Here is a 288,358-nt window from a genome sequence, read left to right as displayed (position 1 = left end):
AGTTCAAGTATTAAACTCATACGTAGCCCGGTGAAGAGCGACAGTGGGTGCATACGTACTACCTCTATCTCCATCAATGTTCACCCCCACTATATACAAGCAGAGGTGTGGATTTTCACATTTAAAAATTCGAATCCCCACTACCTGGAGGTAGCTACTGTGTGTCTAATCATCACTGGATTTTAGTTGATAAAGCTAGTCGACAAGAGTTGTTGTATTTGTCAGCAAGAAAAATCCCCAGCTACTGTACCTGTTAGTGATCAATCCCCCCACTAATCCGGTCCCCCATTTAAGCCTGTATAATATAGTAGTGGTGGGACTTTACATTGATAGATGCATAATTATGCCAGCCAACTTCAACTTGAATTCCTATGGGCCCCAATTGGGAAGCCGGTCCATGCAGAACATACAGAGCTAAATTTTGATTGACTTTTACCTGTGTTGAACTGCATGCTGGGAGCACATCACCTAGGACCTGGCTTTGCTTAAGCCAGTCGTAAGTTTTGAAAATGAACACAAGTAGCCGCTATTACATGCCCGGTGAGTTCTCATGCTTTGCAGGCTCAGTATCATGCAAGGATACTATGTCAAACCTTTCTTACATGTTTGGTTGACATAGTGGTCTATGATGATGAGACAAGTACTGTTCGATGCTATACTGTTCATTAATGTTTCAATATTTGTAGAAATATTTTACTGTACAATGGTTGCATTGTCTAGCTATATGCAAAAATTATGAAAGTATTAATACTGTGCATGTACAACATAAGAATGTCAAGGTCATGGATTAGAACCATGTTGTTATTTAAGCTCACCTTTTAATAGCCCTCTTTGCAAATGAAATTATATTTCAATGTGTGTTTTGTAATGCTAGTAGCCACTGTCATCAATTCCAATGTTTATTAAATCTAATTACCGTCACCTCTATGGCAATCTGCTATGTAAACACTTCTGGCTCAACTCTGAATGTATCAGTTTTAAAGGGGCTACACAATAAGCTGTCTTGCAATTAGAAGGTAAATGGTATGTCTCAGATGCGTATTATTTAGAATTCTGATGGTTCAGAAAACACATTCTTTATTGCTGTTTACAAGCATAGCTGCAGTGTTTGCAACTTTTGTTAGAATGGTGACACCCCAAACTACTACATGGTACTTAACTTGACTATCAAGAAGCCAATCAACTTGTGACATTAACCATCAGTGTTTGCAAATGTATGGACGTATATGATGAGCTGAAATGCCTGATACAGTGGAACCTGTCTTAGTGGCCACCTTTATAGAAAAACCACCTCTCTATAAAGGCCAACTATAAATTCCCACAGTGAGACATTTCTGTACTAATCCAACAGTATAAAGCAGCCACCTGCATATTAAGGCCAAGAAATTTTGGCCCAAAGGTTACTGGCTTAGACAGGTTCCACTGTATTTACTTGTTTACCCAACATCCATGCATAGAATGAGACAATTATCATTTGGCTATAACTGCTTCTGAAAAAATCTTCCAAAAATTAGTTACATGATTTAGGAAGTTCACTGCATTTCAAACTGGTGAAGTCAATGTGCATGGCACTGTCTACAAAACCAGTGTTTCTTCTTGGGCAATTTAGACAAGCCAACACATCGAAAATGAAACCATGTCAAACAAAAATCACATAAAACAGATTGGTCACTGTGAAGGTCGTGTTGGCACACACTGCATATCCACACTGTCTTCTTTTTCTTTTGTCTGATGATGTCTTCAACAATCATCCATGCATCTGTTGAGAAATATTTTCTGACCAAACACACATCAACATTTTCATCCAACACAGAGTTAGGAACTAGCTCAGTCCTACATTCAACATCCTCCTCTTCAATAAGTATTCCCTTTTTAGTGGCATCAATTACCTCTTTGTCAACAAACCAATTTAAGATCACTAAACAATTAAAAGTCAACATTCATTGACAATATTCAGCGACTATTTACAGGCTCAAGCACTGATGTATGCTCACCCTTCTCCTTATCAGATGTGTGTAATCGGATGAATGGGCAAGGTCCTTCAACACCTCTTCTATTTTTCTTCTTTGGAAGACCCACTACTGTTAGTTCACTGCCCCTCGGACGTCCCCGTTTCTTTATTGCTGAAGGAACCTTTATATCTTTAAGAAAAGAACTATACATAAATAACTAATATACATGATGGACTAAGTTATGCCAGGAGCTTATGAGCCGCCGAAGTAGTCTCGCGTGGCCAGACCGCTATTTCAGCGCAGGGGCTTATCGATTAGAGATTATAAGCGCCCGCGCAGAAACCTCTGCGCGGGCGCTTATAATCTCTAATCGATAAGCCCCTGCGCTGAAATAGCGGTCTGGCCACGCGAGACTACCGCCGAAGGAGCATGAAACTTACGTAGCCTGCTGGGTGCCATCAAAATCCAAATTCATTAGCGATTAGTTTCCATATAAGGAAAGTAAAATCTCATTAATTGACGCCGTATACTAATTGTGCGCGACACTCGTAGCAATTTATTCAAAAAACATGACATAATTTGGATTGTGATGGAACCGAGTTTCATGCTCCTTCGCCGTCTTCGGTGGCTCATAAGCTCCTGGTTATGCATTGTTTGCTTATTTTGTTCTTGTAAGATTTAAGCACAGTATGTAATGTTCTACCACAGATTGGACGGATTTGGGAAAAAAGACAACAATCACATTCTTAATCAAAGCACACTCAACACACACGTGTACAAGTACATGTGCATAGCTAAGGATTACAATTAGCATTATGATAAAGTGTATGTGAATAGCCTGTTCATATATGTGACTATCTCTGGAAAAACCGGTCTTATCGCCCATTTAAAAGTATCGAGAAACGCCAGTTTTAAATATTCAGAGTGTTGTAGCTGGCCAATGGTGGTAGCTACGCATACCAAATTTTCACACATTTTACAACCTTCCAGATCATCCACTGAAGTAGTCAACAGCTAAATTTCCCACCATTTTAGAGCTGTACAGCCACACACAGCCATCTCCTGGTTGGCCAGGGCTCCATCAAGACCCCAAACCACTCGTATGGCTCATTACTGTGCTTGAAAAAAGCAGCCAGCTAAAGCAGACCACTTTACTCTGGTCGCCTGTGACAGTGAAATTTGATAGTGCATTCATTAAACTTTGTGTTTGTGTGAAAAAATCAAACTTTCTGTCTTGGGCAATAAGACCAGTTTTCGCAGATCCAGTTACATATGTACTGTACAGTAGAACCTGTCTTAGTGGTCACCTGTATAGAAAGGCCACCTCTCTAAAAGGCCAAATTTAAATTTCCCCTAGTGAGACATTGACACAGTAATCAGAACAACCTGCCAACTAAGGCCAAGAAATTTTGGCCCAAAGGTGACTGGCTTACAAAGGTTCCACTGTGCTGCTCTATGATACAAACATGAAATATTGTACCCCGCAAAACACTAGTACAATTTCTTTCATTAAACACTGTTGCCTGTGGTTGACTGAATGCTGCATTGACCACCACTGCCTGTGGTTGACAGGACACTATATTGACCACTGCTTGTGGTTGACTGAATGCTGTGTTGACCATCGCTGCCTGTGGGTGACTGGACACTGTATTGACCACTACCTGTGGTTGACCGAACACTGTGTTAGCCACCCCTGCTTGACTAGACACTGCATTGACCACTGTTGCCAATGGTTGACTGGATACTGCATTAACCACTGTCACCTGACTGGATGATGTACTGACCACTGTTGCTTGACATGACACTGCATTGACCACTGTTTCCTGTGGTGGACTAGACACACTAGTCGCATTGAAGACACTCGATGGCTGACTATCAAACACTGTTTCGTAATCTGCATTTTCACTTGTGTTACTAGGAGAGCGAGAAACTTCTCCTTCACTATCATCATCATACTTGCTTGCTTCATCAGATGAGCCTGCAAAAAAGTCACAATTCAACTAATACTTCTAATTGTGATCCTACCTCTGTTTATCTCAATCAGCCCAACTTCTTCACCACGTTTCCAGTAATCAGTTAGATCTCTTAATAGTTTTAGTCTACGTTTGAAGTGTATGTGTGATGCAACACTGGCGACTGATGCTAACTCTGAAGAAATAACTACAGCTTTACGATATTTCTCATGTTGGCTAAGCGCTCGGCGCTTATTACATGACTTCACAACTGGTAAAGATGCTGTTTCTTGGGAAGTTGAAAATATTCGCTGGGTTGATTTGTAGTAAGCTGTTGTCCATCGCTGCTCACATACAGTTGGATCATAAAGTGGTTTTCCAAGCTTAATTCGTAAAGCAAATATGTGACGACATGGCAGGCAGATTGAAGAGTAGAAGCCACATGCACACTTTTCAAGACTAACAGTTCTCTCTCCTTCTGATGTCTGGACAATATATCTGCCATTGTCTTCTTTGATTTCTTTCACCTTCTTTGCTAGCTCTAATTGCTTAAGAACTAATGTTGAAGCATACAATGTAAGCAATTTTGTATACTCACTCTCTGGACTTCCTTGTGAAAAAGGCTGCACCTTTGTCTTCTGAAACATTACAGCAGCTTTGTGATCACGTTCAGTTCTTAATGCAGTCAGGATGACAAAAAAATGACTAATGAATTCTTCAAGGGAACTGTTACGGCTGATGACTTGCTTAAGTTTACCGTTAATGCTTTCAAGCCTGTTGTTAGTTGTGTTTAAAAAGGTCCCACTGCAAGCAGCTATTCCCATTACCCATTCATCCTTTATTGGATGCCAGCATTCATCAAAGTATTCTAGGACCTGTTTAGGAGCATCCCGTTGAAACTGAACATACAAGCTATTGTACTCAGCTTCTGACTTAGCATAAGCCATTTTTTGGATCAATTCTAGAGACACAGTCCTTGCTCCAGATGAAATTCCAAGCTTATCACAAGATATTTCTCGACGGAAACTACGTAAAGTGTGAAACAGACAAATGAGAATTTTGGCACTTGGTAGACATTTTTTCAGCACATCTCGCTCCCCTATGTCTTTATCAGCCATCACAACTCTGATTTTCTCCCACCTACTGTTGTGCTTCTTAAATGCATCTACCATCCACTGCATTCCATCAGCATCCTCAGTTACCAACATGGCAACGCCAACAATTTCACTCAGACCATTTGAATCTTCACACAGGAAAAGGTATATTGGTACACCAAGTTGCAACAACTTGTAAGTAGCATCAACAAACACAATTTCTGGATAAGCATCAAATGCCTCCCTCATTTGCAGATCTTGAAAGAACAGCCCTCTAAATTCATTATCTTTGTTGCAAAATACTTCCACACTGGCACCTAACATTAAAATTCATGGTCATAAACTTGGAAAGTTAATTAGGTACATACCATATTTACTTGATTTGTGTCGCACGGGTACTATTATTTTTCTGCCCAAAAACAAGGATAGAACCCTTTAAATAGTGCCACACTGCAGTACTATATGAGGGTGCACTACAAATATTTTAAACCTGCCTACTACTACCCATCCTATAGCATTATCCTTTTATAAACAATCACAACACATAGCTACTAATTTGTTTATATAAAAAACCTTTTTCACTCAGGCCATCACAGCACCATCAATATTATTAAACATGACACACCTTGTGTTACACAGTCAACTAATATCTGGAATTTCGATCGTGTGACAGCTGTGTAAGTTTTTGAGGACAATGCTTTGCTTACATCTGATCAAGATGGAGATGAATGCTAAAGGTATGGTAGTACTAATAATAGGTATTTTACAAAAGTGTAGTGTAGTACTATTCGAGGGTGCGGTACAATTCCTAGAAGCAAGGCAGCACAAATCAAGTGAATATGGTAAATTAGATTCTGGGGAGTTCCTAACAAGTCATAAGCACACAAATTTTCAAGTCTGAGATTCTAGACTATTACAATACCACATATTCTAAAAGTTGCTATAAAATAAGTGACCAGATTTTGCATAACTGATTGATCAGGGAATACAAAATTCTAACATGAGATAGCAGTCTTACCATATTTATCAGTAAGTAAGTTGACAGTTGCATTCAAATCATTCCAGGTCTCTTGCCTTTTTCTGGTATTGTTAATGTTGGCAAGATCTTTTAGTAGTATTACCTTTCCAGTTTCCTGACAAAGTGTCTGCTGCACTAGCTTATTGTTTGCTTTCATTTCCAGCAACTTAGCTGCTTTCTCCTTGACTTCTTTTGGTAAACGTCTTTGTTGGGGAAGATGGTTAAACAGTTCCTATCACAGTAAGGACCAGTGTACAGAACGGTAACACAGAACATGTAGGGCTACCTGAGACAAGTCATGGCTATGTTCCAAGCATAAGCTCTTTACTTCCAAAGCATCACCAGCTGCATTTGCCCTCAGTGATATGTTTACTGGACAATCTTGCTTGAAGGTCCTTTTAACAAGAAAAACAGAATACATAAGCATAGCTGGCTGTAAAAGAAGGTGCATACAGCAACACAACTCAATAAACAGATGTATATATAGCTATTTATATGCTACTCAGTAGCTAGACAGTGTATACGACAGATACATTACCAAGTGTTCCTTTGTCCCTTTCCTTGGGGTCTAAATGACTGGCCACCATGGATGCAGCAAAACTTGACTTCATAATACTTAAGGGAAGGACTGATGGTACGGGCCAATCGTTTACTGGTGGCTGCTACTGTTCTTGCGTCGCGTTTCCAAAACTTTGTGAAGGTGGCCCTTTCATAAGCCTCCAGTCGCTTGGAAACGTCTTCATAATTGAAGAACAGGTCTCCTACAGTAAAGCCCGTTCTGTCCAAGTCAGTCTCAACTTCCGTTTCAATACACTGGACCTCAGTTTGACCATCGGCGTCGTCACGCTCTTCCGCCATGCTTGCTATCCGTACGCGATCAGTTTTGCATTCCGTATATTACCGGTCTTTTTAAACAGTGGGTAAAATCCCGTTACCGGTATTATAATGTTGATTTTGTAAATACCGGTACCAGGAGGTTAGCCACAGCGTTACTGAAAAACTACTAAAATAACAAACAATTAACTGTTCCATATACTGGGGATATACTATACCACTCTCGTAAACTAAGAAACTTTAAGCAGTGTTCCATGAAGCGGTTTACCCTGTAGGCGTGACAACAAATTGATCTTATTTTACGCGAATAATCGGTCATAACTCTCGAAGCATTCATCGGATTTGCACCAATTTTTTTTTGTTTGTTTGTGACAAAAAAAAATATTTACAGTGCTACATTTGCACTAAATTTTATGCTAGAATTTGCCGTTGGACTCCCTTTCTGTGTGCCAAATTTCAAGGCGATCGGAGTACGCGTTTGCGTTTTATAGCAATTTTTGCAAGTGTGCGAAAACACAAAGAAAAAAAAAACCAAGAAAAAAATTGAAACTTTGGCAGCTCGTATCTCGGAAATGACTGGCGCGATTTCCTTCAAATTTGGTATGTAGACTCCCCTGGCTGGCGGGCAACGCTGTAGCAAATTTGGTTCCAATCGGATAAGGGATCACCGAGATACAAAGTGTGAAAATGATGTTTTCTTTCTTCCTGTCAATATAAAATAAAAGAAGAAAATATACCCATGGTGTGGCGCGTTGGCTTCTTGGGCCGCACGACACACTATCGTGTGTCTTGATCAATCCCTACTTCCTTTGAAAAATTTTAATTTTTTAAATAGCTAGTTTGTTTACTTTTTATGTCTATGTCTAGCTAGCTAGCTATATTATACTCTTTATTTTCCACACAGTATCAAGACACGCGATAGTGTGTCGTGCGGCCCAAGAAGCCGGCGCGCAACACCATGGGTATAGACGGGTTGCCTATTTAGGGCGTGTCCCTTGTGTAACGCGAGAAAACGCGACTTTCCGTTTTACGCATGATTACAATGTTGGTCAAGAAGTCAACAAAAAACCCATTTTTTAAAATAGTTTGACAAACGTTTTTGATTCTTCAAAGGTACAAGGTGAGTTAAAATCATCCAGTCTATCATTCTAAGTAGTAGCAAAGTCTTACAAAGAATGTTTTCAGCGAGTTTTATCGCTTTCCAAAAACCCGAGATTGAGAGAAAATCATCTTCTCGTTCAGCCTTCACCTTACACGCTGGATATGTTATAGCTCGAACTTATCTCTATAACATACTTTCTTTTCTGAAGGCTGGCTAACTCTTGCTTGCTAAAGTTAACCGAAACGTTCATTTTCTCCAATAGCCGTAATACATTTTTGACTTAGCGAACTCGGAAAGTATGTGGAAAATTTACGGTAAAACGACCACGCCTTAAAAAGGCAACCCGTCTATATAGACAGGAAGAAAGGAAACGTCATTTTCACACCTTTGTATCTCGGTGATCCTTTATCCAATTGGAACCAAATTTGCTACAGAGTTGCCCGCCAGCCGGTGTATACATTCCAAATTTGAAGCAAATCGCTCCAGCCATTTCCGAGATACGAGCTGCCAAAGTTAGGGTCCTCTATCTGAACGTGAAAAATGAAGTTGTAAAAAACAAATCCCCGACTATCGTAGTATGTTACCCTTAGTGCCCCATCACTAATCACCCTTGGTTTGGAACTGAGTTCCTTTGTTGGAGCAACACGCGGATTTTAATATCTCACTTGATACTGATCGATCTTATTTATTTATTCATTTATTTATTTATTTGTACTGAACAGTCAGCCCTGCTGGTATGCTCAGGAAAAAAAAACAACAACAAAAAAAACAGTTCTAACAACATACAGTAAACCAATTGTTCAACTAATTACAAGCTAGTACTAGTGTGGTAATATGATTGTAAAAGTGATGTGAACGAATCTGGATCAGACGTTTCAATGATGTTAACAGGCAAGGTGTTCCATTCTTTAACAGTTCTTGAGAAGTAGCTGCTCTGATATGATCTGGTGGATGACGATGGAATTATGAGATGCAATGGATGGTATGATCTAGTTTCTCTTGTTGATGGTAAGTAATATGATGGTATGCAGATGGCAAGCTGGTGATGGAGTGCCTTGTGCAGGACTTGTAATCTAGATATCTTGAGACGAGTCTCAAGAGATGGCAGGGATAATTCGTTTAACATTGCTGAAACTGAGCTAAATCTACTATAGTCATTATAAATCCATCTGGCTGCACGACGTTGTACCTTCTCTAATTGCTGAATTTGTGAATTGTAGTATGGATCCCACACAGCTGATGCATATTCCATTTGTGGTCTCACCATTGTGATGTATGCAGATTTCTTAACTCTTTGTGAGCAACTACTAAGATTACGTTTCAAAAAGTTGAGGGTTTTTGTCGCCTTGGCTGCTATGGTAGATATGTGTGAAGACCAGGATAATGACTTGTTAATTAAGATGCCCAGATAAGAGTGTTGCTCAGATGTTTCTAATATATGGCCGTTCAATATGTAATTATGTGTGATAGGTGAAGTATTCCTTGTGCATTGCACTACAGCACATTTGATGACATTAAAGTTCAGTTGCCAGGTGTTAGCCCATTCAGATAACTTGTTCAGATCTTGTTGGAGCTGGATGGTGTCTTCTCTGCTATTGATTATTCTGTAAAGTAAACAATCATCTGCGAACATCCGAAGAGGAGAATCAATATCATTTGCTATGTCGTTTATATACAGTAAAAACATCAGGGGACCCAGGACAGTTCCTTGAGGGACTCCTGACAAAACAGGTACAGGGTTTGAGGTTTCACCATCCAAAACTACACATTGTGAACGTCTAGTGAGCCAGGATTCAATCCATGCAAGAGTACTGTTGCTAATTCCATAATGCCTTAATTTAGTCAGAAGTCGTTGATGTGGAACTGTATCAAATGCTTTAGAAAAGTCTAGAAGGATTATATCAATTTGCTTTTGATGGTCAAGAGCGTAGGATATGTCTTCAGTCAAAGTGATGAGTTGAGTGACACAGGAGTGCTGTGATCGAAAGTCATGTTGATTTTCAATTAAAACGTTGTGTTGGTTAAGATGGTTCATAATGGAGTGGTAAATAATGTGTTCCATAGTCTTAGCACAAATGGATGTTAACGATATAGGTTGATAATTGATGGCACTACTGTGGTTACCCTTTTTATACACAGGACAAATGTTAGCTGATAGCCAATCACTCGGTAATGAGCTGGTAGACCAAGACTGGGTAAAGATCACTTGTAAAATTGGAGCAATTTCATTAGCACAATGTTTTAGTATGTATGGTGAAATAAGGTCAGGTCCACTAGACATTTGTTCGTCAAGTGTTGAAAGTAGTTGTTGTATCCCAGACTGTGAGATGGAGAGAGTAGGCATGTCAGGTATAGCATTAATAGTATTACTTATTGTAGGTATTGTTGATAGGTTTTCTTTTGTGAATACAGACTGGAAATGATTATTCAGAGCTTTTGATTTGTCTTTTGAACTATTAACAGGTTTTCCATTAACAAGTAGGGTGGGAATATCATGTTTATCCTGTCGTTTGGCCCTTACGTACTTCCAAAATTGGCAGCGATTCCCACTGAATGAATTATCAAATAGTCTGGCATAATAATTGTTGTGTGCCTCTTTCAATCTGCAGTTGACTAGGTTCCTGGCATCACGATAAGCTTTCCAATCAGACTCTAATTTGCTTCTCTTAGCCTTGTTGTATAGTTTTTTGCGTGCTTTCATATCTTTCTCTATTTACCTATTAATCCAAGGTAAACTGTTGCGTGAACGTTTCACTTTGTGAGGAACATGGTTAGAGACAGCTTCATGGATTGCTTACTTGAATTCTTGCCAAAGTTGTTCAACTGGTCTGGAATGTGGGTCACTTGATAAGAATGTATTTGCAAAAGTTGTTAGATCTCTTTTAATTAGGTCGATGTTTCCTTTTGTGATACAAAGCAATTTTGTGTTGCTTTGTACTTGGAGTTGCATGCTTGTTTATATCAAGATGGAATGTTAACGCATCATGATCTGAGATACCAGGAACAGTAGAAATGTTAACAATTTTTGGATAAGTACAGAAAACAAGATCTAATGTATTCTCTAAGCGGGTTGGCAAGTGCACAAATTGTTCGAGACTGTTATCGTTTATTACATCCAAAAACATGTTATTTAGAGCATTTCCATAAGTGGGGGTGGTAGCAATGTTACCATAACCATTGTGCCATGTGATACTTGGAAAATTGAAATCCCCCATTAACACAATATTTGGTGGAGTATTTGAATTGTTTAACCTGGCTAGTGAAACACTGAGCTGTTCTATGGGATATGAGTCAGGATTAGGAGGGCGGTAGAATGAACCTATGTGGATGGCAGGTTGATTTGATAAAGATAACTTAATCCAAAGTAGTTCAGCTTCCACCTCAAGGATTGGTTCTTCTGATGCAACCAAATTCTTTTTTACACAAACAAAAACTCCGTCACCACCCACAGTGCGGTCTTTTCTAAAGACATTATAATGGTCAGGAAATACTTCGGGTGTGTGATATGATTGGTCAAGATGAGACTCACACCCACAAACTATATCAGGATTGCATTCTTCAATAAGTGCCAAAAATCTTGCTCTTTTAGAGTTACTTCTCAAACTACAGCAGTTTAAACTTAAAATTGTGAGGTCAGATTTCTTGGTTAATTCAACACTAGTACTGTTATGTTGTTCACCGGTTGCACCTTCTTTATGAACTGGAATAGGTTTGTTGTTAGCTTCTTGAGAATCATTTAGTGTACCATTAGCAGGCAAGTAATCAGGATTTGGAATTATGATTTGGTGTTCTGGATTAGAATAGTTAGTTTGTATATCAGTAACGTTACATGAATCTAGTCAATTTTGGGTAGTAGAGGTATTAACATGAAGTGGGGGGTTGTAATTAGTTCGGCAAAAATCTGAACCGCTAAGACGTCCGTACAATTGGTTGTCGACAAATAAAGCTCCATTTCGTATCTTGATGCGTCTTCTCTCAGCTCCTCTTTGAATTAAGGACCAACGCTGTTTCATGAGTACTGCTTCCCGAGTTCTTTCTTCTGGTGAGAGATCAGGTTTAATGCGAACTGGACCTTTGAATGAGCTTATCTTGGATAAAGCCAAAGAAGCATCGCCTGATCGGAGAAAAGTTATTAAGATAGGTCTTGGTTTGGTTGCTGCTTCATTGAATTTTCCAAGCCTGTGACAATCCCTGATAGAACTTTGTTCAAGTGGTAAGTCTGTTTGGGAAAATGCTTGAGTAATGTTAGTCAAATCCTGGTCTAGTCTAGTTGGTCTGTTTGTATTTGGAGGAGACTCCTTAACTCCGTACATTACAATGTTAAATTTTTGGTCAGGTGATATTCATTTTGTGGATTCAGATGCTGTTGTTTGGGGCTCCACAGCTGGTTGTGAGGCAATAGCCGTCAGTGTAGTTTTGTTGTCACTTTTTGTAGCTGGTTTGTCCGGGGTTACCTGTAATTGAGTGATGCTCTTGGTGAGGGATTCAATGACTTCTTTTAACTTGGCTATTTCAGAGGTATGGCTTTGTAAGGTACAATGGGGGCATTGAAATGGTGTTTCTGACTCCGTCAATGTGTCGAATATTGGTTTGGATAGGCCGGCACACCGTCTATGTATCCAAACTGAACATTGGCCTTCACATAATATAGAATCTTGGCCTTCTCTGGTTTCAGTGGCATCAACAATGGGATCCATACATATTGGACAAATACACTCACCAGTCTTTGTTTTCTTGTTCTTTATCTTTATTCTGTGCACTCCAAAGAAGACGTCCAGAGCTCCCAGATTCTGAGTGTGATATCAAGTGTTGTTGGTCTACCAAACCATGTATAGAAGTGAGTAAAACTTTGCCTGTGTTTTCCCCGGGGGCTGATTTTCTGTGGATGGGTCGAGAATTTGTTTCGTCAGGTGCTCTACCACTGAGCCAAGAGAAGAGAAGCCATGCAATCCTATCACATAAGATAGTAATGAAGTTGGATGCAATAATAATAATAATATAATAATAAGTATTCTACACACCACACCAAGTTTGAAAGAGCTGCGACCTTTCTAACCGGCATCTGGCTGGCAGAGATGAAATTTTCAGTACAATGATCTTTAATGATTTTGGTGGGTTGCCTCCTTCCTTAGGCTTCCTACTTTTACAAGCTGTCTTCCTAGGAGCTTTAAATCAGGGGAAGATCCAGAAAAACATCTGAGATTTCTAAGAAGTGGTGAAATCCTTGACTTTTTCAAACACACCTTAAGTAGCTAAAGTCTTTGAGCAGGCTGTAGGAACAGGTGTCCTACAGACCTTCAGCACTTGTGCTGTAAAGCATTAATAAATAAACTAGTGTCCATTTGGTTCTACTTGGGGTACTTTGAGATAATGAGTTACTCTCTAGAATTCCTATGGATATAGTTACATGAAAATAACAAGGAGAAAACATCCTGACCACCTGGTAGACTCCTAGGCCTGTAAGTGTTCGAGCATAAATCGGATGGCTGCAGGTTCGAGGCTACCTAGGTCCAGTCATGGATTTTTTCTCCTTTCTCCAACTTTTCAAACACACCGTAAGTAGCTAAAGTCTTTGAGCAGGCTGTAGGACCAGGTGTCCTACAGACCTTCAGCACTTGCGCTGTAAAGCATTAATAAATAAATAAATAAATAAAAAAGTTTAAAGGTCATTGGAAGCTACTACTCTAATAGAACATTCAGTATTCTATTAGAATAACCATGTAGTCACTACATTTACCATCTGCGTTTGGTTGTGTCAATTGAACAGCTGTATAGATTGCTCGGAAAGTGTGCATTTAATGGACTTTTAAATCTTGATAATTGTTTTAAGATGCAAGCAATGCAGATGCTGGAGAGTCTAATAGTATTTGAAATCCATTCATTTGCTATAAAGTAAGCATTTTGTATCAGCTAGAGCACTCTATTGTAGGACCATGCAGCTCAGGTAATCTCACATTTTACATACCTGGTTTTCTATACGAAAATTAACAATAATAATTATTATGTATCTTGTGTAACTGCCTAAACAAATAACAACTCAGTAATGCAGGTACAGCCATATTACCCTAATGCTGCTGTGTATATGGCCTATATGAGTTTGTGAAATTATTGATTCATGACTAAGATAGAGGTAATGCTTCACAGTTTTATCTGTCAATGTGATCATTCTATTAGAGTAGTTTATTACTTTATAGGTGTATAGTAGACCAATAGATTACACACGTTTTTCCTTTTTATTATGTTTTGCACAGGTAGTGAAAATAGGGTAGGGAACCACAAGGCCATGGTCCCCCAGTTTTGGTGGTCAATTCTTGTAGCAAAAGATCAATGTGCTCTTAATCATTCTAATAGAGCAATCACAACTGTTAGTAGCTGCTTAATTCTTAAAGTGAAAATGGCTACCCAAAGTACTGTCTCAGAGCCCTAAGACATGCATTTAGATGGAATCTGTGTTGGTATGGGCTAATCAAAGCAGAACTTTTTAACATTCAATTGCAAGTACTTGATAATTAAATGTAAGGAGATGTGCGTGGTTGAATAATTCCTTGAACACGTTAGTGCACTTTATTGTCCAAAGAGTACATTTAACCTGTTGTATTGATTTCTGCTTAATTGTCACAGGTCCATATGCATTGGATTGCTCTGTATAACAACACCCGTTCAAAACAACAACTTATCTTGAAAATACTCATCAATCTGCAATGTAATAAAGCCAAATTTCTGTTCATCTAGATCTATTAATTTGCATCTCTACCTATGTCATTGTTTCCTTAACCATATCAAGGATTGTTTGTTCCATTGATTGTTGAGTGCAGCTGTAAGAAGCTGTCATCATGATCAAAGTTAATAAATGCATGGCTAGAGCAGACTAAAAAACATTGCAAATCATTGGGGTATCAATTCAGCTAACTAGTTTGTAAAGAAATAATAGGCTATAAGCTTGCACAATATTTTGAGTATTGATGGATGAGAAACTGATGATTGAGATTATGTGACCTATTTTATTAAACGTGTGGTCATGGACATGTATGATTTGTCTGCCATGGATATTGTATCCGCATGCTAGGTCACTTCAAGAACAAATTGTGTGATTAGTCTATTACATTATGCACATGTAGTTTACAGTAGGTTAATGTACAAGTATATCTAATCAAAAACAGCCAAGCTGTAAAAAAAGGTGCGGCCCCTAAAAGGCCATGGTGAAAAAAGATGTGAAATCCAAGGTGGCGGCCAAGAAATGACTGTGATGGTAGGTTAATGGTAAAAATTTTAATAACAACAATTCAGGTGAATTTGGTGCCGTTTGGTCTCGGCACCAAATTCACCTGAATTGTTGTTATTAAAATTTTTACCATTAACCTACCATCACAGTCATTTCTTGGCCGCCACCTTGGATTTCACATCTTTTTTTCACCATGGCCTTTTAGGGGCCGCACCTTTTTTTACAGCTGGGCTGTTTTTGATTAGATATCACTTCTTTTTGTATTTTGCATATCCCAAATCCATAGGCCGGCTTTGGGGCTTTTTTAACCTATCCTTTTTCTTTACAACAGGAAGAATAAAAAGACAAAGCAGACTTTTAATACCTCATGCCTAATCCATGTCTTAATGTTGGAAACTGTGTAAATATCACTGGTGGCTACATGTGTGATTGTGTAGCAGGATTTACTGGTGTTAACTGTACTACAGATATTGATGATTGTGATCCTGATCCTTGTGATAATAATAGAACTTGTATTGATGAAGTTAACGGCTACATGTGCAATTGTAGAGCAGGACTAACTGCATCAGCAATTTCTAGCTCAATGTTAGCTGTGATTTGATTGTTACTAATATCAAGAGACAGCAAAGATGATATACATCTCAAATGCATTGGCAATTTTCTTGATTCCTAATTCTTGTATATTACAATTGTTCAAAAGCAAATGTTGGAGAGATGGATTGTTTTTGATAGCAGATGCAATTGCAACAGCAGCTTCATCAGCTATTTCATTGCAAGAAATATCCAAGCGCTTCAACATTGCACTGTAGACAATTTCCTAACTGGTTCACTCCCCAACTACGTCATTCCCACAAGTGTCTCCGTACACTTCAGCGTAAATACAACAGGAATCCTACACCAAACAATTTCCAATGACTAACCAAAGCTCAAGTCTCTTTTCAAGCTTCTAGTATTGCAGCAAAGTCTGCATTTGAGCAGACCTTAATTTATAACTTCACTACAAATAAGGACACAAAAATTTTCCGATACATTAAAGAGTTCTCGAAATCTCACAACCTACCGCCTGAGCTACACAATGACTCCATCACAGCGAACACAGACCTCAGTAAGGCTGAGTTATTCAACCAGTACTTCCACTCAATATTCTCTCAGAGTAACTTTAATCTACCCGACACTTCGAATCTACCAGTCCCTGGTAAATGCTTGGACTCAATCCACTTCACAGTACAAGAAGTCCTAGAGGCCTTAAATAACCTGGATCCCAACAAGACCAGTGGTATAGACAACATTCCTCCAACTGTTTTAAAACATTGTGCCTTTGCTCTTGCCATACCTATCCACCACCTTTTCATGACTAGCATTACCAGTGGAACCATACTATCTGAATGGAAGTTGCACAAAATTACAGCTGTACCAAAGTCTGGCGACAAAACCTCAGTTAAAAACTATCGTCCCATTTCACTTCTTTGCATTACATCCAAAGTTTTAGAAAGACTAATTTATGATAAGATAATTAACTCAGTTTCTAATTGTATCACACAATATCAATTTGGGTTCCAAAAGAATTCTTCAACCTTGCACCAACTACTTATCTATTTTAACCAGCTAATAACATCAAAAGATGAAATAGATACTATATACATTGACTTTCGAAAAGCTTTCGATAGTGTGCCGCATAATGAACTCCTAGTTAAACTTTGGAACATGGGAATCACTGGCACCTTATGGAATTGGTTTAGTTTCTATCTACACAACAGAACCCAGTGTGTTTCTGTGGGCAACCACCAATCCGGCACTTTACTTGTTATCTCCGGCGTGCCACAGGGGAGTATTCTGGGTCCTTTGCTCTTTTTAATATTTATCAATGACCTCCCATCAATTGTCACATCAGATCTATTTGAGTTTGCTGACGATACAAAATTATTCAGACAAATCACATCAACATTAGACATTGAGCATCTCCAAGAAGACATCAATTCATTATTCAACTGGTCCATTAACAACTTTCTCACATTTAATCTTTCAAAGTTTGTGTTTATGAGCTACCATCGCAAATTCAACTCTACATATCATGTCAACGGTCATTCAATTGATGAGTCCTCCAGCTGTAAAGACCTTGGGATTGTTTTTACTAATTCGCTAACATGGCAAGCACACTATGAAATGATTTCTTCTAATGCCTATAAATCTCTTGGCTTATTGCGTAGGGTCTTCAAGGGCTCCAATTGTCCACAGGCCAGAAAATCTCTGTATATCACTTTAGTTAGATCAAAGCTACTGTATTGTTCCTCACTGTGGAGGCCATACCTGTTAAAAGACATTGAATCACTTGAGAAAGTCCAACGAAGAGCCACTAAATTCATATTATCAAACTATCAATCAGACTATAAAACAAGGCTAATACAAACTGGTATGTTGCCACTAATGTACATTTACGAAATTGCCGACATATTATTCTTTATCAAATCCATCAAAAATCCATCAGATAAATTTGACATCTTGAACTATACCAACTTTACTACAAGTTCAACAAGATCTGCTGGCACAAAGTTATACCCCAAGACACCCTATCATGAACTCATATTTTTATCGTTTACCAAGATTATGGAACTCTTTACCAATAATTGACCTATCTCAATCACTAGATGTAATCAAACCAAAGTTGAAAGCATTTTTATGGAATCATTTTTTAGCTAACTTTGATAATACCCCCCCTGTACTTTTCATTACCTGTGTCCTTGTACCCGCTGCTCCAAGACTCCTGCACCAACCAATTATAATTATTTGTAACTATTATATAAATGTATGCATGTATAGTTTTTGTAGTTAAGTAGTTAGTGCTCTAGGCTACCAGTGCAGGACACTGGTAGTCCTTCAGAATTGTATGTCTCTGTAATCACTATAGCCTCTACTGTATGTAATTCCAATTCTGTAAAGCAATTATTAAAGTAAATTAAATTGATAGCTTCACTACACTTAAAGTAATCTTCATAAGGCGAAGTTCAGATAACTTACAATTTGACAGATTCAAATGTTGTAACATTATATTGCTCTCAATAACATCTGATATATCATCTGCCAAGTATTGACCATTTACAGTGCTAAATTCGGTGGCGGATCTAGATGGGTTTCTGGGGTTTCGACAGAAATCCCCTTTTAAATTTAGTTCAGTGGCAGTATAAATATATAAACATTGTTGCACTGACAATTTGTCATAGCAAACAACTATATACCACTGTATTTCAGTAGCATGCATGCAGTTGCATTTAACTAACACCATTTATAGCTATTAAACCCTCAGAAACACTTCACTTTCATCTCCCACTGCATTAAAAACGATCGAGATACTCTAATAGAGCAGTCGTGTAACTACTCTAATAGAGCAATCAAAACTACAGCTTGTAGTCACCATATTTGCCATATATTTAGCTATAGTATTTACAGTTTAAAGCATTGGATTTATTGTAATTGGTAACTAAAAATAGCCTAAATCCGATCTCAGAGCTTCTAAAATCTCAAAATTTTCTGGAAAAATGTCATTCAGCTATACCAACTTTCAGAAACCCCCTTTTAAAAATCCTAGATCTGCCACTGAAATTCCTTAAACAACCAAATAGTTTTAGGGGTGGCACAATTTTGCTAAATGACTGTATAGTTCAAACACACAATGACTCAATAATAAATGATGATTTTGTTGCTATGAAATACCATTTTGACTATGAAACTGTAACTACCATCAAAATAAGACAAACACATTTTATTTTGTAAGGCTTTGAAAACTGCAACAAGGCTAGCAGCATTGATTTGGCAATAAGATATGTTGAGATACCTCAGTTTTACATTTGCCCTAATTACTTGCACTAAAGTGTCTGTATTTACAATTGTATTCCCACTGATCTTTAGGTGACAGTATTTGATTCAATATTGACATACTGTGGTATGCTTATCTTGAAAACTGATTCAAAATTTGAAGAAATCCAGAATCTGATAAGTAGCAATATGATAAATCAATGTATTCTAACTGTGAGTGATCAACAATTGATTCTATGATACCTTCTGTAGAAGGTGTGATGATGTTTGAGTTCAAATTCAGGAATTTCAATGCAGATTTTTGTCTAGCAGCTGAAAGTATAATTGAATTTGTATCTGGTCTTACGCAGTTGTGAAGGTGCAACTCCCTTATTGCATGATTACTATAAATAACATCTCCAATCTTTGTGACTGCCTGTTGTGTGATGTAGTTGTTGCCGAGGTTAAGGTACATGAAAGAATTGATGCATCAGCTATTGCTACAACCACATGATCTCGTAAACTGCAATCATTTAAATTTAAATGTTCCAACAAGTTATTGCTGATAATAGAAGCTATTTCACCAGCAGATATATTGTCTATTGTATTAAAACTCATATCCAAATACTAACTATATAACATTGGAATACCTATAGACATATCAAATTGTAGTTTAGAAGAAACTAGACTGTTATCTTTACTTGCTTCAGTTCAAAATACTATTTTCTTGCAACATTTATGCTTAAATTCAACTAAGATTACTACACAATTGGCAGAGGCAGTAGCAGGAATTCTTTGCAATAGTTAAATAATTTTTATATGAACTATCTCAGTTTGCAACAATGTGAATTGTCAGCATCTCAAATAAAAATTTTTGCTAAAGTGCTTAAAAAAGTGTCAAGTCTTACTGAACTCACTACAAGGTGATTTGTTTGTAGCTGAACTCTCTACAGGGTGATTTGCTTGTAACTGAATTCCCTTTATTGTGTCTAGGTTCTAGCTGATCTCACTACAGGGTGATTTGTTTGTAGCTGAACTCTCTACACGATGATTTGTTCTAGCTGATATCTCTACAGGATGGTTTCTTTGTCACTGAACTCTCTACAAGGTGAAGGTGAGTTGTTTCCAGCTGATCTTTCTACAGGGTGATTTGTTTCTAGCTGATCCCTCTACAGGATGGTTTCTTTGTCACTGAATTCTCTACAAGGTAACTTGTTTCTAGCTGATCTCTCTACAAGGTGACTTCCTCTAGCTGATCTCTCTACAGGTTGATTTGTTTGTAGCTGAACTCTCTACAGGGTGATTTGTTTACAGCTGAACTCTCTACAGGGTGATTTGTTTGTAGCTGAACTCTCTACAGGATGGTTTCTTTGTCACTGAAGGTGACTTTCCTCTCTACACTGAGGGTGACTTGTATCTAGCTGAACTGTCTACAGGATGATCTGCTTGTAGCTGAAATCTCTACAGGGTGACTTGTTTCTAGCTGATCTCTCTATAAGGTAACTTGTTTCTAGCTGAACTCTCTACAGAGTGGGGTCTTTGTAGCTGAACTTTCTACAAGGTACATGACTTCTTCTAGCTGATCTCTCTATAGGGTGACCTGATCTCTCTGTAGGGTGACTTTTATTTAGCTGAACTGTGATTTGTTTGTAGCTGAACACTCTATGGGGTAATTTATTTGCAACTGAACTATAATTATGCAGGGTGATTTGTTTGTAGCTGAACTCTCTGCAGGATGGTTCCTTTGTAGCTTAACTCTCTACAAGGTAACTTGCTTCTAGCTGATCTCTCTAGACGGTGACTTCTACTAGCTGATCTCTCTACAGGGTGACTTGTATAGCTGAACTCTCTACAGGGTGATTTGTTTGTAGCTGAAATCTCTTGTTTCAAACTGATCTCACTGTAGGGTAACTTGTTTGTAGCTGAATTCTCTACAGGATGGTTTTTTTGTAGCTGAACTCTCTACAGAGTGATTTTTTTTTGTAGCTGAACTCTATATAGGGTGATTTGTTTGTACCTGAACTTTCTACAGGGTGATTTGTTTGTAGTTGATCTCTCTACAGGGTTTCTTTGCAGCTGAGATCTCTACAGGGTGACTTCTTCTAACTGAGCTCTCTCTTGTTTCTAGCTGATCTCTCTACAGAGTAACTTGTTTGTATAGCTGAACTCTTTACAGGGTGGTTTTGTGATTGCTGAACTCTCTACACGAAAGTGACTTGTTTGTAGCTGAACATTGTATAAACTATAAAGTGGCTTGTCTGTAGCTGAACTCTCCACAGGGTTCCTTGTTTGCAGCTGATCTCTATAGGGTAATTTGTTTGTATAGATGAACTCTCTACAGGGTAGTTTCTTTGTAGCTGAACTCTCTCCACATTGACTTGTTTGTACCTGAATTCTATAGAGAACTCTCTACAGGGTGCATGACTTGTTTATAGCTGAACTCTCTTCAGTGTGACTTGTAATGTTCTGAATCACTACAGCAATATATTTGTAGCTGAACTCTCTATAGGGTGACTTGCTTCTTGCTGAACTGTCTATAAGATTAACTGTTTGCAGCTGAACTCCCTACAGAATAACTTGTATTGTAATAGAATTCTATAATGGAGTAAATAAATTAGCTGAATGCTCTATTAGGGTGACTGTTCTATTAGAGTATCTCGATCTCGCATTTGCTACACAGAGTTGGCTTTCGAATCATAACTCAGTGGTTTGTAATCTAATTCTTCTGTACTACTGCAAGGACTTTCCATAAAGATTATTCCAGCTATACACCGATTTTCAGCTCATTGCTCTAAGCGGTTTGCCTAGTAGGCGTAAAAACTAATACTTTTTTATTCATAAAAATCGATCGCGTAATTGTGACACGGGTTGGGTTTTGTGTCATATCTCCGTGGTCTTTATCTCGATTCCTTTCAAACCACCAAAAGGCACTCCTACGATGGTTACTCCATCTACATAGCAATTTTCAGCTCATTCCATGAAGCGGTTTACCCTGTAGGCGTGACAACAAATCGATCTTGTTTTACGCGAATAATCGGTCATAACTTCTGACCCATTCATCGGATTTGCACCAAATTTGATGCTAGGATTCGCCTTTGGACTCCCTTTCTGTGTGCAAATTTGAAGGCGATCGGAGTATATACGCGTTTGCGTTTTATAGCAATTTTTGCAAATGTGCGAAAACAAGAAGAAGAGGAAGAAGAAAAAAACGAAGAAAAAAATCGAAATCTTGGCAGCTCGTATCTCGGAAATGGCTGGAGCGATTTCCTTCAAATTTGGAATGTAGACTCCCCTGGCTGGCGGGAAACTCTGTAGCAAATTTGGTTCCAATCGGATAAGGTATCACCGAGATACAAAGGTGTGATGATGACGTTTTCTTTCTTCCTGTCAATATACTCACGGTGTGGCGCGCCGGCTTCTTGGGCCGCACGACACACTACCATGTGTCTTGATATGGTACGCCTCACTACATAGCTTAATAGGATGTGTAGAATGGATTCAGGAGCTGGAATAAGAAATGAAAGACCTGGCAGTTTGTCTACTTCCTGAGCACAATGCAACTACTGAATATAGATAATTACTATAGAGTTAATTATGAAGGAGACATTGCATTGATAAACATGCTTACTTATGCTCATGATTATAAATTTAGTATGTGCTTATTGTGCTACACTTGAAAGTTGTTAACAAAACTTTATGGCAAAACAGTCTATTTGGTGGGGGGTGGCAAGGGGGTTGTAGCCCTATGAAAAAAATTATGGAGGCTTAGCTCCCCGGCTAAAAATTATCTGTAGCTGTGATGGAGAGCCTAGCTTAATAGCATCAATAATAATTTGAGGTACTATAATAGAGCAGTCAAGACTGAAATACTCTAATAGAGTAGTCACAGTATTCTTAGAGGAACAGTGTAGCAAGCTACGTATGTAGTTATAAATAAGGATTTTTTTTGGTCTTCAACTTACAGCTAGACCATGGCATCATCAATCTAGAACCCAACCCCCCCTTTCATAAAAGTGTCTCGTCTGCCCTTGCTATTCCTGCATTAAAATCATACTGCAAATCATTTCATGAACACAGTTCCAAACCAAGGATGGTATTAGTGATGGGGCAGTAAGGGTAACATACTACAATAGTCGGGGATTCGTTTCTTACAACTTCATTTTTCACGCTGCGGACCCTACCAAAGACGGGCAAAGTTTCGATTTTTTTTTCGTTTTTATTTTTTTAATTTTTTTATTATTAGATAACTTTAAAATTTTTGATTGATCAAGACACACGATAGTGTGTCGTGCGGCCCAAGAAGCTGGCGCGCCACACCGTGAGTATATTGACAGGAAGAAAGAAAACACACATTTGTATCTCGGTGATACCTCATCCGATTGGAACCAAATTTGCTGCAGAGTTGTCCGCCAGCTAGGGGAGTCTACATTCCAAATTTGAAGGAAATCACTCTGGCCATTTCCGAGATACGAGTGGCCAAAATTTCGTTTTTTTTCTTCGTTTTTTTTCTCTTCTTCTTCTTCGTCTTTTCACACACTTGCAAAAATTGCTATAACAAGCAAACGCGTACTCCGATCGCCTTGAAATTTGGCACACAGAAAGGGAGTCCAACGGCGAATCCTAGCATCAACTTTGGTACAAATCCGATGAATGGTTCAGGAGTTATGACCGATTATTCGCGTAAAACAAGATCGATTTGTTGTCACGCCTACAGGGTAAACCGCTTCATGGAATGAATTGAAAATTGCTATGTAGATGGAGTAACCATCGTAGGAGTGCCTTTTGGTGGTTTGAAAGGAATTGAGATAAAGACCACGGAGATATGACACAAAGCCCAACCTGTGTCACAATTACACGATCGATTTTTAGGAATAAAAAAGTATTAGTTTTCACGCCTACTAGGCAAACCGCTTAGAGCAATGAGCTGAAAATCGGTGTATAGCTGGAATAATCGTCATAGAAAGTACTTGCAGTAGTACAGAAGAATCGGATTACAAACCACTGAGTTATGATTCGAAAGCCAACTCCGTGTAGCAAATGCGAGATCGAGATAGTCTAATAGAACAGTCACCCTAATAGAGCATTCGGCTAATTTATTTACTCCATTATAGAATTTTATTACATCACAAGTTATTCTGTAGGGAGTTCAGCTGCAAACAGTTAATCTTATAGACAGTTCAGCAAGAAGACAGTCACCATGTGGAGAATTAAGCAAATATACGTATCACTATAGAGATTCAGAACATTACAAGTCACACTGAAGAAAGTTCAGCTATAAACAAGTCATGCACCCTGTAGAGAATTCAGCTACAATTAAGTCACTCTCTAGAGAATTCAGCTACACAGAATTCAGCTACACACAAGTCACTGTGGAGAGAGTTCAGCTACAAACAAATTACCCTTTAGAGTGATCAGCAATGAACAAATCAACACAAATCTACCTGTAGAGAGATAAGCTAGAAACAAATCACCCTGTAGAAAGTTCAGCTACAAAAAATCACGCTGTAGAGACATCAGCTAGAAACTAGACACAATGTAAGGAGTTCAGCTACAAGTAATCACCCTGTAGAGAGTTCAGCTAAAACAAATCAACCTGCAGAGAGATCAGCTACAAACAAATCACCTTATAGAGAATTCAGCTACAAACAAATTACCCTGTAGAGAGATCGGCTACAAACAAATCAACCTGCAGAGAGATCAGCTAGAAACAAATCAACTTGTAGAGAGATCAGCTACAAACAAATCACCCTGTAGAGAGATCAGCTACAAACTACACACAATGTAAGGAGTTCAGCTACAAACAAATCACCCTGTAGAGAGTTCAGCTAAAACAAATCAACCTGCAGAGAGATCAGCTACAAACAAATCACCTTTTAGACAGTTTAGCTACAAACAAATTACCTTGTATAGAGATCGGCTACTAACAAATCAACCTGCACAGAGATCAGCTACAAACTAGACACAATGTAAGAAGTTCAGCTACAAGTAATCACCCTGTAGAGAGTTCAGCTAAAACAAATCAACCTGCAGAGAGATCAGCTACAAACAAATCACCTTATAGAGAGTTCAGCTACAAACAAATTACCCTGTAGAGAGATTGGCTACAAACAAATCAACCTGCAGAGAGATCAGCTAGAAACAAATCAACTTGTAGAGAGATCAGCTACAAACAAATCACCCTGTAGAGAGATCAGCTACAAACTACACACAATGTAAGGAGTTCAGCTACAAACAAATCACCCTGTAGAGAGTTCAGCTAAAACAAATCAACCTGCAGAGAGATCAGCTACAAACAAATCACCTTTTAGACAGTTTAGCTACAAACAAATTACCTTGTATAGAGATCGGCTACTAACAAATCAACCTGCACAGAGATCAGCTACAAACTAGACACAATGTAAGGAGTTCAGCTACAAGCAAATCACCCTGTAGAGAGTTCAGCTACAAACAAACCAACCTGTAGAGCGATCAGCTAGAAACAAATCACCCTGAAGAGAGGTCAGCTACAAAAAAGCACCCTGTAGAGATATCAGCTAGAAACAAATCACCCTGAAGAGAGGTCAGTTACAAAAAATTACCTTGTAGAGAGATCAACTACAAACAAAACACTTTGCAGAGAGTTCAGCTACAAACAAATCAACCTGTAGAGAGATCATCTAGAAACAAATCAACCTGCAGAGTGATCAGCTACAAACAAATCAGCTTGTAGAGAGATCAGTTACACACAAATCAACCTGTAGAGAGATAAGCTAGAAACAAATCACCCTGTAGAGAGTTCAGCTAAAACAAATCAATCTGCAGAGAGATCAGCTACATACAAATCACCTTATAGATAGCTCAGCTACAAACAAATTACCTTGTAGAGAGATCGACTACAAACAAATCACCCTGCAGAGAGATCAGCTACACACAAATCAACTTGTATAGAGATCAGCTACAAACAAATCACCCTGTAGAGAGATCAGCTACACACTAGACACAAAGTAAGGAGTTCAGCTACAAGCAAATTACCCTGTAGAGAGTTCATCTACAAACAAATCAACCTGTAGAGCAATCAGCTAGAAACAAATCACCCTGAAGAGAGGTCAGCTACAAAAAATCACCCTGTAGAGAGATCAGCCAGAAACAAATCACCCTGAGGAGAGGTCAGCTACAAATAAATCACCCTGTAGAGAGTTCAGCTAAAACAAATCAACCTGCAGAGAGATCAACTACAAATAAATCACCTTATAGACAGTTCAGTTACAAACAAATTACCTTGTAGAGAGATCGGCTACAAATTAATCAACCTGCAGAGAGATCAGCTACACACAAATCAACTTGTAGAGAGATCAGCTACAAACAAATCACCCTGTAGAGAGATCAGCTAGAAACTAGACACAATGCAAGGAGTTCAGCTACAAGCAAAATCACCCTTTAGTGAGTTCAGCTGCAAACAAATCAACCTGCAGTGAGATCACCCACAAAAATGCACTTGTACAGAGTTCAGTTACAAACAAATTACCCTGTAGAGAGATCAGGTAGAAGAATTCACCTTGTAGAGAGTTCAGCAACAAAGAAACCACCATGTAGAGAGTTCAGCTGCAAACAAATCACCCAGTAGAAAGATCAGCTAGAAGAAGTTACCTTGTAGAGAGTTCAGTTACAAAGAAACCATCATATAGAAAGTTCAGCTACAAAGAAATTACCTCATAGAGAGTTCAGCTAGAAGAAGTCACCTTGTAAAGAGTTCAGCTACAAAGAAACCATCATGTACAGAGTTCAGCTACAAAGAAACCACCATGTAGAGTGTTTAGCTGCAAAAAATCACCTGTAGAGAGTTCAGCTAGAAACAAATCACCCTGTAGAGAGATCAGCTAGAAGAGGTCACCTTGTAGAGAGTTCAGCTACAAAGAAACCACCATGGATGTAGAGAGTTTAGTTGCAAACAAATAACCTGTAGAGAGTTCAGCTAGAAACAAATCACCCTGTAGAGAAATCAGCTAGAAGAGGTCACCTAGTAGAGAGTTCAGCTACAAAGAAACCGTTATGTAGAGAGTTCAGCTACAAAGAAAGCACCATGTAGAGAGTTTAGCTACAAACAAATCACCTGTAGAGAGTTCAGCTAGAAGAAGTCACCTTGTAGAGAGTTTAGCTGCAAACAAATCACCTGTAGAGAGTTCAGCTAGAAACAAATCACCCTGTAGAGAGATCAGCTAGAAGAGGTCACCTTGTAGAGAGTTCAGCTACAAAGAAACCACCACATAAAGAGTTCAACTGCAAATAAATCACTTGTAGAGAGTTCAGCTACAAGTAAATCGCCCTGTAGAGGGATCAGCTAGAAGAAGCCACCTTGTAGAGAGTTCAGCTACAAAGAAACCATCATGCAGAGAGTTCAGTTACAAACAAATCACCCTGTAGAGAGATCAGCTAGAAGAAGTTACCTTGTAGATAGTTCAGCTACAACAATTCACCCTGTAGAAAGATCAGCTAGAAGAAGTCACCTTGTAGAGTGTTCAGTTACAAAGAAACCATTATGTAGAGAGTTCAGCTGCAAACAAATCACTCTGTAGAGAGTTCAGCTACAAAGAAACCGCCATGTAGAGAGTTCAGCCTCAAACAAACCACCTTGTAGAGAATTCAACTAAAACAAATCACCCTGTAGAGAAGAAGTTACCTTGTAGAGAGTTCAGCTACAAAGAAACCATCATGTAGGGAGTTCAGCTACAAAGAAACCACCATGTAGAGAGTTTAGCTGCAAACAAATCACCTGTAGAGTGTTCAGCTAGAAACAAATCACCCCGTAGAGAGATCAGCTGGACGAAGTCACCTTGTAGAGAGTTCAGCTACAAAGGAACCATCATGTAGAGAGTTCATCTGCAAACAAATCACCCTGTAGAGAGTTCAGCTACAAAAAAAATCACCCTGTAGAGAGTTCAGCTAGACGAAGTCAGAGTTCAGCTACAAAGAAACCATCATGTAGAGAGTTCAGCTACAAACAAACCACCATGTAGAGAGTTTAGCTGCAAACAAATCACCTGTAGAGAGTTCAGCTAGAAACAAATCACCCTGTAGAGAGACCAGCTAGAAGAGATCACCTTGTAGAGAGTTCAGCTACAAAGAAACCATCCTGTATATAGTTCAGCTACATTTCAAGTCACCCAGTAGAGAGATCAACTGCAAAAAAAATATCCTGTGGGGAATAATGGGCATGTAATAAATATATGTATATAATTTGTATAATTACTAATAAAATCAAAAACAATTGAAGCATTAAAAATCTTCTTTAAGTTCTTTTCTTCTTCCTGTGGTAAAGAAAAAAACACATGGGTTAAAAAAGCCCCAAAGCCAGCCTATCCGGCTTTGCAGTATACAAATACAAAAAGAAGTGACGGCCAAATTCACCTGAATTGTCGTTATTAAAATGTAACCATTAACCTACCATCACAGCCATTTCTTGGCCGCCACCTTGGATTTCACATCTTTTTTCACCATGGCCTTTATGGGGGCCGCACCTTTTTTTACAGCTTGGCTGTTTTTGATTAGATAACTTTTATTCTTAATGTAATTGTTTATTGTAATGAGCAGGACTCACAGGCATAATGCCTTTTTCTCTGTATTTAATAATAATAATAATAAAATAATAATAATATTATTAGCACTTTACAGTGACCAGCACTGAAGGTCTGACAGCAACATGTGCTGCAGCCTTAGGATTACCTAACCTAATTTCAGGTACTTAGACCTAATGACTTGACTTACTGACTGACTGATAAGGTGTAACAGAAAAGGGCCAAAGTAAGGAAAAAAATCCCTCCAACCCCAGGATTCGAACTGCAGGTCACCCAATGTCTAGTCGGGGCCACACTCAGTCTTCCTCCAGGAGGGATGGATTTTCTTCCTTAAACCTAAAGTATTTATTATTAGCACTTTACAGTGACCAGCGCTGAAGGTCTGACAGCAACATGTGCTGCAGCCTTAGGATTACCTAACCTTCTTTGTGTTTTCGCACACTTGCAAAAATTGCTATACAACGCAAACGCGTACTCCGATCGCCTTGAAAGTTGGCACACAGAAAGGGAGTCCAAAGGCGAATCCTAGTAGCAACTTTGGTGCATATCCGTTGAATAGTTCAGGTTTTATGACCAATTATTCGCGTAAAACAAGATCGATTTGTTGTCACGCCTACAGGGTAAACCGCTTCATGGAATGAGTTGAAAATTGCTATGTAGATGGAGTAACCATCGTAGACGTGCCTTTTGGTGATTTGAAAGGAATCGAGATAAAGACCATGGAGATACGACACAAAACCCAACCTATGTCACAATTACGCGATCGATTTTAATGAATTAAAAAGTATTAGTTTTTATGCCTATACTTGGCAAACCGCTTAGAGCAATGAGCTGAAAATTGGTGTATAGCTGGAATAATCTTCATAGAAAGTCCTTGCAGTAGCACAGAAGAATCAGAGTACAAACTACTGAGTTATGAGTCGAAAGCCAACTCCGTGTAGCAAATGCGAGATCGAGATACTCTAATAGAACAGTCACCCTAATAGAGCATTCAGCTAATTTACTCTATTATAAAGAAACTACCCTGTAGAGAGTTCATCTATTTATTTATTTATTTATTATTACTGAGCAGCCAGCACTGCTGATGCGCCCAGGAAAAAAAAATCACACATGTACATTACTACAATAATTAGAAATGTTAACTGAGAAAGAGTCAGAGTCATTTAAATCAATTAGGAATTGTGGCAACGAGTTCCAGTCTTGAGCTGTTCTGGAGAAAAAACTTTTTTGGTAAGCTGTAGTAGATGTTGTAGGGAGTATGAAATGGTACTGATGATATTGCCTGGTTTCTCTGGTCATTGGAAGATAATTGGATGGAATAGATAAGGGAATTAGGTTGTGAAGTGCTTTGTAAAATGTCTGCAGTCTGGATATCTTGCGTCGAGTTTTAAGTTCAGGCCAGGAGAGATGTTGGAGCATGGAAGTAACTGAACTGTATCTACTGTAATCTTTCAATACCCATCTTGCTGCTCTTCTTTGAATAGTTTCAAGTTTCTGTACATCACTGTTATAAATAGTGTCCCATACTACTGAAGCATATTCCAGTTGTGGTCTTACCATTGCTAAATATGCTGCTGCTTTCACTTGTGTAGAACAATTGCTTAGGTTACTCTTAAGAAAGTTTAATGTTCTGGATGCTTTTCCTGTTATTTTGGATACATGAGGTGACCAAGATAAATGTTTATCCCGAGGTATGTATGTCTATCAGTAATTGTTAAGGTATGGTTGTTCAGTTCATAGTTATGAATGATAGGTGACTGAGATCTGGTGCATCTTATTACAACACATTTGGATACATTAAACCGAAGTTGCTATATGTGTACCCATTCTGATAGTCTGTCAAGATCTTGCTGAAGGATGGAAGCATCATCCTGGGAATCAATTACTCTATATAACAAGCAGTCATCAGCAAACAGCCGTAGTGGGGATGAAATACTTCTGGTAATGTCATTAATATACAACAAGAACATCAGAGGACCAAGTACTGTTCCTTGTGGTACCCCTGATGTAACTGTTACACATCTATACAGACAAGTTACCCTATAGAGATCAGCTGCAAACAAGTAACCCTGTAGAGAGTTCAGCTACAGACAAGTCACTTTATAGTTTATACAATGTTCAGCTACAAGTAAGTCACTCTGAAAAGAATTCAACTACAAACAAGTCACTCTGTAGAGAAGTTTGCTACAAAAAGTCACCGTGTAGAGAGTTCAACAACAACAAAAAATCACCCTGTAAAGAGTTCAGCTACACAAACAAGTTACTCTGTAGAGAGATCAGCTAGAAACAAGAGAGAGCTCAGCTAGAAGAAGTTATCCTGTAGAGATCTCAGCTGCAAAGAAACCCTGTAGAGAGATCAACTACAAACAAATCACCCTGCAGAGCATTCAGCTATCACCCTGTAGAAAGTACAGGTACAAACAAATCACCCTATATAGAGTTCAGCTACAAAAAAATCACTCTGTAAAGAGTTCAGCTACAAAGAAACCATCCTGTAGAGAGTTCAGCTACAAACAAGTTAACCTACAGTTAGATCAGTTTGAAACAAGAGATTTCAGCTACAAACAAATCAGCCTGTAGAGAGTTCAGCTACGTATGAACAGATCACCCTGTAGAGAGTTCAGCTATACAAGTCACCCGGTAGAGAGATCAGCTAGAAGAAGTCATCCTGTATAGAGATCAGCTAGAAGCAAGTCACCTTGTAGAGAGTTCAGCTACAAAGAAACCATCCTGTAGAGAGTTCAGCTACAAACAAATCGCACTGTAGAGAGATCAGCAGAAACAAATCACCCTGTAGAGAGTTCAGCTACAAACAAATCACCCTGTAAAGAGATCAGCTAGAAACAATTCACCCTCTAGAGAGAATCCTGTGTAGAATTCAGCTACAAGCAAATCACCATGTAGAGAGTTCAGATACATTTCAAGTCCCTTAGTAGAGAAATCAGCTGTGAACAAGTTATCTAGTAAGGAATAATAGACGTGTAATAAATATATGTATACAATTTCTGATAAAATCAAAAACAGTTGAAGTATTAAAAATCTGCTTTGTCTTTTTATTCTTCCTGTGGTAAAGAAAAAGGATAGGTTAAAAAAGCCCCAAAGCCGGTCATAAATAATAATACATAAAGAAGTGATATCTAATCAAAAACAGCCAAGCTGTAAAAAAAGAGTGCAGCCCCAAAAAGGCCATGGTGAAAAAAGATGTGAAATCCAAGGTGGCGGCCAAGAAATAGTTGCGATGGTAGGTTACAGGTTTTTGCAATTGAATTCGTCGCCTTTGCAATTGAATTCGTCCCGTTTGCAATTGAATTCGTCGGTATTGCAATTGAATTCGTCGGTATTGCAACTGAATTTGTCCCGTTTGCAATTGAATTCGTCGGTTTTGCAATTGAATTCGTCGCTTTTGCAGTTGAATTAGTCGGTTTTGCAATAGAATTCGTCGCGTTTGCATTACAATTCGTCATAAACAAAACGGCTCCAAGAAACCAACCCGTTCATTGAGAGATGAACTAGCTATTTATGCCTTGGAGAGTTACACTTGAGACACTAGAAGGTAATTGAAGCTGGTAGTACGCGAAGCTGATAGCTGTCTGACAAGTTAATTAGCTTACAACAACATTTCCCTACTTAGGTGGCCTCCCCAAAGTTGGCTCCGAGCGTGGCGCTTGGCCGGAATCTGGGTGGCCTGCGGATCAAGTCACGATGGGGTTGGCTTTTTTTTCACCCCTTCTAGGTATTTGTCCCGTTTCACTTTAGGATATTTAGCTCAAAGATTTTCGCTTAGGCTCCTAGGCTATGGGTAAACACCTCGAACAGGCTCTGCCTTCTGTGTACACCCTCCAGTGCCTAACTGGTAAAGTAGATAATAACAATAACAGCTTGCTCGCGAGTGACCACACCCATCGCGAATGGCGTAGTAGAGTTTGGAATGTTGTTGGAGAGGCTGTAGAGGAAGAATTATTGCCTTATAAAGAGTTGTTTACTACTGTTGTACTTGAACAAGTTCTTGTAGCAGCTGCTACATCATGTTTTCATGTTTGCTCCAGCTGCCATTCTTGTTATGGACGAATTTAACTGCAAAAGCGACGAATTCAATTGCAAACGGGACGAATTCAATTGCAAAACCGACGAATTCAATTGCAAACGGGACGAATTCAATTGCAAACGGGACGAATTCAATTGCAAAAGCGACGAACTCAATTGCAAACGGGACGAATTCAATTGCAAAGTCGCCGAATTCAATTGCAAAAACCTGTAATGGTAAAAGTTTTAATAACAACAATTCAAGTGAATTTGGTGCCGAAACCCAAATTCACCGCATGAATTGTCGTTATTAAACTTTTTACCATAAACCTACCATCCCAACCATTTCTTGGCCGCCACCTTGGATTTCACATCTTTTTTCACACTGGCCTTTTAGGGGGCGCACTCTATTTTTTACAGCTTGGCTGTTTTTGGTTGGATAAATATCACACGAAGCAACTACCTTTTACTTTTGTACACAATTTAGTCTTTTTAAAAGTTATTACAGCAACTGTTAAAGGCTTCAGCTGCATTTCCAATGGCATAAATTTTGATGATTTAACAGCGAAACATTGCTGGAGAGTCCACCATTAAGAGTGGAACATTCACTTTTAGGAGTCTGGATCCCGAGGAGATCCGCCCCTCAAAGGCATGATTAGCTAGCTACCTCACAAAAAAAGCCAAACTGGTAAGACTATAAAACGACTACCCAGCGTTAATAAATAAAATAAATATTGGCCACTAAAATCATCTATTCCTCCTTAGGCACTAACCCAAATCAACAAAATAGATAAAAATACCAACTCTAAACTCATCAACACAAGTAACAAATTCTCTCTATTTAATACTATACCCACAACCCCCAAACCAAATAATCCCATTCCCAAATAAAATAACCCTTCCATTTTTTAAATTTATTAATTAATTTTGTAATTAAAATGACTAATTATTCTCATTCTAATCCGCCTTCTGCCCATTCATAAACTAGCCCCACTACTAAAACAAACAAAAAAATATACCCCCAAAACCCCAATAAAAGGCAAATCAAAAGATACAATCCCCAAAGGGAATAAAAATGCGATTTCCAGATCAAAAATTATAAATAAAATCCCTACAAATTAAAACCGCACGGAAAAAGGGACCCTCTTTATAAAAAATGGTTCAAACCAGGTGAGCATTTTTCTTTTCCAGGCTCTTGCAGATTTATAATATAAGATACACCTAAAAGCACCCCACAAACCCCAAAACACATATAAATATAATAAAGCAGACTTATTTCACTCATTTAATTCATTAAATACAAAATTCTATTTTGATTTAGTTATTTCAAATATCCCGAGTTCCTTGTAAAAACACATTTTGCTTCAAAACACCCCCCAAATCAAATCCCTCAATTAACTTTATGCCGCCTAACATTACTAACAATAATACGTAACTTCCTATAACAAAGCATTCTACATAATCTAAGTACAACCCTATTCCAACAAGAAAGCAATTTGATACCCCCCGTTCACCTCAACTAACAATATCTCCCACCCCAGATTGAGAAATTACCGGAAAAGCACAAAAACAAACCAAAATAAAAAATAATAATACTTTTCAATTAAATTTTTGTTCTCGCTCCAAAAATAACATCATAATAACAAAAAAAAACCCATAATGGCCCCCAAATAAATAATTAATAACACAAAAGCAAAAAAGTCCAGGCCCACTCCCAAAAATAATACCCCACTACATAGATAGGCTAACCCCAACCACAAAACAGAGTATACGGAGTGGCTCGCATAGATAACCATAACCCCCGGGAGCAAAACACCTAAAAGTAATAATAACTCTCCACCTTTTATCATAAATTTATTAATTTCTAAATTATTAAATTTATATTAATAATTTAGAAATAAGAATTTATAGGATTAAACACAAAAAAGGGAAAAATCCCTAACAAATAAATAAGGAATACAAGCGTTCCTAAAATATACATTTCTCTTTGCCCCAAATCTCGTCCCCCCATTAAATAAAAAGAGGACCGTCCACAAACTATTCTATTATATAAATATAATGAATAAACTACTGAGAGAACACCACCTCACAAAGCAAGAACACCTACAATTACACTATAAGAAAAAGCTGCAAACAAACAAAAAAACTCTCCTATAAAACCACAACTTAAAGGTAAGCCAAAATTCGCTAAAATCAGTAACAAGAACAATACACTAAAAAGAGGCATTTGCATTCCTACCCCTCGATAATATTTAATCAGTCTAGTCTTATGTCTATAATATAATACAGTAACAGCAATAAACAAGGTCGGACTAACGAAGCAATGAGCCAGCATTAAATAAAACCCTCCTACTACTCCTCATATACTAAAACTAAATAAAGAAATTACAACAACTCCCATATGTGCAACCGACGAATATGCTACCAATCGTTTAAAATCCACTTGCTGGCAAGTAATAAACCCGCCCCAAATAACCCCCAAAAGGCCCAAACCAATAACACCGGTGAAAAATAAAGAGAGGCCAAAGGAAATAACTTTAATAAAAATTGTAATATCCCATATCCCCCCAACTTCAATAACACTCCAGCTAAAAGCACCGAACCTGCAACCGGTGCCTCTACATGTGCCTGCGGTAATCATATATGAAATGGAAACAAAGGTATTTTAACTGCAAAACATAAAAAAAATAAAATAAATAATATACATTGATCTTTAAATCCCAATCCATAAGACTCCAAATAAAAATAATCCAAAGACCCCACAACCGAATATATTCAAAATATCCCTATTAATAAAAATACAGAACCAAAAAATGTAAAAAAAAGAAATAAAATGTTGCTCTTACCTTTTCCTCTCTTGATCCCCATATCCCTATTATAAGAAACATTGGAATTAATACACCCTCAAAAAATACAAAAAACAAGAAATTAAAACAAGAAAATGCACCAAATAATAACCCTTCCACAACAAATAAACATATTACAAATTCTCTCACAAATGTCCTAATACTCCGCCAACTTACTAAAATACAAATTATTGTTAAAAAAGATACTAAAATAAAAACAAATAAGACACATAATCTATTCCAAACACAAAGGGTCCAATTTTACCCGACTCTGGTCCTACACTTATTTCTCACCCAATAACCAAGTCTGGCCCCACTATTCCACCTAATAATATTACAACAAATAATATTATAAACCCCCATATTAATCCCATTCGGAACACTTCTCTTGTGTTCCGAAAGGGAATAATACTCATACTAATACAACTGATTCAAGGTAATAATAAAACAATTTTTAACATTTTCAATTAGCAAAAATGCAAAAACAATGAATATATTAATTGCGATTAAAAATCATCCTATCCTCAATATATTTTAATAAAGGAAACAAAACTAAAAAATAAATAAAATAAAAGGCGGTCGCAAATTGCCCAATAACTACATACGGCTCTTCCACTGGTCGCCCACCAATTAGAGTTAATAAAACAATTAGGGACCCGCCAATTATGCTCATAATTTTACCTATTATGCTATGCTGCACTGCTCAAAAATTTACCTATTATGCTTAAAGTTATGCTCAATACTTACCTATTATGCTCAAATTATGCCCAATTATTTATGCCTCAGTTCTCATGCTCTACTAATAATTTCCAGTTTATGGATAAACATAAGTGGCTAAAGCACAAACTTACTTGTCAAAATACATATCACAGAAAAGATCGATATACTCTAATAGAACAGTCAGCTGTGTGATTGTTCTATTAGAGTTACTGACTGTTCTATTAGAATATATCGATCTTTCTGTGATAGCTATTTTTATAAGCAAGAATTCATACTATTACACAAATATTCTACCCATTATGCTAGCATTATGCTCAATGCTTTCAGGCACCTATTATGCTCATAATTATGCCAGCATAATCGGCGGGTCCCTAAATACAATATCCCCCACCATAAACCAAAAAGCCAATTTACTTATCGGATACATCCCCAAACTTAACATCCGCCCTCTATATAAAAATGGTAAAATAAATCAAACAACAATACTAGCTGCAAGAGCAACAACCCCCCCTAATTTATTCGGAATAGATCGCAAAATGGCATACATAAATAAAAAATACCATTCCGGTTTAATATGAATAGGAGTAACTAAAATGTCGGCCTCCTTAAAATTCTCGGCATCACCCAAATAATACGGAAAAAATAAACAATAAAAACAAACAAAACAAAAAATAACGTATTTCCCGATAAATCCTTTACCGTATAATAAGGATGAAACGGTATTTTCTCTACATCAGAAGGCAAACCCATAGGATTATTCGACCCCAATTTATGCAAAAAATGCAAATGAACTAACACCAAGAAGGACAAAACAAAAGGAAACAAGTAATGAAAACTAAAAAACCTATTTAAAGTCGCATTACAAACCATCGGCCCACCTCAAATCAAAACAACAATATCCTGCCCCACATAAAGAACAACTGAAATAAAATCAGTGATTACTGCCGCCACCCAAAAAGACATTTGTCCCCAAGGCAAAACATACCCTAAAAATGCCGTTACTACCATAATTACATATATCACTATACCCACATAATTATCATACCTCTATCTTTCTATACCCACCATAATAAAGACCTTTCCCCATATGCAAATAAACACACACAAAAAACATAGACGCCCCATTAGCATGAAAATACCTAAAAAAATGCCCATTGAATATATCCCAACTAAGTTCTGCCACTAACAAAAAGGCAAATTTTTCATTCAGGCAATAAAACATTGCCAAAAGTATTCCACTAACTATTTGAACCACTAATATCATACCCAATAAAGACCCCAAATTTCATATATAACTTAAATTTATCGGCTCCCTTAAATCTATCACTATATTTGTGATCAGTTTTAAAGTGGGCCCCTTTCTTCACGCCGTTTTCATTGCAAAATTAACTATAATTCTGCTTAATTCCCAAATTCAATTAAACCAACCCAACTAAAATCTCGAACACTAAACTTAAATAAGCTAGACTTAAGGGTAAATAAGCTTTCCACAATAAACCCATCAATTGATCATATCGAACCCGAGGGAAGGTTCCCCGAACTCAAATAAAAAAGAATACAAAAAAAACCGCTTTAATAAATAATCACCCCCCCTCCCCCCCCCAAAAACAAAATACTAATAAACACCGCCATAAATAAAAGATGAAGATATTCTGCTAAAAAAAACAAAGTAAAAAGTGCCCCCCATATTCTACATGATATCCAGAGACTAACTCAGATTCTCCTTCCGTTAAATCAAAGGGGACCCGATGTATCTCAGCCAAGGCAGAAACACAAAATAAAACAAACATTGGAAAAAGCGGTATTACATACCATATGCCCTCCTGCCCCGCAATTATATAACTCAAATTAACACTATTTGCAGGAATACACACACATAAAATAATTAACCCAATGGCTACTTCATAACTAATCATTTGGGCCGCCGCTCTTACCGTCGCATCTATTGAATACTTCGAATTACTCACCCACCCAGAAACCATAACTGAATATACACTAATAGATGAGGCCGCCAAAACAAATAATATTCCCAAATTCAAATCGCTATATACACTTGGAAACGGAATCACCCCCCAAGGAACAAAAGCTACCGCCAAGGAAAAAACAGAAACACATAAAAATACTCCCCCATAAGCAAAACTAGGTATTGTTGTTCTTGTCAAAATAAACTTTAACCCATCTGCAAACGGTTGAAACACCCCCCACAAACCTACTATATTTGGTCCCCGTCATCGCTGTAATACCCCTAATAGCTTCCTTTCCGCCAATGTAATAAAAGCAACCCCCAATAACAAAGGAACTATTAAAATCAAATTCCTTATTACATACATTTTATGATTCTGAATGGCAAATTCTATTCTAGTCAATAGAATAGAATAGAATTTGCCATTCATTGAATGGCAAATGGTTCATCGAAGACTATCCATTTGCCATTCATTGAATCCAAAATGGACAATCAAAGATCATCCATTTTGGATTCAGAAAGATTTTGTTAATTTCTATTAATTCTTACAAAGGGAGCTTCCAAATAAGTATGCCACTCAGGCGGAGATCCTAACACTCATTCTAATGTGCCTCCATCATACCCTCAACCTCAAAATAATACCTTTTTAACATATGCGCCATAATAATATATAAAAAGATGAAGACCCCAACTATAGAAATAACGGATCCCACAGAACTTATAAAATTCCACCCAGCGAAACTATCAGGAAAATCTGAATATCTTCGAGGCAAACCAGTTAGGCCTAAGAAATGTTGAGGAAAAAAAGTTAAATTAACCCCGACAAACATGACCCAAAAATGTATTCTCCCTCATAACTCATTAAAGCTGAATCCTGTTATTTTCCCAAATCAAAAGTACATTCCAACAAAAATAGCAAATACCGCACCCATAGACAAAACATAATGAAAATGAGCTACAACATAATAAGTATCATGTAACACCACATCTAAAGAACTATTTGATAATACAATACCTGTTAACCCTCCAATAGTAAATAAAAATACAAACCCAATCGCCCACAACATAGGAGTATCTAAAATCTTTGTTCCTCCTAAAGTAGTTATGACCTAACTAAATATTTTTATTCCCGTCAGTACAGCTATAATCATAGTTGCCGCAGTAAAATACGCCCGAGTATCCACATCCATTCCTACAGTAAACATATGATGAGCCCAAACTATAAATCCCAAAACACCAATTGAAATTAAAGCATACGCCATCCCCAAATAACCAAATATCCCTTTTTGACTAAATACTGGTATCACTTGAGATACAATCCCAAACCCGGGTAATACTAAAATATATACTTCTGGATGTCCAAAAAACCAAAACAAGTGTTGAAACAAAATTGGGTCTCCTCCACCTGCCGGATCAAAAAAAGATGTACTAAAATTCCTATCTGTTAATAACATCGTTATCCCCCCAGCTAAAACTGGCAAAGACAACAATAACAAAAAAGCCGTTACCAAAATTGCCCAAATAAATAGTGGCATTCTATCAAAACTTATTCCTGGGGCCCACATATTTAAAATCGTCGTAATAAAATTCATTGACCCCAATATCGAAGAAATACCCGCAAGATGTAAACTAAATATCGCCATATCTACTGAAGGCCCTGAATGTGCTTGAATACTTGAAAGTGGCGGATACAATGTTCATCCTGTCCCCGCTCCTTGTTCCACAAATGCCGACCCTACTAACATCATTATTGCTGGCGGCAATAACCAAAAACTTATATTATTTAATCTTGGAAATGCCATATCTGGAGAACCTATATAAGTTGGCAAAAACCAATTCCCAAACCCCCCTATTAAAATTGGCATCACAAAAAATATCATAACTAAGGCATGCACTATTACATTATATAAATGATCATCTCCAAGCATTGTTCCCGGCCCCGATAATTCTAACTGTATTAACATACTCAACCCCACACCAACCACACCTGATACCCCCCTAGTACTAAATACAAGCTACCTATATCCTTATGATTTGTAGAAAATAACCAACGTATCATTTATTTTATAAATGATACGTTGGTTATACATGGAGAGTGGAAATTTGACTGAAATTATACTTGCTAGAATCCGAGAATCATAGCCATCGTCTTAAATTTCATCAGAAGCATCCGTGGTTTCCTTTTCCTACTTCTTTTCTTTAAAATACACGAAACAACTTCACTGCAAAGACTGAATACGCCATGCGCATGGCATGGTAGCCCCATTCAAAATGGCGGCCGAAAAGTGGGCGTGGTTTTGGAAAGAGTCTATTATAAAGCACTACTGTATGTAGTGGGATATTCAAGGGGTACAACAGTTTATATATCACTTTGACACCTCAGATCAAAGGAAATCACAGGGTTATATATCACATATTTCCCTGACCATAGGGTGATATCTAGATATCGCCCTGTGGTTAGGGCAATATCATGATATAGCCCTGACCACAACTGTCTTTGATGCTGAGGCAGCTACAAAGCATCAGTTCCCTTTGATTATTTATATATAGATGCTTAAAGTTTTGCATTGTGGGTTTGAATTAGAGCTGCTTAAAGTTTTGCATTGTGGGTTTGAATTAAACATGTTGATTTAGTTAGGGGCATTGTTGTGAAGTAAAAAGAATTGAGCAAGTCAGCATTGCATAGTTCAGTTACTAAGCATCACTAAATAATCATTTTTGCAATTTGGGGATTGTTTTTCTACAGAGTACATTTCAACTGCACGAAAAGATGCCTCAAACATTCACAACCTATATGTCTAAGTGTTTATTTTAGCACCTTAGGTAACTTTATTCATCCACAAAGTGATTATTTGGTTTAAAATGGTATCACTACAACCAGTGAAACCCACAATCATTTCTTTTTTATGCCCACAATTTAAACCTACAATCGATTTTTGCAAACCTCTGTATAAAAGTAATGTGGTGAATGCAGGTTTGTCTTCCTTCACACGTGAGCATGCCAGAGTGGTATATATTACTTATACCATGGCCACTCTGGATTTGCCTGATATATATGCCTGCGCCCTCGGGCTTGGGCATATATCAGGCAAATCCTTCGTGGCCATGGTATAACTATTAATTGTACATGACTAATCACACAAAAGGTGTGCTAAAATCAATGATAAGTGGCTAGCTAATGATTAAAAAGTTCACAGCATACAATAAAGGACAAATAGAGTACACACTACGTATACAATAGTTACATGCAAGTGTACTAACCAGTTGAGGAAGTGGTTATGAAGAGTTTCTCATTCATAGGGGCATGGTCAGAATGGAACACATGCAGGAAGTGATCCACAGATGGTGGATGATGTGAAACAGTGACCATCAATGGTGACTATTAGTAGTGACATTAACGTGATGAATGTCATGTGTGCATGTATGTATGGGGTAGAAGTTCTTGAGAGATAACATTTTATTTACATATGAAATTATTGCAAATATGAATGTGAGTACATATATATGAAGTATTCAGAACCTGATAACTTTCAGGATTGATATGTTTGTGCATCTACATAATAAAATGAAAATAGTAGAAAAATTAACTCTCTAAAATTTCTATTGATTAAATTATCCACACAGTACTGCACTTCAAGTAATAACAAATTGTGATTAACACATACATGTACCTTTATGTCTTCAGAGCTGCCTACTGGTTACAACACTAATGATCATAGTATGTACAATCAAATGCACAGTACATGGTACATACATGCATTAATCTATGCACATGGAGCAATTAAAAAAGATCCTACACACATAAAGGCATACAATTTAGTTGCACAAATTCCAGTTGAAATGATACAACGCACTACACTGAATATATAGCACAAATTATGGCACCCCTGGCCATGGTTCTGTTTAAAGGCCAGGGTTCTTGAAACCAGTTCTAATATCTCATATTTCATTGCATTGTTGCAAGTGAAGATTCCAAACTGTAAGTCAATTATACTGAGGTCAGCACCATTAACCACAATCACCCTGCACCTCGTGTGCTCTAAGTAATTATATCTAATCCAAAACAGCCAAGCTGTAAAAAAAGAGTGCGGCCCTGAGAAAGGCTATGGTGAAAAAAGATGTGAAATCCAAGGTGGCGGCCAAGAAATGGCTGTGATGGTAGGTTAATTGTAAAAATTTTAATAACGACAATTCAGGTGAATTTGTAGCTGACCTCTCTGCAAGGTGATCCTTCTAGCTGATCTCTCTACCGGATGACTTGTTAGTAGCTGAACTCTCTACAGGGTGATTAGTTTGTAGCTGAACTCTCTACACGGTAAATTCTTCTAGCTGATCTTTCTACAGAGTGATTTGTTTGTAGCTGAATTCTCTACAGGGCGATTTGTTTGCAGCTAAACTGCGGAACTCTCTACAATGTAACTTCTTCTAGCTGAACTCTCTACGGGTGGCTTGTTTCTAGTTGATCTCTCTACAGGGTGACTTGTTTCTAGCTGAACTCTCTACAAGGTGATTTGTTTCTAGCTGAACTCTCTACAAGGTAACTTCTTCTAGCTGATCTTTCTACAGGGTGATTTGTTTGTAGCTGAATTCTCTACAGGGCAATTTGTTTGCAGCTGAACTCTGTACATGGTAGTTTCTTTGTAGCTGAACTCTCTACAATATAACTTCTTCTAGCTGAACTCTCTACAGGGTGACTTGTTTCTAGCTGATCTCTCTACAGGGTGACTTGTTTCTAGCTGAACTCTCTACAGGGTGATTTATTTGTAGCTGAACTCTCTACAAGGTAACTTCTTCTAGCTGATCTTTCTACAAGGTGATTTGTCTGTAGCTGAATTCTCTACAGGGCAATTTGTTTGCTGCTGAACTCTCTACATGGTAGTTTCTTTGTAGCTGAACTTTCTACAATGTAACTTCTTCTAGCTGAACTCTCTACAGGGTGACTTGTTTGTAGCTGAACTCTACAGGGCAATTTGTTTGCAGCTGAACTCTCTACATGGTAGTTTCTTTTAGCTGAACTCTCTACAATGTACCTTCTTCTAGCTGAACTCTCTACAGGGTGACTTGTTTGTAGTTGAACCCTCTACAGGGTGATTTGTTTGTAGCTGAACTCTCTACAAAGTAACTTCTTCTAGCTGATCTTTCTACAGGGTGATTTGTTTGTCCCTACAGGGCAATTTGTTTGCAGCCGAACTCTCTACATGGTAGTTTCTTTGTAGCTGAACTCTCTACAATATACCTTCTTCTAGCTGAACTCTCTACAGGGTGACTTGTTTCTAGCTGAACTATCTACAGGGTGATTTGTTTGTAGCTGAACTCTCTACAAGGTAACTTCTTCTAGCTGATCTTTCTACAAGGTGATTTGTCTGTAGCTGAATTCTCTACAGGGAAATTTGTTTGCTGCTGAACTCTCTACAGGGTGATTTGTTTGTAGCTGAACTCTCTACAAAGTAACTTCTTCTAGCTGATCTTTCTACAGGGTGATTTGTTTGTCTCTACAGGGCAATTTGTTTGCAGCTGAACTCTCTACATGGTAGTAGCTGAACTCTCTACAATGTAACTTCTTCTAGCTGAATTCTCTACAGGGTGACTTGTTTCTAGCTGAACTCTCTACAGGGTAATTTGTTTGTAGCTGAACTCTCTACAAGGTAACTTCTTCTAACTGATCTTTCTACATGGTGATTTGTTTGTCTCTACAGGGCAATTTGTTTGCAGCTGAACTCTGTACATGGTAGTTCTTTGTAGCTGAACTCTCTACAAGGTAGCTTCTTCTAGCTGATCTTTCTACAAGGTGATTTGTCTGTAGCTGAATTCTCTACAGGGCAATTTGTTTGCTGCTGAACTCTCTACATGGTAGTTTCTTTGTAGCTGAACTCTCTACAATGTAACTGCTGCTAGCTGAACTCTCTACAGGGTGACTTGTTTGTAGCTGAACTCTCTACAAGGTAACTTCTTCTAGCTGATCTTTCTACAGGGTGATTTGTTTGTAGCTGAATTCTCTACAGGGCAATTTGTTTGCAGCTGAACTCTGTACATGGTAGTTTCTTTGTAGCTGAACTCTCTACAATGTAACTTCTTCTAGCTGAACTCTCTACAGGGTGACTTGTTTCTAGCTGATCTCTCTACAGGGTGACTTGTTTCTAGCTGAACTCTCTACAGGGTGATTTGTTTGTAGCTGAACTCTCTACAAGGTAGCTTCTTCTAGCTGATCTTTCTACAAGGTGATTTGTGTGTAGCTGAATTCTCTACAGGGCAATTTGTTTGCTGCTGAACTCTCTACATGGTAGTTTCTTTGTAGCTGAACTCTCTACAATGTAACTGCTTCTAGCTGAACTCTCTACAGGGTGACTTGTTTGTAGCTGAACTCTCTACAAGGTAACTTCTTCTAGCTGATCTTTCTACAGGGTGATTTGTTTGTAGCTGAATTCTCTACAGGGCGATTTGTTTGCTGCTGAACTCTCTACATGGTAGTTTCTTTATAGCTGAACTCTCTACAATGTAACTTCTTCTAGCTGAACTCTCTACGGGTGACTTGTTTCTAGCTGATCTCTCTACAGGGTGATTTGTTTCTAGCTGAACTCTCTACAGGGTGATTTGTTTGTAGCTGAATTCTCTACAGGGCGATTTGTTTGCAGCTGATCTCTCTACATGGTAGTTTCTTTGTAGCTGAACTCTCTACAATGTAACTTCTTCTAGCTGAACTCTCTACAGGATGACTTGTTTCTAGCTGATCTCTGTACAGGGTGACTTGTTCCTAGCTGAACTCTCTACAGGTGATTTGTTTGCAGCTGAACTCTCTCACATGGTGGTTTCTTTGTAGCTGAACTCTCTACAAAGTGACTTCTTCTAGCTGATCTATCTACAGGATGACTTGTTTCTAACTGAACTCTCTACAGTGTGATCTGTTCATAGCGGAACTTTCTACTGGGTGATTTGTTTGCAGCTAAACTCTTTGCATGATTGTTTCTTTGTAACTGAACTCTCTACAAGGTGACTTCTTCTAGCTGATCTCTCTACAGGATGACTTGTTTCTAACTGAACTCTCTACAGTGTGATCTGTTCATAGCAGAACTTTCTACTGGGTGATTTGTTTGCAGCTAAACTCTTTGCATGATTGCTTCTTTGTAACTGAACTCTCTACAATGTGACTTCTTCTAGCTGATCTCTCTACAGGATGACTTGTTTCTAACTGAACTCTCTATAGTGTGATCTGTTCATAGCGGAACTTTCTACTGGGTGATTGTTTGCAGCTAAACTCTTTGCATGATTGTTTCTTTGTAACTGAACTCTCTACAAGGTAACTTCTTCTAGCTGATCTCTCTACAGGGCAATTTGTTTGTAGCTGAATTCTCTACAGGGTGATTTATTTGAGCTGAACTCTCTACATGATGTTTTCTTTGTAGCTGAACTCTCTATTAGGTACCTTCTTCTAGCTGATCTGACTACAGGGTGACTTGTTTGTAGCTGAATTCCCTACAGAATAACTTGCAATGTAATATAACTGTGTAAATTATACATGCAGCTGAATGCTTTATTAGCGTGACTGTTCTATTAGAGTATCTCGATCTCGCATTTGCTGCACGTAGTTGCCTTTCGAATCATAACTCAGTGATTTGTAATCTGATTCTTCTGTACTACTGCTAGAACTTTCTATGATGATTATTCCAGCTACATACTGATTTTCAGCTCGTTGCTCTAAGCGGTTTGCCTGGTAGACACGAAAACTAATAGTTTTTTTATTCATAAAAATCGATCGCGTAATTTTGACATAGGTTGGGTTTTGTGTCATATCTCCATGGTCTTTATCCCGATTCCTTTCAAACCAAAAAAAGGCACTCCTACGATGGTTGTTCCATCTACATATCAATTTTCAACTGATTCCTCCAAGGGGTTTACCCTGTAGGCGTGACAGACATTCGACCTTATTTTACGCAAATAATCGGTCATACCTCCTTGAATGTTCATCGGATTCCTACCAAAGTTGGTACGGAAATCCGCCTTAATGAGCCCTTTAAGTGTGCCAAATTTCAGCCCAATCCGAGCACGCATTCATGTTTTATGGCGAATTTTGCGAAGTGTGCGAAATGAAGATGAAGAAAAAAACGAAGAAATTAAAACGAAAAAATTAAAACGAAATTTTGTTCGCTCGTATCTCGGAAATGGCTGAAGCGATTTTCTTCAAATTTGATATGTAGACTCCCCTAACTGGGCGGAACGTCTCTAGCAAATTTGGTTCCAATCGGATAAGGGATCACAGAGCTACATAGGTGTGAAAATTGCGTTTTCTTTCTTCCAGTTAATATACTCACGATGTGGCGCGCCGGCTTCTTGGGCCGCACGACACACTATCGTGTGTCTTGATCTTTCTTCCTGTTAATATACTCACGGTGTGGCGCGCTGGCTTCTTGGGCCGCACGACACACTATCGTGTGTCTTGATGTCTGGTCCTAAGCAGATACCTGACTCATTTAAACACCGAGTATAAAATGATTTATAGGAAATATACTCCCGGGCTTCCAAAAAAATAAATACAGCAAGTGATCTGATTTGTAAGATATATGATAAACCTATTAGCAGTGGTCAAGCTTATCAGACATTAAGAGTTAAGCAAACAAATACCAGGGCTAGCACCTATTGTACAACACACAATGGTGTGGGTTTCCAAAGTAAATCCCCAAGATATGACATTTGCAATCCCACCTAACACCAGGTCTCAGATGAAGCAATTACAGTGAACTTGACCAAGTAAATGATCAATAATTGTTTTTAAACTTTACCATTTGTAATGTGGTATGCATGTACATACATACATGTGGATTAGTATGTGCTTTAGTGAGTGTATGTAGGTATGCATGTGCACAAGTGAATGTGTGTTTACAGATTTTCTTGGATACATATACTTGCTGATCATTGCTTCTTTGGAATTTATGCACTGTTTCCATTCTAGCCAATTAAAACACACATACAAATGTTTATCAGTGTGTTGTGCTTCAGAATGAATATTGTATCCCTATCGGCATGTAGGTAAGCACAAAACATAAGCCATAAGAGTCTATATTACCAATAGAGAGGATAATGTTTCTACATTTATACCTTCAAAAGGCACGTACCATTAACATTAGTTTACACATAGAGTATTGCTAACACTTCCACAAAGCACTTTTCATAATAACGATTTTCTGCACTAATAGCACGTCTGCAGTTCTTCAGTAGTGACAACACTTCAAGGTGTTTCTCTGCTAGTTTTCTTACTCAAACACTGGATAGAAATATACTTGTATATATAAGTCACTGCATTAGAGTAATGTTAAAATTTTAATTCCCATGCACAGGTTTTGCCTATACTGTAGACACAGAAATGTGTATATATAGAAGGAAGCTCTATTGGTAAGAGATAAAACTTCTTTTTCATACAGCAAAAATTTAAACCAATTTTTATTAGACACTTAATTTGCCACTAATTTTGTTTATCCAGCACATAGATCAGAAAGGATGTTGGTGTTGTATACAACAGACCAGTCACAAGTGAGTCCAAAACAGAAAATCTTATGTTTGATAATTAAAATAATTATCCTATCTACACAAATTATTGCAGAAATCACTTCTGTGTGTGCTTCTTACAGGGTCCATGAGGCAACAACTGTGGGAAGATGCTAATGAAGTTTGGGTGAGTACAGCATGGTAGGATACACCTGTGACTGGTCTCCTATAGTAAAGAACCTCCTCACTACTCTGGTACATTGTGTTTTGTTAGATACTTGATTGGCTTTTTGCTTATCCAGCACGTAGACCAGAAGAAGTGTTGTGTACTACACACTTTTATCCAATCAGCTGTTGCTACTATTCAATTTCAGGTATAGGTTAGTGAGATAAGTTTTTTCAAAAAAAATCTGGTACAAATCTTACACCAGCTGATTATGGAACTTTTGATCTAATTTTGCCTCAGCTTCTAAGCTACAAACTTGATAATACTTCTGATTACTCTGATACTCTGCTATAGTAGGTGGATCTTGGAAAGCCACTGTCCAAAAATGTCAATGCTCAGACAACGGACATGTGCGCTTGGACACCACCCTCAACACCCTTCCCATGTAACTTCAACAGCTATTGTGTGGTAGTGATTGATAGAGCTAACCTTGAGCTACCCCATGATATAAGCAGATTAGATTTTTATTAACTGGTATTGTAGATAGCGGCTTTTTCCCAGAAGTGGTAACTTGATCAAACGTTAAGCGCAAAAAATCATTTTATTTTTGGACTTTTCAGATAATTTTGGTATTTTATGCATGTCAGTGAAGCACTAGCTTGAAAGGTTTTAAATGCAGCAGTTGAAACACAGGTATAGTGTGTTTTTCGTCAATTCTAGGTGGAAGAAGAAAAGCTACTTATAGCTGCAGTATAGTGGTTCTATACAAATTAGCTAAATAAGGCCACTCCTCTTACTCATTTGACATTTTTGAAATATTATTGTCAATTTCAGATAGTGGAGGTCAGCAATAAACTGCAACAGTGTGCAAAACCTCTTATATGACTGTTCTATTTGAGTAATTTATACGTTGAGTGCATTTCGTTTGTTAACTTTTGTGTTGTAAGCTCCTATATTGTTTTCTAGAATCTCTTCTGAAACAAGTCATAGATGTTGGGTCACGTAAACACAAAAACCTGTAAAATTTAACAAGTGAAATGCGCTCTAAATATAAACTACTCTAATAGAACAGTCATATATGTGGTAGTGAGGTTTCACACACTGTTGCAGTTTATTGCTAACTTCCACTATCTGAAATTGACTTTAATAATATCAAATGAGTAAAAGGAGTGGCCTTATTTAGCTAACTTGTATAGAACTACTCTATATGTAGCTTGTTTTCTTCCACCTAGAATTGATGAAAAACACCCTATACTTGTGTTTCAATTGCTGCATTTAAAACCTTTCAAGCTAGTGCTTTACTGACATTCATAAAGTGCCAAAAGTATCACAAATAATTGAAAAGTCCAAAAATAAAATGATTTTTTTTTGTGTCCAATGTTTGATCAAGTTAGCTACCACCTCTGGGAAAAAACGGCTATCTACAATACCAGTTAATAAAAATCTAATCTGCTTATATCCTGAGGTAGTTCAAGGTTAGCTCTATCAATCACTACCACACAATAACTTATGAAGTTGCATGGAAAGGGTGTAGAGGGCGACGTCCGAGCGCACATGTTGTTGTCTGAGCATCGACATTTTTGGACAGTGGCTTTCCAAGGTCACTTCAGCCACACAATATAACTAAATCCTTTTATATTTATATAAGGAGGTAATAGTCATAGGTCTTCATAATAGTGCAATAATTGATCGATCGCAAGTCTTGTTGCTCCTCTAGGAAACATTGCCTCTGAAAATACATGGTGGCCGAAAACACCTGAGCTGCTCTACCATAGATTATAATCTATGCCTGTACATACAAAAGTGTACTGTACGCAAGACACTCTTCAACCTTGTGGAACTGGCTACATCATCCACAGAAATTGAGCCCTGCACTTTCTCAAGCTGGTTGACTGAATGCTCACAATGACAATCCACAGAAGATTTTATAACTTTATATACATGTGTCACATATGTTGTGCTATCTGTGCTATTGTTATACACTGCTTGTGCTACTGTAGGATAATGAGAGTCTGATTAATGAAGAAGACGCTCTCAACAAACTCGCTCGTCGCAAACCAACGAAACTTCGAGTTTGAATCATGAATTACCTAATAATACTGCACTCGCTGTGAGCAAACCATCACAAAAAAATATTGGTGGTTTGATTGATGAACCACAATTGCCAGCATCACTGCATCATTTAGACAAGATTTTGGGGTCCAAAAATGGGTTTCTATCCATGAAGACCAAATGAATGATAGCTTAAACTTCCTCACACCACAGTATATAGTATTCACCCATCAGCAAAGAAGTCATGTACGAAAGTCATGTACGAAGTATGGTTAAATTCTGAGCTTACTAACCTTGATGATCTGGGCAAGCTCAGTATTTTGGGGGAAAATAGCCCCAAAAGGAACCTTTTTCTTATCACTTACCCTTTCAATGGCTTAACACCATATACTTTAAGATCCATAACATATCAGGACATACAGTAGTGTGTTGTGCAGATAAGTACAGCTAGTGCGGACACATGACAGACAAGTGTGTATTATGCAGGAACCAAGTGTTTTCATGCATTGGTAGCTCATGATCTAGTGAACCAGTTTTGAAACTCGGGTAGGGCACCTCCTATTCCAAATTTGAGTTGGCTATCACCGAGGTATGTGCCTTCAAAGTTTGCCTTATTTTCCCTGTATTTTCTTCATCTTCTGCTTCTTTTTTCTTTTCGCTCCACTCACTATAACCTGTGCATGTTTTAGTCGATTGACTTCAAATTTGGAGGGCAGTACAAGCATACTGCAGCACATCTACAGCCTAATTTTTGTACAGATCAAACTAAGAACAATGGAATTATGTACGATTTTGAAATTGCAAAAGTGATTTGTTGTCAAGTCTACAGGGTAATCCGCTTGATGAAATAACTTGAAAATCAGTCTGTGCATGAAATTGCTATCATAGTGCAAACCTTTTGTAGTTTGAAAGTACTGAGAGTATTACCTAAGGAGACAAAAAGCAAAACCAAACAAATGAAGATCAAGATACTCTAATAGAACAACAGTCGCTAAGAAATAAAAAAAACATCGGAAAAATTTCTCCAGGTTTTGAACCAGGGACTTCCTATATACCCAAGCACTTTACCACTCTGCCACTACTGTCAGTTTATCATCTCACTTAACCCCTCTCACCACCACAACTGCCATATGGCAGTTTCAATACATAAATGCCCATAAGCTCATATTCTGAGCACTCTGTAACTTCAGTTGAGCGGTTTAGTAGCTCCTGCGCTTATCCTGTAGCTGCCATGCCCTTAAGTGAACGGGAACAGGGATAACTGGTTTCTCACGCACTATCGCATGGTTAGATGATGTATTTGCCTACTTTCGGGATGTCGATAACAAGCATTATAGATGATTCTTCGAAGTGATAATGGTACTACTAATGAACAGAAACAATAAGGAGAGGGGTTAAAGTGGCGTGCTGCTACTGTTTTACATCTCAAGTCAGTGACCTCATGAATATATGCGCATGCGCACTAGCTCAAATGCCTGAAAACCAGACTTGGAGATAATCGCTTCAACTTTTAACAGGTTAGCGATGCTTATTGTGTTATTATAAACGGTACTAGACTGATAAGTTGTAAGATTTGATGTGTGGTTTTACATATGTGACCGGATTTGCGAAAAGGTACCTTTTTCACACACAAAATTTGACTCATTTTTTGAATTTTGAAGCTTCATAACTTTATTATCATGGCATATAATTGCCTGAAATTTTCCATGATTGTAGCTACAGTATCTGGATGCATTTTGATACTATATGCGAGTTAATCAGTGTAAGAAGTCAAGTGTTACATTATTTTGTTTGCTGGTATGTGAAATGTGTGGAAAAGGTACCTTTTCGCAAATCCGGTCACATATGCCGATTTTTGCACTTTAGAGTTATATAATAGCTTTGTGGTTGTCGTTTGTGTAAACAACAACTCAATAATCGAATTCCTTGTTCAGTAGCGAGTAATTTGATATATAGTTTTATAGGATTATCTTGTCTGGTTTGTAAGCTATAGCAGTTTAGAAGCAGTAGATTGGAGCCTCTACAAATTTGGCGGTGAAGTGGTTGACTAAAGTTCTACTTTAGGAAGATACAAAGTACATGAAAAAAGAACAATTGAGATACTCTAATAGAACAGTCACTCAGAAGTAAAAAATGTGCACAAAAAACATCGGATAAATTTCTCCAGGTTTTGAACCAGGGACCTCCTATATAGCTACTCTGCCACTGCTGTCAGTTTCTCACCTCGCTTAACTAAATTTCTGGTTTAGTACACTAGAATGATATGCGTTGCATTGAAGTTCTCAGAAAAACATGTGCTCTTTAGAGCACTAAAAAATTATGAAAATAGCCTATATCAGGTGTGTCATGTGGCCAAGTACAGCCAGTATAGGCAGGTGACATACTGATTTACAGAACTAAGAAAATGCCATTTTCATGTATCCGTAGCTCAATAGTGCTTGAACGGTAATTTACCATTTCTGTTGTGGAAACTTCCTCAGGGTAGGCATCTCCCATTCCTAATTTGGGTTGAATCTGCCCAGCTACCATTGGGATATACACACCTTCAAAAATTCGTCTTATTTCAATTCGACACAAATACATGTATTAAAGGGAAAAAAGTTAAAAGGAAGTATCAAGGCCAACCATAGGCTAGCTTTGAAACTTGCAATTACAAAGAAGTGATATCTGCACAAAAACAGCCAAGCTGTAAATAAGGTGTGGCATTAAAAAACCTGGGTGAAAAAAGTTGTTAAGTCAAAGGTGGCGGCCAACTGCAATGATGTTAATACTAATAATCTTTGGTAATGGCTGTGTGCATTGTTAAAATTTATTAGCATTAACATCATAGCAGCCATTTCTTGGCCACTACCCTGGGTTTCACAACTTTTTTTCACCCAGGCTTTTTTTCACAGCTTGGCTGTTTTTGTGTGGATAACTAGCACCAAGAGTTTTGTTGTTAGAAACTAATAGGCATTTATCCAAATGACTTTGGATTTACATGATTGAGTTTGGCTACAGGCCAAGTTCGTGTTGATATAATTATGTAATGTTAAAACACCTAGACAAGACATCAAATGTGAGATCAAGTGTTGAACACCATAAGGATGGAAACCATGTGAGCCTTAAATTATTTTGACTAAATGCCTATTAGTTTATTTTTACAGTTTCTAACAAGAAAACTTGACAAAACTCTTGGTACTTGTTATATGCTATGGATCTTAAAAGTTGTTTTACGCTAAGAATTACGGTTTAAAGTTGATGGGAGAGCAAGTAATGAAAAAAGGTCTTTTTTGGGTGAATTTTTCCCAATACTGGGCTTGCCCATATCGTTAACTTTAACCATGTTTGGTATGTGACTGTTTTTGCTGATGGGTGATTGACTACTGTGGTGTGGCTATCATTTGTTTGAACGAAAACCTGTTTTTGTATCCCAACATCTTGTCTAAATGATACAGTGATGGTAATCATGCTTCACCAATCAAACAACCAATAATTTTTGGTGACGGTTTGCTCACAGAGGAGGGTTGGGTGCAGTAGTGTGATAAAGATCATCATTTCCAGAGTTACAGCTTAGATATTTTGATTGATTTCACCTTATGAAGGCAATAGAATGTACTGCCACCCCAGCTATATTCAAGTGAGAGTTGCAGTAGTCCAACATGTAATAGCATACTAAGGTGTCTGTAGTCAGCAAAACCATATACACATGCATGACCATTCATAATATGTACTTACTCATTTACTCACTTATCTTACACAAAGCTGTATCAAACAGTTTGTAGTGCTATATATTAGGGATCATGAAATTTGGGTTTTTCTGGACAAAATTGTCACCCTAAATCCAGCCACACAATACCTTCATGGCACCTTGGCAGTATTGGTGCAGTATAAGCAAGCCCAAAAGTGTCTACAGAACATGAAGTTGCTTCCAGTAAGTTGCTATGGAGCTTTTTATTTAACAGGATTTTCTACTGACTGACTGCCTGATGCTTTCAGCTTGACAGCCACTAAGACTATGGGCCTGATTTTTTCACTGTTACATGTCATTTCAGCTCGACTGGTGCCTTTTGGCATATTGCAGTACATACAATGCATGCTTCATGGACTTACATACCTGTACGGTCCATTTGTTATAGCTGACAGCGAAAGGTGTTAATTTGCGGTAGCACAGCGTGATGGCTTCCCTACATAATGGGAGTCGTCTCAGTTTTCCGTTGTGACTGGATTGATTGCAGAGGTCCTTCATGTAGTGTTCTTCATTTATAATGCTGTGTAACAGGCTGAGCATAGCCGAAAATGAAACGTAATGGCACTTTGCTTTCAGTAATCATTTAGATGCAAAAATTATTTTAATGACATGCCTGTTGTCATTCTTGATTGAAAATTCTTAATTTTTCCTTCTACTTGTTTGTTTACCTAACTATGACTAATACATACCACGGAAGCTGATTAGGGGGATCATAGCCACAAAAAGTTGTGAAACAAGGGAAGTCGGCTATAGACCTGCAGATATACTAGTGGAGATTTAGGGAAGTTGCCTACACCTGCAGATATACTACTGGAGATATACGGATTATATCTCCACTAGTATATATCTGTAGGTGTAGGTGACTTCCCTTGTTTCACTACTTTTATGGCTATCAGACTGAAAATTCCTATTTTTTCCTTCTACTTGTACAGTATGATTCATTCGGTGTGCAGTACATGAATAGTACACAAATGCATAATAAGAAAAAACAAACAAAAAAAAAACAAAAAAAAAACACAAAAAAATGAAGTAGTTACATTGTATATGCATGCCATAGTTATAACAACCATAATATAAGCATTTAATTAAACAAAGGAGAGTATCTTTACGAGTAGCCACAGTCAACTATATCCTTTCTTCTTGACATTGCTACAACAATGAACAGATGTACTGCATAATATTATGACAAGTTTATAGAAGGAAAAAAATAATGTTATGTATACAACAATAAACAGACAAGTATAAGGAAATCTTGAGAATTTAAAATTTGTGTGAGGATCATATAGTTAGTATAGGGATCATATAGTTAGTATAGGGATCATAAAAAGAGAAAAAAAACAGAGAAACAAGGAAGATGCACCTATACCATAGTGTATATTAAATCCCTACATACTTCAATCATGGGAACACCAGAGGTGAAGCCATAATCATGTTGCATAAAAAGCAAACAAAAAATATACAAAAACTTTAAACTATACAGTATAGTGATCGACAGTGAACCAATAAAAGAATTGAAACAAGTACAAATAGTGTATGATATTAATCCTATAACACTCCATATTAGTTTTGCTGCAAATAATTAATATCATATGCTATACCTGTTTGTTTCATTACTTTTATCGATTCACTACTGATCCCTACTCTATAGTTTAATTTGTTTTTATTTTTTTGTATACGTGATCCTAATGAAACCACAATTTACAATAAACTCACCTCTATAAGCCAAACTGTGTGAGAGGGTTGTAATGTGGTACCTGCAAAACTGCCATGACTACAGTGAGCATAATCAAATGGAGGAGACAAAGTGGTGAGTGTTGCTATATGTTCAACAACTGAGTATCCACACTGACAATGGAATCCATATTGGAGTCGACCTTGGTTAAACTTCAACTGCTCACAAACATTTTCTATTGCACGTGCAAGTACATTTTGTACTGACAGGTGGACAGGACACTTTTTATGATAAAGCTCTTCCGCATGTCGAATTTGAACTTCCAAGAACGACAAACTGTCCAGCAGTGACAAATAGTATGCATGTGGCAAACAAAATGTTATCAAATTACTGTAGGCATGGACAACCTGATGGTTTTGATTGATTAAGTGACTCCAGCCACTTGGTAAATGTTGCAAAATCTCAACTATTAAACAACAGAAAAATCCTCTTGGTAGAAGATTAGAAACATACTGAATCAGTAGTGGTTCACCTTGTAGACATCCATATTGAGATAGTACATAATCACTCATTGGTTGGATGGTGTAAGTTGGTAGAAGATATGGAATAAAGTAATCATCTCCATCACCATCTTCCCTTGGCACTGGAGCTATTATATTCATTGTCATAAGTAAAGATAAGAAGTAATCTTCTTTCAACTCATCTTCCCATTCTAATTCTCTGAGAAGCTTTTTCGATAAAATCCCACTGCACTTTAACTTGGTTGCTGCTTGCAAATTTGTAAAAGATTGTTTGAATGTATAACACACTATCTGGTTAAGCCTATCAAACAGCCACTGGTGATCAATGATGATATAATCACACAATCCAGGCACCTCAGGATAGTACAACAGAACTCCTAACAGGTGATGATAGAGTAGAGCACTTCTCACTTGCTCCACATCAGTGATCAGCCTACTTTGTAAAGCAATGGACACACATTCTTGAAATGATATGTAGGCTTGTCGTCTTCGATTACATATCTGACATATTTCAAGTTCTAGTAGCATCCAGGTAATGGGTACTTCGTAAATATCTTTATTTAAAGAAAATAAGTTAATTTTATTGCGAATTAATGTTGCCACCGGATCTTCTGTATCCTCCCTTCCAGCAGTTGTGTTGTCCACTGGGAATAAGACTCTATCATCTTCATTTAGCCACACTGCAGCTTTGCAGTCAAGCTTCCCAATCATATTTCTCAATCTACTATCAGTATTACGAACAATATCCAAACCAACTTTGTCTGCATGAGTGCCCACAAAACATAGATATGAAGTAGTATTTTTTCCAGGCACTGTTACCAGCTGCGGAACTTGAGGTAATGGTCTTTCTAATGAATCATTAACTGAGGACATCAGAAATTTGATCTTGTCAATGTAGGAGTATTGGAGATGATAAGGCTCAAATGTATGTTTTCCATGTTCACTGTACTCCACCAACACTTGGTCATCAAGATGTTTGGATAGATCATGAACAATAAATGTTATCATTGGGTGGATATTCACTGTGGGTAATAAATGGACGTACTCAGGCTGTCCGCCTGTATCGAGTATTGTGATAATGTTCAACACTTCTCCAGGATGAAGTGTTAGAGCAGTGACATTGCTTGCATGTGTGCTAATACCAGAACTAGGATTTTCTACTAGTGCATTAAAACTTGCTAATTTTTCCCATTTTACTGAACTCTGAAATAAACCAGCAATTTGTTGCTTAATTGACAGCTGAGTGCCACGTTGTATTTCATGTTTTTTTTCTGATGTTAGCTTCAGTGGTCTATCATCAATCACTTTAGGTTCACTATGCTTTGCCTGTTGTGGTATGTTTCGTGGGTGCTGTTCAGGAAGGTTTGATAGAAGTAGTGCTTGTCTCAATAGAGTAATTTGAACATTACTATCCATTTCTAACCAAACAATGTCTTGACTATGAGTATGTTTAGACTCAACCATAATAGCTTTTTTGATTGATATGGCATGTTTGCTATGAATAACATTGGTGCTGCGATGATCTGTATTGAATGGTTTCTTCATCAATAAATTGCTGAAACTAGTTTTACCAGCTGCTCCAGAACCAGTTAACAAAATTTTAACAAAACGGACAAGTATTCTTTTATTAGCATTGCTTTTCTTAAGCAGCTTTCTTCTCTATGGAAATAATAAAACCAGGAAGTGAAGGATATTTTGTAATTGTGCAGTACATAGACAGTACTAGAATATCAACAGAGACATGCACATGATATTATGCATTGATCCATAAATATTTAATTAAACCCTTCAAGAACCAAAATTAATCTTCAAGTATGGAGAAACTCATTGGTTTTGTGAAACAAAGATGGATGACATACAGATAATGGTAATTTCATACACAATAATAACAGTTAAACAATTTTGTTCCACACAGAATAGTACTTTAGCAATGAACAGACAATGTCATCTTCACCAAAAAAATTTTTTATATAACCATCATGTGATCTTTTGCATACCAATCGAATCACCATCACATGCTTAGTCTAGATAAGGTTGTGGGATAAAGCATGATGTTTGTAGAGTACTGCACGTAGAGTAATGATAATCATGGAAGAGCTACTTTTGGGTGGCCTAGTAGCGTAGATTTTCTTCACATAAAGCAATGCTTGGTATGATTTTGTCAGAAAATTCATATCGGGTGAGTGACTTAGTATGGATAAAAGATTGTTTATGTCTGATTCGAGTTGAAAGCTTGTCGTAAGTCTGTGAGCTCTAGTATTAAAATGGTAAATATAACGTGAGTTGTGGTGAAGATTGCAAAGCCATTGCTACATGTATCATACAACAGGAAATATTGACAATAGGAAAATTTGATGAATTCACAATTAATCAGCTTTGACAAAATAATTTTGAACGAAAAGCAAGAAATTACATATTTAAACACTGATTTTTGAGGCACTTATTGATGTTTTACGAATATTAAAACTTGACGAATGTAACTGATTTGTCAAATTTGTCAAATTTCCTTTTGTCAAAATTTCCTGTCGTATGGTAAATAACTTACAGTAGAGTGATGGCCCGCACATATTTTTGTGAACCGTATGCTTTGTTACTTTTTGGCTGTGTGACTTACTACCATGAGTCTTGATCATAGTCGAGTTTATATGCTTGGTTGAAGTATCAGTTAGTCAGTAGAAAAGTTAATTATATTAATGAAGACCGTTAAACTTCTTTCGAAAAATCCAAGATACGTGCATATTAATTCAATGGGTCATGTGGATGGCAACGAGAATTTACAAGACTTATCGGAAATAGTGTGAAATACTAGATATGCTTTAGAGCCTCTAGGGGGTAAAAGAAATTGGTACAATTTTGATTGTTAGAGGCTGTTTAAAGACAAAGTAAAGGTAGGAAGTTTTATAGTAGTGTAATTGAAGACAGTATACTTTGAAATAAACATTTTATGCAAAGATTAATTTCCAGGTAAACTGTGCATTTCATTCTACAAGGAGCAATTAAAAAGCTGCAGCCACCAGACTCTTTATACACAATACTGATATAAGCTGTTAACAATATTATCTGCTCAATAGCCAATTTGTACTGGTAATTTTCGAGATGGTAATAGAACGCCCAATGGTTTACACGCCCAGTAGTCCATAAATTATCGTGGCTACTCACACCACACAACAGTAATATATATATATATATATCTAATCAAAAACAGCCAAGCTGTAAAAAAAGGAGTGCGGCCCTTGAAAAGGCTATGGTGAAAAAAGATGTGAAATCCAAGGTGGCAGCCAAGAAATGGCTGTGATGGTAGGTTAATGATAAAAATTTTAATAACGACAATTCAGGTGAATTTTGTGCCAAGACCAAATTCACCTGAATTGTCATTATTAAAAATTTTACCATTAACCTACCATCACAGCCATTTCTTGGCCGCCACCTTGGATTTCACATCTTTTTTCACCATAGCCTTTTCAAGGGCCGCACTCCTTTTTTTACAGCTTGGCTGTTTTTGATTAGATTTCACTTCTTTTTGTATTTGTATTAGAGATGGACCGATACCACTTTTTACTGATATTTCCGATACGAGTATTTGTACTGAAATATTTGCCGATACCGATGCCGATACCGATACTATACATTGAAGCCTAGACAAGTTTATTATAGAAATTTCATTGTTATGATACATAGCTAGCTATTAAAATATCACAGTAATTGATTGATCTCAGTTCAATCAAGTTTTAAAATATTCATTGTATAACAGCTAAACATGATAAACATCATTGTGGATTACTAATTTCTTGATTTGAGGTAATTTTCTTGTAAGCTTATTGATAAGGCAATTAATTGCGTGGGCGGCCGATAATTGTACAATGTTTGTTACAGCTTTTCAACCAAACTTTTTCATGAAAAAGCAAGCCAAGTAGTCACAAACTTATTTCTTGGGGACCAACTGCACTACCATTTAATTACAAAGGATTCACGTGCTCTAATATATTAGAATACACACGGAGCAATTGCAGCAATACTTGGAAAAGAGTAACAAAGGCTTCGTTTTGCTACTTTGTTAAGTTGCTGATTAGCTCAACTAAGTTATTAGCTACTGGAAACTTAGCTAGAGATGGTTTAATAAAAGTGGTGAGTGTCTACTGTGGTATCTGTACCTTGTATTACCGATACCGATCCGATACCGATACCACTGGTATCGGTATCGGTCTACCTTTAATTGTATACCCCAAAGCCGGCCTATGGCCAGCTTTGGGGCTTTTTAACCTATATTTTTTTCTTTACCACAGGAAAAAGAAAAAGATGAAGCAGATTTTATAAATACTTTAACTCATTCTGATTTTATCAGTAAATGTACAAATTATATATATAATGCATATATTTATTACATGTCAATTAATCCCCACAGGATAATTTGCAGCTGATCTCTCTACTGGGTGACTTGAAATGTAGCTGAACTCTCTACAGGGTGATCTGCTTGTACGTAGATGAACTCTTTACAGGATTCTCTCTACAGGGTTACTTGACTCTAGCTGAACTCTCTCTGTTTGTAGTTGAATTCTCTACAGGGTGATTTGTTTGCAGCTGAACTCTCTACAAGTTAACTTCTTCTAGCTGATCTGTCTACAGGGTGACATGTTTCTAGCTGGTCTCTCTACAGGGCGATTTGTTTGTAGCTGAATTCTCTACAGAGTGATGTGTTTGCAGCTGAACTCTCTACATGGTGGTTGCTTTGTAGCTGAACTCTCTAAAAGGTGACTTCTTCTAGCTGAACTCTCTACAGGATGATCTTTTCATAGCTGAACTCTCTACAGGATGATTTGTTTGCAGCTGAACTCTCTACATGATGATTTCTTTGTAGCTGAATTCTCTACAGGGTGATTTGTTTGTAGCTGAAATCCCTACAAGGTAACTTCTTCTAGCTGATCTTTCTACAGGGCGATTTGTTTGTAGCTGAGTTCTCTACAGGGTGTTTGTTTACAGCTGAATTCTCTACATGGTGGTTTCTTTATAGCTGAACTCTCTACAAGGTGACTTCTTCTAGCTGATCTCTCTACAGGGTGATTTGTTTGTAGCTGAACTCTCTACAGGTGATTTGTTGTAGCTGAACTCTCTACAAGGTGATACTTCTAGGTGATCTCTCTACAGGATGACTTGTTTCTAACTGAACTCTCAACAGGGTGATCTGTTCATAGCTGAACTTTCTACTGGGTGATTTGTTTGCAGCTGAACTCTCTACATGGTGGTTTCTTTGTAGCTGAACTCTCTACAAGGTGATTTCTTCTATAGCTGATCTTTCTACAGGGTGATTTGTTTGTAGCTGAACTCTCTACAGGTGATTTGTTTGTAGCTGAACTCTCTATAAGGTGATACTTCTAGGTGATCTCTCTACAGGATGACTTGTTTCTAACTGAACTCTCAACAGGGTGATCTGTTCATAGCTGAACTTTCTACTGGGTGATTTGTTTGCAGCTGAACTCTCTACATGGTGGTTTCTTTGTAGCTGAACTCTCTACAAGGTAATTTCTTCTAGCTGAACTCTCTACAGGGTGACTTGTTTCTAGCTGATCTCTCTACAGGGTGATCTGTTCATAGCTGAACTTTCTACAGGGTGATTTGTTTGCAGCTGAACTCTCTACATGGTAGTTTCTTTGTAGCTGAACTCTCTACAATGTGACTTCTTCTAGCTGAACTCTCTACAAGATGACTTGTTTCTAGCTGATCTCTCTACAGGGTGACTTGTTTCTAGCTGAACTCTCTACAGATGACTTGTTTGTAGCTGAACTCTCTACATGGTGGTTTCGTTGCAGCTGAACTCTCTACAAGGTAACTTCTTCTAGCTGATCTTTTTACAGGGCATATTTGTTTGTAGCTGAGTTCTCTACAGGGTGATTTGTTTGCAGCTGAACTCTCTACATGGGAGTTTCATTGTAGCTGAACTCTCTACGATGTGACTTCTTCTAGCTGAACTCTCTACAGGGTGATTTGTTTCTAGCTGATCTCTCTACAGGGTGACTTGTTTCTAGCTGAACTCTCTACAGGTGATTTATTTGCAGCTGAACTCTCTATATGGTGGTTTCTTTGTAGCTGAACTCTCTACAAGGTAACTTCTTCTAGCTGATCTTTCTACAGGGTGATTTGTTTGTAGCTGAATTCTCTACAGGGTGATTTATTTGCAGCTGAACTCTCTACAAGGTGACTTCTTCTAGCTGAACTCTCTACAGAGTGATTGATTTTTTTGCAGCTGAACTCTCTACATGGTGTTTGCTTTGTAGCTGAACTTTCTAAAAGGCGACTTCTTCTAGCTGAACTGTCTACAGGGTGATCTTTTCATAGCTGAACTCTCTACAGGATGATTTGTTTGCAGCTGAACTCTCTACATGATGATTTCTTTGTAGCTGAACTCTCTACAGGGTGATTTGTTTGTAGCTGAGCTCCCTACAAGGTAACTTCTTCTAGCTGATCTATCTACAGGACGATTTGTTTGTAGCTGAGTTCTCTACAGGGTGCTTGTTTGTAGCTGAACTCTCTACATGGTAGTTTCTTTGTAGCTGAACTCTCTACAATGTGACTTCTTCTAGCTGAACTGTCTACAGGGTGACTTGTTTCTAGCTGATCTCTCTACAGGGTGACTTATTTCTAGCTGAACTCTCTACAGGGGATTTGTTTGTAGCTGAACTCTCTACATGGTGGTTTCTTTATAGCTAAACTCTCTACAAGGTGACTTCTTCTAGCTGATCTCTCTACAGGGTGATTTGTTTGTAGCTGAACTCTCTACAGGTGATTTGTTTGTAGCTGAACTCTCTACAAGGTGATACTTCTAGGTGATCTCTCTACAGGATGACTTGTTTCTAACTGAACTCTCAACAGGGTGATCTGTTCATAGCTGAACTTTCTACTGGGTGATTTGTATGCAGCTTAACTCTCTACATGGTGGTTTCTTTGTAGCTGAACTCTCTACAAGGTAACTTCTTCTAGCTGATCTTTTTACAGGGCATGTTTGTTTGTAGCTGAGTTCTCTACAGGGTGATTTGTTTGCAGCTGAACTCTCTACATGATGGTTTCTTTGTAGCTGAGCTCTCTACAAGGTGACTTCTTCTAGCTGATACAGGGTGACTTGTTTCTAGATGAACTCTCTACAGGGTGACATGCATGTAGCTGAATTGTCTATCAGATTAACTGTTTGTAGCTGAATTCCGTACAGAATATCCTGCAATGTAATATAATTCTGTAATGGAGTAAGTTATAAACGTAGCAGAATGCTCTATTAGGGTGACTGTTCTTTTAGAGTATCTCGATCTCGCATTTGCTACACGTAGTTACCTTTCAAATCATAACTCAGTGGTTTGTAATCCGATTCTTCTGTACTACTGCAAGGACTTTCTATGATGATTATTCCAGCTACACACTGATTTTCAGCTCATTGCTCTAAGCGGTTTGCCTGGTAGATGTGAAAACTAATAGATTTTTTTATTCATAAAAATTGATCGCGTAATTTTGACACACGTTGAGTTTTGTGTCATATCTCCATGGTCTTTATCTCAATTCCTTTCAAACCACAAAAAGGCACTCCTATGATGGTTAGTCCATCTACATATAAATTTTCAACTCATTCCTCCAAGGGGCTTACCCTGTAGGCGTGACAGACCTTCGACCTTATTTTACGCACATAATCGGTAATAACTCCGTGTATGTTCATCGGATTCCTAACAAAGTTGGTACTGAGATCCACCTTAATGAGCCCTTCAAGTGTGCCAAATTTCAGCCCTATCTGAGTACACATTCGTGTTTTATGTAAATATTTTAATAACGACAATTCAGGAGAATTTGGTGCCGCTTGGTCTTGGCACAAAATTCACCTGAATTGTCATTATTAAAATTTTACCATTAACCTACCATCACAGCCATTTCTTGGCCGCCACCTTGGATTTCACATCTTTTTTCACCATAGCCTGTCTGAGGGCCGCACTTTTTTTACAGCTTGGCTGTTTTGTATTAGATTTCACTTCATTTTGTATTTGTATACCCCCAGGCTTTTTTTAACCTATCATATTTTCTTTACCACAGGAAGAAGAAAAGATGAAGCAGGGAGATTTCTTTGTAGCTGACCTCTCTACAAGGTTATCCTTCTAGCTGATCTCTCTACCGGATGACTTGTTTGTAGCTGAACTCTCTACAGGATGGTTTGTTTGTAACTGAATTTTCTACAGGGCGATTTGTTTGCAGCTGAACTCTCTACATGGTAGTTTCTTTGTAGCTGAACTATCTACAATGTAACTTCTTCTAGCTGAACTCTCTACAGGGTGACTTGTTTCTAGCTGATCTCTCTACAGGGTGACTTGTTTGTAGCTGAACTCTCTACAGGGTGATTTGTTTCTAGCTGAACTCTCTACAAGGTAACTTCTTCTAGCTGATCTTTCTACAGGGTGATTTGTTTGTAGCTGAATTCTCTACAGGGTTACTTGTTTCTAGCTGATCTCTGTACAGGGCGACTTGTTCCTAGCTGAACTCTCTACAGGTGATTTGTTTGGAGCTGAACTCTCTTACATGGTGGTTTCTTTGTAGCTGAACTCTCTACAAGTTGACTTCTTCTAGCTGGTCATGATCTCCCTACAAGATGACTTGTTTCTAACTGAACTCTCTACAGTGTGATCTGTTCATAGCGGAACTTTGTACTGGGTGATTTGTTTGCATCTGAACTCTTTGCATGATTGTTTCTTTGTAACTGAACTCTCTACAAGGTAACTTCTTCTAGCTGATCTCTCTACAGGGCAATTTGTTTGAGCTGAACTCTCTACATGATGGTTTCTTTGTAGTTGAACTCTCTATTAGGTACCTTCTTCTGGCTGATCTGACTACAGGGTGACTTGTTTGTAGTTGAATTCCCTACAGAATAACTTGTAATGTAATATAATTGAGTAAATTATAAATGCAGCTGAATGCTTTATTAGGGTGACTGTTCTATTAGAGTATCTCGATCTCGCATTTACTACACGTAGTTGCCTTTCGAATCATAACTCAGTGGTTTGTAATCCGATTCTTCTGTACTACTGCAAGGACTTTCTATGATGATTATTCCAGCTACATACTGATTTTTAACTCATTGCTCTAAGCGGTTTGCCTGATAGACACGAAAACTAATAGTATTTTTATTCATAAAAATCGATCGTGTAATTTTGACACAGGTTGGGTTTTGTGTCATATCTCCGTGGTCTTTATCCCGATTCCTTTCAAACCACAAAAAGGCACTCCTACGATGGTTGCTCCATCTACATAGAAATTTTTAGCTGATTCCTCAAAGGGGTTTACCCTGTAGGCGTGACAGACCTTCGACCTTATTTTACGCAAATAATCGGTCATAACTCCGTGAATGTTCATCGGATTCCTACCAATGTTGGTACAGAGATCCGCCTTAATGAGCCCTTTAAGTGTGCTAAATTTCAGCCTGATCCGAGCACGCATTCGTGTTTTATGGCGGATTTTGCGAAGTGTGCGAAATGAAGAAGTAGAAGAAGAAAAAAACGAAGAAATTAAAACGAAATTTTGTTCGCTCGTATCTCGGAAATGGCTGGAGCGATTTTCTTCAAATTTGGTGTGTAGAGTCCCCTTGCTGGCCGACACCTCTCTAGCAAATTTGGTTCCAATCGGATAAGGGATCACAGAGCTACATAGGTGTGAAAATTGCGTTTTCTTTCTTCCTGTTAATATACTCACGGGTGGCACGCCGGCTTCTTGGGCCGCACGACACACTACCGTGTGTCTTGATATACACACATCCTCGGATTTTTCAATAGACTTTTATAGTAACTTGTCAGAAGCATTATGGGTCACTCTGTAAGCACATTTGGGCTTATTTTACCTGCCATATTTAAGGAAAGGTGAAGGTGATATTTAATGGCAGGAAAGTGCCAATCTTCATCATCCCTGATATACAGTACATGATTAGGACAAATAAACATGAATCTACTGCCACTGCAGCTGTGTAAATAACAATTACTACACACTTTACAAACAGTCAGATTTCTTACTTTCTCAACTGAACTCTCTTGAAATCTTTCAACACCTTTACAAACCTTTGCAATGGATGGCCTTGTTTGACTATCTTTGCTTAAGCATTGTTTAATTAACTGTAATAGAACATGATTACTAGAGATATCTGCAAGAATTTTTTTAAAGTTGTGTTCCATTGGAGCAGTCCCAGTGACAACCTGAAGTGCTAGAGCTCCAAATGAGAAAATATCAGAACTAAATGATGGGGATGTTCCATTTTCTATAATTTCTGGTGCAGAAAAGGGGAGAGTTCTTTTCATACTGGAAGTATCATAATAAAAATCTTTATTCAGCTTTAACAATGGATAATAGAAATCACTGATCTTTGCTTGATTCCCTTGAATAAGGACATTATGATCATGAAGGTTACCATGTATTAGTGAATTTCCATGCAATACCTCCAAACCATGGGACATGCCAGTACACAACAACAGCTGTTGATGAATGTCTAACAACACTTCACTTCCCTTGTCTTTAATGTAAGTGAATAAATTCATTTCCATTAGTTCTGTTATAAACACTGGCAGATTTTCAGCTTCTGAGATGTCAATGAATGTTACTAAGTTGGAGTTACGGAATTCAAAGCATATGGCACAATTATTCTTAAATTCTGTGATAACCTTTGTAATTGGCAGGCCTTGGTTTAGAAATTTCTTATATAATGTTTTTACAGCACAATTTCTTTTCTCAAATGTCGCCACATGTGTCTCTCCATACCTGCCAGTCCCAAGGTGACGGAATTTCTCCAACTGCTTTACATCAGTATTAAACTCAGTTACCTTTTTACTAAGCTGTTCATTTTCCTTTTCTAATCTGTGGATTGTACTTAACTGTTCATCACTTTTAATCTCTGTTACCATTTTACTAAGTTGTCCACTTTCGTTATCCAATTTCTGGATTGTGTTAAACTGTTTATCAGTTTTAAACTCAGTCAGCTTTTTAACAAGCCATTTATTTTCTTTTTCCAATTTCTGGATTTTTACCTCCAATTGTTTTCCGTCATTTTTAAATTCAATCTGTTTGGTAACAAGCTGTTTATTTTCTTTTTCCAATTTTTGGACTTTTACTTTCATCATCATGTCCAACTCAGATTCCAGCTGATTGACTTTTAGTTTATATTCTTCAATCTCCTACACAAAAATTTGCTATGATGTGCACACAAGATTCATAATAACAACAGCAATCTTACCATTGACTTTACTTTACTTTCTAGTAGTTTAGCTGTCTCTCCTTCATTTTGATCAAATGACACAACCTATTAAAAAATACACTTATGTAGGGTTAAACGTTATACACAAATAGTATTTAGTAAAGATATCTGTTTGGCACTAGTGGCAAATTCTATAATAAAATCTCATTAATTTGTTATGCTGTAATTTAACTATTGGTAATTCATTGTAACTATGAACCAATACTATACGTATGCAAACACTGGCAATTCTTTTTTAATGTTGCACACAAGTATCTGCTACGTATTTACTTTTAATGAAATGGTGCAATGCTCAAAAGTCCACTAAAACCATGCATTGTAATATATAGTTCATTCCAATTGTGAGAATCGATTTGGTTTACAGTATACCGTATAGTGCCAAATTTTCATAGTGCAAAATTTTGTAAAAATTGGAACTATTCGCCAAACAATATTTTGTAATAAACAATTTCATAAAAATATGCTGAGCTATACTGGCAGTTAATTTTCATAATTATAGCTAATTTAATTGAGATACAAATGGACTTCTAACCAGTTGAGGTGCTAGTGATCGATAACGACAATGCAAGAAGTACAGTTTTCTTCCTGTGTGAGAGGATTTCACATATACAAGGATAAGTGGACGCTGATTCAAGAAGAAATGCTCCTTTTCCAGAGGGAGATAGGAAACGAGTACGATCTGCTGTAAAAGTAACAAAGAGTGGAAATATTGTTGGGCATTTGCTGAAAAAGATAAGCTCAATGTGTTCGTTATTTTGGGGTATGCTCATGTGTACCAGTGCATAGCGGCCTTCTGTTTCTCATTGTATCTCTGGTAGCATCTTCTCTTACTTGCATCTTCACACTGATTCTTGAGGGTTTTCTCGACTTCTTTGTTGGTTTCAGGTATAGCAGTTGACGGTATTTTCCGAGACAATGGGCCATTTGGAGAAGGCAACACTACTTGCGAGGATTTTGAAGATGCCTTGAAAAAGCAAAACAAATTGAGCTGCATGGCTCATTTTCACCAATTTGGAGAAATTCAGAATATTCGTAGGAAAAAATTTCAGAACTACCCACTATTTATGAAAACTACAAAATTATTTTACTTCGAAAATTTGACTCCTTACGGTAACTACCAATTTAGTGTTTATTAATATGAATATCAAGACACACAGTAGTGTGCTGTGCAGTCAAAAAAGCCAGCATGCCATACCATAAGTATATTGACAGGGAGAAAAAACAAAACTTTTACACGTGCATAGTACCATGGTTCCTTCTCCAAAACACACTATTTTTGCATTACAACTGGCTACCAGGTAGGGTAGACCACACAGTAATTTGATTAAATTCGCAGCAGCCATTTGTGAGATATGGGTGTTCAAAGTTTCAATTTAATTTCTTTGTTTTATTTCTTCTGGGACTATGGGGAATTCAATTTATTTTCACGCACTTTGAAAAAATTGCTATAAAATGCAAACGTGTAACTTGAATGCGGCACAAGTGAAGAGCATACAAAAGCAAATTAAAGTACCAAGTTTGCTATGAATCCGATAAAGAGTTATGGGCACTTATTCATGTAAAAAAGATTAAACTTCTGTCACGGCTACAGTAACTTGAAAATTGGTGTGTATATAGGCTGATCATCATAGCAGTACATTTGTAAGTCTGTGTTCAATGATCATCAGTGTGTCTGTACAGATAAGAAGAAATGTGAGACCCCAAAATGAGCCATAAGCTGGTTTTGGGACCAAAGTACAAAAAGAAGTGAAATCCACACAAAAACAACCAAACTGTGAAAAAATAGTGCGGCCTTAAAAACCTGGGTGAAAAAGTAGTGAAATCAAAAGTGGCGGACAAGAAATGGCTGAAATAATGTCAAAGTTAATAAATTTTAATGATGGCTGACAATGTGCATTCTTAAAATTTATTAACATTAACATTGTTGCAGCCATTTCTTGCTTGCCACCTTTGATTTCACAACATTTCACCCAGGCTTTTTAAGGCTGCACCATTTTTACAGCTCGGCTTTTTTTTATGCAGACAATTATTACAGTGGATCCATTATCAAATCACTAGTTTTTCTAAATTGTTCAAACGAATGAACTTGCTCAGATGTGTGAGTAGCAGGTGCTTGAATGATGAAACATAAACTACGGCAGAGCCAAAGTTTATTTTGCATCATTCTAACACCTCCTACCAAGCATTTATGTCTGGTATTAGTGTACTTAGATAATGGACAGCAGTGAAATGGACATTGTAAGTAAGTAGTAAGCACCATTGCTTCACAAATTAGCAAGTGAAGAGTTTAGAAAGGCTGAGTGGAAATTCTGCTCAAAAATCTGCTAGCCACCAACAACCACACATTTTACTGGTAGACTAGTGTGACATCAACAAGTATTGCATCAAGAGAAATGGCATCAAGTTAGAACAGCTGGGTGGAAGTAGCCGCTACATGTTGTGCCAGTGTGCAATCAAACAGTAGTATACTTGCAACTATACCCAACCACAAGCAAGACTCATTCACTCAAGTGCTACACCCTGCTCTGCTCGAATGAAAATAGAAGTGAAAATGCAGTCAAAGTTATAGCAACGACTTCACTGGCTAAATGCTGCTTTCAATTTTCTAGATACTAATACCTTCCTTGGCAGCAGTAGTTAACCCACCAATGAAGAACACTACATAACTACTAGGTTGGTTGTGCTAATGACAACAAATTATTTTGGTGATTAATAAATTCTTGTGTGCATAGTGACAATTAATAAACTTATAAGTGGTTTGCTACAAGTCTCTTAGTATCGTTAGAATCTCTTAGTGAACAAGAAGCTTCTATTGTAAATGAAGTTCAAAACATTATTTTCTAAAGCTGGTCACCTCAGGCAAACATCTCTTAGCTTAATAATGAGGTAATTGAATTGTATAAATTCTAATTTTACAAAATATAAAATTGGCTTTGTAGAGAAGTGGCTTCTATAACAAGTCACTAAGACCCATGCACATATAAATATACATGCACAAGAAAAACAAAAACACCTTATTGGTATTGTCTTCACATTCAGCCACAAAGGCCAGTGATCCAATCCTAACATCAATACTAGTGGCTAGTAGTGGCTCAGGGTACATCAACACTTCTAATACTCCTCTTGAATATAAGTAGTCACTGTGTAGTGGTACCTTACTACTGATCAGCTCCACCACACACTTTGGGATAGTCCAATATATTATGGTAGGGTTGGGTCTGACTGCTAGTAGCTGTAAGCAGTGTAGTGTGATGTCACACTTCTCAACTATCAGTGACCTCATGTCATACACATACTGGAGTGTACGGTTGTACAGTTCCTGATCACACTTGATGGCTAGTACTGTGTGTGTACTAGTAGGATCAGTGGGGATCATATCTGATGACAGGTATGGTATGGGGTATGAGGCAATAGGCTCTGAGCAATCAAACCTAGAGTCAAACTCATCAAGCAACTTGGTAGCTATGGTCGAACATCTACTTAACACTCTGAGAATGGAGTGATCACTCCAAGTGGTATAATAGCATAACTCTCTCAAGAGTAACGAGGTACTCTCACACCCTGACAACTGTGTATCAGAATAAAGACAAATGCCATGGATTTCACTGGCTTTGATCTCTCTACAACGCATCAACAACTGCTGGTGATCATGTTGTTGCAGTAGTTCTGTTATTTGATCAACCAAATGAAGAAACACAATATGTACTGATGTGGTGCTGATGTAGGGACAGCACTTAGTATGATCATCATCTGATTCGCTGACAATAGGAAAAACTGAAGAAGTAACAGACTGCATTGCTAAAAAAGAAACTATAAGTACATACGTATATAGTCTGGCATCATTAACATACCATATTTGACCACCAAATAACTGTGGCTACTATAACTTTCAGCAAGGACAATCATGTGGCTACTATGTAAAAGCGGCTACTATCCGAGGGTGGCTACTATGCTGGGCTCGTGTAGCAGTAACCTGTGGCTTTTATACAGATTCATTAATAACTAACCTTGTTCAATACTATTATCCATTTCAAAAACCCTATTTCTTGACTTAAAACAACTCCTTTGCCTGGTTTCTACTTCAAACATAAAATTATCTTATCAATACTTTTATCAGCATATTCAGATGCAAGCCGCAACTGTTATCTGAGGGCAGCTCTTATGACAATACTTCTAAGCTGTGGCTTGGCTACTATCCAGGGGCGGCTATTATATGTGCTGCAGCTATTAACCAATCAAATATGGTACCCAAAACAAACAACACATAATAGTTATACCACAGACACAAGAGTATACGTATATTTCAGGCAAAGGACAAGTGCCTATGGTAGTGCCATGTGGGTGAATCACCAACATGTGTTGGAAACCACAGACACTTTTACAATTGTACTTATGATGGAACATGTGAATTTCAATTGTGGACAGTTGTCACAAAAAATGACATGGTTGTTTGGGAGATAAGACACAAGCATTAATTGTGGGTTTAATCAATGGTGAGCAGCTAAGCAATGGACATTGCAATAAACGTTGATACCATTGATTGAAGTACTCACATAAGAATAGATTATATGAATAGTTGTGTGTGAATACGTTTTTAAGACTAACAGCTCAACCCATTAACCCTTAAAGCCATGTAGGCCAATATTTCAGCCATTTTTAGCATGCTTAAAGAATGGCTTATAGCACAGACAAGCTTGATTAATGTTATTAACTGAAACCATATATTATAGAAAGTTTATTCATTGGGCTACTTAGACAGTCAAGTATAAATAACAGTATTAACAATCACTTCTTACAATGCCACAAAGAACAGCAATTGTGTTTCCTGTTACTTTACATGCATTGCATCGGTAGCCATTTATAAAAATGTTTGACTCACATGAGCTTCATATGGTATGATCTGTTTGACATCACACTACATATTTTCTGTATAATCACAGGCTATCTTTGTGACCAAGTGAGGCAAGAGTGAGTTACAAGCCGAAGAACACTTGTGAAAATAAGAAAGCTGTGGTGTATTTGTTACGTTACTTGTTGCTTGGTAATATTGTTTCACAGCTGGAAGAAATACGCCCATTAAACTCCAGCTGCTTGTTGGTTTGTACCGCAGAGTTAACGCAGTATCCTTTATTCCTTCTCTTCAATTGGCTATTAATACATTAAGTAACTCACTCAGAATAGCTATTTTCTCCTGTCTTTCTTTGCAAAACGAAGAAAGCTGTGCACAATCGCAAAACGTTTCATTTTCTCACATGGATCCCATTGATATAACATGGCATCTAGTAAGAGTTACTAACACAAACAGATATCCTCGGTTGTCACATGAAGTCCATAGGACACACTGTGAAGAAGTTATCAACTATTTTCTGAAGGTAAATAATAAATTGTCTTTGTGTTATGTGATAGCTTGTATTCATGGCAAGTTTTGCTATGCTTTTGCCAAGGGTAAAACCTTAAGTACTGCTTTATTCTTATTCCATCACAAATAGAATGATACATAGTGCTTAGCTTTAGCACTTACTGCACAGACATCACAGTGCTTTGTTTACGGCCAAACAGTACTGTCGAAATATTGGCCCATGCACTTTCAGTGTTACTTTTATTAATAGTTGTGTTTGGCTTTAAGGGTTAAGTATTCTCCACATATGCTATACAACATCCAGCCAGGTGACTGTCTAGTATTTACCAAAACACATAGCAATTTAAGTTAACATGTTACCCATCTTTATTCAAAATTGCTCTAAAGAAATTTTGTAAATATGTAACATTTGTACGTATAACCATCACTCTCCCACAGTCAATCTCATATTAAGTGTACCTTATTTTATACGTAGTAAAGTGCAACAAAGATGATTTCTGATTTCTAGGTATGAGTTAACAAGACACATAGCAGAATTACACAAAAGTGTACATATGTGTATTTATGTCCCTATTATACGTACAAGTGTGCAAAAAGTTTTTGGAATTTTATCTAGAGAGGGACCATAGTACATCAATAAAAAGTAATGAAACAAGCTGGAGTAGTGCATGATATTAAATCGCAGTAAAACAATAAGAAGTGTTATATCCCTACTGTGCTCCAAGATACCATAACACAGTAGGGATATAACACTTCTAATTGGTTTACTGTGATTTAATATCGTCCAGCTTGTTTCAGTACTTTTTATCGATGTGCTATGGTCCCTATTCTAGCTGAAAATTCCAAAATTTTTTATATACTTGTTTGCTAACTTTTTTGGAAATAATTATTAATACTGGTGAACCCACACATACCGCATCTGAAATGGCACCGCGCACCCCAGCTATATCAATTATTGTCTGAAAAGTGAAGTATCCGTTGTCGGCTATGTTCAACCTGTTACACAGCATTTCGAATCAAGAACTGTTTGAATTCAGCAAAGATGAATGGGACACAAAGGAGGACACTGGTAAGTCCATGAAGAATGCACTGTATGTACTGCGGTATGCCAAAAGGCACCTCTCAGGCCGAAGTGACGTCAAACAGTGAAAAAATCAAGCCCGTAGCCTTAGCCGCTATCGAGTTATGCTTGTCTGAAGGCATCACTCAGTTACTTAGTGTCAATCACTATAAAACTCCATTAAATAATTTTTTAATTTCCGTAGCAACTTGTTGAAAGCATTTCGGGTCGATCTGAAGACTTGTTTGGGCTTAGTTTTGCCTAACCAATACTGCCTCATTGTCGTCAGGGAAAATTGAGGCTGGTTTTTGGGTGATGCTATTTTGTGGACCACACCTACTCCTTTGTAGTCCCTACTATACAGTACTATTGTACTGTATGATACCTTGTTAATAACAACAGTCATGGACACAATGCTAAAGTATCTACTGCATGCATTATGGCTAAGACTCACTGCAAACTCTGTTGTTAAATTTGATTAAAGACAGGATAAAAAAGTAAAATCTGTGTGTCAAGACACACGGTAGTGCCGTGCGGCCAAGAAAGCTGGCGTACCACACTGTGAGTATGTTGACAGAAAGAAAGAAAACTGCTTTTTCACGCATGCATAGCTCCATGGCCTCTTCTCCAAAGCACACCATTTTTGCATTATAGCTGTCTGCAAAATAGGATAGGCCACACAGCAAATTTGATTAAACTCGCAACAGCCATTTGCAAGATATGGGCATTCAATGTTTTGTTTTTAATTTCTTCATTTTTTTCTTCTTATGCCATACGTAGGGTTGGCAATGAAAAAATCAATCTCTATAGTTTCTCCTCCAGCTCTGGGTGATCAATCCTACCCAAATCTACATTGAAACTGTAGGGTAATAATACAGATTCCCCTTGCTGTTTTTGTAGCGCGCATTTTCATTTTTCATGATTTTCCAAGCTTTTTAATAAAAAAGGGCAGCAGCATCAATGATGCTGTTTAACGCACTTCAATGTTTCCATGAATGGTACATTACGTAGTGGTCATAATACTATCGAAAACAGATGCGTAGTCTCAGGGATACGGAGGCTGTGAGTTTGTAAACCGTAGCGGCGTGTATGGTGAGTGAGAGCATCAGCTTGCGTTGGCACGTAAACATTGTAAAGCTCCACTTAATAAGGTCCAAAAAGGTGTCTGGGAGTTAGTAAAACAATCTTGGACTTCATTACGTGAGTTTCAGTGGGTTGATTTTTCATTGCAGACCCGTCAAGCTCCGTTTTAGTGAAAATTGAAGTACAGCAAATCACCTTTTAAGTAAGTGTATTTTGTAGCGCATATCACCCAATAACCCAAAATAGTACTGGACAACATTCTAGATGTTCCTGCCCATTTTTATGAATATGAGCCGAAATTCGTCAAAATTTACAACACAGCTATATCCCAAACAGAACGCACTTGGTCTCAACCGTACCCACCTTTTAAAACTAGACTATTAGTAGGCTCCATCCCCTAAGTAACAAGATAATCCAAAGGAGGTCGATTTTTTCATTGCCAACCCTACCATACAGGAGCTACGGGGGCTTTGATTTATTTTTGCACACTTTGCAAAAATTGCTATAAAACGCAAATGTGTACCTCGATTGTCTCAAACCATTGGCATAAACGAAGAGCGTGTAACGGTGGATTCACGTACCAAGTTTGCTGTGAATCTGAGGAATATCCAAGGAGTTATGAGCATTTCTTCACGTTAAAAAATCAAACTTCTGTCATGGCTACAGGATAAACCAAGCACAGGAATAACTTGGAAATTGGTGTGTAGGTAGGCTGATCATCATAGCAGTGCCTTTTGATAGATTGAATAGCAATTGAGTTACAGCAACAAAGTCATAGAGCAAAAACCAAACAAGTGTAAAATCGTGGGATCGAGATACTCCAATAGAGCAGTCACCACAGAGTTAAAAAAAATGTACAAAAAATGTCCAGAGTTTGAACCAGGGATCTCCTTACCTAACACCTGCATCCTTAACCACTGAACCACTGCTACCTTGGCTGATTACCTCACTCAATTTCTGCTTTATAAATGTTTCTAGCTTATGGTCAAATGTTTGTTTTTTCATAGATCTACCAATAGAAGTTCTAGATTGTTCTATGCATGTTCAATTGGAAGTCCTCAAAAAAAAATGTGCACTCCATTAGCGTATTACAATAATACTATCAAATATTGTATTAAATCATGCAATGAAATACATTTATAAGACTGTCTTCAATAATCATCATTGTGTCTGCATAGAAAAGAAGAAATGTAAAACCTTATAAGTCAGCCATAGGCTGGTTTTGGGACCTTATAATGTACAAAAAGAAGTGAAATCCACACAAAAACAGTCAAGCTGTGAAAAAAATGATGTGGCCTTAAAAAGCCTGGATGAAAAAAGTTGTGAAATCAAAGGTGGCGGCCAAGAAATGGCTGCAATGATGTTAATCCTAAAAATTTATTAGCATTAACATCATTGCAGCCATTTTTTGGCCACCACCTTTGATTTCACAACTTTTCTTTTTACCCAGGCTTTTAAGGCGGCACTAATTTTTCACAGCTTGACTGTTTTTGTGAGGATCATCATATACTTAAAAATTTATACAGTAGCAATAAAATCTTTGCTTATGTAGCAGTCACAATGAAAAAATGACAAACTTTTATCATGACTGAAGAAACTTCCCATTCTGGTGTTACACAATTATATTATTATACGCAACATGCACTCTTCACCTTTGTTCAATTGTGAGCTAATCTGTGGACAAACCTCTCCCAAGGCTTGACAGAACTTTAATATATCTCCTCCATCCATGTGTCTGACAATTTCTAACAACAGGTACTTCTTGTGATGAATGCTGTGGCTTGTTAAATATATATTTTGATCATGAGCAGTCAACAACCCACTGGTAAACATCTTAACATTCAACTGATCAACATTGATATCCCTCATCAACAAGCCATGATAGTAACCAATCAGTAGAGTATAAGTTGAAATCATTGCTGTATTCATACACATACATAAGTTGACAATATTACGAGGTACATACAGTATGTATCAACTTACCATAGATTTTCCTTAGTTCCACTAATACAGATTGTGGGTGATAAACTACCCAAGCTCCAACCTGCAGGAAATCATCGTTTCGTTGCTCCTGGGGTACTGATAATAATGACAGGAATGCTTGATAGACATCGTTAGTAGAAATGAGCCAAAATATCTGCAGTGACCCTTCTGTAATCACTAGGATGTCCAGTGCTAGGTTTTTCACTAAGTCAGGTTCACATTGTGTTAACACTTCTTTGACTGTTACAGTATCAGGATCTTTGTCACCAAATACAGCTTTTAATTTACTATAATACTTGCTCCTCACTTCATGGTAAGCTGGAATATTATCCCAAACTTGACGCAGTGTTCTGTGATATATGGCATTCTTGTAGTTTTGTATTAATCTCTCAAGCCCATTATTTCCTGAAGCAGCAGCCACTGCAGTAGCTATTGTTTCTAAAAATTTTATGTTCATCCAGTTGCAGTAGGTAGTGTTATCACTAAGTAAATCAAAAAGGCTGTTTATGTCATGCGTTGCCTTAATTGCAGTTTTCATTGGGCCAGGGCGAGCTCGGCTAGCACATCGACTCCTAACAATGGGAAAGTGTATCTCCTTGATCTTAGTTTGGAGTTTACTGGTCAAGGCTGAAAAAGCCAGTGAAACATCTTCGTAGATAGAAAAATCAAAATCAATGTCATTTTCATCTACATAAAAACATTTGAATTAAGTGTATCTTTATTGGCACCATAATACATGTGATTATTATTAACACATGTGATTATTACTAAGGCTAAAACAAATAGTACGAATATTCGTTATTCGTTCGTTAAGAAATATTCTATTCGTTAAGAAATATTCATTAAATATTCGTTAATCGGAAAATGTACACATTTATGAAAACTTTTTCAAACAATATTTTGTGACAAATAAAGTGAATGATACCTTTAGCCAAACATGTGTGTTGATACCCTAAGCTTCTACAACACTATGTAGGTGTGAGTGGTACTTTGTCAATTAGACACCGCTTACTGACAAATATATAGGCCCCTATTGATCAAATAGGTGCAAGATGTGTTCTGCATCCCATAAATAACCACAACACACTGATTATGAGTATAATTTTCATATATTTTTAATTGCATTTCTCTTATTTTTGCCAGTGTGTGATGTGTAACTGTTATTGTTTCATACTAAAGGACAACTTCAAAATTGGCTGAAATAAATGGACCACAACTTCTGCATTCAAAGTATGTAGGGGTATGCCTTGCATATGCATATTACTCTGTGAGTTTGCAGGTAAGCCATAGGCGGTGGAGATGGGGGGGAGGACAGCGCCACTTCTATGCGCAAGAAGAGATCAAGATGCTATAATAAAACAGTCAACTACTCTAATAGAACAGTCACTTTTACATTTCCTTTATAAGTTGTAAGTAACCACTAATTCATTTGCAAAAAGCATATTAAAATAGTTTAAAACACTCTTTCAGAGCCTATAAAATATCAATATTTTCGAGGGAAATGCCCCCAGATCTCCATGCATGGATAGCATTCATATTTGTTGTATGTTTCATACTCTATTTTGTAAATTTCACTGTCAAAGTTGGCCCCCTCACTCTTCGGCCTGCTCCACCGCCTCTGAGTTAAGCTATATCGTGAACAAAATGAAGTTGAAAACAATGTGAACAGAAATTGCACATACTTTACTAAAGCAACTATGAATTTTTTGATGTGGTACAGTATATAAGTTACTTCAAAAAGTAAACAAAGAAGTCTAAGAACAAATGAACTAGAAGTCATTGACCTTCAGTAGGACAGATTAAAGACTATCAAGTACTCAGAGCACACAGCTGCAATTATATAAGGAAATGACTGTCTCATTTAATAACTTTTTAATCCTTATCTTTTGAAATTAGCTATAATTTGTAACTGTAAGTGATTGTGTTGTAAATTGTCTGTATGTATACAATATATCTGTGTACTGCTTGTGTACATGTTGTATTTATTATCTGAACAAACAAGTACACAGGAATTTTCAACTACAGTAGGGACCATAACACATCGATAAAAGTACTGAAACAAGCTGGAGTAGTGCATGATATTAAATCACAGTAATACACTAAGAAGTGTTATATCCCTACTGCGCTCCAAGATACCATAATGGAAATGCACAGTAGGGATATAACACTTCTTATCGTACTGTGATTTATTATTGTGCTTTTTTCAGTACTGTTGTTATGGTCCCTACTATAGTTGAAAATTCCAAATTTTTCTGTGTACTTGTATAATAAAATACTAGGTTCCCAGTTCATACTAAGTAGTAGGGATACAATGTTGTCAATTAAAGGTGTACCGTTGCACTTTCATTTATTTTATAGTTCATTAACTATTTTGTACGTCAAATAATACTTAGTACTAGTATGAAAGCACTAGTACTTAAATGTTATTAACATTGAATGCCATGATTAAATTTGCCTGTGGCATAATGGTGTTACATGCTCCCAGATTTTCTTTATACTTGCTACAGTCACTTATCAATATTACCTTTTGTAACAAGTTGCTGCAAGTTGTCCACAGATGCAGCAACTACAACAAAAAATAAGGTTACTCACATTATATAACATAATATTATAGTATAATCAACAATATTGGTAGTGCATAAAAGGATTTCCAAACTTTCCACTAGAGCTGTGCAATTGTGGGTACAATTGCAACTGCCAGTGATTGACAGTGTACAATTATGATAATGTGATTAATTGCCATGCCACTTAAAATTTGAATTATTGTGAACTTTTGTTACTTTTCATGTTTTATTTCATACAAGTACACAAGCTGAAGAGATAACAAGACGAAAACTGTGTTTACGTGATGACATTCAACAAAAATTAAAATCATTATAATTTGTGAAACTGTTTACATAGCACTATAGTTGAGTTGTAACTTCAAACTACTTGTCAGGTAAGTTTTGTGCCAAGAAACACAACATGCTTGCATTGTTAGGGTACAGTGAAGCTCTCTTTCGTGTTGTAATGTTTCCTGACGTGGAGAATAGCCTCTAGCATGGCACACTGGCAGCTGGAATGCACAGTAGCTGTTGGGCAATCTTTGAAAGCGCTGGGTAACATAACTGGTTATCCTTCCACCATTTCAATGAGTTGTAATCCATCAAAATCACGTCTTTGGCTAAATACTTTTGAAAATCTTTATCCACTTCTTGATCATTAGTAGATATACCACAAGTATCCTCACTTTCCTTCTTAAACATTGGCCCTAAGATCACTCTCCATGTCTCATCAGGATGCTCGCTTTTCTTGTGTGGTGGGCCAGTAGCTAAGCCTTGTCACTAGTTCTCTTAGAACCTCTCATCAAATCAATAGCCTGTTGCTTTACGTTTGCGTGAATCTTTTTTTTGTAGTCAATTGTAACAATTTAAATCTTGGATCCATAAAAAAGAAGTACTACACAGTAACATGTTGACTAAAGAACCCTGGTATCTAGTAGAAAGGTTGTATAAGATGGCTTTTTGTGTGCTTTTGGTTACATCTGTCACACAATTACTTGTGCCTGTTCGGGTATTTCCTAAGGACTATGAGTGTTGCATAGATGGCGCTTTGCTGTTCTAACACTCGCTCAATCATATCAAGGGTTGAGTTCCATCTGGTTTAAGACTGTGGGATGGCAAACCAAGGGGCTTGCTGCCTTACCTCTAGCACATGAGTAGCTTGTAAAGACTTATGGAAATAAGTTAAGTTAAGTTACCAAATGAGACCACCTTGTTCTCTAATCTCTCACCTGTTCAATCTTAAGGCCAGCTTTAACAGCAAGGTTTAACATATGACCAAAACATCCCAAATGTGGCCAGCTAAGAACGTCACACACAGTATTGTCAATATTGGCACCATTGTCTGTTACGACACAGGCCACATTATTCTGTAGCAGTCCCCATTCTTCTAGCACCTTTTCAAGTGCAGCTGCTAAGCTTTCAGCATTGTGGCTAACTGGGAGCTCTTTGTTGGCCAGTGCATAAGATTTAAGCTGAAAATTGTCAGTAATGAAGTTAGTTGTGACACCAATAAATGACTGAGTGACACGACTAGTCCAGCAGTCAGTTGTCAAAGCAAAGCTGGTGGCTGAGGAAACAAGTGGCCTAACACAATCATTCCAACTGTTGTACACTGCAGGTATAGTTTTATCAGTAAAAGTTTTTCTATATGGTATTACATACCTTGGTTCAAGTACACGTATAACCGTTTTGAATCCAACACCATAGTGCTAATTGGCATCATATCCTTGGCCACAAAAATATCCAATGGCATTAGTGATGTCCTTTGCCCTCCTGGAGCTTGCGGGCATTGTTGTGGTAGCTTGAAAACTGTCTTCTGTTGTCCGTTGGCTCTCATCTTCTGGCATGTCTTCGTTACCACCAGGTGTGCAATTCTTCGAACTAGATGCTTTGCCTGTGGATTTCTTTTGTAGCTCAGGCTTAGTATAAAATAGTGGACGGACTCCTTTTAAATGTGTTTCCATTTCGCAGTATTACAACAATACTTCAATTTTGCCCCACACAACCCACAGAACACATATTTTTATCTTTATCGTCCACTTTAAATCCGAAATACTTCCAAATCTTGCTGGCGTAGTGTTTAGGCGGCACCAAAGTTCCGCCTCTTTAAATAAGCCATTTCTTCTTGAATGGCTTCTTGAATATCTTCTTCATCCACCATCTTGAAAAGTCATTTATTGTTGTATACTCTAGTTCATGCATATTACATAATCACTCGATTATTTTTTTAAATGCAAATATTACAAATTAATTGTGATTGTGCATACAATTGAATAATTGCATAATCAATGTAATTGCGCAGCTCTACTTTCCACAGCAGCCCACATGCACAGTTGTGGTCTGAACCTATTTGAATAATATGGTTCAGTGGTATCGACTCTACCTGATTAAATGGTTACAGACCCAAGGTATATTCACTATCCTTGGAGAATGGCTGTCGAGATTTCAGTTTAGATGGTGCCTTTGTGATCACATCGGTGACCTCATCCAGGAGACTGAAGGCATACAAGTCCTCATAGTTTCTACTTATGGAAATAAAATATCAAAAGTTAGTTTATATGCAAATAAACTTGTTTATATTATATTATATTGGTACAGAGAGTAGATTGAAGACAAAAGAGGAACTCTAGATCTGTAAAGACAGTTAGAATTCCTGTAGACTCTGACAATGGTATTGTCAATAGTCAGGTAACTAAGAACTTTATAGCAGTCACAATGCATTTCTGCTTCTATTGCTTCATCAGGTGACAACGTTCTTAGGGAGGAAAATAAGAAACAGATTGCATGGAGCTGTGTGCATATGTTGGAGTGAGTACAAATAAAGTTTTTTCTTACCTCATGGCATGTTATACTTTTCCTTATAACTGCTGTGCTGACTATGTTTTGTCTTAACTGATGACATACTGTGTATTATCAGAAAAAAAGAAGTGTTTTGTTAATTTAATTTTATTCATTAAAAATTTTTTTACCTTTAATACGTAACTACTTAAATGGCGGCGTGCGTACATTATTCAGTAGTACTTCATGGGACTAGCCAAGGAGTTTTCCAAAAGTTCAATTAGTCTCGAAAGAACATTTGGTGGTGCTAAAGAGGAGGAAAGTTTTGTATTAAATAAATGAAGAACTACTGTCTACTGTACCTTTTATGGAGAATACGGAAGTCACTACCGCAGTTAGTCGGTCCTGTGTGGTCGCAGCGAAAGAGAAGCAACTAAATCAGTGTATTTTAAAGTGTAACTAAGTGAATGTATTGTGTAGCCAATGAGGGTCGTGGATTTTAAATAACTGTTATCAATGGTTGGAGGCCGAAAGGTTGCCTTCACAACCAGTGTAATCACGTGAGGGCAAGCCTCGGAATCTAGCAAGTTGGGATTCAAAATAGACGCCAGCAGTGTGAACGTTACTGTCTGTGTGCTATTTACTACAGTCTGTTCTAAACTTTAATTTAGCCTTTTTATTCCAAGAACTCCTCAAATCAATATTACGTGGGCGGACGAATTTTGCTGTAGCAACTTTATTAATTAAATTATTTATTTATTTATTTTAATTTTGTGTGTGTTCACGTGAGGAGTATCCAACAGTTGCTACTCCCGTACAAGTAAAATACACTATCAACACAGAGGCTTATTTATTTCCATTGTTATAAGAAGGGCACCGAGAGTTTTCAACATAGGTATATACCCTCTCACTTTATCGACTAATTAAATAGACCTAATTAGATTAGCCACAATGATAAACTGTCCGTATACGGGGAGTACGACTGTCGCAAGTAATTACTAATTCACTATAGTTTGGAGACCCATTGGACTCTTAGTAGTAAAGTAGTAAAGTTCGGTTACTCTGGCATTGTGAGTTGGCACAATTTGTCTAGCTAGTGAGGAGTAATCTTTTAACAAAAGGACTCCTTCCAAGTCTGCAAATGATGTATAGTTATGCCTCGTTATAATCAGACTGTCTTATTAAAAAATTCATGTCTAGGGATTCATGTCTGTCTAAATGCTACGTAGTATGTATATATCCAATATTGCTAACATCACTGTAGTCATTTCTTGGCCACCACCTTTGATTTCACTTTTTAATTTTTTTTATTCAGGCTTTTGAAGGCCGCACCCTTTTCACAGCATAGCTATTTTTGCATGGGTTTCACCTCTTTTTGTATTTCAAATACTCCAAAGCCAGCTTAAATTGGCTTTGGGACTTGATTTTTACCCAATTTCCTCTTATCTACAGGCACAATGATGATTGTAGAAGGCAGAACTTACGATAGTATTATCAATTATTAGTCTTAAGAGAGCTAATTATTGTAATACTTTACTTCTTGTTGTATAAATATCACCAAACCCAGCCATGTATCGGTTTTGGGACTTGTTTTTACAGTGTACCAATTTTTAAGAGGTATGCGATGACTAATTTAGACATATCTCGATGTTTCCTTTGAACTTATCTCGATTATCTAACATATCTCGATAACTGAAACAATTATTTATTTTAGTAAACTGCCAATATTGTAACCAGTAAAGTGAGCAAGTTGCAATTTGAACACTATAAAAAGGAAAACGTTAGTCTTAACACTGTTCCCAAGTGGTAGGAGAGTTGGAGCCACCAGGAGGTGCCTACACCATCAGGTATACAAATAATTTACGGACGTTTACTATTATCTAGATAATAAACCTATCATCCTTATCTCGATAAGTCTTATGATATCTCGATAATCAAATATATCTAGAAAATCGCACACCTCTACCAATTTTCTTATGATTATGATGATTGTGGAAGTACTATTGTATTGTATTGTAGATTTTATTGACCACGTGTATATATTTTTGTAATACCTTAATATAGAGTGCACATTTTTTTGAGGACTTCTAATAGAACACACATATGTATAATGTTCTAGAGTTTTCCTTGGTAGATGATCTAAGAAATTATGAACTTTTTAGTGAACTTTCATTTATAGGGTAGAAATTGAGCTGAGCAGCTTTTAGGTCCCTGGTTCAAGCTTTGATTTTTTGCACACTTTTTCGCTACTTGGTAACTGCTCTATTAGAGTATTTTGACCAATTTTTTTGGTTTTTTCCTTGTAATTCACTTTGATTTTTTAAAGGTTTGAGCTATAACAGTTAACCCATACACAAAACAATTCTCAAACCATTCCCATAGGTGGCTTACTCTGCAAGGCATGACAAAAAATTGGCCTCTTTTTACATACACAATCGTCCATAACTCCATGATTGTTTATCAGATTCATACATGGGATTCACCTCAACACATCATTAATGTATACCAAATTTCAGTTTTGTACTGGTTTGGTAAAGTGTGCAAAAAGAAGAAAATTAAACCCTGAAAAAAAGCAAAGAAACAAAGAGAGGAAATGTAGCTTTAATTTGAAGGCCTGTATTTCATAAATGCATAGAGTGTTTTTTTAAAATTTGGAATGTGAGGTGTCAAAGGTAGCTGGCAGCTATAATGCAAAAATCATGTGCTTTCAAGAAGGGAGCATGGAACTACATATATGCACGCATGCATGAATGATGTGTTTTCTTTCTTCCTGTCCATGCCTGTCCTTACATTTTAAACTTGCTGCTCACCCATTCATGCTTTGTATTTCATAGTCTCTAATAATGTGTCCATTAAATAACATGTGATGTACTTATAATATATTCACAGTAGCACTCATGTACATACATACATACATACCTACATACATACATACATACATACATACATACACACACACACACACATGCACGCACGCACACACACACGCACTCGCACACATAAATACATACATCAGTGCTACCACGATATAGAAAAACTCTATATTATATATCACCAAGGTTTATGTCACGATATGAACGTATAACACAATATAGAACTAACTGTAACAATTGCAAGACAAGCATATATAAACTCCTAACTGGAAGTTGAATGTATACCACAAGTAAAAGTTACTCATGGTAACTAGATTTTAAATACATTTTACTACTGCTATATGGTTGAGACAAGTGACTGGCACTGCATAGAAAACTTAAAACCTCACAGTTTACTTTGAGGTTGGCTTGTGACAGGCAATGGATGATATCCGCATTCCGCAATGACGAAATTTGATGTCATAATTGACAAATGGCCATGTTAGTGAGGGGGCTTCAGAGACTTTAGCATACAGTATTCGAACTGAATGTTGCCTGTAGTTTTCTACACTTGGAACCATGAGATAATAATGGCAAGAAGTATTACATGTACCGTGTGATGCAAAACGCGGGAAAGCAGACCAAACTTTTTAAATTCGGACACAACTAGCAGCCTGTTTACATTACAGGTCGCTCTGGATGAGATCACTTCAGTTTGATCCAGATCGATCTTTTAGCACCGTTTATACTACCAAGGCCAAACCCGCTCCAATCACCAAAAAAACTTAAACCCACAATCATAATTTTCATCGAAGTAGAGATTGTTGATGGAGTTAAAGGATTTGTGTGCTCTGTTATCATAAGGTTAGTAGGCACGATAAAGTTTTCAGTATTGGCGACAACCTCTCAATTCTATGGAGTTGGTTAACTGTTCATTCACATGTGTACCTGTTTGTAATCGAGTCCTTTTGTTGTTCTTGAGGCTGTCCTTCTGTATTGTCCCCTAAATACCTCACTGTTGCTTAATTCCGTCTTTTCAGTCGCCATTTTAGCTGTAGCTCTCCGTATCTTTATCCCGCTTATTAGAGCCAAATTGAACTGCAGGTTCGCAACTGTTTATACCGAGTGAGTAGAGTGAACTAGTTCGAACCAGACCCACATCCCTAGCAGGTCCATTTCAGAGTGGTTCGACACGGTTTGGTTCGATACAGTACGCGTTTACACTGACTTGGAAATCGCTCTGATTTGAGTTAGTTCGAACTAGATGGCTAGTGTAAACGGGCTGTAGACTTATTTGTATTGTACTACATACTATATGCCTCACCTTCACCCTTTTCGAATTTATAAACGCTATCATAGGGAAACACTATCTCGCCCAATACCTTCCTGTACAAACTTCCCACACTAGCATAGCCATTTTGTTTTGTGACGTCAGAAAACATCATTGCGGATATCGTCCATTGGAAACAGTGGAAATGGAAACCAGAAACAGAAAATGGAAATGGTCAAATCGTCACATAAATGTATCCTACAATAAAACTCTCATTTAGTGACCACCTCTGTACAAAGACCATGTTGTAATTAGGTCCCAATGATAACTAAGGTATACTTAATGACCTCATCAATAAGACCACTTTATGGTTATCATTTTATAAAGACCACCTCTTTACAAAAACCACCACTTTACAGTGAAAGATTTGATAAGTTCCAAACATATATTTCATGACTCAAAGAAATATTTTGATCCATACTTTACTCAGTCATCTGGCTATCCGTTGTACCATTATCACTCAGTTTGTGTCATATACAAAAATACTCTGTGCAAGTAAAGTGTACGTAGTACACAATAACATACTGATCAAAGGTCTCATATTCAAGAGCCTTTTTCGTAAAGTGATGTTTGGAACTTAGATATTACAATGTGAAGAGGTGTACACGGTCTTTGTACAGAGGTGGTCTTTGCAAGAAGGTGGTCTTAAGAGGTGGCCACTGAATGAGTTTTACTCTAAGATATCATTCCCATTTTCCATTTCCGGTTTCCATTTCCACTGTTTCCAATTGCCCGCTTGTGACCACTACTACACCATCAACACATTACTTAATTAAATGCCAAATACCATCTGTCTGGCCTCCCCTACATCATTATAAGCAACGCTACTATTGGCAACTATCAATAAAACTGATGCATATCACCACTATCAATTTATCGATATAATTATTGTGGCAGCACTAACATACATGCATACATACATGTAATAGTTGTAACAAGAGCATGAGGGCTTTGCCTAATATGTATGCCCAACTGCCCGAGGGCAGAGGGCATACATATCAGGCAAAGCCTGGATGCCCCGTGTTACAGTTAATATGTTACACTTATCAGGCTGATAGCCTGTACAGGGTGATCAATCACCCAAGCCAATGCAAGTGCAGCCACTGGATATATTATATATGCATACCTAAAATTTTCGATTATGGGTCAGCAGCTAGTACATTCTGGTTACGTTCAATTACGATGAATGGACATACATGTTACATACACACATACATACATGCATACATACATACACACATATATATATATATACATACATACATACCGGTAAATTCTTTTTCAATGTTTTGAGCTAAATAATTCAATTCCACAGCTGGTTTTCTTAAAGCTTTCACCAACTGATCCCAGTTACCATCTGGATGGGTTTGTAGCCAGTAGTTAAAAGTTTCTGAACAACACTTCTTTACATCATGTCCATGATTAGCTCCAATTGATTGTAACATGCTTTCCTGATTAGCATCTAGTAACTGTATCCCCAATTCATACCATTTGTTACCAACATAAGGAATCACAAAGTTATGGAGGTCCTTTGCATTAGGTCTAGATTGAGCTAGACAAATATATACATAGCACTATACAGTTGCACATATGGGTGCATATAATAATGTAATTCAGTAGCATCACGTAACCTATAAATGGCAAAAACTCAATATCCGTCACATTTTTACTTTGTATGAATTATGATTTTAATCTTTTGAGACATCACTGGTTTATGCTATGCACACACATTTTACACAATATAAAGAGCCATACTAGGAATATGCATATGCCTAGGATATTTCTCATAATTTAAGACAGTTCTATCAGTAATGTTGTTTTACTACAACACTATTATAAAAGTGGAGGGTGCAGCACTCTGTGTAATTTGCACAATAAAACAGAAGAAGGGAACATGACCCAAATGTTGGAAACAAATTGTATAGAAGTTGTTTGCTTATCCTATCCAAACAAACCTGTCAACAGCCATGTCACGTAGTGATGCATCAAAGTGATGCATCAAAGTACAACATCACGACTTGCTATACGTATTTTAAAAACTAGTCTGGTACTGTTTATTTTATGGCAAATGTAGTTGTAGCCAATGATCCCAATAAAAGTATCATACAGCAATGTAGCACTGTATATTAGGGATCATGTGGAGATAATAATTTTGAAACAGGTGCAGTGGTCTGCGTAAGAGGGTGCTTGATGGAGAATGTACCAAGTAGGCGGCATTTCTGACAACACAAGTATACAAAACCCAGTGAAAAATTAATTAGGAAGAAAAAAAACACCATTTCAGTAGTCCAGTCCACTTTCCCCAACTATAGTATTAGTACAGAGAGGACAGCCACAATAGAAAATTTATGACCACTCCCTTGGGCTATAAGAATGCACTGTCTCCTAGCAACCAAGTGACAGTTATTATTGGTAGCATAAACAACTAACCAAAAATGTAACCTCAACCATACAGTTCCCTCTTTGGAGAGCTAATACTCCAAGTGAAACAAAACAGGATGTGGATGCCTAATAATTATGCATTTTCTGCATCTATCAGAGAATTATTAATTCCTGGTGCAATGCAATGCCAAATTCAGCCATGCCATGCCAGTCTGTTGCAACCAGACATACAGTAGACAGTGGGGTTGCTTTAGACACAGACTGATAAAACCAGATTGTAGGGCCAGGTTGCAAGAGTGACAAGTAATGTAGAACCTACTACAGTGAATCCTGTCTAATCAAGTCACTGTATCCTATCTAAAATTGCTATTATAAATCTCCAAAACATTACATTTGTGTACAAAGTAACTTACGTAATTAATACAGCCACCTCCTTAGAAATATGACCCCTAATGTGGCTGGCCATGCAATAGACAGGTTCACCAAACTGAAAAAAGTATGTACAAGCATGTCCTTGGGAAAGATAACAACTGAGATAAATAATATGGTCAGTTTATTATTGCCTACACCTAAACATACACATCAAGGTTGAGATCCCTGGGTCTAGTGGATATTGTACACTTTATTGAATATCCAGCAGATCTGATTATATGTGATAATAAATTAATAATCTCAAATTGTACTGAAGGAAATGCAGGAGTACAAACTTAAGAAAATTATATGGAACCATGCCCACTTATCATGACATTTAGAGCCATACATGGAACCATGTCTGGGTATCTGGACCTTAGTTTCGGAAAGTGCCACAGTGGCATAGTTGCAAGCTCCGCTAGTTAGTCCACCAAACAGTATTTAACTCATTGATTGATACTGGTAAGTGGGCGTGGCTCCACATGAGTCTACAGTGAGCCATGACAACGGATACTTTTATTTTTTGGTCTCAGGAAATATACAGGGGCATGACAGGAGTTACCATGACAAGCTTGGCTGCCAGGTTGGTGTTATTCAAATTACACTTAGCCTAACAGGCAATAGTTAGGTAGTCAATTGGAGGATATCGATTTTTCACATTGCGGACCCAACAAATGATCTTAAGGGTGTCAGTGTGGTACATCAAGTAACACAAATTCATCTTTAGTGTTATTACCACAATTGAGATGAAACTTTACACAGTTTGCTATGATTTTATCCAGGTAAATAATGGCTTGAAAGCTTCCAATTTTGTAATGAAATAGGACACAGCGCATGCATGCAACTCTGCTTCCTGTCCTCCACTCTGGCACACTCTGCCAAGTGGTCAGACCCAAACATCAAACTTCTTTGCCCTACCCACCCACAGTAAGTAAAGGCATGGGAAAAGTCCACTAATAAAAGTTATCCATGATTGTACAAGAATAATTAGCACAGATTACAACACTAACAGTGTCATTTTCGCCGATGCCTTTCTTTCCTGCTAGGTATTGGACAGAGTTGGGGTTTTCCAATAGGTTTTCTCTATGAATAACTTGATAACAGGAGGCAATAAATAGAAGCAAGCTGGATCATGTGATCTCAAAAAACCATGTAGCATTATGACATAGAGTGAAGGGCAAATGATTGACATTAGTTGGTCCAGTAGTGGGGTGGACAGTTTACATTTGGATTAAGTTATGTTGGTGTGGTAAAAACGCGGATTAGGGAATAGAGACGAGGTAGTTTAGAAGTGTTTAAGACATTAGCACCTATCTAGCCACATGGATACCACTTAGCTTGTGGTATATAGCTAGTGCTTGTTCAGTCAGCAATTGTTTCCTTGTTTTGTTTGTAGGTTAACAACTCCAGTGATAGTAAGCATCTCATGCTTTAGCTGAAGTTTCTTCATAGTCAAGTATTAAGAAACATGTAGATGTATCATATGTGAGGCCAACACAAGTAGCTAGCTACCAAGTGTTCATATCGGGTAAGGTTACCTTATGTGCAGCAGTGTAGGTATGGCATATACGTAGTGATACATAGCACATGACATATGTGACCGTCTCAGCAAAAACCTGACTTGTTCGCACAAACATGCATATTAAGAAAATCGAAATAAATAAAAATTGTAAAAATAATTATACGTGCTACAAAAAACATGCAAGTTTTTATTGGAGCATTACTCAGATAAAGAAGACTCAAATAGATTAAAATTATACACTATCTTATTCGCCTGCTCATGGGGAGTTCAAAAATCTTTTAGTTTCTGTAGCCCCAATGGTGTGCGTGTCTTGTGCATTTGTTTATGATGCAGTAAACGTAAGCAAGATCATCGTCATTTCTTCAATTAAACTGCCTCTTCATACCCATATGCATAAGAGGCTACAGGGCTAACACTATATCTTGGCTGATTTGCTAATCCATGGTAAACATGTTAATCCAAATTGCAACATTGTAGACTAATCCAAACGGAAGTTATGGCTGCGAATGGAAGTGCCTGTAGTTTATTTTCAGTATAGTTGCTGTACAAATCAATTATTTTGCTCTTCCTACTGTCTAGCACTATAATTCCAAAACTAAACTTTGGTGATCCATTCCTTGGGCACGTACTGCAGATTATGCTGAGAAAATAATGAAGGCTATAGAACTGAAATAAAAATAAATTCGAATGATGTGCGAACATGTCGGGTTTTGTTGAGAAGGTGGGCATGTGTACGTGTTGCATGACTGAATGGCTTGCTCACCCAGTCAAAGTCTGGCTATATCATGTAGTACGCGTACGCCTCGCCTGTGACTTGCCGGAGTGGAGTGACCTGCATGTCCTATGTGCAGGGCCATCATATCTAAGAGTCATAGTAGCTTTAGTGTTGCCACCAGCTTGCACAGCCCCTCCCCCTAATAAGACTGACCAGCCTACACGTTCTAACACTGCTGCTGCTGTACTGGGGTATGGTACATGACCCCAAGACTGGTGGAACTCACATAAAGGACTTGATTGTTACTGAAGTCAAACTTTATGTGCACTTGGAGTTTTACCCTCAGTGTGCACCCTGCCAATAATCTAAAATAAAGGATTATTATACTGGTTTTGTACAAATATGCTATTGCTTGTGCAATAATGAGATAACCCGCCCGCCCACATGTGTTACTCTATGAGAAGTTGATGAGAAACAAGTTATCTCAATGTAGTGGCCTTATAGTGATACGCCCTCGGATTGGCCGCCGGCTAAGAAAACGTTCTTGATTTACGATATATATACCTCGCATATACACACAATAAATACCTTTGATAGCTTCCATATCGATGAATCCTCGTCCTAGATTCGATCGTGTCGACTCCGAAGTGGAGCCTTTTGCACAAGGTATCGTCGCTTCTTACAAATTCGTGCGAAGGAGGTTGTGCATGCGTGTTTGCTATATTTGGAAGTTCTATGTGTCTGGCTCTGTATATCATCATCTTTGTATTTGACTAGTTATGTAGTTATTATTATTTTGTTGTATTGTGCAGACCTCAAGAAGAGTGTAGTGCACAAAAGAAACAATAGTACAATTACAATCATAGCTACACAATTAAACAGTCTCTAGACCAGGTTGTGCTTGAATTGTTCAATCTCTGTCGAGTTGATCACATGTTGGGGTAAGGAATTCCAAATTTTAATAGCGGATGGAAAAAAAGAAAATTTGTAAGAGTCAATCCTTGTCATTGGTATCTATGATAAATCTTTTATTGTGTCCTCTGGTGTGGTAGATGTCAGGGTTAGGAATAAGAAGATTGTCAGCATTTATATCAACTTGGCAGTTTATAATCTTATATAACATTATAGCCTTTTGTTCATTTCTACTGTAGTTGTTTGTGTGAGTGTCTTCTTTTCTTGTAACTTGAGAAGCACCCTTAATTGTGCAGGCCCTGTCTTGACAAATTTGATAATAAAACAATATTGACTAGAAACCAGCTTCACAATACCTTCATGGTGCCTTGGCAGGATTTCCAGTTGCAGGTTAAGTACAACCAAGTCCAAAAGTGCATTCAGTATGACCTGTAATGCTTCCAATGGGTAGCCACTATATGACATTTATATTTATATATTCAGTGGAATTTTACTGATTCGTATACTTTCAGCAAGCATAACTTAATAACGGATAAGCTACGGGCTTTATTTTTTCACTATTCACAGCATGACAAGTTCCTTTTTGCATACCACAGTACATACAATGTATGCTTCATGGACTTATTTGTGTACAAGTTTTCTGTTACGACTGAATTGATTGTAGAGGTCCTTCTTGTAGTGTCCTCCATTTGTAATACTGCTGAACATAGCTGAAGACAAAGCATAATGGCCACTCCACTATTCAGTAATTGATTTAGTTGGTATGCACTCACACTAAAACTGGTGCCATTATTTCTTCTAAAGTGGTATCCACAGGTTCACCAGTCATAATAGTGTTGCAAAAAGGAAACAAACAGGTACAAAGGAACATAAGGAATTTATTTGATTAGGAATCAAACAAATAAAAAGTGAAATAAAGGAGGCCACCTACACTAGTCCCTATAGTTCAATCATGGGTACAAATTGAAGTAGGGATTAATAAAATATTTTTAGGTGTAGGCAACCTCCTTCATTTCACTACTTCTTATTATCCCTATTGAGTGCAATAAAAATTAAATGATGTAGGGTTCCAACAATAAAAAGTAGTGAAACAAGATATGATGGTAGCTATATCCCTACTTGGCATTGAGAAAATCCGTACATTGGCATGTTTTCACCATCTTTTCAATACCAAGCATAACAAGCAGTACAATTGGTAGGGAATCTTTGTGACGATTATGGTCATTGTAGCTGATTGAGTTTGTGTATATTAAACCTATAGATGATTTATTGATAAATCTTGTAGCCAGACTATGTAGACACCAGGTGTATATGCTTTTAATTTATAACAATAGGAAATCTTTAAATTTTGTATTTTTACTGTACCAGTAAGACTATACCAAAGGAGGCCACTATAATGAGAAGGTCTTGTTAAAGAGGTAATCACTAAGTAGGGTTTCACTGTATAACAAAACTATCAATTCTATACTGTATTACACATACACAGACATACATACTCCCACTAAATGCCCTACCTGTATATGTAACATGAGTTGCATTAAAATTATCATGTACATTGAAGTTGAAAACATTCTACTGTCAAATCTCTTTTGTCATTTACAAACACTAACACTCTCTTAACACTGGACTTGTTCTTTGCTTGTGGCAGGAAGTGTAGTTCAAGTGAAGCTCTCTCTTTACCAGGTACCTACATACCAATATGGAGTATGGCTGATGAGTGATTAACATCAGGGGGACACGCGCACGTATATATGTACTATGACATTATAAAAGTGCTACTACAAAGTATTTTATAAAAATGCACTTCTTGTTCGTGTTCACGATGATATATTAGGCATAAATGATTGTGTGTATGGTCGTTAAAGGATTACTGTAACTCATCATGGGAAGTCCGTGACTGCCATCCGTCATTACTACTATAAGTCTAGTGTCTCCGTAATGGAACTGTTTTTAGTTGCAAAACTCACATCATTGTAAACCTTTAATCCCCAGTGATCCCTGCTATCAGTATTTTCTACAGGATCCATTGGGCTCACATAAAATGTTTTGTGACGTAGCAAATTCTTTTACTAATACACGTGCGCGTGTCCTACCCATCTGGATTAACATCTAACTCACCTCTACAACTGGTGTAACCACTCTTAACACATCTGGTTTATCGGTGAAAATATGGAACTGTTTTGATGTTGGACTAGAATTAGTGATTGAAATGATCTAAATGACACAAAGATCATAATTATGAAATGCAAGGATTTACAGTGGAGTAAAAATATTCCTGCAATTAAAAACCCAATCTTACAGTGGTACAATAGCTGTACTACACAGTGGAACTTGCAATGGAAATAAGGACACTGGAAAAATTCACATACATATGTATTTTTAAAAGTGTCTTCATACACATAAATTGGTCTGATAAACCACAGTACTTTGCACAGTCTATTATACAGTATATATTATGATATTCTTGTATACCTTTACAATTGGTTTTTTATAAGAAGGTGGTAAATTAGTCTTTAACTTCTTAGTGATGGTCGGTTCCTTACATGTGCATGTCACTAGCCACACCTCCAATAAGGTATAGTCTACAGGATCTAACGACAAGAACACATGAGCTCTGCCAGTCACACGCAAGACATACCAATAGCAGAAACCATACAAGTGAACACCCCAGTAGTTCTTGGTCTCAATAACAGGTGGACATCTTGAGTACTAAAAGTGTCAGGATGAGTGATTGCTTTGGGAGACACCTGCAAGTATTTTTAAAAAAATTATATTCATAGTACACACGCAAAACAGTATAAATTGATTGGTAGCAGCAAGGCATCATTTCAATATTATTACAAACAAGTATTTATGGATGTATAGTATGTTATTGGTAGTAACCTGTAGTGCTTCGGGGTGGGAAGATGCAAGCCGAATACTTTGACAATTGTGTTGACTTTTCATATTCAACTTGGCGTAGTCTGTCTGTCCTTGCGTCCCTGTTATATTCACCCTGAGTCAGCAAAAAGCACAAAATTAGTAACAAGTGTACATACATACGTACATACATACGCTCATACATACATACATATATACATACATACATACACAACATAAAAGGCCTCAATAGCAATATCATATAGAGAAAACTATGCACATATCATTGTAGACACATTGGTACCTTCTATAGGTATATGAAGGACTATGTATTATGGGACCTCAACTAAGTGTCTGAGTCATGTGGGTACCCTTATTTTCAAGTGTCCATGTTAACAAGTTCAACTGTACATATATATATACATGATTGCATTTACCTGTGTACAGAATGCACCATGACCTTCCATACTGAAATGGGGTCCAAGTAGTACTGATCCCTATGAGGTACAATAGTGCATATTATAGGGTATCAATACTGTTACCTGTAGAAGGTGAGATAGTAGTCTAGTATTGCTGGGGTTGGCTCTAATGTAGTCCTCATTATGACAGACTGTGGAGAAGTCTTATTCACCTACATAACATAACAATTTTGCGAATTTGGTGAATGCTCTATTAGAGTCAGTGAATACAGTCATTATGGATTTGGTACTATACAGAGCATTTTCAAGACTACTTTTAAGCAGAAACACTTAGTACAGTGCTATATACATCATAGGGACTAATAAACTTCCTTTAATAATGAATCACATTATAGAAGTCACGTGTCGCCAGTAGCGGTGTGAATATAGTTTACAATTGTAGGGATTCCATTAGCTAGATAAACAGCCATCTAACCACTCAATACGTCAAAGCAAAAAAGTTATTGTAAGTGTATAACTGCTACTGATATGAGCACAATTATTTTGAGTTACTCTAATAAAGCAGTCACCCATTTTTAGATTTATTTTTGTTACAGCGCACAGCAATCCTTCAAAGAATAATTGCAGGCTTTGACATTTAGAGTATTACACCCCGTTCACACTATCCCGGGTTAGCCAGAGTGTTTTCAACTCGGGTTATTGAACTCGGGTTGGCACTTGTTCACACTACTGCATCTGACACGAGCTCGATAGTGCGAGCGCCGAATAATAATTAGCTAAGAGAAGCGCATGAGCTTTTGATTATTTAGGCGCTTAATAAAAAGACACTAGAATTGTAGCAAGGAAGTGTAGAACCAGCTGAAATAAGCCGTACAATGTTAGAGACACCATGTTTAAGCTAGTGGATGCTCCTTTCTCCAGGATTATTAACACGTCGTTCGAGCGTAATTGTCACAAAGTCTACTAGAACTACGGTACGTCATAGCCATTTTGAAGAACAGTTTTAGAACATAGAATATACTTGCTGTGTGGCCAACAGAAACAAGTTATATTGTTAACCTGACTTGGCCAGCTCGGAATACGTTCAGACTGTATGCTATCCTGAGTCAACTCAGGGCCAACCCGTGCCAGCCCACCTCTCCTTGTCGTGCCATGCTGGACCCAGTTCGGCACGGCTCGATTGATTCACACTCCAGTTTGTTTCAAGCCGTGCCGTGCTCTACCCGGGTTAGAGGGTAGTGTGAACGGGGTGTTATTAGTAGTACCAAGTGGGCTAATGAATTCATTGCAACTATGAATCTTGTTTAAGATAATAGTGGCGACATAGTCCAGACTAAATGACACTTATAACCATATGAATATAATTTGCACTTGTATGGATTTCATTAGCTAGATAAGCTACTGGTTGATCAATAAAGCTGTCTGTACACATCAATTAGCTCTCAGTACAACTATTTGTGATTTATGACAAAACAATTTTAAAACTCTCTAATAGAGCAGTCTTTCATTTTTAAGTATTAAATAGTTGGTAATGTAGTGTATAAATAGGAGTTGTAGTAATGTAATACCATTGAATGTAGTTAACACATTTATGTCAGGAGATACATCACCAGTTGTAAGGTAAACTGTATACTTCAAACGCTACAAATTCTATGAAACATGAAAACAGCAGGCAGACAGATAAAACTCCTTATTGCACACTCAAACTCATACATACGTACGTACATACACACTTACTTGTGGTAACATCTCACAAGTTACTTGTCCTCCACTACATGCTACACATACAGGTTTAGCCTGTTGATCTACAAGGAGAGAAGATGTACAGTATACAAGTAGGTATATTCCAGACACCAGACCAAACAGGACCATAGGCTAGTGTCCTCATTATTGGGGTGTCCACATTTGATGGCATTTATTTCATTGAAAAATATGTACTACCAGTCCAGGTGAATGCACACTTGTCTATCTAGTGCTGCACCGATATGAGACTTTGCCGATATTCCGATACCCGATGCTGGATAACATTTTCAAACCGATAAACGTAGCCAATCTAATATAACACAGCAAGTCTATCTTGTAGCAATTTTTATTAGAAACTTGATTGTGAAGGATCAATTTAGAGCAGCAGCATTGCTAAAAAACAGCTGATAGCACACTGAATCAATAATAACAACATTATAATACAGGAAAATGCAACTCAATACATTTGTAAACATCATTTGGTGCACATGAGCATGCATTTCTAAATAAATACATATATGCTTTTTTCATCATGGATACCGATATACAAAAAACACAGCCGATATATGGTTTTACTGATAACCAATCTGATTAATGGTGCAACACTGAACATAATACAAACTTTCAAGCAATAAAAGACAAATAGCTGGTACACATACTACAGAGTATTAAGTATACTAACCAGTTGAGGAGGTGGTTATGAAGAGCTTCTTATTCATTGGGGCATGGTCAGAATGGAACACATGCAGGAAGTGATCCACAGATGGTGGATGATGTGTAACAGTGACCATCAGTAGTGACATTAACTGACCACCTGATGTGATGAATGTGACCTGTGGAGTGTATGTGTGTATGTATGTGATAGAGATTTTCAATCAGGAATGTATGTATGAAAGATTCCAATATAAACTTGCTGATTTTTCATGAGGATCAAGCATTCACAGTACTTACAAAAACTGCATGTGAATGTAAAAACAGTAAAAATCCTAAAATTGCTGAATTGCTAGCCAAGCTTTAATTCTTGAATAAATAATACATTTCAATATTGCAGTAACACATGAGAGTACCTTTATGTCTTCAGAACTGCCCAGCGGCTGAAAGAACACAAAGCAACTAAATTATATTGCATGGACATGTTCATAGTATGCATAGAACACACATAAGATTAAGAATTTAAATGTGTAGGCATGCAGAACTAATGTAGGCACATGATAAAATACTGTACACACACACATACACACACACCATACATGTACGTACACCGGTACACTCACCACAGGTGGGATTTCCAAACAACAATACTTGAATGGTACCTGTACCACTTCCATTGGGTTCATGTGTATTGTGGGGGAGGATGAGTGTTGTTGTGTAGTGAATAAGTCTCTGTGGATAACTGTGGAGAGTATGTGTATAATACAGTATGAGTGAAGTGTTGGTGAACCCCTTCTATTATTGACATCTTGGGAACATGTTGTAGTACCTTTATTAGTGGGTGGGTCTAAATGTACATAGAATCAGGATCATGTGAACAAATGTTCTACGTACATAATTACCAAGGTGTTAACATTATTGGTTGTACAATGGTACTGTACTAGAGGGGTATCACTGTACTGAATAGTGTAATGGAGTTGTTACCTGTGTCACTATTGTGTATGTCCTTTAGTTGTCTCCATTCATGAGCATCAGTGACCACCCTGGTGGAGAATTGAAATGATACAACTATAATGAGTGTACAAGCAACAGTAAGCAAACAAAAAAGCCTTTACAGAGGGATGCCATTTTCATGGTCACACCAAATCAATACAATATTACCATCCACACACTAATCAGTTGTGTAATTTATTTATTTATTATTTATTAATGCTTTTCAGTGCAAAAATGTACAGAGGTGTGCATGTATTACAATAACAAATAATTGATTTGATAACGCTCTGATGGCACACTGGCATCCTGTGTCAGTGCCCAAAATTAAAAGTAATTATAATAATTCTATTTACATAAGAATTACAGTGAGTAACCTATTAAACTATAAGTTACTAATATAGCTGCAGGTGATCAAAGTTCATGACGGGTTGACTGTTGACACAACTACCACAAGGACAAAGGTAATCGAATTTATTTGGGCCATCGGAACTGAAGTGTGATAAAATGATTCCAGAAAAGTTTTTGATACACATTTTATTTCCACAGGTTTGCACCAGATTTCCATTAAATTTTCACATTGTACATTTTAACATAAATTGTACGCAGTAATCCACTCAAATGCACCGTACTACATTATACCAACACATGGGAATTTGATGCACTCACTTCAAGCTGGGATGATTCCACTCTATAACCATGGTAACTACTGTGTCAAAAGGGTTGGCTATTTTATGCTCAAAGAATGTGGTCTGGATCACATGAGCTGTGATGTGTACATGTGAAGTTATCGCCTTGTTGAGGGTGTGGCTGATTTCTGTGGGCTGGACTTTTAACCTGTAACCATGGTAACAATATGATGAGGTCATGAGCTGACTACTTACCGGAAGGTATGAATAGTTTGAAGATTATCGTCCAACAAATTATCAAACTAGCAAAAATAGAATATACAACTTTACCATTTTTATGAGTAATGTATGAACAGGTACTTCAAACGTGTTTGTGAGTGAGTGTATGTGAGTATGTGTATACATTCTACTTACGTACCTGCAATTCACTGCTTCTCTGGCTGGCACGGAATTTACGCACTGCCTCCATTCTAGCCAGCTTCCTACAAACATACGTAGATGTACCAATTTTAGTGTATTACATTTTAGAATGATTTTTATATCTCTCTCTATATATAGTGTAGGTAGGGACATCAATATAAGCCACAGTACAAAAACAATAGTCCATAATAGAGAGGACATGAATTTTTTTAAAAACAAACCAAGTACAACTTAACTCTATTACTTTAAAAGGCATGAATACCTACTGTTAGCATGTATTACACACACAGAGTATTGCTATTAGTTCTGCAGGGGTACCTTTCGTGAGAAAGATTCTCTTTGTCTTCCATGTTGGTAGTAGTACCCTGTCTGTTATTCTTTAGTAGTGACAACACTTCAGGGTGTTCCTCTGTTAACTTCCTTACCCTAACACTGGAGGCTAAAGAAGAACATTTAAAACATGTGATCTACAGAACACATATATTACACATAGTAGAAAACTGGTGCAATCTCAATTCCAATAAGGTACTAAGAGTAAAGATCATACATCTATATACAGAAAACCTCACACTCCATAACAGAACTACACAATATGTTATAATGAAACTACTCTCCTAAGGTTTCCATATTGCAGAACTCACTTCTTTGCTTCTTATGGGGACCACGAGGCAGCAACTGTAAACTACCAGTAAAAGGTGCTGACGGAGTACGCACAAGTTGAGGCGAGTACAGTATTGTGTGTATGGTGTTAGTTACATACCAGTTGAAATGTTAGCCATCCTCACATAGAGTTGTCCTATACACTTGTGACTGGTCTCCTGTACACAACGCTCCTTCTGGTCTACGTGCTGGATAAACAGATAGTCACTTTCAATGTACTCTAATAGAGCAGTCAGGTGAGATTGAGCAGGCAAAATACAACAGTAATAATGTTAATGCATCAATATGCTACTATATAACAATGTACTTAATGGGCTGGCTACAGTGCTTCAGTTTAGAGTAATAACAGTTACTGTACACTTCAAGGCCTGTAAAGTGTACTCCATACTACATATCACATTCCCATACCACGGTGATATCAGTAGAGTCATTGTGATCATAATCAGTAGCTAATATATCCACACCAAGTGTGCTCTGTACCCCATCACTGTGTGACTGTCTGAGTAAGTACTATGAAGAAAAGATATGTGACAAGTTACGTACACTACAACCTGCTGGGTTCAATCACTCACATTGCAACACACATTGAATATAATATGATACACGTTACACTTATAGATTATTCATCCATATCATGAAATAATTGTTACATTCCTAGTAATCCAAACAATGTTAGTAGATTCTTACATATACATTTCATTGACAGGTCATATGTATTTAATACAATTTTATATTCTGTAATTCACGGAAAAAAACTTACTGGGAATGTACATAAAAATGTTTTCATCATGGTTCTTGTTGTTTCATCATGCATATATCATTTACATGTGAATATTTCAAATGTTCTATATCTTACACACAATATCACTATACAGTATATACAGTACAGGTGATGTTACCCTTAGTGGTAGCAGTGCTGATCCTAGTAAACACAGAGAGTCACCATCCCACAGGTCCACTGGTAGGTAGTGATGATAAAGGTGATGGATGAGATGACAATAACCAGACTGGTCCCCATACAACTCCTCATTGACTGAGTACTGTAACTACAACAAAGTAGGGAGTGGGAAGTTACATGTGGTATAATTGAACAATCCATATCACACACACACAACACACACAACACACACACACATACACACCACAGCTCCAGGAGTTGTAGATTTGTTGCCTCCAGTGGTCACTACCAAAATGTCACCACTTAAAGGATATGGATGACTAGAGGAATGCCGCTGTAGGGATAGCCGGTGGGTGGAGCTGGGAGCTTGTTGGTAGAACTGTGTACTGATCATAAGATGAGTAGGTAGTGTATCTGCAGCGTGGTGACCACTATTGGATGGTAACCTGTAATATAAACATCAAAAGGATGCTAGTATCATGGACATCAGCTTGGTTAGGTTCTTGATATGTTCTATATATGTAAGCTATAAGTTCAGGATATCTGTATGGAATTTACTGCAGAGATAGATCTATAGATGCTATTGAATTTGATTTCAGTTGGTCTAATACTACTGAATTAATTGAAACCAGTAGAGCTTTAAGGACTAAGTATTCTCCAGGGCAACAATTGCTCCTTAAGGATAGTATATACTTTGAAGGGATAATGGTGCTAAGCTATATATTCCTATTTGATAACGTTCTCCCTCAATTGACAAACTGCTTCCTTATTTGCTCCATTACAGCTATTGGCTAGCAAAGGGTTAACAATTATAGTAAGATGGTACGGAATATGGAATTATGATAGGATGATAAGGAGTGTGGAATCATCTGTGCTACAGTACAAACATACACATACATACAGGGAGAGTGCCAGGAACTGGAACACAATCTTGCTGTCTCTCAATGGCTCCAGTAGTTCTTTACTAAGACTAATGGCAGTATAGTTATCACTATGATCAGCCAGTGTCCTCCCTTCAAACAGTGAGGGGTAGCCAACACTGTTTAGGACTGCAGTTATCGGCTTGGAGATCTTCCCCCTAACAGAAATTCACAACCAATATGTAGTACATGACACCTTAGAAAGCACAGTGGACTAAGCTATGTACAAATGTACTGTACTTTCATTGTAAGTCTAGTGCATTTTAATTTGGAAAAAAATTTTTTTTTTTTGTAAATTTGCATCTACACATAGAATGAACTTCGTATTAACAAAATCTGTAATATTGATCTAAAGGTGGCATAGACAATAACGTTTAAACAGCAAGATCAAATCATAGAGTCCTTTGACTCTCTATCTACTATTTGCTCCATACAACTACTCTATATATAGCATACAAACCTCAGCTCACCATTACAATCCATGTCTCACTTACAAGACTAAAATACAGACACTGCTATATCATGTCCTTTTAAAATCCATGTATGTACTAACTAAGGAATAAGTACGTAGCTTATGGTGTAAAACATTATACACTGCTTATAAGCAAGCTCCATTGTAAGGTATACACAGCAGTGTAGATATATGAACATGTCAGTACATACAACAAGGTGTGCCAATATACATACCTTCCTCCAGGATGAGTCCCAATGATACGGTCAGTAATACTAATGGTATCATTATTAGTGAGGTGTGGTGGGCGTTGTGATCCTGTAGTGACTAATGTAGGGTTGGGCTGGGGCTATAACAGTGTACATGTGATAATGGTTAGTAGTGATTGTTATACTACCTCTACTGGAAGTGTCTGAGTACCATACTCCATTGTCCTGTGTATGAGAGAAGACTGTGTATTAAAGAACTGTGTACATGTGCATATGTGTGTGTGTGCGTGCGTGTGTGTGAACACCAATCAATATTGTTACTCACTTCACATGTGACTTGTGTAATGGGGTATCACGTCTACTATCTCCATCCACTTCCTATTAAAACATATATACATGTGGAGTGATCACAAAATGTTATGTATTCCCACTTGTAAACAAGTAAACATGCAACCGAAATGGGCATTGTCAACTATTGCACATATGTACATACACTACACAATATGTACACATACTTCATCAGATGGTGGAGGGGTCAAGTTGACAGAGGAGGCAGGTAGGGAGGCTGGTGTAGTTGTGGCTGTGATGGTGGGGTGGTGTTGTGGTGTTACCAACTATAACATCATATTATGATGACATGTTGTTATGTGATTGTGTTGACTGTACCTTGTGGTCTGTGTAGAACCTGAAGGATACCTTGCCAAGATCTCTTAGGCCAGTCTGAGGAGAATGGCATATGTGTAGCCATATATGTATGTATATGTAGTAAAACTTCATTGACACAACAGCATCTCACAGACAAACAGACACACTCTCACACCCACTACACAGTCAGAGACAGGGGGCCACACCATTAACAAGTGATATGGTATCAGGTCTGTAACACGAACATCAGCAGCACACACGCTAGAACACAAAGACACATACACGCACATACGTACGTACGTACGTACACACACACGCACACACACACAACAAACACATACACACAAACACACCCGATAACAAGTATTCCAAGCAGAAGCAGGCACAATGGGAGGCTTATAGCCTGGTCCAGCCTTGAGGGTTAGTACCACATTAGCTAGTCCACTAGACTGCCACTGATTATAACACTTGTCAAATAACTGCCACACTGCCCAGCCTATCACCACAACAGTACTACCAACAGCCTGTGATGATAATGGACAATAACACAGTAACACTTGTCTTCTATACTGTATGTGTGCAATGTGCATGAAATCATTACTAGGTACGTGTCTCCGCGGAGCCACAGATACACATATATTCACCTCAGCACTTCCCCAGTTCACCAGATACTCCAGTTCCATTATGATCACATAGTGAGGATTATCCACTAATTCTGTTAGCTCCAGTGAACCTCTCAAAACTAGCATTTGACGGTTAACACTGCTGCTCATGTGCCGACTAGCCTGGAGGAAATCCCGTTCCAAGTAGAGCAGATGTGGTGGGTGAACATAACACCATCCATTGTGTACTCCAATCTAGGGTAAGATTTCAACAATACACAGAATTCTCAAAGTTCTTTTGAAAAATACTTACCAATGAAATGACTATAAACTGTATGTAAATTGCTATTATATGTCTGTGCCATGCATTGGGTGTGAGTTAGTTAGTTACAAGAGACATGAAAGGCATAGATAAGGAAAGTTTTAAGTTACTTCTATGCCTACAGCACATACACACACCTAATTCTCTATCTACGAAAACATACTTAATGGATGGGTCTGTACGCACCTTTAATCTTCTTTCCTTAATCATCAGATTGTTGATTGGCAATTCTACACCCTATAAAAACAGAACATATATCAACCCATTGTTATACATGTGTTATACATGTGATATATTCCCTACATTAGCTGACAGATCTTCATACAGACACTGTAGTAGCTGCACTTCATACTCCTCCACTGATGGTAGTAGCGGTATTGATAACTGTAGTGAATGATATGATCACATGATAAGCACACAAATAGTTTGGGCATAACATAGCTTATGAAAGATTAACATACAAACAGTTCAAGGCTGCAAAAATGCTGCATAATTATGTAAACCGAAAGGACCAAAAAAGGTATGCATAAAAATACATAAAGGTTCAACTTCATTTCTATGCTATGATGGTTACACTTACTTTGTCTAGTGAAGCAGTCAAGGTCTTGGATAGTTTTGGTTTACTGAGAATATCTAAAATACACACAATACCATAGTGTAATAGGTCACATCAACATACCATCTTGAGTACTAGAGTCTATCACTCCAGGTATGACATCATCAGTTGTCATGACAACATACGCATGGAATAAATGTACAACCTTCTGTAGGGGTGGGTGTGGCTCAACAATGATGGATAGTATACACCCTGGAATGGTGCTGAATGATTGGCTACCAGCTGTAGGGACTGTGTAGACATCTGAATATTATTATTCCCCATTGTATGTGTGGTGTGTACCATTGAAGGGATCTGATAGGGCGAACAACACTCTGGGACTTCCCTCATATAATGGTAACCTGTTGATAACAAGAGCACACAGTACATGATGTAACAACCTAACTGATAAAGTGTACTGGACGTACATCTATGGTGTAACAGGCAGAAGCTGGTGCTATGTAAGCCTACGTTATGGTTGTATAACCACATTATTATTACTAACATGTGACCAAATTAAAGTCTTATACACACGCACAGTGTAGTAGTACCTGACAATATCTCTGTTATAAGTGGATGACTTGGATGACTCAAATACTTTAAAATAGCTCCAGCCTAGTGACCTCTGCTCTTCTTCATTCACTAAAAATGCACATAATTATGTGACCATCTCAGCAAAAACCCGTCTAGTTCACACAACTTCCGAATTTCTTTTTATTTTCTCAGCATTATCTGCATTGTTCAAGGAATGGTTCACCAAAGTTTCAGTCGATTATGGTGAGTAGTTTTGGAATTACAGTGCTAGACAGTAGAGAGAGCAAGGAAATTGATTTGTATAGTGACTATACTAAAAATAAACTACGGGCATCTACATTCGCAGCCATAACTTCCGTTTGGATTAGTCTACAGAGTTCAGATTTGGCTTAGAATGTTCATCATGGATTGGCAGTAGGGCTGAGCGATACTGCCATTTTAGTATTACGATCGATACTAAAGCCACTATTCACGATACTGAATAGTTCACGATACTTACAAATAAGTCAATCATAGCTGGTGCCACATAATGTATTGCTCAGCATTCCTGCAGGAAGTCCTTATAGGTGATAGCAAACTAGCCACTATCATCCTTGTTTACAGTAACAGTTATTGTAACACATGCTTTGAGGTTGTTATGGTGTTCACACCTCTCTGCAGGGGAAACCAGATGGGTGGACTTTATCATTTACAAGGATTCTTAGCCAACTACTGCATAACAAATGGATTTTTAATGACAGTAATGTACAGGCATGGTATCACGATAGCTAATAACAAAATATCGCGATATCGATATTTTCAAAATATCGCGATATATCGCTAAAACGGTAGTATTGCTCATCCCTAATTGGCAGATCAACCAAGGTATAGTTTTAGCCCTGCAGTCACTTGTGAATAGGTGTATGAAGGCGGTGTTACTGAAAAAACGGCTACGGTTTTGTTTACATCTACCGCATTGTTAACAAATGTACGTGACACGCAAACCATCGGGGCTACAGATATGAAACAAAGATTTTCAATCTCCCCATGAGTAGGCAAATAAGATGGTGTATAAGACTTTCTTTCCTGAGTAATGGCTCAATTAAAACTTGCATAATTATTTTTGTAATATGCGTAAATTCACCTTTTTTAAATATTTTTTTTCTTTCTCAAAACGCATGCTTGTGCGAATAGACAGGTTTTCGCTGAGACAGTCACATATATACAACTGATACTGTGCACACTAAAACACTCTAAGTAGGTTAAGGGCCACTGTCACTATTGCTGAATAGATAGTATGTATAATACTTGAGTGCTTGCACCCAAGGAAACCCTTCACTTCAAAATTACATACGTACATGTAACACGAGATGGAATGGGATATCACTCTGAACAACTACATACATTGATGTACCATACCTGATGCTACTAACTCAACAATCAACACATGTAGTTCTCCTTTGTGTTCCGAGTAGAAATATGCACACTGTGAAATATACAACCAATGACCACAAGGCCTACACATTTACAAAACACACACATACCGCATAGTAAAAAACTTTAGTGGTAAAAAGGTTTGGCGAAAACCCACTACTGCAAACTTGACGAAAAAAACTTTGGCAAATGAGGTCCACGTGAATTTTTTTTAGCTACTACGTACTGTACCACCCGAATACAACATTGCTACACGCAAGTACAAGCAATTACACAACTTTCCAATTAAGGGGCGTAGCAGCCATTTCAACTGCGAGTCTTTATCCCTCGCATTGAGGGATGACGACTCATGATGAAAACAGCTACTATACCCCTTAATTAGCAAGCCTTTTAATTGCTTGCATTTTCGCGTAGCAATGTTGGCATTTGAGTGGTAGCTACCATACAAGTGTAAGCATTGTTCGCTGGTTCTTGTAATGTCGAGAGCAATGATTGGATTTTCATGGACTCTTGGGGGACAATGGACCTTGCGACAATTGAAGGGAAGGCTTGGAAATACCTGTCATGATACTTCAATACCCATCCTTTCAACATAGCTAATCTGCTCATGTGATTGCTAAAAATAATTGGCACATAAACTTTGGCGATTGTAATGCTATTCGCCAAAGTTTTTACTATACAGTATAGCATACAAATTCTACAAAGCATCATCACAATTTTTATTATACCAGCCCTTAAATCAAAGTGCGTGGCTACAAATTGTAGCTTTAAACTAGGATTTGTACCTATATGTTTAAACAAGTTCGCAGGCTTGCTGTGCGACAACAGTAATGTAACACAGGTACACACCTCTCTGATGCTACACTGCACTACTCCAGCCTGTAGACTAGCCACTAGAGGGATCGGTGCAGTGGGTGCCATCCTGCCCACAAACTGCTTACTAGCCACATTAACAATACAACACTGTAGGTAGTAGGATGATGTGGGGGCTGCATCCTAGAGGAGAATGGAGTATGCTATTTGTTTAACGCGTGTAAACAATGCTGTGCTTTATATAGAAAAACTACCTTAACCAAGTATAAAAATACCTGTAGTTTTCTTGTTAGCAAGTTTTTATAACCCTCGAGGTTTTCGTACGTTAGTTTGAAGTATTTCGTAGAGGACATAATTAGCGCCTTGCCACTCTGGTACCCTCACTGTTACCATGGATACTAGGCGATAGTGGTTTCCAAGAGTTGACGTACTGAGCAGATTGTGTCGAGGATTGTGTAAAGGAGATAAGGTTTGTAGTTTGCGTAAGAATGAGTACTTCACGAAGTCCAGCGAAGTTTAAGACTCCACCGAAAAGAAACTACTTTGACGTATTTCTGGAGATTCCTTTTGACGGCGCTAAGATTCAGCTACCTGGTATTTTCCACAAGTTAAAAGTGCACGAGCTGAAATGCAGGATAGAACACGAGGTGGGGTTATTGCCAGAGATGTACTACCTCACATACCTGGATGATGCAGCCCTTGATGACATGACTTCAATGGCGGACAATGATGTTGTAGCTAACGCTACTTTAACAGTCAAACCTTGGAGGCTGTGGGCTGCTTTACTTAAAGAAACTTATAAAGGAAACATTTTAAAATGTTTACATGTGGTGCAGGCCTTCGAGGGAGAATTCTATGACAAGAGACACTTTGCATGGGTCGCTCTGTACATTGCATCCCATAGAGGTCACTTTAGGCTGGTAGCTGAATTGATAAAGAAATGTCCTCTTGGGATCAATGCAAGAAGTCCTACTGGCTGGACTGTATTACATGCCGCAGCACGTAAGGGCCACTGGGCAGTATTGTGTATCTTACTAGATCAAGGGTGTGATATTCAAATCAAGGATCAAAATGGACGAACACCTTTTGACATTGCTCGATTGTATGGCAAAAAGAAATGTGAACAGAGCTTAAACTTTTGTGAATGGAACTACCAAAAGTATAAGATTGATACAGAAAGGAAAACTGAATATGATGCCCACAAAGCTAGGGACGTAGCATGTAGGAGGACTCACATGTCATTTGACTCTTCTCTAAGGACATGGATGCATGGTCCCCAGTCACAGCTGTACATGGCACAGTTACCCAATAGCATCAACGTAACTGAGGTACGTAGATTTGACAAAGACAAACAGAGAGCATTGTTAGAAAAACTTGCTAGGAAGACCCCAGAGGATCATTCTTTGACAGCATCTATTGCATCCTCATCTCCACAATTCATGCCACGTCGTGGTGCTGTAGAATATTATTCTAGTGACTCAGACAGTGATGATAGTGATGATCGTATATATTTTGATTATGGTTGGTTTGATCCTATCAGAGCTCAGGAGTTTATTCCACCTACTCATGATATCTTGAGATATTCTAATCCATCATCATCTCGTCTGAGGCCTAGATCAGTTGCTAATCCGACTGGATATGCGGAAAAGTTGCACTTCCCTTCTCCAACTCCTATTGCTACTGTTAAATCTGTGGATGGGTGAGTGTCCTTCATTGTACTACTAGTGTAGTGTATGAATATTTACATATACATGGACATGGTAGCACTAAAAGTACTGCATGAGAATTGTATGTTAGTGCAGTAGTGTGTACAGGTTAGACTTATTGTCATCTGTGCCTGGTAAATCTCTACCAAACAATTCACTTATTTGAATACTGTATCATTACTTGAGTTCATGGAAACTCTAGTCTACTGTATTGATGTCAGTATTCTGATTCCCTGTACTTAGAGACTTCAGCCCTCTCAAGAGTCCCTGTGTAATATAGTTAGACACTTGTAATACGTGTCTTTGAGGATTAAAAAACCATAGGTGACAACAAGAGTTCATAATATCAAACAGTACGGTAGCACTGTTTAAGTAGGGTTTGCATCAAAAGTGACGCGTGCCACCAAAAATACTGCCTTTAAAAACCAGCTTAGAAACTTCTTACGTGACAAAAATCACCTTTACGGAATAATATTAGTCCATCTAACATCAAATGTAGCGTTAAAAAGAAGAAAACACTTACTGGCAGCCGGATATAGAATTTTAAAAAATTGTCAAAACTCGAAATTTCGTCTCACTCACTGACCACAGTCGCAAGCCTAGAGCTCAAACGAAGCAGTGCACAGTCACCATTTTACACCACAACAACAAACTCACCAGTGGGATGTGCCTTTTGGGTTTCCGACGAGTGTACGCCCTGTGCGCCTTGTCTTTTCTTTTATCTTCAGTCAGGCTGCTTGTCTTCTTCTTCATCCAACAAAACCATACCAAGGCATTAATTTTCCATATCAACACTTTCTTTAAGCAGCATAATAGACACCACAAAATTATTTAAGGCACTTAGACTACGCTACTGTACGGTCACCGACTTTACGGAGGTATCAGTACTCCACAATAGGTAACAAAGTCACGCCCATTCTTTATTCTACGTATTATCGATCTATCGATTGAGACCACGATGATCACGCCCCTTTTACGCTAGCTGTATTTGTGACCACACACCCTCAAGTTGGTAGGCTGATTCGAGATACTCTAGTCTAATAATCGATCAAAACCACAATGACCACACCCCTTTTGGGGGCAAGCACATCTTTGCAGGCTGACTAGAGATACTCTAGTACGGCAGTCACCCTAATAAAACAGTCACGTGTTTATAGCTAGCTGTATGCTTTAACAAAAAAACCAAACAAACTAGTATATTAAAAATTATAAATTTAAAAATGAAGTAGGGTTTCAAGCTATAAAAAGTAGTGAAACAAGAGATGAACAATGGTAGCTATTACAGCATAGCTCAGTGTTAAATCCCTACTTTGGCATGGTATAACAATTATTTTGTGTTCAATTCCAAAGTAGGGATTTCCCACTGAGCTATGCTGTAATAGCTACCATTGTTCATCTCTTGTTTCACTACTTTTTATATCTTAAAACCTACTTCATTTTTAAATTTATAATTTTTAATATACTAGTATGTATATACTCATCTCGTATACTCCTGTAGAAGGGTGTATCGTGAAGTTATGACATAACGCTTCCAAATTCTTCCATTTCTCTTTGTATAATTATTGATGTCATTAATTGAACATAATATCGATTGAACGCATGCCTAACAACGTTGCTAGCAACTGAACTAACTCTAGCTTTCAGCATTTCTCACCAAAACTACAAGCGTGTCTCCATGGGTTTAGATTAGACAATTGCGTAGGCATTTCTTGCCAGGCCATTCACGAATAAGTCTATCCTGAGCGTTGCGAGTGTGGAATGGCACTAACGATTCTAGCACTTTTATGGCTGCTCGTGCATCACAAACCACAACATCTTGTCGTTACATCATAACTTCATGATACACCCTTCTACTGGGGTACATGAGAGTAGGACACTCTCCTCAGTGAATATATTATGAACTCTTGGTGACAGTAATTACCTCAGCTGCACCTTGGTATTTATTGATATCACCTCAGGTTATTTTAATTCTCCATATTACAAGTGTCTATGTGTTTAGACAATGGCATGCAAGCAGTGAGTTAGTATAGCATAAGAGTTCCTATCAAACAAAAAGGATATTTCAGTGAAGTGAGTGAGCCCTTTCCTGAAAAGGTTTGAGAGGTAACGACAAACCATAGAGTGTGATACACAGTTTGTAAATTTGATGAATTTGGATTTGAGGCTTCAGAGTATGTGAGAATGGCAGCGATTATCTATAGTAACAAAGGAGCAGACAGCCAAAGTTTCAGCTTTTTGTGATGAATAGCCTTGGAGTTATAGCGATAGACAGTTGGAACAGGAATAAATTTGATTTGTACAGCAACAAAATTACCAGCACTTATATAATTGATCATAGCTCACGACTGAAACAAGCTATGAAGATAGCGTTAGACTCAGCATGTTCACCATGAACTGGCAAATAGATCAACATGTAGTGTTTTCCTTGTATGTCTCTGTGCAGACAAAGAAGGCCATTCCAATATTGAAATGATGACGGTAGACTTTATTTCTACCACATTGTAAATAAGCACCCATAACTTACGTGCCAGATTTTCTTATTTCCCATGAAAAGGAGAATCTGATGTATATAGGTTTTATTGATTTGAGCTTCAATGCTATTAAAACATGCATAATTTTTTTATGTAGCATGCACCCTTATTTTTACCCACTATATTTCAATGCATTTTTATTGAAATAAATTTTTGCTATACCAGCCAGTTTTCGCTCAGCGGGTCACATACTTATTGTGCAGTAGAGCTTACATATATTGACACTTAAAAGTGGATATGTGTATAATCCAGACATTGGTAGTCTTTTAGTATTCAGTACACCTTAATTATCAGTGGTACTGAAAACTGAATTCCAACTAGCCTCCATTGTATACATTGATGTAGTACAACATAATGTTGACATGGTCTAGTTTGGGTGATCTACAATATAACTAAATGTGATCTGATTTGTGTAGTGGAGTGAAGAAAACTGTGAGTTTTCAGGAGTGGCTGGAGGTGAAACTAAAACAAGAGGAGAAGCTTACGAAGGAGAAAAAGACATCACAGTTGTTGTTACAAGCTCAGCAACTTGAGGCTGCAGTGAAGAAGAAGGAAAGATCAGGACAAGCTTATGATAAATGGTTAAGGACAAAAAACATACCTCACACTGTGTCATTTTAAATAGCTATATAGTATACATAATTTCCAGTATGTGTTATTAAGCACCTCATAAATTACTGTATACAGTAGGACCTTGATTATCCGAACTTCGGTCATCCGAACCCTCGATTATCCAAACAGCAGTGGTGATTGTTCTATTAGGATATTTTGTCAACAGATGTATGTTCTATTAGAGTAGTTCATCAGAGCTCTGTATATAAATCAATGGGCTTCATTTATCTGAACACTTTTGTGATTCAGCTGGCACACAGGTATTCGGATAATGGAGGTCCTACCATATACGTTTTTCTAAATTTTTGTGAATGCTCACATCCCATCATTTCCCATTTTCACGAATGGCACACTACCTACAGTTATTGAATGTCCTGGTTTATTATGTTTTCAACCTTTTTAAGAACTATCATACTCATGAAATTAGTGAAAATTATGTCCCTTAAAAAAAAACCTTGTATACAGTATCATCTTGGGAGTGATCTGGTGATACCGCTAAAGGGTGTGGTGGATCATCGAGAGGTGGCAAGGTGTGCTGGTAAAAAATTCATGAACACTACTGCATTAGTGAACCACACAGATGGCACTTTTTCCCTTGGACACAGTCCTCACCAATAGCCATGTTAGTGTTATTTTTCCTTCCATGTTATGTATTTTGTTTTTATTCATAAGGTCAATACAGGAGATGACAAGGCCTATAGGGGTAACACCTACACAGATAACAGCACAGTACACAAGTAATAATTATTAAGAAAAATTCTATTATATTCATTTTACAAAGACAAATTATAAAATACACTGCGGCATAGATTGATCTAGCTACATACAAAATACTAAACTTGAACAGAGAAAACTATAGCTAGCTATATTAGTCACCTAAAAGAGATAGGACTGTTCGAGAGATATGATAGTGAGTGAGAGATCTAGCTGGAGCAGTGGAGAAGGTAAATATTTGCTAAAAGGTTGGGATACAGTATGATGCTGATGGAGTACGGTTGGTATTTCTGTCAGGATGGCTAGAGCACCTCTTCACAACAATCCTCAAAGGATTTGGACCATTTGAAGGAAGAGAGCAAATCTGTTACCACTGGTCACCACTATTTTGTATTTTCTCCAATACAAGTGTTTTTCAGAGCATGGGGATTCCATGCATACATAATCATATTACAAGTACCCTGTGTTTTGAGGGAGAATGGCAGGTGTACATACCTTAGTCATGTTAGCAGAAGCATGTGGTATATGATTGTACCATGATAGCTTAGTGTTTGCAGCACCGCCTAAGTATGTGATAAATGCATGGTTATTGAAGATGGCTTACTTGTGAATATTCACCATGTGGAGCACCAAGTAACGATCTAAGTCATGTTGAAAGATAGTAGATGTGTGCCTTTGGTCTGTGGATACCCCATACAGTAATGACACACCCATTTAATTTGTTTTGTATTGTGGTTTTTCAATGTAAACTTCAGAGTCGTAGAACTACTACACAAGACCAGTCACCGCATACACATGTTTATATTGCATAATGTGTAAGAATTATATTATTGATGTCAGATTGGTACCATTATCACCCTATCTATGTATAGGCCTGAATCAAATATGCTCAAAAGTTTGCCCTAAATGCTTTCAGGAATTTTCCAAAATTTTCAGCTACTATGTTCTTCAGTGTTCCCATTATGCTTGTATTGTGCTCCTAGGTGAGCAACATTGGTTACAATTATCTTGAAACATTTTTTGATTAGTGAATGCTCTATTAGAGTATTTCACTACAGAGTTACTGTTCTATTAGAGAGTATCTACAGAGTTCTCTACTGCAGTTTCAGCTTCCACTGACTGCTCTATTAGGGAGTGTAAGCAGTGGAAACAAGGCATACTATCTTGAAACATTGAAGGGGTGGGGGTTCACGGATTGGCTGCTATCTGTACTTCAAAATTTACAGCTCGACTGAAATGACATTGTTTGAATAAAAGATCCTGAAAAGTGAAATTTCCTTCTTCTTGAAATTTTGGATGGTGGCAATCCATGAAAATTTTACCCTTGAAATCAATCCTCAAGACAGTAAGTTACAGGTTTTTGCAATTCAATTCGTCGCTGTTGCAATTGAATCCGTCGCTTTTGCAGTTAAATTCGTCCGTAACAAGAATGGCAGCTGGAGCAAACACGAAAACATGATGTAGCAGCTGCTACAAGAACTTGTTCAAGTACAACGGTAGTAAACAACTCTTTATAAGGCAATAATTCTTCCTCTACAGCCTATCCAGCAACATTCCAAACTCTACTATGCCATTCGCGATGGGTGTGGTCACTCGCGAGCAAGTTAATTAACTTGTCAGACAGCTATCAACTTCGCGTACTACCAGCTCCAATTACCTTCTAGTGTCTCAAGTGTAACTCTCCAAGGCATAAATAGTTCATCTCTTAATGAACGGGTTGGTTTCTTGAAGCCGTTTTGTTTATGACGAATTGTAATGCAAACGCGACGAATTCTATTGCAAAACCGACTAATTCAACTGCAAAACCGACGAATTCAATTGCAAAACCGACGAATTCAATTGCAAACGGGACGAATTCAATTGCAATACCGACGAATTCAATTGCAAACAGGACGAATTCAATTGCAAACAGGACGAATTCAATTGCAAACAGGACGAATTCAATCGCAAAGGCGACGAATTCAATTGCAAAAACCTGTAACAACATTAGGCTTATAAGGGTATTCCTTATTTTGTGTCATTCTCATTTGTGCATCCCCATATCATCAAGGGGGATTCACTTTACAATCACTATTCCAACTCACAAAGTTAAAATGAGGAAGTAGTCATTAAGCCATGGCATGAGTTCTGTGTAAGAATTTTGACTGCAGTTGTTTTCTATTGGAAATGCAGTACTGTTAAGTATATGTATAGGAACTGAATGCTACAATCAGCTGCATAAATAGAAAAAGCCAGCGCCATAATTTGCTATATTTTCGTATTAAAAATTTTGTACAAGTATTTGCATACAAAAATTATTTTACAGCGAAAAAGAAAGCAAATTATGGTAGTATAGATTTTGTAGATCATTGTGACTGGTTTTAGTTGGTTATAGGGAAGATTTTTAGCATTTTTGCAAAGTACAGAGTACACTAGGTGGGAGGAGGTAAATTCACCTGTATGCTTTTTAAAAATGATGGTTGTAGCAGCACCATGTAAAGAAATAATTCAGTACTATAGTGTTTGGTTAAAACATTAACTGTGTGGGAAGCTGGTCATAGGTTGCAGTAGAAGTCTGAATGAGTGTGTAGGCAATTACAATTGCAAGTATAGTGTACAGAAGGCTCCAAGTAATCAACATTCCTGTATCCATTGTGACAAAGTATTGTGGAGACTGGGTAATCACAGCCGGCGAGTTTTGTATCTTGTAAGTGCAGATAGCAAAAGGGATAACATTCCAATATGTCTGGTGCTCCAGCAATCTTCATCCTTGGTCAAAATAAGCCTTGATTAATGACTAAAAATCGAATTTACCAATTCTAGCATATTGCTGTAAATTTCCTCTGACTTTGTTATTCTACAAGTATCAATGGTGGTATACACTGAAGTGTGCATGTTCTTTGACCAGTTATATTTCTAGCTTGAGTTTTGACTTTTACTTTGGCTGAGGATGATGATCGGAGGAGACATTAGGAATACAGGGTATATTGGAGTGCCACCCAGGGCACTTGGAGCTCTGTGTCTATTTGTCCGACAGCTGGACACATCTTTTTTCACAATTTGTCTAGCACTTTCTGTTTAGCATGTGTGTTGGTGTATTGTGTACCTGCCATCCCCTGCACTCTGTCAGTTATCTTCACTGTCTGAGGTGAGGTCTGAGTCACTGTTAAAATGTCACCAAGTTGTCTGTTGGAGACTCACTGATTGTACTAAAAGATTGTATTCTGGATGTTCAGCATGCTATGTTGCTGGTTGGCAGTGAAAATTCTAGACCTGACCTACAGGGCAGGCCAAGTAGAGAACAGCATGACTATTGTTGTATGGCTGTAATATACAGTAGAATTTTAGGTGGTCTGGGGGTGCAACCCCCAGGTACGTATTTTTGCAATATGAAGGCTTGAAAACAACCTAAAATGTATGCTAAAAACATGAAAAATAACAATACCAATCTATACTGCAACTATTCCCCAAGATTTGAAGTTATTCTTCAGCACATGCCCCCTCCCCCCCCCCCCCCCCCCCCCTTAGAATCGCCTATGCAGGTTTGCCAACAACTGCTAAGACTAAGATAGTGGATAGCTAAATTGTAAGGTATGATTCTTGATCATTGCACCTATCAATGTATTGCCCCCCCCCATAAGACTTAAGTGGGGCTTTACTGGGAGCAATGATCCTCCAGAGTGGAGCTCATTTAATGCTCAATTTTTCCTACCATATGCATGACTTATATACATCGAATCTTGTTCTGCAACTGCATGACGCTCAGTTATGTAGGGGATTTGACACACTAAAATTAATCACCCTATTATGGGGTATTTGATGTCAAATCCTCACCATAGCCCCAGAAGGTATGGGATAGTGGAGCATTCAAAGGAGACCATGTCAGCAAACCAGTTCTATAACTCGCTATCAAGTCTGGGAAAAATTATGGATACATGCACACCTACAGCTGGCCATTAGTTCTCTTATCACAGTAAACTTTGGCTGTCTAGTACTGACTCGGCTTCTATGCTAAGTACAATAAAGCATTCACTTCAGTTGTTGAAGTTCAACAGTCATGTAGATTTTTTAGCCAATGAACCTTTTCAAATTTAACATGCATGTTACCATAACCATACGATATGACTATATAATTATTCTATTGTATATCATGAGTAGCAACTCTGTATCTCGAATCTCACACATAATTTAACATACATACAGTACAAAATAGTAATAAAAAGTGCCATGACTGCAGAGAATACTTCATACTCTTTTGTAGTGATAGCCATATACCCAAATAATACAGCAGAGATACAACTCTGTTAACCTTCAGTTTACAGCATACATGCATATGTTTTCATCTAATTGAAGAGGACGCCACTCTCTCTGATAGTTGGTGTTCTTCAATTAGCCCTTTCCTGGATAACACTATTTCAGCTACCACAACCACCAAAGTAGCAAAACTAGATAGCTATGGTATGGAAATATAAAGTATAACACACAATCAGTATGTATAAGGCATACCTCTTCCTTTCTCAATGACTAGGAATACCAGTTGGTTTGTTCTTCTTTTTATAGGATAGCATATGGTCAACTAATGATGGTCCCTTCCTTCTACCTACGCCCTTTCTTCTTATAGGTAGCAGTTTTACTATAATATAGACAAATAGTAAAAAATTGCTAATAGATACACTGCGTGATTTATTTTCTGATAAGGGAACTCCAACTTAATTAGTTGTTTCACGAGCAAAAATCTCAAGAGGTATATACGTAGGTCGGCATATAAATAAAAAGACTAACAGATAAGAGGTACAAAACACATAGGGGTGTGGTATTGATGAAGCAGCTATTAATTTTCAGCCATAGCATGTTTCTGAGCTAAGTTTCTTGTGCAAGTAAACAGTAGATAAAAGCATACAAGGCTTGTGATCAGAATTTCTAATAGTATTCTGGCTTTATTTGCTAGTTATAAAAAATTATTTAATTTTCAATCTATGTGGGCCCGTCGGGCCTGTGAAGCAACTAATCAAGTTGACGTTGCCTAATACAAAATGATAGTGATGTTATAATTTACTATATTCCAAACACATCTATGCAGGATTTCTATCCATAGATTAAAAATACATGTATGGGTCCACTACATATATGCTAGGTACTTCATTCCAAGCATGCTTGGGTCCATTAAAATGAGTGCTGTGGTGCTAAAAGCTAAACTTAGATGTGTGTTTTCTCTTATGTTGCAAGTGAAGATTTGATTAATACAAGTGTGCACATCACTGGGATTAAATATAACTACACAGCCTATTTAAATGTTAAGTCATAGATCAAGTCACAAGATAGTGTGTCGTGTTGCCAAGTAAAGCCAGTGCGGGTAACAAATAAGTGTGCATTTAACAGGAGCCAAGAACAGGCTTTAACCATACATAGCTCGATAGTACCTGACTGGAAATTAACCATTTTTGTTGTGGCAACTCCTTCGGGGTGCAGCACCTCCCGTTTTAAATTTGAGCTGAATCCTCCAAGCCATTACTGAGATATGTGTCTTCAAGTTAGTTTCTTTGTCTTTTTCTTTTTGCAACACTTAGAAAAATTACAATAACTAGTGCATGCTTTAGTCGATTTTTCTTCAAATTTGGAGGGCAGTAAGAATGTAGCGCAGCACGTTTACAGTCCAACTTCCATACACATCGGATAAAGAACAAGGGAGTTATACGCAATTTTTGAAAAAAAATAATGCAATAATGACTTTTTGTCATGGCCATAGGGTAAACCGCTTGACAGAATGACTTGAAAATCAGTCAAGTACTTCTCGTAGTGCAAACCTTTTGTGGTTCGAAGGAAATTGCACTAACAGTCATGGAGTTATAACAAAAACTCCAAATATGTATAAAAAGTGCACAATCGAGTTTTGTTAATAAAAGAGTACTGTACTACTTGTCATGCCTACCAGGTAAACTAGTTAATGTAGAGGTAGATTAATTATTTTAGAATGATCTTTCAGTGGTTTGCAAGAAATCACCGCTAAGTTACACTACGAAAGTCAACTAGGTGTAACAAGTGCGCGATCGAGATATACTCTAATAGTGCAGTCACTCTAATAGAACATTCAGTTATGTAATACGTCTCTCTACTAAAACGTTCAGCTACGTACAACAAGTCACTCTGTAGAAAGTTCAACTACAAGCTAATCACCCTATAGAGAATTCACTACACTGAATTCGTAACAAAATGCTTTGCTAGGTCAACCCAGAGTTTATCACATATGCATTCAAAGTCAAACGTAGCTATGTATCCTCTCTTTGTACATGAAAGCAAACAATTGATATAATTGATGAGTTTAATCAGCAGGATGGAGTTCAAGTATTGTATAAAATAAAGTATAAGAAAAATTAGGAATTTTAAATTAGAGTAGGGACAGTGTATAGTGCTGCAATAAAAGGTACTGAAACAAGCTGGATCGGAGTAGTATGTAATGTCCAAATACTGTAAAACAATGAGAAGTGAATATCCCTACTGTATACACTGTCCCTACTCTAATTTAAAATTCTTAATTTTTTCTTATACTTGTTTGTGAAGCTTTTTTTTGCAAGCTCATGATCACTAAATAGCCTGCTTTTCACAAAACCAGTCACAATATTTTAAGAGTTAATCACAGCACTATTATACTAGATTACGACTCATACAATAACAATTGATCAGTGGGCGTGGCTCTACATAAGCCTGCAGACAGTGGATTTGTGAATACCTACAGACTGATGAATGGGCATGGCTACCATATGTCTACAGATAGTAATTTACTTATGTGGGAGTGGCTCACGAAAGAAACAGGGCTACGCTATGATGTGTAGTAACACGTTCACATTTAATTTAGCATGTGGGGTCAGACCCGAATAATCTGTAAAGCGGGACCTGGATGACCTGACTCGGTTTAACATTGTTACTAAATAAACTATATTTATTAACTTACACATTGCTATATAGTTCGCCGCGAGTTGCTCTCACTGATCGATATCAACAGCAAGTCACGTACATGTGTGTTCAAATAGTTTGGTGTAGTGTTGTTTCAGTTAACTGTAACTAAAACTAAAAGTACTTTTAGTAAGGTGAATATATTTAAGTTAACTAAAACTAAAACTATAACTATAACTAATAAAAACGTATATAATCACTGAAACTATAACTACTATAACTAAAATCAAATCTATATTATTACTAAAACTAAAACTGCTTACAATATAGCAAGTTGATCTTATTACTAAAACTGTAACTGCTTGTTAAATGTATTTGATACTACTTCTAAAACTATATGCTATATCATATAGTTACGTACATACTATTAAATCTATTACTAATAAAAACTGTTTGACCAACATTCACGAACTCAGTAATGTAGGTACTAGGTAGTGATGTAGGTGGTAGGTAGTAGTAGTATTTTCTACAAGTGGGGAATCGACATCTGGCAAATGCAACAGACTTACTGATAGTAACTTGGAAAGGGAAGTTCTACTAAGAAAGAATAAGGAATACCTGTGACAGAGATTGCGTCAAATGCACTGTATTAAGTGTTGTATTAATCTCTAGTAACTAAAACATTTTCATGTACATAACTAAAACTGTAACTAAAACTAAAAGGTTTTCATGTTTTTAACTATATCTAGAACTAGAACTAAAAGATTTTGATGTACATAACTAAAACTGTAACTAAAACTAAAAGGTTTCATGCTTTTAACTGTAACTGTAACTATAACTAAAACTAAAACTAAAACTCCATACTAAAACAACACTAGTTTGGTGCAACCGGCGACCACGTGTATTCGAATAGTTTGATACAATATACACTGGTAGGTGGAAGCTGCACTGTAGTCTATTAACACTCAGCGGTAGAACCTTGACTGATGGCCATGGTAAAGAAGGATAAAAGGTAAGACAATACCACAAGCATTGTATGTTTATCAATATACCAAAGGTGTTTTCTTAAGTGAACTAAAAACGTATCTATGAAAGAATTAGGACTGTAGCTGCAGCCAGTTTTCCGCTACGCTTGACTGAAGGCGTCAGGCAGGCAGGCAGGCAGGCAGGCAGTAGAAATTCAGTTGACTAAAATTTAAAAAAAAAATTCTTTAGCAACTTGACGGAAATGCTTTGGGTCGATCTGAAGACACTTTTTGGGCTTGGTATTACCCAACCAATACTGTCATGTCATTGTGAGAAATCTGCAGCAGGTTTTTTGGGTTATATTATATCACGGATCGCCCCCACACCTTCGATGTCCCTACTATACAGTACTATCGTACTGTATGATATTCTACATTTTACGTATAGATACAAATGTGTTATGCATGCATAAAAATAAATAAGTATATCATCCCTCCTGGCTGATACTTCCCCAAGACGATCACATCAGAATGATAACCAATGCTAGTAGAAAGGCTACCATGCTCTATGGTGAGGAGATTTGGACAGTTGACACTCCACAACAAGAACTCTTTTGGTCATGTCTGGAGCAGCGATCAACTGGTTAAGTAGACAGTAGCCAGTGATTGCTTTGTCAACAAGTACATTACTTTCTGTGCAGCTACTCAAGAAGCTATATATATGGCTCAGAAGATTACTGACAGACATCAAAGCATCACCAGATAGACCAACTACTATCAGAGATGGTAACCAGAGTGCTATTGCCATTGCCAAAAATCCCATCTCACATGTGGAACTAACGTAAAATTTCATTTTATAAGAGAAGCTCTGATGTATTGAACTAACTTATTGTCCAACAGAAGAAACAGTGGCAGATGTTTTAACAAAGACTCTCACCCGTGATCAATTTGAAACTCTTTGACTAGAAATGGGATTCAAACCAATAGCAAATTTAAGTGGGAGTGTTGAAGGAATGAATTGACTTTGACATTTATTTAACCAATTACAGTAATTACAGTGTGTAATTATTAAGTACTGATTTACTAGGATTGACTATTGCACTTATTCTGGAACTATCTAGTCTATTCTAATAGTTGGTAAACATGTCAAAAAAGGTCTCCAAACTGGCCTTGATAGTGGCCTCTACAAAGGTGATTCCACCTGTATGAATCATGAACAGAAATGTATGAATTATTCTGTTGCAGGCAGAGGAGAACTGGGAAGAAGACTAGGAGAAGAAATTGTGGCTGGTGCTAAAGATGGTGAGTCAGTTGGCATGATAGGTTCACTAATACTGTTCAGGAATTCAGTGACTCTTTGATTTCATGCAGAAACTGTGACACAGCCAGCGTATCCAACACTCCATTCATTTGGCAAACACGAGGAGCTGCTATATAAGCTTTGTCTTTAGTAATAAATATACTTTACAGAACTGATGATGGGACTACTGATGATAGGTGTGGGGATTGGACTTGGTATTGCGATACATGGCATTGCCAATGCAATCAGCCAAACTTGGGCAAGTCAGCAGCCACAGTCTCGCCATGTAAGGATTAACTGTACTACTTATGCAGAATCGTGTTCTATTATCTACATACTTTGCTAGAGATGCTATTATGAAAAGGTGTTAATGACCTTTCAGGAAACATAATTATGTCTCAAGATCTCAACAATTCAAACAGATTCCATCAGATGTGCACGTAGTAAACAAGACATTGCTGTGAACACTTTAGGTTCATACCGAGTTGGGGTTGTGGCTAATATAAACTTATCAGCAGACCTTGTAGATACTGATTCACCGCTTGAGAAGCTCTTCCATTCCCGGCTCAAAACTCTTTATGACAGAGGCCAGAAGCAAACAAGGGAACCCAATACGGATGAGACAGAAAAACTAAGTAAGACCCTTCACTGTCTCAGAAAAATAGAGGGCTGCATGTAACAGCTGTGATGTGCTGGCCTGCTGGCCATCACTAGAGAGTGTCACATGGCTGTTGGTTGTAACCAAAATTAGCATCAACACCTGTGCACAGATGAAACAATGATCAAAGACATAATCATTGAGTTCTAATGGCAATCTGGTGGGAGAACGTCTACCAATAGCAGTCTGGTGGGACAATGTCTCTTCATAGTGCTCTGAGGTACACTATACTGCAGTAAAGCAAATACTTCACTACCTCAAGGGCACTATCAAACTTGGTTTGATGTACAAGAGATCATCAGATGGCAGTTTGATTGGGCTGGAGATATGGACAGTTGACACTCCACAACGGGAAATCTTTTGGTCAGTGATCAGCTGGTTAAGTAGAAAGCAACCAGTGATTGCTTTGTCAACAACTGAAGCAGAGTACATTACTCTCTGTGCAGCCACACAAGAAACTATATATATATGGTTCAGAAGATTACTGACAGACATCAAAGCACCACCACATAGACCAACTACTATCAGAGAGGATAACCAGATTGCTATTGCCATTGCCAAAAATCCCATCTCACATGCTAGAACTAAGCATATCGACGTTAAATTTCATTTTGTAAATGAAGCTCTGATGTACTGAATTAATTCAATATCCAATAGCAGAAATGGTGGCAGATGTTTTAAGAAAGACTCTTACTCGTGATCAATTTGAAAATCTTCAACTAGAAATGGGACTCAAACCAATAGTAAATTTAAGTGGGGTGTTAAGGAATAAATTAACTTTGACATTTATTTAACCAATTACAGCAATTACACGTGTAATTTTTAAGTACTAATTTATTAGAACCATCTCCAGCCTTATGGATTATTGTACATGTGTTGTATAATTTTTTAGTCTGCTTCAAATCAGTCCTTAAAGTTGCTTATACAACAGCTTCTGCTGTGACCCCCACCCACCCACTGCTGTCAGAGATTCTATCACCCTCTCATCAACTACGTACCTCCTCCGCCACTAGCTTGATTAATATAACTACCACAAAACTTTACCATACTGTAATTTGGTTGCCTACTGTAAAAGTGCATAAGATATGCAAAGAGTAGAGTTAAATGTTTGGTTACTTATCTTGCACTCAGTCACGTGATTGTCAAGGCACTGTTCTTCCCTTCGTGTTTCTCAGCATACCTATGTCTCAACAGACTATAGCTATGTTTATAAGCACATTTTGTTAACAGTATACATAGGCGGATCTAGAGGAATCGAGGGCAAGTATCAGGAGTGTAGCTAGAATTTGGTGATGCTACGTACATAACAGTAGAGCTATGTAATAGGAAAGAGACACCTCAGTGTGCAAAAACTAGGGGGGTCAGGGGGCATGCCCCCACAAGAAAATTTTGAACATTTAGCTGTCTGAGATAGAATATGAGGGTGATTTCAGCACAGTTAATCACAGTATTGTTTGACTGTTGTATTATGGTGACTACTCCTTAAATGTAACGCTAATTTCAACAGTATTTACCTGACTGCTGTATTAGAACAACTGCTCTAATGTTAGGAGTATGTAGATATAGTGCAATTTTTGACGTTGTGACCTGGGGTCTAGCTACACCACTGGCAAGCATGTCTAGACTATTTGTATGCATATCTACAGCATGTGCACTCATTAGACTACAGGCAAAATTAGAATATACATACAAGTATATTGTGAGGCATATCAAATTCATGATTTTGACTAAAGATAACACGTGTTATAAAACAGTTGGAGTTTACGGTTTGGTCTCTTCATAGCAAATTATGTATACCTGGAATTATATCTTTTCAATTTCTAGAAGTGCTAAGTCTCTCCTGACCCGTAGTACTACATAAGTAAGAAGTGGCAGAATGGTCTGGATTCCTCTATCCTCAGCAAAAATTGTTCGTCTTCTACAAAAGTATTTTATAACTTGTGTAATCTCCTTGTTCTGGAATTGTGACAACAGCTTCTTTCCTTTCTATTTCTTTTACCAAGTTACCAAAAACCCTTAAGTCTGCCTTAAGATTGTCTTGGTCTAATTCAGTCTTCAAAGATTGCTTGTAAAACACCTCTACTATCACTGCAGTAGTTCTGAGTAGGAAAATTTGTTGGCTTTTTTCGTGTAGTCCAAAGGGATGGTGCATCATTATACCAACTTGTATAGGACGTCTCATAAAAATTTAAACTTAGTATTGATCTTATTGTCGCTCACTGAATGGAGCTGCAAACATGAGAGGTATTTACGAAGGAGTTGCAGCAAGAATTAAAAAGGATAATTCAAAGGCAATATATACATACACTGTTACGGACATATTCTTAATTTAGTTCTGGTAGATGCAGAAAATCAGTTACTACAGCTAGGAATACATTTGGCACTATAGCTGAGTTGCATAATTTTATTGAGGCTACTACAAAAAGACATGCTGTATTTGAAGACATGCAAAAAGAATCAGTATCTAATATGTATACCTTAAAGAGTTTGTCAAATACATGTTGGGTGTGCAGGGATGAAGCATTAAACATAATTGTAAAACAACTGGATGAGTTGGTAATGGCTTTTTGCAAAAAATAGCTGATGAAGACCCATCATGTGGAGCACAACCACAGTCTTTGTTAAACTCAATCTGTACACTTGATTTTATATTTATTTTATAATAGCTGCAATAAAAAGTGCTGGTGCATTTGCATTGAATCCTTAGATTTTCCAGGGCTACTAGATTATCCGTCAGATTTTCTCTATGCTAACAACTCCTCTTGTATACTATGACAAGTATACATTACACCAAGAGTTCATAATATTGTAGGGGGGGGGACAGAGAGTATCCTAATATTGTAGGGGGGGACAGAGAGTATCCTACTTCAGTATAGCCTGTACAAAAGCGTAGAGCGAAATTCATGATGCAATACCCAAGTATTTCAGTATAATTGCGTTTTATATCGCATACCACATTAGCACATTATGTGACAAACACGTGCGAGACATCTTAACAACATATCGTTTACAAGAAGTGTTATCTTCAAGTATGGATAGTACGCCTAAGAGGCTTACTAATAACAAAAATACTCCTGAAGAGTTTACCATCATGTGTCTTCTTCCAGTAAAACGAATTCGAACTTGCCCATTACCTGTGCCATCTGTGGAAGAAACACCTACGAAGTTGCTTGAGAATTTGTCTTCTAACAATACCCAGCCAATCGTCAGTGATTCGGATAGTGACATGACCCAAGACGAAGCTACACCCAGCTATCCATTGTCAAAACACCATTACTACCTGTGCTATCCAGGAAAAGGACCCCTACAAGGTTGCTTGGGAACTCATCTCGTAGCATCAATACCCAGCCACCGGTTTGTACCAGCAGTGTTTTCGATAGTGACATAGCACAAGACTGGCAAGACGAAGTTATGACTAAGCTATCCATTGTCGAAGTACCTGTAATGCAGTGTGGATTAATTCCTAAGGACGTCAATGTCGAAAGTATTACTATTAACAATGCTGCAGTAGCCCTACCACTGGTGCTACTATTCCACTGAATGTTCCTCCTCTTTCGCAAATAATCTTGCATAAGTTTCCTGAATTGATAAGTGGTTTTATATAGATCTCCATGGAAATGATGTTTTAGAAATTACTCACAAAACAGTATACAGCCACTCACCAGCTGGGTATGTTCATCAGGCTAGAATTATTTGTTATGCAAGTAAATAACGGTGGTGATGGATACCAGTTTGATTTTCAAGTTTTATTCATATCTATAAAAATTGGAGTGGTTACAAATGATTAGGAGTTTCCGAGCTTTGTGATGGGTTGTTGTGCTTGAACGGGTTTGTTTTTTGCCCTGGTATTGGCTATAATGACTACCTTAACAACTATTTTTCAGTTATTCATTTTCACAGTAGTGAAGTGAGCATGACTTAGTCTCCATAGCATGTGGCTGCTAAGGGCTGTTTGGGTTGGCACAAACTGCCGAAGAATGCTACTCTAGCAGAGCAGGCATCTGATAAAGTGCTTTGCTCAGCGTACAAACGTCTTCGTAGAAACCTTAAGCATCAAAGAATAGGTCTTCTGGTATTAGCCCACAAAGAAGAATCAAACGTCAGTCTGCCAGCTCCAATTATCCTACTAAATTCTTGTCACCAGCTAGTGTAAAGGAGTTGAAGAACACACAAGCAGAGAGGTCCAAAGTTGGCAAAATAAGCAAAATTTGATGTTACACTAGATGATTCTCAGCACGATGAAATGTGCAAGATTGCAGCTGAACTGGACAACAACCACAGGAATCAACTTGAGGTTGTATATAAGGAAGCTGGTGGCGCTGAAGGTGCCCTTTGCAATATTTGGGAGCAGACAAACAGCGGGCTGAGTTTTACAAAGATCAAGGGAAAATGGTATGCATTATTTTGTCATGAATAGTTATTATCTTCATCTTTTGTTATGCACCATGGAAAGCTGGGGAACAGATGGAGCCTAGTTACCATTCACATTGGTGAGTCATATATTAAAATTCTTTTGATGCATTCACTCCTGCGCGCAGTATTTGTTAGAAGTCCTGCAGCCTATGAGGCATTAAAGAGTTTTAATGTCCTGTGTTTGCCCACATGGAGTACTCTGCAGGCATACAATGACTGTTTCCTCCACGAAGGGGGTGCATCATGGAAAAGCATTGCCAAACAGGTTGAACAAATTCAGCAATTCAAGGTGTCACAAAAGGCACAAGGTAAACTGGAACCTCTGGCTGATGGTGTACTGATTTTTTACGAGGTCAAAGTTATTTCAAGGTGTGGAACTCTATGAGTCAGACTATTATAGGATTGGCAATGAATGCAGATGACCAAGCTTCACTTTATGATGTATATGAATTGTTTCACAAGGATAGTGGTGTTGAGCAAACAGGCTATATCATGCAATTTTTATGGAGGGATTCGACATCTTCATACGATATAGTTGGACCCTCCTATATCAGTTCGGAAACTTTAATGCCAAAGTTATTCATTCGTGTGTGTTTGAGGCCACTGAACTTTTCCAGGTAAATATTATAAAGGTTTATGTAAAGTAGACATATTTTCTTTTAGATACATGATGGATTTACTACCAGCTTGTTGGTGTGTGATGGTGCTGCACCTAATTTTACTGTAGTAAAGTCAACACATGGCTATTCTGGTGCATACAATGTTAATAGCAAGCTCCGTGACCAGTACAAAGTGAAAAATCTTTTTTTGTTTGTTAACCCATTTAATCCACCACATTTGATTCACTGGTTGATATGTCCCAGTCATAAGGTAAATTCAGCCTTAAGATCAGTATTCTTCAAATTCTTATGTATACCATTTATGTAGCTCAAGAACATGACCAACGCACTCCACTCATCTCGACCGGGTGGGACCAAGAAGTTCATGTTGGATGGTGAACAGTTTGGATGACGGGCTATTATAGAAATGTTTGAAAGGGAACGTGTGAAGAATGGAAATGCTCAAATGATCCCCAAACTGCGAGAAACATATATCATCAGGGATTTGTGGATTAAGCTTAATGTGGTACCAGCTAAGATTATGCAGGTAAGGATGTGACTGTATGTTAAATCATGCATTTTATGGAGACCACCTACAGCAAGAACAAGTTCTTGGGGAGCTATTCCACTATGTGAAACAACACCTGCAGATGCTGGTCAGGTGGAGAGAACAATGAAACACTATGAGGCATGCAGCAAGATTTTTGAAAATGGTCTCTTACGCTATGATCGTGTTTTGGATAGCAACTCAAATATTCTAAAAAAACATCAGGGATGGATATACATTTTTTCGTAATTGGCACTGCTCACTTTCTGAAGCAGCCACTGCAGGTAAGAACGCTTGCTGACAGTAGCTTCCTTTATTATCACACTGTTTATCCATCAGCTGGACCAAATCATTCTGTGCAGCCTAACACGTTTCTAGCATGGCAAAGTGAGTATTTTACTGTATATAGCATTCATTGTACAATTAAAGTCAATGGAGCAGTGTTTGTTGAAACTTTGAGCCTAAGACCTTGTCATAATTATGATAACAAGAAAAAAATAGTTTCCCCAATGCTTGACAAAGAGGATCTGCTTTTTTAATGTTAATCTGGATTTTTTAGCATAATTAATTTAACCAAACTCTGATATTTAGCACAAAAAAATGAACAGCTTTACTTAGCCTGATAACCAGTGATTACATAAATGTTATGTAGCCGAGCACTGGTGATAATCCACCGGATTTACTCAGGATTTTTACACAAGAGCAACCACAAAGCCATTATATACTTCGAAGTGCAAAAATTGGCCTAAGTGAAACCAAACATAAAATCTCACTACTTTATAGGCTAGGACTATTTATAATAACACAATAAACACCGCTAACCTGTTTACAGTTGAAGCGATGACCACTAAGTCTGGTTTTCCAGCATTTGAGCAAGTGCGCATGCACATACAGACATGATGTCACTGTTTCGAGGCATAAAAAAAGTAGCAACACACCACTCCAACCTATATAATCCTTCTCCTTACTGTTTATCTTCATTAGTAGTGCCATTAGTAGTCATTCTGTACATACTTCCTACCGATACCTGATTTGTAAACACGACACCCGAGGGCCGCAGGATCGATCTGTCCACTACGCGTCTCTGGCAGTGCTGTGGAATCTCTGTTTAGCCAGTACAAGAGATCACCTGGTGGAAAACTGGATGCCATTAACTATCCTATATCAAGAGCAGCAACAACAACTCGATAATCAAATTCCTTGTTCTATAGCGGGTAAATTGGTATATAGTTTTATAGGATCATATGGTATGGTGTGTAAGTTATAGCAGTTTAGAAGCAGTAGATTGGAGGCCTCTACAAATTTGGCGGTGAGGGGGTTAAATGAGTCTAAAAATTCCTGTACACATGCGTGGCTTCAGAGACAAATGAAGTCTTCAGCATGCAGTAGCTTCAAGATGCTTGGATAGTACAGCAGAAAATGTTTCCTTGACTGTGCTTTACTGTTTCCTGTACAAGTGACTTGCCATGTTTACGAGATCCTACTTCATTACAGTGAGTCTTTATAGACACATCAACTCCTTGTAAAAATGGTAGGAGCTCTTCACAAGGAAAATACATGTATTCCTTGTATCTGTACTGGAGATACTTCGGAACCTTCTCTTTATCTTTCGTATTAAGAGCCTGTAGGATATGTATCTCTTGAGACACCATTTCCTTATCTTTAGTCTGTACAAGTTTCATAGCCTTATATCGGCTATGCAGCATACTCGCTAGTGTTGCTCTTCCAAATCTGTAGTAAACATCTACAGGATCTACAGTTACAGTGGTAGAACAAATTCTTTAGGCTGCTTGCAACAAAAAAAAACACTTCATTTGGCTCAAATGCCAAAGCAAACTCTACCACTGATTGGTTGACATGTTCTGTAAGCTTGAATCTAGTTTTGTCTAAGTAACTACTCGCTATCTCAGGCAATGAATGGGCATAGACTACTTTAACAAGATGCTCCCCCTCCTTTTTGGCTGCTACCTTTTGTCGACATGTTTTCTTGGCAGGAGGTTCACCAGGCAACTCGTCTAAATCTGGAGAAGTCTCTACCACGCATTCCTCAAGGCCTATTTCGAACTCTTCTCCTTGTTCTTCCATTTAAATAGCACCTTCGACAACAACAGTTTTACCGTTTCTTTGTTATCAAACAAAACAAAACACATTGTTAACACTTGGACTGTATTCTAGCAAATCGTTGTGAATACCATTGGAGACAAAAAAAAGTCGGCCACTAGAATCAAGAGGATAGTGCTATCTTGATTGATAGGTACCATATTCTTCATAAAACCAAGTAGCTGCACCTTCAGTGCCCTTAGCAGGATCTCGTATTTCACCTAGTTTGCTGGTAACAGTAGCACTATCACATAGTACGGATCATGCAGAACTGGGCTTTTCCAGCCAAAAACATCACCCTAAAACTAACCTTCATGACAACTTGGCAGTATTAGTTAGGCACAGCCAAGCCCCAAAATGTCTTCAGATCTATCCCAAACACTTTTTAAAAGTTTCTATGGAATTTTAAAATTTTTCTATCTAACAGAATTTTATGGTGACTAACCAATGCCTTCAGCCAAACATAACTCAACAATGGATATAGGTACAGGCTTGATTTCTTTACTGTTTGATGTTGCTTCGACCTGAGATGTGAACCGCAGTATGTACAATACATGCACCATGGACTTACCATTGTGTTCTGTTTTTTTTTTCACTGACAATGCTGGCAATGTGCTGATTCGCGATAGCGTGACGTGGCTTCTCTGTACATGGCTGGTATCTCGTACATATTTAACAACTGGAATGATTGTAGAGACGCTTCTCATACTGTTCTTTGTTTGCAACGCTGTGTAACAGACTGAAATAAGTGAAAGCGAAGCATAACGGTCACCATTCAACCTCGAGAAGTTGGGGCTTGCAAACTGTCTATATTTTTCGTGGTGATTGGATTGATTGCAAAGGTATATTTTTACTGTTCTCTGTTTATGGCGCTGTATAATGGGGTGAACATAGCTGATAGCAAAGCGTATAATGGTTACTTCACTTTTGAGTCAGTAATTGATACCTGGGGCATGTACGTGTTCAGATGAAAACATTAACTCTGGCACCAGCCTTTTTTTTTTGATGTGGTATGCGTGGGTTCATGATCACTAGTCATAATAATGTTACAAAAAGTAAACAAACAAGTATAAAGATTAGGAATTTTAAGTTCAAATAGGGATCATAGAAATAAAAAAGTTGGGAAACAAGGAAGGTCACCTATACCTGCAGATATACTATTGGACATGTAATCCCTAATTTTCAGTCATGGTTATAGGCTGACGTAGGGATTAACAATGTCCACTAGTGTATCTCCAAGTGTAAGCGACCTCCATTGCTTTCCTACTTTTTATTTAATTACGTAAACGGCTTACTCTGTTGTCAGAACTGCTGTCATTACGCTACTAGAGGTGCCAGAAGTGGCGTCAGGGTTACTAGTTTCTTCAGCTTCACGATATTAATCCTCGGAACACAATCACCTGTAGCAGTTTCATTACTGCTTGCACATGCACGAAGAACACTACTCTCACTTTCTGTTCGCTTCTGCTTCCTTTTAAAATTGATACCACGTTTTGCAATGCCGCCTATGCGTTTGTGCATTATTTAGAACAACTGTAAAGAATCGATTGTGGGTTTTATTACCAATCACTACAACTACTTGGAGGCAGTGCCACAATGGTAAGGGTTTATGTATGGGTATTATATATATTGCGCCACCTAGCCTTAGTACTATGCTATTGCTACTTAACAAGTACCAGAAACTTCAGAGGGGAGGGGCAAAAAAAACTTAGGGGGTGCCAAGCCCCCCTCAGCACCTATGCTGGTAATGATTAATAATTCCAATTTTTAAAGCTGAAAGTTCAAACATGTGTTAGGGATTGATTGATATGTAGGTTTGCTTGTTTCTGTCGGTTGGTACTGTATGATTTGATTTGACAGCCTAAATATATGCTGTGAAGAATTCCTGTATTCACGGTGGACCTGTTGTTTAAGTTGGAACCAACATTTGGTACTAGCTAGCACAACAAATGATACGTGTTTTGTGTATTGAGACAGGTACCAAGTATGATAATTAAGGGCCAAACCCAAAACAGTAAAGTAAACATTGTGATAAATGACAAATCTAGCTAGCCTGCTATAAGCTATTTTGCTATGTAATAATCACATTGACCATGCATTTGAATTTTATTGCAGGATACAATGTGATTTAACTTTGAAGCTTCTCAATACTGTCAGGAGATCATCTTCTAGTTTATGGTGGAACAATTAAAGTTGTGAGTTCATCCATTCCAGGCTCCAATTCTCTTATTGTGCTTGAACAATTTAAATTGGCCAGGTAGCTCTTGACCGACTCAACTATATATGCCAACATTGTACCACATGTATATACCTTTGTACATTATATTACGTAGCTAAACATCCCATGTATCATACATCCTCTTTGTAACATGATTTTATGGAGATGGAGCAAAGCCTTTCGGCACTGCTATGAAGCATCCGTAGCTGCTGTGGAGTACAGTATAGTTACAGGCACAGTAATAGCCACACAATTTTGCTTGGGTGTAAAGTCAGCTAGCATTGACTAACACACCAAAGCCAATTTTTATTCCTCAGCCAAAGTGTTCAAATCAAAAGTGATTGTTTACTTGCAGGTAATAAATTCAAGATAACTGTTTGTGCTTGTACATCTGTAGAATTGTCTGGTGAGACTATATCCAGTAACAAATACAAGTAACAGTTACAACATAACTGTGAAGTTTAAACAAGTAACCAAGGGCTGCAAGCCCTAAGGAAGCTAGGTAGTAATAAAAGTGTGCATGCATTTGTGGATCAAAAGTGGTCACTACAAAGCACTGGCTTTATCATGATAGTACAATGCAAGCCTTTAAACAATGATGGTAAAACTCAGTCAATTATCTGTGTTAGTATTACTCCAGTGAAGGTATCAATGTCACCTTATTTATTTTGTGTTCCCCTTATAGAGGATTATGTCCATGCAAACAATCATAGAATTTAAGAATCCTTGCATGAATCTGCATGGATTGTACTTTGTACATTTGCTCTGTTGATATCTAGTACATTCTGTTATGTATATTGTCTCCTCAAACATTGGTTACTTGTTACTTTCATGATAGTGGATGTGCATGTGTTTTCACAGATAAATATTATTTAGTATCATATATGGATGGCATTAATAACCGGCTTTGCGTGTGCTTCCATAGATGCACCAGTGCCACTATAACATGTTTTAGAAGCAAAATCTAATACCTTACTATCTTGGTCCGGCAACCTGTCAAGCTTGAAACCTGTGTTATACAATCTTGACTAAATCTCAAAGCTGAGCAAACATTATTAATAATTAATTAATCAACCTATTAATTGCCCAAGAGTTAAAACTGAAAACTTTCTACATATTTGGTAGCCTCAAAGTATTCTGGCACCAAAGTGTGAAGTACATGGAAAAGACACAAGTGTTACAATTGAACTTCGTGAAAATGTACTGTTTATGTACGTAGTTGCCTCAAATATCCTCTTTCAGTTGACTTTGAACATAAATGATTGTACAGTAGGGATGGAGTAATGCCTGAACTGTTTGGTGCTCAATACTGACTGAGAATTTAACCAAGTGGTTGAGAATATTGCACCCCAAGCAGTAATGACTTTATATAGTCTCAATATAGTTTTTGCATTACAAAATTTTTCAAATGATTTGGCTGCTTTACTAGCACTGACCCCCACCCTATATTAATATTAGGACACCACAATGCATCCACCACCTAACTGTATATCACAAAACAATTGCAAGATTACTTCTTTAACAGATCACTTTACCCAATGCACAGATGCAGTTAGATGCTATTATAGCAGTGGTATATGGTACCAGTCAACTCTTCATGTGACTGTAAGGGTCTGGAAAACATAGCATACATGACTTAGTTGTAAAATCCTTCAACATTATGATAGAAACTTTTCGGCATAACCTCCTTAGCCTTTGAAAAGCAATTTATTCTCAATATGAATATGCTAAGTTCTGAGTCTAAGTCTACTGACCACTGTAAAGCTAAAGAATTTTCATTTGGTTGTAGCTACAGCCCAAAATTTGCTTCCAAATAACATCTCAAAATGTTCAATATTCCTGGGGGGGAGAGACATCCCCTCCCCCCAGCCTCATAGCCTTACCACTTTCATGGCACCCCTGTGCAAGTGGAAGCATTTCAACCCACACATCAAGTTTGTAGCTACAACTGAAAATTAATTAGCTATCAACTAGCTATACACATCAAGCCAGTCAAAAGAAAAGATTCACCTCTCAAAAAGAGTTGATGTTTTGTGATATATATAGTTTGAGCAAGTAGTATGTCGGGATGTTTGTGAGATAGCAGTGCACATAGGCCTAGGTTCAACTTCACTGAGCTCACACATGCACTGGTATTTGTTCCTTATAGCTTAGAAGAGTTTTAACGATGAATGTTCTATTAGCTACTTAGGTAATTGATTGCCAGTGTTGGGAGTAACGCGTTACATAATATTATTACTTTTGTGGTAACTAAGTAATATGTGACCGGATTTGCGAAAAGGGGTCTTCCACACACATCCAATTTATGAACTTTGACATAACGTAAGATTGGAAAAAGCTGTTGACTGGAAATTTGGTCAGTAGTCAGCAACATAGGTTAATGGATGGAGGAAATTTCAGTTGTTTATCTTTACTGAACACTAATGCACTTGTCAATTTCATGCCCCACCCCCCACCTGGGGAGGGTGGGGGAATACAGGGAATTTGACAAATTGTGGTGTCAAATTCCGGCCCCACTACTGGGGCAAAATCGGCTGTCAAATCCCCACTATGCCCCCACCCCCATAGTAGGGGATTATGACAACACCTCAAGGATGACTAAGCACATATTTCATGCATGCGACTAGTAATAAACCTGCCCTGTAGCTAGTAAAATTATAGCCAGTGTGATTTTATTGTTTAGAAATGCAACTACCAAAAATCGCTCAGTGAATTGGACAACTGTCAATTGCCCCAGGGGTGGGGACAAGAAGCAATGTCAAATCCCCACCTGGGGTGTGGGGACGCCCGGGGTGGGCGGTGGGGCATAAAATTGACAAGTGCATAAGATATGGTCTTCCAAGTTCGTAGAATTGGATGTGTGTGGAAGACCCTTTTTCGCAAATCCGGTCACATATAACGAAATATGCTAGAAAAACAGGTAATATAACTCAAGTTACTTCACATACAAATGTATTGCGTTACTTAAGTAATATAGTTACTGTAACTAATCTAATATTACGTAATATTATTACTACAAGTAACGAAGTTACTAATCTCGTTAATAATCCACTGAGTAACGCCTACCCACCACGATGTAATGAAGCCTACTGAATGAAGCTTATTCACCAGCTTCTTGCTTCAACCAAGATTCGCACATTGTCCAATAACGCCATTATGTCACGTGATAAGGTGGTAGTTTCACACGTGACAGCTTACGGCTGCGGACACAAAGTAATATAATATAACTTTTTTCTGTGGGTAATATGTAACTATAACTAAATAGTTCAGTTGCAAGTAATGTAACTAGTTACTTTTACAAAGTAATTATATAACTTGCCCAACACAGCTGATTGCTCTATTAGAGTATTTCGTTTTTATATACCACTTCAAATAATTTTAACTCCCTCTTGTTAATTCCATCTCCTCCCCTTTTCATCTTTTCATTACCCCTTTATGCTTTAGGTGTAATTTTATCAGCTTTTTAGCTTGCACATAGTGAAATTTTGGAGAAGAGGTACCCAAGTGGAGCACTTAATCAAGGCCTGGAAAGTTAAATAGCATGTAAAAATGATACAGGATAAGGGATAAGTCTGGATGCAAGCGACTACGGTATGCTGATATTCTGCAAGCGCGCATAATGCATAATTAAGATTAGAATTTAAGCGCCCATAAAAAGTATTGCGATCACGTGCTGGTATTTAAGGAGAGAACAGTACGTGCCGTAAGATGAGTGTGACGGTTGCTGCGTTTGATGTGTCATTGTTTAAAAATGACAGTAATCAGTGGAAGGATATTGGTGGCGAACAGGCGCCATGCAAGACGCTGCTCAGACGAAACGACGCCGATCGTCTCGTGTTGATCTTCAAACAAACAGGTCCGGAATCGAAGGTACGTACGTTTGTGTTTGACACGACACTGAACTTGAAAGAATTTTCATGGCAATATATGTACATGTACAGTGACTATACAAGTAAAAGTATTGCTACAGTTTTTTTTTTCCATTCGCAAAAAAAACTATCAGACTATATTAAATATTGTGTGCTGTTTCCCTTGTAGATGCTGTATCAAGCCACGATCACTAAAGATACAACTATTAAAAAGACACGTGATGATTTTATTCAGGCACAGATCTCTGATGGTGTCCTGTTTGGTATGAAGTTCAAAGAACCAACAGATCCTGACAAGTTCATGGCTTACTTGAGAGACAGTGACGCACATGTGGAAGACAAGGGTTAGTAATTCTATGTATATATTTTGCTGCATTGACAAACCCATTAGTTTGTAGAAGAGAGTGCCTTGCATACACATTGAAAGGTCTGCTGTCCATCATCTATACATAGCAAAGGGTTGGTGCTCCAGTATATTTTGTATTCCAATCTTCATTGTCAGCCAAAGTAAAAGTCAAGCTGGAAATTTGCAATGGACAAGTAAAGCGTATACCACAATCAACATTTTTAGGTTAACAGGGCGAGGGCATGATTTTACACAAATATACTAGAATTTGGTCAAGTTAATTTTTCAGTCTTTTTAGTTTGAGGATCATACAGTATGTATTGGAGTTCCGTTCCCTTGTATACTAGGCTTAGTTCATGTTCTCCTGAGTTGTTGTTTCTCGTTCATAACTCTTGTGATTTAGTAGTGCTATGAAGCCTGTTAAATGCCAGAACTGGTGGAGTGGACAAGAACAAGTGAGTTATGAGGCTTTACCCATTCAGGCTCGTGCCAACATGCAAGTTTTCAAATGCTTGTTTTCAGTACAAAAACCACTGGTACATGCATGTTCACCTCTTTTCTGAAACAATGTTGGCAATACCCTTATAAGGGGATTCCTTATTTCGTCAGTCATTGTTGTTACATATTCTTAGCTCATGGGGATTCACAAATACACATTACCACTCATCCAGTCAATGAGGAAGTGGTCATAAAGCCAATTCCCTTATACTAATATCTCTACCATAGGGTACTGGTTCTCAATGTACTGTTAAGTAATACACTAGTGGTTAAGTAAACAAAACGAACCATTTTTTGTTGAGTAATGTGGTTGGTTTTGCTTTGGTGCAAGACAATAGTATTATGTAGTGGCAGCAGTACGTAGTACGTTAACAACTTATTAGGTGCTAAGTTTCACAGTTTTAATATTACGTGTGTATGTCGTAATATCCTTTTCTTGGATTTTCCTTTAGCTGTTGGATACAGTGTGGATCCTAATGCAGCACGTCCAGCTGCCACTGCTGCTGCTACTGCTGCTGCTAGACAACAAGAGTTTGCCACAGTTCAGCCCAGAAGAGGTATCCAAGACAACCCAGATTTTCACCAACGGCAACATCAGCAACTCAACATGCCTCAACAAATGGGACGACCTGCACCAGGACCTGATTTCAGACAACAGCATGAATGGCCACAACAGCAACATCAACAACAATACACAGGAGGTGGGAATCACTCAGGCAACCAACCCTACCAACTAGGTACTATCACACGACATGACAGTGGTAGTAGTGGGAGTGGGCATCATGGATACAATAAACAGCAGAGCCGAAGTGGGAGCAGTTCTCACTGGTCAGGGTCACAGACAATATCTCCAGGCACCACGCCACCTTACAAAGGCACCATGCCACCATGGCCTGAGAATGACCGGCATGTACCTGAAGAACAAGCACCAGTTCCTAAACAACCTAAAATAGTTCTGAAAACTAGAGAGGAATTAGGTTAGATGACTATATAGTTGGTGTATTTTATGTAATGATTATGTTTCTCTTTTGTAGAGCGCTATGCTCAACATTTGGAGGCAGCTCTAATTGAAGGTGATGTGGATTATGCCAAAACTGTAGTAAAGCTTCTGGTGGAGGCAAGAAATCAACAGCACAACTTTAGTATCAAATTTGCTGATAGCAGTCAGAGTCCAGCAAAGAACTATTTCAGGTTTGCTAATTACTCTTCTGATTTATAAATTAATTTCTGTTCTGTACGTAGACTGAAATTGACTATTGAACGTGAGATTACTCTCAATGAGCCTGGAATCTTGTTCTTTCTTCATGTCACTGAAGATTACACAATTGGCCATCTTCAGGAAGTGGTATGTAGTGTTGTGCATTAATTAGAAATTCTCCTCTGATGTGTTGTTCACAGATTGAGCTGAGATTTTCTATCAATCCTGAGCAACAACACTGGATAATTGGGAGCCAATTTGCCACGGACAAGGATAAAACATTAAAAGACTATGGCTTGAAAGGAAGAGGTGCTGAGGCACATCTTTTTATCAGTAAAGGGGATCTCCCTCCCAATAATGACCAAGTGACGGAAAATGGCAGCTACCAACAGCATCAGCCAAGAAATCATCAGGCAAGGGATTGCTACCCACAGTCTGACAGACATCAACATAATCAGTACTATGGTCAGCCACCACCACAGCAGTCAAGTCAATGGCAGAATCAAGACTATGATCAATATAGAGGCCATGATCAAGGCATGAATCAACCAATGATGAGGCATGCACCTACAAATATGGGGTACAATAGGAATATCCCCGAGCAGTACGAACACAATGGCAGGGGTGGTGGTATGCCTCCTTATAGAGGGGGCCAGCCCATGTCCTTTACTAATGAAGCTGTTAGGGTAGAGCCCCCACCACCTCCTCGCCCTCGACCCCCCACTCCTCCACCCCCAGGCTGGAAGTGTACATTTTGTGGTGCACAAAATGTGCCATATCGTCCGGGGTGTTCTCTGTGTTCAAGTGCTCGTCCTGAGGACTACAAGCCACCGCCTGACTACAAGCCAACTAAGGAGGAAGAGAAATGGCTACAGGATGATGAGAAGGGAATACTGGGATTAGAAGAGGTGTGTGTGTGTGTGCGTGTGTGTGGTATGTTATCCAGCTAAAGAAAGCATACAATTTAAGCTGCTTAATTTGGACACCTTGGGACCAATATTAATCGAACTAATGATTTTCATATTATAGTGTTAAAAATATTTGGATTGTGGTTATAGGTATATATTAGTGTCCACTTACTGTAATCACACATCAACAGGCTTCACTTTTCTTCCCTCCAGCGATACACACACCACATACAGGTATGCATACGGTACACATATATACTATATTTACTTGATTTGTGCCGCACCCTTGAATAGTGCCACAGTGCGGTGCTATTTGAAGGGTTTGCTCTTGTTTCTAAATAGGCATTACTATAGTGCTGTCATACCTATAGTATTCATCTCCATCTCGATTTATGTAAGGCGTTGTCCTGGTAAGCTGTCACCATAGATATTAGAGCCTACAGAAACATTTCCATAGGCTCTAATACCTGTATCGATGTCACATAATTGAAATTTGAAATATTAGGTAGTAAATTGACAATGTAACACAAGATGATGTTATAGAATAGTATAATAGTAGTGCACCCTTGAATAATAGTGCAGTGCGAAGGGCTTTATTTTTATTTTTGGGCAAATCAATAATAGTACCCCTACAGCACAAATCAAGTGAATATGGTATATATAAATTTCTATTTATTTCCCACCATGGTGGTGTTTAGTACCTTTCATTGCCTACATATAATTAGTACAATTGTGATGTTATTATTGGACTGCTTTGATGTTTTGTGTTTCAGTAATGAGAGTGTACCACAAGAAGCTGACTGGAACTTTGTATACTTGCACAATTTCTACAGATTTTCTGTATATTATTTGTATTGATATTTAACGAATCTAAGTTATATCCTAACCTTGTGTAAATACCCTTGGAATTAACCTTGTGTCATTTGTGCAGTATGCAACTCTGCGATAGAATTTTAGGAACTATGAAAATGTGGCTGTTTGTACTTTGTAGGCTTACGTATATGTAGAGCATTTTATTTTAAAATTCATACCTGGGGTCTCTGCTCAACACCCATCATTCACGGTAGTACACTTTGTGTCTAGTTTGAAAGAAGTCAGAAGGAAGAACAAGTGAGACAAGCTCAAGAAAACTATGCTGCGATGATGGCTATGGCTGAAAAGAATCTCGTTCCTAATGAAGAACAATTTGAATGTCCGATTTGTTACATACCAATTGATGCTGGACAAGGAGTTAAATTGAGGGAATGTTTGCACCATTGCTGCAAGTATGAATTTGTGTTATAGTTGTGTTCCTATAGCCCAGTTGTTAACATGTACATCTGTACAGCTTACTGCTGTGAATGGAGGATGTATCTGTTACATGCTATGTCAAATATATATATTGTCCTCTCACTGGGTTATTATTATAACAGTTACTTGTACACAATGTGGTGTAGTGGTAGTATTGTATGGTATATGTATGGTACACTATAGGGATTGTCTACATGATCACATTATGGCATCCAATGATGCTGATGTGCAGTGTCCTTGTAATGAAGAGTTTGCCTGTGGAGGATCAATAACTGAATTGGAAATGAGAGCGGTATGTGTAGTGTGTGTGTCTGTGTGTGTCTTTGTTTATACTATTAGCAATTACCAAGAGCTCATAAACGCCGCAAGGTGCCTTGTGGTTCTTATGAAGTCCTGATATTACTCATGCCAATTTACCACATCATTATCCACAGTTACTCACTGATGAAGAATTGGAGAAGGTACACTCAAGAGGACTAAACTTAGCTGAGGGACAGTCAAGAAGTTACCACTGCAAAACACCAGACTGTAAAGGATGGTGTATCTATGAGGATGATGTGAGTATGAACTGTGTACCACTTTACTGTGTTTGGTGATGGTTTGTGTACTAGGTGAATGAGTTCAATTGTATGGTATGCGATAAAAAGAACTGCCTCCTCTGTAAGGCCATCCACACTCCGATGACTTGTAAGGAATATCAAGAAGACTTAAAGATTAAAGCAGCTAATGACAAGGCTGCACAAGAGACCAAAAAAATGATTGAGGTATGCTGTGTACATGTTTATAGTTATTAGATAACACTATAAATTTGTGGTTATTTCGTTTGCCAATTGTTTGAAAGTTGTGTATGCATCCATTGGGTGCTATGTAAAACTTCCTTTTGCCAGGCTCCATACCTGTTTTACTTGTAAAGATGAAAATTGCTACTTGGAACCTGCCCAGTGAAGGGACACCTGTATATGCTAAGAGTCAGTGTAAGCAAATCCTCCTGGGGTAGGACTAGTAACCCACAGGAGGCTGTACCATGTAAGATATGGGCACATGAAATCCCACCAGGACCTCTACCCACTGTATTAGACATGGACAGTTTTAGCATAATTTGTTTAAAATGGCCCTTCTTGTGAAGGGAACAAATCTGAAAGAATAAAACACATGTACATGCAACTACACTCACACAACACGCTACAGTAATAGTGCAGTCTGGTATAATGTTTGTATTATACAGGACATGGTGACGAATGGAGAGGCAATGTACTGTCCCAACCAGAACTGTGGTCTTATCATTCAGAAGAAGAATGGTTGTGACTGGATCAGGTGTAGTTGTAAGACTGAGATTTGTTGGGTGACAAAGGGAGCTCGCTGGGGACCTAAGGTAAGAGAGCACAAGAGGCATTACTGTAAAACGTGTGCGAATAAGTTTGTATGCAGTGTGTGTGAGTACGTGTGTACAAGTGCGTGTGTGTGATCTACTGGTATGCATGCATTTCTATTTGTTGTTGTTTTTTTAACAGGGTAAAGGAGACACTTCCGGAGGATGCAGGTGTAGGGTGAATGGTAAGAAGTGTCACCCTAACTGTGGAAACTGTCACTGATCCAGTCCTTAAACTTTGTTGTTGTTTATGTTCCTCTTGGCATTTGGTTTGCTGTGCTATACCAGTAGGTAACTATTGTATCATAATAATAATATAGACTAGTTTTTTGATCTTTTATATAGTGTAGAATTGTTTTAGTGTTTTTTATTGTGTGTAATCCATGATTAATTTATACGTTTGATGGTTTCAGACAAGTGTACAGGAAACAATAAGGCGCCTAGATGCAGGGGTACCAAGAAGCTTTGAAGCAGTTGGAGCCCTGGCATGGCAAACACACACATGCACATACACGCGTGTGCGCCCGCGCACACACACAAACTGACCAGATCTGGCAGTTCTGAGGAGCAAGCATTGAAGTTTTGCAGGATATTGCAATTCTGACAGCTTGCAATTGATCAAACAATGCAGGGATGGTGGAACTAGATAGGCAAATGCCTACCCAACTTTTAGTAGTAGCTATTGAGCCATGTTCCAAGTCCATAGAAAACAGTCTGGTTGCTCTGGTTTTTCAGGATCACTTTTGACTCGAGATACAGCGATACCCTAATAGAGTAGTCGGTGACTATTTATTCTGTAAGGGTATATCATAATATGATGTGAAATTGTCTCCAGATTCAATCTCAGAAAGCAATTTTTTTGAAAATTTTCTGGGGCTAACTCAAGCATGCTGCATGGTGGTGGTCATAGAAGTATGATCTCACAGTTGCCTACCCAACTTGTAGATGCTTCCTCTGCCCCTGCAATGGGTTAATAGCTCTGGATGGTAACTTGCATGCATGAATGTTGGTCAGCAATGTCACAGGTGTAAAGTGCCCTAAACAACCAATCTCGACTGTAACTAGTTGGGCATACAGGCCAGTACATTGAAGGTCCAATAATAATGAGCTAGCTTTCTGCTGCTAGCAGCTGACAGATGGTGCTTAGTATTGGTCTTGCATGCATTTAACGTGTTATAGTCTGGTGTTTTATTTTTATTGAAATGAAGGCGTGCATATTAAGTAGATTGCAAAGAGTTTGCACTTTGTACAAATCTGATTGGCTTTCTGCATTAATTGTGTTAATGTTAGCTATGCCCCGCCCTAGCTATATATAGTCATAGATTATATAGGGGACCTCTCTCGATAATCTATGATATATATAGTAAAATTAATCATTAATTTTTGATTCAGCGACCGTGCATGGTCTGGCGTGGAGGCCGCGCCAGACTGGGTAGGGGGTTCACAGCCTGTAACGCGCCCTAATAAATTAATTTAACCCGGTATGTTGTGGGCGAGTTTTGACAAAAGGTCACGTGAGAAGTCGGTAAACAATGACCGCTCCAGGTAGGATTAGCGCTAGTTTCGACGCCTCATTGTTTGCCAGTCAGAAAGGCGGGTGGGTACACTTCACTGATGGAGACACTCGCAATTGTGATGTACAACTGGTTGAAAATGACAGAGGCGGTACAAGTAGTCACATGCAGTTGTACTGCAGGAGGGACGGAAAGGTACAATATATTATGCTGACCACGGAGCTGTTAACTGTCACTCGTTAGGTTATTTATCAAGCTAACGCTGTATCGATATTAGTGAAGCAAACGGATGAGGGATTCTTACAAGTTACCAATTATGGAATTGACAGGATCACTTTGGGGATAAAGTTCAGAAATGATATGGACGCTAAACATTTTATGAGATTATTACAGCAATCTGCTACATCAGGTACACTAAATGTAGTTGTGATGTTGCTTCCACCTTGTCCAAATGATTGCCTTGGGTGCACAAGAGGTTGCCAGTCTCTTTTCAGGGCAAAACCACACTGACCTTTTTTTTTTGTTTTATGCCTTTTTTGTACAATGAATATCATATCAGTATGGACTATATGAACTAAGTTGGTTGATACTGATGTTGTGTCGAGAAGAAAAACTAAGTTTGGAAATGACCCAAAAATGGTTGACTTGATTGTTGATGGTGGTTCAATTGGCAGCAATTTTATGTTGGCAGGTGAACAGGTGTCTCGTTGAGCATTGGAGTTACCATGATGTTTTCTCTGTTAGGATCATAACTTTCAATGGAGCAAGCCATGTTTTTTTGTTGCCATTCCGTTACTGTAATTGGCACCTTTAAAATTGTGTTATACAGAACCACACACGACATTGTACATGGTGTCCTGTGATTATTTGTTTCTATTACATGACGTGTAGGAATTTTAGTAACTAACTGCTGACTATAGAGTACAAAGAATTTGTTGCATGATTTTTAAAGGTGAAGAAGGGCTAGCATTATTCATTATTCAGTGGTTATGGTTTCTATAATTCCATGTGTGGCTGTATGCACGTTGCTATGTAAAGTGATATACTTCTCCACATTAAGTGTTTTTTTTAGATTCAGAGTGTGTGCATGCTTAACTGGTAATGATGAAAGCAGGCATAATATAGGCATGCAGTGTAGCTTTTATGTCTTGAACACATGTTCTGTTGTGAAGAAAGTTTGTGTACGTATTATCTTGTTCTCTCAGGACCAACTAGTATGCCTACTGGTAGACCTACCGCATCCTCCCATCATTCTGAGTTCACAACATTTGCTGGAGGGAACTACAGGGGATCACCTAATGGACCCAACTCCTACCCACAAGAACAATTTGGTAGAAGACAGGATCAGTATATACCATCAAGTATTGGAGTTAGAGATGACTTACAACGTGACTGTGGTCCACAACCAGTTAGGGGTGTGGTTTGGCGGACAGCCCCACCCACTATTAGAGGTGGAATACAAGAGGTGCCAAGATCAAGTGTAATGGGCCTATGGCCAAAGAGACCACTAATCAAATCACAGCAGGAGCTGGGTAAGCCAGTAAAAATAAAGTGTGATAGTGTAAGGCAAGTTTAAGTACACTGTGTACTGTAAGAGGAGTGGGTGATATGGGCTGTGAGAACAAGGAATGTCACACATGTGTGAAACTAGTTAAATGCTAAGTACCAGATTAATTTCTTTAATATGTTGTTGTTTTTGTAAAATTCTAGTATGTGTTAATTGATTAAGTATTGTACTGCTGTATTGTGATATCATGTGGTGTTGTGTGGTTATAGAGAGTTATGGTCAACACTTGGAGGCAGCTCTGTTTGAAGGTGATGTTGATTATGCTAAGGTGGTAGTGAAGGAACTAGTTGAGGCTAAGAGAAATCAGAGAGACTTTTCTGTTGTCTTTTTACCAGTTGGTGGACGGAGTTTTTTTAAGTAAGTATGCAACGTTGAAGAAATGAGTATCACTACATTGTGCTCTCAATATCTTTAGCAGATCTTATCTATGTAGTTTTTCCCTGTCAATTAGCAATGTACCTTTACAATGACAAGGTGTTAGACTATAATACACACACTTGAAAATTGTGTATTAAAAATGTTTGTTTCCATTTTTATCCGGTCACAGCGATTGGACAACTGTTGTCTCTCCGACTGCTCTATTAGAGTTTCAGGGTTATATGTATGTGCTATAAGCAAAAAATGACAACAAAATGTCTAACACTTGGTATTGTAATGGACTTTGTGTCATTTTCACCTGTAGGTTACGTGTTGCAATAGAACGAGAGATGTTCCCAGATAATGGTCCCATTCCAATCTACTTGTTTGTTACTGAACACGACACCATCAAGTATCTACAAGAAATGGTAAAAGAGTTGATTTTTCTTTATTATAATTGTGAAGCTAAATGCTGTGCTATAGTTATATTTGGTATTCTTTGTGTATGCAACTTTTATACTGGTCAGTGAGAATTATGTTCCTCAGATTCCCTTGTATTTTTGCATATCAAAAGTAGAGTAAATGTTTTATCAGAGCAGGTTTTTAATAGTATTTTCATATTTTAAATGATCATACTAATTGTATAATTTACTTCTCACTGATTAGTAACCTACAGCTGAGCTATGTATATTCAATACCGAATATCTATTTTTGTTACACACTCGTACTGAACAGTTAGTAGATTATTTACATGTGATCTTTTTGTATTGTCTTTGCACTGTGTTGCCTTATGTGATCTTTATGCATTGCATTGAATGGTAGCACTGGGTTTGTTACATTATGCGTACGCTTGTTGGTACCAGAGGGCAATATCCACATCATGTTATCCTGTGCTTCTTAAGATGAACGGCAAATTTTATTGGGTCATTCCATGTCAAATCAACAAGGAATTTAGGGTCACCTCTCGGATTTTGACGAAATTTGGTGTGTTTGTAGTACCTGTGGTGCTTATCACTCATGCAATTTGTTACCTCCATACATTCCATAGTTTCTGATTTATGACCACAAATATTTTGAATATTTCATGAAAATTTGGTCCATCTCTAGTTATAAAGTTGAATGCAACTTTGTTCTGTGTAAACACAAATTTTCACTGATGGAAGACTGTTGATTGACCTTTCCAGTGATCCCTAAATTATGGGATATCTACTTAATTATGGTTCAAAAGTACTTCATTGAAAACTTTAATCCTTTATATTTTGAAAAATGCTGCTTGAAATTTTTCACATTCTTTTGTGAATAATGATTGGGTCATAGTCTATGTTTGATAAAATGTTTGTGGTGGGACCACAATGGGCTCAAGAGATATAATGAATTATGTTGTGGTATGTGGAGGAATTTGCAGGCTATTATTGCTGTATTGGAGTGTACACCTCCAATAACCACTCACAACAAGGCCATGCCAAGTTTGTCTTACAGAGTGAAGGTGTCTAGGTACATTGAAACTTGTATTAATGACCACCTGTATTGAAAGACCATCTATAAGCTGCAGCTAACTTATAATTTAATTGGATCTTAATGTATAACACCAAAGCATCAATCTTTTCTAGCAAATCCAAAAATGGTCCTTATTAGACAGGTTGAATATAAATGAGATCATCAGGTGTCCATAAACACATTAATGTTGTACCATCTCTTCAGTTATACCTTATTTATTAAGTAAAATCTTGCCGTAGTGCGCTTACATACATATCCCCACTCTACACTATTCAAGTTACGTACATGGCTGCATAGGTACAACAGACCTCCTCAAAAAGGATATCTGGGTACCTTGATAGCCTCATGATCTCACTTTATAATTGTGCGTACATTTTGGACCCAAGACAAGTCTGTGGTTTCTCAAAAATGAACACTTTATCAATGGTCCAGGGAATAGAAGAGTTACACTGTATATAGTAGATGCATTACTTGTACCAAGAGTTTTTATATTATTAACACTTGCTTGCACCTCAATGCGTGATTTATAGTACTGTAATTACTAAAATTAATGGTTTTTCAAAGTATTTTGTGTTCACGTTTTTGAAGATCAGTACAGGTAAATGGTAAATATGTGGTCAACATGTTTACTTCCTACGTGAGTATGTGTATGAATTTATGACTTGATCTTCAAAGTGGTTGTGAATGTAAAGTAATGTAGTAATTAATTTCACACATTGAGGTACAATCAATGCATGTACGTATATGGTAAAACCCCTCCATTGTTAGGACCATAATAAAGTGCTCACATTACAGAAGCTACAGAAGTATCTTGGTCCAAATGTATGTGCACCGCTAGAGTGGGAGTACAGTGTATAAACAGGTGTCCTGATTATCAAGGTATCCAGGTATCCCTTCTGAGGAGTCCTGTTGTATGTATCTATGCAGCCACATATGGAACTTAAATATGGCTAAATCCACTACAGTGGGATTCAACTTAATAAAGAAGGTACTTGTGAAGAGATGGTACAACATTTACATGATGTTTAGGGACACATGGTGGTCAGATTTATAATTTATAGTCAACCTGTCTAATAAGGACCATTTTTGGATTTGCTAGAAAGGGTTGATGCTTTGGTGCTATACATTAAAGAAGTATAATTTAACTGCAGCATATAGGTGGCCTTTCAATACAGGTGGTCACTAATACAGGTTGCAATGTACCTAGACACCTTCACTCTGTAAGACAAACTTGGCATAGCCTTGTTGTGAGTGGTTATTGGAGGTGTACACTCCAATACAGCAATAATAGCCTGCAAATTCCACCGCATACCACATCATAATTCATTATATCTCTTGAGCCCATTGTGGTCCCACCACAAAAATTTTATCGAACATAGACTATGACCAAATCATTATTCACAAAAGAATGTGAAAAATTTCAAGCAGCATTTTTCAAAATATAAAGGATTAAAGTTTTCAATGAAGTACTTTTGAACTATAATTAAGTAGATATCCCATAATTTAGGGATCACTGGAAAGGTCAATCAACAGTCTTCCATCAGTGAAAATTGTGTTTAAAAATATTTACACAGAACAAAGTTGCATTCAATTTTATAACTAGAGATGGACCAAATTTTCATGAAATATTCAAAATATTTGTGGTCATAAATCAGAAACTATGGAATGTATGGAGGTAAAAATTTGCATGAGTGATAAGCACCACAGGTACTACAAACACACCAAGTTTCGTCAAAATCCGAGAGGTGATCCTAAATTCCTTGTTGATTTGACATGGAATGACCCTATTGCAAGGCGAGTGTGTGAGTTTCTAATTCTCTGTTTGATTCTCCAAGCTAGCTGTGTTCGCTTTTCTTTTTCACAACTAATGAAACTTATGACTTGTTAGCTGCTACAAGATTTTTCAGCTGCGTGTGTGGATTAATTATTAGAAATAAATGTAATCCCCGCGGTCTATATGGATGTACACAGTAATACTGTACTTTTAAAAACACTCCAGCTAATCACTCTTCTAAGCAGTTTGTAGGCTATTTCTTTGTGCCAGGTGCTGTATATTAAGCATTTGCTGGTTAATGTGTACACATATGTTTGTAGTTGATACTACTTCAATACTTTCACAGGTTGAGTTGAAGTATTGTATTGACAGTGGCCAGCAACACTGGATCATCAACCATAAAGCCGTTGCCGACAAGAAGGCCACTCTGAAGAGCTTTGGCATCACTAGCAATGGTGCTGAGGTGTACGTTTTCATCAGTAAGGGAGATGTGAGGAAGGATGCTTCACCTGGTAATATCAACATGCCATATCAACAGTCAGTACAGAATCAAGATCAAAGATTCAATCAACCTCAACAGCAAAAATACAGTCAAAATCATTCATCTCATAATCCACCAGATTATCAGCCATACCCTTATCAATCACATACACAGTATCGTCAATATGAACAGCCAGATTATCATCATCAACATTTCACACAACCTCCAAATCAATATCAACGACCAACCACTGCACCTATACATCAACAGCATTATGGTCAAGGCAATCGACATCAAAGTTGGCACAATCAACAACAAAATTGGTCTGATCAGCAAAGTCAACAGTCCTATCAACAGCATCAGTTTAGACCTCACTACAATAACACAACTAATCCAAGCTACCCACCAATTCGCTACCACAATTACCCTCCACCTGGAACAACCCAACAATATTACCATACACCACATTATACTGGAGGTCGGCCATTAGACTATAACCAACCATTGAGTTATGGTAGCCAACCATTGTCAATCATGCCAGAGGGTATGAATACACAACTACCTGAACCAGTCCGTCCTCCCACTCCTCCTCCAATTGGTTGGACATGTCCACAGTGTACAGTGATCAATGTACCATATCGTCCTGGTTGTGAAGTGTGTGGGACTGACCGACCTGTTGACTACAAGCCTCCACCTGGCTATAAAGCTACCGAGGAGGAACTGAAGTGGCAACAAGATGAGCAGAAAGGGAAGAGAGATTTAGAAGTAGTAAGTTTGTGTTATGTTGCAGTGAATTATTTGTTAAGATTGTTTCTTTACACTGATTATATATATCATACAATATGATAGTACTGTATATTAGGGATCATGAAGGTTTGGGCTTTTCTGGCCAAAATTGTCACCCAAAAACCAGCCTCACAATACCTTCATGGCACCTTGGCAGTATTGGTGAGGTATAAGCAAGCCCAAAAGTGTTGACCTGAATTCCAAAACGTTACTACAAATTGAAATTTTTAAGAATTTTCTACTGGCTGACTATGCCTTCAGACAAGCATAGCTTGATAACAGCTAAGGCTACAGACTTGATTTTTTCAATGTTCGACGTTGCTTCAGCCAGACTGGTGCCTTTTGGCATACCACAGTATGTACAATGCATGTTTCATAGGTGTACCTGTTCCCTCATTTGTGTTCCATTTATCTATGCTGACAGTGCAAGGTGTTCATTTGTGGTATAGCGCCACATGATGGCTTCCCTACGTTTGATGAAATTTGTCTGCATTTTTTTTTTTTTTTTTTTTTGTAACTGGCTTGATTGCAGAGGTGTTCTTTGTTTGTAACTCTGTGTAATGGGCTAAACATAGCTGAAAATGAAGCATAATGGCCCTTACACTAATTCAGTGATTGATAGTTGGGGCGTGCACTCAGATGAAGCAATAAGCCTGGCACAATTCTTTCCGGTATGCTTGGGTTCACCAGTCATAATAATGTTACAAAAAAAAGTAAACAAACAAGTACAAGTAAAAATTAAGTATTTTACATTCAACTAGGGATCATAGAAATAAAAAGTAGTTAAACAAGGGAGGTCACCTACATCTGAAGATATACTAGTGGACATTTAATACCTACTTCAGTTGTGGGTATAGGGATTTAATGTCCACTAGTATATCTTCAGGTGTAGGTAGCCTTCCTTGTTTCATCACTTGTTATTTCTATGATCCCTAAGGTTTAATTGTATCAGAAGTTTTAATGAAAAGGTTTACTAGAAAGTTGTGAAAAGTATCAAAATTTTTCTTGTTATAATAGCTGATGACCACTTTTATAGTGGCTATGCCAAGCAGGTGAATAAGCGTAACCTTGGTCGCCTTTCATTGTAATCATTAAACTTACTGCAGAGATCAATATACTGTAATATAGCAGCCACCCTAATACAGCAGTCAGGTAAAAGTTTTAATTGAATGATCACGCATGTTTATTGATTGTTTCTATGAACATTTCAAAAAAATTGTTGTATAAAATAGACTAAGTACAATTGATACTAACTCTTATATCATGATAATGATAGTATCACAATATTACTACCAGTTATCAATGGCACTCAATCTCACATGTACAACACACAAATAGTTGAACACCACGTATCTGCATTTCTAACACTCCTCATTGGTAAGAAATGTTATCTGTAATGTAGTAGTCATCTTTGTTGTCCGTGCTCGGTCACAGTTTCCTCAACTTCAACATCATGTTCATTTCTCTGTTTTTTTACCACTGTCACTCAGCTTTAGATATATGAGAGAGTATTAGTGTAGAAATCTGTTCAAACTTTAATAGAACATACATCTACTGTAAAATAACATACATTAGCAGCGAAATACTCTTGATTGAACAGTCATTTGATGTGTTTGGGTAATTGAGTTGTTCAGATAACACTGTATGCATTCTCTTACCTTGTTGGTTAATGTTTTTGTAATTCGTACATGCGTACCATAATATATAGAATATTGTTATGATTTCAATTTATGTCTACAGTATGAGAAAGAACAGAAGCAGCTACAAGAGAAAGAAGCTAAGAAGAACTACGAGGCACTGCTTGCTGCAGCCAACCAAAACCTAGTCCCCAATGATGAAGAATTTGACTGTCCTATCTGCTTTGTCCCTATTGAAGTTGGAGAAGGAGTTAAACTTAGAGAGTGTCTCCATCACTGCTGCAAGTATGTGCAGTAATATCTTGTTTGGCTCTATTGTTCTAGTGTATTTAAGGGATTGTCTTCGGGAGCACATCTTGAGGTGTACTGATGCTGATGTGAAGTGTCCTTGTAATGTCAATGATGATGTCACCTGTAAAGGATCAATAACAGAACTGGAAATGAAAGCTGTATGTGTAATGTGGATTGTACTTCTGCATGCATGGCTTACATTCTTTTATAACAAAGAATTAGCTGCAGATATTGGGAATACCCCTGTATCTTAGCTGCAATTCTGATTTAAGATGTGCTACTTTCCCTTACCATTTAGTTATTAACTGAAGAAGAGATGGCTAAAGTTCACAACCGAGGACTCATACTAGCTGAAGGACAGTCAAAAAGTTACCATTGTAAAACACCTGACTGTAGAGGATGGTGTATCTATGAGGATAATGTATGTGTCCCGGCTGTATGTATCTGTGTGTTGTAATGGAGTGTTTGTAGGTGAATGATTTTGACTGTCCAGTGTGCAACAAGAGGAATTGCTTATTGTGTAAAGCCATCCATTATCCTGAGATGAACTGTAAGGAATACCAGGAAGACTTGAGGATTAAGGCAGCTAATGACGTGGCTGCACAAGAGACTCAGAGAATGCTTGAGGTAAATATTTACAATACTAGTACCCACACAATTCAAATATCCTTTGTAGAATATGATCAAAAATGGAGAGGCCATGTACTGTCCCAATGATAACTGCAGGTTGATAATTCAAAAGAAAGATGGATGTGACTGGATACAGTGTAGTTGTGGAACTGAGATTTGTTGGGTGACCAAAGGACCTCGTTGGGGACCTAAGGTATATTCTGTGTGAGGTGGTTGTCTACTGTATTGTCTCAAATGATGGCCCAAGTGTTTAAATCTTTCGAGCAACTTTTTACCCAGGCTACTATGTGGATTTTAAAGCCTTTTCACACAGGATGCAAACTGAATGCGAATTGACACCTATTTGCATGTAATGCGCTTTGCTCAATTTCATACAGCAATATTTGAAAGCGCATCTGTTTGTGGCGAAGATGTCGTGTGCCAGAAGAATTATGTAAAGTGCATGTGGCTTCCTTGGTACAGAGTATCGTGTTTGTCTCTCTATCGCTAGTCTTTCTTTGGCGAATCATTCAACTTCGGAGAAGATACTTGTTTAACAGACGGAAAAGGCATTCCATACTACTGAAGAAGTTGACCGACCAATGACAACGTGGCATGGAATGACATTGATATAGATAAGCAATACAAGTTTTGTAAATTGCCCTACAGCTATTCTACTGCTATTCAATAAATGCTTTAGCAGCGATTCTATTTTAATGTTACACTTGCTTGCATTACTTTATTGTTGTACTGCTATATGTATAAATATTCTTAATTAATTAAGGTATTTGCCTAGGCTGTGCTTAATTACTACTCTATAGATACAAAGTGAACTGTAGCATTTGGATTTTATACAATTGTGTACTGAGCTTCAACCTCATCTAAAGAAAGCTGTCACTATGGATGTCTAAGTAGCACTTACAACCTGGAGGCTAGCCAATATCGTATAATAGCTGCATTGTTTGGATTAGGCGTTCCCACCATTTGTAAAGTGGTATATAGGATGTATAACTCAGAACCTTTTACCTCAGTATGTAAAGCAACTACCCCCAGAACAATGTCTAAGAGAAGTAGTGGATGAGTTTGAGACACTTTAGGGATTTCCCCAAGTAGTCGGTGCAACTCACATTCCCATCCTGAAACCAACAGAATACCCTTCAGATTACTACAACTGAAAGGGATATTATTCCATAATAGTACAAGGCATCGTTGATTCTCCATTAAACCAGTTGATGTAGGCAGGTACTGTTAGGAAGTGTCATTAGGAAAAGACCCAAAGGTCTGGTTACCATACATCTGTGAACGATTTGGAGGTGGTGGAAGTTTGCTACTGGAATATGGGAAGAAAATATGGTATTGTGAATATGCAGTCTCAGCTGGTGGATGTAGCATTGATGTCATCTGAGACATAAACAATTAAAAGCAAGAAATCATGGGTTGCTCATGTTCCTGTTCCCTTTGCTTCATGCTCTTCTTCCTGCTCAAGCCATTTTCTGGTGTGCTCTTCTGTCCTCTTTTCAGCTTCCTGGTCCATTTTCATGATTTTCTCCACACGGTCCGAGTTGTCCTTCCTTTTATGCTTTAATCCTGTAGAACAGTAGATAACAACATGCTTACTTTTCCACCAGTAGCACTTTCTGTATTAGTGGTAGAAGTAGTAGCAACAGTAGAAATAGCAATACTGTCTTCTGTAGTGGTAGTAGAAGTGCTTTGGCCAGAACTAGTAGCAGTTGCACACCACTTACAGCTCCTTTGATAGCACCTAGTGTAAGAAGCACAAACACAATGATTCTCACCTATCTGATTGTTATCAGCTGGGTGTTCATGGTCGGTGACTGTCCCATGATCATTGTGAAAGCTCTAAGACACAACAGTTGAAGCACCCTCCCGAGAAGGTGATGATGCCACTGACGGTGACAATTACTATTCAGATTTATTTTATAATAAGCAATGCCAAAACTAGAGCTAAATGGTACCATTCTGATTGAATAATTGTGGAGATGCTACAACATTTCCTATATTCTCAAGAATCATGACTGGTTGAGAGGTAGCGCTAGTACTAAGGATAGCATCAATTTCTTCATAGAAAAGACAGCTACGCCTTTTGTTTCCAGTCTTTTGATTTTCATCTTTGACCTAGAAAGACATACAGCAACAGTGCAAATTAACCATTTAACTCGATAAGTAATTGGAACAAGTTATCACATGATGCACAACGTTTTCTATAGCTACACAACATTCATTTAACAGAAAAGTATTACCTTACGATAGCCCTATGCAAGGTTTTTCACTTTAGTCCACTGTTACCATGAATAGTCATATCCTTGGGCACACATCTTCTCCGCGATTTCTTCATAAATGACTTTATTCCTAGTCCAACTTTTCTTGTACATTACTTTCACCCCATATTGCTATTAAAGCTTTTATAGCTTCATTGCTCCAGCCTTTCACTGCTGTTGTAATTGCACAAGCTATCATGTGCAGTAAGGGCATGCCCTACTCAATGTGCATTGGGTCCGCACAAACCACCTCGGGAAGCGGTTTCATTTGACTGCACATACAAAGTAAAGTGAATTTGTATTAAGGCATTTCCTATGTGAAATCGTTCAATGCGCATTCGACCCTGTGTGAAAATGCTCATCCTTTACCATAGGTGGTTTTTCATAAAGTGTGAATTAGAGCTATGATAAATAGGAGGGTGAAATTTCCCTGTGATAACAGTTTTGTGAAGAAAAAAAACTACACTATTCTTTTCTGTTTTTTTTATTTGTTTATTTTTTACACAGGGTAATGGTGACACATCTGGAGGTTGCAAGTGTAACTTTTTTGCTGGAAGACCTTGTCATCCTAACTGTGGATGTTGTCATTAATATTTTATATTTTTTGTATATATTTGTGTTCATGTATGTATATGTGTACCGACACTATCTTTGTATTTGCTGCTGGTCCAGAATGAACTTTTTTTTATACTACTGTATGATTATGTGGAGAATGCTTTGATAGCAAAAATTTCAGGGTCTAATAGGTCTATTTGAAGACACCTGTTTACGATATAAATGACTAGCAAATGAACACATGAATTGCATATTTTTGTTATGAATATATTCACAGACTCCAGTCATATGGGCAGCCAATGTGGTAATGCAGATGGAGCCAAAATAATTTTCAATATTGCATCATTTCCTTTCATCAGACTTTGAACCATGTCTATATCAGGTCACACGTGCAAAATAAAGTTTACGAGAAGCCGTCTTATTGTGTAGAATAAGTAGAGGGGAGAAAGTGGGACCATTAGTATCTGTGTTGCAGGGTATGTTGATGGGCATGCGCGAAGAACCCTAGTTTTCGCGCAAACGTATAACTTCTGGGAATTCCCTCTTCAAATTCCGAGAAAAAAGGTGCGAAGTTGCACCTACCAAGCTTGCATAAGTGATGAACAGTTCTGGAAGAATTAGGGCTAGTTTCGACGCGTTATTGTTCGTCAGTCGACAAGGCAGGTGGGTCATCAACGGAGACAATCGCAGCTGTGAAATACAACTGATAGAAAATGAAAGAGGCCATGTTTTGTACTGCAAGCAAGACGGACAGGTACTACACCATCTTATCCTGATAGTATTACGATATCACTCGTTAGGTTATTTACCAAACTAACACTGTATCGATATCAGTGAAGCAAACGGATGAGGGATTCTTACAAGTGACAAATAATGGAATGGACAGGATCACTTTAGGGATGAAATTCCGAAACGATATGGAAGCAAGAAGCTTCATGGGATTATTACAACAGTGCGCTGCTCCAGGTATGAATGGCCAAAATTCTAATTCATCTTAGACTATGATATAGCTCATTTAGAGGGTTACTAAATCACTTAGTCACCTGACATGCTCATTTAGTCACCTACACATGTTCATTTAGTAACCCGCCCTCAGGCAATTTTGTACGTGAAAAATAATTATAACACGACAGGTACACTGGAGTACTTGATAATACTGTAATACAATTCTTCTCCTTGTTCTGTGAATAATTCTGGAGAATAGTAGACTAAACGGCGTATCTACTGTAGCTCTAGCCGTTACTCTGGTTACCAGTCGAATAATTATTTTTGTGGGCGCTGTAAGGACTTCAGAAAGAAACCGTTCTGCTGTTCTGCATTGCTCTTTCACACCACCCAATGCTCTGGCTATAAAGGTATGTACTTTAAACCATAGTCTAAATAAGTTAGACACCGCGACCAACGGGAACTAAGCGATTTAGTAACCCCTCTGGCCCTTAGTAGCGCCCTCGCTGCGCTTGGGACGCTACAGCCTCGGGCCATTGGGGTTACTAAATCGCTTAGTTCCCTTGGTCTTGGTGTCTAACTATTATATGTACCGACATAGATACGTAGCTATCACTATCTATGGTGCCAGCTATTTGAATATAAAGCTAGACTTATTACAGATCATAAACTCCTGCTTTTGACCCTTTAGAAATTCTTTGTAAATACACTAACAATCCAAGTGGGAGAGCATGTGATTGCTTATGTCAGCATGTTAACATCTCTACATTATTATCACCTCACATTCCATAAGGCTAACACTTTCAGCATAACATGTTACTAGACAGATGCTACCAGCATCAAGGGGCGAGTATTTTGTGTGTGCAGGGTACAACATATTATGATTAAGGACGTTGCAGTATGATAGCAGCTTGGATTTACAACTAAGAAGAGCTTCTGAAAAGTATTGTGTAATATAACCTGCAAGTGTATAGCTATACCTAGTAATTGTGTTTAATTCATTTATTAACGTAGGGAATGATTTAGCTACTACAATACGATTTCCTTCCACCACACACAGAATTTTGTAATAAGTTATAATAATTATTTTATGATGACACTTAAATATGAATTACTCATGATTGCTACATATATGTAACATACAAATAATTTTATTGTTGCTGTAATTATGTCTGTGTGTTCACTATGAAATTGTTGTTCGCTCAAAAAATCATTCTCTTCATCTAATTCTTCCTCTTCGCTAACTAATTCTTCATCTTCACCATTTAATCGTTCCTTTTCACTGTCTAAGTTATCCCGTTCACCATCTAATTCTTCCTCACTATTACATTGGTCTTGTTCAAAATCGTAGCTATGTTGGTCACGGTGCTCTTGTTCTGTGATGTTAGCTATCATCAGGATGTTCGTACAATCCGAAAGAATGAATGGTGCGTGATCTGTATGTTGGCGCTGTTCACTTGCATTGTTTGCTCTTCTCCTTTGCGTGTACTCTCGGTTTATTGTCTTTGTTCATCAGAACTAATGTTTGCTCGTCTTCTTCGCATGTATTCACGGTGTCTACGTCTCCTTTCTTCTGTCTCTGTAGGTGTTTCTGCAGTTCTCTGCTCTTCTCCTAGCATTTCTACGCTCGTTGTCAGCCATGATTGGTGTCTTCCATTATGAAAACTGGTAGCAACACGTGGTACAACTTGACTGTGACATTGACGATGACAAGTACAAATAAGGAAGTCCATTAATCTATACCGTTAATTTTCCTGTGGCATTGACGATGACAAGTACAAATAAGGAAGTCCAGTAATCTATGCCGTTAATTTCCTCTGTGACATTGACGACAGACACTTCTTGTTATACTATCGCATTCTTGTGTGACACTAGACAACTTGTAGGGTTTGTTTTTCGTATTTAATCGTGGAGTTGCCGTATACTGACAGTTTTTCGTACTTAATCGTATATTGCCGTGTAATAGACGATGACTGACAGCTCTCTCGCTAGTGTGGGGCTCGCTTAGGCTCACCCCAATAAAAGCTGAAACTATATGAAGTGGCTGCCAATATATTAGTCTTATATGCTGATAGTAGTATCAGATCTGATTTTAACTTGCAATACACACTACAAAAACTGTATAGCTTTCCATTGGCTTTTTGAAGGATGGAAAGATGATGGAAATGTCATATTTCCATGTATAAATCTAGCTTTCCTAGAGTAAGGGAATATGGTATTTACAGAACTTTCCTGTTAAAGATTCAGCTGTTTTTCCTTGGCTTTACTTTGTGGAAGCACAAGGAAAGATAATGAAATGTAAGGAACATAATGGAAATTCCATCGTATATGTATACTTCCAATACTCCCCTAATTATGTAAAATAATTTATATGTAAATATATTGATTGTTTATACCATACAAGGCAATATTATATAACTACATGCATGTAAAGTGCAATGTTCAGTGTCAGTCTCTTTATCTTGCTCCAGGAGTCCATAGAGAGAGATTTTTACTAAGAGCAGACCAGGAGTCTTTTACCAGGAGCCCAGGAGTCTTTCACCGGAGCCCATAGAGAAGTCCAGCAGGAGCTTGTGGAGGAGGGAGTCTTTTACCAGGAGACCCTTTTGTCTTTCACCAGGTGCCTTGCAGCCAATATGGATCTCATTCAAAAACGTGCTGAAATAAATTACATAAACTGAGTATAAATACATAAGCATAGAACTGCATACAGTAGTACTATACAAAAGCAGTTGCCTTTTTAATATTGGACCACAGTAGCACTATGTTTTTGTGTAGGCCAGTGGCGATAGGGGTACTTTTATCTGATGTGTAGTAAACAATGATGTGTATGAAAGCTCAGATTTTGAAGCCACCTTTCGACTTTTTGTTGGATTATAATATAGATAGCTGATTTTTCACATCATTGTACCTAAAAATAATTGAACCGAATGTTACAGCATGGTGAATACTACTACTACTACTACTACAAAAAAAAAAAACTACTACAAAAAAAAACAACTATACATTAGCATCAGAAATGTCAAAAAACTGAGTATGCTGTGTCCTAAACTTCTAATACTGCCAAGGTCAAGCAGAATAATTTCACTATATTTCTATTTAAAAAAAACATTCTGGCTGGTGGTAAATGCCTCACACAAGCTCTACCTTCTGTGTTTGCCCTCCAGTGCCTAACTAGTAAAGTTGATAATACACTTGAGCCATGGGTATGTGTTAGAGGAGACACACTTATTGACATACATTCCATGCTAACAACCAGTAATCACATTAATAAAAACCACTAACCTGAAACTTTAAAAGTTCTCATGTGGTAGTCCATTCTTGACTTGTGTCTCATCCCTAAAAAATCAATGCAAAGGAGTACGTGCAGTATCTCATACATAAAACTTACCTCAAGCATAACCCTCAGTCATTCACTAAAACTGCGGTCTGAAACTCCTAGACTAGTTCATAAATCTCGCGATCCGTGTTGCTACACTAAAACCAACTATAACAAACAAACACAGGCAAATTAATGCTTGCCTCTATTGTACTTGAGTGTCCAAAACTGAAAGTCGGGAAACAGACTCGGTACAAGGTGATGGCGCCACAATAGTCTGAAGGCCACGGCAGGATTTCGGGTCAACAAGCTGCAATCTTTCTCCCCCAACCATGCGTGCCACCATCACACTATACTTCAGCGTTAAACCTGATCATTAACTGTTCTACTTGTATCACACACGATCACCGTCAGCCTCGCCAACAGCAGCTTCTTTGTTACAACTTCCGTAAACTATAATAAACTAACATTTCCTAGAAGAATTAACGCAATGACGCGCTGCTGCAAGTTTTGTGGTGAGGATAAGTTACTCTGCAATGGCGATAACGACTTCAACTAGACTTCCTGGTGATAATAGCCATATAGGTAGACTAGATCTAAATCAGAGTGGCCATGCGGAGCGCCCAGTTCTAGCAATCGCTGGCATGGCTGCTTGACGTCAGCAGTCTATAGCTCGCGCTTTGTAGCTATAGCTAGTCAGTCTCATTCAGTTCACCAGTATTAAATTCTCAGCTAAAATAACTTGAACTTCCATTGTATACATTTACAAACTTAACAATTGTACATATGTTTACTGTGCAATGTAACTATATGGAAAGTTAGAGGGCTTGAAAGATCGTCTTTCCATGAGTTTCCTGAAACAAGGGAATATACGTAAATCCGATCCGTTTTTGTAGTGACATGTCTGTAATGATACATTAAAGTGGAAAGTCCTATATATTATTTAAGTGGTCAGTTGCTTTTACCATACACTTGAAATTTTATTAGAACAATGTTAAAACAGGTGTATACTATTGGGTGGTTGTGTAACTAGTTCAGATCAAAGTACAAAAGTATTTGTATTTTGTATTTCATACTTTCAGAGTATTTGTATTTAAATACTTATCAAAGTATTTGACCCCAAGCCTGGCTATGAGCAACTGAGGCCTTCACATGGACATGTCTGGTATACACACATAAAAATGCAAACTCAAAAGGTTTAACGTAATATAAAAATGAATGTCAGATTGCTAAGCAGGGGTGGTGGGAGAGGCCAAAGAGTGAAGGGACCAATGTTGGCAACACAGTTTGAAACATAAAGATATTATTCTGGTGGAATGTCCCCAGGGAAGTTGTTAGATTTTAGAAACCCCAAGATAATATTTTGGACTATGTTTTACTCTGCTATTATAGATAAATTAAGTAGCCACGTACAGATTTTAAGTGATATAAATGTGACTGTTTTATTAGAGTAGTTGGCTGTTCTATTAGATAATTGTCTTATTTCCACAGGACCTACTAGTATGCCTGCTGGTAGACCTACCCCATCCTCCCATCATTCTGAGTTCACAACATTTGCTGGAGGGAACTACAGGGGATCACCTAATGGACCCAACTCCTACCCGAAAGAGCAATATGGTAGAAGACAGGATCAGTATATACCATCAGGTCCAGGTGTTAGGGATGATTATCCACCTAACTATGCAGTGAGGGGTGGGGCTCAGCAACCAGCCCCACCCACCAGCAATGGTGGCACACAAGATGTGTCAAGATCAGCTGCTGTAGTAGATCAAGTACCAAAACCAGCCATCAAGTCTAAGGAAGAACTAGGTAAGTTGAGACTGTGTTATTGGATATAGCCTAGTGGTATTACCATGTAGAGAGTTATGCTCAACATTTGGAGGCAGCTCTTTATGAGGGAGATGTTGATTATGTTAAAGTGGTTGTGGAAAAACTGATTGAGGCTAAAAGGAATCAAGGAAACTTTGGCATTGTATTCCCTCGTGGTAACGGAAAACAATTTTTCAAGTAAGTGTTGCTTTGCGGAGCCTCCTAGGTTATGTCATATTAGCAAATTAGCGATTTATTTATTTTATAGGGTTTCTTGATGATGATACAAATAGTTATTTATAGTTGCCTATAGAGCATATTTTAGTGAATTTGAAAAGTATTATACTGAATGAGAATTGCTGTTTCAAATGGTAACTAGTAAACATGGCTCTATATATACCATAGCATAGCACAGTGTAGTGTAGTGTAGTTATATTACATGGATTGATGCAGGTTACGTGTGACAATCGAGCGTGAGATGTTTTTGGAAGAGGGCCCAATTCCTTGTTACTTGTTTGTCACTGAAGATGACACCATCAAGAAACTACAGGAAATGGTAAGGGGAAAACTGATGAATGTTCAGATTCTTATATATATAATTTTAAGATTGAGCTGAAGTACTCCATCAGTGGTGATCAACAACATTGGATTGTTGGTCAAAGCTTTGTCACTGACAAGGAGGCTACATTAAAAAGTTTTGGTATCAAGAGCAAGGGGGCTGAGATATACCTGTTTATCAGTAAAGGAGATATGGGGAAGGATGCTCCATCTGTTGATGATACTTCCACACAATATCAACAATCAAGACAGTATCAAGGTCAACAGTATAGTCAACCTTCTCCAGTGCAGCAATATCAACAGCATCAAGGTCAAAGATACGATCAACAGTCAGCGCATCAGTACAATCCAGGACAGAGTCAATACAATCGATCAAACCCTGCTCCAGTACATCGTCAACAGAGTCATTATGGCCAATCAAATCAGCAACCGTATCAACAACAGCAATTTAATCCTCAACAGAATCAACCTAACTATCAAGGTTATTCTCGAAGTCATCCATCACAGAATCAGGGATATAATCAGTCACTTCCACCACCAGAGCCAACACCACAGCGTCGCGGTGATTCTGGTCCTAGAGTATTACCTGAATCAGTTGGTACTAGAGGACAACAACTAAATCCACAAAACCAGTCATTGCCAATCATGTCAGAAGCTGTGGTACAGCAGCCACCACCAGAACCAGTCCGTCCTCCCACTCCTCCTCCGATTGGCTGGACATGTTCAGTGTGTACAGTGATCAATTTACCATATCGTCCTGGTTGTGAGGTGTGTGGGACTGTCCGACCTGATGACTACAAGCCTCCACCTGACTATAAAGCTACCGAGGAGGAACTGAAGTGGCAACAAGATGAGCAGAAAGGGAAACAAGATTTTGAAGAAGTATGAATTGAATTCCCATTGTGCATATTGTTAATATCTTTTATTTTTTATGGTAGTATTAAAAAGAGCAGAAAGAGTTACAGGCAAAGCAAGCTAAAGAGAATTATGATGCTATGATGGCTGTAGCTAATCAGAACCTAGTACCAAATGATGTTGAATTTGAATGTCCTATTTGCATGGTCCCAATTGAGGTTGGAGAAGGAGTGAAACTGAGGGAATGTCTTCACCATTGTTGCAAGTGTGTAAGATATTATGGTATTGTTACACACAAATGCTATGTACAACAACAGCACTGAGTGATTTATACTTGTTCTTTTATAGGGATTGTCTACGTGATCACATTTTAGCTTTTCGTGATGCTGATGTGTTGTGTCCATGTAATGAAGAGTTTGACTGTAAAGGAACTGTCACTGAATTAGAAATGAGAGCAGTATGTGTACCTGCCATAGTTTGAATTGTATAATGCATGAAAACAAATTGCCAAAGGTTATTAATTATGCCAAATAATAATCATTGTATTGCCACAATACTAAGTTTCTCTATTTTGTTACATGTACGTAGGAGGTGGTATTGTATGTATAACAATATATGAAGTATATTATACTTACCCTATAGTTGCTAACTGGTGAGGAATTGGCTAAAGTTCATAATCGAGGACTTGATTTAGTTGAAAGACAAGAAAGAAGCTTCCATTGTAAAACACCAGACTGCCATGGATGGTGTATCTATGAGGATGAGGTATGTATATAATTTTTTAGCCAGCTGATGGTCACGTGTTTACATACTATTGTTTGTAGGTGAATGAATTTGACTGTCCAGTGTGCAACAAGAGGAATTGCTTATTGTGTAAAGCCATCCATTATCCTGAGATGAACTGTAAGGAATATCAGGAAGACTTGAAGATTAAGGCAGCTAATGACGAGGCTGCACAAGAGACTCAGAAGATGCTTGAGGTAATTATAAACTAATATAGTTCCTGCATAATCCATTTGTTTATTCAGGATATGATAAAGAATGGAGAGGCCATGTTTTGTCCTAATCAAAATTGTGGATTAATTGTACAGAAGAAAGATGGCTGTGACTGGATACAATGTAGTTGTAAGACAGAAATTTGTTGGGTGACTAAGAAGCCAAGGAGGGGTCCCAATGTGAGTTTCATATAGCTTTCATGATATTTCAATGCACGTAGCAGAAGAGTATGGACTTAATGGAAATAACCATAACTAAATGTGCAAGTCAGATTTGCTAACCATGCATGCACTGACTGAATTTTCAAAGCTAATTTTCAACATAGTGTGTCTGTTACAGAAGGCTATGTTATTTGAGGTATTTTAATTCTATCTTAAGGAGCTCATAAGCACCACAAGGCGTAAAGGAGCGTAACACTCAGGATATAGCTGTGTTCTATCTTTTGTTAATGAAACATGTCCTTATAAAGAGAGCAGTAATTTCCTGGGCTGTGCTTGGTTATGTTAACAGTGCTAACAGTTAATATGCAGCCATAGAGTGTCAGTAATACTGGTAGGGTAATTAAAAGACAGCTCTGTTTCTGGTCCTCTACAGCACAGAGAGCTTACAAAAGATATGGTTACTTAGTTCACTGCTTTGAGTTGTTCAGGCTCTTTTATTTTACAAATAGCACACGAGTTGTTAGACTCATCTTCGGTTCCTTTGAAAAGAAACAGCTTGAAGGTGATGATGTAATAAACCACTGAATAGCAGTGAATATAGGATGAATGCCCTACATGGACTTGAGGTTTAAGTAATTAGTCAAATGTTGGAAATGTTGAACATTTAGTCATCCACTGATTATCACTTCACTGTAATATTTTTTGATACATGTAGGGCTGCGGATGTAACTACTGGAAAGGGCCAAAGTGTCACCCTAATTGTAGGAACTGTCACTAGATCGAGTGATTCTGTTATGTGCTGTGACATATCATTGCCTTAGCATTTATAGTACTTGAACAATATCATTGTGCTTTACTACATGATGGTATGACTCACAGACTGCAAGTAATTACATTCATATGTGTATTGTGTAAATACTACTGACTTGCTAATCTTTTAACTGCAAAAACTAATGATAGTGTTGATGATGCCTGGAAAGTACCTATGTCATAAAAATCTATAGTACTGTTGTTGTGAATTTAGGGTTGGGCGATATTGAATTTGTGGCATGCAATTATTGCATGAGTGCATTTAATTTGATCATTGCAATATTGCATGTGAAAATTGAAACGCAACCACCAAAGTCCATATATGACTGCTTGTTTTCACTGAGAATTTCTTTATTAATAAGTTAACCAATTGACATAGTTAGCAATAATATGCATGAGCTGTATCAAATATGAGATTATCAACGCGATAATTGTTGCAAAATGCAATTGCCTATGCAAAATACATGTGATAATGCCATGGTATTTTTGTGAGCACTTGCTTTAGGGGTGATTCCATGTCAAATCACCGAGAAATTGTAGGGTCACCTCTCGAATTTTGATGAAACTTGGTGTGTTTGTAGTACCTATGGTGCTCATCATCCATACCAATTTTTAGCCTCATGCACCACATAGTTTCTGATTTATGACCACAAATATTTTGAATATTTCATGAAAAATTGGTTAGTCTCGAGTTACAAAATCAACTGTAGCTCACCACTGTGTTAATATTTTAAAATAAAAGTTTCAGTGATTAAAGACTGTTAATTGATCTTTCAAGTAATCCATAAACTATGGCATATCAATTTAATTAAGGTTCAAAAAGGTTCCATTATAAACGTTAATCTTTAATATTTCAAAAAGTGCTGCTTCAAATTCTTTGAATTTTTAGTAAATAATAATTAGTTTATGGTCTACTGTTGGAAATTTTTTTGTGGTGGGCCACAATGGGTTCAAGGGATATAATTAAATATGTTGTGGTATGTAGTGGAATTTTGTAGTCTATTATTGCTATATGGGAGTGTACACCTCTAATAACCACTGCTGATAAGGCCATGCCAACTTTGCTTCTCACAATGTCAGACCTCACTTGGAGTATTGCATCCAGGTCTGGAGCCCTTACTTGGCGAAAGATATTGATCTAGAGAAAGTACAGAGACGTGCCACCAAGAGTTTATTTGATTTACCATACGAAACTCGTCTAGAGAGACTTGGTTTATATTCACTGTATTGTAGACGTCAAAGGGGAGATCTAATTGAGACCTACAAGATATTGAATGGTTACTATGACATCAACTCTACCTCATTTTTCACTTTGAGTAATACGGATACCACCAGAGGTCATCACCGTAAACTCTTTAAATTTCGATCTCGGCTGCTAGTGAGGCATAATTTTTTCACCAACAGAGTAGTTAATTTGTGGAATTCTCTTCCAGCAGATGTTATTTCTGCACCAACCGTGGCATTGTTTAAGAAGAATCTTGATGATTTATGGAGAACAACAAGATATGGGCACTCTCAAAGGCCTGTGGCCTAGCTTGACAGTCTTGTACTGCCAAGCAATTTTTGTCCATTAATAATAATAATAATAATTTAAATCACCATATGTCAGCCATAATTCTTCCCTGGTTTGTATAGATGCTAACTGTCACAGGTCCTCATAGTCAGCCGGTGTCCTGGTAAGATTCTTATCCTGTGACAATATTACAGCTACTGCTGTGTCTGTTAATTTGTGGTCTAAATGATTTTCCAGTTTATACATCAAATCATAAATATTATCTATGTGTCAGTACAATACTGAAAGTGCGTGCACACATATATTTGACCGGATTTGTGAAAAGGGGTCTTTCACACACATCCAATTTACCAACTTTGAAGACTCATAACTTCACATTGGAAAAGCTATTGATGGTCAGTAGTTAGCACCAACATAGCTTGGTTGATGAAGCAATTTTCAGGGTAATATTTCTGAATTACAGTCTTTTGAGTTCATAAAAATTGGCTGTGTGTGGAACACCCCTTTTTGCAAATTTGGTCACATAATGTATAACATACTGTAGAATTATTTTACATCAGATTCAAACTAGTTTAAATACTTGGCTTTTCTTGTTGATTTGGATGTTTCACTGTTGAGGTCTTGAAGATTCCATGTTGTCTTCTTGACAGTAGCTCAGTAGATACTCATAATTGGTCTGTATCTGTGGTTTCTGAGTCATCATTTCTATAGTATGGCCTGTGCTGAATTTTAAAAGTTTTTTGAATAGGCTTCTATTGTGTTTTAGATAATTACTAGTGTAGACGTATAGCCAGAAAATTTTAGAAGGTAATGTTAACCTCACACTGTTCTATTAGCCGGAATATCAATCGTTTGCAGTAAAGCTCTCTTCATTCAACCACACCATAAGTGTTTTGGCACTTTATGAAAATCTCATGAAATATTTATTAGAATAAATTCATTTACTTTTCATCATGTTATAGTTCAAAACACTGGACATGAAAATGTCATGAAAATGTGTACTCAAAAAATCATTACATTTTCAGTATATCAATTTCATATGAAAATGATGTGAAAATATTACCAGTGATTGTGTAGTCGCAATTCATTGCATTTTCATTACTTTATCATTCAACAGTATAGTTCATGAAAATGCAGTGATAATGATATTTCACAATTTTTTGAGATTTCAATACTAATTCATTACTTTTTAATTACTAATACTGTCCCAAAATCCATATGTGAAAAGGTTGTGAAATAGGAATTCACAACATTTTAATGTGTTTGAAGACAATTTCATTGCTTTTTAATATACTTTTAAGCAGTTTAGAACCCAGTAGTGTTGTGTATATATACATAGTTATGATTGATTGCCACATCATCGTAATTATTGTTGACTGTCGCATCAGTATTATTATAGCTATTGTCTACTGTCACATATATAGTTATTGTCTACCATATTGCATCAATATTGTCCACAGTTTTTTTTAATGATGAAGTAACTGCTAGTGAACTGACAAAGGGCACAATAAACAATATTACCAAAACAATTTAAATGATTTCAAAGTGTACAAAAATAAAGATCATAACAGTTATTACATTATTATAGCACTGAGTCTGGTCTCTACATGGATCAGGCTGGATGAGATCAATACTGCTCTGGAAAAGTAACAAACGCTGCCCTTGGAGAGTCTGGATCCCATTAAACATCTAACTGCTGACCTTAAGTAAAAAAAGCAAGCAGCACTGTACTCATTCTATTACAGTTGTGTAATTTGAGTCCCACTTATCAGATAGTAGGGAGGCAAAATGCTTGTAAGGCTGTTGATTCATTAGTCATTCTCCTATGGATGGTCATTGCATGGATATTGTCACTGAGATTGTTGCTTAGTTAATGGTACATTTCGTGACCTTTAGGGCCACTGTAAAGTGTTAAATAAACCACTGTCATTGACTGATCTTTGCAGTGGCAGTTGTTTTGCACTGTTTTGCGATTGATTTACTGGCTTCCAGAAGTGTGTATATAGGGTAGGTTTCCAAGGCCCTATGAAATTTAGTCTGCGCATTATGAACATTACAAATCAAACACATCATTAAGTTTGGCAGTACAAGAGTAGTGTATATGTAACACCATGCAGTAAAGTGATGTCACAGGGATAGCTAGTTATGATGTCACAGGGATAGCTAGCTATCTGTTTCTGTGGTATTTTGATGATTCACTCTTGTAGAATTCTTCGGTGTGACTAAGTGTTCTGCAATTAATGCACATTGCTATTTTGTGAAATATATAGCCTTTTAGGAATAAGTTACTCATCTCTGTAATACTATGTTATATAAATTCAAGAAAGATTTTACAATTTGCTATAGCTACTTACTAGGTGATATGTGACCCAGTCTGGGAAAACAGGTCTTATCACCCATGTCAGCAGATTTGATTTTTCACCAAGAACACAGAGCTACATGAATAAACTATCTGCTTTTCCCAAGCCCAGTGGCGATCCACATACATGCAGTGTGGGGCACTAATGGAGCTCTGGTTAGCCTGAGGGTGGCTGTATATGGATGTACAGCTCCGTGGTGTTCAATAAAGACCTATGCTGTAAATTTCCTTTCATTTAAGCCAGTTTTGAGACCTGAACGGCCCATAACTTGGCCTAATTCATCCCTATGCCTTCCTTTTCAATTTTTAAAACAACCTCTTGTCCTTCTTCCGGGCCCCCTCCTCCCTCCCCTTTTGGAGCTCACCAGATACAGCCAACCTCAGTTTAAAAACTATCTAAAATGGTGGGAAACTTAGCTGCTGGCTACTTGAACAGTGGATTGGTATAAAAAATTCGAAAACTTGATACATGTAGCTTCAACCATTACAACACACTAAACACTTAAAACTGGCACATCTCGATACTTTTAAAAAGGCGATAAGGCCCCTTTTCCCAGACTGGGTCACACATGCATATGCATGGATGCTATATTTGAAAATAAAGTGGATTGTCATGTGCTCATTTCCACAGGTGCATATGCATGGATGTTATATTTGAAAATAAAGTGGATTGCCATGTGCTCATTTCCACAGGTGAATTGATCATGGTGGAATGGGATGCATGATTATGATTGTGATGTGTGGGCATTTTAAAAAGATTGTTGGGGTTATTGCATGTCAGTGAGAAATTAATGAACTGACCCATGTTACTATACAGTGCATTGTGAATACTAGATTCAATAATTTCATTTACTGAACTATCAGAAGACTTGTTAATAGCTATAGCCCATAACCTGATACAGTACACAGTATTAAATCTTTTCTTACCTCTCCTGCATTGCAGCATTCTAAAATTACTAATGTGCATAAGTTTACTGGTTCTATTCCCAGGGAAGTAACTTGTGAAATAAGGTAGCAAGGTGATGTTCAGGTAGTATATGGTCAGGTATAAAGCTGGTTAATTTAGTACTCAATTCTCAAAGAGGAAAAAGTGCTGCAACATACATAGTTAGCAACATTTTGCAATCAGAAGTCCACAATCAATTCAAACAATATTTGCAAGGTTATAAATACAAATCTGTAGGTATTGTATAGTAAGTGTCCAGGGCCCCAAAGATGCATCATATTGGATTATATAGCAACCATTGCTGCATTACATCATCCACCTAAATGCACAACATCTTGCAAGGTGTACTTCCATTGCAGACAAACATATCTACTATATATTATAAATGAATAATACGCAAAGTTTAAAACTGCAAAATTATTCATGCGTGTGTGTATTTTTTTTTGTAGTTTAAGGTGCTCTTATGGGCTTGATGTGCTCTATACCCAGTGAATTCTTTCACAAATTAATCAATAGCTGAATGTTGTTTTTGAAAATGATGTTATATAGTTAATGTGGAAAAGGTCAGTGATGCTATTCCATGCAATGTGTGAATTATAGTGGTTCCACACCATGCCAGAGTGTACTGGACTGGAGTGTTAGTTTCTTCTAGCTTAAAACTTGCGAGTCCAAAACATCAGTCAGAACTTAGCAGCATTTAGAAGACTTTGGTGACCTATTTAGAGGGTTGCCAAAGTATATACGTAGCCAGGTTTAAGCATACCTGCATTATCACACAGCAATATCAAAGGTTATGGCCAAGAAATGGCTGCAATTATGATAATGTCAGTATAACAGCTTCATCATGTCACATTATAATTTGATTTGTTGTAGCCATATTTTGGTTGCACCCAGAGCCGACCTTACCATTAGGCTCAGTAGCTAGGCAATCTGTGTATATTGAAAACAAACATTATGGCATTGCTGTTTCTTCAAAATAAGAAGTTGTAAATCAGGGTTGGTCTTGGTGGGCTAGGCAAAACTAAGTTTAAGGTCCCCCTCAATTGGCAGAAGACATAAGTGTTGGATGGAAATTATTTGTGGTGTGGTTTGCAAATACCTAGAAGTGCTTACTATTTATTTATTTATTTATTGTTACTGGGCAGACGGCAATTGCCAATGCACCCAGGGGGCGATCAACACCCCAAAGAAATCACACATGTAACATACAGTACAGCTGTAGAGGGAAGTGTGAATGCAATTCACTGCATGAATTTTTAGCATGCAATGTGAAGGTCTGAGGGCCATTTTACTTGAAGCCCTGAGACCCCTGTGAACAAATATATACTAGTGCTCGTATTTCACAATTTAAAAAAATAGTACACATGCACATTGGCTTGTCTTGCAATGGCGAACATTTTTGCCTAGATTTTCATTGGTATGTACCTTCCTTCATTAATCAAAACCTTAGTTGAAAACCACAAGCATTTCAATTCCATGTAAACACTTCTTTGTAATTTAGCCATACACATATACAGCATTTGGTAGCAATAAAATTTTGTATTAGTTTTAAGAACCAGCTTCCAAAATCATATCGAGTTTTCATAGATCTATAGCTATGTATCAACCTTGTTATCTACTTCATTAAAGTATTGTTAGATTCAATTATCATACCACATAATTAATATAGCATACTCAACAATACTGACAACACAAACAGACACAGTCTGCAAAATAAGAGCTGGTACTTTTCTCCATATTGTTGCATCGCTGGACAAGTACATCCCACACATTGAGACTATAAGGATATAGCCAACTACTACAGTGGAAATGAAGATAATTGCAGTAATAGTTCTTCTATTGTGAGATGCGCTGCTGCCACCAAAGCGGTGAGAAATAGGATAGTCTGGGTAAGTGGGTGCTGCCTAGAAAGGAGGTCGCATAATAGGTGCAAGACTAGGCACATTCAGTGAGCCTGCCTTCACACAATAGTTGATCTCACAGGATTTTTCTATGCCAGCTAAGTGTGGTGTGTAACCACCAGGACATCTGTGAGGCCAATCACTTGGCTCAAATTTGAGAAAATCTAATCCTTTGAAACCAGAAGACATCGCCAATGGATTTCCTGCATGACAGCTTTCAAATCCACCAAATGGAGTAGACAAAGCAAGGCCTAGTTCATAATCTCTACTCACGCAAATTTTTGTATCTTGTCCAAATTTTAGGGGGTAAAATTGATTGGGACATGACTTGGAATGAGTAAGTGGATTCATCATTATAGAATTATACATACCTCCAAATAGGTAGCCAGATTGATCAAGAACTTTTGCAGTAGCCACACACCAGAATAGTTTGTAGAAAACTATAGCAGCACCAATGCTCTTTTTTCCACTATACAGCAAGATAGGCTCATAGTTGGGTGGGCAGGTATGGTCACCAGTTATCGGATTTGTCTGTGTAAGGTGCCATTGTTGACATAATTTCACAGCATTCTTGTTTTGTTGATTCATACAAGTTTGATAGATACCTCCAAATCTAAAATTGGCTGCTGGGGCCTGGCACGATCCATCATCAACAGTAGCACCAAAATAAAACCCCTCAAAACTAGGATTTGTGCAGCCATATTGTGTGTTGTACTTGTAATACCTGGTAACAGCCTTTTCAACATACGACCCTAATTCTTGTGTCTGTGTGGGTGAGAGCTCATGTAGTGATTCTGGGGTGATGGCAAAATGAAGTAACTCTCCTTCCCTGTCAATTGCTGCTAAATTATCATCCAAATCATTGTCCCAATTGCTTATACTGAAATTGTCTCCATATGGAGGTCCACCATATGTTCTTATATGAGAAGACATAAGCTGTGATAGGTATGACTGTGTAGAATTTGAATCAGTAGTATGGCTGGTCTCTGTACTAAATCCAATTTTGCTCATAAAATTAGTGCTAACAGAGGCTGTTAATGTTTGTTTTGTTTCCTCAATATCCTCTATAAATGTGCTTTTAATATAATCTTCTTGTGCTAGTATGGCTCCAACATGAACTACTGATGTGTAATGTGTGCCATAGTCACGAACCAGCAGTTCCGACAGATACTGAACAATTTCAGTTTCATTCTGTGCCATATAATCAGCAATGTCCAATAATCGTGATTTGAAAGTAGGGTGTAGTGCTGTGCCAGTAATTAAACGTATAGTATAAAGTTTGCGTCTTACTTGAGTTCGAGCAACAAATGATTTGTCATTGTACATGCTCGCCTTCATCTTAATGTAGTCATATGAGAACTTGCCAGCAATCCTTGAGTATGTACTTTCTTCTGTATTAATGGAGGCTGATGTTAAACTAGTGTAATTGTCCCAATGGGTAAACAGCTCAGATATTGTTTCAACATCACTTTGCTGGATGGGGATGGCAAAATATCCATCAGGGAGTAGAAATTTCCTATCACTAGTTAACTGACAGTTAGTATAGTCATATTCAAATACCAAACTCATGTCCATATTGCGCAGATTGTCCCAACCAACTCCAGGCAGCACTTTCATTCTGCTCAAAGATAATTCTTCACTGCTATCAACTTCACACTGAGACATGTGTGTACTGCACTTTGCTGTGTGTGATGCAGCTAATAATAGGAGAAGGGCTACCTTAGTATCCATGATAAAAGTTATTTGTAATTTCTTACCACTATAACTAGATTTGCTGACCCTTACTAATAAACGTATAATCCCTGCTATATATAGCACATTGCTGATTGTTTATTTTTGGTCAATATGTCATGTGGTGTACATGTAGTTAATAGGGAATTTTCTGCTAAGAGCCCATACGGTATGCTATGTGAACTATTAGTAGCCATGAGGTTTTGACTCCTCAGCTTGGATTTATGCAATCCTTTAATTTTGATATTACACATGCAGTCACATAATATTTAAATATATACATGGTGATTCTTTTGTTGTTATTGAAATCAGCCCATTTTGGCTTCACAGTATAATTATTGGAATCTGTGCACAAAACATTTTCAATAGACATCAAAAGTGTGCAAAAAATGTATATGTACGTGTGTATGGATAATGTGCATGCATGCATTTATATCACATATACTGCACTTACATATACTATGCTGATATGCATGCAAAATTGTAATTAACTTAGAATGCCAGATCTTTTGTTCATTGTACTAAACAGATTGATTAAATTTGTTCTGATTTTGAGTAAAAGATTCAACTTTTAGTCCAAACTTTGGGAGTGAATAATATGTTTTACATGTCTATATGGCACATTGTCATTGTGTATAATTTCTTGGAATTATATCAAAGCAGTACATTGTTGTTGTGGTTTACATCATAACTTTACAATAATTCCGTATAGCTTCTGAAATAATACCCCTATCATACATGCATTGCACTAATTGTTATTATTATTATTTGTCACCACAAAGGTTATTTTTCCACAATGACATGACAATAAAAATTGCTGACCATGCAGTCATGTGATGATGGTTATTTGTGGTATGGTAGATGTCCCTGCAGTGTACATAGTCTACTAATGTATATCTGTATGAGCTCAGAGTTAGCCTAGTACCCGGAACATACTTTTCTTTCAGGTCTACAATGAACACCAACTACTATATTGATCAGTTTGAAATCCCAAGCTAGACAGCCACCATAACCTTTGGAATCATCATTCCTAATAATCTCTCATTACATTTACATCTCATCCAAAGCATATAGAACCTTAGGTCTCGTCCATTGTATTTTTAGATCATCCCATGCATTAGAAATCAAAAACAAGCTCTACTTATCATTAATTTGTACCTTACTATTTTCCCTTATCTTATTACTGATATCAACACTCCTAAGAGAATTCACATGCAACCAAATATATTCTGAATGACTTTACCAATGATTATATCGACAGTGACTAATCAAACTCAAATATTTACCACTTATGTATCAACTGATATGAGATGACATGATATTATTCATCAAATCCTTGAAAAATCCAACTGTCAGTTTCAACATTAACAATTAATTTAGCTACATTATCTTTTTCTCTGCATGGAAATACTCAACTTTTAAAACTAGGACTGAACTGAAACACATGCTATCTTTGAACAATGTCACAAGACATTCTTGTTTCTGTCATTACAATCTATGGAATGCCCTACCAATTACCAATCTCAATTGGACACCATCAAAAGACAGCTGAAATCATTCATGCTCAATCATTTTCTCATCTACTTTGATCCTAATAATTCATGCAGTCTACATTTCTGTGCCCATGTTCAAGGTGCCATTCCCATCCCCTCACAACTTTGATAACATAAGCAGAAACTTTTAAGTTATGTATAAGTATATGTATAGTTGTAATTAATTTTTAATTGTGTGTGTAACTATAAATCTATAAATACTGTAGTTGCGGAGAGGATCCTGGATCCCAGGCTGTCGGTGTGGCTCCTCAGGCACTTACATGCCTGGACTGCAAGCTGTCTACATGTGGATCAAGTCACCACCTGGTCTGGGAGCTTTTTCTGCATTCAGCATAGTATTCAGGTTCAGGCGGTTGATTCCCTGTGCCACAGGCTAACTTGTTGCCTCCTTGCAGGTCCCTAGATGGATAGTTAAACAATATAGTTGTAATTACTGTATGCGTACCCAGACTTGCTGAATTAAAAAGCCTTTAAAATAAAATATACAGTATACGTATAGCTAAGTATAACACGTGACCATAGCATGCATCTTATCGTGCATGCATCATGACATGCATGCATAATAATATACATCATATGATATAGACAATTAACAACGACGCATCTCTCTTGGCTTTTGGGCCCAGCGGCGGAGGAAGTAGTTGATATGAGGGGGGGCTCCGCTGGGCTGACCCAGACTTATTTCTATAGTTTGGTAAGGTGAGACCAAAAAAAAAAAAAAAAAAAAAAAAAAAGGTCACAACCAACTGACAAGAGTTTTCCACCTCACCAGCTACCATTTCTAGCTGATAAACTACATAAAAATCCTTACATAGCTCGCTACACACTGACTACTTTATTAGAGTGACTGCTCTATTAGAGTATCTCGATCTTTATCACGGTCTTCAAGAAAGATAATTTCGGTGTGATATCATTCTGAGGGGGGGCTAAGCCCCCCCTCAGCACGAAGGGGGGCTTTAGCCCCCTAGCCCCCCCCTTTCCGCCGCCTATGCTTTTGGCTATAACTATATAGTCACTGTTTGCATTTTACAGTATACGTAGCTATACCCAACACTTTCGCTTCGCATCAGTGGAAGTGCTCAGACTGGATAAGATCTACTTCATAAGTATTATTTTTCTTGGTCATTGCGTGACGGTCATTGTAAGCCAGGACGATGCTCACATAAACACGAGCATTAATCAACTATCAATCGAAAAGGTGAGGAAGTATCATCTATAGCTAGTTATAGTTAGCATCGATACAGAAAACGCTGCCGGAAGTGTAGTCGGCTAGTCGTCAACACTGTACCAATGCCACATGCCATATAACTATAACGTGCACATTTAAAGTAGGGTGGCCTAACTTGGACTGGTCTACTACAGTCGTGCATGAGATAGCTATTTTTAGCTTGATTTTTATATTAAAGGTATGTCTAGCTAGTCTATGTAGCTATATCGTTGCATGCCGGCATACCGCTACGTAGCCGCTATATTTGATTCAGGACACAAAATGCAAGTTCTTCAGTATAACTGGTTCTTTATAGTGTTTAATACATGATATGTAGCACTTACACAATGACTGCTCCCCATAGGCCGGATGGCATGTTATTGACGAGGTCATTGATTCCTTGGTGCGGGATCATTGATTCCTTGGTGGCGGGGCTTACCCCCTGCTCTGGACTTTACCTGTTCAGACACCCTTGCCCCATCTATACTGTATACTAAGCTAGTAGGGGCAAATTTTTTGAGGTTAAGCAATGTTATTGCTACACCTAAGTTAAACTTTTCGCAGATTTGCAAACACTCCCAAGATGTATTAGACTGTATGGAGGTCTAAATATTTCAAGCATATAAAATTTTCGCTGGTAGCTAGCTAGCTAACCCCCAAAACCGCGAAAACAGCAAAAATTTCCCCCCCGAAATATTTAGCTAGGCTATATACGGTAATGTTTTTTCTACACTTCCGCTGGATTCCTACTTCATTTTTAAATTAATATTTTTTTCAATGTACTAGTTCTTCTTTAACTTTCATTTATTTATTTATTTAATATTGCCAGATGCGAGATCACAGAATAAAAATAGCTTTGCACTAAAACAGTGTGGTGGTGTTGAGGTTCAGATGGCAACATGTGCGAACTGCCAACTCCACCTTTTTTACTTCTCCCTTCTGTGTGTTGAGACCATGGGTGCTTGGAGATTTTGTGCATGCACGTTCACTGGTGCGGCGGACAAGTTCCTGAGTCATGGAACAGTCTGGAGTACGTGGATGTCCTTAAGCGGCACTGTGACCCACTCCTTTGATAACATTAACATGATTGTAACTATATACATGTTTTGTGTGTGTGTGTGTGTGTGTGTGTGTGTGTGTGTGTGTGTGTGTGTGTGTGTGTGTGTGTGTGTGTGTGTGTGTGTGTGTTGTAAGTTGTTTACCTTGGTTGTCTTTGTATTGGTTATACCTTGCTTTGTTTAGTTTTGTGTGTATTATTTATGTATTGTAATGTGTCCCTCCGGGCAAGGAAGAATGGCTGTAGCCGATTGCTCAGAGGTTAAATATATAAATCAATCAATCAATCAATCAATAGGGACACACATTTCTTGATTCAGAAGGTTACTAGCTATTGGTGTTCAACATGGTAATGCTGCATCGGAAATGGTGACAATTTCATCGTCACAGGATTGGGCAGAGTTTGCTTCTCTACCCACAGTTTGAACAAGGCAAAGACATTCTTCTTTTTCTCTTTTATTTATTGCCGGAAATGCTGTAAAATAGATGGTGATTGCATTAAATTTTATTACACTATAAAAACCTTGAAAATTGTAAATAGCAGCATTTAATAAAACTGCCACTACAAATATATTATCTCATCCACTGCTTGTGTCATGCCTCACCAATGCAATCATAGCTAGCACTATACCATATAGTCTATAAGAGCCATTAAGTCATTACCTTGTTAGAGTTACCTAATCTGTGACTCCATGCATTTATCGGTTTTTCAGTGTCTTTTCATAATTTAGTGTATATTTGAGTATATTATGCTGGATGAATAGAGAAAAGCATCAGCATACAATTCAATAAGTCAGGCATAGCTAATGCTATAACATAGCATAAATAAGCACACTGTAAACCATTGCATTCCATGCGACATCATGTATGTGTGCCCATATAATATATTTTACACTTGAGTATATCACATATCTTGGCCTGCATGCATGCACTGAGTGTTAAATGATACAGTATATATATAGTTTAAGCAAAGTATCTCCCCAATTTTTGACATGAGTCTGAGGTAAACACAGGAACAAGTGTCAATAACTACAATATTCTACGAATATAACTATGTGATAAAACTGCATGACTTATATTCTGCCAAGAATTTAGACTTGTGCAAATTAAATGGTTTTTTATAATATTTGTTCGTTATCAATTATAGGCAATAGCTATACCATGCGGTTTCTGTAGACACTTAATATGGGTATAATGCTTCTTAGTTAAATTTTTCTGTACGTGTTGTAATGTCATGTTGTAATGTTATAAAACTCTGTGATCAACAATCTGCTATACCCATAGAAAAATGAAGAAAATGAAGATGTTCTGATACAGAGCTTTGGATTTGTCCATGCATTTGTGGCTTCCTTATCAGTCATAATTGTAACAGAGCTGGGTGATAAGACCTTCTTCATTGCTGTAATTCTTGCCATGCAGCATTCACGATGTTTAGTATTCTCAGGTGCACTCTCTGCACTAGGATTTATGACAGTTTTATCAGTGTTCTTGGGATTTGCTACTGTGATCATGCCAAATACTTTAACGCATTATGCTGGTACAATTTTATTAGCAATACTTGGTATTAAAATGCTTTATGATGGCTATAACACTGTTAATAATAAAGAGTAACCACCACTCTGAAGAGTTCCCAGTGTAGGGAGGATTTAACACCCCATGGAGAGTAACCAACACTCTGAAGAGAATAACAATTACTCTGAAGAGTAAGTGACACCACCTTCAGAGCATGCATTACTCCCCAGTTACTCCTTTAGAGTAATGGTTACTCTCCAGGGGTGTTAAATCCTCCCTACACTGGGAACTCCTTGAGAGTTGTGGTTACTCTTCATTTTAACAGTGAAGATGAGTCCTGATGAAGGAAAAGAGGAAATGGAAGCTGCTCATGAAGAGATAAACAAGGCAAATGAGGTACAAACAATAAGCTAATTGTATACATGCATGTTTATTAGCTATATATGACTATATAATATTTGATTTATTATTAGCTATTGCACAGAAATCATTGAGATTAGGCCGCATGAACTTATTACTTCTAATATTCAAAATAACAATGTGGGAAGATGGATTCATTATGGCTGAATTTTAGTAGTTCACATGACTCAGAATGCATGTAGTCTGCTAGTTAGCTACATACTAGCTCAGAAAGTTGCTTAATGGCTGCATTCCATATCATTGATGTAGTGACGTGGGTGAGGATAAGAAACTAAAAGGCTATATAATGCATGCATATGCTTGATTATGACTGAAATGAGTTGGGAAGCTAGAAACATTGTTAAGAATCTGTAGTTTGAGGTGTGGGTGTTGTCACACATACATAAATAGAGCACAGTTTTAGACTACTCACTCATGTACATGTACGAGTAAAGTCACACTAGACCGATATTGGAAATCCAATATTTCTATACGTACAACAGGGGTAACATGACTCAACTTACATACATAAATCTGGTGAATTTCATTTCTCAGACCCCTATTCCAATAACGTGCAAGAAAACTGGAAACAGGCCATTAATAATGCCATAACTAAAAAACAATGTCTAGACCTGCCAAAGAATTACCATGGGTAACTCATTAATAATAATATCAAGAAACAGATGAAACAGTATACTTAAACTATGTATAAGAAACTGATATGTCAAAATCATTTGTAAATATACTCACAGAATAGCACCACTCAAAGTAGAATGTGTACCATTCTGAAGACTGGGCTGAGATCTTCAACAAACAACTTCAATCTGTTTTTACTTAAGAAAATCTATTTAATGCTCCTGAAAGGTCTGGACTTCCCATAATACCTTTACTCAATGTTCCAACCTCAGTTGATTGAGTTAGACTCATCCAAATCATGCGGTCCTGATAACATACCAGCTCTTATTCTCAAGTATTGTTGGATGAAATAGCTTCAATTTTTAAAAATAATATTTACTCAATCTTTTAACTTAGGAAAAGACTGGCTAACATCCAATGTCACACCAACATTCAAAAAAGGGGATACAGTCAAACCTCTCTAATCCAACACCTACATAATCCAGAATCCTCTCTAATCTGACCAAAATGTCATTTACCAACACTTTTGTCTAGAAAACAACCTCAACCTCTGTACTACATAATCCAACACAAAATATTGATTCCCTAGACTTGGAAATGCAATATGTTTGACCTTTGTAATCTGACAAAGAATAATAGCAGCATTAATAACAATCGCAGAAAATATTTTTTAAGCAACCAAAGCATTTTATTGGTTTACAATAACAGAAAAAAAGCTGCAATTAATACTTGCAATTTCTAAACTTAATTCTAAACTTAATTCATGATGTTGTAAATATTATTGTTAGAACACATCCTTTATCACTGCAAATAATGGGACAGTTATTAGTGACAAACAGGGGTGTCAGAGTAAAAGTGAAAGTGGTAAGGCTCAGTCTGGGGTCATACCCCCAGGAAGTTATTAAAATTGCACATTATTAGAGATGTCATTTGAAGGCACTCTTTGGGCTGTAGTACTGTGTGCAAAGTGCTAGTTACCTACACTGTAGATGAGCAAGCTAGCTACCTGACAGGTGTTCAATGACAAAACTGGAGACTGGACAAAAAGTACCTCCATAATACTGTTTAACTCCTAACCTGAGTGAGTCTATTAATGTGAGTCTATTAATAAACTGTAAGGAATGTTCCAAAGCAGTTACACAGAGAAACAAAGCCATAGCTAGTATAATGCTAAGAGAGAAGACCATCATGATTATGATGAATGTGTACAACAAAAAAGAGACGAGTATGTGAATCCTCGGACTAACATGCGACCACAGATCTGATCTACACAGTAGTCAGTTGTGGGCATGGCAAGGAAAGAAAAAGTGTAACTACATGCATGAAGCGCTTAATACAGACTAAGTCGACATGAAGCTGTTCTGAGTGAAATACTGGTTAGATAAGTGTTGTTTCTGTCTATTGTTGTCATTAAATTAAGCGCATGTCAACTACTTTTAGTTTCAGCTTCATCAAGTTTAATTTTTTTATTTCAGTGAGCCAAAAAGTGGTGAGGCTCCAGCCTCACTGGTTGGAGCCTCACCACTTGACGCCCTTGGTGACAAACAATGCAGTTTTAGATCCAACCATTCATGCGAGACCCAGTTACTTAATGTTGAAATTCCACAAACACTGGGTTGTCATGCATGCGCCTTTCAGTTGACCTGTACTGACTTTCACAAAGTATTTGATACCATACCATACCAGAACTCGCTGAAGAAACTATGGAATTCAAGGTAATGCCTACAATTGGAGATTCACCCGGGTTACCAAGAGATTACAACCAGTTGTCATCAAGGGTCACTAATGTTTTTATTATTATATATACACCAACTACAATACTACTAATATTTCTGCATTATTAGAAGACAACTGTGTACTATACAGCATCATTCATAAACAGGATCATCATCATTTACAGCAGCATTTAAATCACATTATTCAATTGACTAAACAATGGTCGATGAGCCTAAACATCAACAAATGTGTCATACTTATCTACTTGCTCAAGATCTATCTCACCACCTGAGTTCCAGTGTTATATTGACAATGAAATACTTCAGTGTACTCATACAGTGATAAAAATCAACATCTACAGCTATATTTTAATTGGAGTCCTATATATTCCATTCATAAATGTCATTCTCTCCATACATTAATAACATTGCTATATGTATATAGTGCAATAAAGTTGCTAAACTTTATGCAATATAATCTAAACAAATCAAATGTGATGAATTGGTAAAATCTGCTGCTTGGTGGTCAGCATTACATATTCGGAGACATATCTCTAGGCTTACAATATATTACATAATTTAATCTCATTGGAAATACTGTACCAACAGCTAGAATCAATCATTATCATAACAGCCACTGTTATTACGATTACCTTATCATTACTTTTCATGATTGGAACTCATTACCTATTTGTACTATCAAAGCTAATACTCTTTAATAACTTTTCAAGTCAAATATATGTAGCTTACTGCAGGTTTGTTTATATGTGCAAGATAAGTACCGTGTAGCAAATACCGTTGATTTTATACCCTATAGGCAAGAAAGGATCATGCAAAATTATACCCTACCTTGTCACATGGTTGTGCTTAATAGAAACCCAAAGATGACTTAAGATTAGGTACTGGGCAATCAGCTCAGCTGGTTTTCTCAAGGGTAAAATCCCAAATGGTACAATCATATATGCATACAATTTCTAGCTATATAATTACTATAATTATGGTTATAAGTAAGTTTCTTGAACAGCCTATGAAAATTCCAATGATGGTATATCATGAAATGTCATGTAGTTTTCATGGACACTGCCTACAGCTACCTATGAAAATTTAACGATTTGTGGGCATGTTATCTTATACCATGAATGCATTAAATAAATTTCATGGCACATTATTTCATTTCATGAATGAGCTATAGCTCTATATATTGTAGGTATTTCATGAGATAGCACATACGTGGACTATAGTTATGTATAAACTTTAAGAAAAAATATCCACAACACAGGTAATTTTTACTGCCACAAATGCCTTATTATTTCCTAAATTTGTTTGTGTAACATTGCCCACCTGTATTTTGGAGAAATCATTTGCTTACCAGTGGAGCTATAGCTATGTGCAGGTTTCCTGGAATCATTTATACATCGACCACAGAAATTTTGGGAAAATTTTGCATTTATTTATTTATTATTATTACTGGGCAGGCAGCGTTTATCATTTGTAAATAGTTAAATGTACATTATGTTTTCCCCTTGTAAATTCCCCCCTCCTCCTTGTAATTTTCTTCCCCCTGGGCATAATATAGTTAGCTACAAATGTTTTAAAATTTCTTATCAGTCATTTCAATTAATGAGGTTGATAATGAGTTCCAATCAATGATAGTTCTTGGGAAGTAGCTGTTTTGATATGCTGTGGTGTTTTTGCTTGGGTGGATAAAATGAAGTGGATGGTGGTGGTGAGTGTACCTAGTTGTCCAAAAAAATTTTGTGGTATATTTACTACACTAGCAATATCATGAAAGACAAACAATCTAGCAATTTTATGGCGTTCTCTTAGAGCGGCCATAGTAGTTACACTACATGTACTATAGTTGTTACATACCTGTCTTGCACTTCTCTGTATTTTCCAATGATGGCAATGAGTTGATATGAGATGCGTATTCTAAAATAGGACAAACAAATGTAAAATATGTTCTTTGACTTTTTGAGAACAAAAAAAATTTAGTGTCCAGGAAGCTTTAGTAACAATGCTATTTATATGGAAGCCCATGACATACTGTTGTGTATAAGATGATCCATAGGTAAGTGTGTTCAGCTTTTATGTCTAATACATGCCCATTAAGTAAATAGTTAAAAGAAACGATAGATGGTGACTTGATGACCACATATTTATTAACATTGAACGACATTTTCCAGATTTCAGCCCATCAAGATAAACAGTCTAGATCTGATTGTAGTTGTTGTGCATCAGTTTCTGTGCTAAATACTCTGTATAGTAGACAGTCGTCAGCAAAGAGACATAATGGAGATGATGTTTGTTCTGAAATGTCATTAATATAAAAAGGAAACATCAATGGTCCTAAAACAGTTCCCTGTGGGACACCCAACAAGACAGAAGCAGATAGAGAATACTCACCATCCATCTGGCAGTTTTATGTCTGACATGGGCATACATGAGCAGAAAGTTCTGACCCTTTTCAGATGATAGCTATAGCCTAGTGACACTACATGAAGCTCGATGTGATAGCTATAGTGTGTATACACTGCACCAGAGTAATTAACTGATTTGTGCACGCAGTGATGCAATACTGGGAGCATCCAGACAAACTGTAATTAGCTTGCCAGTGCAGAGGCATTCTACATTCTCCATCTCAGCCTGAGGGTTACAGTGCCGGTGCAGTGTGACCTGTCCTGACAGCATAACTATTAAGATTGAGCCAGTAGCTAGCCAAAGGGTATAGCTAGTCAATATCAAGTCTTAATTGTAGAACCATTTGGTGACCAGGATCTTATTATTTATGATGATGATGACAATGATGATGACATCATAATTTGACAATTACATGCACAATATAATTATAAGGGGTCAGGAGTCCAAAAAGTAATAATAACTGGAGCCCTGGCAAGACAAAAAGAAAAATTAAATTGTAGTTACTTATAAAACTAAATAATTATATCACTTAGCTGAACTCTCTACAGGGAAGGTTGTTCATAACTGACCTCTCTATAGGGAGACTTTTGTAAAGTATGTAGTTGAACTCTCTACTGGGTGACTTGTTGTAATGTAGCTGAACTCTCTGCTGAGTGACTTGTAATGTAGGTAAACTCTCCTACAGGATGAGTTGTACTCTCTATACAGGGTGACCTATTTATACCTAAACTCTCTACAGGGTGACTTGCATAATTTGATTGTAGCTGAACTCTCTTCTGAGTAGTTTAAAATGTATATGTATAGTTGAAATCTTTATAGGGTGACTTGATATGTAGCTGAACTTGGTATGTTTGTAGCTGAACTCTCTAGAGGGTGACTTGTTTGTAACTGAACTCTCTGCACGATGATTTGCTATGCAGCTGAACGCTATACATTGTGACACCTCTAATTGAATTTGTAGATGACTGTGACTGCACTATTGTGGAGTGTTTTGATCACACACTTGCTACAGGTAGTTGGTTTTCGCATTATAACTAAACCCAGATTGTCTATTCCACTGAAAGGCCTTCCTATGATGAGTAATCTACTTACATTTAATTTTCAGCTCATCCCCTTCAGCAGTCTATTTACAAACTAGGTAGCATGCCTAATACACATGTGCACAGTTGGCATTTTTGCTATATCTCAATAGCCTTTATGTCAATTCTTCTCAAACCACCAAAAGGCACTCCTACGATGGTTAATCTATCTACAAACCACTTTTTCAGTGCTGGTCACTGTAAAGTGCTATAACTGTGCTCCTTGAAGCAGTTTACCCTGTAGCCATGCCAAATAATCTATTACATAACTTAGCTACAAAAGTATAACTACGTAGTTACCCCAACTCCATAATGTATAGAAGTATAATGGTAGGTTGTGATACAAAAATATAGTTCATGTAGCAGTCACTATAGAACATTTTGCACTACTTTTATTGAACAATCAATGTAGTGGTAAATTTTATAGGACGATGTAGAGAAGGGTGTAGTGAACTCTACTCCACCAATCAGGAGAAGAATATGGCTCCTCCGACTACTACCTGCAGTTGTTCTACAAGCTTTCACTTTGACATTCCTGGCTGAGTGGGGAGATCGGTCTCAATTTGCCACTATCATACTAGCAGCTCGTGAAGTATGTTATTTTAACTTATTTGATCATATGTAGGGGGGTTATCAACACATATAATATGTTAGAACACAACATGCAATGCACCATTTTTACTAGTGATATTAATGTGATATACAGCATATTAAAAATCATGCAGCAATACAAGTCTGCAGGGGTACATCTGCTAAATACTTTTCACTAGTATATATCCATCCAAGAAAAAAGTAGTAGTGATCTAGTAGTCATGCTGTTAAAACTATATAGTAGCACCTAGAGGTGCTACCATATCTTAAAGTAAGAGGTCTGGAGGACTGCGCCCTCAGATGCTGTAGCCTTGTTAACTAAAATGATGTTAAATTTTATTAGAATGTGCACTGCATAAACTGAATGAAAGTAATGTGCACTGAAAGTACTGATGCTGTATTGCATAAAATAACTATATTTTAAATTTCTTCTCCTGTATACACTGCGGAACAGTACCTTCAGCACAAGGTTACTTTTAGCAAGAAGAAAGTCATTGTATAAATGTTACTACTTTGCAGTTGGTTGTTGCAACTAAACCAAAACAGCTATTCCTTTAACCCTTTTGTGTGACATTAGTTTAGCTTCAGGGGGAAATATTTAGCCTATCAGATCACTTGCTTTTGCTAGTCCCACCTTTCTAAAATTCTGCATGGTTCCCCTGAGCACTGTGAGCAGTGTATATAACCTCATGTATCTTATACTCTTACATTTTATACCTTTATAGGATCCTTATGGAGTTACAATCGGTGGTACAATTGGACATGCTCTGTGTACGGCATTAGCAGTAATTGGTGGACAGCTGATTGCTCAGAAGATATCAGTAAAGAATGTCACTTTATTAGGAGGACTAGTGTTCTTATTGTTTTCATTCACAGCACTATTGCATAGTCCTGATAGTGAATAGTGTAGCTATTCAGGATAAATTTTTGTAATACACAAATTAAAATTGTTCCTTTGCAGACTCATACTTGTACATATGATGTGTATTCTGTGCATAAACAACTTGATCTTTATAAAGGGCATGCTAGTCAATAATACAGAAGTAACTGCATGATCTAAAACTGTAAGCCTGTGACCAAAACCTTCCAAGAGTGCATGGTAGTAGAGTGCATGGTATAGCATAAAATTGAGTATTTTATGCACTTTGTGATACAACTACGAAAATTTCCACACTCCTTATGGCATTTTTTTGACATAGTGCCACTGCAGATTTGACCTTTGGTGAAACTACTTTTTGTTTAAAGCAAAAAGCAAATTTCATTTTATCTGCCCTGATTATACCAATAGGCTAATAACTTTATAGAATTTCATGGCTTGGAGTAAAATCCTGTATAAAATTAATTCATTCAGAAACCATGCATGTTTAAAGATGCCTCAGCAGGAATAAAAAGACAAAAATGACGAATTTTCAATGTAGAATGGTTATAGAGTTCACCAAAGGTCAAATCTGCAATGACATTATAAATGACATAGGAGTGCAATTTGCATGGAAAGTTTCGTATTGTATCACAAATATAAACTGTTCGCACTACACTGCTCTACTATGTGTTACATACTTGCCTGCATATACATACATAGCACACACCACTTGCAAGAGTAAATAGTTGAAGTGTTAATATCTAGTTTCATTGTTAATTCTTGTGCAAATATGCATGGAATAACTACTAGCTAACGCTTAATATTGAAGTAAATACCCATGCCCTGAAACAAGAGACACAGTAGTATTACAGGAAAATCATTACATTGGCATACCTTTTATCTCTTGGACAAATGGGTGAGCACCCAATATTTAGCCACTATAGAGTCTTAATATCATCGTTTTGGAAGAGGCTGGATTATGTCTAGTAATGATATAGCTATATAATATAAATAACCATGTCACAGGTGATCACATCAAGCTCTTGGAGATATATAGAATTTCTCCTTGTCCCACTCATCTTACCAAACTCTGGGAGATACTGCATGATATGATAGAACATGAATGACAATTACTAAGGAATGTTAACATTGACCATATTTGTGCACATTAATAATGAATGCTACATATAGATTTTATTGATTCAAATTAAAACCGTTCATCCATGCAGAAGCATACACACACAAGTACATGCAATGTACATACATACAGACACAATTCGATACATACAATATCGCAACAAATTAAAACAATAAATACAAAAATACACTAAATGAAATATATAGCTATTACATAAAATAATATACGTATACCACCTTAACATAGGTGCTCAAAGGCACCTCTTGGGGGTTTTTACTCACATATTTCCGAGGCAATATATATCATGGGAACATGGTTTACTCATGGCCTTAATGCCCAGTTATGATGCACTTTGACTTGTTATATTGAGTGACACAAAGCATTAAATTGTGGGTTTGAGTTTACAGGTTAGGCTAGGCTCAGTGTAGTTGCTAAGTTTCAACTAGTTGATAGTTACAAAATTATATAATGATCAGTAAAACAATTGTTTGGATAATGTGTGGATACATACTTCTACCCACCACATGTCATGATCAGTCATTGAGCAGACCATGGAACAGCGCAAAGAGGACAACTAGCTAGCTACATACTGTCTCAATTAGCTAAGTTCAGATAGCTTTTTTAGTTTTGCCATTTTGTGCTACATTAAGCCTACTACGTAATAGTTTTGCCATTTTGTGCTACATTAAGCCTACTACGTAGTACGTAGTAGGCTTAATGTAGCACAAAATGGCAAAACTAAAAAAGCTATAGTGTGAGACATTAGAAGTGACCAAAAAAAGAAAAAAAGTCATGATTTTCAGAAATCTGTCTTACCAGATTTCACATACCTTGTGATATGATTCTGTACCTAATACCATACCTGTTTCACTGCCCGTACAAAAGTCTCAATAGTATTAGTAGCAGTGAAATTTATCCCGTATTTCACTGACAGCAGTGAAAAAGTTGTAATTGCAATTTCATTGGCTAGAATTTATGTTAACAATGTAGCGCCAATTAGTGTCGACGCGTGTTTAGTACAGTGACAGATTGCCGGTTTCACTTTTTTTTTTTTTGCTTGAAATGTGGTAAGGGGTAACCATTGGTACTACCAATGGTGTATGTGGTCATGTGAGATAAGCAGTTGATAGAATTTACCTCACCAATATTCCATTCTAGGCTATCCATGTAACAATCATTCGCCTGTATCATCATGCCGGTTTCACTTTTTTTTTTTTTTTTTTTTGCTTGAAATGTGGTAAGGGGTAACCATTGGTACTACCAATGGTGTATGTGGTCATGTGAGATAAGCAGTTGATAGAATTGACCTCACCAATATTCCTTTCTAGGCTATCCATGTAACAATCATTCGCCTGTATCATCATGCCGGTTTCACTTTTTTTTTTTTTTTGCTTGAAATGTGGTAAGGGGTAACCATTGGTACTACCAATGGTGTATGTGGTCATGTGAGATAAGCAGTTGATAGAATTTACCTCACCAATATTCCATTCTAGGCTATCCATGTAACAATCATTCGCCTGTATCATCATGCCGGTTTCACTTTTTTTTTTTTTTTTTTTTGCTTGAAATGTGGTAAGGGGTAACCATTGGTACTACCAATGGTGTATGTGGTCATGTGAGATAAGCAGTTGATAGAATTGACCTCACCAATATTCCTTTCTAGGCTATCCATGTAACAATCATTCGCCTGTATCATCATGCCGGTTTCACTTTTTTTTTTTTTTTTGCTTGAAATGTGGTAAGGGGTAACCATTGGTACTACCAATGGTGTATGTGGTCATGTGAGATAAGCAGTTGATAGAATTGACCTCACCAATATTCCTTTCTAGGCTATCCATGTAACAATCATTCGCCTGTATCATCATGTTTCACTTTTTTTTTTTTTTTTGCTTGAAATGTGGTAAGGGGTAACCATTGGTACTACCAATGGTGTATGTGTTCATGTGAGATAAGCAGTTGATAGAATTGACCTCACCAATATTCCATTCTAGGCTATCCATGTAACAATCATTCGCCTGTATCATCATGCCGGTTTCACTTTTTTTTTTTTTTTTTTTTGCTTGAAATGTGGTAAGGGGTAACCATTGGTACTACCAATGGTGTATGTGGTCATGTGAGATAAGCAGTTGATAGAATTGACCTCACCAATATTCCTTTCTAGGCTATCCATGTAACAATCATTCGCCTGTATCATCATGGCATACATAGCAAAGCTAATGCAGCATATGCAGCGAGTATGGTATTAACTGGGAATAGCATGGGTAGCAGTGAAATTTGGGATAAATACCACTCTTGTTGTATTGGAAATGGTAAATTTCACTCGGCTTCGCCTCGTGAAATTTATTCCCATTTCCAATACAACACTCGTGATATTTATCCCAAATTTCACTGCTACCCATGCTATTACTAGTACAAAATGTGAGACATTATTCTGCATGGCTAATGACACTCTGTACTTTTGTAAAGAATGAAATTAAAATTTAGAAATCTGTCTTACAAAAATGTAGGTCTTAAGAAAAGGAACCTTTACTTAAACCAGTAAGTAAACCCAGGGGCATATATATTTAGGGGGGTTTCCTGGGGTTCCAGAAACCCCCTTCGAAATTTGAACTTGTGAGCTTGCAGCAAGAAGAACAAAGTGAAACTATCATAGTTTGGCTGCACAATTATACAGAAAGATGGAAATAGAGCAGAGTTACAGTGCATGTAACAGAGTTTTAGGGAGATATGAATTTAATTACATATACAAGGAATAATATCAAGATATTCTAATAGAACAGCAAAAAGTACTCTAATAGAACATTCATAACGGATTATAGGTATAGTTTTATTTAAAAATCTGTCAAGGCTGTGCCCCAGACCCATGCAATAAGTTCACTACCAAATCTGGAAACCCCTTTGGAAAAATCCTGGATACGCCCCTGTAAAACCAAATTTTTAAAAAAGTGTTAAAACATAATACTTTAATAAAGCATACATTATGCTCCCCCAAACTTAGGGGAGTTAGAATTTTTGATTTTAAAAGTTGTTGATCTTACAACTGGTGAAAATTTGGTGGTATTTTTACAAACCACAACTGGAGTTATTCTTAACTGTTTGTGTGTGTGTGTGTGTGTGTGTGGGAGGGGGGGGGGGGGGGGGGGTATTTCAGTCATTTCTAACATCTCGCACCATAGATTCCACAGTCGCAATTTTCTGGCATTGTGTGTAGAACGAGCATAATGACGTATGAAAATGAAAAATGTTCTGAGGGCTATTAGCCCATGCTATTAAAACCACTATCAATCATCAATACTGATGTACAAAAGAAATACCTAGAGTGATATATATCACTTATACGACAACAATGTCGGATTTTGCTGGTACATACATTCAGGCCTGTGGCTAGGCCTAAGCCTATTATGCTTTTGAAATTGCCTCTTATGCTTTTGAGCAATGCTCCAATATTTCTCCTATTATATGTTCCAATTATGCCCAGTTTGCTCCAAATATGCTCATATAAAATTGTGTCTTAACTGCTCTATTAGAGTATTTAATGCAACTGTAAACGTTCTATTAGGACATTTCAACATGCGGTGCCTGTTCTATTAGAGTATATCGATCTTTAGCTAATCTTTTCTTCACAACGTAGCTGTAAATCTGATTTTTACTGTATTTGCACACCATTCCAATCAGCATCATGCTAAATAGGCAGAGTTTCAGCTTCTCTGATAACCACTGCACAAAAATTGTACCTATTATGCTGGCATTAAGCTCATTGCTTTTGGCTACCTATTATGCCCCAATTATGCTGGCATAATCAGCGCAGGCCTACCTGTGGTTTTCGGGATTTTGGGTGTATTATATCAACAAAATCTCTGCAGCCATGGTATAACTATTACATAAAACACCACAGAAGGTGGAAGAAGTAGCAATGTAATTTGGCAAGTCATTCCACCCAGTTTACATACGATCCCACCACTAACAAATGCATCTCTCCAGATTATTGTGCCAATATTCCCTGTGAACAGCTGTGTCAGTGGTACCACCTCTTTATTTTTATTAAATGCTATCCCACTAGGGACCTGTGAGAAGGCTAAAGCCTGTGAATACAGGGAGTCTGAAACATGTAACTAAAACGTTGAAGAATTCAGAAAAAAAATCCCAGACCCAGTGGTGACTTGATCCCCCACAACATGCAGTCTAGGCACACACTGGAGGAGCCACAACAGCCAGGATCTGTGATCTTCTCTACATTCAACCTCTACTTAATCATTGACTTCTTGCCATCAAGGGGGTTTTATTAAATGCTATCTTATCAATGTTATTGTTAACCAGGTACAACTTATCGTATCATCTAATGGTAATAGCTGCTTTGATGTTGATGAGTGTCAGTGAAGTAATGGGAATTGTAGTCAAGTGTGTATCAACCAGCCAGGATCCTATAGATGTTCTTGTAACTCCAGTTATGCTCTTGATAGAAATGATCACACCTGTAATCGTGTACAGTTGTCATTGTCATCAGATGAGTCAACTGCTACTATAGCAGTTTCTGTTATTGTTGTTCTGCTAATAATTTTGGGAATAGCATTTACATGGTACTACTTTACTTCAATAAGGAAGACTCAAGTACTACATAGTAAAAGTCCAGAGCAACATGTAACTCCATCTCAAGATCAAAAGTTTCACAATATTGTGAGGAGTAATTCATACACAATTACACTTAGCTAAACACAAAAAGAAGATGCAGTTTGATATGAGTTGTGAAGTGACATATAGCTTTTAGTGTAGTAGGCATACATATTGTGGTGTAAAATGTTGTAGTTTTCCTTTATACATCACATTTATTGTTATTTTATAATGCTATACATGTTCGCCTTTTAAATGTTTAGTCAAGACTGCTAGTAAGGCCACATAATCTTAATCTCATTCACCAATTGCATCCCACCCACCCCACCATCACTCTTGTGTTAGAGATAGGATGTGGTCATGAGAACAGTTCATGATTATACCAGTAGCTAGTTACATACCACGGACTCCAGCGAGTTAAACACTTTACTCAAGTTTCTAAATAAGGAATTAAATTTCCTTTAATATATTTGCAGGTGTAGGCGACCTCCCTTGTTTCCCTACTTTCTATTTTTATGATCCCTAATGGAACTTAAAATCATAATTTTTTGATTGTTTACTCACATTTACCACATCAAAAGAAAGAATGGTGTAAGGTTTTGCATCTGAGTGTGTGCCTCGACCATCAATTACTGAGAAGTTAAGTGGCCATTACACATCGTTTTCACTGGTCTGTACTTCTATTGGTAGATCTATGAAATTACAAATGTTTATATGCAAGCAGCATTTACACTGGCATAACTGTAGGTGTATCTAGTAAGGCCTATATCCAAATAAAAAACCCAGTGCCATACCACTACCAGAGGTTTGCATGCCACAAAAAGTGGAATGTGTATCTAGTTTGGTAAGGCACAGAGCTCTGTCAGGCAGCCAGGAACATCTTTATAGATTTTTGAATACTAAGCCTGTCTTAACCCCCAACTATCTCTATTAGAAAATTTAGTTTCTATATAACTACACACTGCATTAGGTGATGCAATATACACATGTGTAGCCAGTGGAGCAACTACCATTGAGATAACCGAGGCTTGAATGAAGAGAATTTAGTACTGCAAAAGATTGATATACTCTAATAGAGCAGTTACTTTTGCTCAACTCTAATAGAACATTCAGGTTTGCAATTTACTTGCTATATGCCCTTGGTAGCCAAAGACTTGAGATACATGTAACCTCAATGTGTGGAAAGATTATGATGATAAGAATCATATTGTCACTTATATACATCAGCAGCTAGCAAAATTATTAGGATCACAAACAAAACTATTGTCTAAAACTTTTCTCAATTGATCTAGAACCACTAACATGAAATATTGACCAAAATCATATCTTTATGACACCTTGGCAGTGATAGCCAACCTTCAGTGCAATCCAAATTGCCTCCAATATAGTTATAATTATATATTCTTAATTTAGTGAGTGACTGACTTATTGACTGACTGATGCAACCACTAATGCTACGGGCTTAAGTTTTCACTGTTAGATGTCACTTCAGCCAACAGTATGTACAATGTATGCATTATGGACTTACCTTCTGTGTTCTATTTCTTTTCACTGGCAGGCAAGGTATTGATCCATGGCAGTTTGAAATAACTTCCCTGTAGCTGACTATCATACTTATTTTACCATTTTAAAGTGACTGGATTGAATTGCAGTGGCGCTTCTCATTCTTTCCTTTTGTAATCTGCTAGAATTTTCATTTATAAAGCAGAAATTAAGTGAGGTGATCAGCTAGTGAGTGAGCGAGTGAGAGAGTGAGTGAGTGAGTGAGTGAGTGAGTGAGTGAGTGAGTGAGTGAGTGAGTGAGTGAGTGAGTGAGTGAGTGAGTGAGTGAGTGAGTGAGTGAGTGAGTGAGTGAGTGAGTGAGTGAGTGAGTGAGTGAGTGAGTGAGTGAGTGAGTGAGTGAGTGAGTGAGTGAGTGACCATTTGATGCCTTTATATCTAATACACTGTAAATTTGAAAGTACTTCTCTATTGGTCAATGCTAGTAGCAAAAGATTGAGATACTCAAATAGAGCAGACAACCACTCTAATAGAACAGTTGAATTTTACATCTTTGGTGGCTACTTAAGTAACCAAGGGTGATCGTAGTCAAAATTTTTCCTGGGGGCTTGCTTCCAGACCCCACAAAATGGTATAGCTGTTGTATGCTTCAAAGTTGGCCCCCTCACTCTTTAGCTTTCTCCACCACTCCTGTGAAGGGGAAGTGTTGTCTCTGGGGTATCTAATTTGGAAGTGCACAGGGTTACTACTAGGTAACAAGAGCAAGTACGTAGGATCTGGGCCATTCCACAGGTTTATGAATGAATACAAGGAGAAATAATACATAAACTGCACACTGCTATATATTGATGTGTAAAGACTTGACTCGAATTCTATCAATAAAATCATATTGTCACTCAGCAGATAGCAAAATTATTAGCCAAACTGTATAATTACATGTGTTTATACATACTAGTGTTTGTAGGTAAATGATTTTGACTGTCCAGTGTGCACCAAGAGAAATTACTTATTGTGTAAAGCCATCCATTATCCTGAGATGAACTATAATGTCAGGAAGACTTGAGGTTTAAGGCAGCTAATGACAAGGCAGTACAAGAGATTTAGAAAATGCTTGAGGTACATAAAAAAGACTGTGCTATATTTCAATGCACCAGCAGCGTATGCCAGACAAAAGCATGAATCTTGCACTATTAAATTAAAAAAATTCAAACTTGGTGAAGCCAAAACTAATATAAAGCATTCATTTTATAGCAACAATTGATACCAAAGTCTTATTTTTAGCCGAGGCTATTTGCTTCTTTGTAACACGTTGAATCCTTCTGCCAAAATGATCGAAACTAGAGCAGTCACCTACATTACAAATACTCTAATAGAGCAGTCCAGGATGTTTTGTTAACTATCCCACCAGAGACCCACATTGATAGCCTGTGAATTGATGGACTATAGCTGTCATAGATTATAATTAGGTATAATTAAGTTATCAATACCAAGGGATCGATACTGAAAGCTAACAACTCCCTTGAAATCATAAACATCTTAGTATATAAACAGATTAAGAGGTTCACAAAGTATTCTGATTAGCTAACTGACAGTGCCTATTGTAGGCTTTGGAAACTGCACCTGCTACTTTCAGACTCCAAGAGGACTCGTATGCATGACTGACTGTTCATATTGTCCCGCTGGGTCTCCTTGTTGGAGCCACATCAGCTTGACTCATACACATGCCACCATGTGATTTTCATCCTGAGACTACAAGTACAACTTTCTTGTATTCTTATACATAGGCACTGTCAGTTGATTAGAATACTTTGTAAATCTCTTCATGTTTAATAGTTGAATCTTTTGAAATCAGAGGTAACTAACTTTCAATGTTGATAACTTGCTATAGTCTGTTTACTTAAGCTATAGTCCATCAATTCACAACAGGTCCCTGGTGGGATAGGTAACAAAACATTCTTGACTGCTCTATTAGAGTATTATAATGCAAATGACTGCTCTATTAGAGTGTTTTGATTGTTTTAGCAGAGAGATCCAACAATGCTGCAAAGAAGCATTGTGCTGCAAAATCTAACCTGTACATTGACATGATGATCGCATTTTCCATTGATCGTTCTCGTTCCCGCTTTCTGTTCCCATTTTCCTAGAGTTCCACTTTTTACCACTGCCGAAACCCTACTTCATTTTAAATTAATAATTTACTAGTACTCCTAATTATGTAAATATAAGTAGAATCACCATGTTATCTAATACATGTAGGAATGTGCAGGTAACTACTGGAAAGGGCCAAAGTGTCATCCTAATTGTAGGAACTGTCACTAGAGTAATACTGCTACTATGTGCTATGAAGTGTTCATTGCCTTAGCATTTATAGTATTAGAACAATATCATTGTGCTTTTCTACATGATGATATGACTCATAGACTTTAAATAATTACATGTATATGTGTATTGTTTAAATGCATTTAACTGCAAACCTAATGTACATAGGGATAATGATAGCATTTACCCAAGGAAAGTACCCATGCCATGAATCTATACTGCTATAACTGTCTTTGTATATTGCTGCTATTGATGCTGTTGCTTGAGTTTTAGTGTAAAGCAAGCAGCAACAACAAACAACAGCAGCAAAAACTGAGCTGCATGCACAAGAGAAATATATAGTGATTATACCCTAGGAAACATATATGAAAATGACCTACGTGGACACTATCATCATCTATCACTGCTTGTAGCTGCAGCCATTGTTGAAGACTTTATCCCTAGCTGCAGAATCTCCACATCATAAGTCTGGGATACAGTAATTCAGCCAACCATAGCATAGACTTAGCAATCTTGATATTGTTACTGCTTTTGTCAATAGATCCTGGCCAATTTAAGGAATCCTATAATAACAAAGAGTGTGGACCGCTCACTCATGAGGAACTATACAATGCTAAGGATGCATTGGGTAAAAGCTTGTTGATTGGAAGTCTGTTAGAAGAAAATGGCTAATCTTACCTCACAATCATCAACTAACTGATTACCACTAGTGTGACAATTTAGGCTTTTCCTAGACAAGGATGGCTTCATCCGCTGTGGGGGTAGAATCCCTAATGCTCCACTTGATCAGTTGGCCAAACTCCCCAATCTACTTATTCCCAAGCATCCCTTCACATCTTTGATTCTATACAGTGCTCATGATAAAATTTCATGCTGGAGTGAACAGCACCCTAACAGCAATTAGTGGATACCAACAGCCAGGCAGTACATCAGAATACTTCTACGGCACTGCGCCACCTGTAGACGGCACATTGGTAAACCTTACCCAGCCAGCAGCATGTACAGGCACCATTAATTTTACTGTGACTGATAGGTGTTGAGATCATGGGAGCTCTATAATGCACAACAGAATCACAGTGAGCAGAAGGTGTATTCGCTTATTCACTTGTGCCACTACCAGGGATTCATTTGGAAGTTATCACAGATCGCTACACCTACACATTACTTCTATAGCATTTTGTAAGCCGCAAGTCTCTACCGCAAGTAGTAATCTCCGATAATGGTTCTACATATCTTTCAGCAACTGAGGAGTTGTCAGCAATTGCTGGCATCTCAAGCATTGAAGAAAGCCCGGTAGACAAGGTATGCTGTGGAAATGTATCCCAAAATGTGTTCTGTGGTACGGAGGTATTTGGGAGAGGTTGATTACAAAGGTGTCATTAAAGATAGTATTAAGCAGGGCTCACATATCACTACACATGCTTCGAACACCAGTTGTCGAGATTGAAGCAACACTGAATAATCAATCACTTACTCATGTTTCATGTGATGTAGTAGATAATGAACCAATCACTTCAGCTCACCTCAAAGAATCACTTCTGTTCCTTATAAGTGGATGAAGCTGTAGATCCAACATTTGGGAGGACACAAGCATTGAGAAAAGGGTTAAGCAGCTAGCCTTTACACTGCAGCTTTTCTGCTCCGGTGCAAACATGAGTACCTTACTTTGTTATGCGAGTTCCACAAGACTACAGGAAACAACAGACAGAGAAGAGGCATACTTTTGGTTCATGGTGGCTGTAAAAGGATCTATTAGAAACTGACCAATATTGATAATTTTATTTACGGAAGCAACAATTTTACACTATGTTTTTCAACTTGTATTAAAAGCAAAACAAAAACAATGTGAATATGTTTGTTCATTCACAAACCTGTTTGTTAATTTTGTAGAAAAGAAATAAGACCGGTAAAATCAAGGCAAATAAGCAAACATAGCCAACTGGAAGATGGCTGTTAACCTGCAAACCTACCTTGTCCAAATGATTGCCTTGGGTGCACAAGAGGTTGCATGGCCATGTAGTCTCTTTTCAGGACAAAACCACATTGACCTTTTCTTGTTTTATGGACCCAGTAGGCTAACCTTTTTGTAAAAATAAAATACATTAAATATCATATCAGTATGGACTAAGTTGGTTGATACTGATGTTGTGTCAAGAAAAACTAATTTAAGTTTGGAAATGACCCAAAAATGATTGACTTGATTGTTGATGGTGGTTCAATTGGCAGCAATTTTATGTTGGCAGGTGAACAGGTGTCTCGTTGAGCATTGGAGTTACCATGATGTTTTCTCTGTTAGGATCATAACTTTCAATGGAGCACTCAATGTTTTTTTGTTGCCATTCCGTTACTGTAATTGGCACCTTTAAAATTGTGTTATACAGAACCATACACGACATTGTACATGGTATCCTGTGATTATTTGTTTCTATTACATGACGTGTAGGAATTTTAGTAACTAACTGCAGAATTTGCTGACCATCGAGTGCAAAGTATTTATTGCATGATTTTTAAAGGTGAAGAAGGGTTAGCATTATGTATTATTCAGTGGTTATGGTTTCTATAATTCCATGTGTGGCTGTATGCAAGTTGCTATGTAAAGTGATATACTTCTCCACATTAAGTGTTTTTTTTTATTCAGAGTGTGTGCATGCTGAACTGGTAATGATGAAAGCAGGCATAATATAGACATGCAGCAAAGCTTTTATGTCTTAAACACATGTTCTGTTGTGAAGAAAGATTGTGTACGTATTATCTTGTTCTTTCAGGACCTACTAGTATGCTTACTGGTAGACCTACCCCATCCTCCCATCATTCTGAGTTCACAACATTTGCTGGAGGGAACCACAGGGGATCACCTAATGGACCCAACTCCTACCCACAAGAACAATATGTTAGAAGACAGGATCAGTATATACCACCAAGTGGAGTTAGAGATGACTTGCAATGTGACTGTGGTCCACAGCCAGTTAGGGGTGTGGCTTGGCAGCCAGCCCCGCCCACCATTAGAGGTGGAATATAAGAGGTGCCAAGATCAAGTGTAATGGGACTAGGACCCTAAGAGACCATTAATCAAATCACAGCAGGAGCTGGGTAAGTCAGTAAAAATAAAGTGTGGTAGTGTAAGGCAAGTTTAAGTACACTGTGTACTGTAATAGCTAGGAGTGGGTGATAGGCTGTGAGAACAAGGAATGTCACACATGTGTGAAACTAGTTAAATGCTAAGTACCAGATTAATTTCTTTAATATGTTTTTTTTTTGTAAAATTCTAGTATGTGTTGATTGATTAAGTATTGTACTGCTGTATTGTGATATCATGTGGTGTTGTGTGGTTATAGAGAGTTATGGTCAACACTTGGAGGCAGCTCTAGATCAGTTTGAAGGTGATGTTGATTATGCTAAGGTGGTAGTGAAGGAACTAGTTGAGGCTAAGAGGAATCAGAGAGACTTTTCTGTGTCTTTTTACCAGTTGGTGGATGGAGTTTTTTAAAGTAAGTATGCATCACCAAAGAAATGATTATTGCTTCCAATATCTTTAGCAGATCTTATCTATGTAGTTTTTCCCTGTCAATTAACAATGTACCTTTACAATGACAAGGTGTTAGACTGCAATACACACACTTGAAAATTGTGTATTAAAAACATTTGCTTCCATTCTTATCCAGTCACAGTGATTGGACAACTGTTATCTCCCTGACTGCTCTATTAGAGAGTTTCGGGGTTATATATGTGCTATAAGCAAAACATGACAACAAAATGTCTAACACTTGGTAATGTAGTAGTACATAATGGACTTTGTGTCTTTTTTCACTTGTAGGTTATGTGTTGCAATAGAATGAGAGATGTTCCCAGATGATGGTCCCATTCCAATCTACTTGTTTGTTACTGAACACGACACCATCAAGTATCTGCAAGAAATGGTAAAGGAGTTGACTTTTCTTTATTATAATTGTGAAGCTAAATGCTGTGCTATAGTTATATTTGGTATTCTTTGTGTATGCAACTTTTATACTGGTCAGTGAGAATTATGTTCCTCAGATTCCCTTGTATTTTTTGCATATCAAAAGTAGAGTAAATGTTTTATCAGAGCAGGTTTTTAATAGTATTTTCGTATTTTAAATGACCATATTAATTGTAAAATTTACTTCTCACTGATTAGTAACCTACAGCCAAGCTATGTATATTCAACACCAAATGTGACTGGATCTACGAAAACCGTTCTTATCGCCCAAGACAGGAAGTTTGATTTTTTTCACATAAACACAAAGCTTAATGAATGCACTATCAAGTTTCACTGCCACAGTCGACCAGAGTAAAGTGGTCTGCTTTTGCTGGCTGCTTTTTTAGAGCACAGTGGCGAGCCGTACGAATGGTCTGGGGTCTTGATGGAGCCCTGGCCAACCAGGAGATGGCTGTGTGTGGCTGTACAGCTCCGTGGTGTTGGACAATGACCTGTGCTGTAAATTTCCTTACATTTTAGCCAGTTCTGAGCCATGAATGGCCTATAACTAGGCCTAATTCATCCCAGCGCGTTTCTTTTCAATTTTTGAACACCATCTTGCCCGCCTTCTAGGGTCCCTGCCTCCCACCTTCTGGAGCTCGCCTGATACAGACAACCTCGGTTTAAAAACTATCTAAAATGGCGGGAAACTTAGCTGTTGACTACTTCTTCAGTGGATGATCAGGAAGGTAAGAAATTGTTGTGAGACGTGTAAAAATTTGGTATGCGTAGCTACCACCATTGGCCAGCTACAACACACAGAATATTTAAAACCGATACTTTTAAATGGGCGATAAGACCGGTTTTCCCAGAGACAGTCACATACAACTATAGATTTATAGCTAGGTACACCAGAACAGCCAGCTTACCATTTTCAGCCATGAAACACAACAAGAAGCACTGATAGCCACTTAAAACAGCAAGAGGAGAGAGTTCACAACTTTGTAATATTAGTGTGATCACGTGATCGCACGTGACACATTTGTAATTATGTAGCTAATACTGTATAGTATGTAGCCAATACTGTATAGTACTTATCAGCATTATTACACTAACAACTAGTATAACCCTAACACTCTATGGGGTGGTACTAAAAGACTTGTAGCTACATGTAATTATCAAACACTGAACCAGACATAACATGTAACTGAGCCAGCATTTTGCATTCTGTTCTAATATTATAGCTAATCAGTTGTTTCAAGCAGTTTTTAGCACATTGATGTATACATGGTTGTAATACATACATCTTTTATGAAGTTATATACTACATTAAGTGCTTTTGTCAGCAGATAAATTCTGGTCTTATAAGAACATAAAATCTCATTGGCAAAAGCTGTATGGTTATGACCAATTCCAGTTCCAGTATTAGTTCCAGTACTAGATAAAATTTCTTTATAGTTCTAGTTCTAGTTCCAGTCTTGAAGAAAGTAAAATTATAGCTCTAGTTCCAGTTCCAGTCTTAAGAAAAGCAAAATTATTGTTCCAGTTCCAGTTCTAGTTCTAGAACTGGAACTGGAATAAAAAGGGTAGAAATTGGAATTATTTTAGTTCCAGTACTGAGAACTGGAACAACATTAGTATGTATATGTGTACCGACACTATCTTTGTATTTGCTGCAGGTCCAGAATGAACTTTTTTAATACTATGATTGTGTGGAGAATGCTTTGATAGCAGGTTCTAGTATTTGAAGACACCTGTTTATGATATAGCTAAATGGCTAGCTACATTTCCAGAAGTGAATACATGAATTGCATATTTTGTTGTGGTTAGACTAAATGTATTATCACAGACTCTAGTCGTATGGGCAGCCAATGTGGTAATGAAGGTGGAGCCAAAATCAATATTGCGTCATTTCCTCCATCAGACTTTGAACCATGTCTATATCAGGTCATACGTGTAAAATAAAGTTTACGAGCCGCCTTATTGTGTAGAATAACTAGACAACAAGATCGTAGAGGGGAGAAAGTGTTACCATTAATGTCTGTTACAGGGTATGTTCGGATGGACATGCTCGAAGAACCCTAGTTTTCGCGCAAACGACGTATAACAGCTGGGAATTCCCTCTTCAAATTCCTAGAAAAAAAGTGCGAAGTTACACCTTCTAAGCGTGCATAAGCGATGAACACTTCTGGAAGAATTAGGGCTAGTTTCGACGCATTATTGTTCGTTAGTCAACAAGGCGGCTGGGTAAATTTCATCAACGGTGACAGTCGCAGGTGTGAAATACAACTGATAGAAAATGAAAGAGGCCATGTGTTATACTGCAAGCAAGACGGACAGGTACTATACACCATCTTATCCTGATAGTATTACGATATCACTCGTTAGGTTATTTACCAAACTAACACTGTATCGATATCAGTGAAGCAAACGGATGAGGGATTCTTACAAGTGACAAATAATGGAATGGACAGGATCAATTTAGGGATGAGATTCCGAAACGATATGGAAGCAAGAAGCTTCATGGGATTATTGCAGCAGTGTGCTGCTCCAGGTATGGGTGGCCAAAACTCTAATTCGTCATGTACCAGCATAGATACGTAGCTATCATTATCTATGGTGCCAGCTATTTGAATATAAAGCTAGACTTGTTGGTGCAAGGTTGCCAGGGTTACTGATAAACTCTGCTTGTGACCCTTTAGGAATGCTCTGTAAATACACTAACAATTCAAGTGGGAGAGCATGTAATTGCTTATGTCTGCAGGTTAACATCTCTGCATTATTGCTGGTTACCTCATATTCCATAGCGTAAGCGATCGATTGTCGACCACTATTCAATTATACTCCACGAAGCTAATATCATTCAACCTATGGCAAAGCTTATTAGTTTAACATCACTGCAAGTGTAAGTAGAATCTGCGCCTATACTTAACTAACCGGCAAAAAGTAGTCAAGACAGTTTTGGTTTCATTCCCTCTATATCAAAAGTCGACCACGCGTATTTTAACTTGACCATAATAGATTATTCAATATCTTTAAGTCGACCACCCTCGGTTTTTTCCTTTGCCATAGTAACTGCATTTACGGAGTAGATTACTAATGGATACTATCGGACTCCACAATTCTCAAGATCATTATCCATATATGGTATTGTCTGTAACAACCATGTGGTAACGAAGTAGTGAAATGAAACACGAAAAAGACCTTATCTAGTGTTGTAACACAACGTTGAAACCGGGTCACTACTGCTGACCCGGATGACCCACTGACCCGGATAGCAATCCAGGTCAAACCTGGATTTGACCCGGATTGACCAGGGTGTGACCCGGATTAATTAAAGCCGAGACGTGTTTCGGCTAGTCTCGAGCGAGCGAACGAGTCTACATTTTGAGCGTTCGACTCGTGTTGAGTAAATATTGCAACTTCAGCCTAGCTGTAGGTTGAAGACCAAAAAAAAAAGGTCTTCACCTACTGACAATAGCTACCCCTCACCATAGATACCCTCAGTTTCGTGCTACATACTGCACTTACTAACAAATGGGCGTGACTGAGCATATGTTGGTAATGTGATAAGTGGGCGTGGCTCACGAAAGAGCTACGCGATAGCGTTTATAAGTTCCATGTCGTCAAACGAACAATTTCGTTTCTCACGTGATCCAATCCGGGTCTGACCCGGATAAATTGTAAACCGGGTCAGACCCGGATGACCCAACCCGGTTTCAACACTGTTGTAACATGGCTCAAACGGACGACAGTGCCATTACTGGCTACAATTTCATTGTTTATGCATCCAGAGTGTGATTTCAGGTTCGTTCCATAATGTTATAGCATCTCGATTGCCATTTTCCTTATTTGGAATCCAGGATATGATAGAGTTCTCGTGTATTCCTTGGGGGCCTGTTTCACTTCTTAGGATTCTTTCTAGAGCTCTTGTCTCCAACTATCCTTACCGTAGTGAATATTCAGGCAGCTCCTCATAATTTCAGTATTCGACTTTAAATACACCTGTGATCGACATAAGATACCAGTCGACATTCGATCGCTTACGCTAAGGCTGACACTTTCAGCACAGAAGCTGAAACTATATAAAGTGACTGCCAATATATTAGTCTCATATGCTGATAGTAGCATGAGATCTGATTTTAACTTGCAATACATGTCTAAAGATACATTCAGCTTGATAATATGAAGTGGAAAGTCCTATTGATTACCAATAGGCTTCAGAAGTGGTGTCAATGTTGTTGAAAAGAAAAGCTTCAGGAGGGTGTCAAAATACACATTCTACATTATCCAAGACTTCCCAATCCAACAATATAATTCCTTGTCTTCCCAATGGACACTATGCTTAGTGTGCTATGAGCAAGTGAAACCTTCACATGTATGTGTCTCAGGGGTGGATCCAGAAGCATGAGCTTTCTAGAGGTGGGTCTGGGGGCATTCTCCCTCCCCACCTCCAAAGGAAATTTTGAAAAATTGAGGTTCTGAGATTGAATTTGGTGACAATTTTGACTGAAATTTGTTCAAACACTGGAAGATATTGAGAACTAGTTTTAAACTGCCTCCTAATGAAATTTGAAAACTGGACATTGTGAGATAAGTTTGACTAAAATTTGTAAATGCTTATGAAAATTCAATACAAGGTCTATAAGGAAATTTTAAAAACTTGACTTTGAAAATGATTTTGGTACTAATTTTGGCTAAAATTGAGTTTAAATTTTTAGAATTAGCATAAGGTCCCCTGCACAAGCATCACAAAAAGCATATAGATAGTCCTGGCATTTGGTGTCCAGCTGCATCTCCAGAGAATTTCTATAGTCACTAGGGTGTGGATAGAGTCATTAACACAGGTGTTTTAGTTGTTTAAAATGACAAACAGTGTTTTATAATTATGTTACTCTTGACTGTTTTATTAAAGTAAATTACTGTTGTATTAGAGTATCTCGATTCCTAAATGTAGAGGGTGCTCATCCCACCTAGTTCCCCTTGTGCTGTGTCAATATGGGTAAGAATTTGTTATAGACACATTTATTATATTACACATAGTCCTAAACTGCCTAAAAAATGTTCTAATTATGTCTAAGGTGCCTAGCTATGTTCAGTGAGCAACACTACAAAAATTCTGAAGGGGGGAGGTGCCCTCCCCCCACCCCCCTGGATCCGTCTGGTGTACACACACAGAAATGCTAACTCAAAAGATGTGACTGTTTATTAAAGTAGTTGGCTGTTCTATTAGAATATCTTTTGTAATTGTCTTATTTCCTCAGGACCTACTAGTATGCCTATTGGTAGACCTACCCCATCCTCCCATCATTCTGAGTTCACAACATTTGCTGGGAACTACAGAGGATCACTTAATGGATCCAACTCCTACCTGAAAGAGCAATATGGTAGAAGACAGGATCAGTATATACCATCAGGTCCAGGTGTTAGGGATGGCCATCCTCCTAACTATGCAGTGAGGGGTGGGGCTCAACAACCAGCCCCACCAACCAGCAATGGTGGAACACAAGATGTGCCAAGATCAACTGCTGTAGTAGATCAAGTACCAAAACCAGCCATCAAGACTAAGGAAGAACTAGGTAAGTTGAAACTGTGTAATTGGATACAGCCTAGTGGTATTACCATGTAGAGAGTTATGCTCAACATTTGGAGGCAGCTCTTTATGAGGGGGACATTGATTATGTTAAAGTAGTTGTGGAAAAACTGATTGAGGCTAAAAAGAATCAAGGAAACTTTGGCATTGTATTCCCTCGTGGTAACAGAAAACAATTTTTCAAGTAAGTGTTGCTTTGCGGGGCCTCCTGGGTTATGTCATAATAGCAAATTAGTGCTTAATGATAATACAAAATATAGTTACATATTTTGTATAGTTGCCTACAGAGCATATGTAGTGAATTTGAAAAGTATTATACTGAATGAGAATTGTTGTTTCATATGGTAACTAGTTAACTATATTTACCATAGCATAGCATAGATAGTGTAGTTATATTACATGGATTGATGCAGGTTACGCGTAACAATAGAGCGTGAGATGTTTTTGGAAGAGGGCCCAATTCCTTGTTACTTGTTTGTCACTGAAGATGACACCATCAAGAAGCTACAGGAAATGGTAAGGGAAAAATTGATGAATGTTCACTTTAACAGATTCTTATATAATCTTAAGATTGAGCTGAAGTACTCCATCAGTAGTGATCAACAGCATTGGATTGTTGGTCAAAGCTTTGTCACTGACAAGGAGGCTACATTAAAAAGTTTTGGTATCAAGAGCAAAGGGGCTGAGATATACCTGTTTATCAGTAAAGGAGATATGGGGAAGGATGCTCCATCTGTTGATGATACTTCCACACAATATCAACAATCAAGACAGTATCAAGGTCAACAGTATAGTCAACCTTCTCCAGTGCAGCAATATCAACAGCATCAAGGTCAAAGATACGATCAACAGTCAGGGCAACAGTACAATCTAAAAGAACAGAGTCAATACAATCGATCAAACCCTGCTCCAGTGCATCGTCAACAGAGCCATTATGGCCAATCAAATCAGCAACCATATAAACAACAGCAATTTAATTCTCAACAGAATCAACCTAACTATCAAGGTTATTCTCCAAGTCATCCATCACAGAATCAGGGATATAATCAGTCACTTCCACCACCAGAGCCAACACCACAGCGTCGTGGTGATTCTGGTCCTAGAGTACTACCTAAATCAGTTGGTACTAGGGGACTACAACTAAATCCACAAAACCAGTCATTGCCCATCATGCCAGAAGCTGTGGTACAGCAGCCACCACCAGAACTGGTTCGTCCTCCCACTCCTCCTCCGATTGGCTGGACATGTCCAGTGTGTACAGTGATCAATTTACCATATCGTCCTGGTTGTGAGGTGTGTGGGACTGTCCGACCTGATGACTACAAGCCTCCACCTGACTATAAAGCTACCGAGGAGGAACTGAAGTGGCAACAAGATGAGCAGAAAGGGAAACAAGATTTAGAGGAAGTATGATATGAATTCCCATTGTGCATATTGTTAATATCTTTTATTTTTATGGTAGTATGAAAAAGAGCAGAAAGAGTTACAGGCAAAGCAAGCTAAAGAGAATTATGATGCTATGATGGCTGTAGCTAATCAGAATCTAGTACCAAATGATGTTGAGTTTGACTGTCCTATTTGTATGGTCCCAATTGAGGTTGGGGAAGGAGTGAAACTGAGAGAATGTCTTCACCATTGTTGCAAGTATGTAAGATACTGGGTTCAGGGGCGGATCCAGGGGGGGGGGGGGGGGGGGGCTTTGGGGGCTGAAGCCCCCCCCCCCCCCTTCATATTTAGGCTTTACTTGATCAATATGCTGAGTATTATAATGAAATTTTGTCTTAGCATAATTATATGATCACTAATAATACAAATACTCATAAAACCACCTTATAAACATCTTTCCAAGGTATTATCAGTGGATTTATGCTAAAGTTTATGCAACAAGGACCCGGATCAGCATTGGAGGTGTACAAGATCGAGATACTCTAATAGAGCAGTCAGCTAACTACTCTAATAGAACATTCACTGGAAACATGTAGTTGGTTCTGTTATGGAATTTTTCCAAATCTGCCTACACTTATACATACAATGAAGTGCATTGGTCTGTTTAAAGGGCTTCATTCATGCATCTATACTTGTGTAGTTAATATGTATGGCAATACTTAATTCAGGTACACAATTTCCATAGAAAATGCTTTCAGATTCAATCTTGTATAGTTCAAATTTCAAAATTTTCCACTTTCAACATCTTATTCTAACATGCACCTATTCAGTGTTGTGCAATTGTACATCATGTACTTGGTTGTCTGTACCTACCCAAACTTTTCCATTAGCAAAATGCTTCAGAGAACCCATACCTACAATCTAAAGGCAGTATATAAAATATCTACAGGTATGAATTTTATGTGGAAATGTCTCTAAATTGCAGTATTTTAGCATCTATTTTTCAAACTTTTCCTGGGCCCCAGACCCCCCTAGTTCCAGCATGCTTTGCATGCTGGGAAGTGTGCTTTGTACACCTCTACCCAAGAGATTAGTACCTTGAGTTAGCCCCCCCCCTTTTATAAATCCTAGATCCGCCCCTGGGGTTATTGATACTTCAAATGTTATGTACAACATCACTGAATAATGCTACTGGTTTTTACTTGGTTTTTGATAGGGAGTGTCTACGTGATCATGTTTTAGCTTTTCGTGATGCTGATGTGTTGTGTCCATGTAATGAAGAGTTCGACTGTAAAGGAACTGTCACTGAATTGGAAATGCGAGCAGTATGTGTACCTTAGTTTGAATTGTATAGTTATTGTTTGAAAATAGAATGTCACATAGGTGTGGCTAATAGTAGCAAGTATTTGTGAGTACTCAAATCATTTATTCTAGGGAGTTCTTGAATCCTAACTGAAATAATTCTATTGCTTGCTTGACTATGGCTAATAAAGTTATAGCTAAATGTGTGCCTATTAACTATGTTGAATGTGCAGGTAAACTATTTTATGGATTAGTCTCTCTGTTTTCAGATGGTGTGTTTTATGATCATGTTTACTCTATAGCTACTGACTGATGAGGAATTGGCTAAAGTTCATAATCGAGGACTTGATTTAGTTGAAAGGCAAGAAAGGAGCTTCCACTGTAAAACTCCTGACTGCCATGGATGGTGTATCTATGAGGATGAAGTATGTTTTCACTTGATCGTTACGAGGTTATATATTATTTTATGTAGGTGAATGATTTTGACTGTCCAGTGTGCAACAAGAGGAACTGTTTATTGTGTAAAGCCATCCATTATCCTGAGATGAACTGTAAGGAATATCAGGAAGACTTGAAGATTAAGGCAGTTAATGACTTGGCTGCGCAACAGACTCAGAAGATGCTTGAAGTACATTAAAGTGCTATATAGTCCCTGAATATTCCATGTGTTTATTCAGGATATGATAAAGAATGGAGAGGCCATGTATTGTCCTAATCAAAATTGTGGATTAATTGTACAGAAGAAAGATGGCTGTAGCTGGATCATGTGTAGTTGTAAGACAGAAATTTGTTGGGTGACTAAGAAACCAAGGAGGGGACCCAATGTGAGTAGATGATATTCATGCAAAGAGTTTGTATGTCAGTACTTTATCTAAGCCTATACAGATGTCTTCAGAGTGACCCCAAACTCATATTTCTATAAAAATTATTAAACTTAAGTTACTGCTAACTGACTGACTGACTGACTGACTGACTAACCGACTGATGCTTTCACGTACATGTACAGTATAAGGCTACAGGGTTGATTTCTCAACTGTTTGACGTCACTCCTGAGTCATGCCTTTTCACCAGCTGCAATACAAGAATCATATACTTACCTTTGTCCTCCTTTGTGTCCCATTATTTCTCCAATTCTGCGTATGTGTTGATTGGCAGTAATGTGTAATGGCAACTTCATTGTTTTAATTTGATTGCAGAGGTACTTCTCATTTTGTTCTTCATTTGTGACACTGTATAATTGATGGAGCACAGCTGAAAAACTGAAGCAGAATGGCCACTTCACGTTTCAGTAGTTGATAACATGTACTATAGTTGTAATTTCTGTTGTGACTGGATTTACTGTTCTTCGTTTCTAACACTGTACAGTGTTGGGTCATTACTTTTACAAAGTAATACTTATTACTCATTACTACAGTGCAAAGTAATGCGCATACCGTAGACTTTAGTTGTTAAGTGCATGCGTTTATAATTTTCAGAAGAATTATATTTGAGAAATGCACTACACTTGTTAAATGCATGTTCTTAATAAACAATTGTAACGGGTGTCTGCTAGGAAACTATTACTCATGTCCACCACGTTTTCTAGTGATTTAGTTACCGGTGATCAGTCAAATAGCGTACTTCAGCCGAGGAAACAACAGTCCTGAAGTCAGGTGCAGCTATCGTTAATGCTTGCGTTAATACAGGTGGTGGTATCTGCTAGACACGTGCCTGGTGAAGTATCGACTGTACTGTGGCGCTTCTGGCTAGTTCTATTGGTATTTTACTACCATTCCACATAGTACTAGCTTGCAGGTGCAATTTCATATATGCGCTTAACAGGAAGTGTTCAGCGCAAGTATTCCATATGCCCTTAACAAGCAATATGCACTTAATAGCCGTATGTACCTAATAACTGGAGTTTATGGTATTAAAAGTAACTAGTAATATCATATGGTGGGTTCAAAATAGGGATCGTCCATGTTTTTATTTTGCAAAAATCCTAATAGAACGCATGCCTAAAAACTACCTTGGAAAGCATCCTGGTCAGCTCAAAACAATTTTCTGATCCTCAGCAGATCCGTATACTAAAGAAGCCACTTAACAATAAAACTATGGGATTTCGACTCAGGAACTATGTTGTCAGAAATATTGTTTATTGTATATAGTGTAATCACATAATGCAATCCCACAGTGGCTCAACCTGTATAACCCATATAAAATGTCGCATTGTAAGAGTACGGGCACTCATGGATCTTCTGGGCATAAAACTCTAGGCTTGCCTTGTGGTTAAAATCCTCACTCTAGCTTTCTAACCTATACACCTATGTATATGAATTTCCTAACACTACATGTATGTATATGTTCATCTCATATTTTTGAATATCTTTATTACTTAATTGTAGGGTTGTGGCTGTAACTACTGGGGAGGAAAGAAGTGTCATCCTGAATGCATGAACTGTCACTAGTACATTATTCTGTATGTTATCTTCAAGTGTGCATCGTCCTATGGTACTTGAATGCTACATGGTGTTTTCTTATGACTGCAAACAATTAAATACTTTTATGTCATGTGAATTTAGTACAGTATACTGGAGCTTTTATTGTACAAATCTGATTTGGTATCAAAAAATTATATAGATTGCCAATATGGTTAATGTGGTTAAGTTCTTTAAGCAAACAGTGTCATTCTGGATCAGGTGTCACTATGTATGTACACCTTATTTTGCTATTTGCATTGTGTATGGCTTAATTGCTATGTAAATTAATTGCAAGTTGACTCAACCATGACTATAAACTGTAATGGAGATGCATGATATTGTATGCAGGTAAAGTATAAGTATGAATTCACAGTACTGCTGAATCGTATTGGTTTTGAAAGAGCAGAGGCAGCTGCAGTTGTAAAAATAGTGCAATAGTATCCAGAGTCTCACAACATTATTTACAATGTAGGCCATTGCAGCTAGTTTACATGAAGTGTAGTTACAAAAGTAGCATTATTAAAATATTTCAACGTGTACATGTATATGTGACGATGTTGGGACTAAGACAATATTGGGATTCATAGGTACTGGCCACTGATTTTATCTTCAGTACTGCAAGCACAGATTTTTTTTTACCCAAATAGTGAAACTTCCTATATGATAATTCCAAGTTTTGATAGCTGCTGCTTTTATCCCAATCTTACCGTAGTCTGCCGTTGGCAACTCCAGCCAGTGCTCTGATTCATCCTCATTTATACCTATCATGTGACACAAATTGTGTACAAATGCATAAATGTAATAAGTATTCGTTGGATGTTTAAGCTTCACTGCTTGTAGGCGTCAGATTCAATACCATGATTCTCACAATTTAAAGTGCAATCTCATCTTACCTCTCCATGGTCGGGTAATCAGAATTCATACTGGTTTAATTGCATACTAATACATCACTTATGTGCAAAGACTATAGTCATATTATAGGTTAAGCAAATTGAATAGCTTTTCTTGTACTATTTCACTACTATAATGATGCTATCAACCTATTTTCCAAATTTCATACAACTAACTAGTGTTAAGTAATCAAGCCTTTTGGGCCTACAGTAGGTCAACTTGAAAAAAACCCTTAGTCACTAAGCTAGCTAAGAAACCTTTGGAATATTGATGGTTATACAATATTGTCTTACTTTTATCCTTCCTTACCATAGCGGTCATCAGTCAAGGACAGTATAACTTCCATCTCTGGGCACACACATTAATTAACGTTACACCATGCAATTGCAACATATATATATATATATATATTGGAAGATGCATATGCATGTTCTCGAGGTTCTGTAAGATGCTCTCTGTTGCATGTTGCCTGCCACCACCAGCTACTTATAGAATGGTATGCTATATATATGTACGAAGCGGATGCTGCAAGTGCACATGTGCAGTAGTTAACTGTTGTTAGGAATGATCATACTGTAGTTCCATAAAATTGCAGTTGGCCATGGTCGAAGAGAAGTGGCTGGGCCTATGAAAGCTGCACCTTGACACAACAGGTCATATCTCTGAGTCAGTACTGGTGTTCATTTTGTAATTTGCATGATAATTGTTTAATTATAAAGGTTGAAAATTAGCTACATGGCCAATTAATGTTCATTTAACTGGGTTTGTGAAAGTAAGGTGTGTAAGCACATAATTTACCTACTTTTAAAACTTTTGCCATCATGCTTTTCATGCATGAGTACATTGAATAGGATCTTATCTCAACGTATGTACATAGATCCATATAGCAAATGAGCCTACATCTACTGTTAATGATATCAGATAACATAATTTTGTTGAATGTATTGGTTATTGGGAGTACAAATTAAAGTGGATTTTAGAGCATTATTGTGACACTTGTTTTTCATTTTCACACTGCTACAGATAGACTATCTGTGTGTCCATTCAATCCACTCATCCATCAATGTTTAATTCTCAAATCACCATGTGATAGAAGATATTTATCCCACTTTTTATTAGCACAAGCAGTTGAGGAGTTTATACCACTGAAGCCTAAGGAGGAACAACACAATACTACAGTATCCTATGTTTCAACAGAAAGGATTATAATTTTACAACATAATAATTATGATTAAATTTAACATTGTTATAGCAGGATGCTTGCAGAAGCACTCAGTTCTATATCTGGTTTGATATAACTTTGTGTCTAGAACGTGGAGATTGTTTCCTAGCAGGTATTTTGAGCCATCCCCATAATCCACTTGTCAATGAGCTCCTCTCCATGGCCTGCTTCTTTGAAGGAATACATGCAATAATTACATATGTGACTGGATTTGAAAATGGTGAAAGTTGACGTGCGTAGAGGTATCACAATGTTTGGCTTAGTCAAATTGCTTCCACAATGACTTGTTAATATATGTACTTGGTTAGACCAAGCTTATCTATTTTACTAAATTTTTTTAGCTGAGTGAACTTTCCCTCAAGATGTTCTTAATGAAATCACCGATCTACCTGCATACACTGTGTTGGTCATGCACTATTTGTACATACACTATTAGTAGGTTGTCTCATTGGTGGTTGTACTTGGCTGTATGTGCCTCGGGCCTAGTAATATTAATAATAATATTGGGAGGTGTATGCTCCCATACAATATAGACTACAAATTTCACTACACAACATAATTCATTAAATCTCTTGAACCCATTGTGGTCCCAGCCATCACAAAAATTTTATCAAACAGACCATGATCCAATTATTATTCACAAAAATATTCCAAGAATTTTAAACAACTTTTTTTGAAATATTAAAAAAGTTAAGTTTTAAACTAAGCACTTTTGAAACTTAATAAAAGTGATATTTCATAATTTACGGATCACTTAAAAGGACAATCAACAGTCTTCAATTCAACCAGAATTTTAGGAGTCACTTACAAAACTTAGTGCGATTGTAGTACCTGTGATGCTCATCACCTCTACATTTTTTGCCTCTTAAACCATAACATATTCCAAACTAAATAAGAAACCAAAACTTTAAGTTGTGGCAAGTTTATCTCAAAAACAGCAAATTTTCTGTGATGTACCAAAATTTACCCTTGTGTAAGAAGCATGGTTCCTACATGTGTAGGGCAACATTAAGAAATTTTGTAGGAAATATTCCTGCACTGTTGAGTTTTGTAAGAAAGATTCCTACACATGACATAATGTTTAGGAATAATTCATACAAGTGTAGGAATTATAGGAACAATTCCTACACTTGTAGGAATGATTCCTACACTTATTCCTACACTTGTAGGAATGATTCCTACACTTATTCCTACACTTGTAGGAATGATTCCTACACTTATTCCTACACTTGTAGGAATGATTCCTACACTTATTCCTACACTTGTAGGAATGATTCCTACACTTATTCCTACACTTGTAGGAATGATTCCTACACTTATTCCTACACTTGTAAGAATGATTCCTACACTTATTCCTACACTTGTAAGAATGATTCCTACACTTGTAAGAATGATTCCTACACTTATTCCTACACTTGTAGGAATGATTCCTACACTTATTCCTACACTTGTAGGAATGATTCCTACACTTATTCCTACACTTGTAGGAATGATTCCTACACTTATTCCTACACTTGTAGGAATGATTCCTACACTTGTAGGAATGATTCCTACACTTATTCCTACACTTGTAGGAATGATTCCTACACTGCAAGAAGATGTCTTACACTTTGTGCCAAGTGTAGGAATCTTTCTTACAAAATTCAACAGTGTGGGAATATTTCCTACAAAATTCTGGCAAAATTCTCAATAAAGCACTACACATGTAGGAACCATGCTTCCTACACAAGTGTAAAATTCCTTCCAGCACTTTACCTCAAAATTATGATTTCTTAGACTCTATTTAGACTGTTTTGGGTGGGTAATAAATCTCATATACTCCACCTTGTTTTCTAATATACTCCACGCCTTTAAGCACAATATAACATATGCTCAAAATCGGATTTGTCCAATCGCTATGCGTTGTTCACGTGCAGTGATTTAACGAGCGCGATTATTTAGTCACGTGAGGACGCATAGTTGCCATGGCGCTAGTATTATCGTAAGAAAACCAGCCGCTTTTGCCGAGCCTACAGCAGAAACAGCCATGGATGAGGTAAGTGATCTGAGTGTAATGTGAAATAGAGTCTAAAGCAGTTATACGGGCACAATGTGGAGTCTATGAAATTTATAAACCCTCAGGCCCTTAGTAGCGCCCTCGCTTCGCTCGTGCGCTACAGCCCGGGCCTTCAGGTTTATAAATTTCATAGACTCCACATTGTGCCCGTATAACTATTATTTATTTATGTAGTTTGGAATATGTTCCACAGAGTTTCTGATTTATGACCACAAATACAGTAATTTGAATATTTCATGAGAAATTGGTCCATTGTAAGTTACAAAATTGACTGCAACTTTGTAGCTGCAGTAATAATATTTTAAATTTCCACTGATTGACATGGATCCAAAGTAATGTTGTACTATCGTATTGACAAGTATCAATATTGGCCATTTTCATAAGATTATGATTATGATAATTGGAAAGGCAGTGCAGCGCAATACTGATTACACCCATGTAAGTGGTTAAAGTGTGTGCATTAATTACAAATAGCAAAAGTGGGGTAGTTTGTTCTATTCTTTAACAGTTCTGTAAAAATAGCTCTTTTGGTTATTGGCTGTTTTTATTAAATGCTATCCCACTAGGGACCTGTGAGAAGGCTAAAGCCTGTGAATACAGGGAGTCAGAAACATGTAACTGAAACTGTGAAGAATGCAGAAAAAAATCCCAGACCCAGTGGTGACTTAATCCCCCACAACATGCAGTTGGCAGTATAAATCTGAGTGGGGGGAGATCATGTCATTCTGATACCCATCACTTATTCCATAGTTTCCAAAATAGGCTACTTTTATGATCAACTTGAACTAAAATGTGGTACTCAATAGTTACCAAATCTGATAACAAACATATTTCCTCTTTTATAAAAGACAAAATGTACTTACCAGTGTAAAATAGTAGTAATAAAATGTATAACATGAGATATTCAAATAGGATAATAAGGGATACTGCATGCATGTAATCAAATAGTATTAGTGACTGAAATGTTAACAAATTCAGCCATTTTAGCATTATTGTATTTTCAAATATTTTCCTCAGGAGCATGCGTAATGCATAGAGCAGGAGAGAAGGCATATAGCTGGAGGCAGGTGTCCTTATCTTTCAAAACTTTCGTGCAAGGTTGAGATACTATAAGGTACTGTTTGAGACAGTTCGTGGTAGCTATTATTTTCTGACTAAGAGATATGAGAGAGTAGTTGTTAATGGTAGCTTCTCTAAATGGTTGCCCGTCAGAGCCTCAAGGCAGTTTTATCTTGTTTTTATTTGCTTATCCTGCAGCTGTCATTTTATTATGTTTTTAAAAGCTGTTGCAATGTGTCACTGCACTTTATGAGTACACCTTAGCCATATTTTGGTTGGACCTACTCGATATGGTCTTATTAAGAAGTAGTCTTATCAAGAAGTGAAGCTTTGACCAATTTTAGTTTTTCAGTTTCAGTTTCAGCTGTTTCCAATGTCCCAATAAATTATTCGGCCATAGCTAACTCCTAGCTGTTATTGCGTTGTACCATTGATAAATTAAATAAATAAATTATGCGCCTATCAAAGTTTTGCCCCACCTACCCCCATGCGGGCAAACGAGGAGCATAACGAGGGGATTTGATAAAAATTTTGGCCCCGGATGTGGGGGTTTAGACGATGCTTGCAACAAAGTATTGGAATGGTATAATGGAGAAGGAGGAGGATTTAGACCTACGATTTTGCTCCAGGGTAGGGGAATTAGACTTAGAGTTTGGTCACTCTTTGCCTGCATGGGGGTAGGTGGGGCAAAACTTTGCGGGTGCATTACGCGCATTCCAGGAAATTAAGGGTGTGGTTCCCAGGGAGGATAAACGTCTTAATGATTAAGACAAAATATACATTACAAGCATACAGGGGCCTAGACACAGGGGTACCATGTGCTGATGGATCAGTACAGGAGCCCTGGCAAGACTTACATTAACTAAAGGTAAATTAAATTACAATACACAAAAAAAACTACATCTCACAGTACATATATGTAATACTTAAAGTTTACCTAAGGTGGTCTAAAAGATCCCAGCCCGGGGAGGCTCTAGAATTAAAAATTCTGTAAGAACAGGACACAGCAATGCGAGCTTCCTGCTCAAACAAGGATCTTACGGTTTTCTTTGGCGCTTCACAAGCAGTAGCCATTTGAGCAATTGTTTCTGACAAAAAGTGGCCTAAACAACCAATTTCAATTAGCGCAAGCGAGCGCAACATGGCATCTCCTCAAGGATCACTGGGCAAGATCACAAATAAAGGCAGTTTTGAAGTGTCAGTGTTTGTCAGGGAATAAGATCAGTGGATACCCTTTAAAGGAACTACCCGATCGCGAGTGCAAATAGTATCAGGAGAAAAGGGTGACATGGTTTTGAAACTGCATGTGTAAACAAGACGGAGAGGTTAGCCGCGCATTGTAATGGCTCGTTATACTTTATAGCTATGTGAACATTCCTCAGGTTGTTTACGAGGCTAACACTACATCAATATCGTTGATAGATCCTATAAAATCTGACCATAGCACTAGCGGTAGCGGACGTAGCCTTCGTACAAGTTGAAGATACGGATGATGGGAAAATTTTTGGGATGAAGTTTAAAACTGATACAGAGGCTAAATGGTTTGAAAACTCATTAAGGCAGTGTACTTCTCCTTCAGGTAATATTATCAAGGGACAGGGCGGATCTAGGTTTTTTCATAGGAGCGGATCTAAGCTGGGGGTTAAAAGAACATAGCTATTAGGCCACTCCAAGAAAATTCATTGTTTCCCATTTCCCGTCCACATGCAGATTCTCTTCCCTCATGGTCATTCATTATTGCTGTCAACTGAACATTTTATTCATTACTTATCCTGTGATTGCATGGCAGTAACTAGTTTAGCATTCAGAAAGCCAATTTAGCTAGCTTTTCACTGTTCAGGTTCATAGTTTAAATATTTCTACTGTATTCTTACCTATATGAATAACATTTCAAAAATTAGTGGAAATATCTATAATGGAAAATGAACCACCCACCCGCATATATTTTTGAGGTCAATGAAATGGGAAACAAGGAATTTTCTTGGAGTGGCCTTATAGGTATAATGGTTAGCCAAACATTTTGTGGTGTCCAGGGGGTGTTACAAGTACAGATGTCATGTGATAAGATTCATCTAGTGTCTACAGTAATATGGCTGAATCCAGTTAATTAATCTGTAACTACTTGTTTTATTTTTTGTATAACCACACCCTTGCCATGCCCACACAGGCCTATACTTGTGGTCGCATGTGTTCGAGGACTCACCCACATTTGCTATTAATTTTATATCAGTACAATGTTTCATTATTCCATTAATGATGGTTTCTCTCTTTTATGCAGTGGCCAAGACTAGCATGCAAAGCAGCCAATCTAGGAGGGCAGGAAAATTTTAATACTCTATTATTGAATTTAAGAACATTTTCAGCTGTTTTTCAGGGAAATCATTTCACTTTTTGCTTCTAATGTGAGCACCACAATCTTTTCATCTGTAGCTAGGCTTGCACCAATTACGCCAGCATAATTTCAAGCATACTAGGCTAGCAAAAGCATCAAGTATTATGCCAGCATAATAGGACGATTTTCAAGATTTTTAATTAAAACATGTAATGTGTGCACCAAAAATACTGCACAACATGAACACACTGTACATTATTACTGCATTTCATATCAAAAACCTTGCAGTGTTATTATTTTTACTATTTCTTGACTGGCTATCAGTGTTGGGCAAGTTACTTTGTAAAAGTAACTAGTTACATATTGCATATTACTTGCAACAGAACTATTTAGTTACAGTTACATATTACCCATAAAATAAAGTAACTATAGTAACTATAATTGAGCCTATATAATTTATTTGAGGTACAAGGCACCAGGCAGGCAGTAACTTCAGTTAAATTATACTTTTTGAAAATTCTGTAGCAAATAGAAGAGTGTTTGGCTACTCCAAACTCACTTTTGGGTTTGGTTATATGTTTATAACCAATCTTCCAAGGCACCATGGAAAATGTATTGTGAGGCTGATTTCTGGTCGATTTATTGTGAGAAAGTGCAACCTCATAATATGTGCAGTATGACTGATTATGTATTAGCTTCTTCAATCATTTATAGGAAATTGCAGTAGGATCGAATTTGGTTAATGCTAGTAATAAATGACATTGTAAGTGGCTCTACTCATAAGGCTGGTACCAATGCTAGTAATAAATTATATACAGGGGCGGATCCAGGAGCTGGCTAGGGGAGGGGCACAAACAGGGTAAGTTGTAGGTGGTTGCATGCATGGGGAGAACCATATTCTCTATAGTTCAGTGCTGCTTTTTTAAAGCAGCAAATAATCACCTCTTAGTGGTGTCTCACTGTTGATATTTGCCATTTTGGCCTTTTCAGATGGTTGTGAAGTCTTAAAACTGTTTAAAAGGCCCTGAATGTCTTAAATAACAGCAACACGATAATTATTTTAGAGGCGCTTAGTACGCACGAAGGTGCTGGGTGACTATTTTACAGTTTACAGTTAGTTTGACTTCGGTTCGCTTTGTTCTCAGGTGAATTTGTAATAAATGCTAGTAAAATGTGCATATTTTTGTAAGTTTTAAACTGATCTTGGTTGGCCTGACATAAAATTTACTAGCTGTTTTAATCAGAAGCATGGCTGGCTCCTCCACAAGGTGGAGAGGGGGGGGGGGGGGGGGGGGGGGCATTTGCCCCAAATGCCCCATCCTGGATCCGCCATTGATATAGGTAATTGTGGAAGTACATGAACAGTATAATGATTTATATTATCTCTCCATTCTCTTATTCGTTATGCAGTAAATAAAATTTCATATTAAATAGAAAGTAAAAAAAAAATATAGCTTATGATGTATATGTGACTCTTTTGTGTTCCCACAGGCTCCCTTAGTTTTCCTATTACAAGTTCTCGAAATGCAGCCTCAGAAAATTCGTTAGGTCATTTAAGTCCACTTGACAAAAGTAGCAACAAGATTGAGCAGGGTTGGAAAGAGCAATCTGACAGAGAACAAAACCAGAGAAGCAGGGAAGTTACTCAATTTGACTACACTGTGATGGAAGAGACTCAGCAAATAGTCCCGCTGATTGACAATGGTGAAATACAACACCAGCCGATAGCAGTTTTTGTACAAAATGAAGAGACAAATTCAGCTGCAGAAATTGACTCTCAAGCAACATTAGGTTAGTATGCTTATATGTGACCCAGTCTGAGAAAACCGGTCTTATCGCCCATGTCAGCAGATTCGATTTTTCACCCAGGACACACAGCTACATGAATAAACTATCTAATTCCACACTTAAAATCAGCTAGACTTGAGTGGTCTGGTTTTGCTGGCTACTTTTCCCGAGCCCAGTGGCGATCCGTACGTGTGGTGTGGGGCCTTAATGGAGTTCTGGTCAGCTTGGGAATGACTGTATGTGGCTGTACAGCTCTGTGGTGTTGAATAAGTACCTCTACTGTAAATTTCCTTTCATTGTAGCCAGTTTTGAGACTTCAATGGCTCAAAACTTGGCCTAATTCATCCCTTGGCCTTCCTTTTCAATCTTTGAACACCATCTTGCCCACCTTCCAGGGCCCCTGCCTCCCACCAAATTTGCAGCTTGCCTGATACAGTCAACCTCGGTTCAAAAACTATCTAAAATGGCGGGAAACTTAGTTGTTGGCTACTTGTACAGTGGATGCTCTGGAAGGTAAGGAATTGGTGTAAAACATGTGAAAATTTGGTACACATAGCTTCAACCATTGGCGAGCTACAACACACTAAATACTTAAAACCGGCATTTCCCGATACTTTTAAATAGGCGATAAGCCCGGTTTTGTCAGACTGGGCCACATATGTTGTTCAAGCTTGTGCTTGATATGGCCTTATGGCAAAGCCAAGCTAAGTATTAGTTAGGTATAATCAAATCCAAAAGTGCCCTCAATGTGATGCGAAACGCTTCCAATAAGTTGCTTATGAAACATTAAATTTTTGTCTGTGGAATTTCCTGCTAACTGACTGATTCACTGATCATGACTGACTGATTGACTGACATAAAGTTAGGGTTAAGGTCAACTAGCTATATAGTGCAGTGTAGTGGTAGGGAGTGTTCAATCCTCCATGGTGTAACATGTTATACTTTTTTCCATTTGGAACCCTTTTATGTCTCAAGTTTTATTTTTGATTTCATGTCTGCTATATGAATAGCAATAGCCTTTCAATAAATTCTTGGTGCCCTTTAACATAGTTATGGGTGGCCATGAGATATAAGTATCAACATTAGTGGAAATCAAGAGTAAACTTCAAAGATGTAGCTTCTGAAGGGTTATTTCTTATTTCTGAGTTCCTTCAGTTATACTACTTTTATGTTTTAAAGATGTGACTGTTCTATTAGACTAAGCCATCCTATTAAATTACTGACAGTTCTATGAAAGTTTGATTTTTAATAGAGTTTATGTTGTGATTTTGTGTACCATTAATCCATTCTGAGAAATCAATGTAAGTTTCCTGATATACTATACTCAGTATACTGTTCTTGTCTTTTATGTGTATACCTTTGTGCTGCCAATCATTGATTATTTGGTGTTCATGATACAAATGCTACAAACCTACGAGGTCAAAATTAATTTCAAGGAGAGATTCTGGAATCCCTGAAAACCCCATTCTCTATTTAAAAAAACAAACTATCTGTCACTGCAATAATATTTGAATCACAAAATGACTTGTGCATTCTATGTACTTAATTAACTTTTAAAGCCATGGCCAGTTCAACTACAAACTATTATATAGTCACCCTGTATACAGAGTGTTTAGCTAGGTTACAAGTCTTCCTGTAGTGAGTTCAGCTATATACAAATAAGTCATCCTGAAGAATTTTCAGCTGCAAACAAGTTTCTCTGTAGTTTAGCTACAAACACATCACCCGATAGATAGTTTAGATATAGTCATTCTCTAGAGAGTTCAGCTACAAACAAATTACTCTGTAGATAGTTTAGCAACTATTAAAAGGTCACCCTGTAGAGAAACAAGTCTCTCTCAAGCTCCCTGCATGTAAAGAGTTCAACTACAAAAATGTCATCCAGTTACAAACAAATCATCTTGTACAGATATATTACATGTACATTATAAATCTTATGTAGTGAGTTCAGCTAAATGTTAAAGTCCCTTGTTTAGCCATGTAACAAGTCACCGTGGAACATTTAGTTAGTTACCAAGCCACACTGTAGTGCATTCAATTACATTAGTAACTATTAAAACATTATCTTTAAAATGTAATTTTTTAAAAGATATGACGTATAATTATAGAGAATCATTGAAAAGTAAAGAAACAAACAATGCTTGTCCATTGATTTTCACATCTAATTCCCAAACCCACTGAGTACTATTGTCAGCTATTCAGTTCACTTAACTTCTGCCTTACAAATAAAAAGTACTAGTTTAATTCTTAATAGCAAAAGCTTATAATTTCATACATTTATAAATAAAAAGTTCTAGAGAACATTCTGTGTGTTGCACTAGCAGTCTTCCTAAACTGAAATGCACATGCACTCCATCACTGGAGTATTACAAAAATGTTAACTGAATTAATAGTCAAATAAAATATGTGACCTAATTTTAGAAAACTGTTGATATACGCACAATATAGTACTTTAAAACACATTCAAAAACAATGGGTAAAAAATGCAAGATTCAGAAAAAAATTATGCAAGTTTTTATCGCCTTGCTGGTTGCTGAATCGACACTCCAGTAGATAAATCATGGGCATCATCGTGTTCTCCTATTCATAGGGAGTTCAAAAATCCTGTTTCATCTTCATACACAGGTAGGTTTCTGAGTTACAGATGTTTGTTTATCTTTTTGGTGACAAAAGAATTCACGATAAATTTTCTTCAATGAATTTGCCTTCCTTCCGGATCACAGAAGAATATCTTTGGCAAAAACTATGCTTCACAGGTTCATGGCAAATACAATGAGCAAAGATTCAATTCTGTACACCATTGTATCAGTAAGTTATAGCTAGTGGTTTATGTAAGCGCCTGTAGATTATTTTCTCGGTGTCTTCTGTACATATTGATTTATTCGCTCGTCCGGGTGTCTACTGCTGTATTTCCGGAACTGCTTATCTTATGAAGCTGAAACTTAGCCTATCCATTCCTCTGTCCCTGTAGACAACAAAGAACCAATAAAACAAATTTTGATAAATGTGCGTATATTGGTGGTTTTCTAAAATTAGGTCACATATGCAATACAATACAATCACAACTTCTGCTTTCATTATAGCATGTGGATAAGAAATGTGGGTATAACACAAGCCCCATGTAAATCCAGACAAGCTGTAAAGAGGGTATGTAAATCCTTTAAATGCATGCTAAGTTTAAAAGTTGTGAATTGGCTGTATAGTGGCTACATCCTCTTCACAACTTTTTAAATGCAAGCTTTTGAATGCTGCATGTTCTTATTACAGTTTGGTTGCATGTTTTACATGTATATACATAGACATCATTTATAGTCCTAGACATATTTTTATTCTAAAGGTTCCTACATCGTGGATGCTATGCAAGAACTGCAAGACCATTACACAATTACATCACAATATGGTGATATTGGAAGCAATCTGAACCATGAGCAAAACTCTTGTGATAATAGTAGTAACAATAATTCTAACATACAATATCAAATGGGAGAACAAGTTGACTATACGCAACCATCACATGAACATGTCCAGCAACACAGAAGAGATCTGACTCAAACTTCACCAAGAAATTCATCCCCTCAGCCTCACTATTCAGAAGATGCGTCACCATTAGAATGTGGCCATGGCAGTACACCTCAACCTCAGAGTTGGACATGTAATTGTGGTGCACGCAACAACCCACAGTCTCCTAACTGTTACATGTGTGGTGCTGCTTGTCCTCTTTACTACAACCCTCCACCTGACTACAATCCAACCAGGGAGAAAATGGACTGGATATAATGTTATATGATGTGACAATATGAAAATTGCCACATTAATTATATGTTAGCTACATGTACTGTTGTAATTTAGTGTGACAAAGTGATAGAGATAAACTAATATCATTGATTAAATGACTTAAACCACACACTAATTTAAGCACAATACCCTTGCATTCAGATTCTTAGAGATGAGATTACTACAGTATATACTAACTTAGAGCAGACATAAACCATCATGCAGTTTTGCATCTATCTTGTATAATTGTATGCCTTCTAAATTTCTTCCATCAATGATTATATACATTGTTACAGAAGACAATTTTGGTGTGTTAATCTCAAAAGGGGACCATACCACCGTTTGGACAATTGTGCTGTAGCATACATTTACAGTAGCTTTAAATGTTGTGCATCTTTGGACTAGGCACCAGCCTATTATGCTTTTAATTTTGTCTATTATGCTATGCTGCAGTGCTCAAAATGTTTGCCTATTATGTTCATAAGTATGCTTATGCTCAAAATTTTTGCCATGCACAGTTTCCATGTTTTGTTCCTTTCTAATGGATAATGATAAACTTTGGCTTATGAACAACTGGTTAAATGTAAAAAGTACTCGTTGTGCATTAAGAATTTGGCTGCATTGTAAACTATAATAACAGTAAGTAGGTAGAAAATTCCACTAAACAAAAAATTGTAGCAATATTTTGGTTACGTTGTACTGAAAGTACTTTGGTTTGTAAGGATAGTTTTTAGTGTAAAATTTTTGGCCAGAAAAATTCAAACCTTCATGATCCCTATAACATACAGTACTATTGTACGGTATGATACAAGGTTCAATTTTTTTTGTTTTTGGTCAACATATAATTATATGAATGCATATTTCCATTTAATCAATATTCTAATCCATTGTATAATATTACTGTTGAAGTCCACATAATCATATATCTATGCATATTATAACTAGTGTGAAAATAGTGAAAGTGGCAATAGTTACTAAGTATGTGCACAGCTCACTAAAGTGTTCAAGTTTAAGGGTTTAATACATGTCTCCATCATCACCATACATTATTCCTTCCTGATTGACATAGACATACAAATAACCATCTTTAACAAATCTTCGTACTAAAGCAGGTAGATCCTTCAATGTACACCTTGCCAAGTCTTTTTTACCATAAACCCATTCATTTAGTTCTGCTGTGCAATTGGTAACTTCTGGGAGATTGTGTATATCATCTACAATAAAAAAATGTTTTATTTCTTGTATGCTGCTAAATTACATGTAGCTATAATTATTGCACAAGTTCACATCAAAACACATAGTAATGTGTTGTGTGGCCAAGGTAGCCAGCGTGCCACACCAGTGTGTTATCAAGACACACGATAGTGTGTCGTGCGGCCCAAGAAGCCGGCGCACCACACCGTGAGTATATTAACAGGAAGAAAGAAAACGCAATTTTCACACCTATGTAGCTCTGTGATCCCTTACCTGATTGGAACCAAATTTGCCACAGACGTGTCGGCCAGTTATGGGAGTTTACATACCAAATTTGAAGAAAATCGCTCCAGCCATTTCCGAGGTATGAGCGAACAAAATTTCATTTTAATTTCTTCGTTTTTTTCTTCTACTTCATTTCACACACTTCGCAAAATCCGCCATAAAACACGAATGCGTGTTCCACTCGGACTGAAAGTTGGCACACTTGAAGGGCTCATTAAGGCGGATCTCAGTACCAACATTGGTAGGAATCCAATGAACATTCACGGAATTATGATCGATTATTCGCATAAAATAAGGTCAAAGGTCTGTCATGCCCACAGGGTAAACCCCTTGAAGGAATGAGTTGAAAATTGCAATGTAGTTGGAGTAACCATCGTAGGAGTGCCTTTGTGTGGTTTGAAAAGAATCGAGATAAAGACCATGGAGATATGACACAAAACCCAACCTGTGTCACAATTATGCAATCGATTTTTATGAATAATAAACTATTAGTTTTCACGCCTACCAGGCAAACCGCTTTGAGCAATGAGCTGAAAATCAGTGTGTAGCTGGAATAATCATCATAGAAAGTCCTTGCAGTAGAACAGAAGAATCCGATTACAAACCACTGAGTTATGATTCGAAAGCCAACTACGTGTTGCAAATGCGAGATCGAGATACTCTAATAGAACAGTCACCCTAATAGAGCATTCAGCTACGATTATAACTTACTCCATTAAAGAATTATATTACATTGCAAGTTATTTTGTAGGAAGTTCAGCTACAAACAGTTAATCTTATAGACAAATCAGCTTGAAACAAGTCACCCTGTAGAGAGATCAGCTAGAAAAAAGAATTTACCTTGTAGAGAGTTCAGCTACAAATGTAGAGAGTTCAGCTGCAGACAAATCACCCTGTAGAGAGTTCAGCTACAAAAAGATCACCCTGTAGAGAGTTCAGCTAGAAGAAGTCATCTTATAGAGGGTTCAGCTACAAAGAAACCACCATGCAGAAAGTTCAGCTGCATGCAAACAAATAATTCTGTAGAGAGTTCAGCTACAAACAAATCACCCTGTAGAGAGATCAGCTTGAAACAAGTCACTCTGTATACAGATCAGCTAGAAGAAGTTACCTTGTAGAGAATCCAGCTACAAAGAAACCATCATGTAGAGAGTTCAGCTGCAAACAAATCACCCTGTAGAGAGTTCAGCTACGAACAGATCACCCTGTAGAGAGTTCGGTTAGAAACAAGTCACCCTGTACAGAGATCAGCTGGAAGAAGTCACCTTGTAGGAATTCAGCTACAAAATAACCACCATGTGCCGAGTGCAGCTGCAAACAAATCACCTTGTAGAGAGTTCAGCTACAAAGAAACCACCATGTAGAAAGTTCAGCTGCAAGCACATCACCCTGTAGAAAGTTCATCTAGAAACAAATAACCCATCAGCTAGAAACAAGTCACCCTGTAAAAAGATCTGCTAGATGAAGTTACCTTGTAGAGAGTTCAGCTACAAAGAAACCATCATGTAGAGAGTTCAGCTGCAAATAAATCGTTCTTTAGAGAGTTCAGCTAGAAACACGTCATCCTGTAGAGAGATCAGCTAGAAGGATCACCTTGTAGAGAGTTCAGCTACAAAGAATCACCCTGCAGATAGTTCAGCTACAAACAAGTCATCCTGTAGAGAGATCAGCTAGAAGAAGTTACCTTGTAGAGAATTCAGTTACAAAGAAACCATCATGTAGAGAGATCAGCTAGAAGAAGATACTGTACCTTGTAGAAAGTTCAGCCACAAACAGATTACTCTGTAGAGAGTTCAGCTATGAATAGATCACCCTATAGAGAGTTCCGCTACAAGCAATTCACCCTGTAGAGAGTTCAGCTACAAAGAAACCATCATGTAGAGAGTTCAGCTGCAAATATATCACTCTGTAGAGAGTTCAGCTAATAAAAGATCACCCTGTAGAGAGTTCAGCTAGAAGAAGTCACCTTTTAGAGAGTTCAGCTGCAAAGAAACCACCATGTAGAGAGTTCAGCTGCAAACAAATCACCCCAGCTACAAACAAATCGCCTTGTAGAGAGACCAGCTAGAAACAAGTCACCCTCTAGACATATCAGCTAGAAGAAGTCACCTTTTAGAGAGTTCAGCTACTAAGAAACCACCATTTAGAGAGTTCAGCTGCAAACAAATCACCCTGTAGAGAATTCAGCTACAAACCAATCACCCTGTAGAGAGACCGGCTAGAAACAAGTCACCCTGTAGACAGATCAGCTAGAAGAAGTTACCTTGTAGAGAGTTCAGCTGCAAACAAATCACCCTGTAGAGAGTTCAACTACAAACAGATAACCCTGCAGAGAGTTCAGCTAGAGTCAAGTCACCCTGCAGAAAGAATCCTGTAAACAGCTCATCTACGTACAAGCAAATCACCCTGTAGAGAGTTCAGCTACATTTCAAGTCACCCAGTAGAGAGATCAACTGCAAATTATCCTGTGGGGATTAATTGACATGTAACAAATATATGCATTATACATATAATTTGTACATTTACTGATAAAATCAGAATGAGTTAAAGTATTATAAAATCTGCTTCATCTTTTTCTTTTACCTGTTGTAGAGAAAAAATATAGGTTAAAAACCCCAAAGCTGGCAATAGGCTGGCTTTGGGATGTACAAATACAAAAAGAAGTGAAATCTAATCAAAAACAGCCAAGCTGTAAAAAAAGGAGTGCGGCCCTTGAAAAGGCTATGGTGAAAAAAGATGTGAAATCCAAGGTGGCGGCCAAGAAATGGCTGTGATGGTAGGTTAATGGTAAAAATTTTAACAACGACAATTCAGGTGAATTTTGTGCCAAGACCAAGCGGCACCAAATTCACCTGAACTGTTGTTATTAAAATTTTTACCATTAACCTACCATCACAGCCATTTCTAGGCCGCCACCTTGGATTTCACATCTTTTTCACCATAGCCTTTTCAAGGGCCGCACTCCTTTTTTTACAGCTTGGCTGTTTTTTGATTAGATTTTTATTAACACAAACAACAATGACACGATTTTCATACACAGCTCCACACTTACTTATCCAAATGAGATTTGGCAATTACTTGCCAGATGGAGTAGCAAATCGCCCCAGATATACTAGGCTTTTTCTTATTTATAAACAACAAATTATACTCTGAGTACCCTGAACACATAAAGGGGGTAGAAAGTTAATTATAATATAAGCTTTGTGTAATCCGATCAATATTCACAGATTTGACAATTACTTGCCAAACATTTATAATAAGCACATGTACAATCGAGATATGTATACACTAATAACTAGGCAAGCAATGAATTTTAAAGTTGTGAAGTGCTATCTACTGTTTACTTGTTTGGTTTCTTGTTACAGGGCAAACAACCACATGCGCCAATACAACACCCGTCAATCAAAGACACACAAGAAGTCATCACCATTTTTGAACACGGTCAAGGGCCACAATATGGTTTTCTGTATGATAAACTAAGTAACTCAGAAATGAGTTGACATTTTGCAGTTATTGTACAGTAGTACTAGTGCTGGGCAGTATTGAAAAATAGCAAACGGTATACCTTCCATAAAAAAGTATCATGGTATTACTAAATATCATGGTATTAATGTACAAGCCATTGGTGTAAAAGTAACTGTCATTTACCTCAACAAAAGCACCAAATACCCGTGGTAGTGCAGTAAGCCTCAGGTACAAATTACCACAAACAAACTTGTTTACATAGTTTGGTTAGCTGGCTACATCACCACCTGCCTACAAACATTGTCACATGTCTGGTTACCTTCTAAATATGGGATGAAACAAGCCCACAGGGAGGCCATAATGTCCAGATGGTATGGTGATATTAAAAAAACAGGTAGTTTCAAAACCAGAGGTAAGTAGAATTCTAGGAAAATGGGAACAGAAAGTGGAAACGGGAACAACCATGCGGTAGAAATGCCTGATAAAGGTCAATCATGCCATATAAATGGAACATGGTTGAAGACAAAGTGTAATTGTCACTGCACTTTTTAGTGATTGATTGTTGTAGCACACCTTCAGACACAAACGTAATTTTATGGTAGGTTAGATTTTACAGCACAATGCTTCTTTGCAGGATTGTTGGATTATTCCACTAAAATGATCGAAATACTCTAATAGAGCAGTCACCTGTAGTAAAATCTCTAATAAAGCAGTCAAAAATGTTTTGTACCTATCCCACCAGAACCCACATTGATGGCCTGTGAATTGATGGACTATAGCTGTCACAGATTATGTATGTAGGCTAGCTAATAGTGCTGGGCGATATAAATTTTTTAAATGTCATATGTCACGGCAATATATTCATGATATGAATGTATGTCACTATATAAAGCCTAATGCTTAAATTGTACATTTTTTTTCAGATGAGATTTGTAAATTTGATCAATAACTACATTGTACACACATCACAACACAATTACACATGGTTACAATGTATACATTCTTTAAATAATAGTGTACAACCACATTATGAAGAAGTTTTTACATGGAACGGACATAATTTGCCTTAATCACAGAACACTAATTTTCGTAAACTAACCTGCAGAACTAATTACAGTGCTTTTGTTTCATTGTAACACTAATGTAGTGAGGGTTAATGGCTGTCAAGACATCAAAATACCTCGTAGCGTTCCCTTCCAAATATCCTCCATTCAATTTGCCATAGAAAAAGTTAGTGATTTTCAACCTTAAAATGACACACTTAAATTTCCTCTGATTTCCTTCTGCTATAGCTCATCTTAATCGCTATCTAATCAAAAACAGCCAAGCCTTTAAAAAAAGGTGCGGCCCCCAAAAAGGCCATGGTGAAAAAAGATGTGAAATCCAAGGTGGCGGCCAAGAAATGACTGTGATGGTAGGTTAATGGTTACATTTTAATAACAACAATTCAGGTGAATTTGGTGCCAAGACCAAGTGGCACAAAATTCACCTGAATTGTCGTTATTAAAATGTAACCATTAACCTACCATCACAGCCATTTCTTGTCCGCCACCTTGGATTTCACATCTTTTTTCACCATGGCCTTTTTGGGGGCCGCACCTTTTTTTACAGCTTGGCTGTTTTTTGATTAGATATCACTTCTTTTTGTATTTGTATACTGCAAAGCCGGCCTATGGCTGGCTTTGGGGCTTTTTTAACCCATGTGTTTTTTTCTTTACTACAGGAAGAAGAAAATAACTTAAAGAAGAATTTTAGTACTTCAATTATTTTTGATTTTATTAGTAATTATACAAATTATATACATATATTTATTACAGGCCCATTATGCCCCACAGGATATTTTTTTGCAGCTGATCTCTCTACTGGGTGACTTGAAATGTAGCTGAACTATATACAGGATGGTTTCTTTGCAGCTGAACTCTCTACAAGGTAACCTCTTCTAGCTGGTCTCTCTACAGGGTATTTTGTTTCTAGCTGAACTCTCTACAGGTGATTTGTTTGCAGCTAAACTCTCTACATGGTGGTGTCTTTGTAGCCGAACTCTCTACATGATGGTTTCTTTGTAGCTGAACTCTCTATAAGGTGACTTCGTCTAGCTGAACTCTCTACAAGGTGATTTTTTTGTAGCTGAACTCTCTGCAGGGTGATTTGTTTGCAGCTGAACTGTCTACATGATGATTTCTTTGTAGCTGAACTCTCTATAAGGTGACTTCGTCCAGCTGATCTCTCTACGGGGTGATTTGTTTCTGGCTGAACTCTCTACAGGTGATTTGTTTGCAGCTAAACTCTCTACATGGTGGTTTCTTTGTAGCTGAACTCCATACATGATGGTTTCTCTGTAGCTGAACTCTCTACAAGGTAACTTCTTCTCTACAGGGTGATTTGTTGTAGTTGAATTCTCTACAAGGTGGTTTGTATGAGGCTGAACTCTCTACATGGCGGTTTCTTTGTAGCTGAACTCTCTACAGAGTGATTTGTTTGCAGCTGTACACTCTACATGATGGTTTCTTTGTAACTGAACACTCTACAAGGTGACTTCTTCTAGCTGATCTTTCTACAGGGTGAATTGTTGTAGCTGAACTATCTACAAGGTAACTTCTTCTAGCTGATCTCTATAGAGGGTGATTTGTTTGTAGTTGAATTCTGTACAGGTGGTTTCTTTGTAGCTGAACTCTGTAGATGATGGTTTCTTTGTAGCTGAACTCTTTACAAGGTGACTTCTTCTAGCTGAACTCTCTACGGGGTAATTTCTTTGTAGCTGAACTCTCTATATGATGGTTTCTTTGTAACTGAACTCTCTACAAGGTAACTTCTTCTAGCTGATCTCTCTACAAGGTAATTTGTTTGTAGCTGGACGCTCTATAAGGTGATTTGTTTGTAGCTGATCTCTTTTCAGGTTGATTTGTTTTAGCTGAACTCTCTACAGGGTGATTTGTTTGTAGCTGAACTCCTTACATTGTGTGTAGTTTCTAGCTGATCTCCCTACAGGGTGATTTGTTTGTAGCTAATCTCTCTACAAGTTGATTTGTGTGTAGCTGATCTCTCCGCAGGTTGATTTGTTTGTAGCCGATCTCTCTACAGGTAATCTGTTTGTAGCTGAACTCTCTATAAGGTGATTTGTTTGTAGCTGATCTCTCTGCAGGTTGATTTGTTTTAGCTGAACTCTCTACAGGGTGATTGCTTGTAGCTGAACTCCTTACATTGTGTCTAGTTTCTAGCTGATGTCTCTACAGGGTGATTTTTTGTAGCTGAACTCTCTACAGGGTGATTTGTTTCTAGCTGATCTCTCTACAGGTAGATTTGTGTTGATTTGTTCATTGCTGATCACTCTAAAGGTTGATTTGTTGCAGCTGAACACCCTGCAAAGTGTTTTGTTTGTAGCTGATCACTCTAAAGGGTAATTTGTTTGTAGCTGAACTCTCTCCACAGTGATTTGTGTGTAGCTGAATTCTGTGTAACTGAATTCTCTAGAGAGTGACTTAATTGTAGCTGAATTCTCTACACAATGCATAACTTGTTTATAGCTGAACTTTCTTCAGTGTGACTTGTAATGTTCTGAATCTCTATAGTGATATATTTGCTTAACTCTCCACATGGTGACTGTCTTCTTGCTGAACTGTCTATAAGATTAACTGTTTGCAGCTGAACTCCCTACAGAATAACTTGTGATGTAATAAAATTCTATAATGGAATAAATAAATTAGCCGAATGCTCTATTAGGGTGACTGTTCTATTAGAGTATCTCGATCTCGCATTTGCTACAGGGAGTTGGCTTTCGAATCATAACTCAGTGGTTTGTAATCCGATTCTTCTGTACTACTGCAAGGACTTTCTATGAAGATGATTCCAGCTATACACCGATTTTCAGCTCATTACTCTAAGCGGTTTGTCTAGTAGGCGTGAAAAATAATACTTTTTTATTCATAAAAATCGATCGCGTAATTGTGACAAAGGTTGGGTTTTGTGTCATATCTCCGTGGTCTTTATCTCGATTCCTTTCAAACCACCTAAAGGCACTCTTACGATGGTTACTCCATCTACATAGCAATTTTCAACTCATTCCATGAAGCGGTTTGCCCTGTAGGCGTGACAACAAATCGATCTTGTTTTACGTGAATAATCGGTCATAACTCCTGAACCATTCATCGGATTTGTACTAAATTTGATGCTAGGATTTGCCATTGGACTCCCTTTCTGTGTGCCAAATTTCAAGGCGATCGAAGTATGCGTTTGCTTGTTATAGCAATTTTTGCAAGTGTGCGAAAAGACGAAGAAAAAAAAAAACGAAGAAAAAAAAACGAAACTTTGGCAGCTCGTATCTCGGAAATGGCTGGAGCGATTTCCTTCAAATTTGGAATGTAGACTCCCTTGGTTGGCGGGCAACTGTGTAGCAAATTTGGTTCCAATCAGATTAGTGATCACCGAGATACAAAGGTGTGAAAATGACGTTTTCGTTCTTCCTGTCAATATACTCACGGGTGTGGCGCGCCGGCTTCTTGGGCCGCACGACACACTACCGTGTGTCTTGATTCACAGCTCTTTCCAAATCTGGTTCAGAATCTGAGGTATCTATCACTTGTCGCGGGTTATTACACCTTTTATTGTATGCCCCCCAAATGCCCAATACAAAATGTACGTGGAAATTTGCTACACCCGATCAGTTTGGGCTATTGTGACGTGCTTAAATTTCCGTGAATTGGACTTCTTTTGGTATCATTGTACCCGCAAAAAGTTTCTCTACATGTATCAAATTTGGAAAGTTGCTAAACAGACTCGAGGTAGGCGGTACACTATAATTAATTTAATTTTTAATGGTTTTTCAATCAAAATGTATTGGACATGTCTGTTCCAGCTAGTATTTTTGCCATGAACAAAAGTATAGCAAATGTCCACAAATTTCTTGATATGTTTATACAGTTAAAGGATTTAAACAATAATTATTTGCTTATAAGTTTATGCAATGAATAGCTGGTATTTGTACCATCACACGTCAATCTTCTGCTTCACCAATAACTTCATCTTCGCTACCTTCATCTTCTTCATTTAATAACAGTGGTTCTTCATTTAAATTTTCAAAGAGAAAAAGCATTCTGTCAACATTCTCTGGTAGCAAGCAATTTCGTTTTTCTGTTACTGAATTTCTAGCTGCATTGGACAATCTCTCTGATGAACAGCTGGTAGCTGTACTGCAATACAACCTTCTGACAAGCTGTGAAAGGTAAGAAAATGTCACTCTTCACTGCTTCCACTATTCAAGAGGGTTATTGTTCTGTTCTTCTGCAGTATACCGTTGAACCTCTACTCGAGATTTTTCTTCTGCAGTCCTGGTTGAAGTCACCTCATTGCAGCTATTGAAGAGTTCATCAAGCAGGGCTGAAACATGGCCTTTCTTCTTGGTTAGTGGAGGGTCTTCATCTAGGTTAACAACTAAATCTACAGTTGGACGGTCAGATGCGGTCATACATTCTTCAGTCAAATCCAAGTTCTTCTTGAGTATTTAAGATGACTGCAGTCTTCTTACTTTCTGTCAAGTAGGGCTGCTCCTTAAATCTTGGGTCTAATAACAATGTCATCTTAAGCAAACTTTTAAGTGCATGTTCTTGGTATCGAGTTGATAGATCCTGAGCTATACTCTCTTTAATGCCTTTTAAAGCTGGGGAATCCTCTTCCTTTGTTTTGAGGGAATTGAGCAACAGCTGCTGTAGCACTGGACACATGCAGGAAACTGTGGCGTATTTACTGTCACTCAATAACTCAGTAGCTTTTTAAATAGGATTCAAAACACTGGCTAGTTCTTCTAAAACGGTGAATTCATTTGCTGTAAGTATCAGAGTACAATCATTTATATTTTCAATAAATACAGCACAAACCACTAGTCTTTGTTCCAATATCCTCTCAATCATGGACAATGTGCTACCCCACCTCGTTACACAGTCTTGTATTAATTTGTGTTGCTTAATTTTTAACTGCTGCTGTTTTTCTCTTAATTCATATGTCATTTTGTAAGATTGATGAAAAAAGCCAACTAATTTACGGCAATGGGCCAATGCTGTTGATACTCTCCTAACATCAAAACATTTTAAACTCCCAGCTGTAATGTGTGTCCAATACAAGGAATGGGTAGTATTTCCAAGTGGTCCACACAAGCATTCTTTATAATTTTTATTGCCTCCATTATCAGTGGTAGCAAACAATACCCTCTCCCCAATCTGCCATCTATCAAACCCTTCCTGTATCACTGTTGCTAATGATTCTGCATCATGGCCACCTGGAACTTCTATACAGTCTCTAAGCATTTCGAATTGAATTTAAAGTCCCTACTGACAAAATGACAGGTGAGTGATAGGTAGGGATGATTCTGATGTGACATTGACCAAATATCTGTTGTGATGCTAAAACTGGTTGGGTTCAATAACTGAGACTTCAGACATTTTACTTCTTGGTTATACCTGTGGGGGATTTCTGTCCTTGATAGGTGATTTCTACTAGGTACTTGAAATTGTGGCTCTAAAGTATGTAATAGTTTGTGAAACCCAATTCCCTCTACAACACTTACTGGCTGCATATCTAGAAACACAAATTCTGTGAGAGTGCAAACTGATTCCTTGTGGAGCTTACTGTTTTGAGGAAGTGGATTTGAAGTTTTTGCGTAAACTGCAAAATCGTCTTTTTCCTTGACTCGTAGAGATTTGAACTATTGCTCTCAGTATTCTGCTCACTAATCCACTGCTTCTCCTTGATTGCAGTAAATGACCCTAGATGGCGCTTTTCCAAATGATATGTTAAATTAGAAGCGTTTCCCAACTGTACTACCATACTCACAACAAATAACCTTTTTTCAATCTGCTATTGATCCATCTTCCGTTGATTTGAAACCGAAATAGGTCCATATGGTGCTTTGTCCTCGTGGGTGAGGCATGAGGCCTGGCAACACTATCTTGTAGAAAACTCACGTGTAGTGGGTGGATCACGTGCGCTTTGTTGTGATAGTAATTTCTAGCTATTGTATCATGACACAAATATTTATATCTTGATATGTCATATATCAGCTATATCACCCAGCACTAGCTAAGTAATCAACACTGAAAGTTAGCTACTCCCTTAAAACCATAAATTTAAACCATTATAGCATATAATTATAAGTTTACAAAATGATTGCAATTAAATGACAGTGCCTGTATATAGATGCGAGAAGTTGTACCTGCAACTTCAGGTACAACTTCAGGAAAAAGTCACAGGATGGGCATGTGGCAGCATGTGTAGGTGCATGGCTCCAATGAGGAGACTAAGGACTATATGAGCAGTTATGGGGACTCTTCTTGGAGCCATTTTAGCTTGACAAGCATACCAGTGCTGCATGCATTCTCCCATCATACGACTTCTTACCTGGTATATAGCAGTATAGGTGCAGTTTTCAAAGCCTATATAATAGGCACTGTCAGTAAACTAGAGTACATTTATCAGTATTAATTTAATTGAATAGCTATTCTAAAAGAATTCATGGTTTCAAAAGGGTAGCTAACTTTCAATGTTGATAAGTTAGCTAGTCTATGTACCTAATCTATGACAGCTATAGCCCATCAATTCACAGGCCATCAATGTGGGTCCCTGGTGGGATAGTTAGCAAAACATTTTTGACTGCTCTATTAATGCAGGTGTCTGCTCCATTAGAACGTTTCAAATGTTTTAAAAAAATTCAAACATTTTCACACAATGCCACAAAGAAACATTGTGCTGTAAAATTTGACCTGTCCAACCTGTATAATTGCATGATGACTTTTATCAGGTGTTTTCCGTGAGTTGCTCCCTTTCCCATTTTCCATTCCTGTTCCCCTTGAATTCTACTTACCCCAAAACCGGTATGACTTAAATATCACAGATTACTAACAATACCGGTATATCGTCCAGCTCTAGTAGGTGACATTGTAGTACAAAGTGTACAGCAGTACAAAATGTACAGCATATGTGGCATGCTCCAGCTATGGGGGTTAGAGATTTAGACATATCTTGATATTTCCTTTTAAACTTATCTACATAATTGAAACAATTACACATTATAGTTAACTGCCAATAATGTAACCAGTAAAGCGGTCAAATTACAATTGCATGGAAGAGTATAAAGAAGTGTTTTAGCATTGTTCCCAAGTAGTGGGAGGTGTCTACACCATCAGATATTCTTTGGATATACAAGTAATTTATGAAAGCTTACTGATATCGTCTCTTCAGTAATAATGATACTTGTAGGAACAGTTGCAGTGCTACTAGAAAGTAAATGATCAGATGGAGCTTGCATGAAAAGTAATCATTAAATTTCTGAGTTAGTGTTAGCAAATATGTAGAATTGTGATGCAGTGTAGATGGTATCATACAGTATGATAGTTACTGTATAGTAGGGACCACAAAAAGTGGGCGTGGCCCACGAAATATCATCACCCAAAAACCAGCCTCAATTTTCCCAGACGACAATGAGGCAGTATTCGTTAGGTAAAACTAAGCCCAAACAAACTTTCAGAACGACTCGAAATGCTTTCAACAAGTTGATACGGAATTTTAAAAATAATTTATTTAATGGAATTTCCTACTGACTGATGATCGATGTGTTCAGACAAGCGTAACTTGATAACGGCTAAAGCTATGGACTTGATTTTTTCACTGTTCGATGTCGCTTCATCCTGAGAGGTGCCTTTTGGCATACCGCAGTACGTACAATGCTTTCTTCATGGACTTACCAGTGTCCTCCTTTGTGTCCCATTCTTCTTTGCTGACAGCAAAATGTGTCGATTTGGTGATAGCACTTGATGGCTTCCATTTGAAATGGAAATTGTCCGTATTTTTCATAGTGGCTATTTTGATTGCAGAGGTGCTTTTTGAACAGTCCTTGATTCGTACTGCTGTGTAATGGGTTGAACATAGCTGACAGTGAAGCGTAACGGATACTTCACTTATCAGACAATAATTAATATGATTGGGGCACATGGCACGATTTCTTTCTTTTGGTACGCGTGGATTGTGAAGGTGCTTTACGAACAGTTCTTGATTTGATATGCTGTGCAATGGGTCAGGGCCAGAGCCTACGGTTCGGTCAATCACTTTTCAGCTACTTGATTTTAGTGAAAAGATCAAGATACTCTAATGGACCTTATCTGCAATGACACCAAAGCACGAAATGGTGGCCGATAGTGTGGGAACTTTTGTGTAGAGGATATTGAGAGAGATGGCGGTTCGCTATGTTAACGTTTACATATTGCAGCAAAAGGCAAGGTGAGGCATACATACTTAATTGCAAGACAAATGCATGTGGTTTTGTGTTGATACCAAAACTTAAGTCTGGTTTTGTCTGGTAGGACTATTTCGCATCGCCACATTACGCTAACTTACCTTTATTATCCAATAGTTCCATGTCGTGAAATTTGCAAACAAAGCTCATTTCAGTGATAACATACAACGTTCCCACACTAAACACGGCTATTTTGTCAATTATGATGTCATTGCGGATAAGGTCCATAGAGCAGTCATCAAAATATGTGACCGAATTTTGGAAAATTACCCATATGGGTGCATTTGGCACCTAAAATATTTAATGATCAAAACACAAACTTTATAGTGCAAATCTACTTGTTAATTATTTTAAGCTGTTCTCAATTCCTTACATTACAAGAAAATTCTTGAAATATTTTCAAAACTGTGTCCTGCTCTTATTACCAACCCACTAAACATGAAAATTTTAATTATTTCGTGCACGCCCATATGGGTGATTGTCACAACGAGCTCGAAAATGAACAACTTTAATAACGATTTACTGACTGAACTAATAAATTTACACATATGCACTATATTAATACTAATAGAGAAGCCCTACTAGAACAAATTCCTACAAGTACATGATACTCCTGGAGGTTGATTACCCCACAGGTAATCAAAAGAAAACCTAACCTACTACAGTAAAATTTAAAAATGAAAAAATCCTACAAAAAATGTCAAAGTTTAAATCAGTTGTGGGCTTCTTGTTACACCTCCAACGGTATCAATAGTTGAATTGGTTGACGTAATGTAACTGGCTTCTTGTCTGAGCTTAATACCCATATTTCAGCAGCTCGAACATGACCATCTCTTCCTGGTAATAGCTCTACAACTCTTGCTAGCTTCCAAAAGCACCTGGATGTATGCTCATCCTTCAGGATTACAATATCTCCAACACTTACTACTTGGTTGTCATGTGTATGTCTTGCCCTCACAGTAGCCATCTCTCTAATACTAAGTAAATAGTCTCTTTTCTACTGATGCATAAATTCAGATAACAACCTAAGCTGATACTTTGCTTTCCGGGTCAAGGACTTGCTTGTGCTTGTAACTTCAAAGTGTCTCTCACTTGGTACATTAGAGGATCGGTATCCATATATCAAATCAGATGGAGTAAGACAATGGGAAATGCCTTCAATATCATCATATATGTAAGTCAGTGGTCTCTTATTGAGGGTGGCTTCTATCTTGACTGTAACTGTCCGTAATTTCTCAAAGGTTAGGGTAGTGCGACCGATTGTTTTCCTCAAGCACCTCTTCACACTTTGCACTAACCTTTCCCAATAACCTCCCCACCATGGAGCTTTCTCTACAATAAATTCCCACTGAATCTGTTGGTTGGCTAATTGTTGGTGTACTGTCTTGGACTGTTGAATCTTTCTCACTTCAGCTGAGGCACTCTTAAACGTTTTAGCATTATCAGACATAATGGTGGAGGGCAATCCTCGTCGACTTACAAAGCGTCTAAATGTTTGTAAAAATGCTTGAGCTGACAAAGTCTCCGTTAATTCTAAATGAATTGCCCTAGTGGATGCACATGATGATGTAAATAAGCAGATGTAGCTTCTAACATGGTCTGTTTGCTCTGAATCAGTACTAAGTGATTTCACATACAGTGGCCCTGCAAATCAATCCCAGTGTTTGCAAATGGAGGTCCCTCACTAACTCTTTCTTCTGGTAAATCAGGTGGTAATGGGGCAGGATATGGCTTCTCTTCAAATTTTCTACACACAACACAATTTCGTAGAACCCTTTTGACTGCTTCTCTACCCCTCAAAATCCAATGAGTTTCTCTTACAGCTGCTAGGGTTTTGCGGATTCCATTATGGTGAACTAATTGGTGACGATTTTGTATTAGCAATGTAGTAAAGAGGTGTTTGGCTGGTAATAGAATGGGATTCTTTGACGAAACTGGCAGTGTGGATTAATCAATTCTTTCCTCACACCTAATGATCTTATCTCTGTCCATAAACAACACTAAGTGCTTGATAATGACCTTGTCTTCTCCATTATGTAACCTTTGCCACTCTGTTGAAAATGAATTAGATTGAATTGTCTGGGTCCACTTGTGATCCGCTAAACTGATGTCCGCTACAGTAATGACTGATTTCTGTACATTGAGATCTTTCTTAAGGAGAGCTATGAACTTCAGGATAATGCTTGTAACATGCAACAACTTGATTCTGGATCTAAAATTCTCAACATTCATAAATTTCTCTAAGTTTACAACTTCACTTGTATCACGCCTGGTTTGAGATGCCAATGAATGAACAATGATAGAGGAGTTTTGACAAGCTCCTTGTTGGTATCTTCTGTGTCAAAAGTGGTTGGTAAATCTGGCCAAGAACTTAGTTCATCCTTCAAAAATGCTGGTCCATGCCACCATAGTTGATTATTAACAAGATCACCCGAATTCACTGATTGAGACGGGAGGTCGGCTGGGTTACTTGTACCTGGACAGTGTCTCCAGAAATTTCTGTCGGAAATGCACCTTATTTCAACTCGATGTTGTACATACTGTTTCCAGTGTCGTTCATTCTTTATCCAGCACAATGTTGTAAAGGAATCTACCCAGTAGTATGACTGAGATATGGTGATTGCTGATTTTAAGAAAGCTTGCACAGAACTGAGTAACCTAGCCAATATTGTGGCTCCCAGGAGCTCTAAACGAGGTATCAACTGTTTCTTAATTGGAGCAACTCGAGTCTTAGGAGCAATGAGTTGTGTATTCACAGTACTCCCATCACGATAAACAGTTCTCAAGTACACTGCTGCAGCATAGGCCTTCTCTGAGGCATCACTAAAACCATATAATTCATGCCTTAAGACCTCTTAGGTAGGGTTGAAATAACATCTTGGAACCTTCACATGGCTAAGCTCTTCAAATTTATGAGTAAGACACTTCCACTTACGAAGAGCCTCCCCTTCTATGGTCTCATCCCAATCCTTCTTAAAAGAACAAAGCTTCTGAAATAAGATCTTAGCACGAATTGAAAATGGATTAAGAAGCCCTAGGGGGTCAAACACCTTAGCTGAAACCTTAAGCAATGATCTCTTAGTTGGGGGCAAGGTAGACACATACTTAATCAACTCAGAGAACTTGAAAAAGAAACAATCATTTTGTTTATCCCAATTGATCCCCAGAACCTTCACAATACTATCCTGGGTGCTGGTTGTCCCAGATGAAATTCTCTGATCTAAAGCATCATTATTGGTTGACCACTTCCTTAAGTTGAAGCCTCCAGCTTTCATAATTTCTGTAGCACCCTGATAAACATTGAAACCCTCTTCCATGTTTTGAGCCCCTCCCAAAATATCAACAATGTACAATGATTCTGACAACAATTTTGCTACGTTAGGACTCACCATCTGCTGAGAAGCTAAGTGGTGCTGCAGAACTCCATTCAAGATTGCTGGACTTGGTGTCAGCCCAAACACAAGACGACAAAATCTATATTGTGTGATTTGGGGCTTGTCACTTAGAATATCATCCCACCAGAGAAACCAAAGCATGTCTCTGTCCTCTAAAGTGATGAGTATTTGGTGAAAAGCCTTCTCAATGTCTGAAGTTATCCCAATAGGGTAACTTCTGATTTTCACAAGCACAGAAAATCAAGTTAGGCCCCTTTTCCAAACAATCATTTAACGAGTACTTGAACTGCTCAGATTTTGCTGATTCATCAAAAACTATTCGTAGTTTAGTTGTGTCCTTGTCTGCTCTGAATACACCATGATGAGGTAGGAAGTGAGCTTCTTTCTTGTCCAGGTCGCCAACGGTACTCTCTCAATGATCTGAGTTTCAACCTGTGTCTTAAATGTTTCATCATACTGGTGGAGTAACACTGGATTGTGCTTCATGCGTGATTTCAGGTGCTGTAGTCGAGACACACACAGGTTATAATTCGAAAATACCGGCTTACATGTTTTCCAAGGTAGCCCAACCTTGTACCTCTTCTGTACCCAGTCAAACTTGATATCAGGTGGGAATGGACCTTTCGCTGATGGGCCTGCAATCTCTTCATTGACTATTCCAATTGATTCTGTCTCCCAGAATTGCTTCAGACTGTTTGTCAAAAGGTCATCACTATCAAGACTTGTGACATCAGCACTTGAACCTTCAATTATTAAATCAGTGATGACATCATTGCTTCCTGTGCCCTTAAGGTTACGGGTTAGGCACTTAATAATAGGTTATTATTTTTTAATGTGCGATAGTGATGGATGATGCAATATTGGCACGAAACTTGAGCAGGTGTTAGTGAGAAGGTTGTTAATTTCAAAGTGCTGTATAGCCACTTGATAATAGCGGAAGAATCATACAAAGTGAGTGTTAATAATTTACTGCGAAAGGTAAAATTAAATCTCCCGCAAACCAGTATTTAGCGTTACTGCTTGATGTGGTTATTATTCATCAAAAATAGCAGCTGACAGCCAATTAATACTAATTCTTTGTGGCAGTGTCAATGGGTGGTTATATTATCTATGTCCTGTCGTGGAGACTGCATGAAAACTGACAAGAAGCTGGTTATTTATCGTATCTGTCAAGGATAATGGCAATTAGTACTGCTAAGGAATTTATTATTGTGTTGTAATTGTTAACAATAACAATATCAAAAACCAGTTTTTGTAAGGGATAAAATTTATTGTTAACAATAACAAAACTATAACTAAAAGATTTTTTATAGACAGCAACAATTAATAACAATAACAATATTGGTCACAGAGTTTTTGTAACATTAAGGATTTGCTTTGACAATTAGCTGGTTAAAGTCACTTCCCCTGGTAGTATTTATGATTATAGGATATATCTATGAAAAGCATGCAATTAACTAACCAGGTGCATGGAGTTAGCTACCATGCATTCTGTGAAGGTGTAAACAACACAACAAGCAGATGTACTATGGGATGGGTCAGCCAAGGCATAAATAACTTGCTACCAACCACCTATTATTAAGCTCTAAAACTAGTTGACTTAATTTGAATGATAGCAATGAGTGATCTAGCAGTAACTGGAAGACCTAAAACAAGTCCAGTGTGGGATTATTTCAGCTATGATGAAAGTGCTAAAAAGAGCAAATGTGAGGTTATAACAAATGTAGTAACTAAGACTAAGTGTGGGAAAACCTTCTCAGGAAAATTTAGCACAAACCTAAAGTTGCATTTGAAGTCATCACATAGAGAAGCCTATGATGAAGTAATTAAGAAGGAAAAGCAAAACAAAGAGAAAGAAAATGAAAAGAAGTCATGTACTAGAGCTAATGCTGCCTGTAATTTTTCAATGGAAAGTAATCAACCACAAATCACTACTTTTCTTAAGAGGCCCAAGCTGTATAACAATGAAGATCCTAAATGCAAGGCTATCACAAAAAAGTTATCTATATTTCTAGCAGCATCTAGTGCCCATATTAGCTTGGTTGAGGATCCAACTTTCTCTTCACTAATCACAGAATTAGACAGTAGGTACTCTTTTCCATCTAGGTATATGATGTCAAAGAAGATAGACGAAGTGCTTATAGATTTAAAAGGCAATATTTTGTCCCACATGTTGCAAGCTAGAAAAGTAAATTTTTGTACTGACATATGGAGCAAGAAGGGACTGACTGCTTCTTTTATTGGTGTCACTGCTCATTTCTTTGCCAGTCACAAGCGTCACAATGTCACTTTAGCAGTGAAACGCATGCCAAGCTCTCATACAGGAGAGGAAGTATTAAAGATTGTTTTGCAAATCTTCAAAGATTGGAACATTCCTGATCACAAGATTGGAAGCATAATAACTGATAATGGGAGCAACATGGTGAAGGCTTTCAAAATTCTACAGCTACAACAAAAAGAAAATATGCAAAATGAAGGTGATGATGAGGAAGATTTTGAATTGTGTGATACAGATAACATAGATGTATTGGACACTGGCAGCTTAGATGATTCTTTACCTGATCAGGAAAAAACCATCGAAGAATCACATCAACAAGACATGTATGAACAAGAAAGAGAGTTCGATGAAAATGAATTTGAACATGAAATAGCATTTGTTGGATATAGGAGGCTTAGTTGTTTTGCCCATTCATTACAACTGGTTGTCAGTAAATTTGATGAGTGTAGTGTATTTAGACACACCATTAAAAAAGCCAAGAATATAGTAAGCAAATTTAACAAATCAACAAAAGCAACTGAAAAACTGATTGCAAATGCTGGCTTAAAACTACTAGGAGATTGCCCAACTAGGTGGAGCTCTACATATCTACTGATTAATCGATTTTTAACAGTCAATGCTTCTGTTATACAAGTTCTTGATGAGCACAGCTGGGATGGTTTGCAGAACAGCGAATGGAGAGTTCTAGAAAATATTCAAGAATTGCTGCAACCCTTTGCAGAATACACAACTCTGTGTAGTGGGGAAGAATATACCACTATATCATCAGTTGTACCTATTGTACTAGAATTACAGTATCACTTGGAAGAGATGTCTACAAAGCCTGGAATGGCTACCATATCAAAAAGGTTGAACAATGAGCTGAAAAGCCGTTTTAATAAATATGTGAATCCTTCTGCAGCTGGATTTGATGTGTATTACTTAGTTGCAACATTTCTGGATCCAAAATACACACTAATTTTGAATGATCAACAGACCACAGTGGTAAAGGAACATCTTATAGTTGCATTGAAAACTGAAATATCAGAATTTACTGACACCACCCTTGAGTCAGGAAGCACAGAAACTGTGTCTGTGGTAGCAAATAGTGATGAACAACCTCCTCTAAAGAAATTTCGTCACTTATCCAGTATCATAAGCCAAAGATTACGAGAAGCACACCAGGTTGACAAAGGTATAGCTGCAACTACTGCTGAAAGTGAAATTGAGAGATTTTATGAATTGCGGTTCAACATACCAACGCCCAGTAAAAAAGGTGCTCTTACATTTTGGTTAGAGTTGGAAACTACATTACCAAATCTTTTTTGCTCAGCAGTAAACTTAATGGTAGTACCTGCATCTAGTGCTCCAATAGAACGCACCTTTTCTATAGCAGGGTACTGCTGTATTGGTAGACGCAATCGTTTAACCAACACTAATTTAGAGAGAGAAGTCCTGATCAAGGCTAATGATCAGTACATTTAATACATGTATACGTATAGAATATGTAATTTACCTTTGAATATAACAATAACAAATATTAACAATAACTAAATTGTACCCGCTGGCTTCACTGTTAACAATTAATAACTAAAACTAAAAGTATTTTGTGAAGCTCTACAATAACAACAACAATAACAAAATTTAGAACACATTACTATTACAACACTATACGGAAATACCGCGAGTCCACTACCGTGCTGTTACAATTGGACAACAGCTCAATTCGTTCGTGAGGACCTAGAAATCACTACGTTATAGCTTATTAGTGCTAAATATCACGGTGTGGCTTTCCATGAAACCTGGTTTTTGATGAATAGTAACTCAGCAGTTTCACTGCTTAGTACCTGCATTTCTGTACAAACACTTCCCTTGTTGAGTGTATTGCCGCTTATGGTATTACTTGTACATTGATATACCATTTTATTTTAGTGTGTTCTTCTGTGCAAAACAGTTAAAACAGAACTATAAGCAAAGCGCCTACAAAATTATTTACTGGGTAATCCGTAACCTTAACTGGTCCAGAAATCAACCAGCCAAATTTACTGTTAACAGCAACTAACCTGTAACCTTAACTGGTCCAGAGATCAACCAGCCAAATTTACTGTTAACAGCAACTGGACCCTTTTCTCCATGAATAATCTCATTTGTTACAAATTCCCAATAGTAATCAGAACCGTCAACAGTGTCTCCACTGTGGTCATGGTTGCTTTCAGAAGCGATCAAACAATCTGCTAGCTCTAACCCTTGAAGGTGGGTGTAACGATCAATGTCAACACGGACCGACATTGGGGAACAAATTGTAGGGAAAACTAGTGTTGTAACGGATATACTGTCTCCAAATGTGTTAAGGTTCAAGGTTTCTTGCTTGATAGGCTTCAACCCAAGTTTGGCCTTCAACTGATGACTTATGTAAGATCTCTGACTCCCATTGTCAAAGAGTATTCTTACTGGCAATAATTCTGAGCCTGATGAATATGCAAATGTTCTTGCAGTCTGCAATAGAACTCTTCCTTGTGTTATTGCTGTTGAAGACTGTGTGGTTTCTATATCTGTAGGAGGAGGGACAGGCTCTTCTTTAAGAGTTGGTGGAGAACAGATAGACTGGTGGTGACGTCGATTACATTTACGGCATCGTCTGACACTTGAGCATTGTCTAACACGATGACCTGTTCCCAGGCACAAGAAACATCGACCTTCCCTCATCAAGATTTCTCTACGAGCTTCAGGTGTAGAAAACTTCACACAAGGTGCAGAATAGTGTTCCTCTTTGCAGTATGCACATCGGATTCGCCTTGAAGTATGATCTCCTGCCATTAGTGCTGCAGCAGTGGGAGGGAAAGCTTTCTTGCCTGAGTTTGTTGTCTTCTCATTCACCCTTACAGTGTCGCTGAGTTCTCTAACTACAACCTCTTGCTTTATTACTCTTAAAAGTTCCTCAACCTCCCAAACATCTCCAGTTGTGACACTGGTTATCTGAAGACAAACCTCTAGAGGCAATTTGGACATTATAACTGGGATTAGAAAGCTTCCATACTGTTCTGACTTTATCCCAAGTGATTCCAAACCACGAATGTTGACACTGATTCTATCATATATTAATCTAAGTTGGGAAGCCATATCACCATTGCACTCAGGAAGCTTTATAAATTCATCCATGTGGGCAGCAATGATCTGATGTGGTTTCCCAAACCTGTCTTGTAAGATATCTATGGCAGCTGGATAATTGGCTTCTGATAATGCCAAGCCCTGAATAGATCGTGCAGCTGGACCTTCTAACAGTGTATGCAGGTAATTGAATTTGTCCACTGCAGACAAGGAAGGGCTCTTATTAATAGCACTGTCAAAACTGTCCCAGAATGATCTAAACCTTTTCACATCACCATTAAACTTAGGTATGACCAACTTGGGTTTGGGCTGACTGATTGGAGGTGAACTAGTTACAGTAGTCACTGAGTCTGTTGTCATGGTTTCTGTAGTGGTGGGGGTTGTAGTCACAGTGTCTAATCGACCATCTGTTTCTTGCTGTTGACCTGGTAATGATTCAGGTTTGTCACCTTCTGGTAGTGATGGAAGTGAAGCTACCACAGGATTGGTAACGTTTGCCTTATTACAAAATTCTGTTATTTCTTTTCTGGCCTCACCAATTTTATCACTGAGTTCAGCAGCACAAACTATCTCATCCTCTATCTCTCCAACTGGGCAAGCATCCACTATTGTGTCATCTAGTTCTTGCAGTATGGCCATTTTGCCTGCTAGGTGTTCATGAAGTGTTTTAAGCCGTGACAGTCCTTTAGCAGAAACTTCCTGCTCCATCAGAGAAGATGCCTCATTGAGAAATCTGCTAACCACACTTCGTTGGCCTCCTCTTCGAGCTTTCAGTTTGTCTACTGCAGACATGGGGCCAAGTACATGAGTACTTATACTTAAGTACACTTAAGTACAGATTTGAAAGTACTTGTACTTTACTTAAATACTTTCTTAAATTCCCCAATGTACTTGTACTTATACTCAAGTACATACAAGTACTTTGCTAAGTACTTGTATGTACTTGAGTACTTAAAGTACTTGTAAGTACTGCAAACATTGTACATAGTTTGTACACAGTGGGTGTACAATGAGAATATCAAAATTGTATGAAGGTGCAGTTTACAACTTCTTGCGATTCTTCTACTGCCTTCCCCAACCTTAATGTGCATAATGTTGCCACGATTAATGATGTCGCCAATGCTGTTGTTCAAGTCAGTGCGTTTAAAGAGTTTAAGAGAGAGAATAGTTGACAAAAACCAACCCCCCTAGGCACACTTACATACTACAATACACTGAATACAGCATATATTTTACTACAGTATAATGTACTTGTACTTTACTTAAGTACTTCCAGCATGTACTTGTACTTTACTTAAGTACTCTCTTGATTGCTGCTGGAGTACTTGTACTTGTACTTGGAAAATTCAAAAGTACTTGTACTTTACTTAAGTACTTTTAAATGTACTTGGCCCCATGTCTGTTGTCTAGTGACTCACTGTCTGACATTATGTTCAATATTTCAACGAATTTACAAACTACACTATATAGTCCAAAATGATTTGCCAGAAGTCTATGTATCTAGATATAAAATGAAAATAACTGAGAAAAACAGTTCTTATGCAATACAAATTCTTCACCTTTACAGGTGCCTATTTACACCCGGCACCAAGGAATTCAGGCCAGTCTTCAGGCTCAGGCTGTGAGCCCCACGTTGGGTGCCATGTCATGAACGAGCTCGAAAATGAACAACTTTAATAATGATTTACTGACTGAACTAATAAATTTACACGTATGCACTATATTAATACTAATAGAGAAGCCCTACAAGAATGAATTCCTACAAGTACATGACAGTAATTTCCCAAAATTCAGTTACATATACTCTAATAGAACAGTCATCGTGATACTCTAATAAAGCTTTCAGTATAGAATATAGCTTATAGTCTAAGCCATTAAATCTGTGTTAACTGTCTTAAATTACCCAGTAAGGAATCTGCATGGCACACTACACTGAGCTAATTGATCATGCATGTCATGCATTAGCATGTACAATACAATACAATACAATAATACAATGTAGTTACAATCTAAAACTAAACTTTCACATTGAGAAATTTTTGTATACATCATGAAAATAAAATTAGCTACTAGCTATAATAGTCAGATATAAAACTCAATTAATTGGTAACATAGCACAAAATTACCATTGATGTTAACAAAAAGAATAGACTTAGCATGTAAAATAGCCTCCAGATTCCATTTCAGAGCACCTATTTTCAAATGTTTCTCTGGGGGGAGCATGCCCCCTGACCCCTCTAGCTTAGCATGCTGTGTGTGCTTATAGCACATGCAGTTAAGTAACACACCAAAGCAGATAATCTCTGATTTACAGATCATATTAGATCAATAAAAACTGAGTAGTGTGCATAACTATGACTTTCACTGCAGTCCATGTCTGACTGGACCACTCAAAATTTCTGGGCCCAGGCCCTGCAATGGGTTGAACATAGCTGACAATGAAGCATAATGGATATAGTTCACTTTTCAGATGATAAGGGGCTGGGGTGCGCTACGCCATTTCAGATGCGGTATGCGTGGGTTCACCAGTCATAATAAAATTATTTACAAAAAAAGTTAACAAACAAGCGCACGAAAAAATCGGAATTTTCAACTAGATTAGGGATCATAGCACATTGATAAAAAGTACTGAAACAAGTTGGAGTAGTCTATGATATTAAATCACAGTAAAACAATAAGAAATGTTATGTCCCAGCTGTGCATTTCCGTTTTGGTATTTGAGCACAGTAGGGATATAACACTTAATTTCTTATTGTTCTACTGTGATTTAGTTGTACTTTTTATCGATGTGTTATGGTCCCTACTCTAGTTGAAAATTCCAAAATTTTTTGTGTACTTGTTATGAAGTTGGATTTCACATCTTTTTTCACCATGACTTTTTGGGGCTGCACTCTTTTTTACAGCTTGGCTGTTTTGGAGTAGACATCACTATTTGTTGTATTTGTATACTCCACAGACCAACAGAATGTAAATATCCAATTTTGTACAGTTAATCCGTGTTACAAATTACTATGTAACTAGTTATATTACTATAGTACTGCATAACTTGACAGAAGTAGCCGAACTCTCTACTCTATCACTTGTTTGTAGCGGAATTCTTTGCTAGGTGACTAGCTTATAGTTGAACTTTCTACAGGCTGTGTGTACAGGGACTTGTTTGTAGCTGAACTCTCAATTGGGTGACCTGTTTGTAGCTGAACCCTCTACTGGGTAACCTGTTTGTTGCTGAACTCTCTACAGGAGACTTGTTTGTAGCTGAATTCTCTACTGAATGACTAGCTCATAGGTGGATTCTCTGAAGGGTGAGTTGTTTGTAGCTGAACTCTCTACCGGGTGACCTATTCATAGCTGAACTATCTACAGGTGACTTGTTTGTAGCTGAACTCTTTACAGGTGCCTTTTTGTAGCTGACTTTTCTACTGAAAGACTTGTTTGTAGCTGAACCCTCTACAGGTAACTTGTTTGTAGCTGAACTCTCTAGAGGGGGGTTTGTTTGTAGCTGAACCCCCTACAGGGTGACTTATTTGTAGCTGAACTCTCTACTGTATGACTTGTTTGTAGCTCAGGTAACTTGTTTGTAGCTGAGCTCTCCACATGTATCTTGTTTGTAGCTCAGGTAACTTGTTTGTGGCTGAACTCTCTACAAGTAACTTGTTTATAGCTGAATTCGCTACTGAATGACTAGTTTGTAGCTGAACTCTCTGCAGGGTGACCTGTTTGTAGCTGAACTCTCTACTGGGTTACCTGAACTCTTTACTATGTAACTTTATTGTAGCTGAACTATCTACAGGTGAATTGTTTGTAGCTGAACTTTTTAAAGGTGATTTATTTTTAGCTGAACACTCTACAGCATGAATTGTTGTAGCAGAACTCTTTACTGTATGACTTGTTTGTAGCTGAACCCTCTCCAGGTAACTTGTTTGTAGATGAATTCTCTATTGAGTGATTTGCTTGTAGCTGAACTCTCTACAGGATGGCCTGTTTGCAGCTGAGCTTGTGATTAATTTGTAGCTGAATGCTCTACAGGCAACTTCTTTGTATAGCTGAATTCTCTACTGGGTGATTGGTTGTAGCTGAACTCTCTACAGGGTGAATGTTTATAGCTGAGCTCTCTACAAGGTGATTTGTTTGTATATAGCTGAACTATCCACAGGGCGATTTGCTTGTAGTTGAATTCTCTACAGGTGATTTGTTTGCACGTATGTGAACTCTCTACTGGGTGACCTGTTGATAGGTGAACTCTCTATTGGACGACCTGAACTAACTACAGCTGACTTGTTTTTAGCTGAATTCTCTACCAGGTGACTTCTTTGTAGCTGAATTCTCAGCCAAGTGACTAGCTTGTAGCTGAACTCACTACTGGGTGAACTGCTGGTAGGTAAACTCTATAGTTGACTTCTTTCTGGCTGATCTCTCTACAGGGTGGTTTGTTTTTAGCTGATCTCTCTATAGCGTGACTTTTGTAGCTGAAATCTGATTTGCCTGTAGCTGATTTCTTTACAGGGTAGCTTTTTGGAGCTGAATACTCCACAGGGTGATTTGTTTGTAACTCCATGAACTTTCTACAGGGTGACTTATTTTTGTAGCTGAACTCAATACTGGCTGACTTGGTTGTAGCCAATCTATCCACAGGATGATTTGTTTGTAGCTGAATTCTCTATCAAGTCTAGCTTGTAGCTGAACTCTCTGCAGAACTGCTTGTTTGTAGCTGAACTCTCCACAGGGGGATGGTATATTTAGCGGAATGGCGGAAACAGCAGAATCGTAGCTTACAGATTATGGACAGCCTTAGAACACCCATCACCACTTAGCTGCTCACTGTTACATATATCAAGACACGCGGTAGTGTGTCGTGCGGCCCAAGAAGCCGGCATGCCACACCGTGAGTATATTAACAGGAAGAAAGTAAACGCGATTTTCACACCTTTGTAGCTCTGTGATTTCTTATCCGATTGAAACCAAAGTTGCTACAGATACGCCGGCTAGCTAGGGGAGTCCACATTCCAAAGTTGAAGAAAATTGCTTTAGGCATTTCCAACATACGAGTGGCCAAACTTTGGGTTTTTTTCTTCGTTTTTTTTTTCTTCTTCTACTTCTTTTCGCACACTTTGCAAAATCCACCATAAAACACGAATTTGTGCTCCAATCGGGCTGGAATTTGGACCACTTAAAGGGCTCATTAAGGCGAATCTCAGTACTAAGTGTGGTAGGAATCTGATGAACATTCACGAAGTTATGACCGATTATTTGTGTAAAATAAGGTTGAAGGTCTGTCACGCCCACAGGGTAAACCGCTTGACGGAATGAGCTGAAAATTGCTATGTAGATGGAGTAACTATCGTAAGAGTGCCTTTTTGTGGTTTGAAAGGAATCCAGTTAAAGGCTATCGAGATATGACACAAAACCCAACCTGTGTCACAATTATGCAATCGATTTTTATGAATAAAAAATACTATTAGTTTTCATGCATACCAGGCAAACCGCTTAGAGCAATGAGCGGAAAATTGGTGTGTAGCTGGAATAATTATCATAGAAAGTCCCTGCAGTAGTACAGAAGAATCAGAGTACAAACCACTGAGTTATGATTCCAAAACCAACTACATGTAGCACATGGGAGATCGAGATACTCTAATAGAACAGTCACCCTAATAGAGCATTCAGTTACGTTTACAACTTACTCGATTATAGAATTATATTACATTGCAAGTTATTCTGTATGGAGTTCAGCTACAAAAAGTTAATCTTATAGACAATTCAACTACAAGCAAGTCAACCTGTACAGAGTTCAGCTACAACAAGTCACTCTGTAGAGAATTCAGCTACAAACAAGTCACTGCGTAGAAGGTTCAGCTACAAAAAAGCTATCCAGTAGAGAGTTCATCTAGATCAACTACACACAAGTTACTTTATACAATGTTCAGCTACAAGTAAGTCACTCTGTAGAGAGTTCAGCTGCAAACAAGCCACTCTGTAGTGCAAGCAAGTCACCATGTAGCTGGAGAGTTCAGCAATCAATCAAAAAAGCCACTCTGTAAAGAGTTCAGCTATACAAACATGTTATAACTCTATAGAGAAAGTTATAACTCTATAGAGAGATCAGCTAGAAACAAGTCATCCAGTAGAGAGATCAGCTAAAAGACATCACCTTATAGACAAGTCAGTACAAAAAAACTATCATGTAGAGATTTCAGCTGCAAACAAATCACCCTGTAGAGAGTTCCAGTCATCCTGTAGAGAGATCAGCTAGAAGGATCACCTTGTAGGGAGTTTAACTACAAACAAATCACCCTGCAGATAGTTCAGCTATGAACAGATCATGCTGTAGAGAGATCAGCTAGAAGAAATCACCTTGTAGAGAGTTCAGCTACAAAGAAGCCACCATGTAGAGAGTTCAGCTGCAAACAAATCACCTGTAGAGAGTTCAGCCAGAAACAAGTTCACCCTGTAGATCAGCTAGGAACAAGTCACCCCGTAGAGAGATCAGCTAGAAGAAATCACCTTGTAGAGAGTTCAGCTACAAAGAAACCACCATGTAGAGAGTTCAGCTACAAACAAATCATCTGTAGAGAGTTCAGCCAGAAACAAGTTCACCCTGTAGAGAGATCAGCTAGAAACAAGTCACCCCGCAGAGAGATCAGCTACAAAGAAACCATCCTGTAGAGAGTTCAATTACAAACAGAAAACCCTAGAGATTTCATCTACAAGCAAGTCACTGTGTAGAGAGATCAGCTAGAAACAAGTCACCCTGTAGAGAGATCAACTACAAACAGAAAACTCTATAGAGAGTTCAGCTAGAAACAAGTCATGATCACTGTGTAGAGAGATCAGCTAGAAAAAAGTCATTCAGAGATCAGCTAGAAACAAGTCACCCTGTAGAGAGATCAGCTACAAAGAAACCATCCTGTAGAGAGTTCAGCTACAATCAAGTTACACTATAGAGAGATCAGCTAGAAACAAATCATCTTGTAGAGAGTTCAGTTGCAAACAAATCACCCTGTAGAGAGTTCAGCTAGAACAAGTCACCTTGTAGAGAGTTCTGTCAGCTACAAAGAAACCACCATGTAGAGTTCAGCTGCAAACAAATCACCCTGTAGAGAGTTCAGCTAGAAACAAATCATCCTGTAGAGAGTTCAGCTAGAAGCAAATCACCCTGAAAAGAGTTCAGCTACAAACAATGAGAATTTCAGCTACAGTTCAGTTATGTAAGAAGTCACCTTATTAACTACAGTATGTGATAATCATCATTCAATGTTAAATATACAAATATTTCATCAGACAAAAGCTATGCACACAATTACTTCCTTTGTTCCACAATTCCTGCAGTAAAGAAAAAAAAACAAGTTAAAAGGAAGCATCAAAGCCATATGGCCAGCTTTGTGGCTTGCAATACAAAAAAGAAGTGATATCTAAACCAAAACAGCCAAGCTGTAAAAAAAGAGTGCGCCCCCCCATACAGGCCAAGGTGAAAAAAAAAGTGAAATCCAAGGTGGTGGCCAAGAAATGGCTGTGATGGTACGCTAATGGCAAAAATTTTAATTACGACAATCCAGGTGAATTTGCGTTGCCTCCTCCACTAGGATTTGGCACCAAATTCACCTTAATTGTCGTAATTAAAATTTTTGCCATTAACCTACCATCACAGCCATTTCTTGGCCGCCACCTTGGATTTCAAATCTTTTTTCACCTTGGCCTGTTTGGGGGCCGCACTCTTTTTTTACATCTTGGCTGTTTTGGTTTAGATAAAAACAGCTGCATAGAACTCACCATGATTACAGCATATGGTCTATGCATTGCTGATCTTGCAGCTTAACATCAGCTGTAGCAATCAATTCTTAGAGTGTAGTCATATCTCAACCATCACACCCTATATAATATTTTGAAGCACATGTTACTACAAGCGCCTTCAAGGGGGATGCTTATAATTGAAAATCTGTAAAAGCCACCTCAAGAAAATAGAGTATGGCCACCTAAAACTAAGCCTGACCATTCAACACCAGTTAAAGAACATTCTAGAATGCTCTTATCATGTGTTCGGTAACTAGCTATAAGGCACTTCTAGTAGCATGCACTTTAAAATATGGGGTGTTAATTGGAAGGTGATGATCAGTAAATTATTAAATTAACTGATGAGGTTCGGATATGACTAAAGTCTAAGAATTAATTGTCACAAATGATAGAAGACAGAAAATCAACACTACAAACACCATGCACTTAAATTGTGGTGAGTTCTATTTAGCTGTTCTATACGTAACAGTAAGGAACTAACTGGTAGTGGATGTTCTAAGATTGTCAATAATCTGTAGATGATGATTGTGCTGTTTCTGCCAATTCCGCCATTCCGCTAAATATACCATCACAGGGTGGTTTGTTTGTAGCTGGGCTCTCTAGTGTGTGACTTGTTTTGTAACTGAACTTTCTACTGGGGGACCTGCTTGTAGCTGACAGGTGAATTGTTTCTAGCTGATCTCTCCATAGGGTGGCATTTTGTGGCTGAATACTCCACAGGGTGATTTGCTTGTAGCTGAGCTCTAACTTTTTTTGGTAGCTGACTCTCTACTGGGTAACTTGTTTTGCTGAACTCTCTACTGGGTGACTTGTTGCGTCTACACAGTGACTTGTTGTGCAGCTGAATGCTCTAATAGAGTAACTTACTAACAATGCTGTACGCTCTAATAGGGTGACTGTACTATGTACTATTAGAGTACACTTGCTTGGATTTGTATTGTAACTCAGTGATTTTACTCCGATTCTTCTATACTACTCCATGAACTTTCTATGATGATTTCTCTATCTTCATACTGGTTTTCGGCTCACTGTTCTAAGCGGTTTACCTGGTATAGTAGAGCGGCTTAGCTAAATATTTGTGCACTTTGTGCAGAAAGTATGAAACTTTGCACATAGTATCTACCTACCATGAAGTGTATTATTTTTAAGATTTGTAGCCATTGAAGATTTGACCTTTGGCGTCCTCTACATTTCGTTTTAGGCTCAAAAATAGTGACCTTTGTCTATATATCACCCATACAACACTCAATTTGTTCAAACGTGGTACCAAATTGAAGATATTTATCCAGAAACAAGTTGATAATTGTTGCAAGTTCATAGCTTATTCCATTTCAAAGTTGTGGTAATGTTTACCAGCAGCAAATTCATATAAAGTCAACCACCCATGCAATTACACCCTTAATTTACATTCTTTGTTTGCCATTCAATTATTTATTTTTATCTAACCATGAGCACTGCAGGTTATATACGTATACAACCAAAACATGGAGAGATATCCAGGAGTGAGGCATCTAGGGGTTATGTACAACACTCATGTGAGATAAATCAACTAACGTCATAATTTATGTAGTTTTGTTATCAGATTAAACTCAAATTTGAGGTTGTTTATGGGTATAAGTTTCCTTCTGTATAACATTTTAATGCATAAAACTCTAATCAGTCATGTTTACTGAAAAACCTTATACTTATACGTATCTAACATACTGTATTGGTAGCTAATTTTGTGAACTGACTATAAAGATTATGATCCTTATATCCCCTTAAATATATATTTGCCTTTACAGACACATACACACACTCAAGATATGGTGGAGTCTGAGGGCATAACCAACTAGACAATTTGTGTTTCACAATTTGGTTCTATATGGCAAACCTTGTTTGCAAGTATAGCTAAAAAGCTAACAATTTCAAAAAAGTATTTTTCAAAGTTTTACAGCAATAAAAATTTAGTATACAGGTTTTAGAAGCAGTACTATCAGTCAGACCTTCATTTAGGAAATGACTAAAGGGGAGTCAAAATTAGAGTAATGGGGGATGATAGTATAAAGATCTTTGTGTTCATAGCTAGTTTACACACATGGTATCTAAAGGGGCATGCACCCAGGATACTTTAGACTCCCACAGGTGCATTTTCAGGTACAACCTCTAAAGTACCTGAGAATGACCTACGTACCTGTGAATGATAAGAAGTAATCTCATGTTTGTATTCTCAGGTATACAGTTCTGGGCTATTGTACCAGGCAAAATACATACGTCATGTATTTCATTCAAATATTACAGTTGTTGTTGACGTATTCACTAAGATTTTGATTTATAGATTAAGGAGTAAAAGGGGGTAAAAAAAGTACACCCCCCCGCCCAAAGAACTACTACAAAACCCCCATTATAGTTAAAATGGTTGATAGAGCAACTTACATACAATTATGAACTCTTTTATTTAACTACCACAAGAGAGGAGGGTACATGCCCCACCCCTGGATATCTCCCTCCACTTTTTGGTTGCATATGCAACCTGCTGTGCTCATGGTGAGCTAAAAAATATACAAAAATTGAGTGGCAAACAAGAATGTAGATGAAGAGTGTAATAGTGTGGGTGGTTGGATTCATATGAATTTGCTGCTGGTAAAAATTATCATAACTTTGAAATGGAATATGCTATGAGCTTGCAACAAGTATCAACTAGTTTCTTGGATAAAGATCTTCAATTTGGCACCTAGTTTGAACAAATTGAGTGTTGTATGGGTGATATAAAGAAAAAGGTCACTATTTTTGAGCATAAAAATGAACTGTAGAGGTCAAATCTGTGATGGCTCCACATCTCAATATACACTTCATGGTAGGTAGGTACTATGTGCAAAGTTTCGTACTTTCTGCACAAAGTGCACAATTTGCTCATTTTTGCTAGCTAAGCTGCTCTACTAGTAAGCGTGAAAAGTAATAGTTTTTTATTCACGAAACTAGATCATGTGATTGGATTTTGTGTCATATCTCCATGGTCTTTATCTCAATTCCTTTCAAACCACAAAAAGGCACTCTTACGATGGTTAGTTTATCTACATAGCAGTTTTCAACTCATTCCTCCAAGGGGTTTACCCTGTAGGCGTGACCTTATTTTATGTGAATAATCAGTCATAACTCCGCGAATGTTTATCAGATTCTTACCAAACTTGGTGTTGTGATCTGCTTTAATGAGCCCTTTATATGTCAGTGCCAAATTTCAGCCCAATTGGAGCACACGTTGGTGTTTTATGACAGATTTTGCAAAGTGTGCAAAATGAAGAAGAAAAAAACAAAACAAAGAAATTAAGCAAACTTTTGATCGCTCGTATCTATGCGTACCGAAATGACTGAGGCAATTTTCTTCAAACTTGGTATGTAGACTCCCCTTCCTGGCTGGCACTTCTGTAGCAAATTTGGTTTCAATCAGATAAGGGATCACAGAGAGCTACATAAGTGAAAATCGTTCCTGTTAATATACTCATGGTGTGGTGCGCTGGCTTCTTGGGCCGCATGACACACTACTGTATGTCTTGATATTATACATCTATGGCTTCATATACCACGACCCTCTGAGCCAGGCATGTTGAGATGCCACCTTTGGCAAATTTTAGTACGCCTATTTGATACCAGTTTTGGAAAGACCAATTTTTGAAAACACTAAATTGGCTAAGTTTGGAAATTGTAATCAGAAAACCTGCCAATTTTGGAAAATATTTTTGCCAGATTTGGAAACACATAAAGCAAATGTGGCATCCTCAAAGCCTTGCCACAATCGGCAAATTACTTACTTTGCTTTTATAGCATAGCATGGTAGACTTAATTGTAGGTATTGATTTCCAGTTTTGGATTTAGTTTATATAAATGAGTTAGGAATCTACTGTAGTGGTGTGTTAGTAGGTTTAGGAAAATTCGCTGGTAGAATCGTTAGGGCACTCGCTAGTAGAATTAGGACACTCGCTAGTAGAATTAGGACACTCGCTAGTAGAAATAGGACATTTGCTAGTAGAATTAGGACACTTGCTAGTAGAATTAGGACATTTGCTAGTAGAATTAGGACATTCGCTGGAAATTCACTAGCAGGGTTAGTTAGGTTAGGGGTAGGGTTTGGGTTAGGGGTAGGGTTTGGGTTAGATATAAGGTTTGGGTTAGATATGAAATCAGATAAAGCTAATAAAAGCATTTTGATATAAATTATCGCCAATAATGGAAACTTAAACCCATAATCGAAAGTTCTATGGCACGCTATATAAGTGTACACTTAATATTCCTAAAACTGGCAAGGTTTGAAGGATGCCACATTTGGCTACTAATGAGGGAGTTAGCAACAATTGAAGTAGCCAGTGGGAATCCTCAGGTTGCCAAATTGGTACAACTTCTAATGGTTGGCACCAATTCTGGCTATAACCTAGAACTTGCCAATTATGGAATCACTTGATTCCATAAATTGCCACAAATGGCAACTTTTAGGCATATTAAAAGTTGTCAATGGTGGCTCTGAAACATACCTCTTTGAGCTTCTTAACGTGGTAAGCTAATGACCTGGATGGACACCTCAGCTTTTGGATATGACAATCCCTTGCTTGTCTATCAGATGCAAAGTTCTGGCATATTTACTATTGAACACTTTTATGGCTTCACAATACATTTTATATTGATTTTACTTTACAGGATCTTTGAGCATGATATGGTTGGTAATTGTAATGGCACCATATCTAATATGAAATAGTATGAACTAAGCAAATGTTGTACCAAGTTTGGTGTTTTTATCAAAAAGTCAATGATTTTTTGCTTTGCTGCTCTACTAATCAAATTTATCGGCAAAGGGTAGTATTGGTAGTTTATTAGTTGTAATTCACTTACTGTAAATCGTACATTAGCTACCAGTAGTTACCTGGTAACACTTACCTGGTCTTTCAGCCATACTATCAAAGAATACCCATTCATCTGCACCAGATCCTCCTGGTTTAGTGAAACACACATAATGACTAGTTTCTATGCAAATAACAGAGAGGAGTTGTAATCTACCAACATCATTGCCAACATCACGACTGCCAGCTTCAACTACACAAGAAAAGGATGATACAATATACAGCAACCAGATATGGTCCTTACCATAACCATCACACACAGGTTCAATATTAAGTTCTAGTGATGGAATAACTCCTCTAAAACTCTTAAACTGCTTTCCATAACGTGGCAATTGTAGCAATAATCTCAAGGGTTGCTGTAGCAACAAAATAAGCAAACACTTTACTTATTTAACAAGGAAACCAAGGTATATGACCTTTTGGCACACAAACACGTTTTCAAATACATATGTATCGTCACCACAAAATGGCTATACTATCTGGCTAACAGTCTTTAAAAAGTAGACATGTCAATACCCATACAGTACTCTAGTGGTTTTGGAAAATGAATGGAGACAACACTATTGGCCTGGAGTATACAGACTTTAAATTTAACCAACATTAATGTTAATGATGACATGTGCAAACTAACACTCTAATCCTATAAATGCACAGAGAGGAACATTAACTAAAATACACACACCAATAATTACATTCACCTATCATACCATTTGGAAGTTGTTGTTTCTCCCCTGAAAACGTTGGTAATGTTCTATTGTTAAATGTTCAATCATTAGCAGGGTTTAATTTTTTTGGTAGCTCAACTACACATCACAATCAACCACCCCTATTCACTCCTGTTTAATGTCATAATATTTTCAGCAAGTTCCATCTAACAGTGTGCTAGCACACTGTAGATTGGGAAATTTACATGTTAAAATATATTCGAATACACGGATGTCATACAAAATTAAACCATACAAAAAAATAGATTAATATGAAATATTTTCCAAGCAAAAATTTACATAATTGCATTCTTACCGCCATTTCTGTTTTAGCACTTCACCGTGTGGATGGGTTTGGAAATATCTTAAGCAAAAGGCCAGTAAGGATGGTCTGCCAGATCCTAGGTTCCTCCACAAGCCACTGAACAAGCTAATCGCAAAGTTAGACTATTGATGGGTGATCAGCACCAGGAACAGAAGTGCGGTTCTTACAGAAAGTGTGTTGAATTTTTGTAGTTTTGTGTGTAATTAACATGTTTGTTCTACATGCAAATACAATCCATGTGAACAACTGCAGATCACACAGTATGCTTGTCACCATGGTATGACAGCAGCTGCTATCCATTTCTCAAGAAAGCTTGATTGCCATGTGCATCCCAGCACAGTTCACTGCATAAAAGAAGCGTATTTAAATGAATTTAAGAAGATGAGGTTGATTGGTAATATAGAGCCTATGAGTGCTCTTCCTCACAGAAAGAGAGGCAGGCCACTCCTCCTCAGCAAGAAAATCGACACGATGGTGCAGGCATATGTCAGAAAAGTCTGTGAAGCAGGGGGAGGTGTGTCTAGCCAACTAGTAACTGGGGCAGCCACTGGATGTTTAAAAGCTCTAGACAAGACAGGAACAAAGGAACATTTAAAGTTGGACAGCTATTCGGCACATTCATTGCCCCAACGTATGAATTTTGTCCAGAGGAAGCGCACAATCGCACTGAGCAAGTACTCCTGTGAAGATTTTGCCAGCAAAAAGAAGGAATTTTTGGACAGTGTGGTGGCAACTGTGGAAATGGAGGAGTCCCACCTGAGTTAATCCTCAACTGGGACCAGACTGGAATAAAAATCGTTCCATCCTACTCTTGGACAATGGATGTGAAGGGAGCAAAGAGGATAGAGATTGTGGGGTTAGTAATAAAAAGCAGATAACTGCTGTCTTTTGCGGCAATCTTATGGGGGATTTTTTGCCTTTGCAATTAATTTACAGAGACAAAACTAATTGTTGCCACCCACAATACAAGTTCCCCTCAGAGTGGCACATCACCCACTCCCCGAATCATTGGTCTACTGAACAATGATTCAATATGTAGAGAACATCATTATGCCGTATGTACAAAGGATACGGGATAGTCTGGGGGAAGAGAGTGCAGCACTAGTGATAATGGATAATTGTAAAAGTCAGGTAACAGACAGGATGACAACATCACTGGAAAGTTACAATATTCACACATGCTTGATACCTCCTAACACTACTGACCGCCTTCAGCTGATGGATATAACAGTGAATAAACCTGCAAAAGCTTTTGTACGACAGAAATTCCAGTCATGGTACGAAAAGCAAGTTGATCTGCAGCTTGAGGAAACAGAGGATCAAATATAGAAACAGTTGATCTAAGTATGACAGTTATGGAAGAGGCTGGAGCTGAATGGCTGGAGAGCATGTTCAAGTATATTAGTGATAACCCCCAATTTATCGTGAATGGCTTTGTACGTGCTGGCATACAAATCATTAAACACTACCAGTTTAGAAAGTCGTTTATATAACACTGTGACTGAATTTTGGAAACCACCCTTATGGTTGCACCTAAAACAATTTTTTGTAACTAGTATGGTGCTGTTTTTTTGTGTTTTTTTTTACTCCTGGTCTATATGGACTGCCTTTGCCTACCACCCCCAGCACTGGCTGTCAAGTGCTGGACAGCTGGAGGCTACCAGCTAGTGAAACAATTCAATCAAGGGTGCCAGACTCAAGGCGACCGTGTTAGTAGCAGAAAAAACTTCAAGTATACTGGTATCTAAAAATTTTCTTGTAATTCAAGGTATCTATGGCCTTAAATGGGTAGACATTTAACTTACAATGCTGTGTTTTAGAACCAAATATTTAATCTGTCAAATGCGCCCATAAGGGTGATTTCCAAGATTCGTTCACAAATATACACTTGATTAAGCTGTCCTTTAAAACTTAGCAACTACCTCCTCACAGCATTACTTTAGAAAGTCACGCAGCGTGGAAATAGCATTTTCAGCTTGTTAATCTTTGCTTTTTCCAGTAAATATCAGTTTGTATGGGACTTCCAATTCCCCTTGAGTAAGATCTTCTGAATATCTTCTTTCTCCTGTCACAATACAGCCTATGCAGAATCTTCTTGCCAAAAATAACAAGCAGACATGTGACAGGTTCTTTGTAATATGACCAACAATGGTATCATTTTTCAACACAGCTACAGTGTATCTGTCAATACGATTAAAGGGTTCCCTTTCACATAAAACGTATTCTCCAATTGATGCATCCCATATCTCCTTGTATACGTGATAGCCACGTATGCAGCTCTCTCGTTCAAAGATTGCCATTTATAAACTTATGAAGTATGTAAATTTCATGTTAAAATATTTTCGGAGGCACTCTAATCTTTCGAACACAAATCTCTTTGAATAATTTTCATACGGCAAATTACAAACACTTAAATTTCTCAATCTACAGTACATTTCAAGTACTGGAAGTTGTACAATTATCACAGGTGCCAGCAAGTGCTGTGTATGTTATGCTAGTTATATACTAGGAAGTGGTGTACTAGCAAAAGTCGTGTGTATACCAGCAAGAATCAACTATCCTCTACCTCCCAGGTATATATTCCCAACTACCCACTCACATTGACAATTAACTCCACCAAGTGTCTATAAGTTAGGCCATGCATGAGTCTGTCATGTCAACAGCAGATTTTCTGCCAGCAGTGTTGTACAGTTTGGTATAAACAGGGGTTATCAAGGGCGCTTGTACCAGCAAATGGCATGAGATTCAATGAGCACTGGAGTACATCAAGTGGATGAGTAACGAATCACCAAGCCAAGAATAATGGTAAGCAATAACAAAGATATGCAAATTGAAATGTGTAGCTATATGTGATAGGATTTTGGAAATGATCCAAATAGCACATTAGAAGTTTCCAGACAAATGGTTTTAAAGAATTCAAGTCAGCATAACTCGCCAAGGATAGCAAGCATGCATATGACATTTACACAAAAGATGCATCAATCTATTACCTTTCAGACTACTTCCAGTACTTGTAGCTGCTTGTAGAGTTTCCCACCAAATAAGATAAAAAATCTGAGCAATTGGATGAGCAAAGTAGTATCACGAGCACTCACAAAGAGGTGGAAGGTGGGGGTGGCGGGGAGGGGAGGGGCAAGAGATAAACTTCAAAATGGAGGCAGACCACAATTGGAGTCCAGACACAAGATTACAGGGCTGTGCTGGCTTCTTAATGGCTGATATGTAGCATATCAACAAACAAAAACGTCTGGCCAGGCTGCCCACCAGTAAACCACTGATTCTTGCCAAGCCAGGTCCTTCACAAGGCCTGAAACCACCATTCGAGCACTCCACACCACCCAGAAAATACATCTGTTATAACCAGCCTCGAGTAGTTTGAGTAGTACTGAGGGTCAAAACTATTAGTACGATGGTGTAGTTCTCCACTGGTGCTGTTAGTTTGATTTTGCCTGATGTGCGGTTTGGACCGGTTTTTAAAATCTGGTCACATATATTTTGCACCACTGCAGTGCATCTACTGTAGATCTCCCAGAGATATAAAAATATTGACCAGAAACCAGCCTCACAATACCTTCATGGCACCTTGGCAGTATATTGATTAGGTATAGAACCAATTCCAAAAGTGCCTTCAGTATGATCCAAAGCACTTCCAAAAAGTTGCCAGGATTTTTTTTATTCATTGGAATTTTCTACTGACTAACTGCCTGCCTTCAGACAAGTGTAAGTGGCTTGATTTTTTCACTGGTAGACATCACTCCAATGTTGATTTTTCAGTCATGTGTGAGGGCTTCCCTGTGTTTACAATCATAATCATCCAACTTTTCTATAGTGACTGGATCGATTTCAGAGTCACTTCTTGTACTGTTCTTCATTTGAAAAGGGTTAAACAAATACATGAGCCACACAACACACATAATAGTTGGGACACACGTTTAGCATTACCTCTGGCACCATTTTTTCTTTTGATGCAGTATGCACAGGTTAAATACTTAAAACCAGTCATGCACCATTACATATTTTGATATAAATTGTTTGCTAATAAAGTAAATTTAAGTAATTAAGTATTAAATCAAGCACTTTTATAGGCTTCACTTCGTATTTGAAACATTTACTTAATTGCAACATTTGTGCTTGTACTCAGGGTCACCGCTAAGCAATACTGCCATTTTAGTATCATGATCGATACTACAGCCACTATTCACGATACTGAATAGTTCACGATACTTACAAATAAGTCAATCATAGCTGGTGCTACATAGTGTATTGCTCAGCATTCCTGCAGGAAGTCCTTATAGGTGATAGCAAACTAGCCACTATCATCCTTGTTTACAGTAACAGTTATTGTAACACATACTTTGAGGTTATGTTGTTGTATTCACACCTCTCTGCAGGAGTAACCAGGTGGGTGGACTTTATCACTTACAAGGATTCTTAGCCAAGTACTGCATAACAAATGGATTTTTAATGACAGTAATATATAGGCATGCTATCATGATAGCTGATAATGAAATATCACGATATTGATACTTTCGAAATATCGCGATATAATGCTAAAACGACGAGCCCCATCCTGAAAGGGGCCCCCATCAAGGGCCCCTTGAATACCTGTTTAAAAGATCGATATACTCTAATAGAGCAGTCAGATCTTGATACTCCAATAGAGCAGTCACAGTATTCTTCAGAGGAGCAGTGTAACAAGCTAGTTGGCGAGGGCAGCTATTGTCATTGTCAGCATGTAATGAGCTTTTTTTTTGGTCTTAGGCTGAAGCTGTACATTCAGAGTGGAACCCTCCTTGCCCGTGGGGCCCCACTTTAACTCTTTGCCCTGGGCCCCTTAATTTCTCTGGGCAGCTCTGCTTATACTTAAGTACTTTTACAGGTATTTGAAAAGTGCTTCAAGCCCTTGACCTAAGTGCTTGACCCATGTCTGAGATTTATTTCTTAATTCAGTCATGATTTTTTTTTTTTAGGGATTAAATGTTCACTAGTATATCTGCACTTGTTTCACTATGTTTTATTTCTATGATCTTAAATCGAACAAATTTGGCCTGGAGTTTACCACTACAGCCTTTGTCCATTTCTTCTCTAAAAGGCCATAAATGTATCAAGCTTCAGTGAAAATTTTACTCATGTGTGTATAGCTGCTAAGGCTGGTCTGTTTAAAACAAAGGCGTCAGAGTAGGTGCGACCAGTGAGGCCAGAGCCTCACTATTTTTTGGCTCAGTTAAATCAAAAAAAAATTAAACTTGATGAAGCCAAACTAAAAGTAGTTTACATGTAATATTTGGCATTAATTTAATAGCAATAATGGATAGAAACAACACTAATCTAACCTGTCTTTCACTCAGAACAGCTTCGTGTCGACTTCGTCCGTATTAAACGCCTCTAAAAGTAATTACAGTTATACTACCTTTGGCTTTGTTTCTCTTTGTAGCTACTTCGGAAACACTTCTTACTGTTTATTAATAGACTCAAATGATAAGTTTAGGAGTTAAACAATATTATGGAGGTGCTTTTTGGTCAGTCAGTAGTGACAGTACTACAACCAACTGAGAGTGCCTCCAAATGACATTTCTAAATGTACCATGAAACCACCTAACTTCAAAGCCAAATTCCAGGGTACATATCTTATAAACCCTGGCTGGCCATGGTACATTTAAGTTAAACCATGGCTGGCTATGGTACATTTAAAATAAACCATGGCTGGCTATGATACATTTAAAAGTACCATGGCCTTGATATATCTGATGAGGTAACGTTGTTTGTTTTTATAAGAATCCTGGCAGTATTCGATTGTGGGAGTTTATTATTACTCACGTGATGAAAACCATGAACCCGATTTTGCATTCTACAGTACTCATACGAAGGCAATTCGACACCCTTACCACCCTATGAGTTGACAAACGGAAGTTTAAGGTGAGAACTAGTGTCATGGTTAATTTACAATCGTGTGTCCGCGTGTTTGATTACGTACCACGCCCACTTTTCGTATATCACGAGGTAACCACTCTACAGTGAAGCTTACCCCTCTGGATGTTTAGAAAACATTGTAAACAGTGGTTAAACGATGTAGCAACTTTGAAACACTTGTTAAATCACAAAATTGAGTGTTTCCGTGATATTCATAGGATTTTCCAGTTTATGTTAACAAACGTAACTGCAACGTTACTTGCTGCTGACCCATAATCAAATTTTACAAGACTCTCTATATAATAAATCCAGCTGGTTGCCTCGTATTGGCTTGGATGATTAATCGCCCACCACAGTAGGCTATTAGCCTACATGGTACATATCAGTTGTATCACGTGCCCTTGTGATTTGCCTGATATGTACACCCACGCTCTCGGGCCTAACGACCCTCGAGCTTGGGTGTACATATCAGGCAACGGCCCGAGAGTGTGGGTGTACATATCAGGCAAATCACTTGGGTACATGATACAACTATTACATGTACAATTTAAAAAAATTCCAGGAGGCATGCCCCCAGACTGAGCCTTATCACTTTTACTTTTACTTTGATGTCCCTGATTTGAAATATACCAGTATGTATGTACATTGTGTTTGAAGCTAAGCTTTCAAAATGAGGTTAAATAAAATAATTGAACTCTATAAACTCTACACATATATTCTTAAATCACATAATCTAACATAAGCAATCAATTATCAACTGGTGTCTTTTATTGGCCAATACAAATAGAATCCAGATTCAAACACAGAACTTTGGCTCCTTAGGCTCACTTTTATCTGTTGGTGAATGATGAGAAGTTTGTTCTTTGTATATGATAGCTTATTAGTATTGGCATGAAAATGGTATTTGTACCATAATACTTTATCTACAAGTAAAAAGAAAAATTTGGAATTTTCAACTAGAGTAGGGACCATAGCACATCGATAAAAAGGACTAAGGAGTAGTGAACGATATTAAATCACAGTAAAACAATAAGAAGTGTTACATCCCTACTGTGCATTTCCATTATATATGGTATCTTGAGCACAGTAGGGATATAACACTTCTTATTGTTTTACTGTGATTTAATATTGTGCACTACTCCAGCTTGTTTCAGTACTTTTTATCGATGTACTATGGTCCCTACTCTAGTTGAAAACTCCAAATTTTTATTTGTACTTGTTTGTTAACTTTTTTGTAAATAATTATTATGACTGGTGAACCCACGCATACCGCATCTGAAATGGCACCGCTCCCCCCAATTATCGTCTGAAAAGTGAAGTATCCATTACGTTTCATTGTCAGCTATATTCAACCTGTTACGCAGCATTTTCGAATCAAGAACTGTTTGAAAAGCACCTCTGCACACCGAGACGCATTCCGAAAGAAATGATGCCACGCGCCCCAGTTATATCAATTATCATATGAAAAGAGAAGTATCCATTACGCTTCATTGTTGGCTGTGTTCAACCCATTACACAACAGTACGAATCAAGAACTGTTTGACAAGCACCTCTGCTATCAAAATAGCCGCTATGAATAATATGGACGATTTCCGTTATGTGAAGGGAAGCCATCACGTGCTATCGCCAAATTGACACTTTTTGCTGTCAGCAAAGATGAATGGGACACAAAGGAGGACACTGGTAAGTCCATGAAGAATGCATTGTACATACTGCGGTATGCCAAAAGGTACCTGTCGTGACAAAGCGACATCTAACAACGAAAAAATCAAGCCCGTAGCCTTAGCTGTTATCGAGTTACACTTGTCTGAAGGTATCAGTCAGTCAGTCAGTCAGTCAGTCAGTCAGTAGAAAATTCTGTTAAATAAATTATTTTTAAAATTCGGTAGCAACTCGTTAAAAAAAGCGTTTTGGGTCGATCTGAAAGCTTGTTTGGGCTTAGTTTCACCTAACCAATACTGCCTGATCGTTGTTAGGGGAAATTGAGGCTGTTTTTTGGGTGATATTATTTTGTGGGCCACGCCTACTCCTTTATGGTCCCTACTATACACTACCATCGTAGTGTATGATGTTATTTCTTATGTGCTACACTTAGCCTTGCACACTACATACGTATGTTCAATTTAAAAAGGGACGGGCTGCATTTATTGAAAAGGTTCTAGTGGTTGGCTGTACCAGAATAATCAACATTTTCTGGTGGAATGTTTATTTACACATGTGTAAATCTGTTTCCAGGACTTGGAAGTAGTGTCTTCTGTACTGTTTAAGGTTTTGACCATGATGAATTAGTGCCTGCACAGTAACAGCTGTTATAAATTGTCTTTGTGAACAAAGAAGATGGAAAGAGCTGCACGGTAGTTGAAGTGATAAACAGTAGGTGGGAAGGCTCAAAAAGCAAAGTGAATAGAAGCAAACTTTGTGAGGAAATCTAAACAATATAATGTCTCTTAGCTTTTAGTGAATGAATCTCCTTCACAAACAAATAAAATGATTGGCGTTGAGTGTTAAGAGCTACATTACATTGATACGTATGTGACTCATGCCAAGTAAACAAAATCAAGAGTACATAATAATAGTAGAAGGGAGGAGAGTGCCTAACTCTCAATATAATCCATACAAATACATTGCGCTCAAACCCTCCTACTTCAATCCATAAAACTTCTAGTAATAAATTAACACCTTTAAGTGAACAGAAGACTGTTGATATTTTCTAATTGAAGCAGTAGAAGTATTACAACCTCCTTCATAGAGCAAGCCATTTGTCACCTTTGGTGGCTATAGTTGATTGCACAAGGTCTGAGTGCAGTGAGTTTGGTGAATCCACTGAGGTTAGACACTCTCCTCCCTACTCTATTGTTATGTACTCTTGACAAAATCAAGGACTAAACTAGGTATACCTCACTATGTAAGAAAGTGATTTGCTAATCTTCTTTTAAACTTACTTGAATACTCTGCTCTTTTTCATTAGCTATACATACACCCATAGTGTAGACATAGGCAGGTATTATGTCTTGCATTTCACCTTTTTAAATGTAATGGTCTGTTCTTTGAACATCTTCCAAAGTAAATGTTGACTTGATGGAATAAGATTTTCATCAGGATCCACAAATAGCTGAATAAAGAACTCTCCGTCAGTGCCAGATGGTCTCCTAACAATATACAATGAAATTTCACATGTAGACTAGTTGTCAAAATTACCCTGTATATAAGCCATGTCAAACAATCAGGAAAACCGTGAAAATGGGTACAATAAGAAGTTGTTACCTTCAAAAAGCCACTTTGTGAAATACAAATGGAGTCCAAAAATGGCTGCAGTGATGTTAATTTGTTAATGTCATTCAATTTATAAAGTGGCACCTTAGCCATGTCATTATTTATAAGTGACTATCTCAGCAAAAACTTGCATACTGTATATAGTTAGTTCACACCAGTATTGAATTTGCTGAACTTTACTACTAGTATTAATTTAGCTACAGCCATGAACTATGGCTATAATCCACTGTTGCGTTTCTCAAATTCATAAGTAAAAGCCTGTGGAAATGTGTGAGAGTAAAGTAAACAAACAAGTATAAGGAAAGATATCATAGAAACAAATGTAGTGATCAAGAGAAGTCACCTATGTACGTACACCTGAAGATATACTAGTTGAAATTAATCTGTACTGGAAGGTACGGTAGTGAAACAGAGGAGGTCACCTACATTTGAAGATATATTAATGAACATTTGAAATAGGGATTAAATGTCCTTTAATGTATTTAGGTGTAGGCAACTCCATTGTTTTAATACTTTTTATTTCTGTGATCCCTAATCAAACTTACAAAATTTTTCCTTGTACTTGTGAATTAGAACTCATAAGTATGACAGTTCAAGACAATATCTTTTACTTTATTGTTACTACTATCTGCTACTCCTATGTATTTTTGCACTTTAACAAACAGCCATAGAACCTTCTAAAAGTCTTTAGAACTTTTACTGTTATAGAACTGTAGACCCTAAACTATAAAGGTCAATGTAAACATTCTAAATTAGAAATCAAGACACACGGTAGTGTGTCATGCGGCCCAAGAAGCCGGCGCGCCACACCGTGAGTATATTGACAGGAAGAACGAAAACGTCATTTTCACACCTTTGTATCTCGGTGATCACTAATCTGATTGGAACCAAATTTGCTACACAGTTGCCCGCCAGCCAAGGGAGTCTACATTCCAAAGTTGAAGGAAATCGCTCCAGCCATTTCCGAGATACGAGCTGCCAAAGTTTCGTCTTTTTATCTTCGTTTTTTTCTTCTTCTTCGTCTTTTCGCACACTTGCAAAAATTGCTATAACAAGCAAACGCGTACACCGATCGCCTTGAAATTTGGCACACAGAAAGGGAGTCCAAAGGCGAATCCTAGCATCAAATTTGGTACAAATCCGATGAATGGTTCAGGAGTTATGACCGATTATTCACGTAAAACAAGATCGATTTGTTGTCACGCCTACAGGGTAAACCGCTTCATGGAATGAGTTGAAAATTGCTATGTAGATGGAGTAACCATCGTAGGAGTGCCTTTTGGTGGTTTGAAAGGAATCGAGATAAAGACCACGGAGACATGACACAAAACCCAACCTGTGTCACAATTACGCGATCGATTTTTATGAATAAAAAAGTATTAGTTTTCACGCCTACTAGGCAAACCGCTTACAGCAATGAGCTGAAAATCAGTGTATAGCTGGAATAATCTTCATAGAAAGTCCTTGCAGTAGTACAGAAGAATCGGATTACAAACCACTGAGTTATGATTCGAAAGCCAACTCCGTGTAGCAAATGCGAGATTGAGATACTCTAATAGAACAGTCACCCTAATAGAGCATTCGGCTAATTTATTTACTCCATTATAGAATTTTATTACATCACAAGTTATTCAGTAGGGAGTTCAGCTGCAAACAGTTAATCTTATAGACAGTTCAGCAAGAAGACAGTCACCATGTGAAGAGTTAAGCAAATATATCACTATAGAGATTCAGAACATTACAAGTCACACTGAAGAAAGTTCAGCTATAAACAAGTCATGCACTGTGTAGAGAATTCAGCTACAATTAAGTCACTCTCTAGAGAATTCAGTTACACAGAATTTAGCTACACACAAGTCACTGTGGAGAGAGTTCAGCTACAAACAAATTACCCTTTAGAGTGATCAGCTACAAACAAAACACTTTGCAGGGTATTCAGCTGCAACAAATCAACCTTTAGAGCGATCAGCAATGAACAAATCAACACAAATCTACCTGTAGAGAGATCAGCTAGAAACAAATCACCCTGAAGAGAGTTCAGCTACAAAAAATCACCCTGTAGAGACATCAGCTAGAAACTAGACACAATGTAAGGAGTTCAGCTACAAGCAATCACCCTGTAGAGAGTTCAGCTAAAACAAATCAACCTGCAGAGAGATCAGCTACAAACAAATCACCTTATAGAGAGTTCAGCTACAAACAGATTACCTGTAGAGAGATCGGCTACAAACAAATCAACGTGCAGAGAGATCAGCTACACACAAATCAACTTGTAGAGAGATCAGCTACAAACAAATCACCCTGTAGAGAGATCAGCTAGAAACTACACACAATGTAAGGAGTTCAGCTACAAACAAATCACCCTGTAGAGAGATCAGCTACAAACTAGACACAAAGTAAGCAGTTCAGCTACAAGTAAATTACCCTGTAGAGAGTTCATCTACAAACAAATCAACCTGTAGAGCAATCAGCTAGAAACAAATCACCCTGAAGAGAGGTCAGTTACAAAAAATCACCCTGTAGAGAGATCAGCTAGAAACAAATCACCCTGAAGAGAGGTCAGCTACGTACAAAAAAATCACCCTGTAGAGAGATCAGCTACAAACAAATTGCCCTGTAGAGAGATCAGCTACAAGCAAAACATCCTGTAGAGAGTTCAGCAACAAAGAAACCACCATGTAGAGAGTTCAGCTACAAACAAATTACCCTGTAGAGAGATCGGCTACAAACAAATCAGCCTGTAGAGAGTTCAGCTAAAACAAATCAACCTGCAGAGAGATCAACTACAAACAAATCACCGTATAGAGAGTTCAGCTACAAACAAATTACCCTATAGAGAGATCGGCTACAAACAAATCAACCTGCAGAGAGATCAGCTACACACAAATCAACTTGTAGAGAGATCAACTACAAACAAATCACCCTGTAGAGAGATCAGCTAGAAACTACACACAATGTAAGGAGTTCAGCTACAAACAAATCACCCTGTAGAGAGTTCAGCTAAAACAAATCAACCTGCAGAGAGATCAGCTACAAACAAATCACCTTATAGACAGTTCAGCTACAAACAAATTACCTTGTAGAGAGATCAGCTAGAAACTAGACACAATGTAAGGAGTTCAGCTACAAACAAATCACCCTGTAGAGAGTTCAGCTAAAACAAATCAACCTGCAGAGAGATCAGCTACAAACAAATCACCTTATAGACAGTTCAGCTACAAACAAATTACCTTGTAGAGAGATCAGCTAGAAACTAGACACAATGTAAGGAGTTCAGCTACAAGCAAATCACCGTGTAGAGAGTTCAGCTACAAACAAACCAACCTGTAGAGCGATCAGTTAGAAACAAATTACCCTGAAGAGAGGTCAGCTACAAAAAATCACCCTGTAGAGATATCAGCTAGAAACAAATCACCCTGAAGAGAGGTCAGCTACAAAAAAATCACCCTGTAGAGAGATCAGCTAGAAACAAATCACCCTGAAGAGAGGTCAGCTAGAAACAAAACACTTTGCAGAGAATTCAGCTACAAACAAATCAGCTTGTAGAGAGATCAGTTACACACAAATCAACCTGTAGAGAAATAAGCTAGAAACAAATCACCCTGTAGAGAGTAGCTACAAGCAAAACACCCTGTAGAGGGTTCAGCAACAAAGAAACCACCATGTAGAGAGTTCAGCTGCAAACAAATCACCTTATAGAGAGTTCAGCTACAAACAAATCACCCTGTAGAGAGATCAGCTAGAAACTAGACACAATGTAAGGAGTTCAGCTACAAGCAAATCACCCTTTAGTGAGTTCAGCTACAAACAAATCAACCTGCAGTGAGATCACCTACAAAAAAGCACCTTGTACAGAGTTCAGCTACAAACAAATTACCCTGTAGAGAGATCGGCTACAAACAAATCAACCAGTAGAAAGATCAGCTACACACAAATCAACTTGTAGAGAGATCAGCTACAAACAAATCACCCTGTAGAGAGATCAGCTAGAAACTAGACACAATGTAAGGAGTTCAGCTACAAGTAAATCACCCTGTAGAGAGTTCAGCTAAAACAAATCAACCTGCAGAGAGATCAGCTACAAATAAATCACTTTACAGACAGTCCAGCTACAAACAAATTACCTTGTAGAGAGATCGGCTGTAAATTAATCAACCTGCAGAGAGATCAGCTACACACAAATCAACTTGTAGAGAGATCAGCTACAAACAAATCACCCTGTAGAGAGATCAGCTAGAAACTAGATACAATGCAAGGAGTTCAGCTACAAGCAAAATCACCCTTTAGTGAGTTCAGCTACAAACAAATCAACCTGCAGTGAGATCACCCACAAAAACGCACTTGTGCAGAGTTCAGTTACAAACAAATCACCCTGTATCAGGTAGAATAATTCACCTTGTAGAGTGTTCAGCAACAAAGAAACCACCATGTAGAGAGTTCAGCTGCAAACAAATCACCCAGTAGAAAGATCAGCTAGAAGAAGTTACCTTGTAGAGAGTTCAGTTACAAAGAAACCATCATATAGAGAGTTCAACTACAAAGAAATTACCCCATAGAGAGTTCAGCTAGAAGAAGTCACCTTGTAAAGAGTTCAGCTACAAAGAAACCATCATCTACAGAGTTCAGCTACAAAGAAACCACCTGTACAGAATTCAACTACAAACAAATCACCCTGTATAGAGATCAGCTAGAAGAAGTTACCTTGTAGATAGTTCAGCTACAACAATTCACCCTGTAGAAAGATCAGCTAGAAGAAGTCACCTTGTAGAGTGTTCAGTTACAAAGAAACCATCATGTAGAGAGTTCAGCTGCAAACAAATCACTCTGTAGAGAGTTCAGCTACAAAGAAACCGCCATGTAGAGAGTTCAGCCTCATACAAACCACCTTGTAGAGAATTCAACTACAACAAATCACCCTGTTAAGAAGAAGTTACCTTGTAGAGAGTTCAGCTACAAAGCAACCATAATGTATGGAGTTCAGCTACAAAGAAACCACCATTTAGAGAGTTTAGCTGCAAACAAATCACCTGTAGAGAGTTCAGCTGGACGAAGTCACCTTGTAGAGAGTTCAGCTACAAAGAAACCATCATGTAGACAGTTCAGCTGCAAACAAATCACCCTGCAGAGAGTACAGCTACAAAAAAATCACCCTGTAGAGAGTTCAGCTAGACGAAGTCACCTTATAGAGAGTTCAGCTACAAAGAAACCATCATGTAGAGAGTTTGGCTACAAAGACACCACCATGTAGAGAATTTAGCTGCAAACAAATCACCTGTAGAGAGTTCAGCTAGAAACAAAATACCCTGTAGAGAGACCAGCTAGAAGAGGTTACCTTGTAGAGAGTTCAGCTACAAAGAAACCATCCTGTATATAGTTCAGCTACATTTCAAGTCACCCAGTAGAGAGATCAGTTGCAAAAAAATATCCTGTGGGGAATAATGGACATGTAATAAATATATGTATATAATTTGTATAATTACTAATAAAATCAAAAATAATTGAAGTACTAAAATTCTTCTTTAAGTTCTTTTCTTCCTCCTGTAGTAAAGAAAAAAACACATGGGTTAAAAAAGCCCCAAAGCCAGCCATAGGCCGGCTTTGCAGTATACAAATACAAAAAGAAGTGATATCTAATCAAAAACAGCCAAGCTGTAAAAAAAGGTGCGGCCCCCAAAAAGGCCATGGTGAAAAAAGATGTGAAATCCAAGGTGGCGGCCAAGAAATGGCTGTGATGGTAGGTTAATGGTTACATTTTAATAACGACAATTCAGGTGAATTTTGTGCCGCTTGGTCTTGGCACCAAATTTACTTGAATTGTCGTTATCAAAATGTAACCATTAACCTACCATCACAGCTATTTCTTGGCCGCCACCTTGGATTTCACATCTTTTTTCACCATGGCCTTTATGGGGGCCGCACCTTTTTTTACAGCTTGGCTGTTTTTGATTAGATTCAATTTATAGGTTAGAAACTATAGAAACTTAATAGCTTTAAGCAGTGGTTGAGTGGTTACGTTTATGGACTTTAGGTGTGAGATCTCTAGTTTCAATGCAGTGACTAGAGTACCTTGTATCTCAACCCCTGTTTGTTACTCCTTTGAAATGCAAGTGCTACTTAAGAGTAATAACACGCTTATCTTACCTCTTCTGTAGCACTCAAGTATTTGAAACTAGATGAATAAAATCACAACTATTTTGTAGATGATGTAATGTGTTATAACATTGTGGTAATTGAATAGGCTATCCTGTACTCATGTGGCAAATTGTATTATGTTTATTAACTAGTGTTGCACCGATAATCAGATCAGTTATTGGAAAACTATATATCGGCTGTATTTTTGCATATCAATATCGGATTGGCACCAAGATGAAAAAAAGCAGCAGATACAGATATATGTAAGTATTTAGAAATACATGCTCATGTGCACCAAATGATGTTTAGATATATGTACTGTAAGTATTTAGAAATACATGCTCATGTGCACCAAATTATGTTTACAAATGCATCGAGTTGCATTTTCCTGTATTACAATGTTGTTATTACTGCTTCAGTGTACTGTCAGCTGTTGTTGTAGCAATACTGCAACTGTAAACAAGCTGAATTGATCCTTCACAATCAAATTTCAGCTACAAAATAGACATGCTGTGCTATATTGGATCAGCTATATTTATTGGCTTGAAAATATTTCAAAAGGTTAAACAGGTTTGGTTTTGGCTCTGTAGTCATTGCTCCTGCTCATTTGAAAGCACAAAAATTACCTGCATGATGGTTAACTTACCGTATGGTCTCGAATTACAGCCTGGGAATTTTATTTATTTCAAGTATCTTTTTACCTCGGATACTAAATGAGACCGGCAACTATACAAGACTGGCATTTATATACCTGATCAGCATTCACAAGTCAACTTCATATTTTGGTGTTGTACTCTCCTTGATGTTTCCCCCCAGCATATTTTACAGATTCAAGCTTAAAAGGAACTCTATAAAACGTTCTCCACTTCATTGTTTATAACACCGCCCGGAATTGTTAAAAATAACGACTGCACTAGATGTTTATTTGAGACCTGGCATTTATTTTTGTTATGATGCTGTATACCTCCGGTGACTAAATAAGACCAGGCGTTTATACGAGACCGGCCGTAATTTGAGGCAATACGAATTTTTCTAAGACGGCTTACCCAGTATATAAGCATGACAAAATTGATCATTTTACATTCGCCTTTAAAGTGGTATACATGTAATAGTTACAAGTAGAAGGGAAAAAAAATAGGAATTTTAAGTTGGATTAGGGATCAATGGAAAAAAGCAGTGAAACAAGAGAGGTTGTTTATACTGTACCTACAGATATGTAATGAACTAGCTTTATTATAATTATTGTAATGACTTACTTTATAATTACTGTATCACATGACACTTAAGATTTTAGTGTTTGTAATTGATTGAGCACGTGTGTTGTTCTAATTAACTGCCGCGTCTATTGTCAGTGACTGTTGTATTAATCGATTGTTATATTAGTCATATTACACTGGTAGCAGAGGATGGTTTGAGAAATGGCCACTACACACGTTAGTATTCCCAAGTCCTTCTTAGGCGGAGATGCTCGAGAGTGGTTTCAGAAGTTTGAAATTTGTTCTGATGCGAATGGATGGGACGCAACAAAGAAGGCTAAGAAATTGTCGACCTTACTTGAAGGGGAAGCTTTAGCAGAGTGGATGGAGTTAACCGATGAAGAAAAGAAGGATTATAGTGTGGCGAAGGACAAATTTATTAAGAAAATGGTGCCACTTGAATTTGTGTCATTGGAAGAGTTTCAAAAACAATCAATCTTTCCTGGCGAATCAGTTGGTATGTATTTGTATGAGCTGAAACGACTACTACAGCAAGCGATGCCAGAATTGACAGCCGATGCGAGGAAGCAATTACTGATTAGCGGGGTTACCTGCCTCACTGAGTTGTCAGCTTCGAGCGAGTGGTAACACGGCAGACCTTGATGAACTTGTACAACGTGCTAAGATCTTGATGGTTGTGGATGGTGGTGAGAGGCAAACTGCGGCAGTTCACTCAGGCATTTCTGAAGTCTCAGAACTGAAATCCCAAATTCAAGAATTGACAGCACAGGTGGCAGCATTGAAAGTAGCTCAGAAGAGTGATAGGAACCCACCACAGTGCTACTACTGCAAGCAGCCAGGCCATGTGCAGCGATATTGTCCGAACAGGGTCAGGGAGCGTAGGTGCTATATCTGTGGCAGGCCAGGTCATATTGACTGCTGGCTGTTGGGAAACGAGAAGGGGATGTCCTTGGGGGGCAACCGACATCCCTAATAAGTAAGAGCCCCACACATACTGTAGTAGTAGCCACCACCAAGATACAAACAGCTGTAATTATGGGAAAGATTGGACACTCTACCTAGGAGGTAATGCTTGATTCCGGTTCTTCCATATCCTTGTTAGCACAATCTAGTGTTGTGAAAATGACTAATATCATAGAGAAACCAGTTCCAAGGATCTTATTGAGAACAGCATCAGGTGTACCACTTCCTACTGTTAAGTACATCACAGCATCTGTGCTGATCCAGAACATGGAGACACCTGTACAACACAGTTTTTTTTGTGGTTAGTGATCTTATTGCTCCTGCTATTTTAGGACTTGATTTCTTACAGTATCGCAACCTTGTTCTGGATTTCTCTGGAAACACAGTTCAAGTTTACCCCAAGAGTATACAACTACCAGAGGAACATCAACAGTTGAAACAGATGGTGAAGGATGCCCAGAATAACAAACCTCATGTTGGTATGATAGCAGCTCTATGTACTGACTCCAGTGTAATGCCAGAAGAGTGTGCCATTCCTGATTTTAGTGCCCCTAATACTTATGAACTACCTGAGCATTGCAGTGGAGATTTTAAGCAGCTAGTGGAAGAACACAAAACCTTATTTGATGTCAGACCAGGGAAAACCACACTTGACTGTCACTACATTCCAACAAAGGGCCCACCCATTCGTGTACCTCCGCGACGCATTCCAGGGCACTATTGTCAGGAAGTTGTTAGGCAGATTGAATTGATGCTAGCACAAGGGGTCATAAAAGAGAGTAGCAGCCCGTGGATGTCCCCTACTGTTTTTGTACCCAAGAAATCTGGAGAACTAAGAATCTGCGTAGACTACAGGTCCCTTAACAAACAGACAGCCAAAGATTCTTACCCCCCGCCACTCCCTGACGAGGTACAGGATCGTCTCACTAATGCTGCTGTGTTCTCCACTTTAGACCTCCACAGTGGATATTGGCAGCTCCCAGTGGCAGAAGCTGACCAGCCTAAGACTGCGTTCTGCCCTGGACCAGGAATGGGCCTCTACCAGTTTGCCGCATGCCATTCGGGCTCTCAGGAGCACCAGCATCTTTCCAGAGACTAATGGACTCTGTATTGCGTGGCCTGCCATTTGCGTCAACATACCTGGATGACATATTGGTTTACTCCCCAAATGTGGAATGCCATAAGGACCATTTACGGCAAGTATTCTGCCGCCTGCAAGATGCGGGACTAATCCTGCGTGGGAAGAAGTGTTCCATTGGTGTGCCTAAAGTGTGTTACCTAGGCCACATTTTCTCAGCTGATGGTATTCAACCAGACCCTAACAAGGTACATGCAGTGCAATCCTGGCCAACACCATGTGATGTTACCACCCTTCGTCAATTCTTGGGCCTTGCTTCTTATTATAGAAGGTACATACATAAATTTGCTGATGTTGCCGCCCCACTTCATGGTCTTACACAGAAAGGTGTGTTGTTCAAATGGACTTCTGTTCATGACAATGCGTTTTCATTCCTAAAATCCAAGCTAATTCAATCGCCTATCCTGGCTTATCCAGATTTTTCTCCTAATGCTCCTCCTTTTGTGTTGCAGACAGATGCCTGCGTTGTGGGATTGGGAGCTGTGTTGGAACAAGGAGGCCATGTGATTGCCTATGCCAGCCGGACATTGACCAAAAGTGAGTCAAATTATAGTGTTATACAAAGAGAGTGTTTAGCTGCTGTATTTGGTATGAAACAATTTCGTCACTATTTGTTAGGACATTCTTTTACTCTGATGACAGACCATGCACCACTCCAGTGGCTTTCCGCACAGAAAATGGAAGGTCTTCTTCAGCGTTGGGCCTTAGCTAAGCAAGAATACACCTTTGACATCGTGTATCGAAAAGGGACAGAAAACATTAATGCAGATTCACTGTCACGTAACCCAGTATCTGTATTGCACTCAGTTGCAGTCACATCCTCACAACCTGTCACCACCGACATACAAGTGGCTCAGTTAGAGGATCCAGTAGTCAAGCAGCTTCATAGTGGATTGTCCTCATCCACCAAGCCTGTTATCACAGGTAGAACACAACCACTACTTAACAGGTATTTACAACTTTGGCAACAGTTGTCTATTATTGATAATGTAGTGTGCCGCACATACACCTCCAGGCTTTCACAGCAGCCAATTATTATTCCAGTACTTCCACTTTCAATGCAAAGGTCTGCAATCTCTCAATCACACGATATTCCCACTGCAGGGCATCAAGGAATTGCCAAGACACTACAACGATTTCAGGAGTCTGCTTATTGGGTTGGAATGGCCCAAGATGTTGCTAAGTATTGTAAACAGTGTACTGTATGTCAGCAAGCGAAGTTACCAGCACCCACCCCAGCTCCTCTAACGAATGTGCTGATTGGAGGGCCATGGCAAATGCTGGCTGCTGACATTTTGGAGGTCCCAGTTTCACGTCGTAATAATAGATACTTACTAGTGGTCATGGATTACTTCATGAAATGGGCAGAGGAAGTTCCTCTACGAGATCAAACTGCTGCTTCCATTTCAGCTGCTGTCATCAAAATTTGCAGTTCCTTTGGCATCCCTGAAGTTATACATTCAGATCAGGGAAGAAATTTTGAAAGCCAGCTATTCCGTGACGTGATGACAGCCTTTGGGATTCAGAAGAGTCATACTACAGCATACCACCCTCAGGGTGATGGTATGGTTAAGCGATTCAACCGCTCACTTCTGCAGTTGCTGCGTTGTTACACTGAAACAGAAGATGATTGGGAAGAATTTTTACCGCTTGTAATGTATGCCTATCGCACAGCCATACATTCCTCAACAAATATCTCACCCTTTCAACTGATGTTTGGAAGATCGACAGCTGCTATTCCCTTTCAGTGTGCCTACAAATTTGATACCACCACATATGCGAATCACTTACAAACCAAACTTCAAGCAATGCAAGATTTTGTGCATGCTAACTTGACCAAGTCTGCGGAGCAATAAAAGAGACAGTATGACCGTCACACTTTTCCCCATACCTTTAACCCTGGGCACTGTATGGTTATCGGTGCCAACGGCTAGGAAGTTACAACCACACTGGGATGGAAAATGGATTGTCAGTAAAGTAAAAGGCCCGTGTAATTTAGAAGTGACGGATGGCCACAAATCTAAAGTGGTTCATGTCAATCGTGTGAGGCACAGGATCCAACCAGATCAAATCAAGGAACATACCATTACTGACCAGCAGCCATTGCAATGGAATCCTCCTGAATTCCACCACCTCCTTATTCCAGAAGCTTCCGTTGATGGTACACAACGTCGTTATCCGCTCCGTGATAGACACCCACCAGACAGGCTACGGTTCTAATGCTTGAGGACAAGCTCTTAAAAGGAGAGGGCGTGTGTAATGAACTAGCTTTATCATAATTATTGTAATGACTTACTTTATAATTACTATATCACATGACACTTAATATTTTAGTATTTGTAATTGATTGAGCACGTGTGTGTTGTTCTAATTAACTGCCGCGTCTATTGTCAGTGACTGTTGTATTAATCAATTGTTGTATTAGTCATATTACAGATATACTAATGGACATTTACATGTAATCCCTACACTTCAGTCTATAACCATGATTAAATTAGAGATTAGTCACAAATACTAGCTACACCATAAAATTAATTTAACGTCTGAATGCATGCCTCAACAATCAATTACTGAAAAGTAAAGTGATTTCATTTTCAGATATGTTCTGCCCGTTAAGTGTTACAAATGAAGAACAGTACGAAAAGTGCCTTTTTTACTTACTACGGAAACTACAGCATTTAGTCAACACAATCACAGGGAAGCTGTAACATGCTATTGCAAATTGACACCTTGCAATGTCAGTGAAAATAACTGGGACACAAAGAAGGACAAAGGTAAGTCCATGATTCATGCACTGTAGCTGCTGCGGTTGGCAAAAAGGCACCTCTTGGGATGAAGTGACGTCGAACAGTGAAGAAATCACACCTGTAGCCTTATCCATTGTGGAGTTATGCTTGGCTGGAGGAGTCACAGTAGAAAATTCAGTTAACCCCTTCACCTCCAAATTTGCAGAGGCTCCAATCTACTGTTTCTAAACTGCTATAACTTACACATCATATTATATAATCCTATAAAACTATATCAATTTACTCGCTATAGAATAAGGAATTTTATTATGAAGTTGTTGTTTACACAAGCACAAATCCATAATATAACTTTAAAGTACGAAAATCAATCTAAGCAAAACCAAACGTGAAATTTCACTACTTTACAGGCTAGCACTGTTTATAATGACACAATAAACATCACTAACCAGTTTACAATTGAAGCGATTATCTCTAAGTCTGGTTTTCCAGCATTTGAGCAAGTGTGCATGCGCATACAAGCACGAGGTAGGCATGCGTCTATTATGCCGGCATAATTTCGGGAATAATAGGTACTGAAAAGCATTGGGGAATATTCCGGAATAATCGGATGAATTCTAAGAATAATTGGTACAAAATTATAAGTTTTTGTTGTGGTGTAGTGTAAAAATCCTTTAGATTTACTACCAAAACAGTGCAAGCATAAAAACGGTGAAAACGATCGAGATACTCTAATAGAGCAGTCAACTTCGAGTCCATAATTCTAATAGAGCAGTCACTTGCTTAAAAACCCTAACAAAAATACTAATTTGGCACACATATTTGAGAATAATTTGAGAATAATAGGTAGACTCAGGAATAAATTTGAGCATAATAGGTGAATGAAAAAAGAAGTGCCAGAAAGAATAATAGGAAGATTTTGGAGCATAATAGACTTAAGCCTAGCACAAGGTCATTGTTTCGAGGTGTACAAAAGTAGCAACATGCCACACCAATCTATATAATCCCTCTCCTTACTGTTTCTCTTTATTAGTAGTGCCATTATGACGTCGAAGAATCATCTACAATGCTTGTTACCGATGTTCCAAAAGTACGCGATTGCATCATCTAGCCGCGCAATAGTGTGCGAGAGACCGGTTATCCCTGTTCCTGCTTACTTAAGGGCATGCCCACTACAGGATAAGCGCAGGGGCTACTAAAATGCTTGACTGAAGTTACAGAATGTTTAGAATGTGGTGCTACGGGTGTTTATAATCGAATCCGCCATATGGCGGTTGTAGCGATGAGAGGGATAAACAAGTAGAAAGAAAAAAATAGAAAGATTACGGATCAAAGGAAATAAAGGTAGTGAAACAAGGGAATAGCTAAAAAGTGGTGAAGCAAGGAAGGATGTCTATACCTGCAGATATACTGGTGGACATTCAATCCCTAAACTTCAGTCTATAACCATAACTGAATTAGGGATTAAATGTCCACTTGTGATTTGATTTGATTGATTAGTGAAATTCACAGGGGAAAGTAGAAGGCTAAAGGGCCTATAAGAACACCCCTAAACAAATAATACAACATTTACATGACACATTGTGAACAACAATATAACAAAGTAGCAGGTTCAAAACTTTAGTAGCCTTGCCGCAAATGATTTGTCCATGTCAATGTTGATTGGTGTAAACTTCCAAATATTTCACCACACTACCCCACTGAAGGGGTTGACCATCACAGAGGTATGTGAAAGTGCGTAGGAGGATAATGCTTGTTTGAGGTAAAAAGAGCTTCACACTTTGGAGCTGCAAACGCATTAACCACCTTTGGCATTATTAAATTTTAAGGAAGAGCATATAGATTTTCTTGAAGATAAAAACAGTCAGCATTTGAAATAATCTGATGGTACAAAGTGAGATCATCAGCAAAAAGCTTGAACTTACATTTTACAAACTGTGCCAAGTCATTAAGATACAAAATGAATAACAGGGGACCAAGAATAGTTCCTTGAGGCACCCCAGAAATCACAGGTAGCCAAGAAGAAAATGAACCATTGAAAACCACACGCTGTCTATGAGTAGTCAAAAAAACACCTGAACCAGTTCAACTACCCTATACAGCCATAATTTCAGTAAGTCTCTTATGGGGTACACAATCGAAAGCTTTGGTGAAATCCAAAAACAGACAATGAACACTATGACGCGAGTTTAAAATCTTAGCCCAATCATCAACAGAAGTTAACAAAAGAGAGGTAGTAGATCTATGTTGATGAAACCCAAATTGATTGTCACACAAAATGCAAGCATATGATATAATCTGGAATGAGCAATACTCTCAAGAGCTTTAGCTAACAAACATGTTAAGCTAATGGGGCGATAATTAGAAGCACACCGCTTGTCACCTTTCTTGTATACAGGACACATATTAGCACTCACGCAATCCAAAGGCAAAACAACATTCAATTTATTAAAAATTGCAGTCAACAAAGGGGACAACTCAGCAGCACCTTCTTTCAACAAGTGAGCACATATCTTATCAGGACCGCAGGCCTTATTCACTTTTAAAGAAGAAAGAAGTTCAAATACCTCCTCGTTGATGTCTTCACATGGTCCAAAAACACAGGAGAATCATAAACATTTAATTCTTTATAAAAGAGATCAAGAGATGAAACATCTTCAAACACTGAACTAAATTACTCATTGAAGTGATGAGTCTTGTCTAAATCGGAGATCAACAACAACTTATTTCTAAGAATTGGAGGAACAGAATGACGACAACGCTTAATTTTGTTCCAGAAGCACTTTTGGTCAGTGCTGAAAGTACTAGATAGACTCTCAGCTTAAATCCGGTAATCCGTTCTGGTGAGTTTATGCACTAGATTCCTCAATGATTTGTACTTTTGGGTTAAATGATCAGAAGGTCTACGTTTAAGTTTATGGTAAACAATACACTTGAGCATGATAGCTTTGATGGTAACAGCAGAGAGCCAGCATTTCATCCTGGACCTATGCCAGCGTACCATGGGGACAACAGTAGAAACAGCAGCAAAAATATAGATCCCTCCAATCCTCCCACCAGGAATCAATATCATGTATATCTACAGATATAGGCAAGCTTCTGTGTTTCACCATTTTTTAGTTTCACAATGTTTTTTCTTCAATCCTTTAAAGTCCTAATTTTTCCTTCTACTTGTTTGTTTACTTTTATTACATAAGTATGACAAATGAACCTGCACATACCGTATTAAAAGAAAGAATGGCACCAGGCATACCAGAAAAGTAGTTTTTGCATCAGAACGTTTGCCCCAACAATTAATTACATTACAAAAGGGAGGTGGCCATTATGCTTTGTTTTCAGGTCATTACACAGCGTTACAAATGAAGAACAGTATGAGAGAGAAGCATCTCTGCAATCAGCCCAGTAGCTATGGAATAAGCATAATAACCAACACAGCTACAGGGGAGCTGCATCATGCTATAGCAAATCGACACTTCACGTTGTCAGCAAAAAGAACTGGAAAATAAAGGACGACAAAGGTAAGTCCATGATGTGTACACTGTATATTGTATGCACTGTGGTTGGTGAAAAGGCACATCTTGGGACAAACCAACGTTGAACAGTGAAGAAATCAAGCCTGTAGCCTTATCCATTGCTTGGCTGGAGTCAATCAGCATAAAATTAAAAAAATAAATAAATCAAATTCCATAGGGATCCTGAAGACAGTTTTGGGCTTGGCTGTGCTGCTGCCAAGCTGTCATGAAGGGGAAATTGAAATTGGTCTTAGGGTGATGTTTTTGGCTGGAAAAGCCCAGTTTTTCATGATCCCTAATCAAGACTCACGGTAGTGAGGCGCGTGGCCAAGAAACTACGAAGTGCACGCCCAATTAAAAGACGCGGCCACTACTGTGAGTTATTTACGTGTAGGGCCGGTTTTGCAATATTAGCCCTGGATTATGCAACATCTCTCAATGGATTTGTATTGCGTTACGTAATAAAATAATCTTTAGTCGTCGTTTTCTTGCGACCTTGCTAAAATAAAAAATATAGTCGTATTTAGACATATTTCACTTTATTTCTCTACCTTGTGTTACACGTATCGTCACGTTATACCAGTCATCTTACCCGTGTTTGTACCGGCCATCTAGACCTGACATTATCTAATTCTGGTTGGCCCTACGCATATTTTCTCCATTCAAACCTGTAATCCCTACAATAACTTTTAAAGACACGATGTGGACACAAGCCCTAATGTCTGACAAACAAGTTGTGAAAGCGTGCAGACCCGTAAGTTCCCTAGGGAAGGCGTTTTGAGCAGAAATCTTTTAGAGTCCATTTAGTGCCACGCCCCATGCGAGCGTTTATAATCGGCAGATGTCTTATAAACAAGGTGTGAAAGCGTGAAGAATGTACAGACACCATAAATCATTAGTCAATATTCCATTTAGTGCCATGCACCACTTATGATACAAGAAATATTTTGTAAGTTGTGTGGAATGACCACTGAAAACTCATGTACAGTCACAAACCACGAACCACATTCCAGACAAAACTTTGTTGCCCTACATTAGTTTACGTACATAATGAAAGCCACTATACTCCACCTTAAACTAATGGTGCTTTGTGGAAGTGTGAACTGCCGTGACAGAACAAATGAGGCAATTATTCTAATTGTGGATAAGATGGCTGCAAAATTTATGAAAATTTCTTGTGGTAGAGTAAACACATAACAATGCTATTACAACACATAACAAAAATTTAATAAACATCAGTTTAACACCAAGTGATTATTTCTTGGATATCTGCATGATGACACAACATTAAGTGAGCCCTGTAAAAGAACAAGCAGGCACTGAATTAAACATTAAAAAAATTATATTTAAGACTATAAGTGAATCTGGTGTACCAGTGGCGGATACAGGGGAGTTGCAATGGTTTCAGCTGAAACCGTCTCTGGAAATAGCACGCCCAAAATTTATTGACGAGTCGTCACATGGGTGTAAAATGAAAAACTTCATACTTTAGCCTTTGAAATCACAATTACGACGTTCTGCAGCAGGTTGTAACCTTTTTTTTTTTGGTCTTTGACTTTTTGCTAGGCTGAAGTTGAGTGGAATCTGAAACCCCCTCTGAAATTTCTAGATCCGCCACTGTGTACCAGAGGTAATGTAAATGTGTTTTGGTGCCTAAGTACGTAAACAGGAGACCTGTCAAACTACAAGTGGCCACCAAACAGAATGTACAACATGGTAAATATATTTCTTAGCTATACAACAGGAAATTCGGGGTTGTACCAATTCCCACTTTTAAGCTAAGTGAATACCTGACAATATTGTTTAACCCATTTTACAACCAATACCTGATCTTAAATAACATTAAGTTACACTAGTGCATAAAAGTACAATTTATAAAGCAATTGCTGTGAGCTTGTGTACATACCTTAAGTCAAAGCTGCTAATCAGACAACTGGCCAATTATCACTAGAGCTGGGTTTATGGTCACCACAAAACACAGCTTGCTTGGTTATCTGACAACACAAGAGACCAATCGTATGAAATTCACAATACTAATAAAGGTCCTACCTGGTCCAGAGTTAAGTATCAAAACCACATCCACTGTTAGTGGGTGAATCACTATGACTAGATTGCCTGTAAAAACAGATAGGTGAGCATTAAATGCAATACACTTAAATTTATCACTTTTACACAAAATAAACATTTTATTCATTTAAACAGTTGACATTGTTACACAGAGACCTGAATAGACAGGCATATCAAGAAGTTTGCAGACATTTGCTATACTTTTGTTCATGGCAAAAATGCCAGCTGGAACAGCATGTCCAATACATATCAATTGAAAAATAAATTGTACCACCTACCTCAAGTCTGTTCAGTAACTTTCTGAATTTGATACATGTAGAGCAACTCTCTGCGAGTACAATGATGCCTCCAATTCACGGAAATTTTGGCTTGTCAAAATGGCCTAAACTGACCAGGTGTAGCAAATACCCCATACATTTTGTATTGAGCGTTTTGGGGTCGTGCAATAAAAGGCGTAATAACCCACGACACGTGATAGATACCTCAGATTCCGAACCAGATTTGGAAATAGCATTGAATAGTGATTAAGATGAGCTATAGCAGAAAGAAATCAGGAAATTTAAGCTCGTCATTTTAAGGTTGAAAATCACTTACTTTTTCTATGGCGAATTGAATGCCAGATATTTGGAAAGGAACGCTCTGATCTATTTTGATGTCTTGACAGCCATTATTAACCTTCACTACATTATTGTTACAAAAGCACTGTGAATTAGTTCTGCAGGTTAGTTTATGAAAATTACAGTGT

At 37.8% G+C, this 288,358-nt stretch overlaps 13 protein-coding genes, 3 long non-coding RNA genes and 1 pseudogene across 19 annotated transcripts in view; 7 read left to right on the top strand and 10 right to left on the bottom strand.

Moving 5' to 3' along the window:
- Positions 1 to 1,467: 1,467 nt before the first annotated feature.
- LOC136264886 (zinc finger SWIM domain-containing protein 3-like) lies at positions 1,468 to 8,231 on the bottom strand. Its single transcript, XM_066059650.1, has 7 exons — positions 8,147 to 8,231; positions 6,303 to 6,411; positions 6,017 to 6,248; positions 3,978 to 5,315; positions 3,336 to 3,930; positions 1,995 to 2,155; positions 1,468 to 1,918 (listed from the first exon to the last, which is right to left on the bottom strand). Exons 1-7 carry the CDS (start codon positions 8,200 to 8,202, stop codon positions 1,557 to 1,559), a joined length of 2,853 nt encoding a protein of 950 aa, XP_065915722.1. The 5' UTR covers positions 8,203 to 8,231; the 3' UTR covers positions 1,468 to 1,556.
- A 25,046-nt stretch (positions 8,232 to 33,277) lies between these two features.
- LOC136264885 (NADH-ubiquinone oxidoreductase chain 4-like) lies at positions 33,278 to 35,799 on the bottom strand. The gene is given in 5 exon segments (XM_066059649.1): positions 33,278 to 35,033; positions 35,036 to 35,356; positions 35,359 to 35,607; positions 35,610 to 35,660; positions 35,709 to 35,799. Coding segments are annotated over 5 exon segments (1,317 nt in total). The 3' UTR covers positions 33,278 to 34,428.
- A 1,559-nt stretch (positions 35,800 to 37,358) lies between these two features.
- LOC136264884 (NADH-ubiquinone oxidoreductase chain 1-like) lies at positions 37,359 to 38,540 on the bottom strand (annotated as a pseudogene).
- A 15,883-nt stretch (positions 38,541 to 54,423) lies between these two features.
- Positions 54,424 to 91,660, bottom strand: LOC136262727 (uncharacterized). 2 transcript variants are annotated; one of them, XM_066057105.1, is made up of 10 exons: positions 91,545 to 91,660; positions 87,194 to 87,478; positions 78,948 to 78,989; positions 76,424 to 77,110; positions 76,093 to 76,359; positions 69,952 to 70,748; positions 66,918 to 66,983; positions 65,707 to 66,858; positions 55,205 to 57,343; positions 54,424 to 54,640 (listed from the first exon to the last, which is right to left on the bottom strand). In XM_066057105.1, the coding sequence occupies exons 1-10, from the start codon at positions 91,558 to 91,560 to the stop codon at positions 54,617 to 54,619; spliced, it is 5,475 nt and encodes a 1,824-aa protein (XP_065913177.1). In that variant the 5' UTR covers positions 91,561 to 91,660; the 3' UTR covers positions 54,424 to 54,616. The 2 variants fall into 2 exon arrangements, with proteins under 2 accessions (XP_065913177.1, XP_065913178.1); XM_066057106.1 differs by having other exon boundaries at positions 69,952 to 70,736.
- Positions 91,661 to 93,391: 1,731 nt separating this feature from the next.
- LOC136262725 (nephrocystin-4-like) lies at positions 93,392 to 108,056 on the bottom strand. 2 transcript variants are annotated; one of them, XM_066057102.1, is made up of 38 exons: positions 107,917 to 108,056; positions 107,678 to 107,824; positions 106,814 to 106,880; positions 105,433 to 105,523; positions 105,185 to 105,243; positions 104,966 to 105,133; positions 104,867 to 104,919; positions 104,590 to 104,670; positions 104,473 to 104,523; positions 104,007 to 104,219; positions 103,716 to 103,886; positions 103,384 to 103,437; positions 103,233 to 103,331; positions 103,043 to 103,095; positions 102,906 to 102,942; positions 102,745 to 102,857; positions 102,039 to 102,215; positions 101,382 to 101,583; positions 101,139 to 101,285; positions 100,648 to 100,749; positions 100,340 to 100,427; positions 100,221 to 100,277; positions 99,898 to 100,018; positions 99,578 to 99,641; positions 99,415 to 99,461; positions 99,200 to 99,367; positions 98,525 to 98,583; positions 98,164 to 98,282; positions 97,957 to 97,983; positions 97,572 to 97,722; positions 96,884 to 96,951; positions 95,270 to 95,358; positions 95,165 to 95,224; positions 94,752 to 94,863; positions 94,507 to 94,615; positions 94,341 to 94,459; positions 93,987 to 94,082; positions 93,392 to 93,555 (listed from the first exon to the last, which is right to left on the bottom strand). In XM_066057102.1, the coding sequence occupies exons 1-38, from the start codon at positions 107,992 to 107,994 to the stop codon at positions 93,415 to 93,417; spliced, it is 3,858 nt and encodes a 1,285-aa protein (XP_065913174.1). In that variant the 5' UTR covers positions 107,995 to 108,056; the 3' UTR covers positions 93,392 to 93,414. The 2 variants fall into 2 exon arrangements, with proteins under 2 accessions (XP_065913174.1, XP_065913175.1); XM_066057103.1 differs by having other exon boundaries at positions 93,987 to 94,059.
- On the top strand, positions 107,969 to 112,567 carry LOC136262726 (protein phosphatase 1 regulatory subunit 12A-like). Its single transcript, XM_066057104.1, has 2 exons — positions 107,969 to 109,340; positions 112,295 to 112,567. The coding sequence occupies exons 1-2, from the start codon at positions 108,130 to 108,132 to the stop codon at positions 112,497 to 112,499; spliced, it is 1,416 nt and encodes a 471-aa protein (XP_065913176.1). The 5' UTR covers positions 107,969 to 108,129; the 3' UTR covers positions 112,500 to 112,567.
- Positions 112,568 to 117,381: 4,814 nt separating this feature from the next.
- LOC136263973 (uncharacterized) lies at positions 117,382 to 132,204 on the bottom strand. The gene is made up of 4 exons (XR_010704900.1): positions 132,108 to 132,204; positions 131,952 to 132,056; positions 117,690 to 117,816; positions 117,382 to 117,636 (listed from the first exon to the last, which is right to left on the bottom strand). It is a non-coding gene; the product is annotated as an uncharacterized lncRNA (long non-coding RNA).
- On the top strand, positions 127,901 to 128,473 carry LOC136264269 (uncharacterized). The gene is made up of 3 exons (XM_066058976.1): positions 127,901 to 128,027; positions 128,074 to 128,280; positions 128,338 to 128,473. Exons 1-3 carry the CDS (start codon positions 127,914 to 127,916, stop codon positions 128,419 to 128,421), a joined length of 405 nt encoding a protein of 134 aa, XP_065915048.1. The 5' UTR covers positions 127,901 to 127,913; the 3' UTR covers positions 128,422 to 128,473.
- A 4,308-nt stretch (positions 132,205 to 136,512) lies between the features above and the next one.
- LOC136263308 (ranBP-type and C3HC4-type zinc finger-containing protein 1-like) lies at positions 136,513 to 142,769 on the top strand. The gene is made up of 12 exons (XM_066057817.1): positions 136,513 to 136,744; positions 136,913 to 137,087; positions 138,040 to 138,564; positions 138,622 to 138,778; positions 138,830 to 138,932; positions 138,986 to 139,693; positions 140,777 to 140,958; positions 141,167 to 141,275; positions 141,418 to 141,540; positions 141,595 to 141,747; positions 142,209 to 142,355; positions 142,495 to 142,769. Exons 1-12 carry the CDS (start codon positions 136,583 to 136,585, stop codon positions 142,573 to 142,575), a joined length of 2,625 nt encoding a protein of 874 aa, XP_065913889.1. The 5' UTR covers positions 136,513 to 136,582; the 3' UTR covers positions 142,576 to 142,769.
- Positions 142,770 to 143,833: 1,064 nt separating this feature from the next.
- On the top strand, positions 143,834 to 161,960 carry LOC136262947 (uncharacterized). 2 transcript variants are annotated; one of them, XR_010704403.1, is made up of 13 exons: positions 143,834 to 144,061; positions 144,110 to 144,275; positions 145,072 to 145,398; positions 145,643 to 145,790; positions 146,116 to 146,218; positions 149,408 to 150,310; positions 152,069 to 152,250; positions 152,300 to 152,414; positions 152,555 to 152,677; positions 152,728 to 152,883; positions 152,933 to 153,079; positions 161,455 to 161,772; positions 161,823 to 161,960. XR_010704403.1 is itself a non-coding variant. In XM_066057364.1 (12 exons), the coding sequence occupies exons 1-12, from the start codon at positions 143,885 to 143,887 to the stop codon at positions 155,733 to 155,735; spliced, it is 2,631 nt and encodes an 876-aa protein (XP_065913436.1). In that variant the 5' UTR covers positions 143,835 to 143,884; the 3' UTR covers positions 155,736 to 155,822. The 2 variants fall into 2 exon arrangements, 1 of the variants encoding a protein (XP_065913436.1); XM_066057364.1 differs by lacking the exons at positions 161,455 to 161,772; positions 161,823 to 161,960 and adding an exon at positions 155,652 to 155,822 and having other exon boundaries at positions 143,835 to 144,061.
- A 1,118-nt stretch (positions 161,961 to 163,078) lies between these two features.
- Positions 163,079 to 165,311, top strand: LOC136262949 (ranBP-type and C3HC4-type zinc finger-containing protein 1-like). The gene is made up of 7 exons (XM_066057366.1): positions 163,079 to 163,212; positions 163,269 to 163,450; positions 163,534 to 163,642; positions 163,828 to 163,950; positions 164,010 to 164,165; positions 164,214 to 164,360; positions 165,058 to 165,311. The coding sequence occupies exons 2-7, from the start codon at positions 163,326 to 163,328 to the stop codon at positions 165,118 to 165,120; spliced, it is 723 nt and encodes a 240-aa protein (XP_065913438.1). The 5' UTR covers positions 163,079 to 163,212; positions 163,269 to 163,325; the 3' UTR covers positions 165,121 to 165,311.
- Positions 165,312 to 171,874: 6,563 nt separating this feature from the next.
- Positions 171,875 to 173,536, bottom strand: LOC136264883 (macrophage-expressed gene 1 protein-like). The gene has a single exon (XM_066059648.1). It carries the CDS (start codon positions 173,534 to 173,536, stop codon positions 171,875 to 171,877), a length of 1,662 nt encoding a protein of 553 aa, XP_065915720.1.
- A 5,727-nt stretch (positions 173,537 to 179,263) lies between these two features.
- On the top strand, positions 179,264 to 186,733 carry LOC136263791 (putative divalent cation/proton antiporter TMEM165). Its single transcript, XM_066058417.1, has 3 exons — positions 179,264 to 179,326; positions 185,608 to 185,772; positions 186,497 to 186,733. Exons 1-3 carry the CDS (start codon positions 179,288 to 179,290, stop codon positions 186,674 to 186,676), a joined length of 384 nt encoding a protein of 127 aa, XP_065914489.1. The 5' UTR covers positions 179,264 to 179,287; the 3' UTR covers positions 186,677 to 186,733.
- Positions 186,734 to 202,063: 15,330 nt separating this feature from the next.
- On the top strand, positions 202,064 to 211,039 carry LOC136262948 (ranBP-type and C3HC4-type zinc finger-containing protein 1-like). Its single transcript, XM_066057365.1, has 12 exons — positions 202,064 to 202,472; positions 202,521 to 202,686; positions 205,397 to 205,711; positions 205,762 to 205,909; positions 206,139 to 206,241; positions 206,296 to 207,132; positions 207,188 to 207,369; positions 208,328 to 208,436; positions 208,716 to 208,838; positions 208,886 to 209,041; positions 209,091 to 209,237; positions 210,798 to 211,039. The coding sequence occupies exons 1-12, from the start codon at positions 202,311 to 202,313 to the stop codon at positions 210,858 to 210,860; spliced, it is 2,511 nt and encodes an 836-aa protein (XP_065913437.1). The 5' UTR covers positions 202,064 to 202,310; the 3' UTR covers positions 210,861 to 211,039.
- A 1,995-nt stretch (positions 211,040 to 213,034) lies between these two features.
- LOC136263724 (uncharacterized) lies at positions 213,035 to 217,202 on the bottom strand. The gene is made up of 3 exons (XR_010704764.1): positions 217,142 to 217,202; positions 217,038 to 217,088; positions 213,035 to 213,155 (listed from the first exon to the last, which is right to left on the bottom strand). It is a non-coding gene; the product is annotated as an uncharacterized lncRNA (long non-coding RNA).
- A 7,663-nt stretch (positions 217,203 to 224,865) lies between these two features.
- The window catches only part of LOC136264421 (ubiquitin carboxyl-terminal hydrolase CYLD-like), a gene marked incomplete at its 5' end in the record, with an annotated part of 96,928 nt that continues 33,435 nt past the window's right edge, over positions 224,866 to 288,358 (bottom strand). The window contains 4 exon segments of the mRNA XM_066059149.1: positions 224,866 to 225,208; positions 259,666 to 259,821; positions 259,873 to 259,984; positions 269,590 to 269,716. Of these exon segments, the coding sequence (XP_065915221.1) occupies positions 225,012 to 225,208; positions 259,666 to 259,821; positions 259,873 to 259,984; positions 269,590 to 269,716 (592 nt within the window).
- The window catches only part of LOC136264422 (uncharacterized), a 2,637-nt gene continuing 975 nt past the window's right edge, over positions 286,697 to 288,358 (bottom strand). Inside the window, exons 1-3 of the long non-coding RNA XR_010705106.1 lie at positions 287,596 to 288,358; positions 287,453 to 287,540; positions 286,697 to 286,844 (exon numbers count right to left, since the gene is read on the bottom strand). The exon at positions 287,596 to 288,358 is cut by the window's right edge and continues 975 nt beyond it. This is a non-coding gene — a long non-coding RNA (uncharacterized lncRNA). The remainder of the gene's footprint in view (positions 286,845 to 287,452; positions 287,541 to 287,595) is intronic.

This window comes from Dysidea avara, chromosome 8, assembly GCF_963678975.1.
Source record: "Dysidea avara chromosome 8, odDysAvar1.4, whole genome shotgun sequence".
Classification (NCBI taxonomy): Eukaryota; Metazoa; Porifera; class Demospongiae; order Dictyoceratida; family Dysideidae; genus Dysidea; species Dysidea avara.
This window is presented reverse-complemented; position numbering and strand designations above follow the sequence as displayed.

What these genes read in the sequence shown, in the direction of transcription:
- LOC136263308 (XM_066057817.1), top strand. Translation starts at nt 136,583, where the DNA reads ATGAGTGTGACGGTTGCTGCGTTTGATGTGTCATTGTTTAAAAATGAC. An exon ending in GAAAACTAGAGAGGAATTAG is followed by an intron (nt 138,565 to 138,621) that starts GTTAGATGACTA and finishes TCTCTTTTGTAG; the next exon opens with AGCGCTATGCTCAACATTTG. An exon ending in CCAGCAAAGAACTATTTCAG is followed by an intron (nt 138,779 to 138,829) that starts GTTTGCTAATTA and finishes TTCTGTACGTAG; the next exon opens with ACTGAAATTGACTATTGAAC.
- LOC136262947 (XM_066057364.1), top strand. Translation starts at nt 143,885, where the DNA reads ATGACCGCTCCAGGTAGGATTAGCGCTAGTTTCGACGCCTCATTGTTT. An exon ending in TGTCTCCATCACTGCTGCAA is followed by an intron (nt 152,251 to 152,299) that starts GTATGTGCAGTA and finishes AGTGTATTTAAG; the next exon opens with GGATTGTCTTCGGGAGCACA. An exon ending in GACCTCGTTGGGGACCTAAG is followed by an intron (nt 153,080 to 155,651) that starts GTATATTCTGTG and finishes TTTTTTACACAG; the next exon opens with GGTAATGGTGACACATCTGG.
- LOC136263791 (XM_066058417.1), top strand. Translation starts at nt 179,288, where the DNA reads ATGGAAGCTGCTCATGAAGAGATAAACAAGGCAAATGAG. An exon ending in AGATAAACAAGGCAAATGAG is followed by an intron (nt 179,327 to 185,607) that starts GTACAAACAATA and finishes TAAATTTTATAG; the next exon opens with GACGATGTAGAGAAGGGTGT. An exon ending in TCATACTAGCAGCTCGTGAA is followed by an intron (nt 185,773 to 186,496) that starts GTATGTTATTTT and finishes ATACCTTTATAG; the next exon opens with GATCCTTATGGAGTTACAAT.
- LOC136264269 (XM_066058976.1), top strand. Translation starts at nt 127,914, where the DNA reads ATGGAGGGATTCGACATCTTCATACGATATAGTTGGACCCTCCTATAT. An exon ending in AGGCCACTGAACTTTTCCAG is followed by an intron (nt 128,028 to 128,073) that starts GTAAATATTATA and finishes ATTTTCTTTTAG; the next exon opens with ATACATGATGGATTTACTAC. An exon ending in TGATATGTCCCAGTCATAAG is followed by an intron (nt 128,281 to 128,337) that starts GTAAATTCAGCC and finishes CCATTTATGTAG; the next exon opens with CTCAAGAACATGACCAACGC.
- LOC136262727 (XM_066057105.1), bottom strand. An exon ending in CATTGAAAAAGAATTTACCG is followed by an intron (nt 78,990 to 87,193) that starts GTATGTATGTAT and finishes TTTTTGTTGTAG; the next exon opens with TTGCTGCATCTGTGGACAAC. An exon ending in TAGCTCACAATTGAACAAAG is followed by an intron (nt 70,749 to 76,092) that starts GTGAAGAGTGCA and finishes ATGTACTTATAG; the next exon opens with TTTCTTTTTTAGCAATGCAG.
- LOC136262726 (XM_066057104.1), top strand. Translation starts at nt 108,130, where the DNA reads ATGAGTACTTCACGAAGTCCAGCGAAGTTTAAGACTCCACCGAAAAGA. An exon ending in ACTGTTAAATCTGTGGATGG is followed by an intron (nt 109,341 to 112,294) that starts GTGAGTGTCCTT and finishes TGATTTGTGTAG; the next exon opens with TGGAGTGAAGAAAACTGTGA.
- LOC136262725 (XM_066057102.1), bottom strand. Translation starts at nt 107,994, where the DNA reads ATGTCCTCTACGAAATACTTCAAACTAACGTACGAAAACCTCGAGGGT. An exon ending in ATGAAGATCTGTCAGCTAAT is followed by an intron (nt 104,524 to 104,589) that starts GTAGGGAATATA and finishes CTGTTTTTATAG; the next exon opens with GGTGTAGAATTGCCAATCAA. An exon ending in GGGACTCATCCTGGAGGAAG is followed by an intron (nt 102,216 to 102,744) that starts GTATGTATATTG and finishes AATTTCTGTTAG; the next exon opens with GGGGAAGATCTCCAAGCCGA.
- LOC136264883 (XM_066059648.1), bottom strand. Translation starts at nt 173,536, where the DNA reads ATGTCTCAGTGTGAAGTTGATAGCAGTGAAGAATTATCTTTGAGCAGA.
- LOC136264886 (XM_066059650.1), bottom strand. Translation starts at nt 8,202, where the DNA reads ATGAACGTTTCGGTTAACTTTAGCAAGCAAGAGTTAGCCAGCCTTCAG. An exon ending in GCTGATTGAGATAAACAGAG is followed by an intron (nt 3,931 to 3,977) that starts GTAGGATCACAA and finishes ACTTTTTTGCAG; the next exon opens with GCTCATCTGATGAAGCAAGC. An exon ending in CACATCTGATAAGGAGAAGG is followed by an intron (nt 1,919 to 1,994) that starts GTGAGCATACAT and finishes TTAATTGTTTAG; the next exon opens with TGATCTTAAATTGGTTTGTT.
- LOC136262949 (XM_066057366.1), top strand. Translation starts at nt 163,326, where the DNA reads ATGATGGCTGTAGCTAATCAGAACCTAGTACCAAATGATGTTGAATTT. An exon ending in TGTCTTCACCATTGTTGCAA is followed by an intron (nt 163,451 to 163,533) that starts GTGTGTAAGATA and finishes GTTCTTTTATAG; the next exon opens with GGATTGTCTACGTGATCACA. An exon ending in AGCCAAGGAGGGGTCCCAAT is followed by an intron (nt 164,361 to 165,057) that starts GTGAGTTTCATA and finishes TGATACATGTAG; the next exon opens with GGCTGCGGATGTAACTACTG.
- LOC136262948 (XM_066057365.1), top strand. Translation starts at nt 202,311, where the DNA reads ATGAACACTTCTGGAAGAATTAGGGCTAGTTTCGACGCATTATTGTTC. An exon ending in ACTGCAAGCAAGACGGACAG is followed by an intron (nt 202,473 to 202,520) that starts GTACTATACACC and finishes ATCACTCGTTAG; the next exon opens with GTTATTTACCAAACTAACAC. An exon ending in GGTGTATCTATGAGGATGAA is followed by an intron (nt 208,839 to 208,885) that starts GTATGTTTTCAC and finishes TATTTTATGTAG; the next exon opens with GTGAATGATTTTGACTGTCC.